This window comes from Biomphalaria glabrata, chromosome 10 (genome assembly GCF_947242115.1).
Source record: "Biomphalaria glabrata chromosome 10, xgBioGlab47.1, whole genome shotgun sequence".
In the NCBI taxonomy this organism is placed as follows: Eukaryota; Metazoa; Mollusca; class Gastropoda; family Planorbidae; genus Biomphalaria; species Biomphalaria glabrata.
The window spans coordinates 40028645-40261833 of NC_074720.1; the positions used below are offsets into that span (position 1 = coordinate 40028645).

A 233189-nucleotide genomic window follows, 5' to 3' on the forward strand; every position below is an offset into this window, starting at 1 on the left:
CAGCGCATCAGTCAAGTACTTATAGTATAGCCTATAGGCCATAAAGGCCGAAGCTGGCTAAACAGAACTTAACTGTATAACTCGGGATCTCAACTTCACGGATTTCAGGGTTTCGGGAAGAGGCTGTGAAAAATGACCGATTTCTGTGGCGACTGCTTGCCGCACAATGCGCCGAACGGCGTGGAAGGATTTAAGTCTAAGACATATTCATTATCTTATCTTATAAAATACAGACGTTCCTTCAAAAAAATGAAGATGATTACGACGTAAGCGTGTTCCTAGGTCAATCTAGTCATGCATGTTAACCAACGACTTAAATTCTGTCAAGTCATTGGTTTTCCTGGCTAACTAGGCAATTCATTCCGTGCTCTAATATCACCAGGAACAACGAATGTGCCCTCAACTACACGACAGATATACTGCTATAAATCTAAGGCAAGCCACTCAACGAAAGGGAGTGAATTAAGATCCTGTATTTATTAACAGTTACAAAACATACAGACAGTCACTTCAGCCATCATATTACATAAGGAGTCTTATCTTTAGTTCTTTTCCTACCCTAACCTCAATACCGACCACCGACACACTTCCCAGTGTCGCTTCAGGTCCTCAATACATTCACAGCACCTGCAGATCGCTTCAGCCGGATCTACAAAAATTCTTTCTTCTTGTATCAACATGTCTATCACTTGCGTTGAATGGTGCATTGGTGCGCACCATAAGCGTCACCGGAAGTAGTGATAACAAAAAGATTGACAAAGCACGCCATGTAATGAAGAAAGCTGTGTCACTGTAACCCTTTATTGTCATTTTCTACACCTTTCTTCTAAGTTTAGCCTGAAAATGTGTTTCTGTGTACAGAAAATTAAGTTCTATCTTGAAATACATTGCAACAGTTAACTATTAGAATAATCGATCAAACAGAAAAAAAAAGCTCTTACTAGAAAACAACCTTTGGTAAGGCAGGCAACTCAACGAAGTTCTACAGTAAATAAGTGTGTTTAGTTACCAGGACAAACACATAACAGCCTTCTGCATTCCAAACAGTCTTGTTACTAATTCTACCAGTTCTTTCACCAACAACCTGAATACGGACTAACGACAGCTTCGCTCCAGGTCCCCTCTACAGTCTTCGGGCAGCACAAAAGAAGGCTCTTTAGTTTCCACCAATTCAGACTCTTCACAATACACAGTTCTTTCCTCTATTCTAGCGTCTTCCTGTTCTGGTTCAATAGTGCGCTCATCCGCATCACAAGTACTTTGCAAGGCAGGGTTACAGCAGTATCAACTAATTTAACATAGGGGTTGCCCGTCAATTTGTTTTGCACTATACAATTAGCTATAATTTTTTGTATCGTATGTGCATTTAGGTTTACCGCCCAGCTACGATGCCGCCCATGGAGTTAGTAACCCGACCTTTGACACCATCTACTCTCCGCCGATGTCAGAGCCCACTGTCTCCCCACCATATTATGGATACGTAAGTTAATTGTGTGTGTGTGATTTTTTTTAAAGCAGCTGTCCTCTTTAAAAAAATCTCGACATTATATGGCGACCCCATACGTAAAATTATTTTAGTTCATAACTTAAGTAACTGCTTTGACTTAGCTAATGTTATGAAATCGTACAAATAATGTATACATCTGATAAACATGATATATTTTTATTGTAGGGAACTGAACATAGCAGGAGCTTTATGTAATTATATTTTGTTTAAACGATTTTTCCTACACGTAATTAAATTAGAAATAAAAGAAATTGTATTAAATAACTTTTATTTACTTTTTCTTATCTTCTTATCTTATAAAGTAGAGACGTTATATCAGCCAATGTCAATGCAAATAGTGAGCTCGTGTCTATTTCACCGGATCAGGAATTGTGGGAATATTCATTTACGTACAGTAAAATCACCATTGGCCTCCTTCAGTCGTAGAACGACTATGGTTCACCTCAGAGCACACTTCCTCTTGTGGCTGTGGAGCCCTATTTTGGAGAGACACTCCCGTCCACAAATATTGCAGGTTAAAGTGGCTTTTGCTTCTGTGGTAGAGGAGCCGGCCATTTTTCGCATTGTCCGTTTTTCTTCCAGGGTTAAGGCCCATGTTCTTTCACTGTCCATAGCTTTCTTGGTCACTGCCTCTCTCTCCACCTGGTGCGGTCTAGAGCTATGCCTTTCCAATGGTCAGTATTAATGTTCACTGACTTGAGGTCCGGTTTTATTACATCTATGTAACAGAGGTGGGGGCAAAGTAGAATATTAAAATAGGAAGTAGCCCTTCCAGACTTTGCACTATTATTGAATATATTAATTAAAGTGTTGGGCAGTGGCGTTAGATTTTTTGATAATAATAATAATTAATAACAATAATAATAAATAAGTACGCGTTGCGGAAGTACTCTACTAGATAAAACATTGTTGTTGGTTTTTGTTTTTTTTAATATTATTTTCTTGTTTAATATTACTGTATGTACTAACTCGTGAAGATCTATTAATTCACACTATAAGTCGACCGTAATTGTTTATTTTTTATTGCCGAGACATTTCTTCTGATGAACCTTTTGACTGGTTAATGCTGACTGCATACCTTCCAAGAAATATCCATAGATCAGTCCTCACCCACAATTAGAAAAGGCCTGGGTCTGGGTCTGGGCTATGTTCAGGGACAATTGTCTCTTTCGATTGTTCAAATTTAGATTCCTTACAAATTCGTCCTCGATTTTCTATTTTTCTAGAATTTTGACATAATGCATATCTTCGGGGGGATAAAATAAAACACTACCTAATTGGCCACACAATCAAAGCCCTGGTTTGACAGTTATAATCTTTCAATATATAATCATCTTAAAATTAAAATTGTCTTGTCTTATTATTTTCAACAAAGTATCATCAGTAATTATCGAATTCGACTCATGATTCGACTCGAATTATTTTTGTATTCAGTTCATCGATACAAATACATGAACATTTTGCGCACAGTCTTATGTAGAAATCATTGGCTAAGCTAGCCCGTGTAAACCTTAACATCAACAGCAAGGAAACTGTTATTCAATAGATTCCAGCACACATTGACTTAGTTGGCAATAAAAAAAAAGCAGATCTACTGGCCAAAGATGGAAGAATAAACAAACAAATGTAAAATTCCTCCCTACCCAGAAGAAATGATGAAAATGATAGAGTGTAGAATAAATGAGAATTGGACCAGCTCACATCCCAATTACAAGTAAAGGACGCCCATTATAAGCTATCTCGACATGACCGGACACAACAGAATGAAACAATATATGTTCAGAAGCCTACAGTCGGGACGAGCGAAACTTGCCCTTGTGGAGCATCTCCAGAGAATGTTGACCATGTCCTTCAAAGCTGCATACTATATCAAGAGGCCCGAACAAGAATCCGGCCCCAAAACCCCACGATAGAACAAAAACTTTACGGAGAACTGACTGATCTGGAAACCACTGTGCGGTTTATCTCAGATATAGAAATACTGACCTGAACTGCCTGATCTGGAAACCACTGTGCGGTTTATCTCAGATATAGAAATACTGACCTGAACTGCCTGATCTGAAAACCACTGTGCGGTTTATCTCAGATATAGAAATACTGATCTGAACTGCCTGATCTGGAAACCACTGTGCGGTTTATCTCAGATATAGAAATACTGACCAGAACTGCCTGATCTGGAAACCACTGTGCGGTTTATCTCAGATATAGAAATACTGACCTGAACTGCCTGATCTGAAAACCACTGTGCGGTTTATCTCAGATATAGAAATACTGACCTGAACTGCCTGATCTGAAAACCACTGTGCGGTTTATCTCAGATATAGAAATACTGACCTGAACTGCCTGATCTGAAAACCACTGTGCGGTTTATCTCAGATATAGAAATACTGACCTGAACTGCCTGATCTGGAAACCACTGTGCGGTTTATCTCAGATATAGAAATACTGACCTGAACTGCCTGATCTGGAAACCACTGTGCGGTTTATCTCAGATATAGAAATACTGACCTGAACTGCCTGATCTGAAAACCACTGTGCGGTTTATCTCAGATATAGAAATACTGATCTGAACTGCCTGATCTGGAAACCACTGTGCGGTTTATCTCAGATATAGAAATACTGACCTGAACTGCCTGATCTGGAAACCACTGTGCGGTTTATCTCAGATATAGAAATACTGACCTGAACTGCCTGATCTGGAAACCACTGTGCGGTTTATCTCAGATATAGAAATACTGACCTGAACTGCCTGATCTGGAAACCACTGTGCGGTTTATCTCAGATATAGAAATACTGACCTGAACTGCCTGATCTGAAAACCAATGTGCGGTTTATCTCAGATATAGAATTACTGATCTGAACTCTCCAATATGTAAAATGAGAACAAAGATGAAGAAAATTGGCTGAACTGTTAAAAGAAAAACATGATTATACGCAGCTCACTGCAAAGACTCCCTGCTGTTTAGAGGATTCCCAGACCTGTCGAGACGGCGATCATGAAGTGTTGTGCAGTCAAAAACACTATGAGACAGTTTCCTCTTCTTCCCCGCAGAGGGGGGCAATGTGAGTCAAAGCTTGACCATAGCCTTGCAAAATATGAGCCAATAATTTTTTTCCCGTGGTGGAGGCTGGCCAGACCTGAGCAAGCTTTTACAGCACAGTGCAGGACAGGGGGAGTAAACAGTGGCAAGTTTAATCATCAGGATGAATGAGGTGGGACTACAAAAATTCCTTGTTCCAGAGAATCATTGAGTGTCTGTGTGTCAGTCCACTCATAGTCTATAGATATGGATGTACCTGACTAGATGACTTGGTCCATTTAGGGAACAAACAAACAAATTATAATAATAATTCCACACCAATGTACATTTCTTTACCAAGGGAGTTAATTTTTACCACATTACCTCTCTACGCTAATTTTCTTTCTTATCTCCCTTCAGTCCCAGCCGGCTTATGGCAACGTCGTCTCGCAACAGCCCATGGTTAACTACACTCAAGTGACCACTGTCCCCGACAACATGACCTTGGCCATACTGTCCCTTCTGTGTTGCTGGCCTTTGGGTATTGCGGCCATCATGAAGGCCTCCGACGTAAGTCTGTCAAGCTGCTATGTTTTTCTCTATATGCTTTTAGTACATAATGCAGGCCTTGATTTGACGGGCATATATACTACTTATGATATGGTCTATTGTTTACTAAGCCTGTAAGTTATTTCATTACAAAAATAGATAGATAGATAGATAGATAGATAGATAGATAGATAGATAGATAGATAGATAGATAGATAGATAGACAGACAGACAGACAGACAGACAGACAGATAGACAGACAGACAGACAGACAGACAGACAGACAGACAGACAGATAGATAGATAGATAGATAGATAGATAGTACTACAGACCATGATGTAAAATATATAAGCAAATAACCTATACAAATTGCTAGGTAAATATATCAACAGCAGGTATGTAGGTAATTTAATTAATAGTTAGGTAGGTAATGTATTTAATAGGTAGGTACGTAGGTAACTTATTTAATACGTAGGTTGGTAGGTAACGTATTAAATAGGTAGGTAGGTAACTTATTTAATACGTAGGTTGGTAAGTAACGTATTAAATAGGTAGGTAGGTAACTTATTTAATACGTAGGTAGGTAGTCAAGGGAATTAGGTGAAGAGCAGTTCGTAAAGTGGGCATGTTGGTAGAATAGGAAAAAAATACAAGTGTGTGGTTATGCTAATACCTAGGTTGATGGCGAGGTAATTATGTGGTTTGGTAATTAACAACACGTCTCCTTCAAAAACTGACCTCTCTCAACAGTCTCGAGCAGCCCTGGCCAGAAATGACATCCCGACTGCTCTCGCTGACGCCAACGACGCCAAAAGATATTCTTGCCTGGGCATCGGGTTTGGCGTCTTCTCCATTGTCGTCACTGTCATCATCCTGGTGGTGGTGTTCACGTCACTCAACATCTACAGCTATTAAATTTAGGTCAGCACTGTCTAATACTACGTAGTAGTGATACGTGTGGACTATTGTTCTGTAACTAGCATTGAGTATTTTTTATTTGTACCATTTAAAACAAAATTGGTTTACATTTTATGCATATCTATGACGTTTCTGTTTGTAAATTAGGCCTACTATGAAAGAATAATGAACAATATTTATTAAAAGAACTTCATTGTTTGCTAATAGTACAATTGCGACAATATCTTTAATTTTTTGAGGTTTCACCAACACTTCACCTCATCTATCCTTTGGTCTGTTGAACCGTTGGGGCACCACACATGATATGTCGACCGTCTTCCTCCATTCCACTCTGTCCATTAATTTAAGTAAAATCGTTGGTGTTTAGGGTATTGTAGTAATTTAAAAAATTAACAAATGTAAGGCCGATACTCAAAAAACGCAAAGGTCGTGTCAACCAAACAAGAAATCATTTTAAAGGGAAAGAATCCCATCCCACTTCATTTGTATTGTTTGTTTCGAGTGCTCTTCTCTTTGTTGAACTTTGTAACCAAAAGCAACACAATTCTAATATATATGAATTTATGAGCTCAAATTTACATATTATTTCTTGAAAAATTTTATGACATGACATTTTGGTTTACTTAATTAGCATTTTGTAAATATTCACGTTTTTGTAAAGCACTTAATTACAAGAATACAACTTCTATTTGTTAATGGTTAAATGTAGATCTAGATCTAGCTACGAAAAAAAAAAGGCACTGTACTTTCATAAGATATGCATATGATTTCTGATTTGTATAAATATTGAATAAAATATTTATTTATAAAAAGAATATAGAAAAACTGTATTGTCCTTAACGTATTTATGTCTGACTATGTGTAGACATGTGTACAACCTTCTGTCCAGGGGCGGACTGGCTATATGGGCAAACGGGCAAATGCCCGGTGGGCCGGTACTAAATGGGCCGGTCTGGTCGCAACCAAAGAAAAAAAAATTCAATGCAGACAACTTAAAAAAAAAAAGTGACAGCAGCAAGACACAAAGGCCCCAACACGTTTTCTTTTTTTTTTTTTTTTAAATTCTTATTACAATTAATTTTGTTTGAAATTCAACAAGAATATCAACAAAAAAAAAAATACACTGTACTTATTATCATTTGCAAAACGTTAGACCGTACTTTCTGCTATTCTTGTGGGAAGCGTGGTCGAGGGGCCAAGTGCGCTTGGCTTGGCTACCTAGAAGGGGGCTCGAGCTTCGACACCCGACTCGGGCAGAGTTGTGTTTACTGAGCGCCTAAAGGCAGCACGGAAAACCAACTCCTAGATACCCCCTCCCCCACACTGGTCCACAAATGAGCTTGGACCAAAAGCGCTCTGAGCATGCTGTAAGCATGAAAGTAGCGCTATATAAAAGCTATAATAATAATATAATAATATGTACGAGCGGCATGGACTGCTTTGATGTCTTCGAGGTTGTGTTTGGCCTAATCATTTTGCTGGTCGGCATGGGCCTTTAATGGCACTCCCATTTTTTTTGCTCCTTCCCTCCCCCGTCTTTTAGTGGTTCCATTGAAATTTAACCAAAAAAAGGGATGAGAGAGGTTAAGTTAGAAAACATTGATATAACGCAGCAAAAAAAAAAAAAGATATGCGCGACAATTAGCTCTTTAACAATACTTAATAGAAAACTAACTTTAACACATACACACAGCCGCGAAATAGCAAACCACCCAACTTATTCACAGCTCAATATGGGTTTAAAGCTCTACTTTCTGCGAGTTGAAAAGAAAAAGTTTCTTTTTGTTTATTTTTTAATAACATAGATCTAAAAATACTACACTTAAGGCTAAGGCTTACAAAAAAAAAATTTAATTAAAAAATAAATCTAGATCTAAATCAATTTTTATCCTGTTATAATTAATGGCAAACTTATGCTTAGTATGAAGTCATTAACGATGAAAATAATTACAATAATTTATATAGCGCTGTCACATCCGATATTTAATGAAAGGAGATTTATATTTTAAATAATGGGTCATGGTATATTCATATACAAATCGCGTTTTTGAGAATGTACTAGGAGGAAGCAAGAGCTTTTCACATTAAGTAAGTGCCTCTCTAACCGTTCTGCTTCCTCTTATCTTTTAATGGAATGGGTTGCCTGAGTCAGGCAAGAAAACCAATGATTTAGCATATTTTAAGTCACAGATCAACATGCATGACTAGATTAATACATGAAATGCGTAAGACGTAACAATCTTATTTTTTGAAGAAACGTCTGTAATCTATAAGTAACACCAAAAAGCTTCAAACTCATTAGGCTGCTATTGTATTGTTTATAGTTTTCAGACTACATACATGTATAAATAGAATACATTATGTAATCCTACGCAAGCATACATCCAGTTTTCGATGCGTTATCAAATTTTATATATTTTGTAGAGAATTAGGCTTACACCTATAATACATGGGCGTAGCCGGGAGGGGAGGGTCTTCAAACCATCATTTGCCTCAGACCTCATTGTCTGAAAGGGTAACTTTACTTACTGCCCCAGTGCAGCACACGTAAACAAACTAAAGTCACCAAATTTCATGAGCGTACCCAAATGGGTTTTTGTGGTTTCCCATCCCCCTCCAATACAAAAACTAAAGCATTTTACCATTTTCTACCAGTCGCTGGACTCAAGGAATTGGACCACCAAGGCCATCAGACGTCATCTAGCATTTGGAGCACTGTGGGACATGTAGAGCACACTGGTCATCCACTGCACCCCAAACCAGCACCAGTTGTCTGTACTCTGTTCTGCCACTGGATCTAGCTGGCAAGGGGCGAGAGAGTGAGACTGATGCAGTGCAAATCTCCCTCACTTTAATTAATTTTCATCGCGCAAGACACATTCTCACATGCTCATCAATAAAAAAAGCCCTGTGGTGATAGGCAAGTGGTGAAGTGGCAGGTGTGGATACACTGGCAGCCATAGCTACGAACCTACACGTAGGCGGCCCAGACCATGTGGACGCTTGCCAGGGACTGGGACAGCACTGGAACTGGGCAGCCGTTTGAGCGACTAAGCAGCCCTTTTTAGGAATGCACTGCTTACCTCCTAAGCATGAGGAAGGGGCTAGAAAAGGTGCCCTAAACATTGCCTGTCCCCCATTAACCCGGTCAGTCCCCCGCGACTGGCGGGGATCCCGATGGTTGATTCATGTTCTTTTTTTACTATTCGACTTCTGCGCCTGATATAGCTAGTAGCTCTCTTTTACGTCACGAATGTTAAATGCAGTATCATGATCCGGTAATTTGAAAATGTAATTCTTATTCATATTTTTAAAAGTTTAATTTATTACATTTAAATATGTTCGGGAAAACTTATCAACAATGTTTCGGATTAAACTTTTTTAAAAACCTGTCTTAGACTTCTTCACCTTCCTATTCCTTAGTCTGTTGGAATGTTGCGGTACCACACATGAGCTGTCCACCGTCTTTCTCCACTTTTCTCTCTTTCGCCTTGACTAAAATCTCTTGTAATGACAGACCAGTCCGTCCATTCTTTGATGTTGTCTTCCCACATCGCTTTCTCTCCCTTCTTTTCCGTGGTACTGCAGGGAGGTAATTGCGTCGACTTTGCGAGCCCTGAGAACCTCGTGATACGGCCATGCAGTTTGCGTTGCCTGACTGTGGTCAGCCGGTCATTCTCGGGCCAAATAGTCAATGTCCCTCACTTCTTGTCCTAGACATGCCTATCTGTGTGCTAGTGTGTACATCAGCACACATGCATTGCCTAGTTTAGCATTGGTGTGTCAATGCTGTTACTCGTGGATTCTACAACACCACATCTTTACATTGAACATAAAGAACATTCTTTTAAAAATTAACGAAATGTACCGAGACTTGGAAAGACAAGAACATGAAAAGCATTTTATTAATGAGTTTAATTAAATGTAGAAAAAGATATGGATGTCATAAAATTACAAATGGAATTAGAATACGGCAGCAGACGGAGGTCATCATGACCAGGATAATGTCTCTGTAATTACGTTTGCTAATACTCCACATTTCCCCCTCTCTCTTATTCTGTGTGTCTCTCTCTCTGTCATTTTCTTTCTCTCTTTTTTTTCTTTTCCTCTTTCTATCTACACCTCCCTCTTTCTCACACTCTCTCTCTTTCTTTCCCTCTCTTTCTCCCCTCTCTCATTTCTTTCTCTCTCTTCCTTCCTTTCTGTCCCTTTCTTTCTAACCTCTCTTTCTATTTCTTTCTCTCTCTTCCCTCCCTCTTTCTCTCTCTCCTCCCTCTCTCTCCCTTTCTAACCCACCCCTTTCCCTCTTTATCCACAGACTTTGTTTATTTCTTCCCTTCTCATCGTTAATGCCAACAAGTCAATCAGCTTTCTAATTAATTGATTGATCAAATCTTTGTTGTTTTTATTCCATTTAACAAAACATTTGAAATTATTTCTATATTGTATAACAAATAGAGAATGAGAGCCCTGTGCGAGTGTATGTCTGTGTGTGTGAGTATGTTTGACATTGACATTAATTGTCCACACATGGGCAAAGCGTTTTGCTTTTAGAAGCCTCGGTTTAAAAAACATAAATGTAAAAAGTTGAATCTCTTGACAACGAATCAAAGAACCAGATCAAACGATTAGATGACTTCCTCTTCCTAAAACCCAACCTGTAATATTGCTAATTATGATTTTAAATTATATGTCATTGTTCTAATGACAAATTAAAGCGACATTTATTATTATTTAAAAAAATGTTTTTAAAAAATTCTGTTACATATTATATTTTGAATTATTTCATCCATCATTTAAAATATCCTTATTTACCTCCCTTAGTGTTTTTTAAAAATCTAGATAAATACATAAGTACATTTAACAAATTAAATTATATAAAGTTCATGATCACGACTCTAACATTCATAGATTTTTTTTTTTACTTTTTAAATAAATATATATTAATTCGGGTAGATTTTATTTTTTTCTATTATGTAATCCAATTCAATTAGATTCACACACACACACAGCCACACTCGCATAAACATAACCTCAAAAAGTAAAGCTAGTTTAATTTTTACAAAGCTTTTAGCAAGTCTCTCCGTCTGTCTGTCTGTCTGGTACAAATTCTATTCACGTTATTTCTTTCACTTCACATTCTCGGATCAAGTTGAAACTTTACAGTTATTCATTGTCACTAACAAGACACGAATCAATAAAAAAAAAAACAAAAAAACAATTAATTAGTGGTAATTAGTTATTTTTGTTTGATATAGAAGGGAAAAAAATCATACAGTATTACGATTATGGCGGTAAATGTGCAGTTCTTTATCTTAAATAACCTTTGTTCTTTTTAAAGTGTTTTTTTTATTTTGCTAGATTAAAAAGCTTATATCATCAATTCATTCTGTCTTTTTGTCTGGTGCACATTTTTTACACGTTATTTCTCCCAAACCGGGCGTCCAGGGTTCAAACCCTGGTAAAGACTGTGATCTTTTAATTTCGGGATCTTTAGTTCGCTTCTGAGTCCACCCAGCTCTAATGGATTGGACCATAGGGCACCATGGGGCACTGACCATGCTAAACGCATGAGACTTGCGCTAAACGAATACGATTGGTTACTACATTTCCAATCACAAAAGTCGCTCCAGATCTGTTGCAAAAAAATTACATGATTGACTCAAAATACAATTACAATTAATAAAAGCTTTTTTTTTAAAAAAAAAATGTCTTTTAATTTTAAAATGTACTTAATGGAACATATACACTACAATGAACGCAACAAAATAGAGATAAAGCTGCCTGCGATACCTCTAAACGTGACGTCACTGTTACATAGGACCGTTTATTTTATAATACATATAAAAAAACATGTATATATATAACAACCAGAAAAACATGTTTGAAATACTGAGGTAACGCTTCGGTCTTATAATATAAACAGGCTGCACTAGGATGGTTGTGGCGGGAATATAATCTCTTTACACTTGAATCGATTCGTTAATGTTGCTGCTTTTGGGATAAACTAAACAATGTCAAGGACGCTTTAAATTGAGCTTCAATGTCAAGGACCCTATAAGCTGAGCTTCAATGTCAAGGACCCTATAAGCTGAGCTTCAATGTCAAGGAGCCTATAAGCTGAGCTTCAATGTCAAGGACCCTATAAGCTGAGCTTCAATGTCAAGGGCCCTATAAGCTGAGCTTCAATGTCAAGGACACTATAAGCTGAGCTTCAATGTCAAGGACCCTATAAGCTGAGCTTCAATGTTGCCAACTTAATTTAAAAAAATTGGGGACAACAACCAGTAGAGCTTAACAAAATTTGTCCTTGCTGTGCTAAATATGTACAAAAGATTTACTGTAGAGGCTAACGTAAGAAACAGAAACAGCGTAGAAAGTATCAGGAATTTTTTTATTCTGTACTCCGGATATACCAAAAAAAGCTAACTATTTTGTTTGTAAAATGTTTTACATGTTTCGGATGTCCCTTCAGAGATGTCGCTTCAGAGATGTCTCTTTAGAGATGCCCCTTCAGAGACGTCCCTTAAGAGATGTCCCTTCAGAGACGTCCCTTAAGAGACGCCCCTTCAGAGACGTCCTTTCAGAGATGTCCCTTCAGAGATGTCCCTTCAGAGATGTCCCTTCAGAGACGTCCCTTCAGAGACGTCTCTTCAGAGACGTCCCTTCAGAGTTAAAGATCATCTACTTCCTACCCAAAATCTCACGCAATTCAAAGGGGGATAATCGAGGTAACTGAACGAGTCCAGAGCGCATACCGAACTAGGAAGCCACCTATATTTATTTCAGCCATAGTTGAAAGTCTCGATTAAACAAACAAAAAATGAAACCTAGATTGCTATAGCAACACCCGATCTTATTTCTCGAAAATACGCATTGCAGTAAATTAACAACTTAAGTCATGTTGAATTCGCAGCGATGCCCAACTGTTTTCGGAATGGGGGGGTATAAATTTCACACACGCTTGTCAGGTAGCCTACAACAGTCTCGCTAAACACTGGAATTGAACTTCTAAGGCTTCAATGTGCCCTGTGCAAAGTTTGTCAGGGCCGGATGTAGTTCATGGTTCCTTGTTTTTGAACCACTGAGTAAGGTGTACCTAGAGAAAGAGATTATCCCCTTTCAGACTTTTATCAAGAGACTCGAAAAAAGGCAATAGCTCCATAATACTCCTACAGTAAACTCTGTAGAGAGCTGCCTGATTTGGAAAAGACTGCGCGCTCAACTCAGATATTGGATTACTTGCTTGAACCCCACCAACATAAACACGAGAGCGATAGAGAAATGATTCTATGGCGGATGGTTAATGAGGGTGTCATGGGGCCAGCACAATGACCAACCGCCTTTACTATCCCCCAACTAATATTAATTGTCCATTAGAGTTGTTTAGACCCGAAAATCCCAGAATTCAGAAGTTCGACATTGGAACCCGAGAATCCTCGGTTCAGAAGTCAACTGCTTTTCCACTCAGCCCCCAAGGCCCCAAAGAGAAAGAAAGCAATGGCCTAAATACTTTGGTTCCGGTTGTTTCCAGACATTATTACTTTATTATTTTAATTGTCTGTACCGCTGGCAAATATTTGTCAAATTAAATTTGTATGTTCTTAAAAAATATGTACCATAATAGATTTGGACCACAATATGTTGGTATGCACTGTAAATGAAACTGTTTTATAAATGAAGTTTAAATCACTCAAATTAACTTCTTTTATCAGTTTCGGATGGTCCCCCCTGGAAGTGAAGACTATTACATCTTGGCCCAAAACTTTCTAAAGGATGTCAGGAACGAAAAGGGGCAGGATTTGAACTCAAGACAATTGTAACGACAATCCAGAGAATACGATCTAGTTATTTGATCATATGAGGTTAAGAAGTCATTATTATATTGCTCAAGACGTTGTAACATTGTCGTGAATAATTAATAATAATTGAATTAACAGTATTTTTTAAAAGAGACACCTTTTGTATATTATCATATAAAATTATTCGTGCTTTGTCTGCATTAAATATGGCAAAATATGCAGGTCGCAACAGGGTTTGCTTGGTTGCGTGAAAAACTGCTCTTATCCTTTATCTTCGGTATCATGTGTGATGCCAGTTCTGTTACAGAATCATTTGTACCTCAGAATTCAGGCACTTATTAGCACTGGCATTGTTCAGTGAATCTAGTGAAACCTTAGAAATCTTGCCAGTGAAAAAGGACTGTGAACTTTACACAATTTAACTACAAGCTTTCCCGATACGATCAATGAATAATTCTTCACCTCCATACAGGGCAGAACAGAATGAGACAATACATGTTCCAGACAATTGAAACTCGCGAAACAGGGCAAAACAGAAAGGGACAATACATGTTCCAGAAAATCGGAACATGGGAAACATGCCCTTGGATTGCATCTTACTTTTTAAGAGGCCTAAACGAAATAATGACATAAGAAGATCACAATAGAACAACTGCTTGATATGGAAATTAATTTGCAGTTTATGGTACAAATAGGATAGGCCATCTAGACCTTACAACTTGATATAATAATGAAGAAGAAGAAGAAGATATTCCATCAAGGTGATGGCTTCCGGATTTTGTTTTAATCATTTCTAGGTTTTAATTTACAAATAATTACGTAATAGAAATCTATATCAGCGTTGAAAGGTCATAAATAGTTTTAAATTTCATGATTATTCAAAAATAGCGTGAAATTAAAATGTAATATATAAAAAGATTTTATGAATTTTAAACCCGAGTCTATCTACGAGACAAACAAAAATATTTCTTTGAGAACAAACGGCCCCTTGAGATCAAGTTCACATCTTTCTGTGCTCAACGGTTAAACGAGGGTGTCATGTGGCCAACACAATCACTTTTACTCCCTAACAGTTTGTCATGTATTCATTAATTGCTGGATGAACAGGATTAATTACTCAATGCTCTCCCTTGTGCTTAATGGAGACAGAAGTTCTGGCGCATAGGGGAAAAAAATGTGTCTATTTTTAGCATCTCTATTTTTTTTTAACTGCCGACTGAATGTTTAAAAGTATATAAAAGTATAACCCATATTTTTTTTTTCAAAGTTTAAGGCTAAGTTACAGGCCTGAGAACAGGGGCGGACTGGCAAGAGGGGTGTTTGGACTAATTCCAGGTAGCCCGGCTGCCAAATAGGCCGATGATAAATGGGGCCGCTTTTATGGTCTGTCTGTGGCACTTTACGTCTAGAGAGACGATCTTTACCGTTCGCAACTTCTTGTGTGACTAAAGAGGCCAATCCTGGGTACACAGCTGCGGTCACAGGTCTGTAATCACCAGGCGCCGTTGTTCTGTAGTAATATGCTAAAAGAGTTTCATACATTTCGTTTACATAGGGCACGACTGTAGTAATATAATTGCAGATATCTACTCTTTGAAGTTATATTTCCTTGTGCATTGCATGCAAATAATAATAATAAGGCTTTTCTTTGAGTCCCAAGATTGATGAGGAGGATCGTATGCCACGTGGCTACGCAGTCCCAGCTGCAACCTACATATTTTGCCACACCCAGTGCAGGTTTAACCTTTATCCAGTGGGGATCGATTTAGGGCATCTATTCGCCGTCTTCGCCTGTCATCGGCAGTGGATTTTCTTTTGTGTATCCACTGCAAGAGACACCAGCTGTCTCGTTCGGGAGCCGCCTGCTGGCAGGTCACTTAAAGACTTGCACATTCTAAGCAGGAGGCGAGGTGGCTGTGTGAGAAAGCGCTTGGCTTCCGAACCAAGGGCTCCTGGGTTCGAAGACTGGGATTTTTTTAAATTACGAGACCTTTAGGGCGCCTCTCAGTGTACCCAGCTTTAATGTATACCTGATATTAGTTGGGGAAATGTAAAGGCGTTTGGCCGTTGTGCTGGCCACATGACACCCCCGATAACCGCGGGCCACAGAAACAGATGACCTTGACATCGTCTGCTCTTTAGGTCGCAAGGTGTTAAAGAGGAAACTACAAACTAAGTGATTAATTCAAACAACATAAGGGGCCTCAATCTCACAATGTAATGTAGAAATTTGTCATTTGCGTTATGTGTGATCAATTAATTCAAACTAATTAAGGTTGTCATTGTGTGAATTAAGATTACTTATAGTCTGCCTACATGTAGAGAAGCGTTAAAATAAATAAAACCACTCATGCGTGAATTCCGTTTTCGATGCATTATCACATTTTTACTTATATTGCGAACAAGTACGAATGGAAGCTTATCATCACATCGCACGCTTTGGCGTAGCTAAGGATTTTGGGGCCTCGGGGGGTGGGGGGGGGGGGGGGGCTTGGCCTCTGTGGGGGACCCTGCATTTTGACATTCGTCATCATGACACGGCGTAATATTTAATGTAAAAACAAACTTCGGACACTCATTAGGGTGCCCCCCTCAAGTGGAGACCGGGGGAATTTTCAAATTTGGACTCCCCCCACCCTAGCCACGCCACTGATGGCACGCAATTCGTCGCCGGATCGTTTGGCAATGCCAGGGCCGGTTTTGATACCCAGAACGCACCTGCCGAGGAATCATTACCGGAAATTTAGAAAGTTGAAGCAGGCTCTGTTGGAAACATAGGCCTATTCTTTATGTAGCGCCTAATTGAAAGAGCAGATGCTATATATATATAACGTTCCCAAATCATCAACGTAAAAATAAAAGTTACAGTAACAGTGTTACATCACATCTGAAGTCAAACATATACAATATGGTGTAAAAGTATAAAAAACAAGAAATTAACATATTCCTAAGTGAAAGCGAGGTCAATGTAAAACAAGAAATTAACATATTCCAAAGTGAAAGCGAGGTCAATGTAAAACAAGAAATTAACATATTCCAAAGTGAAAGCGAGGTCAATGTAAAACAACAGACTGTGATAACAACGTTTTAGCAACAGATTTCGATGACGTCATCTCATTGTCAGTCGCAGCCACGTGCGTGTCTTGTGGTCAGTAGAAAAAGGGCGCCAAGTATCAACCATAACCCTGGATACGTTTTGAAACCTGGAAGATAATCGGGAAAAAAATGTGTAGGCCTGCAATCGTGCATTTATTATTATACATACAGATTACTAGACTCTTTCACAACACACGCACACACAGACACACACATCTCTCTTGGTACAAAAGTTATAGCATTTAGAATCCACAATCAACGCTTTTATACCAGAAACGCAAAAACTCACCAAATTAAACATTAACCAAAACACATCAACTCACCAAATTAAACCTTTAACCCAAACACATCAACTCACCAAATTAAACCTTTAACCCAAACACATCAACTCACCAAATTAAACCTTTAGCCCAAACACATCAATTCACCAAATTAAACCTTTAGCCCAAACACATCACTGGCGGATCCAGAACTTCGGAGTGGGGGGGGGGCGATTTTTTTCCAAACCCTAACCCTAACGCCCAGTAAACCCTAACCCTATGCATAAACGTGCGTACATCATATATATATATATATATATTCGATATATGAGAATAAAATAAGACTGTTTCTCAATCTTCGGCGAAAAAAACAGAAAAAAAACAGTCTTTCTCTTGCAAGCTTGGGGGTCTAGGAGAGCGCTTGAAGCTTCTTCAGTGGGGTTTGGGGCGAAGCCCCAACGCCCAAAAGCGTTTTCTTGCATTTTTCTCTGCAGAAACGCATCCTCCTGACATCTACAGCTCATTATTTATCAGTGGGATTCGGGGCGAAGCCCCGACGCCAAAAGCGTTTTCTTGTATTTTTCACGGCTGAAACGCATTCTCCTGACATCTACAGCTCATTATTTATCTGTGGGATTCGGGCGAAGCCCCGACGCCAAAAGCGTTTTCTTGCATTTTAAATAAATAAAACCGATTTGTTCTTTGAAAAGATAAGATACCTCACATATTTAGATTAAGGTTTTCAGGATCGCCGCCGAAAAAAAATAATTCGATTAATAATATTCAATAAAATTTCAGCATAAATTGTGAGTTATAGTCCTAAATTTATTTAACTAGAAAAATATGAGATAGAGTAAAGGTTGGAAAAAGTTGACTAGGAAAAGATTATCTGGCTTTTGAACTAATCTCAACCGTGACTGTTATATTGAAAAATTTCGTTTGAATTATAACTTTTCCAAAGCAAAGTCTTTCTTAAAATAGTTATGATAAATTCATGTGAAATTACACAAACTCTGTCTGGAAAGGGGAAGGGCGGTAAAATGAAAACGATTAATCCTCGCTCCTTTTTATAATTTCTGCTAATGATTGCATTTTGCATTAAAGAATAGGGGTTGGGCGACTCGATATAAGAATTTACTTTATAGCATATATAAATTATTAGTGATAGATTTTTTAAACTTTGTAATTTCTTACTATAATACAAAAAGAAAAAGTATTGATTTGTCCGATGGGGGGAAGGGGATTGCATGTATCGCACTTCCACCTGTTTATATTATATAGATATTCGACTAATTTTGTTCACATACTATGATTTCTCCATAAAAGTAGGACCGCCCCCCCCCCACTCTAAGGGTTTAGATGGGAAGGGCAGTAGAGGTATTCGCTCCTCCCCTTCCAATCGGCCAACAGGTGAACGACATAATATAAAGACCGGTTAAAATACCAATAACAAGTTTTAATCATATATATATCTAATTGATTCTGTTAGCAAGCTGTGATTTCTACCAATAAATAAGACCGCCCCCCCCACTCGAAAGTTTATGGTGGAGGGGGGGGGGGGGCGGATTGATGCCATCGCCCCCTCCAGACCCTACCAAATCGGCCAAAATACTAGAAGGGGGGGGCGAAATAATCTAAAAATAGTTTGAAATATAAATAATTAGTATATATTATTAACATAAGTAATAAATTCGCATACAAATTGTGTGAATTCTATACTATAATTCGTCCGTCCCCCCTTCGGGGGGGGGGGGGGGGGGTCAGCCGAGTGGGGGGGCGATCGCCCCTACCGCCCCCCCCCCTGCATCCGCCAGTGAAACACATCAACTCACCAAATTAAACCTTTAACCCAACCTATCAGTAAGTAAATACAGTGTTGTCGGCAGCTTTTTAAAATAATTAAAAAAAAAAAAAAAAAAAAAACAACCTTTTAGGAAAAAAAAGTGTGTGTACATCCTAGCCCAAGACGACAGGAGAGGACAGCGGGCAGGGTTCAAACTCGGGACGTTCATTTGTTGGTATATCATACGTCCATTCCTTTCATCGGTCCAACAATGTTTTCTATTTTTAAATATTTGTTTTTAAATGCATGCTCTTGTTTGTTCGCATGCCTATGTTATTTTAATGAGAAAAAATAAACTTCATTTGTTTGTTCCCTCAGGGATTATTTTGTCTGTTGTTTACTGCCCAATGTCAAACAGCCACAACATTAGACTAGCTAGAGCTTTTCAATTCAAGAGATTTCATTTATATTGTCAATTAATTATTGCTTTATTTTAAAGATTTAGTGAAGCTTTTTTTTTAGTCCATAAAGTACAAAGTAAAGAATAGTTTTACATTTTACTTTCATTTTGAAGTCCGAATTTATCTAGATCATGTCTTAGCGCATTAGGTGTCAAAAAATTCATTACCAGTGAAAACTTGTCGTCTTTAAGCTAAAATGTCAGATATCGATTAACTCACCTTTACAGAGTTGTCTAATCAACTATCAACTCACTTTTACATACTTCACTAAAAAACTATTAATCAACTCACCTTTACAGACTTGTCTAATCAACTATCAATCAACTCACCTTAACAAACAGATGTATCAACATGAATTCACCTTTACAGACTGCTCTAAACAACTATTAATTAATTCACCTTTAACAAACGTATGTATGAAAATAAACTCACCTTTACAAACTGTTCTATCTACAAACACTTCTGAAAGAGAGGAGATAAAATCAAACAAATTGATACGTCAAAGTTCAAATGTGAACTAAATGAATGAATGTTATGAGAATGTTGAGTTTTTTAGCTTCATAATTCTTTGCCGAAGATATAAAACATGAATTGGATTTTTGAAGCAGGTTTCTCGTGTTAAAATTAAAGTTGTGGCATCTAGACAATTGAGCCTGGACACCATAGCTATCAAGTTGTTAATGACAGATGGAGTCTCAGCTCATGATTTTGATTAAAGTAACACCATTAGTTAAATCACTAAATTTGGAGACACTTCAGGACAGAAGAATAAAAAGTAAATTGGCTATAATACATAAGACACTAAACCATAACTTACAAAAAGAAAACCAAAACCTAATGAAATACTCAGAAAGACACAAAGATAGAGGCACATTTCTTATTCCATACGCTAGAAGAAATTCATACAAGTTTTCCTTCTTTCCTAGTGTCATTACTCATTGATTAACGTGCACTAGCTTGAAACATGCAATTCTTAGGACGTAATTATCTTCTTTTTAGAAGTAACGTCTGTAATATTATAGTAATATATAAGATAAGAACTCAAAATTTAACGGCTGCTACAGAAAATATTGCATGAAACGGTAGTTTTGAAATCAATCTCATTAGTGATATCCCAAGTCTGTTGTTGAGATCTTGCTTTATAGTATACAATGATGGTGACCAAGAAATCTATGGACAGTGAAAAAAAAAAGCATGGGCCTCAGCTCTGGACGAAAAGCTTACCAATCGAAAACTCTACCACCAAAGCGAAAGCCACCTTAACCTGCGATATATGTGGACGGGAGTGTCTCTCCAAAACAGACACATGAAAAAGTGTGTAACGAGGTGAATCATAGTCGTTACGACTGAAGGAGGCCAACAATGTACAATGTGCATGTTTCGTTTTTTAAAAGCTTTCAAAATCAGCTGAAGCAACTAGGAAAATATATCGTACATTATTTTCATTTTCAATGACATAGTATTCATTTCACAAATACCTAAAGTTGATAACTGCAATGGAGAAATCAGATTTTTATAGCGTTTTTGTCGTATCTAAACGTAACGGACAGACAAAAAGGACAAAGTTACAGAACAACATGCAAAGTATTTTATTTAAACAAAGATGATCTATGGGGAAAGAACTCCAAACTTATAACAATATCGATTAGAAATGTTGAAGTTATTTTTCCCTCTTTCGATATCAAACAAAATAATTAATTACCAAATAATTAATTGGCTCATCGGTCAATTTTATGTATTCATGTTTTGCTAGGTACAATAACTCTAATTGTTTTTAGTTTCAACTTGATCCGAGAATGTGGGTGGCAGAAATAACCTATTTAGCAGTATCTGTGAATACTGAAGGATTAATTTTTATCAAATAAAATAATAAATTTCCAGTAATTAATTGATAAATTGGTTAATTTTTTTTATTCATTCTTGTCTTGTCTATGCCTACGAATAGTTGTGCAAAGTTTCATCTTGATCCAAAAATGGTTGTGGGAACAGGTACAAACATTTTACCAGACAGACAGAGTTAGTAGATATAAGCTTTGTAAAAATCGTTGGGTCAGATGGAAATGAGCCTCTACAGCCACTACAGCCTCATTATGTTCTGTGAGGAGCAGTTTCAATGCGACGGATAACACGGCATTAAGGGGTCGGCCATAGGTCGCGTTCCTGGGTGATTGTTCTTACCTTCTTTACACGTGACATTGTGTAAGTACAGCAGACTTCCTGTTGTCTCCCAGAACTTGTGCTGGTCTTCTGCTCTGCAGTTACATATCAGGTCAACTTGACATAGAAGCTGCTCTTTGATATTTCTGAAATACAGGGGGGGAAAAAAAGAGAAATGACGTATTATCCTGAGCGGACATGATTATAGCTCTTACATCAGATTTTCAGATTGAGGTCAGGGTCTAGATACGTAGAGCGGCGTAGCAAGGAGTGGGTTCAGGTAAGTTGAATGAGACTGAACCCAAATTGAGTCATACTTAGGTTTACCAGACACGCCCCTGAGATGACAGAAAGGACAAAGCCTTACAAATCAGGACAACCTTAAAAGTAAGGTTATAGAGTATTTGAGGAGAAATCCCAGGCTACGACACTGAATCATATTTGAATTATTATGAGTTATATGGTTATGTTTGGCTCGAATTTAGTCTAGGTGTCAAACTCAATGAAGGACAAAACCCTACATTGAGATTCAGGTCTATTCTTCTTCAACGTTAGCAATATCAGGGCCTGCCTTAGGCACATGTAAACTAGGCAGTCGCCTAGGGGCCTCCAATTAGTGCTGGGCATCGCACATGACTCAAAGAAAAAAAAAACTTTGGAGAAGAAATTTCAAAACATGTTTCCAATCTCAAACTAGCAGATAAGGGAAGGCCGACGAGCTAGCCATTGAGCTTTTCAAGTACTCATAAAAATAACAGGTTTTATGGACCATTGTCAGCTAAAAATCTTAAGCGAGCGGTTTTATTCTTTAAACAAGCTTAGTACATTTTCTAAATATAACAAAACTGTTTGATTTGGACTAACTGTTTAACGTTTTGAATGATGCATGTTGTCATCAATAATGAATAATTGTGTAAAGTTTCCATTTCATCCAAGAATAGGAGGTGGGAGAAATAACGTGTACAAGAATTCTACCCAGACAGACAAACAGCTTTTGAAAAAGCAAAATAAAAAAAATCGCGAAGAGCTAAAACAGGTTCCTTGTAAACAGCTTTAAAATACAAACACCATCTTACGGAGATAAAAGGACAGTGAATTTCCCTTTCAGTCCTGGCGATCTAGAGGGCAGATGATGTAAAGGTCATCTGTTTCTGTGGCCCAGAGTTAACGAGGGTGTTATATGGCCAGCACAACGACCAACGTCTTTACTTTTCCCACAACTAATGTCAGGTACCCAAAAGAGCTGGATGGACTCAGCGCCCAAATATCCGAAGTTAAAAGTCCTAATCTTCACTAGGATTCGAACCCAGGACCTCGGTTCGGTAGCCAAGCGCATTACCGTTCAGCCACCGTGGAGATGATTTGGGGGGGGGGGGAATAATGTCGTATTTCTGTTCTTTATGAGTTTGTGTTTTAACCAGAAGGTAAGCGAGAAACTTCAGGACGCTTCATTAAAAGGCTCTTGCCCAAATACAAGGATATTTTATTCTGTGTACCATTCGTCATACAAGATTGACTCGCAATGACCTAACGATTGGGGGAGGGGAGGGGGCGCGTGGTGGCTGAATCTCGGTGAAGAATGGGATTTGAAAATCCGGGATTTGAAAATCCGAAGTTTTTAGGGCGCCCTTGAGTTCCCCCAGCTCAAATGAGCACCTGACTTTAGTTGGGAAAAGTAATGGCGGTTGGTCATTGTGCTGGGCACATGAAACCCTGCTCGTTAAACGTTGGCCGAAGAAACAGATGACCTTAACATCATCTGCCCTATAGATGGCAAGGTTTGAAAGGGGAATTTTACTTTTTACTTTCTCAAGATCTAGCGATGCACCATAATGACTTGCACTTTTAGAAAGAACATCAAATAATAGCCAAATGTCCCAATTGAATACTTCTTTTTTTTTTGTGTGTGAAATATGAACCACATCATACTGCAATATGGACCATATCAGACTGCAATATGGACTATATCAGACTGCAATATGGACCACATCAGACTGCAATATGGACCACATCAGAATATAATATAGACCACATCAGAATACAAAATGGACCACATCAGACTACAATATGCGCCACATCAGACTACAATATTGCCCACATCAGACTGCAATATGGACCTCATCAGACTACAATATGGGCAACATCAGAATACAATATGGGCTCCCCAGACTGCAATATTGCCCACATTAGAATACAATATGGGCCACATCAGAATACAATATGGACCACATCAGACTGCAATATGGACCACATCAGACTGCAATATTGCCCACATCAGACTGCAATATGGACCTCATCAGAATACAATATGGGCCACATCAGAATACAATATGGACCACATCAGACTACAATATGGGCCACATCAGAATACAATATGGGCTCCCCAGACTGCAATATTGCCCACATCAGAATACAATATGGGCCACATCAGAATACAATATGGACCACATCAGACTGCAATATGGACCACATCAGACTGCAATATGGACCACATCAGAATATAATATAGACCACATCAGAATACAATATGGACCACATCTGACTACAATATGCGCCACATCAGACTACAATATTGCCCACATCAGACTGCAATATGGACCTCATCAGAATACAATATGGGCCACATCAGAATACAATATGGGCCACATCAGAATACATTATGGGCCACATCAGATAACCAAAAAAAAACATTTAATATAATTATCGGGTAGATGATGTAAAGGGGTCCCTAACTAAAGCAAGTACTAAATGTCTTGTATTGCAGTGGTGTAATATGCCTGACAAGAACTGCATGGACAATGCACGTTATGCAAATGCGTGAAAAAAAAAAGAAAAAGACAACCAAACAACTAGATCTAGGGCCCTAACTTAACGTAACACATGAAACCAAGTAACATCGCTGCTTCTTTTTAAGTGTAGACAGACATTTCCTTGAAGCCTTGGTAGTCTTGAAATTCTACTAATTGTTAATGTGCAACTAAAGTAAGAAAGAGACATTGCCTGCCAGACGGATCTCTCACCCCCCCTCCCCCCAAAAAAAGTCCCATGGTTCATGTTCTCTTTTTGAAAGACGTCTGCTAACCCTAGCCATAATGTATCCAATGCTCTGGACAACAAAAGACAAAGTCCTGACTGTTTCACATCGACTACAAGTTTTTGAAGCCCTTTCGTTTAGATCTTCTCTTATAAAATACAGACGTTGTTTAAAAAAAGAAGATGCATGTTAACCAATGACTTAAATTCTGCCAAGTCACTGGTTTTCCTGGCTGGCTCGGGCTAAAATTTCAGAAGATGATAACAATGTCCTTTAAAATAATGTTGAAAAATTGTGCATCAAATCAACTTTTCCAAACAGAATTATTTAAACAAAAAAAAAAACATAATTAGTTAAAACAATTCTATTCTTTTCCACATCCTATTTCATTAGAAGCTTTCTGATCTGTTAAAACAGTTACACTAGTAATTGGAGAATTAACAAATTGGGATAATATCAAAGTGTATCTGTGACAAATTTATAAAAAGTGGTTCAATTATGCTACTTATAAAAGCGAAATTTGCTGTCGGGTCGTAACATTAATTCATGGATCTCAACTAGTTTTACTTTACCGTAATATTACACATAGAAAGAAGATTTGAACAAAAAGAAAATCAAACAATTTATTGAGTTAGAGTACTTAAAACATTGTTTAAATATTTAGCATTGAAATTATTATTGCAATTTCTCAATTTAAAAATCGAACTCGCTGGCATTTAATGAAACGCTTCAGTGATTATTGAAAGAGTTATCTTCCTTTAATTGATGTTATACTACAGCAGACTGGTAGTCTACAATTTCTTATTAAATAAATAATATATCATTTGATAGCAGTAGACCTACAATAGTTTTGAGTAGAATTATGAAAGAATTTTAATCTTTTCTATTTTTAGTTAACACATTTTATTGTATCCCCTTAAAAGAGCCCGCTTGGTCCTAATTTGTCGTGGGACATAGCGTAACCTAGTCGAGACCTGTACGACGTGGCAACGAGCTACTGGTTTAAACTGCCCACAGGTTGTGACGTTGCGGGTCAGTATTCAGGCTTTCTATATCGAATAGTCTCGACCTACTGCAGTGAAACACTATATGAGCCGCTGCGTCACAGGGTCACGTGATCGTATGGCAAGAAATTGTAAGCTCCATCTCTCGGTATAACACAGAACTTGCAGAAGTTATAGATCTAACATAATCGATTCTATTCACGCTTTCGGCATGTAGAGGACAATGTAATCGATTCCGCAGACTAAGGATGAGTGCAGTATTTCTTCTTCTTCTTCTAGTTAGCTTTATTGCTGCTGAGCTGTAAGCTCTTTTGCAGACTGTGCCAATGAAAAAAAGTGTGCTGATTTCTTCAGTTGTTCAGCACTGCCGTACAGGGTGTTGGTTATGTTGGGCTGTAGTGGAAGTAGGGTCTGCCTAAGGTGGATTAGGGAGGGGCATTCAAAGAGGATATGGTTTACGGTTTCAAAGGGGTGGGCGCAGTGTCTGCAAAGGGGGAGTTGTGTGGAGTTTATTTTGTTCAGGTGATAATTTAATAGTGGTGTGTGTCCTGTTCTTAGTTGGAAGATTGTAGATTGTTCTTTGCGGGGGCTGAAGTTAATACTGTCCAGTTTGTTAGGCATAGTCATTTCTTTGTACATGGCTCTGCCTGTGTTTCCTGATGCCCATTGTTTGAGCCACTCCTCTTTGTGATTGTTGACTAACATTGACCTTAGGGTGAGGTAGTTAACAGGTCCATCTGGTTGTTCCATAGATGATCCTGCCTTTGATAGTTTATCTGCCTTTTCATTTCCCATAATGCCAATGTGTCCATGGATCCAGTGTAGTGTGATACTGATATTTAATTTTGATATCATCTGATGGGTTATCACAATTAGTGTTGTCAACACTCTTGGGCTGTTTGAGGTGCTGCTCTTAAGTGCTTGCAGAGTGGATTGGGAGTCTGTAAAGACAACAATATCTGATGGTGATTGCACTCCTTCATATTATTAGCTGGTTCTGCGTGGCCACTTGAAATACTGAATAATCCACTGGAGCTCAAAGTAGGCACGCTCGAAACAATTGAAAGCTATCCAAAAACAGCTATCCATATATATACCGACGGATCGGCCTTCAAAGCCACCATCAATGCTGGTCTTGGTGCCTTCCTGGTCTTCCCCAAAAATAAACACTTTGAAATAAGTGCACCCTGTGGCGATTACTGATCAAACTTCCAAGCCGAAATTGAGGCAATTACCATAGCATTACACACAAAGGTGGGGAGCCCATAAAACTTCATCTGGAAACCCACCTGACAACAAGAATCAATAGTTATTTAACTATTGTTAATTTCTTTGTTATGTGGTATAAGTTGAATTATTCCCCTTTACTGTTTGTAGCAAGAAAATAGTAATTAACTATAAACTTTATTTTCATAAGCAGCACCCTGGCACAGTGGTTAGCGTGTTGGACTTAGAAGGCCTTAGCGATCGAGTTCGAATTCAGGTCGCTCACTTTTTTTTTAATAAATAGATTTAAAAAGCGATCACCTAGATACACCCTTCCTTCCCCCCCCCCTCTCTCTTTCTACCCCTTTCCAACTGGCCGAGACAAGTGATCGCGTATTGAGAAAGGTAAAGGCATGAAATTGTGCTAAATACAAATAATTGGTAACACTATTTCTAATCACACAGATTTATTATTGATAGCCTACAGTCTACATCTATACAAAAATTTAATTACACGACTGATCCAAACTAATTGATACAATTAAACTTAATAAATGATTTTTTAAATAAGTATTTTTTAAAATGTTTTTCTTGTTCCTACTAGATATAGAGGTGCGGTGGCTGAGCGGTAAAAAGCGAGGCTTCCAAACCAGAGTACTTGGGTTCGAATCCTGGTGAAAACTGGAATTTTTAATTTCGGGATCTTTGGGCGCCTCTGAGTCCACCCAGCTCTAATGGGTACCTGGCATTAGTTGGGGGAAAGGTAAAGGCGGTTGGTCGCTGTTCTGGCCACATGACACTCTCGTTAACCGTAGGCCACAGAAACAAATGACATTTACATCATCTGCTCTATAGACCACAAGGTCTGAAAGGGGATCTTTTCTTTACTAGAAAAAACCTGTTGTTTTTGAAGAGAGAGAGAGAGTGAGAGAGATAGACGGAGAGACAGAGAGACAGAGAGAGAGAGAGAGAGAGAGGGAGAGAGGGGAGGATGCAATAAATTCACAGTCTTCGTCATTATTGACAGGAAACATTTTTCTGTTTTCTTTTCGCCCCTACTTCTTAGAGAAAGCAATTTCCTATCTCGCTTAATCAATCAACTTGGGAGGCCCCAGGTGTAGTTTAGTACTAGGTTCAACAGTCTATTATCAAAAAACTCATCAATTACACTAGTTTTAGTACCAAGCTGATCATTACCCCCGAACCCCCATTTCCCCTGACATTGGAGGCATAGACATAACATGCTTTAGTTCAAATTCGTTTTTTATTGATGTGGACTAGAGCAATGGACAATCTACGAGAATGAGAAGCCACCGTGTTGAAATAATATTTGCTTTTTGGATGTAGCAATACAGGCCGCAAATTATTTCAACTAGTATTAGCCACAAATTAAATTATGATAGCAACTAATACAAAGAAAAGTTTAATGCTTAATGCGAATATTATGTAACCAATAGCCTATGAGAAATTACATAACAAACTACATGAACTAAAGCATGTTATTAAGCAATAAAAAAAAGATTACTTAAAAAAAGGAAAGAACCGCTAATTAATGCCATTTATCCCTATATAAAACAAAATTAATTAATAAGTACTAATTGATTAGATAATTTGTTAATTTTTGGATTGATTCGTGCATTGTCATCGACTCTGAATAATTCAGCAAAAGTTCAACTTGATCCGAGAATGGGAAGTGGGAGAAAAAAAACGTGTCAAAACGTAATAAGGGGGTTAAATCCATATATACTTAGACATATCTCATTAAGAAGCAGTTGTTCCCCTTATTTCGATATCAAAATAATTATTTTACCAAAAATTAATAAACTAACTGATTATTTTTTTTGAAAATTGATTCTTGCCAAGTACATTGAATAATTGTGCAAAGTTTCAACTTGATCTGAGAATGGGAAATGGGGAAAAAACATGTTCAAACTTTTTATCAGACAGACAGATAGACAGACAAAATGAGTTTATATAAGCCTTTTAGAACAAAACAAAACAAATTCTAAAATCGGTGTAAAATACTTATCCTTGTAAGAATATCTGTATCTCCTTAGTAAGTCTAATAGAATTTGTTCAAGAAAGAATTTCGTTGTAAAATAATTAGCTCATTTAAGATTTAACTCAGGAAAGAATTAACTCAGGAAAGAATTAGATCATAAAAGAATAAACTCATAAAGATTTAACTCATTAAAGAATTAAGTCATAAAAGAATTAAGTCATAAAAGAATTAACTTAGGAAAGAATTCACGTATAAAAGAATTAACTTAGAAAAGAATATGCTTACAGTAGAAAGAAAAACATTAAATCCAAATGAGTTATGAAAGCAGAAAAGTAAAAAAAAAATTTTTTTTTAGAAATGTTGTGATGTTTGTTGATATTTTTACAATGTTCAAGGTGGTGTCAAAACTCTTATTCAAACTGACACAACAAAATGTGCTTAAGAAATGTAAGATTTCTGAAATTGTCCACAATGGCTTCACTCTGTGGTACGCACTGCACTACTTTTAGTACTTCTGTGAAAATTTAACAGTTGACTGTGAATAGGTAACATTGTATATTTACAGACGTCAGCTAGGGTGTACGTTTATTGCCCCATTTCGTTTCACCCACGCGGAGTACTTCCTACCCAATCGAACTCGACCCTTATTAATTTTAATATTTCATGCAATGTCAAGGTTGTTTGTTTGATTCACAAGTTCCTTCAGAAATGAAGATCATCACGTCCTTGCTCAGACCTCCAGATGACGATAGGGGATGGCGGACGATAGGGGATGGCAGACGATAGGGGATGGCAGACGATAGGGGATGGCGGACGATAGGGGATGGCAGACGATAGGGGATGGCAGACGATAGGGGATGGCAAACGATAGGGGATGGCAGACGATCTAAACGTGGCAACATTATCGTGCGGGGCAGGCCGTCCTAGCCCAGTTCCGAGTCGGTCACTGTCCAATTGGTGCTCACTTTGTACAGTTTCGAGAGAACTACGACACACGGTGCCGCCACTGCATCGAGGATGTAGAAACAACAGACCCCATTCTTGACGAATGTCGCGTTCTGCATGAAGGACGATCGGGACAAGGATTCGAAAGAGAGAGAACTGGTTCGTGTCCGGCATTAGGGCTGTCCTTGTACGGGGGCAAGGCGACCTTAAAACTCACTGCCCGCTTCCTTTCACGTGATCTAAGGGAGTAATAGTCAGCATTGTTCGTTACTAATGGGGTGTCTGATTCGGTGATTTAAACGTGTCGTCTGCAATGCGGAAGATCGATCAGCTTAGCTTGAATCTTTGGAGGTTAAACATGAAATAGATATTACAAAACAAAGAAAAATCAGAACTGATGATTAACAACATAATCCCAACTTGACCTACTTCTGCCGTGAAAGTAATCTTTTTTTTTTTAAGACGAAAATGGTCAGCTGTCTTCGTGTTTATCTTCGTGAAAATCCGACTGTAATTATATTCGATTACAGAGAAGGTACTTTAGCAAACATAGAATTCAAAGTGCCCTACCTACACTGGCTGTGCCTGGGCAGATGCCCTTGTGACACTTTCTGGTGGCAATCTTTTAAGGCTGGGCATTTCCGTTTCCATCTTTGTGCGGCGCTGTTCACATTTGCTGAAAAAGAATAAAAGCAGGTTTCGTAATAAGATTAATTTTAGTAATTAGTTTTCTTGACCTTCAGCTATATCCTAGTCTGTTTGGGCTCCACACGCGATCTTTTCTCCATTTCTAACTTACCAGTACAGCAGCAGCCACTGGTCTTATGACCTAGTCCAAGTAGTCACATTTATTAATTTCAAAATCTTTCATAACCTTCAATCTTTTATTATTCTAACGCTTTTTTTTTCAGGTTCCAGTATAAGGACATCACATTTCTTCATATTGCTTTATCTTCTTTTTCTCTCTTACTGTATTTTTTGCTTAAAGAACACGGGATCTTCGTAAATCATAGTGTAAATAAAGAGAAGATTACTGTGATTAACTTTCAGAGTAAAAATTTGTTTTCTTCTATGTGGTATATTTCAGTACGCGTGTACGTGGTTCCATCTTCACGTCTGCTGAATTGTAAGACAATGAAAGTCTATATCTTTTTATCACACGTGATTTAAATTCTGGGTTTTAAGTGACATAACTTTTAAATTAGATTTTTTGGGATCTGGTTACTTGACTTTTCTAATATCATCTCGCTATATGAATGTTCAGCCCGGGTTATTTCTTACGGTGGACTGTACTTTTATTTCCATTGAGCTGCGTCAGGAGTCTCGTCTTTGGGCAGTTGTTTGGGACAAACATCTATAAAAAAAGCTAACAAGATCCTCGAAATAAAGAATCACCCTTTGTGTCAGGATTTTGTGATTTTACCATCACAAAAGAGATACAACACACCGATAGCAAAGACAAACAGACACAAACACTCTTTTGTTCCCCTGGCAATCAAATCATTAAATAAGAACAATCTGGTATAAACTTTGTCACATGTAAATTATGAGTGAGTCTGGTATGAATGTACACTTTGGTTTCTTATAGTTATAATGTTTTTTGTTTGGTGTAATGCACAAATTGTAAGACAAATTTCCTTACGGATAATAAAGATTATTATTATTATTATTATTAAAGTCAGGTGGACTCTCGGTCACTGTCTCACTGCCTCTTTTTTTTTTCTCCCTTCTCTTTCTTCTACCCTCTCTCTCTCTCTCTCTCTCTCATTCTCTCTTTCTATCTCCATTTCTCTCTCCTCTCTCTGTTATTATTTCTTTCTCTATTCTCTCTAGTCTCTCCCTTTCTCTCTCTCTCTCTATCACTCCTTTTATTTTTTTTTTACTTTATCTTTCTTTTCCTCTCTCTAACCGGGTTACTCTCACTTTCTTTCTCTCCCCCTCACATTTCCCTCTCTCTTTCTCTCTCTCTCGATCTCTCCCTCTCTCTTTCTCTCTCTCTCGGTCTCTCCCTCTCTCTCTCTAACCGGGTTACTCTCACATTCTTCCTCTCCCCCTATCCCTCTCTTTCTCTCTCCCTCTCTCTCTCCCTCTCTCTCTCGGTCTCTCTCTGGTCATATTCATATTTCATTTCTGCGTGTTCTCTTACACACAAACATGCAAACCAATCTCCAGTGTCTTGTGCACGGGGCGTCCAGTTTGTCATATTCTTTGACATCCATCAGTGACACTGTCAAGTTGGTCTGGTCATTTTTTTGTTTTATATTTTCAAGTCTGTCACACACACTGACATTAGTTGGGGAAAAGTAAAGGCGGTTGGTCGTTGTGCTGGCCACATGACACCCTCGTTAACCTTGGGCCACAGAAACAGATGACCTTCACATCATCTGCCCTATAGATCGCAAGGGGACTAAACTCACACCCAAAAAACACACCCACACTTTTTATTTGCTCGGTAGATGTAGCGAATGGAGACCAGTCGTTCTATAAGGCCTGAACACTGAGCAGCGACGTCACAATCTGTAGGCAGTTTAGACCAATAGCTCGTTGCCACGTCATAGGTCATACGTCAGAGCCGTGAGGTGGCAACGATCTATTAATCTAAACTACCTACAGGCTGCGACATCACAGGTCAGTTTAGACCAATAGCTCGTGGCCACGTCACAGTTCATACGTCAGTGCCCACAGGTTGCGACGTCGCAGGTCAGTGTTCAGGCCATCCCTTAACGATATGTCTCGAGCCAATAATACATGTATATACCTTTTTTTAAAAAAAAATCTATTTCGATACAAGAAATGAAAGTGACTTATAAGACAGAAAGCAGCGCCTGTGACAGAAGTACTGCCAGGGGGGTCCAAGTATTTATTAAACTTTTACTTTATCTACATTTTTTCTTTATCTAGAGTCTAGACTTTGCTATGTGTAATATTTCTTGAGCCTTCTGACTAAGCAATAAAAATTGTAGATCCCGATAGTTCATAAATACGAACTCCTTGTTAATTGTTCGCCTCAACCTTTGAAAATATTTTCTGTCATAAAATAAAAATAATTTGAATAAGTGGACATGCAGCCAAAGTCAGAAGTTATGAAGCACATATGTGAATGGAAAGAACAAATTAAATGCAGACATGTGACTTAATGACTTAACGAAGTCAACACCTCGATGCTTACAGCCTTAATTGCATTTTTAGAGATTTCTCTCCCTTGGGTAGAAACGTTACAACGTTAAATAAAAATGTCTCTTTATTACAGAAGAACAAATATTACAATGTATCACTATCGGTGTAGGCCTATATAGCGTGACTCGTCGTGTGCGAGATTCATCATTAACTCTCAAATAGGAATATATTGCTAGTTTTTATTTTGTAGTAAATATTTACATATGATGCTTGCATATTGCTTATACAAAAGGCAGGCCTTTTTTTTTTTTTTCTTTTTTCAAATGAGAGGAAATTGCGACAATAAGGGCCAGCACTGAACAGGGTAAGAACGTAAGAACATTCGACAACTTCGCCTAGCAGCTACGCATTAGCAATGCTAGAAAAAGAAAACCACAAGAATAAGACTGTGACTAGACCATACAAAAAAAAAGAATCTGATCTGTAGTGCCCGTAAGCATGCACTCCGCCACCCAGAGGTCAACTGTCACACGCCCCACCATGCCCAGCCCCCATCTCGAAATACCCGCCTCCACTAACAAATATTATATAGGTCACCAAGATGGCCTCCGGGGTGTTTCTGTATGTACTCAATCCGTCCTAATCGAGGCGCTTCGGTAGAAACTTACGTTTGATGGAAAGCGGATGGAAGAACAACGTTTTTCGAAACTGGTCCCTGTCGGCGTATCGTGAGAGCCTGGAAATCAATGCATTCATTGCAATGGAATCAGGAGGGGAATTAAATACATCCTAGTCCCCACCAAAAAAACAACAACCAACAACTGCCACAGCGTTCCATTGGAACTAGTAAACTGCAATAGCAATTGCAATACAATCACGATGCGTGGCGACGTCTTAAAAAGAATATGAATAAATTCCAATGTGGTTCTCGGCATCAGGCCTCGTTAAATAGCAGGCAAGTTCCAAGGATCCGTACTACGCAAAAAAGTTAGACCTAACCCAGTAATGGTCTCATACGTTGACAGGACTAAGGCTGAAAATCTCCCGGTCCAAGCCTGTGCGCTGAGTGAAATCCTTCTCAGTGGTCAGTGTTTTAATGGAGCTAGGAATTTTCCATCGTTTGGGGACCCTGGGGGGGGGGGGGGGATGCTTGACCACTGCATTTTGCGTAATATTTAATTTTAATGTAAAAAAAACACTCATTTGGGGCCCCCCTCAAATGGGGGTCCGGGGGGGGGGATTATCCATTTCTCCCTCCTCCTCTCCCCACCCTAGCTACGCCACTGACTGCGATACCCTAATAGACTTTTCCAAAGGTTTCTTTCTGTGTGTAGACATAACACAATCAGATAATTTCAATCAAACTAGAGGCAGACAGAATAATGACATATTTGTTTTCTATTATGTCATGGGCTCATTTCACTCTAGTGTTAAACAAGGCGTAGACTTAACAGCAGTGGGATGACACTTTCATGCTGTCATTAGGGCGCCAGACAAAACAACTCAATTTCAAGCTGGCATTAACATGCACTAGCAGCTATCTGGGATTTAAACTCAACCCCTCAGTTCGATAGTCTGGTGTTTCTTACTACATAGATTTAAACAAAGGATTTAAACTAAGAACGTTCGTTACGAGAGCGACATGAAATATAGTTACTCTTTCAGACCACCTCCGTTTCTTTGGCCAACGGTTAACATGCAGGGTGTCACGTGGCCAGCACAACGACCAACCGCCTTTATTTCCCCCCAACTAAAGTCAGGTACCCATTAGAGTTTGGTGGACTCAGGGGCTCCCTAAAAATCCCAAAATTCAAAATCCCCGAGATTCGAACCCAGGACCCCATGTTCATACGCCAAGCGCTTAACCCCTCAGCCTTAGAGTGAGATGAGATAAATGTTTTGTTTTAAAAAAATATATATAAATGTAAACTGATAGCACATTTTTTTGGCCATATTTTCATTAACAAATGACGCACATAGCAAATCAAAAAAGACATACAATACAATAGTATAAACATCATCACATCACAAAAAAAAAACAAAAAAAAACAAGTGATCTACTGAAGCTTAAACGATCATATATTTGTTCCATCAAGCTGCTAATTCTAGAAAACGCGGAATCACCTTGAAATTACCAGACGATAGTGTGACAAATTTTAAAATAGTTTAGGGTTAAACCTAGATTTGGGTTTAAAATTTTTTTTTTATGTTTTACATGTTTCGGATGTTCCTTAAGAGTTGCAGATAATTTACTTCCTAGTCCAAACCTCCAGCAGGACGACGGGGGATGGGAGCGGGCAGGGTTTGAACCCGGGAACATCGATTAGTCCGAAAGACAGTCCATCTCGCAAACCGCACGACCAGGCAGCAATTAAAAAGGAATAAGTGTGTGTGTGTGTTTCCTAGATGCTATGACAAGGGAGTATTTATTGTTAGTTGTAGAACAGAGAGCATTCATTTAATGTTAGTCTGGTAGAATGATGCAAGATAAGTAACGCTGTCGTAAGCTGTGCTAAGTACGCCAGACGACTCCAGGATGTCAGAGTGTAAAGACGTGTTTTTATAGTGAGTTAAATTTGTTTAAAATATCAGTTCATTTTATCTCAAGTTAAATCTGTCTATATTGTAATTAAAGTTTATATTTAGTTTTATTTGAAAAGATGTTATTCAATTTATTTTAAGTTCTATAAGTTACAAGATAATACGCCTGTTATGAAGTGTGTGTGTGTGTGTGTGTTTCTATGGTGACAATGGGAAGACGTTAGTGATTGGTTGTGAATGATGCAACATAAGGGGCTTTGTCGTCATTTTGTTCCTACGGGGGAGGGACGACTCCAGAACGTGAGACTGAAAGGTTGTGTTATTCTAGTGAGTTAGATTTTTGTAAAAGAATACTACTACATTTATTTGATCTCAATTCAACTTGATTTTGTTTATCTTATAATTAAAGTTCTATTTAGTTTTGTTCAAAAAAGGAACTAACTCAAGTTATTTGAAGGCTTATTAGTTAAGATATTTAAGTCATTGGTTAATATACATGGCTAAATGCATGACGCGTAGGACGTAATCATCTTCTTTTTTGAAGTAACGTCTGTATTATATAAGATAAGATAAGATACATTACACCTACATCGGTTTAGTTGTCTACAAACAGTTTGGTGCGTAAATTCAACGACCTTCTACAACAATAACGGTGTGTGATAAAAACAATAAATATTTCTTCCCTAGTGGAATGGGTTGCCTGAGCCAGCCAGGAAAGCCAATGACTTAAATTCTGCCAAGATGCATGACGCCTAGGACATAATCATCTTCTCTTTTTAAGTAACCTCTGTATTTTATAAGATAAGATAATCTAACAAATAAAACTGTATTTGAAGATCGTTTCGAGTCTTTGTGAACAACCTTGAAGCTGACATTGACTGAATCTTGTACGTCTGCTGCCACAAGGATACAAACAAATCGCCAACTCTCCTTCAAAAGACTATCAATCTGGTATGTTTTCCTCGTGTTTAATTGGCAGACCAAGCCCCTCCCCCCCCCTCCGGTAACAAAACAATTCAAAACGTAAAACTCATTTATTTTAAAACGACAGTTCATTAAAGTCAATGTGTATCTAGCGTCTACAGAGGATTCATGGGTGGGCAGTCATAGCCATTTAGTTTCTTTTCATTTAAAAATTGCAGTTGCGTTTTTTTAAGAAAGTCGCTCCCCCCCCCCCCCCAACCATCATTTTCCCGCTCAAAAAAAAAGTTATCGCGTATACCTTAACAACAAATTCTATGGTCAGATTTCACGCCCTAAAAAAATAATATGCCCCCCAATAAATAAAAAGACCGTTACAAAAGTACTTAGGAATTATTCTGAATCATGCATTAGTATGTCCAAAGTCGAATTACGACTTACCGATATACTTTAAGAAGTCTTTGTCCATACATGTGGCGTGACCTTCTCTCGGCTTGTGACCCGGAACTAAATCAAAACAGAAACGAAGGGCGTTAACTACTGATGAACGCAGTTCTGAGCAATCAGTTGTCGTTCATTAAAATCAAGTTAGGAAACAAAGTTTGACCTAGGTTTAAAACCTAGTCTGGAACAATTTTGTTTTGACAGTGTAAAGTAGTAGGAACAAATTATAACATTTAGACTTTCAAACAAAAAAAAAAAAACCCAGGAAAAACCCAGTATAAAATTCTATGTGGAACTACCCGACTTTGATATATATCTATATATTTCCTTATCAATCTTATGTTTTCCATTCTTGTTTTTTTTTAGGTCTAAAAGTTATTAATTTGTTTATACTTGCGAAGAAATGTGGACCACAATGATATGTACCAAGAAATAAAGGTGTGTACCATTCAGGCAATGTTCTTCATAAGGTTTCTTGTAGTCCTCAAACGTGATTCTCAAACTGTGTACGTTGGACTCAGTGCATGTACAGATGAAGTCTTCAAAACACTGGATTCGTGTCTTGAACGTTCTATGAAATAGATGTGAATGTAAAATTTGGTTTATTTTTTTTTTCTTTTTATATTTTTTATTTTTTGACAATCGCTTTTTAATATTAGTTAAGAAGTTTCTCAAAAAAATTCCGTAGATCCAAATTTTAGCTCAAGATGTTTATTTTAATGAAAAATAAAGATGCTTACTTAAGCTTAATAGTCACGGGCTTTAGAGTGCCTCAGCGGAGATTTTTATATACAAATTTCAACACTATTTAATGCAGCGGTTCTCAACCTTTTAAGTTCGGCGACCCCTTTTTATAATCCCCCACTCTGCCGCGACCCCCCCCCCCCACCCACCCACACACAGCAATAGAAGAGTAGACAATAACAATCCATATTTTCTATGGTCTTAGGCGACCTCTGGAAAATGGTCAATCGACCCCCAAGGGGATCGCGACCCACAGGTTGAGAACCCCTGATTTAATGGCTTATAATAAGACATTAGAATTGAAATGTATTCAAAATACCTTTTACCGCACCTAAATCATTAACAAAATGGTCATGTCTGAAAAAAAATAGGCGTGTGTGGCTACGCAATCCCGTAACAATACGTTGACGTAGAATTAAGCAATTGTACACACACTGATTGACTAAAGATGTAACATGAAAAATTGTCTTATTTTCCATCCACAGATCCTCCTCCATTTGGGCAATATTTGGAGTAAAACACCTAAACACCTAAATAACACTTTGGGTATTGTACTAAATCACACTAAACCTACGTACACTGTTTAAGCTACTTACTCGCATGAAACATACGTATAGTCTGTTGAGTTCACCAAATGTTGGTATCGAACCAGAACTCTTCTTTCACACGTCAACAGAAAATCTTCACACAGATTATCGCTCTCTAAAAATGAAAGAAATTGTAGATACATTTATTGTGTAAATAGCTTTTGACCATCTTTAAGTAACAGCATATACATAATAAAATTCGTTATAAATAGTACAAGAAAAAGATATAGAGTTTACTTTTAAAAAGACAATATCTTTATTATGCAACTTATTGAGCCTTTTTTATTTCTTTCATTAAAATTTTTTTTTTACCTCGCCCCATATCCCCCCTCCCCCGAGAAAGAATTCCGGTTAACCGAATGTATAGATCTACTACACTTTATAATATTGCAATGATAGGGTTTTAGATCTAGACTTAGAAGACAATGCGAAAAATGTGTCCAGAACATTTAATTTATTAAACTCTTGAATCAATTAAGCCTTGCATTTATAGTTTTCCGAACGCGAAAGTCCTTTAAAGAACGCGATAGTCTTTTCAAAACCGATATAGGATCTAGACCTAGATTTAGTCTCTAGCCAATCTATTTTTTATTTATGTATTTATTTTTAATTTTAATTATAACGGTTAAACTAGAGTTTTTGACATGTGGCCTACCAGCAACTAATTCTTTACTCAGCGATTTACATCAACTGTTAAATTTCTAAAAACATCGTTAGAAACATTTTTGAGATTAGCGTCCGCCCACAATCCATGAAGGAGTGACTTGAATAGAGGTGTTGTAATAATGTCATTATTTCCCTTAAGTTAGTATAGAATGTATACATTTTTTTCTCAAACATTATCTCTACCTTTGCTCATAATAAGTTGCGAACAGTTCAGCAGCAAATAAACACAACTATTTGATTGAATGAAATTTTAAGGCTAAAGAGATTTTGATCAGAGAACAAAGGGAACTAAAGATTTTGATCAGAGAACAAAGGGAACTAAAGATTTTGAGCAGAGAACAAAGGGAACTAAAGATTTTGATCAGAGAACAAAGGGAACTAAAGATTTTGATCAGAGAACAAAGGGAACTAAAGATTTTGATCAGAGAACAAAGGGAACTAAAGATTTTGAGCAGAGAACAAAGGGAACTAAAGAGACGTGAAGACATAGAAAGATTTGAGCTCGAGTTCCTGTCCACAATGAGGCCACGCAGTCTCTCATTAACAGGTTTTGTCTTCACAACGTAGTTTTTACAGTTTCTCCTATTAGCTTGCAACTTCATGGGTTGACACGGCTATATAAAAAAAAAACGGCTTAACGATTGTCCTAGAAATTTGAGTTTATGTTTATCTTTTGGGTGAAAACGTTAGATATTTGGCCACACAATTAAAAGTCTTGTTTGACCGTTATAATTTTAAAAAATATAATCATCTTCAAACTAAATTTGGCTATTTTGAACAGGTTTTCAGCGGGTATTCCCGCACTCGACTCAAATGTTTGTTTGTATTCTGTAAATTGTTGAACAAATTCATAAGACGATCGTGAACCTTTGCACACCTTCTGATGTAGGCACTAGAATAGAACAGTTTGATTTTGAAACGTTCAAGGGAAAGCCTTCTTTAAATATTAAAGCATGGCGGCAAATAAGTAGTAAGAGAAATGATAGACCAACAAAAGCTTCATTAAGGAGAAATTGATTTTTTTTTAAATAGTTTTTGTGCCACTTGATTTTTATTTAGGCTTTTACTAGATTATCACTTAGTATTACAATAAACCACAATAGCAAAATGCAGTGCAAAAAAAAAAAAATACGGACAGTGTTAATAAGAGATAACAAACTCGTATGCGGCCCCTGAGGGTCCGTTGTTCAATAAGCAAGAAGATTCAAACGGTAGGATTTAATATCTTAAAATACAGACGACCATAATGATAAAATTTAACTCCAGTATTTTTTTTTTGTTTCTGATGAATTAATATGTCACTAGTGACCCATCGTAGTAGGCTAGACAGAAGGACGGACGGACATGCTGCACAAAAAGTGTCCGCTTAAGGAACGTATCACATAACAGGGTGTTCATGAACAAATGTGCAAGTCAAGTGTCTAGGTGCTAGAGCTTATGTCGGAGTCAAAATGTTTGACCTTTAACTAAATCTGTTGTCTGCAAAAAGTAAAAAAAAAAAAAATACTCACATCTAAACTAACCAGGAAGCTACTTACTTGGACATCGCTGACCATCAAGGACTGCGTCTGCATCAAAGCATGAAATAAGATACATTCAAAAGAACATCAGTGAATTCATCAAAGCCATACTTTAAAAGTTGACGACATTAAGGATTAACCCTTAAAGTGCTGAGCTGCTTTACAATGAGTGCATACAAAATGGAATTACAGTTCTAATGTTTGGAGACTAAACCACCACACGCGCCTAAAGGGCTAATGACCCCTCCCCCCTCCACCAAACACAAAATTATCTGAGGTCTTTACTTAATTCAGAATGTGGGCTACGAGAGTCTGAGAAATACAGAAGCTTCGAAACGCTCGGGTTCTGCCTTTGCATTAAGGCAGTGAACACTTTACGCCACATTAGAGTGTTTGGTCGATAGACTGGTGGAGAAATGAACAGATGTATGGTATGGATAAGAAATAGATCGAAAGATACATAAATAAATAGAGGGGAAGCATGGTCGAGAGGCTAAGTACACTTGGCTTGGCTACCTATGAAGGGGCTCGAGGCTCGACACTCGACTCGAGCAGAGTTGTGTTTACTGAACGCCTAAAGGCAGCACAGAAAACCTTCTCCCAAATACCCCCTCCCCCCACTGGTCCACTATTGAGATTGGACCATAGCGCTCTGAGCATGCTATAAGCATGAAAGTAGCGCTATATAAAAAGGTTTTTAATAATAGAGAGAGTTGTTGGATGTCTTATGAATGGAGGAATAAATGAATGAATGAATGGATGGATAACTAAATTAGTCCATAGATGGATGGATAGATGGACGCAGGGCTGGCCTAGCACAGGACTAAAAAAAAAATTAGAGAAAAAATTGCGAAACTTGGTTCAGATCTCAAATATAGTAGAGCAATATGACTCAATGTTTACTAGTCTAACTCTTGTCTCTACTACGAAAATTGCGATAAAGAAATTTCAGTTATTGGTCGATTAAGATCTAGACGGGAAATGGACCTCATTCACCAATCGTGAAAAAACAACACTGAGCCACAGGATTCTCTATCTCTTCTATACAAATTACGATTTAATTTTAATCAACAATGGTTATCACATGAGTTTTTTTCTCTTTGTTTTATCAATATTATCACGTGACAGTTCTTTTTTTTGGTGAATGAGGTCCAATTGTTTAACTGATTGCGTAATTTTATTTTTTTAAGCTGTTTCTTTATATCTTATTTTTTTAAATTTCATTCAGGGGCCACCAAAGTCATTTCACCTAGGATCTTAAATTATCCAAGGGCGGCCCTGATGGAGGGATAGATTGATTATTGGGGGGGGGGGGGGGGTAGATGGCAATAGGTAGGTAAATAAGTGAATGGGTCAGAGGGTGGATGGATGGATGAAAGAAACGAGGAATGAATGGACGGACGGAGTTGTCCTTCACTGAGGTCTAGTTTCGTAATACAAACATAACATCTAACCTAAAAGTCCAGACTATCATGTGTTGTTGTTGTTTTTTTAAAGATATATTCTGAACACCCGCCAATGAAAATATAAAGACTTATAGTATTACTATATTTCGAAAGCTAACTAATAACGTGAAATACTAATTCTAGCTTTATCTATGTTTAGATGTGATTGGAGTCAATATATTGAAGTATTCATTTCGTATTCTAAGGAAGGGTCCATGATACTCTGAATTTATTCAGAGCTAGATTTTAGGAATAGAATTTTCGCTACAAAAAAAAAAGTTAAGCCATTCTAACATAAATAGTATAAGTCGAGAGAGAGAGAGAAAGAGAGACATAGAGAGAGAAGAGAAAGAGAGAGACAGACAGAGAGTGAATAGAAAAGAGAGAGAGAAAGAGAGAAAACATTTAAGACAAGCAGAGAGAAACTATTTTAGGTCAATATAATTGTGTTCGGTTACCTTTCCCTTGTTGACAGAGCTGCTGGTATTGATATTTTAAGCTGGTCACTTCAGCGACGGCCTGTGGGTCATCTGTTAGTCCACATGAGCAGAGAGCGTCATTGATGCATACTATAGTTAGACGCAGGCCTCTTGAAGAAAAGACAAGAACACAAACTAAGAGAAGCAGCAAAAATAACCAAAAAGAAGCAATAAGAGTGCTCTCTCTTGGCATTTAACAATGTTACTGTCTCTTCGGTCTGTTAATTAACTTTTCTCAAATGTTAGCGATAGCTTCGTATCTTAAAATTAGATTCTTGTATAGCTAAGACTAAAATAACAATTGGGATTTTTACAATAAATATTAAAACACAGTCCTCTGCTCTTTGTCTACACTTTGCATTTAGGGAGACAAAGAAGAAAATCGATATGAAGAAAAGTAGTGGAGATGTAATGGAAGCTTAAAAAGCCTAAGAAATTGAAAGTGAGTTTTGGTGGGAAACATTTGAAAATAAATCGACAAAATAAACTAAGGCAAAGAGGCCATATTGAAAAATCGCTGTTGTCAACAAAATAATTCAAAAACTTTCTGCTTAGTAGTAAAGTGGTTCGAATCTTGGTGAAGGCTGCGTTTTTTTTTCTTGATATTTATGACGCCCTTGAGTCCAACCAACTCTGACAATAGTTGTGGAAAGAAAAAGCTGGTCACATGACACTCTGCTCGTTAACCGTTGGCCAAAGAAACAAATGATCTTTTACATCGTCTGCCCCGTAGATCGCAATGACTTTGAGTTGAAAAGCGAAAGAAAATTAGAAATTGGATTCTACACGCTTTAAAAGTGCAAACAAAATTATTTTATGGTTTGTTAAAATATCCGCCTGGTCGTGAGGTATGCAATCTTGGCTCCGGCATCTCTAACCGCCATGCGGGAGGTTTGGGTCTAGAATGTATTTAATCTTCAGTACTGAAATGACATCCGAAACCTGTCAAACAAAAAAGCAAAGGAAACAAAATTGTGTGTTTCACTGTTACTTTCACAGCAAAGTTTTCTCCCTGAAGGTCAGTAAAGGTCATTCGATGATGTAACCGAATACCAAGAGGACAGAAAATCACACAATGTAATTGTAATTTACACAAAAAAAAACAATAAAAATCCCAAGTATGTAGAAACAAAATCAATTTTCTAAGTAACATTTAAATATTTTTTTTTGTAAAGGAAACTATTTTGGCTGTTTATCCTAGAACTTAAAAACAAAGATTGACATTGCCGGAGGGTTTAATTTCATCAACTTCGACTTTGAAAAGAAAATAAGGCCGAGGAGATGAATGTAGGTTAGTTCTTTCATTTTTAATTTCCTTTCTATCGTCAGCACCATCATTATCTTTATCATTATCACCATCACCACCATGATCATCATCATTAACATTATAATTATCAATGTCGTTAACATCGTAATCATCATCATTATCATCATCAATATCATCATCATCCTTATCATAATCATCATAATAATTATCATCATCATTATCATCATAATTACCATCATCATCATTATTATCATCATCATAGTCATTATCAAAGTCATCATCATCATTACTATCATCATGATCACGATCACCATTTTTCATCATTATTATCACCATCATAGTCATCATCATCATTATTATCATCAAAATCATCATCATCATCATCATCATCATCATAATCTTCATAATCATCCTCATTATAATGATCATTGTCATCCTCATCAGTATCATCATCATCATAGTCATCATCATTTTCATCTTAAACATCATTGTCAGTATTAACAAACAACATTAAATTTAATGTGTAGACGTGAAACAAGATAGTCTTCCTCCATAGGTATCCATAAAAATTTCAAAGATTTTTCAAAGTCTCGCTTCAGTTCTAAATAGTGTTTAGTAAGACTGACGTCTGCTCCTGTACAAGCAGACGATATATGCAGACTGACCAGCGATAGAGACATTTTCTTACTCGCATTGTACTGTCTCCCTGTCCACCTCCATGACCTCTGTCATTGACCTTGACTGATAGGACATGCTGACATTGTAACAGTAGGTGACGTCGGGGCATGCAGACGAGACTTGATAGAATCCTTTGGAGAAAAAAAATAAAATCGGCGTAAAGATTGAAAATTAAATATTCGAATTTAAAACGAAAAGAATAACAACTGCATTAGTATCTCTCAGCCTTTGAATAGCCGAACCCAACCCCTCCACATACAAACATCTGCTTTTTACAAAGCTTACATAAACTCAATCTGTCCCAGACCGTGTCTGTCTGGTGTCATATTTTACCCATTATATCTCCCACATCCATTTTCAGATCAAGTTGGAACTTTTACACAATTAATTGGATCTACCTAACAAAACAGAAATTGATTAGAAAAAAACAAACTGTTAACTAATTATTGGGAACCAATACAATTTTTTTTGTTAAAAAAGGGAAATAAATGCTACTTGCTGAGAGATACGGTTGTATGTGTGAAGTTTATTCCCCATATTACATTAGTAATAAAGTTCCCCTTTCAGACCTTGTGGTCTATAGGGTAGATGATGTAAAGATCATCTGTTTCTGTGGCCTACGGTTACCGAGGGTGTCATGTGACCAGCACAACGACCAACCGCCTTTACTTTTCCAACTAATGTCAGGTACCCATCAGAGCTGGGTGGACTCAGAGGTGCCCTAAGATTCCGAAAAAAAAAATCCCAGTCTTCACCAGGATTCGAACCCGAGACCCCCGGTTCGGAAGTCAAGCGCTTTACCGCTCAGCCACTGCGCTTCCCATATTACATTATGTACACGTATTTCCCCGCTTTCTATTCTCGGATCAAGTTAAAATTATGTTTCATTATTCATAGTCGATGACAATACAAGAATCAATATAAAAAAAAGAAACAATTAGTTCATCAATTAATTAATTTTGTTTTATAAATAAAAAGGGAGTTTATTCCTGCAGTATTGAGAAATATGGTAATGATTAGGCTTTTTTTTTTTTTACTTAGATAAGCTTTGTTTTTAAAACAAGATTTTTTTTTACATTACCTCTATTCAAGTCACTCCTTCGTGGACACGGATCTCGAAAACGGCTCAAACGATTTTCCGATCTTTTAAAATCTAGCATTCATTAGTTATGAAGAGCGTATTATCGCTCTAAAAGATGTTTAAAGGAGGTATTGCCTTTTTTAAAAAAAAAAAAACAACAGTACTTTTAGAATACCTCTCTCTTTTCAACTCGCAACTTGGTGGGGAAAAAATTTTTTAATTGTTTTTCTTGTATGTATAACTAACATTCTGCTGATCTTAGAGCTCTATTGAAGATTTTCACACGTGACGTTAAAGCTATAAATAGCTAGCTTTTCAGTGCATCCGGTTTACAAAGTAACGGCAATGTTTTGTTTCGTTTTGTTTGACATATTTCGGATGTTCCTTCAGAGTTGAAGATAGTTTACTTCCTAGTCTAAACCTCCCGCAGGACGACGGGGGATGGGAGCGGGCAGGGTTTGAACCCTGGACCATCGATAAATCTGAACGACAGTCCAGCACGACCAAGCTTTGTTGTTTTTTTTTTTCTAAAGTTATAAGATAATTTTTGCGCCCTTTTTTTTCCTCACAGCAGAATCCAATTCCGTTCGTAGCACATAATAACTCCAATATGGAACAAGTGTTAGTCCTTTCACTCTAGGACTTTAAAACAATTTTGGCTACCAATAATAGATCAAATTTGGTACCAATATCAAAAGCATTGTGACAATGATACGATTCTAGTTTTCACTTTGTCCTGTTTTTTACTAAGTTAAATTTAGCGTTTTTAACATTTATTTTATTTGAATTAATTCTTGAAGCTTTGGTGTCTGGAAATTTAAAAAAAAGAACTTTTTAAACCAATATTTCGAATTGTTGAAATATTTTAATAATCGCACGTCTGCACAGCTCAAATAAAAAAAGATTAACAATTTCAAGTTCTTTTTATCTTTTTTGTTATTATTATTATTTCTTCTTCTTTTAGTTTTCCAATAATATGTTTCTGTATTGATGTCCAAAAAAAAATAAATTTCTTTTGAAGTTATGATCTTGTCGTCTGCTTTACAAAATATACTGCATGAACACGTGACCTAACTGCCCTGAGATACAGGAGTTACTTCAAATAAGGAAGGGGGGGGGGATTTTAGTCTAGAAGTTTCGTTCTCGCTAAGTGACCGACATCGACGTTGTAAGCATAACTTAGTCCATAGTTATATATGCCAGTGACCAAGTTTTAAGCTGCACTTGATATTACCTGGATTAAGCTATTTAAAATCTTAGATGACACTTAATAATTAGAGATAGAATGGGGTCAATAGAAGAACCTATTTCATATCAGAAGTGTAAGTGATTTTCATACTTGAGTTAAATCTTAGTCAATAGTTTTATTTCGATGTTTGAAAACCGGTTCTGCATTTACATTTTGGAAGCAATATAATGCAGAAACATAGACAATGAAGAGAAAGCGATACGGATAAATGTGTGTACAGGAAAATGGAACTTAAATTTAAAAAAAAATGTTATAAAATGAAAATAGAAATAGTGGGAGATATTCTGAATGAAATAGATGACCTAACCGCTTTATTGAAAGATAGATATTCTGAATGAAATAGATGACCTAACCGCTTTATTGAAAGATAGATATCCTGAATGAAATAGATGACCTAACCGCTTTATTGAAAGATAGATATCCTGAATGAAATAGATGACCTAACCGCTTTATCGAATGATAGATATCCTGAATGAAATAGATGACCTAACCGCTTTATTGAAAGATAGATATCCTGAATGAAATAGATGACCTAACCAATTTATTGAAAGATAGATATCCTAAATGAAATAGATGACCTAACCGCTTTATTGAAAGATAGATATCCTGAATGAAATAGATGACCTAACCGCTTTATCGAATGATAGATATTCTGAATGAAATAGATGACCTAACCAATTTATTGAAAGATAGATATCCTGAATGAAATAGATGACCTAACCGCTTTATTGAAAGATAGATATCCTGAATGAAATAGATGACCTAACCGCTTTATCGAATGATAGATATTCTGAATGAAATAGATGACCTAACCGCTTTATTGAAAGATAGATATCCTGAATGAAATAGATGACCTAACCGCTTTATCGAATGATAGATATCCTGAATGAAATAGATGACCTAACCAATTTATTGAAAGATAGATATCCTGAATGAAATAGATGACCTAACCGCTTTATCGAATGATAGATATTCTGAATGAAATAGATGACCTAACCGCTTTATTGAAAGATAGATATCCTGAATGAAATAGATGACCTAACCGCTTTATCGAATGATAGATATTCTGAATGAAATAGATGACCTAACCAATTTATTGAAAGATAGATATCCTGAATGAAATAGATGACCTAACCGCTTTATCGAATGATAGATATTCTGAATGAAATAGATGACCTAACCGATTTATCGAAAGATAGATATTCTAAATGAAATAGATGACCTAACCGCTTTATCGAATGATAGATATTCTGAATGAAATAGATGACCTAACCGATTTATCGAATGATAGATATTCTGAATGAAATAGATGACCTAACCGCTTTATTGAAAGATAGATATCCTGAATGAAATAGATGACCTAACCGCTTTATCGAATGATAGATATTCTGAATGAAATAGATGACCTAACCGCTTTATTGAAAGATAGATATCCTGAATGAAATAGATGACCTAACCGCTTTATCGAATGATAGATATCCTGAATGAAATAGATGACCTAACCAATTTATTGAAAGATAGATATCCTAAATGAAATAGATGACCTAACCGCTTTATCGAATGATAGATATTCTGAATGAAATAGATGACCTAACCGCTTTATTGAAAGATAGATATCCTGAATGAAATAGATGACCTAACCGCTTTATCGAATGATAGATATTCTGAATGAAATAGATGACCTAACCAATTTATTGAAAGATAGATATCCTGAATGAAATAGATGACCTAACCGCTTTATTGAAAGATAGATATTCTGAATGAAATAGATGACCTAACCGCTTTATTGAAAGATAGATATCCTGAATGAAATAGATGACCTAACCGCTTTATTGAAAGATAGATATCCTGAATGAAATAGATGACCTAACCGCTTTATCGAATGATAGATATTCTGAATGAAATAGATGACCTAACCGCTTTATCGAATGATAGATATTCTGAATGAAATAGATGACCTAACCGATTTATCGAAAGATAGATATTCTGAATGAAATAGATGACCTAACCGCTTTATTGAAAGATAGATATCCTGAATGAAATAGATGACCTAACCGCTTTATCGAATGATAGATATTCTGAATGAAATAGATGACCTAACCGCTTTATCGAATGATAGATATCCTGAATGAAATAGATGACCTAACCGATTTATCGAATGATAGATATCCTGAATGAAATAGATGACCTAACCGATTTATCGAATGATAGATATTCTGAATGAAATAGATGACCTAACCGCTTTATCGAATGATAGATATTCTGAATGAAATAGATGACCTAACCGATTTATCGAAAGATAGATATTCTGAATGAAATAGATGACCTAACCAATTTATCGAAAGATAGATATTCTGAATGAAATAGATGACCTAACCGCTTTATTGAAAGATAGATATCCTGAATGAAATAGATGACCTAACCAATTTATCGAAAGATAGATATTCTGAATGAAATAGATGACCTAACCGCTTTATCGAAAGATAGATATTCTGAATGAAATAGATGACCTAACCGATTTATCGAATGATAGATATTCTGAATGAAATAGATGACCTAACCGATTTATCGAAAGATAGATATTCTGAATGAAATAGATGACCTAACCGCTTTATTGAAAGATAGATATTCTGAATGAAATAGATGACCTAACCGCTTTATTGAAAGATAGATATTCTGAATGAAATAGATGACCTAACCGATTTATCGAAAGATCACTGTTTGTAAAACGTCTGGGCTACAGCCTTCTCCGGCTTGTCAACTCTACCAGAGAAGAGTCTATGAACATAGAAATAATTGTGCACAATTTCAACTTGATCCGAGATTGGGTGTCAGAGAAACAAAGTGTACAAACTTTTGGCCAGACAGACAGAGGCGTAGCTAGGAATTTTTTATCGTTTGGGGGCCCGGGGGTTGACCTCTTTGGAGGCCCCTGCATTTTGCGTAATATTTAATTTTTAATGTAAAAAAACACTCATTTTGGGCCCCTCTCAAGTGGGGGCCCGGGGATTTTCAAATTCTTCCCCCTTCTCCCCCCCCCCACCCTAGATACGCCACTGCAGAAAGACAGACTGAGTTAATAGAATGTAAAAATAGAAACATTCGGAATAAAGATTATGTCCAGCAAATTTAAATTATACATTTAAATATTTTACAGTAAATAAATTTATTGTTATTATTAAACATTATAAAAAATGCTTGCTAGACTTCAGTGTAGGCTTATGTGGAAAATTGTTAATATTATCAAGAGTAGCCTATGATCTTAGATATTATGTTTTATTTCGAAAGTTTTAGAGAAAGATTTTTACTAATTAATTATCAATATCATAGAAGAAAGTATTTCCAGACCAGAAAACCGCTTCATTTAGCTTGAGTTAGCCTCAGTGTTTCCCAAACTGTGTTCCGTGAAACCCTAGTGAGGCCTGAGTGGGTGTTACGCGTACTTGAATAATTAACTAGTAGGCCACAATTAATCTCTCTAAAATAAAATAAGCGGTGTTCCGCCATAAACTCAAACTCCGTAATTAGTTACCACATTCTGGTGGAATCAACATTGGTATCGTCAGGAGAGAAAGAGTTAAGGAACAAAGTTTAGGAACCACTGAGTGAAGGAGCGGAAAGTATTTCATTGCTAGATATTAAATTTGTGGCCCATATTATTTTGGACAATTCTTTATATATTTTTTAATTCAGCAAAAGGATGGCTGCCTGGTCGTGCGGTTTGCGCGCTGGACTGTCTTTCAGATTTATCGATGGTCCAGGGTTCAAGCCCTGCCCGCTTCCATCCCCCGTCGTCCTGAGGATGGTTTGGACTAGGAAGTAGCCAAATTATCTTCAACTCTGAAGGAACATCCGAAACATGTAAAGCATTTTACAAAACAAAACAAACAAAGGAATCATAGAAAAAAAAAGGTCAGTGCATGGAATTTTAAAACACAACTTTCTTTTCCGTATTTGTCATTCATGTTTTGTTTTGTTTTATATTTGTTTGTTGTATTAGTAGGCACGATTATTGGAGTGAAAGAACATCGATTAATTCCCTATACCATACTGTGAGCTTTTCAATATATAGTGAGGTGGATGATATGAAATAAAATTTCTGTTACTATATTATGGTTTTACCCCCTCTATTTCATTGCTCTGTTTATAATGTTGTTTTGTTAGAGCTTCGTTATAAATGGAAGCTGTTCAACACATCGTCTTGTTATTTTTGTCTCGGACAGAGCGAAAGTCTTAAATTAACTTCGGAAGCAAACGAGCAATAAATTACCCTTTTTTTAACTTCACGTGTTTACAATGGCGAACTTTAACAAGGGGCGGTAAATACGCTTCTAGCGTTGGTTTGTTATCTTCCCTTTTTTTCATGACCTTTTATTTGCGACGCGTTCTTTTTAAAAGGTTTAGTGGTACAGAGGACAGTGCGACCATTAAGTTTCATCTATTTCTACGTACACTTTAGTTATAGTATTGTTTTATAACGCGTTACCAAGACAACATATGCACATGGACATTTCAAATTATACACACACACTCACGTTCATTTGAAATGCTTGTCCATGAAAAAAGAAATTCTTATTTCATTTTGCTAATGCAAACATCTATTTGTTATATACATCATTCTGGGATTGCGTAATAGGCGTCATCATCATCATCATCAACATCAAACTCCATTTGAGTGAGGGCTTAAGAGGCTCAAATCCTCTTTTGCAAAAGCCCTGTACAGAAACCCTGCTGTCTTGCGTAGTGCATAAATGTCGCCATACAGGTCGAGAATTTTGGGTTTCCCAGACCTGCTGAGACGGAGATCAGCAAGTCTGGGGCAGTCAAACAGAATATGAGGCACCGTTTCCTCTTCTTCCCCGCAGCGGGGCACCGTGAGTCAAAGTTTGGCCATAGCCGTGAGAAATATGAGCCAACAGGAAAGCGGCCTGTCCTGCACTGTGCAATAATAGCTTGCTCAGGCCTGGACAGCCTCCACCACGTGGAAGTGCGGTCAGGAATGCGTTTCCAGACTCCACGTGCTTTATTTGGAACATATCCCAGCATTCAAACTTTTCCATTTCTATTTTTTTTTTTTAAATTGTAGCCAGGTCGTGATGAAAACTCGCAGCCTGCTCGGTGGGGGGGGGGGTGTTAGCCCTCCCTGGTGGGCCAAGGAGTCTGCAATAGTGTTGCCAGTCACACCTATGTGACTCGGTACCCACTGCATTATTACAGGGGTGCCATAGCGTTGCCGGTCACACCTATGTGACTCGGTACCCACTGCATTATTACAGGGGTGCCATAGTGTTGCCGGTCACACCTATGTGACTCGGTACCCACTGCATTATTACAGGGGTGCCATAGCGTTGCCGGTCACACCTATGTGACTCGGTACCCACTGCATTATTACAGGGGTGCCATAGCGTTGCCGGTCACACCTATGTGACTCGGTACCCACTGCGTTATTACAGGGGTGCCATAGTGTTGCCGGTCACACCTATGTGACTCGGTACCCACTGCGTTATTACAGGGGTGCCATAGTGTTGCCAGTCACACCTATGTGACTCGGTACCCACTGCATTATTACAGGGGTGCCATAGGCGTAATTCGTTTAGGCTTTCTGATTTTTATATCTCAACGTCGTACCCCAAAAAAAATGTATTAAAAAGAACCACACAGTTTCTCCTCACCTCCATTACTAAACGCCTCTGCAAAGAGATGTTAATCCAACAACTTTTAGTTATTCTCAAGTTCTCCTTAACCCAGATATATTAAACCGTTTTGTATAAAGTACAGATATACTTATTGCACGGCTATTATATAAAAGATTCTGTTTCAATATTGTCTATTTTTAATTAAATATCCACTTACTCCCTGGTAGATCATCCTCTGGACTCGTTTTTGTGTCTGTAGAAACGTCTTCACGAGTAAGGTCCTCGTTGCCTAGTGATAAAATACAAAATTAATTCGAAGGATCATAATGAGTTTTATTAATATCACTATTCTATTTCAAAATTTAGGCATAGAAATCTGGCACAGGAAGTAGCCAAAAAAATGAAGCCAATAGCATAGTCATAGTGTTACTAATCTCGCTCTTGGCTATTTACTTGACTAATTAATGATAAGGACGACACCATTTGAAGTATTAGTAAAGTAAAAAGTAAAGTTCCCCTTTCAGACCTTGTGGTCTATAGGGCAGATGTAAAGGTCATCTGTTTCTGTGGCCTACGGTTAACAAGGGTGTCACGTGGCCAGCACAACGACCAACCGCCTTTACTTTCCCCTAACTAATGTCAGGTACCCATTAGAGCTGGGTGGACTCAGAGGCGCCCGAACATCCCGAAATTAAAAAATCCCAGTCTTCACCAGGGTTCGAACCCGGTTCGGAAGCCAAGCGCTTTACCGCTCAGCCACCGCGCCTCGTTTTGAAGTATTGTTAGTGTGTTGCTGTTTTTTTAACTTCAGAGAATGATTACCTTGACATTGGATAGACTCCTTTCGATGTGTATATCCAGAAACTAAAAATGAAAAACAAAAAAAAAATCTTTAATTATATAAACTGCATTCATTAGTCTGTTGTTTATGGAAGATTGCGGTGATGTCAGATTAGGGAAACAAATTAAAAAGGTCATCCAAAATGTTATTTCTAAATTATTTCAATTTTATTTTATCCTCTTTCTAAGTTTTCCATGAACAGCTTAATGTACCCCTCTCCGCGCCCCCAGTACAGCCTAATTAACATTGGTTGACTTTTATAACACGTGACGTTTTGTAAAACTATATTTTTGTAACTAATTAACAACCCCCCTCCCCCCCCCCCTCAAAAAAAAATATTTTCGTTTCACATATCCAGTTCCAACTTTTGAAATTGTGACTGTTGGAAGTGGTATTGCGATTGAAATACCCAGCTGCTGTTGACGGCCGTTGACTTGTAGCACCAAAACTGCTGGTATACAACTAAGCTGGTGTAGACGCGTTATAGTTTGACTAAAAACACTTGAACTAACTTTTGAATAAACTTCATTGGTGAACCAATCTAAATAGAACTTTTTATTACAATAGAAAAAAATTTCCCTTGAGCTAAAACGAAATCAATGTAGCAAAGTTTAGTAATCATATAAAATGGTATTCTGAACAAAATCAAATTAACTACAACACATCTTTTCAGTCCGGCGTTCTGGAGTCGTCTGTCTTATCTATTACAGCTGACGACAATACCGCTTATCTGGCATCATTCACAACCAATCGCTAACCTTTTCCCACCGTCACAAACAAGCGGTTCCAGGTCATTTTATCCCCGGTCACTTCATCCCCTGGTCATTTCATCCCCGGTCACTTCATCCCCTGGTCACTTCATCCCCTGGTCACTTTATCCCCTGGTCACTTCATCCCCTGGTCATTTCCTCCCCTGGTCATTTCATCCCTGGTCACTTCATCCCCTGGTCATTTCCTCCTCTAATCCATCAAATAATTGTAAAAAGTATGAAATTAATAATATTTGATATATTTATTTTTATTTACAGAACAAAAACATTGATAATAAGAATAAAATAGATTTGTGTAAAAATTGTTCGAAGCAGGACGTTTTGGCGCAGCCGTATTTTTCATGTACAGAACAAGAGATATTTTGTCCGCTATTTATCAGTTATCAGCGGCATGATTATAATTATTCTAATCCTACTTCTATCTCTCAAAAGATTTCCACTACTTCCACCACACCTTGGCCTTTGATCATTACATCACGCAATATGCGCAGAATAATATTGACATCCCTACAGCGAACAGAAACAATGTAACTAAATACGAACCTCGCATTACATTATATCTACATATTGAACTATATTCGTTCATCTCTCAGCAAGTATGAAGAGAGTAGGTGGGAACACTATAAACACTGTGATAACATGACCAATATATCAAAACGTATTCTTAATTAGCATATTTATATATTAGATGAAAAGAGTGCTTAAAGGCAAACCCTTAACAACACAATTACTTAATGGCTAAGAACAAAATATTAAATTGGGGATGAAATGACCGGGGATGAAGTGACCGGGAATGAAGTGACCAAGGATGAAATGACCGGGGACGAAGTGACCGGTCACCAAACAAGCACACATATAGACACTCCATAACGCCCGGGTTAACCAGATATGAATTGAATATCATAATGTTTTTATCTGAAAATTGATCTCTCAATTTTAATTTCTGAACTTTGATCTCTAATCTTTATTCTTTAGAGTCAGATGTATGAACTTTGACCTTTAATCCATGCTTAGCCTTAAAAAGAGTACAAATTTAAAAAAAAAAAAAAGAAAAATACAACTCAGGTAAAAGTATTAATTGAAGTACGCTACCACGTGATTATATAAAACCAAATGCTAGTTTACATAAAATGACATTTGATACAAACTTGTAAGTTCGGAAACACCCCTACGAAACGCTATTTCTAAATTGAAAGATTATTCAATTAAAAGAATTTCATTGTACTCCGTGGGAGTTGATCTAGAGAAGGTGACATCTATTTTAGTCTACCTAATTAAATATCAGTGTAGGGTGATGTTGGTCTTAAAAAACGTAGTCATTAGTAATAAGGTATGGACATCGAGTACTAAGATTAATGTGGATTGCACTATCTCACGTGACCAAGCTAACCCAATTACGTCTGACGCAAACAAAGTCGGGGCCAATTTATGTTTTCATGGCGGATGACTTCGTGTCGATATACGGTGGTTGGGTTGTAGCTTCAAACAACTAAACCGTAGGCGTATTAATTTCTAAACGCCAAACTTGAAGCTTACTTTGGGTAGTATATATGTCACCTGATACTGGCCACCAAAACGACTCTTCTGTCATCGAATGTGTGTGTGTGTGTGTCGAATGTCTGATGCAACTTTTGGGTAAGATTAATACAGTTGAATGCAGACAAGAAACAGAAATACGTTTATTTTATGACGAAAACATTGTTGAAATCCTTTAATATATTGTTATGTATTTCTACATTAATGTGTCTTCGATTCTGAAGATTGAGTGCAGTGTATCACATGCCCACGCAAAACCCCATTAGCGACCCGCATATTTTTCCACATCTGATGCAGACAAAGCCGGTTTTCCCACGGGGGGTTTTATTTCAGTTTTCTTTCCGTCTTCTGCGTCTGTCCTCTACAATGGCTTTACTCTATGTATCAGATGGCTGCCTGGTCGTGCGGTTTGCGCGCTGGACTGTCGTTCAGATTTATCGATGGTCCCGGGTTCAAACCCTACCCGCTCCCATCCCCCGTCGTACTGCGGGAGGTTTGGACTAGGAAGTAATTATCTTCAACTGTGAAGGAACATCCGAAACATGTAAAACATTTTACATCAAATGGCTTTACTCTATGTATCAAATGGCTTTACTCTCTGCATCAAATGGCTTTACTCTCTGCATCAAATGACTTTACTCTCTGCATCAAATGGCTTTACTCTCTGCATCAAATGGCTTTACTCTCTGCATCAAATGGCTTTACTCTCAGCATCAAATGGCTTTACTCTCTGCATCAAATGTCTTTACTCTCTGTATCAAATGGCTTTACTCTCTATATCTTAACTCTCTGTATCAAATGGTTTTACTCTCTGCATCAAATGGCTTTACTCTCTGTATCAAATGGCTTTACTCTATGCACCAAATGGCTTTACTCTCTGCATCAAATGGCTTTATTCTCTGCATCAAATGGCTTTATTCTCTGTATTAAATGGCTTTACTCTCTGCATCAAATGGCTTTACTCTCTGTATCAAATGGCTTTACTCTCTGCATCAAATGGCTTTACTCTATGCATCGAATGGCTTTACTCTCTGCATCAAATGTTTTCAAACCTTATTTGAGAGCTGTGTGAAAGGGTTAGTTGGGCTCAATGTCTGGAGATACGTCCCAGCACGCAGCTCTCAACACATTCAAACAATGGATTAACTTTAACTAAATCTAGTGCATCGCAACCTGGTTCTAGGCCAATCTTTCCAAAACTATTTCCTTAGCGGAAAACTTGGCACATTATCAGTATTTAGCGTAACACTTATCTTATTTTTGTAGAGAGATATATTGACGTGGTGACCTACTAACTAATAGTTAATTATTGCAGTAGTTCGTGGAACACCTATTCAGGAACACTAGGGTACCGCGGAACACAGTTTTAGAAACACTGGTCTAGATCAGGGGTGGGCAACATTTCTGTATCGAGGGCCGCATTTAAAAAAAGTTTGGGAATGGCGGGCCGCATATATATCTAAGAAAGATAAGCTTGCTGTGTAGAATGTCTTTTAATTCATATATACACTGTATTACGAAATTTTTAAATTGCTGTTGTCTTTTTATATCACAATATCACAACAAATATACAGTTGTATTTTATGTGCAGTATTTTACTTTTTACACTCGTGCATACTGTTTTTTAATTGTGAAACTATCTTACTAGTTGTTACCTCTGTGACTGCTGTCAAATTACAGTCAGTCAACATTGACCAGTGATTATACTTGTTTAGTTTCCACAAAAAATACTTGCGCACTGAATGATACAATTTATGTTCCGGAAGTTAAATGTCGGCTCAAGCGAAGCCTGCCCGCGTGAAGCATCACCAGAGAATGCTGACCATGTCCTTCAATGGTGCTTACTAAATCAAGGGACCCGAACAAGACTCTCCAAAGACTAACGGAGAACTGCCTGATCTGAAAATCACTTCGCGGTTAATCTTAGATATAGGATTACTGATCTGAACCCTTCAACATGTTATATGAGAACGAAGAAGAAGAAGAACTGATGTATGTGTACCCAAATATTGTGGGCAGCAGCAAATTTTTTTTTACAGTAAGGAAATGCAGCTTCTGGCACCCATGAGACTCCCGTGGTAGTACTGACTGGAACTTCTGTTTGCTTTGAGTTATGTCCTCTGGAGCTGAATCGGCATGTCTTAATAAGTGTTGTACTTTTAATCATTTCACTAAAGATAGTTTCACCTTTCAGCAAAGAAAAATGACAAAAACTTTTTTTTTTGCTTGCTTGTAGAAATTAGAAAGCCTTTTTTGAAATTAAAAACATGCATTTACATTTCATATGTAAGCAATCAATTGCAATAGTACCTATACAAGACATGAAACTTTGTCTTCCACTCTTCTTTAGAAATATTGGTAACAAGGTCACAGTCAATGTCCTTCTAGTAGCATAACAATTTCATCCTTGCGATTTTATATTCTTCTCCTCTACTAGGCTAGCCGATGCATTGGATTAATTATTCTTAAATCGGAGCTACCCGTGGTTAACTCCCCTAAATCTACTAAGTTTCATTTTTATTTCCTTGCCATCTTGTTCCAAGCCTACCCAACACTCAGTCATTGTGTCTTGAATTGATTGTATTGATGTATAGCCAATAAGCATAATCTTCGTTTACTTAAAACTTTTTATAATGAGACAGTTTCAATAATTTATATAGATATTTTTAAAAATATATTTTAATACTGTGGGCACACCTGATTTCTGTAGTTGTCGGCGGGCCGCATAAAACACCTTGGCGAGCCGCATGTGGCCCGCGGGTCGTAATTTGCCCACCCCTGGTCTAGATAATAAGATCGCAATACAGATTTCAGACTAAGGACGAGAAGACAATTTAACTCTTTCCCTCTTGAATTAAATTCATTTAATTAGGGTTAATGTTTGATTTTATTAGCTTAAACTTTACGTTATATAAAAAGAGCCTGCATTGCCATTTAATTCTAGACCAAATAAAACATTTTCTGATATCAAATGAAAAACGTTAATCAAAGCTGAATCATAACAGGGGAGTGAAATACTGCAAAATGAAGATTTCCGTCGACACAGAGGCGTAGCTAGGGTGGGGAGGGGGTTATGGGGAGAATTGGAAAATCCCCTGGGCCCCAACTTGAGAAGGCCTCCAAATGAGTGTTTTTTTTCATTAAATATTACGCAACAAGCAGGGGCCATGAAAGAGGTCAAGCCCCCACCCCCAGCCCCCAAATAATGGCGATTTCTAGCTACGCCACTGCGTCGAAACGTGGACAATAATTGCGGGTTTAAGGTGTTAATCTAGATCTTTTTTTTTGTTTGGCGTTAGGCTGTCAATGTTTTGTAAAACACTGTGGGTGGAGAAAATCCTTATCAAATATTCAAGTCTACGTCAGTCAGTAACCGGATACGTTTGGAACTGATTGAAATTGGCGGACATGTCAAAAGGAAGGCTTCAATTGACTTGAGGTGTCCAATAATGTGTCTCGTAAAAGATCTGTTTGACGTCAGGTTTTTTTTTTTTTTTTTGAAATATGACAGTCGCTGATGATGTAATGATACAGTCTCATGCTTTCGATTGATAGTCAGTACAGCAAGGTTAGTCGATCGCCGGGGGCGCGACCTTACTTCGCCGTATACATAATGAAAGGCTTAGTTTTGATTCTTATAATCCCTGACTGACTTGGCAACTATACAGAAATCCATGTATTAATTTCTGCTCTTGAAATAGTATCGGTAATTCCCGATTGCTTAAAATAACCACTGTGACGTACCTGGATGACACTCAGTTGCTAGGCGACGTAAATCAATCTGGAAGTTGGTCATAACTTGGACATTGTCGTTAGCACATCCGCTACAGATATAGTCCTCGACACAGTCTAGGTACGTTCTGGTAATGCTGTATTGGAATAATGGGGCAATAAAAACAACTGCATTGCATGGTGTGTAGCTCTTCAAACTTGAAAGTTATGAAAGAAATTAAATGTCACCTGATAACAAGTTAAACTAGTTAAGTGCAGACATTGGTAGGAGCTAGAACCCTAATGATAATTAAATCAATAATATTTATAGCTTTTATATAGCGCTACTTTCGTACTTATAGCTTGCTCAGAGCGCTTTGGTCCAATCTCATTTGTGGACCAGCCGGGGGGGGGGGAGTATCTGGGAGAAGGTTTTCGGTGCTGCCTTTAGGAGCTCAGCAAAACCTCGAGCCCCCTTTATAGGTAGGCAAGACAAGCCAAGTTCAAGCGTATTTAGCCTCTCGATCACGCTTCACACACATAAATACTAAAATCACAACTAACAAGGTTACAAAAGATAGTTTGTGTGGAAACACAAACTCAAAATCGGCCCCCGAAGAGGTCCACCCAGGCAGGCTTCAATATTTTCAGAAAGAACATCCAAATGAAATTATATCAAAGACAAATGAGAGATAAGAATGGAGAAAGAAGGTTAACAGATCTTGTGTAGTGACCCAATGGTCCCGCAGATCAAAAGATAGGTGAAAGTGAATGTAAAGTTAGATGTGAACCTGGCCTAACTAGTTCCCCTTTTAGACCTTGTGGTTTATAGGGCAGATGATGTAAAGTTCATCTGTTTTTGTGGCCTACGGTTAGCGAGGGTGTCATATAGTCAGCACAACGACCAACCGCCTATACCTTTCCCCAACTAATGTCAGGTACCCATTAGAGCTGAGTGGACTCAGAGGCGCCCAAAGATTCCAAAGTTGAAAATCCCAGTCTTCACCAGGATTCGAACCAGGGACCCCCTGTTCGGAAGCCAAGCGCTTTACCGCTCAGCCACCGTGCCTCCCCAGGCCTAACTGATGCCTTATAATTGATCTAATTGTTTTGAAAAGGCTCACTCTCTTATTCGAATCCTCAAAAAAAAAATAAAAAAAAATAAAATTCCGCAATTAAAAAATGTTCAGAAAAATGACATTTATAAAATTAGAACTTTGAATGATCTAAAATATTGTGATGTCGGATTTTCAATATCTTTTCTAGTTTACGAGATCTAAACGGGACGGACGGACAGACGGACAGACATTTCGCACAAAACTATTAGCGTCTTTTCCCCTTTCGGGGGCCGCTAATAAAATACTCAGGACGACTCAAAATTAAAGGAACATTTCCATATCCCATAAGTCGTCTTTCTTCTCTACTGTCATTACAGCACGAAGCGGGTTGCCTGAATCAGCCAGGGAAAAAACAACTTAGTAGTGTATAACTCTCTACTTGAAGTGCACGACTAGATTGACACATAGTCACGTATAAGACGTGACTAACTTCTAATTTGAAGGGACGTCTGTAATTCATAAGATAAAATATTGCACGCATAAGCATGTGGTTATGGCTAGAGATAAGTAGTTATGGCTAGAGATAAGTGGTTATGGTTAGAGATAAGTCATTATGGCTAGAGATAAGTGGTTATGGTTAGAGATAAGTGGTTATGGTTAGAGATAAGTGGTTATGGCTAGAGATAAGTGGTTATGGCTAGAGATAAGTGGTTATGGCTAGAGATAAGTGGTTATGGCTAGAGATAAGTGGTTATGGCTAGAGATAAGTGGTTATGGCTAGAGATTAGCGGTTATGACTAAAGATTAGCAGTTATGTTTAGAGATAAGGTGTTATGGTTAGAGATAAGTGGTTATGGCTAGAGATGAGTGGTTATGGCTAGAGATTAGCGGTTATCTTTAGAGATATGTGGTTATGGTTGGAGATAAGTGGTTATGAAGCTCTGGTGTAGTCTGAATGTATTAAACAGGTAGCCAGGTAAATGCCATATTTGAAAAGATTCAACATATCTGACTATAACTCAATATATAACTCCGCAATTTAAAGCCTTTGAAACGGACTAGGGTAAAGGGTCAAAGCAATGAAACGTTATTTCGTCTGAACTCGCTTCAGTTATCTAACTTTGTTCATCAGAAAGTCGCTGACCACAATCCTCACTTTTGAGTAGGCAGCCCCGACACAGTAAATAGATTGTTAAACACTTGACCCTCGCTTATTGAACGACACTTCGAGGACATTGAAGTTTTTATGTGTCCATGACATCCGTCGAGACATCTCTTTGATTGACAATTTCAGAGTTTTAAAAATCTTCCCTTTTTTTTTTTCCCATGACATTTTACTGACACCCCCCCCCCCTTTTTCTCCCATTTCTTTTCAAATCCTTAATTTTTTTTTACATTTTATTTTGTCTTTCTGTCTGTCTGTCTACATTAGCTTCCGTCTGTCTCTATTGTTGTCAACATGCTGGGCGCGTCTGGACAAGCTTATTTCCTATAATAAATTTAAAAAAAAACAGAGTTTCTCAACCTGGAAGGATGGTGTCATCATTGGGGTGCTCAGTGGATCGGTTGAGAGTACTTGGGAGACGTCTTATTAGGGCAGAGACGACGGTTGCACAAGAAAAGAAGCAAAATGTAAAAAAAAAAAAAAACTTTAAAAAAACTTATTTAAGGGGATAACTGCACATTTATAGCCATATCTCTCAAAAATGTAAAATGTATTTCCCTTTTCCGATATCAAACAAAAGTTATTACCACTCATTATTTAATTAATTGGTTTTTATTTTTTTTAAATTGATTCATGTTTTGTTAAGAATAATGAATAATTGTGTAAAGTTTCAACTTGAACCGAGAATGGGAAATGGGAAAAATAACGTGTACAAAATGTATACCAGACAGACAGACAGACAGACGGAGTGAGTGAATATAAGATTTGTAATTATAATTCTCATTTTTTTAACATATAAGTTACAGATTTTTACTAGAAAAATAAGATAAGTTGTGATTGTTAATTAGAGACAAACTCTGCTAAGTGGTTGGTTTTCCTGGCTGATTCAAGCAACCCGTTCCAAGCTTCTAATGGCAGTAGGAAAAATGTTTTTTTGAGTTGAGTCCCAAACAGAGGATATATATTCTATTATTGGTCTCAGGTTCAATGCCATTTTACTTGTAGGCTGTTGTTTGATTCGTATTAATTCTTTTCATTCTTGCATTTCATTTCGTTAGGCATATTTTGGTGAAAGATAGGCAGAAATATGACTTTTTATTCGAAGAAAAAAAAGCTGAGAACCGCTGATGTTAAATAACTTTTTTTTTTAAAATCCTCAGTTAAACATGAAATATTGGATCAATGTAACCTGTGGTCAAATTGAGCTTACTCGCACTTGAGGCTTGAGACACTGCGACCATCTTGAAATGCCAACTTAGATATTTTTTTCTTCTGCTTTTCTTCGCACTCCGAGAACTTGAGTTGGCAGAGTTTGATGTCGTCATCGTAGTCGGGGAAGTCACTGAACACGTTGCGGGAAAACCCTGAAAGAAAAAAAAAAGGATAAGAAAATTTTAGATCACATCTACTCAAACGTATGAAAATTTTTTTAAAAAATAATAAAAATAGAAAGATTTGTTTAAAAATATATTAAGTAAACCTATCAAAAATATGTATTCATATATAAACCTGAAAAAAATAGTGTGTGAACAATTATAAGAACTCGTATTTAAAAATACGAAAAAAATAAGATAAGAATGGGCATCCATTGGCTAAGTTCTCATAGTATGTAAAAGTTTGATAATGCATTGAAACTTGAACTGCAGTTGCAAAGCTAGGGATCTGGGGACATTGGGCTTGACCTCTTAGGGGCCCCTGCATTTTTGCCATTCTGCATCATGACATGAGATAATATCGTAATGTTTAATGTAAAAGCGAATTTCGGACACCCATTCGGGACCCCCCCCCCTTTTCAGGTGGGGGCACTGTTTTTTTTTCAAATTTGGACTCCCCCCCCCCCACACACACACACCCACCCTAGCTAAGCCACTGCTGAACTGAGTTTACGAATTTTAGTGTATTTCTACAAGTTGGTGGACGTAATTATCTCAATGCATACAAGTACAGCCTTAATTCTTCAATCACATTTATTACCATCCAACTCTGTTTAGAGTTAGACTTATGCGAATTCTATAAAACTATATGAACTAGAGTTCTTGTGTTGTGAATCTTTTGCTATGTTTAAAGGATTGAAACTAATCCGAAGCAATGTATACGAATATAGGCTATTGCATTACAAAGTAAATATGTTATGCTGATATGAAACTATAAGATATTTAATAAATTCTGTTTTTCGGTATTCAGAAAAACATAAATGCCGAAAAAAAAATTATGATCAATACCCAATGGCGACATCAGCAACTCAAAATAATATGGAATGACAAAGGCTTAGCCCTCAACACCAAAATCAGACTGATGCGCTCTCTGGTCATGGCCACATTCTTATATGCTTGCGAGTATTGGACGCTTACTGCAGAGCTAGAGAGGAGGATCCTAGCAATGGAATTGAGATGCTACAGAAGGATCCTAGCTATCACATTCAAAGACCGCATTACAAATAAAGAGATTAGAGACAGGGTTACTACAGCGAGTGACCCCACGATGACCTGCTAACTATTGTAAAAAAAAAAAAACACACGAAAACTTCAGCTCTATGGCATATTACAAGGTTTTCGGGGCTCGCAAAGACCTTCCTTCAGGGAACAGTACCAGGGAAAGAAGAAGAGGCAGACAGAGAAAGCGATGGGGGGACAACATAAAAGAATTGCCTGGCCTGCCATTGAAAGAGTTTCTATCCAATGCAAAAGACAGAGAGGAATGGAGAAAGACGGTTGACGAATCTTGCGTGGTGCCCCAACGGTCCAACAGACTAGGGGATAAGTTGTGAATGGAAGGACACTCTAGCTAGAGGTTCATTTTTTTTTAAAGACAATACTCTAAAAAATGTTTGTGTATTAAGGGCATTACTGCCACTCCAAGCTGCCCTTTCGATGTCTGCCCAAGGGGCTATTTGGTACCGGCCCATAGGGCATTTGTCCCCGATCCAGCAAAGGTTGTGCGTCACTTAATAACCCCAGTGCGCATGTTTCTAAGTAACATAAAAACAACAACCAAAAAAATAAAATGAATAAATACAAGAACCAAAATTGTAATTATTGATATTATTTGACCTGGTTGTACTGTGTCACAAAACAAATTTTTTTTTATTCGAGTCGCTTTTTCAGCACAACAACAGTGAGACTCAACTAAATATTAGGACAAGAACTATCATTGTCGTCTGCTACGAATTCTGGCCAATCGTTTTTAGACTTTTATGTTTACTCGTGTACAAAGCTTGTTAGGTCATCCTTGTTTGACGTCCACGTGAATATCTCTCTCTATATATATAATTCTCTTCTTCCCTCAACAGTTTAAACGAGTAGTAAGGAGTAAAGGAAAGATCACTCTGCGGATAGTCAACAAGAGGTGGGGGAGGGGGGAGAACACGTAGTCACAAAAGGACCGTTGCAATATCACTCTTTTTTTTTTTTATTTCTACCTCACGTTAAAAAAAGTGGTGTGGGGGGGGGGGGGGAGTAATATCTACTCTGTACTAACTATCGAAGCGACAGAGCAAGTTCAAGAGTTTGGACACAATGGAAAGATCACTCTTTTATTTTTGCAACTCGGACGGAGGGAGTTATCCTAGGTAATTTAAGAGTTTAAAAAAAAGACAATTTTCGTCTGTATATTTCAGGAGATTGGTATGAGTTTTCAAAAGATTTCCAGGACTTTTTCATATATTTTGCAATTTCAGGAGATCTCCAGGACCTCCTGTTAAATCGGCAGGAGGCCGCGGGAAATGTTACAAGTTATAAAATGGTTTAATTTAATAATTTATACACCTAAAATTAGCGCGGGTCCTATAAAAGTGCTGGGCCCACTGCGGTCGCATAGGTTGCAGTGGCCTAAGGTTGGCCCTGCAAAATAGCGGCGTATGGTACGCCGCCGGTCGACTAGTAATCAAAATTAACCGCAGACAAATATTTACCTAGTTTAGATACAGACGTCACTAGTGGATGATCTCCCATCGAGCACATTGACCGCTTCCCATTTCAAAAAAAAAACAAACCCGGAACATTTGCCATACTGCCAGATTGACCTTGGCCCTGAACACGACATTAAATAACAGAATATCTTATGACATGTAACTTGACTAGAGTAAGACAAAAGGGCGGTAACTTCGGAGAAAAAATACCCAGGGAAAAAAACAAACAATTATCTAAATGACAAGCTATAGATCAACAAGGAGTTGGTGAAAAAAAAATTCAACTAGAAAGTTTTATAAATATGAAGCAATTTTAGTTACATACGACTATGTTGCTTGGCAACGAAGTTTAATAAGGGTTGAGTAAAAACTGCAACTGAATCATGCCCAGCATTTTGTATCGAAACAATCTTTCTTATATTTCAAAAAATTCGTGACAAAATCATTTACATTTACAATTTAAAAAATTCGACCTTAAATTACACACACACACACACAAACAAAATAGCTTAGCTAGCCATTTGCGAGTGGTGCGGACCGCTCTGGGCATCAAGTGGAGGGGGCATCAAACTAAGCATAAATTTTCTCATTAAAATCCACGCATTTTGCGTACAAGAAAAAAAGACAAACTACTGAATTTGAAATGTTCATTAGAAATTAATTTACTCTGCTACTTTTGTTATCGGCCCCCGAAAGGGAAAAAGACGCTATTAGTTTTGTGCGGTCTGTCTGTCCGTCCGTGCCGTTTAGATCTCGCAAACTAGAAAAGATAGTGAAAATCCGGCATCATAATATTTTAGACCATTTAAAGTTCTAATGCAACGGCTACTTTTTTTTTCTTTTCTTAAAGCGAAAAATCTAATTTTTGAAATCAATTATGCAAACAGTTTTTATTTTAAATTCACCATTTTTACAACTATTTAATATTAATAGCAACAAACACGAGAGGCTATTTAGTAAGGGAGACGACTATTTACCATATTTTGAACACATTTATTCAAACTGTTTTAGATTTTGTATCAAAAATATTACTTTTTTTTTTTACAATTGTACTAACTACTACATTTAAAACAAAAAATTTTCACTTTTTTTTTTAAGAGAAAAAATCTATTTAGTATATATAAAAGTGGAACATAATTGAAAACAATTAATAAGTAGGTTTTCATATTATCACGTGAACTGCAGATCTGCACTGTAGCGAAGCAACGTATAACTAATTATTTTTTTTACGGAACTTTTTTTTTCTTGAAGCTTTGAATAAGAGATTGACTTTTTACAAAACAATTAGCTCAATTAGATAATCATTATAAGGCAACAGTTAAGCCAGGTTGACATCTAACTTCACATTCACTTTCACCTATCCTTTGGTCTGCTGGACCGCTGGGGCACCACACAAGATCTCTCAGCCTTCCTTCTCCATTCTTCTCTGTCATTTACCTTTGGTGGAATTTTAAAAATGTGAGTCTCAGCTAGAATTCGAACCAGAGTATACCAGAAAGACACAAAGATAAAGGCACATTCCTCGTCCCATATGCTAGGACAAATTTGTACAAATGCTCCTTCTTCCCTAGTGCTATTAGAGCATGGGATGGGTTGCCTGAGCTAGCTAAGAAAGTGCATCAACAAAAAAAATATATATCAAACAATTTATTTCTTAGTGTAAAAAAATGACAACTAAGTAATAGACACTTCTCCAAAGTGAGTTTAATAAGTTCGAAATGACAATAAGTTCTTTAAATGAAATCATATTTTTCCACCGTGAAATGTAATTAATGTTTTTTATTCGGGCTAGATGTAATAAATTAAAGAACTCGTTGACAAATTTAAAAAAAACAAAAAAACTTTTATATCCATAATGGAGTTCAAACACGACCCGGTCATTTAAACCAAAAAAAAAAAAGGAGGCTTGCAGAGCATTTATGTGAACTAAACAAAGGGAGGCTTGCAGTGAATTTATGTGAACTAAACAAAGGGAGGCTTGCAGTGAATTTATGTGAACTAAACAAAGGGAGGCTTTCAGTGAATTTATGTGAACTAAACAAAGGGAGGCTTGCAGTGAATTTATGTGAACTAAACAAAGGGAGGCTTGCAATGAATTTATGTGAACTAAACAAAGGGAGGCTTGCAATGAATTTATGGGAACTAAACGAAGGGAGGCTTGCAGTGCATTCATGGGAACTAAACGAAGGGAGGCTTGCAGTGAATTTATGTGAACTAAACAAAGGGAGGCTTGCAATGAATTTATGGGAACTAAACGAAGGGAGGCTTGCAGTGCATTCATGGGAACTAAACGAAGGGAGGCTTGCAGTGCATTCATGGGAACTAAACGAAGGGAGGCTTGCAGTGCATTCATGGGAACTAAACGAAGGGAGGCTTGCAGTGCATTCATGTGAACTAAACAAAGGAAGGCCTGCAGTGCATTTATAGGAACTAAACGAAGGGAGGCTTGCAGTGAATTCATGTGAACTAAACAAAAGGGAGGCTTGCAGTGCATTCATGTGAACTAAACGAAAGGGAGGCTTGCAGTGCATTCATCATTTCTAGAATGTGAATACATTAATGTATTCTTGACGGGCTAGAGACATCCTGTTTGGAACAGCGTGCACCTATTTATCAATTCCTACTGTTAGCTTACACCACATACATATCTATATATATATATATATATAGATAGATAGATAGATAGATAGATAGATAGATAGATAGATAGATAGATATAGATATAGATAGATAGATAGATAAGATATAAGAATTTTTATTGATCCAATCAAATGGAAATTCAGTTTGACTACAATTGACAACCTCAGCGTAACTACTGTAACAATAACAATATAGATGCAATTACGAACAACATTCACACATGAAAACACTTACACACTCACAACCAGCGCTTTATGAATTAGACTTCTATGTACTTCTCGATGACGTCAGCTGATCTTGTAACACTCTGACCGACAGTGGGATGAAGGGATTTTTAAATCTCTCTGTCTTAGTTCTAATGGAAAGGAGACGACCACTTCGTTCAGATCTTATGTAATATATATATATATATATATATATATATATATATATATATATATATATATATACATATAGGTCTGTGGCTTACACTGTTCTCATAGAAGTAATGTTGGAAGGTGTCTTCTTGATTTCTTTTAAATAAATAAAAGTTGAGCGACCGGATTTCGAACTCGAGAGATAAAGCCGTCTCAACCTCCTCATGCCAACAAACTAACCATTGTGCCAGGAAAGTGCTTATGAAAATAGAAAGTTTTGTTGGTTTAGATATCTATTGATAGTTTCAAATATATCTCTCAAAAGAGTATAAAGGGGACTAATTCAACTTATACCAGCATATCATTTAAGTACAATTTCTTTCCCTTGTTCGAATACCAAATAATATAATTAGTTAATTAACTTATAAGCGAATCTTTTCTATTGATTCTTGTGTTGTCAGGTGTAAGAAATAATTGTGCAAAATTTTAACTTGATCCGAGATTGGGTGTGGGAGAAATGATGTGTACAAACGTATGACCATACAGAGTGAGCTGATATAAGCTTTGTAAAAAGAGACAGAAGAGGAAGTCGCCGTATTATGGAGATATTTTGTATTCATTGATGAAGATTATCAGAAACTATAGTTTTGAACGTTCTATGGAGTCAGTGGCGTGGCTAGGGTGGGGGAGGGGGGTCCAGATTTGAAAATCCCCCGGGCCCACAAATAAAAGGGTCCCAAATGAGTATCTGAAAATTTGTGTTTGCATTAAATATTAAATATTACGCCATTATCTCATGTCATGGTGTCGAATGTCAAAATGAAAGGGCTCCTAAAGAGGTCAAGTCCCACCCGGGGCCCCCAAATCCCTAGCTTCGCCACTGTAGGCACTATGTGAATGTCGTGGGTTCGGTTCTTATGTCCATTTTTTTTTTCTTTCCTCATTTTTCAATGACAACTAAAATATCAATGTTTAGTTTATGATAGCTGGCTCATTGTGAGAAGTGATATCGTAGTTGCGAAAGATGCAGTGTAATAAAGTATTGTCATCTTGCTTCTTCGCATCGATCTCGTTTAAAGGTATGCTAAACCAGTAATGTACATGTACCCGTCTCCCGAGTTGTTTTACAGTATTGTACAAATCTAATTGATATTAAGCTTGAATGCATTAAAAGATGTCCGTAACACCTGAAGACTATCTGGTGAAATATCAAGGCGTTTATTTTACTGTTTACAAAATAGAATTATCCCCCTTTCAGACGCTCTCATAATATTATACTCGTCTTCAAACAGAAAAAAATCAATTTAAAAAATGTGTTTCATTTGTATTATAGATCTATTTAACTGTAGGAAAAAGACAAAAAACAAAAAAAAAAACAGTTTTGGCATTTTTAATGTAACCGTGATCGCATTTTAAATGCATTTTATATTTTTAAAAATGTTGTATGACTTGAATTAAAATTTGAATTCGAGGGCTAAGGCCTCCTGAAGCCAACACACTAACCACTGTACCAGCGAAGTGCTTATGAAAATAGGTTTCATACCTATCTATTGTTAACTTTAAAGGTATAACTGTAATACCCAATCTCTACGCAAAGTAAAAAGGGAACTAATTCAAATTATACCACCAAACAAAAAAAGAAAAACAATTTCCAATAGTTAATTAACTAATTGTAGAATTTTTTTTATGCTCGTTTTGTCAGGTGTAAGACATAATTGTGCATAATTTCAGCTTGATCCGAGAATGGGTGTGAGAGAAATAACGTGTACAAACTTTTGACCAGACAGACAGACAGGGTGAGGTGTAAACAATTGTTTCACTTGACTATGTAGGTCTAATTTAAAAAAAAACAAACAAAAAAACTCTTGTTCTTATATTCAGAGAATCAAAGTAGCCGACGGATCTTGCACACGGATTTTGCACACGGATCTTGCACACGGATATTGCACAAGGATTTTGCACACGGAACAACAGAAGATTCTTGTACTGCTCGCTTAAAATTAACATAATGAGATGGGGGTTGGGGGGGGGGGAGAAGGTTTTTAAGTAGTTGGTCTGGTATAATTTGGCGGGAAGTGATAGTTGAACTACACTTTCATTCATGTATACATAGATAGATAGATAGATAGATAGATAGATATCTAGATAGATAGATAGATAGATATAGATAGATAGATAGATAGATAGATAGATAGATAGATAGATAGATAGATAGATAGATAGATAGATTAGATAGATAGATAGATAGATAGATAGATAGATAGATAGATAGATAGATAGATAGATAGATAGATAGATAGATAGATAGTTGAACTACACTGTCATTCATGTACAGATAGATAGATAGATAGATAGATAGATAGATAGATAGATAGATAGATAGATAGATAGATAGATAGATAGATAGATAGATAGATAGATAGATGAGCTACACAAAACGTTTCCCGGACCAAACTGGCTGAAAAAAAAAACACTTAATGTGGGCTGGTCAAAAGTGAGATGGCAGATAGAGAACTGGACAGTAGGAAAGCTGGACACACAGCGGTGTCAGGTTCAGTTACAGCTCATCCATTTTTGAAGAGTAATTTGATCCCTGTCATAAATGAAATTAGTAAAACACCGCGCCACTCAACACCCTCCGGGCTTACGTTGGTAAGTAGAACAAAAAAAAAATGTCATAAAACTGTCAGTATTTTTGTTTAAATGAAAAATACAACATTATGCCAAGGCTAACACTGTCATGTCAGACAGGGGAGATCAAACAAGAGGGGAGTGAGAGGAACGCCCACGACGTCTCTTGATAGTAATAGTCCTACATTTCTGCTCTGCCCTGTCCATCTATGCCAAACCAATCAGAAACGTACCCGTCCCAACGTCACCTTCAATGTTAACGTCTGCTGTCACAAACAGAAAACATCGTGGACGTCTGCTGATGTGTCAAGGTCAGTTGGAAATCGTTGGGCAGATAATTTCTTTTTACAAAGCTTATATCAACTCACTCTGTCTGTCTGTCTGTCTGGTCAAAAGCTTGTACACGTTATTTCCCACACACTAAATCCTCGGATCAAGTTGAAATTTTGCCCAATTATTTCTTTTACCTGACAACACAAGAATAAATTCAAAAAAAAAATAATTAACCAATTAGTTAATTAATTGTTGGTAATTAATAATGTTGTTTGGTATTTCGAATAAGGGAAAGAAATTGTACTTGACCGGGGTTATGCTGGTAAGATGAATCGTCCCCTTTATAGGTCGCCGCTTTAAAGTAAGTTTGAAACAAACAATACATATCTATGCAATCTTCTATTTTCATAGACACCTCAACAGCAGACTTGTTAGAATGTTGGCTTGAGGAGGCTTGCGTCATGAGTTCGAATTCAGGTCGTTCCATTTTGTTTTTTTACAAATGCTTTAAAAACAAGGTTACAAAGACAGTTTGTGTGGAAACACAAACTAAAAATCGGCCCACGAAGTGGTCCATCCAGGCAGGTAAAAAGGCAGGTTTCAATATTTTCAGAAAAAATATCAGAATGAAATTCTATCAACGGCAAATGACAGAAAAGAATGGAGAAAGAAGGTTGAGCCAAAGGTCCAGCAGACCATGGGATAGGTCCGGGGTCGGCAACCTGCGGCTCGCGAGCCACATGCGGCTCTTTGGATGTGAAGCTGCGGCTCTTTAGTTCCATACGCAAATATTATTAATTTTTCAGAAATTTAAAAAAACTTTCTAAATCGATTAACGAGCATTAGACACAGATTCTATCTTTCAGCCTTTTGTACTCGCTTTTACCGCACCCCATCCTCGTGACACGCCTCGTCGCTGTCGTCAGTCTGTGAAATCTCTCTAATGACGGTTTTAATTTATTTAATAACATAATAAATAATTATTCAATAATTCCATATATATATATATATATATATATATATATATATATATATATATATATATATATATATATATATATATATATATATATATATATATAATTTAATTTGTTGTGAAAACGCTATTTATATATAAATAAATAAAGATTTTTTTTATGAATAAATAGATTAGTTTTTTAAATAAAAAAACTTCATTTATGCGAGTACTTTTTATTGTTGGCAGAAAAAAATGTTGTGGCTCTTTAAAAACTTCGAAATTTTTTAAATTGTTATTTTTGGCTCTTCCGACTGAAAAGGTTGCCGACCCCTGGGATATGTGAAAGTGAAAGAGGAATTAGATATGAGCCTGGCCTAAATGATGTCTTATAATGATTATCTAATTGTTTTGTTAAGGGTCAATCTCTTACTCAAAGTATCAAGAAGTAAAAATTTTCCGTTAAGTATTTTGTGAATAGTGTCTTCCCTTGTGGCTTACGCGATAATATGCAAAAAAATCAAACTACTTATTAATTGTTGTTTTAAATTATGTTCCACTTATGTCTCAGATGAGGGAACAAAACCCGAATTATTGGCCCGAATAGCACAGTCCACAGCAGCCCTTTCAAAACTTAAAATAATATGGAAAGATAAGGGCTTAGCCCTCGGCACCAAAATTAGACTGATGCGCTCTCTGGTCATGGCCACATTTTTATATGCTTGTGAGTCGTGGACGTTGAATGCAGAGCTTGAGAGGAGGATCCTAGCAATGGAATTGAGATGCTATAGAAGGATCCTAGGCATCACATTCAAAGACCGCATCACAAACCAAGAAATCAGAGACAGGGTTACTGTAGCGATCGGAGCTCATGACGACCTGCTTACTATTGTGAAAAAACGAAAGCTTAAAACCTTTGGCCACATTACGAGATCTACGGGGCTCGCAAAGACCTTTCTTCAGGGAACAGTGCCAGGGGAAAGAAGAAGAGGCAGACAGAAAAAGCGATGGGAGGACAACATTAAAGAGGTTCTGAACGAGGCAAAAAAAAGGGAGGAATGGAGAAATATGGTCGACAAATCTTGCCTGGTGCCCCAACGGTCCAACAGACTAAGGGATAGGTAAAGGTAAAGGTATATACAAAATATATTTTTTCTTTAAAACAAAAAAGCTAGCATTTTTTTTTATAAATGTAGTAGTTTGTATGACAGAACTTACTTAAATTAGCAATAAAATTGTAAAGAAAAAACTTTTTTTGACGAAAAATCTAAAACTGTTTGCATTATTTGTTTTTTTAAATACGGTAAATAGTCATCTCCCTTACTAAATAGCCTCCCGTGTTTGTTACTATTAATAGTGAATTGTAAAAGTGGTGTATTTTTTTTTACGAATTTCAAAATTAGATTTTTCGCTTTCAGAAAATAAAAAAAAGTAGCCGTTGCATCAGAACTTTGAGTGGTCTAAAAATTATGAGGTTGGATTTTGACTATCTTTTCTAGTTTACGAGATCTAAACGGGACGGTCGGACAGATCACACAAAACTAATAGCGTCTTTTCCCCTTTCGGGGGCCGCTAAAAAAACGCTAACAGTCAAATCCACCCAGATCATCTTCTTTTTTTTTTAAGTTGCGTCTGTATCATATAAGATAATATAAGATATACCCCCCCCCTTTTTTTTCCTTACTGATCCAAACGAGTCCAAACAAGGGATAGGATCATAGAGTATTGAGAAAGCTAATAGCATTAAATAGCGCTAAACAAAAACAATTGATAAAACTATTTCTAATCGCACAGATGTATTGTTGTTGGTCTAGATCTGTTACAAATTTAATGACATGACTGATCCAAACTAATTGATACGATTACACTTTGTATAAGCTTTGTTTTTTTGTTTTTCTTGTTTTTGTTTCGAGGTTCTTTAGGCCCCGTTTCTAAGTAGAACCTGTAAATGAAATTCAAAACAGAAATCTCTTCCGAGGTTATAGACATGTTAATACATTTATAAAACGCAATTAAGACATTTCGCGTGGCAGTTTACACCAACTACGGCTTTCGGTACTGTGTCCACCACTAGAATGACCATATTAAAGCCAAAAAAACCGAAGCCATGACCAAGTCATGTCACCTAAGGCGAAAATAAAATGTTATAAATGTTGAAACAAAGGGATATAACCAACATAATTGTAAAACTGATATTTATATATGTTGTCCAATCTTTAAGGGTTCAAATCATAGTTACAATAATTGCTTCTCCCTAGCTAGCACGCTACGTCTCTCAATATGTGTCGCTTCTAAAATTTCTATTTGCTGTGTTTAGATAAGAATTTTAATTGTATTAATTATACCTAAATAAATATCGTAATTTTGTGTTTTAAGTACATCTTAATAGAGCAGGGGTTCTCAACCTGTGGGTCGCGATCCCCTTGGGGGTCGCCAAAGACCATTGAAAAAATGGATTGTTATTGTCTATTCTTCTATAGCTGTGTGTGTGTGCGGGGGGGGGGTCGTGGCTAAGTGAGGGATTGTAAAAAGGGGTCGTCGAACATAAAAGGTTGAGAACCGCTGTAATAGAGCCTCTTTCTTTGAATCAAGGAATATTCTAGAGAAAAAGCACAATACGAAATTTTTGTGAATATTAAATATTCATTTACTTTTAGCGAAGGTTAGGCTTAGACTGGGCTAGAAGGCATAATTTATAAAACATTCACAAGAAAAGCGCTTGGTCTAAGTATATATATCGTTCGTTGAACTCAATATCATTAAAATTTAAATTATTTTCTACATTTCTTCTTCCAGCCAGCCTATTGCTGCTGAGTTTTTAGTGACGTACAAGTTGTGTGCTGTTGTTCTTTTATATGATTGCTAAGATAGTTATGTAATTCAATTTGTAATAGGTCTAGACTTACAAGAATAAATCTGTGCGATTAGAAATATTTGTACCATATGTTTTGTTTAGCAGTTAACCATAATTTCACGTTTTAGCTTTCTCAATACGCTATGATCCTAGGCTTCCTATCACCTGTGAATCAGTTCAACAAAAAAAGGGTGGGAAGGTGATAGGGAGAAACATGGCGGCCTCTGAGTCATTCTTGAATGTTGCCGTGATCGCTTTTTAAATGCATTTAGTAAAAACAAAAAGTTGTACGACTTAAATTCCAAGTCTCAAGCCTCCTCAGGCCAACACACTAGCCACTGTGCCAACGAAGTGCTTTTGAACATAGACTTACTTCACAATTCCGACAAAGGCCACATCAATTCTTTCCATGCTGGACTTGTCCGCAGCCTTTGATACGCTAGACCATGAAATTGTGATGGCCAGATTCTCTGCAACTTTTGGTTTAGCAGGAGTCGTCCTAAAGTGGCTTGGATCCTACCTGACGGAACGCACCCAAGGTGTCGTTGTTAGCGGGACGGAATCAACAAGCTTACTTTTGAAGTACGGAGTACCCCAATGATCAGTTCTAGGCCCAGTACTGTTCACTATGTACACATATCCACTCAGCGGTGTCATACGGCCAACCGGCATCTTATACCATTTCTTTGCCGATGACTCACAGTTATACGATTCATCAGTACCCTCAGAGGTGTCGCATCTGGCAGAGAAAATCAGTAGTACCGTTGCAATTGGATGGTTGAAAATAAACTCAAGATGAACGAAGACAAGACAGAAATAATTAAGATTGGCACTAGGAACAATGTCTCAAAAGTTGAAAACACAGATTCTCTCTTTATCACGAACTGCCATGTTCCTTTTGTCCATGTAGTGCGGAATCTTGGAGTTTTCTTCGACTTAACACTATCTTTCGACCCACACATAAGTCAGCTCTGCAAAGTTCTTTATCTGCAGCTGCGCAGATTAGGCCAGATCCGACCATATTTAACAACAGAGTCAACAAAAACGCTAGCTGTGGCATTCATACTCTCCCGCCTTGACTACTGCAACGCCGTGCTAGCAGGTATACCTGATGACAAAATAGCCAAGCTGCAACGTATACAGAACAACGCCTCTCGAATAGTCCTTAAAAAACTAGACAAGATTCTGCTACTACGCTCTTGCGCACGCTCCATTGGCTTCCCGTGAAAGCGAGAATCGATTACAAGGTCGCCACACTTTGTCATCAGTGTATATATAACAATGAGATGCCCTTGTACCTTAGCGAACTGATTACTCCATATGTCCCCCAGAGAGCCCTGCGCTCAATGGACTCAACGCTTTTAATAGTGCCACGTTTCTACCTCAAAAGCTACGGTCTGCGGGCTTTTTCAGTTCACGGACCAAAGGTTTGGAACTCACTCCCCATTGATCTCAGACAGACAACATGCTAAACCACTTTTAAGAAGAATATTAAGACCTATCTGTTTAAAACTTTTTTAGATTAACTGTCATTTTAGCTCTCGTGTTTTTTGTTTGTAATGTTATTACAGCGCCTTGAGCCTACATTTTGTTTGTTAACAGCGCTTTATAAATAAAATTATTATTATTATTATTATAGAAGGTTTTTTTAGTTATCTATCATTATTGCTACCTTATTCTCTGCCCCAAGTATAAAGAGGACTAATTCAAATGAAACCACCGCATCTGTCAAGTACCAGTTCTTACCCCTGTTTTCGATACCAAACAAAATAATTAATTGCCAATAGTTAATTGACTAATTGATTCACTGTTTGTATCGATTCTTGTTTTGTCATTTACAAGAAATAATTGTGCGAAATTTCAACTTGATCCGGGATTGGGTGTGGGAGAAATAACGTGTACAAACTTTTGACCAGACAGACAGACAGACAGAGTGAGTTGTGGTGTAAACTTTGTAAAAAAAAACATTGTCAGTGGAAACGGTAAAGCTTACAGAGCTGTTTGGTAAAGTGAAGTAATCTCTATACAGTCGTTATAACCACGTGACTCAATAATGACGTGTTGCTTGTTTTAAACACTGTTATGACATGATTAGGAATTAGTTATTTGTTTCGGGAATAGGGTAAAGTTTTACTTAGCAACGATGACGTAAAGTTGGTTAAAAAACAAGAACGCTCTAAGTGACGCTAAAAGAAGACGCTTCTTGTAGAGCAGTAGAATAGATATACGGATTTACGGACATAGCTGACATCGGACGATTCCCTTCTTGATTATTAAATATATTTGTAGAACAACATCAGCGTCGACTACATATTTTGATTGTTTCGGCCTTTCACCGGTGTTACTGAAGTAGTTTGAGTTAGGCATTACTTCCAGGCAGACGTAGATCTACACTAGTTATATTTCAAAGAATCAACACCGCGCGGAAGCCTTAACAACACTCATCCTTTATTCATCATGTCATCAGTGATGTCATCGTACCATCACGATTTTGTGAGCTGATTAGATGTTGGCGATAAAGGGTAAAGATTGCTGGGGGGGGGGAAGAGAGAAGTTTATTGCTACTGTGTTAGGGTTATTAGCGTCTGAGTTGCTTCACGCGCTAGACAGAGAGTCTGACATTTAAAACTCGGAGAACCAATAGCTTTGATGTGATGTAATTAAGCATCTAGACAATATATAAGCTGTTCCCTTGGCGATACGTAGATCATCATTTTGAGTGTCAGTTCCTGTCTTGGTTTGTGTAGTTTATGTTTTGCTTTATCTAACGTGTTCTTTCGTTTTTTTCAGGGGCGTATTTGACTGGGGGAGAGGGAGGGTACAAGTGTTTCGCCTCACTCTGTATGTGTATGTGTGATGACATTTCCGTTAGGTGCTCACTTTTGGTTTATCCAGGCCCCATAGGTTTAGGGCCCATATTTGTTGAAAGGATGAACATATGAAAGTTAAAACAGTGCTATGTGCAATTTTTGTCAAAGTCATTTCAACTCAATCTGTCTGGTAAAAAGTTTGTACACGTGATTTCTCCCACACCCAATCTCGGATAAAGCTGAAATTTTCGCACAACTATTCCTTTTACCTGACAACACAATAATCAATTTAAAAATTATTAATTAGCTATTGGTAATAAATTATTTTGATTGATATCTTAAACAAGGGAAGGAATTTGAATTCACTGAAGAGGTGGTTTAAGCTGAATTAGTTCCCTTTATATGTCGTCGTCAGAGTCTTAGTGAACAGGAATCTGATAAATAGGTCGAGACTAGAGAAATAATAGATAACTCTACAATCTTCCATGTTCATAAGCTATCTACTAACAGAGTGGTTACCGTGTTGGCTTGATAAGCATGAGAAGGCCAGAGCCATAAGTCCGAATTCAGGTCGTTCCCCCCTTTTTTATATAAGGCTTGTCTTCGAGTCCGAAGATTAATGAGGAATACAGTATTTCCCGTGGCTGCGCAGCCCCAGCTGTGACCTGCATATTTTGCCACATCCAGGGCAAGCATAACCATTGTCCGCAGGTGGTCGATTTAGATTTTCTTTTCGTCGTCTGCGTTTGTCCTCGGCAGCAGATTTTCTTTTGGTCTCAAGTGTTTATCCCGCGGCCTTCGTGAGTGACCTTTTTTATAAATGCTTTTTTATTGTTAGTCTAGAATAGTCTAGATCTATTACAAATTTAATTACATGACTGATCCAGACTAAGTGGTAGAAGTATGCTTAATATAAGTTATTTATTTATTTATTTATTTATGTATTTATTTGTTTTTATATTTTCTTGTTTTTAATTCAGTTTTTTTTTCTGCGTTGTTGAGATATTAAGTAGGTCGCAAGTGGGTCTGCTCGTCACGTGGACTCCACTAATGATTTATTTTTTAACTTAAAGACAATGTATTATCTTATTATCGGCAACGACTAATTCTAACTTTTGTGACCATCGTCAAGTGACAATTATCGCGTGAACGTTATCAAGTGACCTTTATCACGCGAGGAATCTCATGATTCTCTTCACTACAATGCCAGGGAAATACTATCCTGTTCGTCTGCCAATGTCGCAATTCGTTTCGAATCGATCTATTATTTTAAAAAGGGCAATGTCGTAATAAGTTTTTTTAAGACAATCCTGCCCAAGTTGTTTCCGCTTAGGTCTGCAGAGTTGTCAAGTGTCTTCCGTTGTTGTTTTGTTTTGTTTTGTTTTTCATATTACTTAGAAGTTGCCTGCTTGTCTGGTTCGCGCGTATGACTTATTGGATTGCATTACGAGTACATGGTAGACAGGAACACAGCACAAAATAAACGCGAAAAGACTAACTCTACCCAGTTACAAAATTAAACAAGCAAAATATAGCAAAAAAAAAATATTTTTTTAAACACCATAATACATCACATCAGGGGAAGAATACTGCAAGAATTAGCTCCCTTTTTTCTATTAAAAGGAAGCGCGGTGGCTGAGAGATAAAGCGCTTGGCCTCTGACATTAGTAAAGGCGGTTGGTCGTTGTAGTGGCTAAATGACACCCTCGTTAGGCCACAAAAAACAGATGACCTTTACATCATCTGCCCTATAGACCACAAGGTCTGAAAGGGGAACTTTACTTTTTACTTTTTCTGTATAAAACAAAGTTAATTGATTACCATTTATTGTCATGTATTTCATTAAGGCAATTTCATGCTCTTAGCTTTCTCAATACGCCATAATCCTATCACTTGTCAGGACCAGTATCTGGGTGATCGCTTTTTTAAATGTATTTTTGTGAAAAAAAAAGTATGCGACCTGAATTCGAATTCCTAAGCTTAAAGCCTTCTCAGGCTTCTCAAGCCAACACGGTAACCACTCTGCTAGTGAAGAGCTTTGGAACAGTGAAGTCTGCATAGTTATCTATTGTCCTATTTTATGTTTGTGTTAACCAAGCCTTAGAAGACGACCTAAAAAGGGGACTAATTCAGCTTATATCACCACTTCAGTACTATTTCTTTCCTTTTTTTGAGATACCAAACAAAATGATTTATTACCAAAAGTTAATGAACAAATTGGTTAATATTTTAATTGATTCTTGTGTTGTCAGATAAAGGAGATAATTGTGCAAAATTTTAGCTTGATCAGAGATTGAGTTTGGGAGAAATCACGTGTACAAACTTTTTACCAGACAGACAGACAGAGTGAGTTGATAAAATTTTGTAAAAAAACAACAACAACACTAAAGCGTCCTCGTCACTAAACAATATGGTTGTCGTAGAATCCAAAATGCCAACTGTCGATAAAATCAAACAACTTCCACTATCCATACCTCCGTGGCGTCACTAAATGTCGCGTTCGTCATATACGATGGGCCGCTAATCGCTCATCTAAATATAGAACATTACACTTAGAAATGTACGTCACGAGGTGAAAGTTTGCCTCTAATTATTTATATACTTGCCCAATTAAATTGAACCCCATTTTTCTTAATCACTCCAGGACGAATGCCATAGCAATTTCCGGCACGCGCGGGTCACGTGTCGAATCAAAGCAAAAACGTATCCAGTACAATCAGACCAGCCCTATACAGCTTCATTCAGCTCTGTAGTCAGACGTTTCGAGGGGAAATATAGCACAGCGTTATGGGCCGGATATGACCCGCGGGTCGTAGGTTGACCATCACTGCTAAATGAAATAACATACAATCTAAAGAAGCAGACTTTGGTTACGACACAAAGAATTTTGTAATAATAGCTGTATTTCTTTAAAAACAAATATCATCCAGACGTTTAGTTAATAATTTAGATGCATGTTTTATCTCATACGGGAAAAAAAATAGAACTTATGCAGAGAGCTCAAACTAAATTATTAATTATTTCTTAATAATACAATAACTAAATAAAGTCAATTCTTTATATTTTAGCGGGTCCACACAATTTTGTAAGAATACGTTTCATTTAATAATGCCTTTATTCAAATTCAAGTCAGAACATCGTGGAGGGTTTAACATGCATACGGATTTCTAAAACGGCTCTATCGATTTACCTAGAAATCAAACAGTTGAAGTATATCGCTAAGAAAAGAGTTACTAACTCGTTGGCCACAATGAGAAAACTCTAGTTTGCACACAACAAGAATCTGGGTGAATTTTACAGTAGTCGTTTTTTAAAAGCATTTATATTTTTAAAAATGGCTACAGTGACCCCTGTCTCTAAATCTATGGCCATATTACAAGATCTTCGGGCTCACAAAGACCTTCCTTCAGGGAACAGTACCAGGAAAAAGGAAGAAGAGGCAGACAGTCGATGGTAGGACAACATAAAAGAATGGACGGGCCTGCCATTGAAAGAGGTTCTAACTAAGGCAAAAGAGAGGAATTGAGAAAGACGGTCATCGAATCTTTCATGGTGCTCCAACGGTCCTACAGATTAAGGGCTAGGTAAAGGCAAAGGTATAAAAAAAAAAAAGGGGGGGGGGAAGGACCTGAATTCGAACTCGTAACTCAAGCCTCCTCACGCCAACATTCTAACCACTCTGCTAGTGGGGTATGTATGAAAATAGAAGATCTATAACTTGTTTCAAACTTACTTTAAAGCGTCGACATATTATTACTATTATAGCGTTTATATAGAGCTACTTTCATCCTTATAGCATGCTCAGAGGGTATCTAGGAGTTGGTTTTCCATGCTGCCCGAGTCGGCTGTCGAACCTCGAGCCCCCTTCTAGGTAGTAGCCAAGCCAAGCCAAGTTCAAGCGCACTTGGCCTCTCGACCACGCTTCCCACATATAAAGAGAACTAATTCAACCTTTACCACCTCCTTAGTCGTGTACAATTTCTTTCCCTTGTTAAAGATACTAAACAAAATAATTAATTATCAATAGTTAATGAACTAATTGTTGTTGTTGTTTTTTTTTTTACTGATTCTTGTGTTGTCAGGTAAAAGAAATAATTGTACAAAATTTCAGCTTGATCCGAAATTGAATTTGGGAGAAATAACGTGTACAGACAGACAGAGTTGATATAAGTTTGTAACAAGCAATAGAAAAAAGATTTTCTTTTTACAAAAACAAAGCTTATCTAAGAAAAAAGTGTCAAAACGTTATAAAGGGGATTAAATCCATATATACATGCACATCTCTAATTAAGTAGCATTTATTCCCCTTATATTATACAAAATAATTAACCACCAACAAGTAATTAACTAACTGGTTAATGTGTTTTTTAAAATTTATTCATGTCTCGTCAGTCCCAATAAATAATTGTGCAAAGTTTAAGCTTGATCCGAGAATGGGAAACGAAAAAAAATATGTTCAAACTTTTTACCAGACAGACAGACAGACAGAGTGAGTTAATATGAGCGTTGTAAAAATATAACCACTTTAAATGGAACCTTAAAAAGTCATTGCGATACTAGTTGTGTGTGTGTTTTAATATTCCCACATTACAGCAATTAATTATAATAACCTCGTGACCTAATAATGACCTGTTGGAAACACGCGACCTTATAATGACCTGTTAAAAACAAGTGACCTAATGCTGACCTGCAGGGAAAACGCGTTGTAATAATGGCAATAATGACCGATCCGGACCACGTGATATAGCAATGATCTTTAAGAACCACTTGACATAATAATAATGACATGTTGGAACCACGTGACGTAATTGAGGTCACTTACCTTGGTCCCACATGTAGACGAACCAGAAGAAACACATGGCTAGCAGTGACATCTTGGATGTACCCGGTCCAATAGCCCAGCAGACGACAATGGCAACGAATTTTTGGCGGAGTTTGGTTATGTCACTCGTGCCTCCAGGAATAGCCGTCTGCTGGGACTGGTCTGCAGCTCGCTCGGTTGGGAATAGCACTTGATAGGCGGCAGCGTGAGGGAAGCACTGGCTAAGGATGGGGGGGAGGAGGAGAAAAAACTATGTGAGATGTTATAATCTTACAAAGGTTCATCTCTATTTTGATTGGTTTCGTCTGCTATAGCTGTGTGTGTGTGTTGGGGGAGGGGGGCAGGGGAAGGGTTTTTTAATGTCACGTGCATAGACTTATATATACTATATCTAGACTGGACATGGACATCTTTTAACACTACAAAAAATGTCGTGAAAATTTTTTAGAAAGTTGAATCAAGGCGTTGTTTTTGGAAAGCAATTATAAGAAGTAGAGTTGTGTTTTTTTCAGCCCTAACCTATGTAACATATAATTTAATTTTTAGATCTAGATCTAGTAATTGAACATTAAAAAAAAGAGTACTCTCGTCTCATAATTATTATTTTACAATTTTTAGATACAAAATCTAGAAAGATCTAGGTAATCAATCTATTTAAATGTACATGATTTAAATCAACAGACATGAATTATTTCGATCTAGGATTTTTTAAACATTATCTCAGTGGAAACTAACAGGAAATGGCTTTGTTTCATATATTTGCGTGAATATATAGTTCTGTAATTAATAGCACATTCTAAAGAAAATGCGAGAAATGATTTTGCATTATTCCTAAACTTTGAAAACTAAAGATCATTATTTTTCTAAGATAGAAAAGTAAAAAGATTGATTGGGGCGACTTCTCTTAGAGCTTGAAAAAGAGTTATGTACCTAAAAATCTGTATATGTATAGGTCTGTGACAGTCTGTGAATCGATCAATCGCGGATAAGAATATATATATATTATAGTTCTGTGGTTAAATTGTTTCTTCTGTTTGTTTCGTCCATAATTTTGGTTGTCTCGTAAATTTTCTGTTCCTAATTTTGTGTCGAGAGAAGTTTCATGCCAAGTTTTTGCCAAACACAGATTTAAAGTTTCGTGAGATTTTCACTACATCTAGCATATCTACTTGAAGTTTTCTTGGGGGATATAAGAGTCTAAATCTAGGTTTATTTAAACCTGAAGCATAAGCTCATTAGAATAGCATCCCTTTATGGAGCGCTGTTGTAAGAGAGAGAGAGAGAGAGAGAGAGAGTGTGTGTGTATATGTGTGTGTGTGTGAATGAAAATATACTTTGCAATCGTTCTTGATCTTGTATGTTCCTAAATTTGTAAGTATCTGTTAAATAAACTCAAGCTGAAAAGAAAAGAAGCGCCCATAATGGTTATTTTGGGCAGCTCAATAAACAGCATGAGGATTCAAGAGTATCCATCAAAGTATATAGAGTTTGAATTACTGACATACTAAAACTCGCAGGTGTTTTTTTTTTAAATCTTATTTCATCTGTCCCTTAACTTTCGTCTCAGGATGCTGTGATAGTGAGTTATGTCGCGCAAACATGACCAGACTAGATCAGCTTACTTGTCTTCGCAGTATTGAGTTCTTCCCTTTTTGCCTGCCAGAGCGTTGACTTGTGACAAAACAAACTCATTTGTCTTCTTTTCCAGGTATCTGATACCCAGCAATTTTCTCTAGCATTTGTTGTGGTTTCAAGACTCGAGATAGTTCGTCCACCGTGATAGAGCGATGACCACATTGGGCATTGGACTGCGGTTTTGTGCCTCCGCGTGTGACTAGAGAGACCTATATACGCCCGGAATGTTTGGCTGTACGCTGGGCAGGGTATTTTTTAAAACTAGAGCTTGTGTCCGTTGCATCAATTTCGATTTGTTTCCACTTTCGCTGATTTCTTGTCCTGTCATTTTTGGCGCCACTTTTCGCAGCTCGGCGCCATGATGCTTTTTGTGCGCCTCCGACTCCCTGGTGACAGGGTCAATGATGAAGGCTTAAAGAGACGCTTTGGGGGTGTCTCAGAAACATTTCAAGACTATGCAGCAAGTCTAAAACTACTTTTATTTCACGCATTTCAAGTATGTAATTCAAGGTTTAGTGACAAGTTAGGAGTTACAGTTACTGCAGAATAATTTAAAGGAATTGAATAAATTCTTGCTCTAAATGCGAGAATATCAACTTCAAGTAAGCTCATTCAATTAAGACTAAGACTGCTTAATTGATCCTTATGGAAATTTGTTGTGATCACAAGGACTCTTTTCTCATATAAAGACAACACAACAGAAACATACACATAAATACAACAGACACAACATAAAGAGTTCATTCAGCGACTACACAGAGGCATCTTGGTCCTTTTCATGTTTCCTGATCAACGAGTGGCGTTGATATAGTCTGACCGAGTAAGGTACGAACGAGTTTTTGTACAGCTCTGTTCTTGCCTTGATTGACAGCCGTCGCTCACTTCGCGACGACTTGACGTAGTCATGATGGAGCGGGTGACTCGTCTTCCAAGATTTTTCCGATTTTTCTTGAACATTTTTGTTCACAAAGTTCCTTTAAATATGGTAGTGTTGTGCGTGTGATTGTTGATGCCATTTTTATGTTTTCTACAAAACGTAAAGATTATTATTAAAACTCTATACAGCGATGTGTATCAATGGGGTAATGCTTTTTTTTAAGTTAAGTTGTTGTTTTTAATATATAGACAATCGTGTATTGTTTTACTCTTGAGATTCGGCATCACAACATGGGCGACCAGGAGATGTGCTAGTTAATTAAAATGTCTTGTTCTTAATTAGGTCATTTTACACCTGGGACTGGTTCGTCTTGTCCTGGTCTCAGTGTCTCTAATACTGACCCCCCCCCCTAAACTCCTAGCCTGTACCATCTCAACAATGTCGCTGATGCCGATGCCTATCAGTAAGTTTTGCTTTTTCTCTGACTCATTAACCGTTTTGTTGTCTTCTAGTTCTAGCAACTTCTCAAACAACAGTGATAGGTGACAAAGTTGTTTGTTGTTTTTTTAGCTCTGTAGATTATTAACCAAATTTACTGTTCACTCAGCACGCGCGCACAGACATAACAAATGACAGTCAGTCACAATTAGTCGATAGTAAATCTCTTCAAAGAACCAGCAGAGAGTTGTTTAAAAAAAAATAGAAAGATCGTTGAACAAGAGGAGCCTTACTGTTCAGTTCCTGCGCATGCATTGTCAGGCTTTTTTTTTTATTTTCCGCGTCGTCTGCACGTTCTAGCACTAGGCTTATTATTATACACATCTTTCCTTTACTTCTTGTTTGACCTGTTTAGGGAAGAAGAGAATTATATTATACACACATCTTTCCTTTACTTCTTGTTTGACCTGTTTAGGGAAGAAGAGAATTATATTATACACACATCTTTCCTTTACTTCTTGTTTGACCTGTTTAGGGAAGAAGAGAATTATATTACACACATATATAAGGAAGTTCATTCAATAGAGGAGTATCATAAGTATTTTCCACTGCAAAGTCAAACGTCTATGAATAGGACACTGAATAAATGTCCACGAAATTCCCCGAATAAAACTATAGGGCGTATGGACAGTATATAGCAGGGGTTCTCAACCTGTGGGTCGCGACCCCCTTGGGTGTCGATTGACGAACTCCCAGGGGTCGGCTAAGACCATCGAAAATATGGATTGTTTTTGTCTATTCTTCTTTTGCTGTGTGTGTGGGGAGGGGGGGTCGCGGCCGAGTTGGGGATTCTAAAATGGGGTCGCCGAGCTTAAAAGGTTGAGAACCGCTGGTATAGAGAGACTTCTTATGGTCCGACAAATACGCTATGCAGGGCAGGTATCCTGTATGGGGGGAAGAACATATATCAGAAGCAGTCCTTTTTGTTGAGCTGTAAGGTGGTCGACGTAACAGAGGTGCTCCAAGAAACGCTTTAAATACCAGCTTAGGCGCCAACTTGCTTTAACTGACATAGAAGTGAGCACCTGGTTGCATGCGGCTTCAGAACGAGACAGCTGGAGGTCACTTAAAAAGGCCGCAGCCATATACATTTAAGACCAAAAGAAAATCCGCTGCCGAGGACAGACGTAGACGGCGAAAAGAAAATCTAAATCGACCACCGGAAAACAATGGTTATACCTGCGTATGGTGTGTCAAAACATGTAGGTCACAGCTGGGGCTGCGAATCCACGGGAAATACTGCATTCCTCATTAATCTTCAGACTCGAGGACAAGCCTTGTTATATACTTTGACAAAATTGAATATACCGAGTGTAAAAGAGGGGGGAGGGGACACTGATAGGACGTGAGGGTGAGAACAGTAAATCTAGGTCAGTTGAGTGACATCTTGACAATCCTTTAACAGGTTCTGATTTTAGTCGTATTTTCTGCATGTCCTGGTGGGGGGGGGGGGACATTGTGCACGACCGGACATAGGTAATTTGAGGCCCTTGGCGAAACAAAGAGGGGGGCCCTAGGCGAAGTGAGTAGGGGGGCCCCCAAAAAAAGCCGAAAAATACGCTATGAGTTTAAAAAAAAAAAAAAACTTCCTGTACTCATAACTAACTCAACAATTACGGTCAATTCACATGATGACGATCGCTCTAATGTGCTTCATTGACGATTCATAATCACCAGACTAGAAATAGCGTTTCTACATTTCACCAGAAGTGAAAATACAATGGTCTTGTAACATAAGTAGTCTAACCATTAGATCTAAACATTTGAGGACAAACCTTGAATTATAGTAGACGCATAGAGCAGGGCTAGTAGACATGGAGCCGTAGAGTATCTGCTATGTTTGAGATTTGATCAATGCTCCGCAATTATTTGATCCCTGTTCGAGGCCCCATAAAACGGAGGCCCCTAAGTTACCCATACCTAAGGCGGCCCAGCGTTGGGGGCTGAAAGGTAAACCGCTTGGCTTCTAAGCCCATTGGCGTCTGGTTGGAACCTCGGTGAAGATTGGAATTAGGAATTTCGGAATTTTTAGTCCGCCGCAGTGTCCACCCAACTTTGATGGGCAACTGACATTAGTTGGTGGAAGTACAGCCAAGCTTGGTCGTTAACTGTGGAGCCGTAGAAACAGATGACTTTTCTACTTCTACATCATCGCAAGATCTGAAAGTGGTACTATATAGTTCCAGACTGACATTGACTGAAGATATTCCTCATAAAAATGCGATGCAATTATTCCTGGTCAATGAAAATACACGAATCAATAAAAAGAGATGTTACAATTCAGGATGGCTGCCTGGTCGTGCGGTTTGCGCGCTGGACTGTCGTTCGGATTTATCGACGGTCGAGGGTTCAAACCCTGCCCGCTCCCATCCCCCGTCGTCCTGCGGGAGGTTTGGACTAGGAAGTAAACTATCTTCAACTCTGAAGGAACATCCGAAACATGTAAAACATTTTACCAAATCAATTTGTGGTAATTATTAATTTTGTTTTAAATAGAAAAGTGTGCTAAACATTAGAGTATGGTGTGATTTTTGCTGTTTTTCCCCTATGATGCTATATTTTTCTTCTTCTCTTCTGTGATCTTTTGTGGTATTTTTTGTTGTTACTAGTTTGTGGTCCAATGAATCAGGGATCTCCCTCCTTGGTTTATATTCTCTAACTAGCTCTGACAAAAGTGAACATTGATTAGATTAAAAAAAAATAAACATGCGATGATTAAAAAAAATAATAATCTAAATAAAATCTTGGACAAAAACATCTAACCAAACTGTTAGGCTATGAGACTTCAGCTTCCTATGTCTATTTATAGCATCGTGACACGGGAAACATAGTTTTGCATTTTTAATTGCGAATTTCCATGCCAGGGGTTCTCAACCTGTGGGTCTCGATCCCCTTGGGGGGGGAGGGGTCGATTGACGATTTGCCAGTGGTCGCCAAAGCCCATTGAAAACATGGATTGTGTTTGTCTACTCGTCTATTGCTGTGTGTGTGTGCGGGTGGGGGGGGTATTGTAAAAAGGGGTCGACGAGCATAAAAGGCTGAGAACCGCTGTTCCAGGCAAATGACAGCACGTCAGAGTGAGACGCTTAACAATTGGGTCTGATCTGAAACAGTACACAGCAGCTGTCACATTACAAGTGCTAGCAACGAGTTCCCTGGCAACGCAAACATCTAAAGAAAGTTCACAAAGGTAATAGGAGAAAGACGACACTGAAGTCAGAACTGGATCACATTAAAACAGTTTGTTTTTAACGCAGTCTACGTAAGCACTGGAGGCGCAGTGGCTGAGCGGTGAAGCGCTTTGGCTTCCGAACCGGGTTCGAATCCTGGGATTTTTAATTTCGGGATCTTTGGGTGCCTCTGAGTCCACCCAGCTCTAATGGGTGCCTGGCATTAGTTGGGGAAAAAGTAAAGACGGTTGGTCGTTGTGCTGGACACATGACACCCTCGTTAACCGTAGGACACAGAAACAGATGACTTTTACATCATCTGCCCTAGAGACCACAAGGTCTGAAAGGGGGAACTTTTTTACTTTACTACATAAGCATTGAAAGAGGCTCGATCCAAGGCAAAAGACGGAGAGTAATGGAGAAAGACGATCGACAAATCTTATGTGGTGCCCCAACCGTCCAACAGAATAAGGTGAAGGATGTAAACAAATCTGTAGGTAGCAGCTGTGTACGGAAGTTCAGGTCGAGAGGCCAAGTGCGTTTGAACTTGGCTTGGCTTGGCTACCTAGAAGGGGGCTCGAGGTTCGACACCCGACTTGGGCAGAGTTGTGTTTACTGAGCGCCTAAAGGCAGCACGGAAAACCAACTCCTAAGATACCCCCTACCCCCCCCCCTCCCACTTGTCCACAAATGAGATTGGACCAAAGCGCTCTGAGCATGCTATAAGCATGAAAGTAGCGCTATATAAAAGCTCTAAAATAATAATAATATAGCAAAACAGTTTCGAAAAAAGAAGCAAACGTTATCAGGATATTGAACATTCACAGGACCGGATCCAGACTTGATAAGTCCATAAGCTATATGAGATATACGCCCCTTGTAATCAACATATCCTAGCCCTTTCTTTAAAAAAAAGAAAAAAAAAATTCCCTGGCACAATTTTTAACGGGGCCCCCCAAGAAAGCGGGGGCCTAAGATATAGTTTTGATGCCTATATGTAAATCCATCACTGAATGTAGAGTAGAACCCACAAGACTGCAAAATCTTGTGTGATTAAAAGGCTTGCTCAATCATGTGAGCTCCTAGTGAAGCATAGGGCTCAATCACACCTCTCCAATAAACTCAATTCTGAGCAGCTTTCTTCATCTGCTCTCATGTCATTCCAGTATCCTCAGCTTCGCTCATGACTCACCCTTTCCAAGTTTGCCCGGGCCTGCCCACTTGTTCTTTCCTTGCGGACTCCAATCAAATGCCTGCCTTGCAACACTGGCAGCTGGTTTTCGCAGAGTGTGTCCTATCCACCCCCACTTTTTTCATATCTTGGGCTATGTGTATTTGCTTGGTTATCTCCCACGAATTGACAGTAGTTATCTTATCCTGCCACCTTTTCCCCAATATCCGGCGTAGGCATCTGTTAACAAAGGTCTGGAGGTTGTCCGTGTCGTGCGCGCGTGAAGTTTTCTTTGCATTTAATATTGGTGTTTTAGCGTATAGGAAGTAGTTTCTTTTAAGTGCGTTTGTTGTCTAGAATATTGTGTGTGTGTGTGTGTGTGTTTACGTCATCCTTAGTTCCCGCAAGAGAGAGAGAGAGCTTCTTTTGTGAGCTGGGTAGCGGGTTGTTTGTTTTCCCCTTGTAAGGGTACGTAAGTAGTATAGTAAGCACATAGTTTTATTGTTCTTTGTTGTAGCGGCATCACTAGATCTAGGTTTTCTTGTCGTTTCAGGGTGTTAGGCTTTGGGCTACGGGAAAGGGTGTCGTCTTTCCGCCCTTGGAGTTGTGTAGTAACTATCGGTGTTGAGGATCTGTTCGGGATGGAGTGTGAGCGTGAAGGTGTGTTATGGAAACTTATTGGTGTGATATTAGACTAATTATTAATCCAATGCTAACTTCAATGATATTGATGTATATGTAAATATGTTGGAAACTTACAATTAAGTATAATTAAATATTGTTCCTGTTGACAACTGTTGTTATTCACTAACTGTTCAGTTGAATAACTGTTATCCGATGTTCGTATTTTACATGCCATTACCTTTAGGTTCTTGTGTTACTCTGTTCAGGCTGGGGATACGGGACCATAATATCATACCCTACCTAAGCGACTAAACCCACCTGACATTCCGTACTGTCGTGATTCTCCCTGTCACTGAGTCGTACCGATTAAAAGGAAAGGACTATGCTTTAAAAAAAAAGTATCCAAACTGTTTTAATAATAATCATGGGCGTAGCCAGGATTTTTTTTCGGGGAGGGTTTTGGGGGGGGGGGACACCCCCTGCCGCGGAAAAAAATTATATATATATATATATATATATATGTGTGTGTTTGTGTGTACATAATTAATCTTTATTACATTCTGACGTTTATTGTTTATTGTAGACTCCCCGCCCTTGCTAGCAAGGAGGTCTGGGGGAGTTCGCAGCGCTCCCCCAGCACCGGGGCGAAGCCCCGCCGCCGAGCACTATTTCTGGTATTAAAAGCCAACAAAATGCATATTCTGAGGTATCTATAGTGCATTATCTTGCTATTAAAAAGTTTTATTTTAAAAACCTAATGTGCTATTCTTACTGACTTAGACCCTCTCGCGCCGTTCGTCGCATTTTCCGGCAAGCTGTTTCCGCAACTCTTATTTTGCGTAATTCATTTTGTCGGAAAACATGTCCCGCAAAACCTCATGCGACGCTCTGTCACAACCTTACTAAGGATTCGACTCCCAGTTCGGCATATGATTTCTTTGATTTAGACCCGATCTCTATGACTGACTCCTAAAATCTGTCTTAGCCATCTTTGTTGAGACACATTTAATGTTTTTCAATTTTGGCAGAAGACTATTCACACTTTATTAATGGAGCCCAAGCCACTGGTAGAAATTTGTAACCTTTCTTGACTACGCTCTTGGAATTACATGCCTGTATTTCGCTTTAGATTTTATATAGAAAGGAAAGTTTTTTCGTCAAATCATCTGTTGAGGGGTTTTAAACTAAGAAATCTCTGGAGTTTTTTTGTTTTGTTTTTAATTCAAAACCCCATTTAGCTACGATCATAGAATTTGGTGACTGTAGTTTGCTTTAAAATAATAATGAAGAGAGAGGTTTTCAACTCTAAACGCTCTGTAGGGGAATTTTAAACTCAAAACTATCTGGAGGGGTTTTAAACTTTAAAGAAAAAGCCATCTGGAGGAGGGGAATTTAAACTCAAAACCCCTTTGGCTATGCTCATAGATTTTATAGTGTGTAATTTGCTTTTTTTTTATATTGAAGAGGTACTTTTTAGCTTCAAACCCCAACTCGAAAAGGGGGGGGGGGGTTAAACTCAAAAACCCTTTGGCTACGCTCATAGAATTTTAAGTGTGTAATTTCCTTTTTTTATATTGAAGATGGGGTTTATCGTAAATTTTGGATGGGGTTTTAAAATCAAAATCTTCCTCAACTGTGCTGTTGGAATTTGGGGATTTCATTTCGGGGGGGGTTTGAACCCCAAGAACCCCCCCCTGGCTACGCCCATGATAATAATAATACACTTCTTATTGTTTTTAATCGTAACATGATGAAATTAGCCAAGCGTGACTTGTTGTCTGTGGGGCTGATAAAATACTGGGAAAAAACATTAAACGAAATACATAAAACACATTGATGGCTATGAAAACAGAGCTTGTTGAATGACTGTAAACTTCATCACACGACTTAAAAGAGGCTCTTTCTGGCACATTAAATCTACTTTGTACAGCAGACGATGTCTGAGTTTTTCCCAAGTCAGTTAATTTGGTTCGAGATACGTCACTATTTGGTGGCCGAGCGGTAAAGCGTTTGGTTGTAATTCTTCAAGTGGTACTGACAATATTAAACGTTAATTCAAATCTCAAATTGTCTTATCTTATAAATTACAGACGCTACTTCAAAAGAATAGATAATTACGTCCTACGCATTTTATGTGTCAATCTAGTCATGAATGTTAATCAGTGACTTAAAATCTGCCAAGTCGTTGGTTTTCCTGGCTGATTCAGGCAACCCATTCCATACTCCAACGGCATTTGTCCTAGCATATGGAATAAGAAATGTATCTTTGTGTCTTTCTGATTATTGTATTAGGTTTTGTTCTTGTATTAAATTAAAATATCATCTCACAAAGAATTAATTAAGTTTTTCTTTTATAGTGTCTCTAAAAATGCTTAGTTAAAAAAAAACGTCGAGGTGGTTGTCGGTGCGTAGATTATGGCATTCTAGCACCAATGTGTATTAAGTGCACAATTTTTGAACGCACTTTCTTTTTGTTGCCTTGCTTGTAAGCTGATGGAGTGTTTTTGTTCTGCTGGTGTAACGTTTGTTGAGATTCTTCTGTGTTCCCCTGTTTAGGGTGAGTATCTAAGGCATGACTGCATTTCGCAGTTGTTTTCGATGCCATAGTATACTAGACTGGTTGTTTTAGTTTGTCTTTATTATTGTCTCTACAGGGAGTTAGTATGGGAGTGGAAGTCTACGCTGGTGACAAGAGACAGCAGTGTGGTGTGTTATGGAACGTTGTGGGACAGCAAGGTGTAGAATTATTTTTTAATTAATATATCCACAATATTAGAATGTTCCAAATTCAATGTCATTACTCCATTAGTTTGTCATCATACTTATAGTCATATCATTAAACATTTACATTGTCAACAGTGAGTCACTTATTTATTGCACGCACGAAGGTGCCTGCCAGGTTGAATGTCAGGGGCCCGGGCAAACGAGCTATGGCCTTAACACAACCCTGACAGTGGTGCTACTTATCTTATATAATACAGACGTTACTTCAAAAAAGATGATTACGTCCTATGCGTCATGCATCTAGTCATGCATGTTAACCAATGACTTAAATTCTGCCAAGTCACTGGTTTTCCTGTCTGACTCAGGCAACCCTTTCGGTACTGTAAACAAAAAGAATTAATTTTAACATCAATCAACAAGAAGATCCAATTCCCTTGCTGAGTGTGTTCATAGATGATTGTTATGCGAGTGATTGTATAATTCGACCTTATATATCAGATTTTACAATTAATAAACGATTGTATGTAACATGAATTAATGTGTTGTAAAGATTATTGTAGACTGCATTTTATAAAGATGATTTATTAATTATTCTTACATAAACCATCACCAAGATAATAGTCGCGTTACATATTACAGAAATGTTTGTTTCATTTGACACGGGCGTCACGACCCCCCACATGACAATGTGAACCCAGAATATCACACAAGGGAATATCATCTTCAAGTCTACACAACTGTTGCTTTTTTTTAGGAACTCATTTTCTGTAATTGTATTTCTAACTCTTTTTTTTTTTTTTGCGATGTATCATGCCAAGGAACGAGTGAAGCTTGTGTGTGGATGTATTATGTGTGTGTGTGTGGGCGTATAGTGTGTGCCTGCGTCTGGAGGACGTAACAATATCCCTTGTCTTTATTTAATTAATGACTGTAATGCTATAGAAAAGTCTATCCTACGGAGTGTATTGTGAAACTCTATATCTTCAGAATGATCCTCTATTATTTTTAATTGCATAACGTTACTCTGAGAATGATAGAACTCTCTGACTCCGACTGATACTCCAACTGTAATTACATTACATTTATCTATATACTCTAAAGCTAAATGACCGATGGTCCGTGCAGGGACTTAAAGATTCTGTCTGGACCTACATTTCTCTTCCAATGTTAGCACAAACGTTTAAGATGATTGATCTGTATGCCCAGCGGCAAGCATTAATCTCAGTAGTCAATCAGCACAATGTTTTGCCTGCTTTTTCGTCAAAGACAGTTACACTCTGTAGGGTCAACCCCCTTTACCATTATTATGAAATAAAGGGAAGCAAGAAAGTTGATAGTCAAAGAGGTCGATCTTATTGAAATAAATTGTTAGTTCGTAGTATTTGCTAATAATGAATATAAGAGTAATAAGATATCAAATTCCAATTTTTATGACGAAAATGTATTTTAGCATTTATAAACATATACCGTAAAAAGTTTGTTTTTTTTAAACAAAATGTGTTTGTATTTCTTAAAAATAAAAAAATAGGATTGAGTTATCTCTCTTTCTCAACAGAACTAAATAGCTAACTAGTATACATACTAGACTCTACATAGTGTAGTATTTAGTAAGATACTGTCAGAAGTTGCAGAAGTCAAATCTCTTGGCGTGCGTGTTATATAGGTTGTAACACTCAGAGTGTTGGAGTAGCATCCCTTGTGACTGTTGTTATCAACCAAGATGGCGTATGATTAAACAGCAATTTGTCAGTTACAACCAATACTTAGGGTTTTGAGATTAATCGTTTATGATAATCAAAAACTAAGATAAGTAAGATATTTTCTGCAGACGCAGAATTCAAAACTATTCTGTTTGTAGAACAAAATGATATTGTGTTATCTTATATATTACAGATGTTACTTCAGACACGAAGATAATTACTATGACGACTATGTCATATATGAGTGATATGGAAGAAGAGTTTGAAATTTGCTCTATGACAGTTTTGCCACCAAAAAACGTATTTAACAATAATCGAATAAATAACAGAGTCCAGTTGACCCCAGGCTATTTACTCTGCAACAGTGATCCATTTAGTGTCCTTGACTTTGCCTTTTTTTTTTATCTTTTACAAATTACAGGCTGTGATTAGCATTCAGCGTAAAAAACAACATCTCATTATTTTTTTTTTTACAAGTCTAAGACTTAAGAATTAATAAATGTCTACTTTGTCTCCTTAGCTTTGATACCAGGGACGTTACTCGTATGCTCAGCTTTAAATTTCAAAAATTATATTTCTTTAAATCATCCAAGGCTGTCCTACTGTATGGTTCTGAAACATGGAGAACAACTGAAGCCACAACAAAAAAAAAAAATACAGATCTTCATCAACAGATGCCTGAGAAATATCCTAAAAATACACTGGTACGGCAAAGTAGAAAACACCAAACTGTGGGAGATGAGTGGACAAGGAAATATAGAAGTGCAGATCTTAGAGAGGAAGTGGAGATGGATTGGTCACACCCTTAGAAAAGATACCAGCAACAGAGCTAGGCAGGCCTTAGAGTGGAACCCCCAGGGAACAAGACGCAGAGGAAGACCAAAAAGAACATGGCGACGCAGAGAAGACCGGGAAGAGCTGGGACACCATCAAAAAGCTAGCAAGAGACCGTGGAGAGTGGCGTGTTTTTGTCGAGGCCCTATGTTCCATGAGGAACTCAAAGGAGTGATGATGATGATGAAATCGTCCCTTAAGTCCTGGTTTATATATAACACAAAGTGTCACTGAGGCCCGAGCAAACAGCTTTCTTGTCTGGAAACATGGCGTGAAGATCTCTTTGCCATAATCATATGGTGCAAATAATCCTTAAGCCTTTCGATATAGTGCAAACAAAAACTCTTTAGGACTCGATAAAAACCAGTCACTCTATGATGATATGATACCCTACGTTTCGCTCTGATCGAAATATTATTAATTCTGATTTTCTTTTTTTATCAGACCTTACAACGCGTGCCCTAAATAGTTTAAGAACTCTGCTCCTCCGCCGATGCTTACTGGAGCGCACTGTTCAGCACTGGATATGAACATCTTGTTTAGATGAGCAAGGGAAGACAATCTATTCCTGCTCTAGAGAAAGTAAGAATCTATTCCTGCTCTAGGGAAAGTAAGAATCTATTCCTGCTCTAGGGAAAGTAAGAATCTATTCCTGCTCTAGGGAAAGTAAGAATCTATTCCTGCTCTAGGGAAAGTAAGAATCTATTCCTGCTCTAGGGAAAGTAAGAATCTATTCCTGCTCTAGGGAAAGTAAGAATCTATTCCTTCTCTAGGGAAAGTAAGAATCTATTCCTGCTCTAGGGAAAGTAAGAATCTATTCCTGCTCTAGGGAAAGTAAGAATGTAAGGTCTCTCCACCTCAAGCTACGAAAGGGACCATCGCCAGTGATAAGACAGAGGCGGTGACAGTCAACCTTGTAAGCAAGAGAAAAGGTATCAACCAAGACTGCCATCTATTTGTAGTGTCACCATTTCACCTGTAGATGGACTACCACCATCTTTTACAATTAACTTATTATATACACATATACAGGGTGCGTCAAAAAAATGTATACACACTTTGAACTGTCATAGACAATTTATTTCCAGTTCTACAATGCTAAATTTCTGGACATGGAAAGCTTAATGTCCAATTAGAAAAATAAATGTGATTGATGTGAGAAATGTCCAAAGTGGTGGCCTTCAGCATCAATACCTCGCTGAGTACGAGTCAACACTGATTCCGTACATCGTACCAAAGTGTCCACTGAGATTTCTGCGCACACCGCCTGAATCTCATGCCTCAGAATGCGTAGCACACTACTAGCACTTACATCACTCTCACGTGCCGCTTGCTTTGACTATTTTAGAGGTGAACGCTGAAACAGTTCCAAGACCGCAGTTGTGGACTCATCTCTTGTAGCTGTACGAGGTCGTCCTGATCTGACCTTTATGCACATCACACACTGTTCCGTGAATTTCAAATTTGTCTCGTAGACGTGTAATTGTTAAACTTGAAGTTGGTTCTGTACCATACTCACGTCTCCACTGTCTTCGAACAGCAGCTACATTCTCAAACTTCCAGTACCACTTGATTATCTGCTTCCGCTCTTCAAAACTCAAACGCAGGTCCGCCATGTTGCAATTACTGATGCCGAAGGCCACCAGTTAAAACATTACTGACATTAATAAATATAAATATATAGGGGTCTATAGAGCCGTCATCCTCGCTACATTGCTCTATGCCTCAGAAACATGGACAGTGTACAGAAAACATGCAAAAAAACTGAACCACTTCCACATTACATGTCTGAGAAAAATGCTGAATGTCAAATGGCAAGACAAAATGCCAGATACTAAAGTCCTTCGAAGAGCGTGTCTGCAAAGCATCCACACAATCCTGATGCAGTCCCAGCTGCGATGGGCAGGACACGTCTGCAGAATGAAAGACCACCGCATCCCTAAACGATTCTTGTATGGCCAACTAAGCGAAGGAAAGCACTCGCAAGGTGGTCACAGAAAGCGCTTCAGGGACACCCTCAAAGCTTCTCTGAAGGCGTTCAGCATAGACCCAGGCACCTGGGAGACAGAAGCACATAACAGAGCATCATGGCGTCGCGCTGTGAAAACTGGCGCACAGGTTGCTGAGGAAAAAAGAATAACGCTGGCAGAAGAAAAGCGTCAGAAAAGAAAAGCCAAACAAGCAAGCTCCTGCTGGAATAACCTGCCCAGTGTGCGGCCAAACATTCCGGGCTCACATAGGTCTCACCAGTCACATGAGGAGGCATAAAACCCCAGTGCAAAGCCCTCAGCCCCATGGATGACAAAGTGGTCATCATCGAACCACGATGGACGGACTATATATATATATATGCAAAACATGTTGCCCTTCATTATGGTCAGCATAAAATAAAATCTGATTTTAAAATGTTCAGACGAGATGTTGCGGACTAAAGTGCTGGTAGATGGTGGACAACTAAACCGCTGTAGGCGTATTTTATTTTAACTTGTGAAATTTGAAATAATTTTAATAACTTCTTTGTAAACAATACTAACTATAACTTTTTTCACAATACTGACACATTTTAACTAGAGATCAATGTAATATAGGCCTACTTTAGGAATAACATAAAATGGTATTTTAACCCTTAAAGTGCTGAGCTGTTTTACAATGAGTGCATACAAAATGGAATTACCATTCTGATGTTTAGAGGCTAAACTACCGCACGCGTTTTAAGGGTTAAACAAAAGTAACTCACAACAAAAACACGTCTTTTCACTCTGGCAATCACACGCGCACACTCCATAAAACAAGGAAGAACAGATTTGACCTTCTAGATCTATCTGGCTTACTGCTGGGCGTCTACTGTTGTTGAAGACTGCACTGAACCCGCCCGGTGACACAACTGTCCTGACATGACTTTGTGTCTGCTTAATTGAATTCGCTTGTCTCATAATGAAATCATGTCGTCTGCGTTAATACATTTTAGCTTAGGAAAAAGAGAGAGAGAGTATATCAGCTGCTTAATTGAGCCTTGGTTCACTCAAATCTTTCATTAGAGCTCGTCTCTGAATTCTAAAGGACATATTTTGTGAACAAGATCTAGGTTACATTTTATAAGGGTCACAAGTCTAAAAACAACCCAGAATCCATCAAGAATTCAGTACACTCGGACAGCTGATCCAGGCGTTGATTGCATCAGGCGGAAGCAAATATAAGCGAGATAACTTTGTTAGACATCGAAAGAGAATTGTTTGATAAGTTGTCTGCCCCTTGCAATCAATATTTTATTCAGATGTGTATGTGTGCGCGTGCGTGGTGTATTGTTTCATCATTTCAAAAAATGGCGAAAGGACTTGACCTCGCTACCTCTAAGAAGGAGGCGCGGTGGCCGAGCAGCGTTGCACACACAAGAGTTTAGGGCAGAGGGTGGCCAAACCATGGCACATGCTTCAAAAGTGGCTCATCATACGTTTACTAGTGTCCCCAGAGATCTTAACAAGAAAGCCTGCTCTTTAAATGCACAGACCTTTCTGTGGAGGTGAAGACATTGCTAAACCATTTCTCCAAAAATTAGCAACATGTGTTGGTGATAAAAGCATCGACAGAGTAGTTAATGAAATTGCTCTGTCAATGAGAATAGTTAAAGAAATTGCTCTGTCAACTAGAATAGTTAAAGAAATTGCTTTGTCAATGAGAATAGTTTAAGAAATTGCTCTGTCAATGAGAATAGTTAAAGAAATTGCTCTGTCACTGCAGACAAAGACGCCTTGAGGAAATTTCTCATGTTGTATCTAACTAGACGAAGGATCCTGTTAATGTTCTACGACAAATCTGCTGACATTTATGATGTTTTCAAGTTAAGAATTTTTATAAGAGGAACTGGGGATAATCTCAGCATCTTTGAAGAATTTATTGGGGGGGGGGCGGTGGCTGAGTGGTTAAGAGCTTGGTTTCAAAACCTGGGGTCCTGGGTTCGAAGTTTTTCTTCTATAGGAGGGATTTGGGACCAGAGTCTTGTCCGGGCCTCTTGATAACGTATGCAACTTTGAAGGACATGGTCATCATTCTCTAGTGATGCTCCACAGGGGCAAGTTTCGCTTCCGGAACAGATGTTGTCTCATTCTCTTCTGTCCGGTTCTGAGGTGAAAAATATGCGTTGGTCATTAAACCTTAACACAAATTGTTATTTCCAGTTGATTGATACCTTTACTAATTTTCTGGGGGCACAGTGGCTGAGTAGTTAAGCACTTGGCTCCCGAACCTAGGGTCCTGGGTTCGAATCTCGGAGAAACCTGGCATATTCAATTTCGGGATTTTTAGGTTGCCCTAAGTGCACCCAACTCTAATGGGTACCTGACTTTAGTTGGGGCAGTAAAGGCCGTTGTGCTGGCCACATGACACCCTGCTCGTTAACCGTTGGCGAAAGAAACAGATGACCTTAATATAATCTACCCTATAGACCGCATGCTCTGAAAGAACTTAACTCTTTACTTTTTTTTTTCTTGGTTTTGGATCACCCCATGGGAAAAAAAAAAAAGAAAAACTTGAGAAAGTAAAAGCCAGGTCTAGAAAATCGTGTTTGAAAACTCTGAGGTGTCTGACTGATGGAGCACCATCAATGACTGGTTGTCATGGGCGTAGCCAGGATTTTTTTTCGGGGAGGGTTTTGGGGGGGGGGTTCCCCCCCCCCCCGACCCCCCCCCTCCCCACACGAAAAAAATTTATATATATATATATATATATATATATATATATGTGTGTGTGTGTGTGTGTACATAATTAATCTTTATTACATTCTGACCCTTTCGGAAGACGTTTATTGTTTATTGTAGACTCCCCGCCCTTGCTAGCAAGGGGGTCTGGGGGAGTTCGCAGTGCTCCCCCAGCGCGGGGCCGCCGCCGAGCACTATTTCTGGTATTGAAAGCCAACAAAATGCATATTCTGAGGTATCTACAGTGCATTATCTTGCTATTAAAAAGTTTTATTTCACAAACCTAATGTGCTATTCTTACTGACTTAGACCCTCTCGCGCCGTTCGGCGCATTTTCCGGCAAGCTGTTTCCGCAACTCTTATTTTGCGTAATTCATTTTGTCGGAAAACATGTCCCGCAAAACCTCATGCGACGCTCTGTCACAACCTTACTAAGGATTCGACTCCCAGTTCGGCATATGATTTCTTTGATTTAGACCCGATCTCTATGACTGACTCCTAAAATCTGTCTTAGCCATCTTTGTTGAGAAACATTTAATGATTTTCAATTTCGGCAGAAGACTATTCACACTTAATTAATGGAGCCCAAGCCACTGGTAGAAATTTGTAACCTCTCTTGATTACGCTCTTGGAATTACATGCCTGTATTTCGCTTTAGATTTTATATCGAAAAGGAAAGTTTTTTTCGTCAAATCATCTGTTGAGGGGTTTTAAACTAAGAAATCTCTGGGTTTTTTGTTTGTTTTGTTTTTAATTTAAAACCCCATTTAGCTACGATCATAGAATTTGGTGACTGTAGTTTGCTTTAAAATAATATTGAAGAGAGAGGTTTTCAACTCTAAACGCTCTGTAGGGGAATTTTAAACTCAAAACCATCTGGAGGGGTTTTAAACTTTAAAGAAAAAGCCATCTGGAGGAGGGGGATTTAAACTCAAAACCCCTTTGGCTACGCTCATAGATTTTATAGTGTGTAATTTGCTTTTTTTTATTATTGAAGAGGTACTTTTTAGCTTCAAACCCCAACTGGAAGGGGGAGGGGGGTTAAACTCAAAACCCCTTTGGCTACGCTCATAGAATTTTGAGTGTGTAATTTGCTTTTTTGATATTGAAGATGGGGTTATCGTAAATTTTGGATGGGGTTTTAAAATCAAAATCTTCCTCAACTGTGCTGTTGGAATTTGGGATTTTTGTTTGCATTTTTTTTTTGTTTTATAGAAGAGGGGGATTTAACTGCAAAAACCTCTGGTAGGGGGTTTAAAATTCAAAACCCCCTGTAGGGGGTTTTAAACTCAAAGCCCCCTGGTAGAGGGATTTGTATCTCAAAACCCCCTGATAGGGGTTTTTAAAATCTCAAAACCCCCTGATAGGGGTTTTTAAAATCTCAAAACCCCATGGTAGGGGGATTTAAACTCAAAACCCGCTGGTAGAGGGTTTTTAACTCAAAACTGCCTCGGCTGTGCTGTGGTAAGTGATGATTTAGTATTAAAATCTCACCTAAAATAAACAAAATGAAAGCAAAAATCAGTCACTTAATTCCGTCCGTCCCCCCCCCGCAGGGGGGGGGGATTTCATTTCGGGGGGGGGGTTGAACCCCAAGAACCCCCCCCTGGCTACGCCCATGGGTTGAGTTACTAAAGCTGCAACTTGTACGAAAGGGTTTCTCGCATAAACCAAGAACTCTGTGAAAAAAAAATATTTGCAGCGTTCTATTATTACAGCTCTGTTAATCATTTCAATATAACAAGCAAAAAATATTTGTTAAAATCCTTTTTTTAAAAAAAGCAAAGCTTATCTATAGGGGAAAAAACTCCGTCCTTAAAACTATATCTACCTGTAATGTACAAACTATTTCCCTTATTCGATATCAAACAAAATAATGAATTATCAATAATTAATTGACTAATTAAGTATTTTGTTTATTGATTCATGTTTTGTTAGGTACAATTATATATATATAGGCCTATATACACACACACTAGAAATAGCTTCACCTTTCAGCAAAAGGAAAAAGTCAAAACCTGAAACTTTCTTGCCTGAAAGAAATACTCTTGATGAAAAAACGTGAAGTCTGTCTTCCACCCTTCATTAGAAATATTAGTAACAAAGTCACAGTACAAAGTCACAGTCAATGTCCTTCAAGGAACAAAACAATTTCTCCTTGAGATTCCATAGTCTTATCAATACCTTGCCCATGCTGACCCAGCGGATACTACTGTGGTACCGAACAACGGAAAGATGTTTCCAAATCTTCAAGTACTTCTCGGAAACGCCTGTAGTTAAGACCCCCCTAGCTCTGGTAAGTTTGATCAATGAGTTCACTGGGTTAATAATATGATTGATTTTCAATGCAGCTTGGCGAAAACTTTCCCGTTAAGAATTAATGGTTGGGATATAGTTCTAAAATTTATTAGGATACCTGTTTTTCTCAGTCAAAGATCGAGCTCCATCAGTAGTTACACTTTAAATCTTGTTTCAAGCCAACACAAGACTTTCAACACAGTTCTTCGTAGCATTGAATACATCATACTGACCCGAGTTTGTTCCTTTGACTGAATGTTTCGAAATACTGCCAATAAGAATAATGCTTGTTTACTTCTTATGATGACATGTAGAGAAAATATTTATTTAGCCTCTTCATCATAAGAATGAGACGTTTCAATAATTAATGGAGATATTTAGAGTTGTTTATTTTTAAATACATTTGCATTTTTGTTATATGTTTAATCTGTGGGCACTCCTGATTTTTGCAGATGTTCGCCCGCGGGTCGTAAGTTGCCCACCCTCGGTCTACAATATTAGATCAATATCACATCTCAAGTCTACCACGCTCAACCAGCACCATAGCAACAGCAGGTGACCTCTTTGCCAACAAGGAAACATGAGTCTGGGATGTACACGTCAACATATTAATGTATATTTAAAAAAAAGGTGTTTATTCTAAAAACAACGTAATTAAACAAGACTTGACCCCATGGAGATGAAAAGACGAACACTTCAAAACTTGAACGAAAAATTTATAAGGAAAGAAAACGTGATCAAGAAATTCTCCACCCAACGGACAGATTTGCAATGCCATCGTCTGCACATTTCGCTTAAACTAATTACAATATTTGAACAGATGATATTGAATTGTTTTCTAGTTCACTAGATCTAGCTTAAGCATCGTTATGTGATCGACCTTGAACTTGTTGATTTGTCTGTCAAGAGAAGATAATGCATTTGTTTGTAACGTCTGCTGAGTGGAGACAAAAAAATTCTATGGAAAAACCAAGACTTCGAAAAAAGAGGCGGTCTACTGAAATAATGAGAAAATGGTAATGATAGCGCTCAGTGGATCTCATTCTTTTTCAGTGCATGAACCCAATCTTTTGCTTTATTTTATTTTTTCAAGGTGGATAACAAACTGAAGACCTTTCTTGTATTCAGCATTTAAAAACTTTTTTTTATTTTTTGAAAATGTTAAACTAGTGCACATCTATCCCATTGTAGACTAAAATTACATTTTAAAATTTCAAACAAAAGATATATCTTTCGACATTGATAGCAGACGACAGATTGAGAAGAGTGCTGCTTGTGATTCAATGTAATGTTATCTCACTGACCAGCAGGCCTAGCTCTCGCAGGTGTCAACTAGTAATGGTTTTGTTCGTTTCTTGGACTCGATTGATTACACATAAGACAAGAACGAAACGAAACATTATGGAGCGTGAATATATCTTTTAAAAATCTGGACTTTTTAAGTTCCATTTTTTTGTTTACTTTACCTTATTAATTAATATATATAAATATTCAAGGCCGGCCTTTGATGATTGGAGGCCCTAGGCAAAGTGAATTTGGTGGTCCTGAATGAAACCGAGTTCTTTAGCATCGAGACAGGTGTGAGACAGGGGTGCATCTTGTCCCCCCCCCCCCCCCCCGTTTCCTCTTAGCCATCGACTACATAATGAGGAGAGCAGACTGCCTTCGGTATTCCATGGCGTGAACAAAACCGAATGACGGATTTGGACTTTGCTGACGACGTTGCACTACTCGGGTCTACAAATAAACGCATACAAGAAATGGAGAGCTTGGATAGAGAAGCGCCCAAAATTGGCCTTCTAATAAACTTGGATAAGATTAAAATTGTGCAAGTGGGATGTAAGGCAAAGGGTACATCTGAAAATTTATGCTACTTGTTCCATTTACCAACTTTTAGTCAACAACCTTCCTCTACGAAATCCAAGGCTCCCGGGGCAAACCTCGCCCAATCACGTGATCGAAATGACGCCACTAGTTGTCTATGCATCTCTTGATGCGATTGCCTTTTATGGTGATGTGTAATATACAATTCCAGGAAAAGCGAAAAGAAAATGCTGAGCTGTAAGGAGGGGTTGTAGGATTAGCCAGTTGACGTCCGGGTACAATTAAAATAAACTCGCCCAGTCTGCTACGTGACAATAATAGATCAAAGTTAATTGCAAATATTTTATTTACATTATAAAGTAGATGTGAACATTTTTAAAAAAGAATGGGAGGACCTTTCATTGTATGTCGCCTCTGATATGATAGAGAAGAACTTATAAAATAACTAACTTTAATGCATAGAGTTAGACGCATACCAGTCAGAGAGAGAGAAAGAGAGAGAGAAAGATGGATAAATGGGTACAGAGATTATTTCAGAATGGGAACCTCGGAGGATGGACCACGAAGACAAGGTCGCTAGGTAAGTCAAAGGCCGGCTGGACAACGTGACAGAGTGGACTGGTCACTGTAAAAATATCGTTAAAAATCAATGACAATGTTATTTGTAGTCCCCCCAAAAAAGGACTAAATATTGTGTCACCATTTGATTCTTGTCAGGATGGGATAGCTTTTGTTAACGTGAATGTAATTGGTTGAATTTCTTCTGAAACATGTGAGTGACATTAGTAAGGTCAAGGACACCCATCGTTTTAAAAGCATTCCATGACCATGTCAAGTTGGTAAGAGGGATAACTTATTCTCATGTGTACTCTTGTTAAAAGTAATGGAGATGTCTGGTTGGATTATTTCCCCTTTGGTATCCAACGAAATGTTTTTATTTCTCTTCTCTTTACCAAATATTTTATTTGAATTAATTTATTTACAAAACTTTTAATACGTGACATACATTTAAATTAGCATGGGGAATTAGTGTTACATACTTTGGGCTTCGGCGACTGGCCTCCCGTATGTAATAATCCTCAATAAATAAAGTTAAAATATCAATGGTTCCGAGACTGTTTTGACCCGGGGACCCTTTTCTATAGTCAAAATTTGCGACATGAATGCGCTGTAGGTCAGTTACAAATGTAAAAATGTTTATTTAAATTATAACTTGAGTTTAAAATAATAAATTTGTTTTAATTAACGACTTGGACGAGGTTGATGAGAATGTATGGATATATTTAGGTCCAGCTCAATAATTGTGAGTAGCAACCCCAAAATCTCCATAAAAACTTAATTTCTAGTTAGTGTCTTTTATTTGTCATGAAGTTGATGGCGTCACTGAATCCACATTGTACCAAACAAGAAGACAGGGAAGTAGTCAAAAACGTTTGGACAATGACAGATAATGCAGAATATACATTTGGAAGCAGTTATTTTGGTATCCTTGTTCAGACATTGGTTTAAGATCTTCGTTTGTGGATATTTCAATACGCTGCTTCTGTATTAATATGGATTCATCTGTGATTGGGATCTGAGTTTGTCCACGCGGTTCAATACCCAGTCGGTAATATCCAAGTGAAGAATGACTTCAAATCTTTGCTTTTGGTTGTCAGAAGCCATTTCAATTGTTTACAGCTTTCTGAGGACCCCCTAAGGTCGTCTCAGGGAACCGTATGAGTCCACGGACCACAGTTAGAGAACCACTGATAATCTGACCCAGTTTAAATTTTAAAGTTAATGACCTTTAATAAGCATGTGGACGCGATGGAATAGGAAAGTGAAATGGGATGGTGGTGGTGGTGGGGGGGGGGGTAGTGAAGTTGAGATGTCTCTCTGCACTTACATCGTCTAGAAAAAAAAATTGTATAATAATAATATTAATAAATTAAGATTCCTATTTATCGTGTGCAAAATGTCAGGCATAGAAAATAAAGATAAAGATGAACTGTGAGACTTTTCCGCGTGACAAAACACTCACTCTAGGAAGCCACAGAAATGGTTTGAATTGAATAAATTACATAATCGTCAATGTCGACAGTTTCTGACCCACATAGCCATATAAAAATCGTGTATGTCCACTCTCGTGAAACTTTTTCAGCCACAATGTGGCGCCCGGGTGCTGCTTACGGTCGTTGACGTGTAGCACCTAACTGCTGGCCGATATGCCAAAAACTCAAACTCACAGCTAAACCGCTGTAGACGTATTATATTTTAACTTATGAAACTTGAAATGAATTTAATGACTTCCTTACTTAGGCCCTCACGCGCCGTTCGGCACATTGGACAACAGGCTGTCTCCACAAAGATCTGTCACTGGCAATGTCTGAAGCCTCCTCCCACCTGGCGTCCACTGTTCTTAAGGTCCTCCATGAAAGTGTGGCGCCAAGTTTTACGAGGACGTCCCTGTTTGCGCTGTCCTCGTATTGGCCTCCATGTCATCGCATCTCTTGGTATGCAAGTTCATTTTGTCGGTGAACATGTCCCGCAAAACTCCAAGCGACGCTCTGTCACAACTTCACTAAGGGGTCGACTGCCAGTTCGACATAAGATTTCCTAGTTTGAGACCCGATCTTTATAACTGACTCCTAAAATCCATCTCGCCATTTTTATTGCGCCACATTTAGTCTCTTCTCAATTGATGGTTTCCATGTCTCACATGCATATGTTGCTGTTGGGCTGCGCTGGCTCGGACATGTTCGCCGGATGGAGCACAATCGCATCCCAAAAAAATCATTCTGTATGGACAACTTGCGTCTGGCTCAAGAAAAACTGGTCGCCCCCCACCTCCTCTACCACCAAAGCGAAAGCCACATTGACCTGCAATATATGTGGACAGGAGTGTCTCCCCAAAATAGGGCTCCACAGCCATATGAAAAAGTGTTCGAGATGAACCATAGTCGTTTCACGACTGAAGGAGGCCAATGAATCATGTCGCTGTTGGGATGACGACTGTGTCAAGTAGGTGTAGGCCTATTTTTTTTGTTTCAAGTCCAATGGCTTGGCTTGGCCAAAAGTCTTTGTGAACAATATTATCAATATTTGTTATTACAGTATACTTGAGATAGAATGAAATACATGTAGTAGACTTTACAGTCATAATATAAACAAGTATAATGAACAAAATGTAACTCACTACAATAACACGTCTTTTCAGTCAGACGTTCTGGAATCGTCTGTCTACCTAAGACCGCTGACGACAATCCCGCTTATCTTGCATCATTCACACTTCATAGCTAACCTCTACCCACAGCCACCAGAGAAAGACACACACACACACACATATACTACGTCCAAGAACATTTCAGACTTACCTTGTAGAAACATATTTATTTCAGAGCCATTTTTAACTTTTGTCTTGATTTCTGTTCTCATGTAGCCTTGAGTGCTTGTTAAAGCGCTTATATATTATATATTAAATTATAATTATGTTGGTTAAATCTATTATACATATTTAGTTAATGGTTGTAAAGCAAGCTTAATCGTGTATTCGATATGGAAAAAAAAAATTATGAAATGGTTTCTGAATCATTTACTTCAGTGTCATTTTCCAACACACCTTGACAGATATAATCACAGGCACCCCTGACATAGAGTTTTTTTTCTTTTTTTTTTTGTAGAGTTGAATTCCACAAATGACAATCATCTCAAGAATCCAAAGAGTACTATTTATAGTTCAATCTCAGAAATCAAGAGATAACACAGAAGAGATGCCAAAGTATCCATATTTCTAATCTCAAGAATACTAATAGATCACAAAGTAGAGATGTCAACAGATTTATTTCTATCTCAAGAATCCAAAGGGAGACTATTAGAGTGTACAATGGTTGAAAACCTTAGTAAAGCACACAAAAAAAAAAAGGGGGGGGGGCGATGGTTAGGAGTCAATAAAATAAATCTCAACAAGAAATTCAAAAGAAAAAACCTTTTAAAGTTTTTAAAAATGTTTCTTTTATTTCTTTAAAAAAAAATTAGAAGTTTCAAAATATTGCAAACAGTGTCGTCTTTACTGTATGTGTTATCCTTCACAAAACACAGGACACAGGTACTGACACAGCATGATGTTTTACACACACACACACACAAAATAATTTGGTACATGATAAAAAAAACATAGCCTAAATTGCTAAAATAAAAAAGAAAATTGTACATAATTTAGAAATCTGTCGATTTGAGTTGAATTTTGTATATATATTGTTCATAGACTACAACGAACATTTCACTCAAACATTTAGCAAACTTATTCAATACAGAATAGCAAAAGTATTCAAAGTGAAACTAGAAACAAGCGGGAAAAGGTTGAGAACACAAGAAATGAAATGAATCTCCTTAACCCTTTAGACGCGTCTGGTAATTTAGCCTCTAAACACTAGCATTGTAAATCCATTTTGTACGTACTCATTGTAAAAAAGCTCAGCACTTTAAGGGTTAAAAGACTTTTTTGTTACCATGTTATTTTACTGCCTGTCTGCGCCAAACAAATTTGTATACAGTTCTATTTGAAAAAAAACAATCTAATGGAATGCAAAGATTTGAACTATTACAACTTTTGATCCATATTTTATGCAAGTAAAAAAAAAAAGTTGAAAGGGAAACAAGAATAAAAAAAAAACATGAACTTGTACACCCCAAGAAAATCAATAAATCACAAGATTACCCCTCCTTCCCCACACCCTCCAGTCTTGTATGGAAAGAAAAAACTTACAAAGAAAAAAATCCATTACATAAACATATACTTGACACTAGGTGAAATCAAAGTCAGTGTTCAAAGTAATTTGATGATAATAAAATAGTTTTAAGAAATCCAACAAGAACACAAAACAAAATTGTCTTTAAAAAAAAAGACATTTAGAAAAGATTTTGGTTGTCCAGTTCATATTGTGTTGAGAAAACAGTGTACTAGCTGCATTGCAGGGGGGAGGGGGGAAATCATAATCAAAGTATGTTAAGTTCTACCTGAACCACTTACATCTTATATAATACAGACATTACTTCAAAAAAGAAAATGATTACACAAGCCTAATCACTGACTCATGACTGACATTACCAGCCAAACACTTGTTCCAGCACATACAGAAGGTTGACCTGGAAGAGTTGAACCTAAATCTAGCACACAAAAGAGCACAGAAAGGTGACCTGGAAGAATTATAAAGCTATGTCCACCATGTTATATCTGTGACATTAATTTTTTCTCCCATCCCTTAAATAAAACTCCACTCCAACTGAAAGTAATGGTTGAGTTGTGATTAGAAAATATCACAAAAAGTTTGACCTCAAGGCACCTAGCTAAAACTAAAACTATGGACATTTGTATTTCTGTAAGAATAGACGAAGTTACAATGCTGAGTAAAAAATCTTTGATTAAAAAATATATATTTTTATATAATGTAATTTTAAAAAAAAAAAGAGAACGTGTTTATTAATTTTTTAAAATGTACATGTTAAATGAGCCATATATATTCACAAGTCAATGAATTATCCTATCAAGTAATGCTGAGTGTGAAGTCACCTTATCCATACAATAGAATCAATCTAGTAACAAAAAATAGATACATATAAATAGAATACAAATATCAAGTTACATATAATTAAGTTACAAAGTTGATTACAACAAACAAAAAAAAAAGACTTATCCCATCAATGGGTCAAATTAACACATGAGCAGATATGTAGAGAAAGCATCTTCTTATGCCAGATTGTATTGCAGCCAAAGGCCAACTGCATCTCCTTATGCCAGATTGTAAATTTGTCAAGGGCACGCTAAATCTGGCATGCTAAATCAATGTATATTGCAGTTATCCTTCTATAAGCCAAACAAAACAAATTCAGAGAGAGGTCCCCAGAAGGCATTTCAAAATTTAACTCACAGATGGGTCATAGTACCATCTTCCTGTCTTGGTGTTGCTTTAATTCTTAAAATAAGTTATGGGTATATATTTTTTTTCAGAAAAAAAATGGCACGCTAAACTGAAGTGTTTGAAAAGAATGAGTGTGGTTAAAAGTTGATGCATTTGAAACGCTTGTAACTGGTTGGAGTGTACATAGTGTAATGCATCATAATTTAAAATAATCACCACGCATATTGATTTCAAAACAAACACCAACTTTTGGCAGCAATTAAACACATAAATAGTGTGAGTTCACTGGCAAACAAATTACTTTCACAACCAATCATTGACTCTCGCCAAGAGATATCCCAGGCTGCCCTCTTAGAAATATAAAATTGACACATTCCGTTTAGGGAACGAATATTAGATTAACATAAGCATTCTTCAGTGGGCATGACTACCATTCAAATATTTTTTAAGTCAAATATTAATCCTCCAATCTTCAACTGCACATCTACCCAACGACTTATTAAACTTTGTTCACAGAATAACAGGGATTCTCCTAAGCCCTTGTGAAACACTGATTCTCAGGGGCATTACTAGCAACTGCACCCAGAGGCACAACTAGAGAAGACAATGAATGTCACAACTAAGGGAGACAATAAATAAAACAATTCATAACTAAGGAAGACTGAAATTAGACTACACATTTTGACAAATTATTGTGCTGTCAGAGCTGACATAAGTAAAGAATTACAATCATTCAGCAGTTCTACATTTTGAACTGCTTGAATTTTGAAATTAAAAAAAAAGACACAAAAATATTTACATAGAACATGTACAAAATTGTACATTTATTTGTTTAGTATTTAAACATGTGACTCATTCATTCACTGCAGTGTATGCATGCACACTATGAAAAATCTGCACATACAATCAAACTAACCTTTCAAGTGTCACATTCTTGCACCCTGTACGCCAACAGAAATTTGAGATTTCTCTGAGTCAAGTCACAATGACATTAGTTCACTTTCGGTTTCATCAACTCATTGACTGAGACTAAGATCATGGGGGTCAAAAGTTCATGAGTGCATGCTGTAGTTACCCAGTTTCACAGCAACTAATAGATGCCACACACAGGCAGTGTTAAAATCCACTATTTCAAAATCCCTCCTAGATCTAAATGTTAGGTGAAACAAAATTCAACAGTCTGTGTGGCCAAGAAGTACATGTGGATTTTAGCCATCTGTCTGGTATTTCATCTCTCTCATCTGTCCCATGACTTTCATCATAGAGGCGCTGTGACAGTTCATGTCACCAAATCCCTCCATTTTCCCAGGTTAGCAGCTGTTCTTAGCAGGATATCAAGAGAGAGAGAGAGAGTCCAGTTCATTCTTTTACAATGTCCAGCCAGCTTTTCTGGTATTTAAGTGTCTAATAATCCTAATCAAAATAGTATCCTGTCTCTCAACCATATATTGTTTACAAAAATAAAATGTATGTTTTTGTCATTATTGTAGAACAACTTGAAAGGAAATACATATAACATATTATTTACATAATGTTTAAAAAAAAAAAAAAAAAGATAACTTGATTCTGACCCTATTTTTTCCTATTAAGCTTTTAACTCTAGGTATCTATGATCAATGCACTCAAGGTGTACACCTTAGATTTGGACAAGATTAACCTCAGAACTGAAAAACTGCCTCTGTCTTTATAAATTAATTTCTTCTTTGATCTTGTGTGCCAGGCAACAGGAGAAAACGATGCCAAATAACTGTAATATACTCAGGCCCAGTCCAACACCGCCAATCAAGATCAGATGAAAACGGATGAACTTTTCTAAATGTTCAACACAACCCTGATAGAGGAAAAAAATGTCAATGGCTCATTATAAAATCAACAACTAGATTTGAAACTCATAAAAGAGGCTTTAATATTTGTCAATAAAGTTCTTTCATCTTAAGTCGCATGTATGTGTATCAAGGATTGGCCTCTTAAGTCGCATGTATGTGACTCAAGGATTGGCCTCTTTAGTCGCATGTATGTGACTCAAGGATTGGCCTCTTAAGTCGCATGTATGTGACTCAAGGATTGGCCTCTTTAGTCGCATGTATGTGACTCAAGGATTGGCCTCTTTGGTCGCATGTATGTGACTCAAGGATTGGCCTCTTTAGTCGCATGTATGAGTATCAAGGATTGGCCTCTTTAGTCGCATGTATGAGTATCAAGGATTGGCCTCTTTAGTCTCATGTATGTGACTCAAGGATTGGCCTCTTTAGTCGCATGTATGAGTATCAAGGATTGGCCTCTTTAGTCGCATGTATGTGTATCAAGGATTGGCCACTTTAGTCTCATGTATGTGACTCAAGGATTGGCCTCTTTAGTCGCATGTATGTGTATCAAGGATTGGCCTCTTTAGTCGCATGAGAAGTGGCAAAGGGAAAAGACTGTCTCTCGTGACATAAAATGCCACAGAAAAAAGTTAAAAAACAAATGGAACAAACTTTTTAAAATTGGTATCAATAGTAGATTCTAGATGTGCCGCTTGTGGCCGGCCAGAAATATATGCTGGAGATATGTGCCTTACCTCTGTAAAAACATTGGTCATTTGGGCAGTGAAGTCGCAGGTCATGTTTGATGACTTCAAACAACAAGAGTCAGGAACTAATCTGGTGTCATTTTGAGGCCTGGTCTCCATCCATTTTGAGTATCTCCAGTCATTCCTTGATGTGGCACCACAGCATTCAAACTAAAATTAGAAACAACACCCTTATCAGAAGGAATAAACAAGCCAGATTATTGCACATGAATGTGTTCAATTTGACAAACTAATGAGTGAACAATAGTTATATGCTAAACATGCATAATGCTTCAACTTGCTTAAGCAGGCTAACTGAACACAAAGCATTCACCAAATAACCACTTATATACTTTTGGGAATTTAAACAATTTTCTTCTAATTAATTTCTACTAAGTCTGTATACCCTATGAAGTCTTTATCAAATTTAATGTAAATCTCAGTCAAGTCTAGATCTGGCAGAATTCTTAGTTTGTTCTATGACCATATGATAACAATGTCTCATTCAAATAAAGAAGTTATTTCTTCATGGGCGCCGGCAGGACTTTTTGCAGGGAGGTGCAAGTAGCCACCTAAGGCTCAAAGTCGTAGCTTCAACTTTTTTTTATTACAAAGAATATTAAAGAAAAGAACTGGTGCCTCCTCACCACCCATACCCATGCGACATTAAGTTCACTGTAAATGTCTGTTTCATGAAGAAATAAAAAAAACACTAGCATGTGAACTATTTAACGTACACTTTTAAATTCTAGGCCTTTACCAAATATAATAATAACTAATTATATGCAAATGAAAACAAATCGGCATGACTAACATGCTATAGAATATTGAATTGAGAGCCTATAATAAAGGGCACATGGTGAGGCGTGAACTAGAGATGAGCCTAATCTAGTTTGATACAATAATAGTTTATACTTATTAACTTTATTTTGGTGGAAGCACTACATGTTAAGTTGCTTCTAAGCACAATTGATTTGAAGGTGTAAAAAAAATGGCTAGGAGTGCATGTACGTAGTCAGCCATAAACTCCTGATAAGCCAATAGGCTTGTCTACTACAATTGTAATTGAGTCACTATTGGAAACACTACTTGTTCAGTTGCTACTTAAATTTTAATTGATCTGATGGTGCAAAAATATGGCTAGAATTTGGCTACTCAGAAACCAGGGGGGTGCAAGTGCACCCATGTATTTCTTCTAATTGATCTAATCACCATCCTCTGTCTTTTGTGTTAATCATGGAACATTAGGCCGCAGTAAGAACATGCCACTCTCCAAGGTCTCTTGCGAGTCTATTAATTGCTACCATGTTCTTTCCTGGCTTCTCAGCTTCATCTAGTACACTGCATCGCCATTTTCTTTTTGGATCGTCCTCTGTGTCTAGTGCCCTGTGGGGTGTCACGTGCCTTGTGGGGTGTCACAGCCTTATTTGAACATCACAGTGACATGACTTTCTAGTCACTGCTATAAACCGTGCTTATAACACTAAGAAAACCTCTCAGAGTGGAAAGTCCAATATATTGGCAGTTGTTACTAAGTCCTTGAAGAGTGTGAATGTACATTTCTAGTGGACTATTGCTGCACTTAGTTGAACATATTGGTGCTGAAGTCATATCTTATTTCTATGGGATTATATTGCGCTGTTATACTGGATGTATATTCTATGTACACAGTATGTAAAGCTGGAGAATCACTCTAGTGCATTACTTATTTATAAATGTTTATTGTAAAAACTTCATGTCTGCTACACTGGATTTCGTAGAGTGCTCACTAGCTGTTTTGTCATTTACATAGAGTTTTTTCTTAGACTAAGCACAACTCTGCACACTTGGAGTAAACACACCAGCAAGCTCTTGATAATAATCTACACGTTAACATATGAAACAGGACCTACATTCAGTGACCAGTGTGTTACAGAGAGGGTCCAAACTAGGGCCTGTTGTTATCTTTTCTTAAGTTGTGACCAATCTATCTCCACTTTCTAAGTTCTGCATCTCTATATTTCTCTCTCCACCTATCTCCCACAATTTGGTGTTTTCTATTTAAGTCACACAAGTGTGTTTTTAAGATATTTCTCAAACATCTGTTGTTGAAGGTCTGTAATTTTTGGTTGTTGACTTTACATTCTATTTTTTAAAGTTGTTTCTTTATTTATTAGTATTAGATCTTAAACTTGATTTTTTTTCCCCTCAAAATACTTGTTTTTAGGATTTTTTTTTTATTCATCGTTACCCCTCTTTGCTTAGGGCGTGGTAAGAGTTGTTCCTGTCAGGAAATAGGAGCTATTGGGTTAAAGGTTATATCATCTGCTCATCCTCCAGCTTTCAGTCTGATTCCTATTCTGCTGTGATGTTTTGGTTGCTAGGCAGCTCTTCAGATGTTATGTCCCTTGAATTAGACAAGTTCAAAGAAAGTAAAGGCCTGCATGTTGTGCTGGCCACATGACACCTTCATTTAATGTTGATCACAGATACTTTCTATCAGCTAGAAGTACTTTTACTTCTAAGATCAAAACTTTCAAACAAGCTTTCTAATAGCTCTTCAATGTGATAAGTTAGAGAGAGAAAAAAAAAAGATTCCACGAGGTCACAAATGTTTGCAATAACAAGGCCAAAAACACATCTTGATAGTGTATTGACAGATAACATGAACAGATGGGATTAAAAGTACATTTAATATTGAATCTAGACATGAGTTCAGGTCAAGGGTCACGAACAATAGTAAGTTATTCAGTTATTCCTTTTATATGACTTCAAAATTTAAAAAAAATTTACACAGCTGGAAAAAAAAAAAAAAAAAGCCTTACCGTGCTTTGCATGAAGTCTACAGCTTTGGTGACATCATTCTCAAAGTGAGAGTATCTTTCATTCATGGTTTTGTTCAGATTTCTGGACAACTCTTCATGTATCTGTTCAGAAAAGGGAATAATACAGAATCAGGTTTCATGATGAAAGCTCACTGAAGAAATGTAATGATAAATAATGATCATCTCTAGGATTCTTTTTCTAAATGAAGTCTTCAAGGCTTGGTCCACTTACAGCACTTTCATACATGTAGGCCAGAACACCAACACAGGTCTCCAGCAGAAACACAGCCATCAAGACAAAGGCATACTGAAATAGAAACAAATCACTGAGATACAACGGAGATATTACATTAGATCATCAAATTTAAAATTTCACATGTCATAATTATATTATTTGCAGAGGAAACATTTAGTACATAAATTGCAAAATTAAAGAAAAATATGACATATTGGAATTTCTCTGAATGAAGAAAATGTGAACTAAATATAAAATGTCCAATTTATTTTTTAAAATAGCTCTTCAAAAATGTCTTCAAAGTTCTGACAGTACAGTAGGTCAGAGTTATAGTTGAACACCCTAAAACGTATTGGGCAAACTTTAAATTTCAAATTTTAAATATCGATGTTAATAGATATACATTAGGTTGTGAGATCATAACACAGAAACAAGAGCATTAAAATGGCAAACTACTCTAAATAGGTTTTGAACTTTCTGAATATAGTGAAGCATGTAGTTAGTCTAAGCCCTATTGAGAATGAGTTCCAAACCATTGCAGAATAGCTCTATGATAAACTCTTAAGAGATTTTATGATAATTTGATAATTTGATTCAAATTGTGCACGTAAATATTTCTTAAGAGTGCACTAATTATTAAATTAAATTAGAGTAACTTCGCTAGCACTGGTGAGTGCGGTGTTACTCTCAGCGAGTAACTTGGTTTATAATATTTATTTCACTATTTTTTTTATGTTAAACTTTTTATTTCTCTCTTTTTCTTTTATTTTCTGGATGTGGGCATGATTGTTCTTTGATTTGGCAGTAAGTTCGAAGCAATACCAACATGTTTAAAATAAAAAAGTTTATTTCCTGGGACCCGAAAAATGCAAATAATATAATTTCTTAGTGCATTAGTTTATCTATTATGAAATGTGTTAAGTTTTGTGAGTTTTCAATATTTATGGACTATATGTTTAATTAAACGGTTAAATCTTTCATTACATTGATTTTTAATGAATTGTTGAAATATTTTCTTTTTCCATTCTCAGTTTAAAATTAATGAAAAAATATTTTTTTAATTTATTTTATTTATTATAATTATGTAGCCCTTTCATAAAATAAAATATGTCAGATTTAATGAAATAAAAAAGTTATGCTAGTTTTAGTAACTCTATCCTTCTTGAAACTTTGTGTTCATCCCGGAAAACTTCATTTTTTCTATAAAAATAATTCGCACCGGAAGAGTTAAGATGCAAACATTGCACTGATTCTCTGAACATACAATATTAAATTTGGCAAGCTGGATTTTGATAAGCCCCTGCACAACTCTAATTTTTGAACATTGAAATGATGATTACACTCAACCTGCGGATATGGTTTTACTTCTTCACAATCCACATTGAAAAAGCATTCATTTAAAATCTTTTTTTTTTTTCAAAACAACCATCAATCAAGATCTTATTTCAAGACCCACCATTTCTTTAGAAAAAAGACTATTTCCTTTTTCAACTTCCAAACTCATGTTTAAAACCTGTATCTCCTAATAGGCTACAGTCCTTCAAAACAAACACTGTTTCCTCTAACTGGTCTATTAAATTTGATTAAAAGTGCTTATATGTTCAATAATCTTTAAATTCACAACATTCTGAATCAACTTTACAAGTTAGTCTTAAAATGTTTTAATGACATTTATTATCTCAACAGTGAAATAAAGAAAAATTCTAACTAGAAAGTTGCTTGTTGGAATCAAATTAAACATACACTGAAACTTTGCCTGCTACCTTTTTGAGAATTTCCAATCAGCAGACGCAACAGAAGTGAAAACATACAATTAACAATTTTTCAATATTACTCCAGTATTTACAATCACATTAATAATATTTACATTGTACGTGAAATTATTTTAATTTATTTGACAAACCATGTGGCAGGCTGGTTTAATCCATTCAGCGGGACAGAGTTTGACCATCACTGCCCTAGAATGTTGTGCTTCAAACACTAAGAGTCAAAATATTTATGTCAATACTTGCCTACTATCACAGAGTTCCCTCATTTGAAGCAGTGAGCTGCACAACATAAATACCAGCACTGTTTGATTGATAGTCATTTCTACAGTACATTCTCTAGTTTACCCAACAACCAATGAAGTGTAAGTCAAAAAAAAATAAAAAAATTCCCCAACTCACGAAAAGCAAGCAGCAGCGGAATTCCTTGACTGTGCCGACACATCCAACAGCACCCATGACAACAATGAGTCCTCCAGTCCCTATAAACAAGTAGGTCGTGATGGGAAACAGTGGGCTGTCCAGTAAACTGACAAAGTGGTGCCTCAGAAAGAAGCTACCTAAACCAATCAATAGAAAGGCCACTCCACTCAGCTGTCAATGACAAAGGAACAGAATGTTAATGACATTTCATCAAAACAAAAAACAAATAAGAGTCCCTTATTAAAAAATATAAATTTTTTTCATGAACAGAAAATTCTAGAATTTATAATGAATGTTAAGAAATCTGTCTTAACCAGATTTATTTTTTATGCAAATATTTATGAGTACAGTAAGTAAACTAAAAAAATTCCCCTTTCAGACCATGCAGTCTATAGGGCAGATGATGTTAAGGTCATCTGTTTTTTTGGCCAATGGTTAATGAGCAGGCTGTCATGTGGCCAGCCCAATGACCAACTGCCTTTAATTTCCCTTACTAAAGTCAGGTATCCATTAGATTTGGCTGGACTCAGGGGCTCTCTTAAAATCCCGAAATTCAAAATTCCAGTCTTCATCGATATTTGAACCCAGGACCCTAAATTCGGGAAGCTAAGCATTTAACCACTCAGCCACCATGACCCCCCCATGAGTAAAGTGCTATCTTAAAAAGAAAATGTAATAGCATTTTGAATATAAGCTCAAAATCCTTTAATTTCTTTTAAAAATTTTTTATAGCAGTTATTTTAGTACTTCAAATTAAATATATTGTTAGTCAAAAATTTTCTTATTTAAAGACAAATTTCACTCAAAGGCTAGTAACTTTCCAATTGTCAGTGTTAAACTGATTGAGTGGATTTCATGCTGTGTTGAGTGAATCCAGTAGATTAAGTTAATTGTTGAACCAATTCAATGAGTTTAAATTAAACAACTTTTAATGAATATTAAAAAAAAAACAACTTCCTTCCTCTAACTAGGTTAAGTACCCCGATTATATTCACAAGACTAGAGTTAACCTGAAACTTCTAAACTTAGTATTGGACCTAGACTGGGAAAATCTGCCAAAACTGTGATGTCACACAAATATTCTCAACATTCATTATTCCACATCAAGGATACGACCTAACAAGTACTGGAGGCAAGTTTTTAAGTAAACAAATGTTCAGGGCTAATCTTGTTCAGCCTATTGAGTTTTAAGTTAATATTATATACCCCTTCCAGTCTAAATTCATCTACACAGTTCATTTATACTTTCCCCATGATACCACAAGTCAATAGTAATGTCATTAGTACTGCTGTGACCTATATGACATAAAAACATCAACTAGATAGTAATACAAATCAGGAAGGAACAAAACACTGAAACCTGAATACGTGTACTGAATCACTGCACTATTTATCACTGCACTATTTATCACTGCATATCCATATTTATCAAGCATAATGAATCAACTAACAAATCCCAATTTATTACTTTCCTTTGCATTTCCAAACACCATATTTCAAATAATTCTAGCAGTGTCTAAACTCACAGAATTTCCAGAGCTAGTTCTAGCCTTACTAGACCTACTAGAGAAGCGGTTCTCAACCTTTTAGGCTTGGCAAACTCTTTTTACAATCCCCCACTCTGCTGCAACCCCCCCCCCCCCCCCCCCCCGCATACATACAGCAACAGAAGAATAGACAATAACAATCCATTTTTTCGATGGTCTTAGGCGACCCCTGACAAATCGTCAATCGACCCCCCAAGGGGATCGCGACTCACAGGTTGAGAACCCCTGTACTAGAGCCTGCATGTCAATGATATAATAGTAGTTCAAATTTCTGCTAATTTTGACATCAGTAAACAATAACAACTGAAGAAAAAAACAATTTACCCAGTAAAATATATTGAAGACTATCATAATGGATTTCAAGAAAATACGGCTGCAACAGCCGGTGTCATCCCGTCGATTGTGCATTCTGATTGGGTGCTGGGAGAAGAAGAATAAACATCAATTTATTAAACACTGTACCGGTATTTCTAGTTGACTATGAAATTATACAAAAACTAACAGCGAAAATACAATAACTCTAAGCCATTACAAATAATCTAGCCATAAATTTATACTTAAAAAAAAAAATTTCATTCAATAAACATATTTTTATTCAAATTTTAGTAAGTAATAATATAAATGCTAAAAAAACGAATAAATTAAAGTTCATTTCCTGAATAAACAACAGTATTCATACTTCAATTAAAAGGAAAAAAAACAACAACTCTTTAGCATTATGTAACAATTTATGGGGGGAAAAAATCAGAGAAAGTTTGCCTCAGGTACTCTACAGCAATAATGTTAGACTGAATCCCTAAAAAAATCCTTGCCAGACATGTTAGACTTGTGCACATTGATTCTGTTGCTAAGGTACAAAATAGTAATCAGAAAACTGCTTCACATTGTGTTGAACAAACTCAAAGAAAGAGGAACTTATTTCAAAGAGCACGGAGGTGTTTAAGATATAGAGCAACAGGATGGCTAGCTGGTAGAAAACATGACCTCTAACCCCAAACCAAGGATTCAAAGGATTTGGAGAAAATGGGAATTTTATTCATGGCTGATTTTCCGAGAACTTCTATTGGCTAATGCTCCGAGATCTATCTCAGGCTGGGAAAAATTAAGGTTAGTTTGGATTTTTGGCACATTGGCACAATTCAGGCAGTGTCATACAGAAAAATTAAGAAAGCTGCCCACAGCATTATGCCACACTAAACATCTGCTAGCATTTAATAACATAAAGAGGTGCCAGAAAATACCCAGCTGTTTCTGTTTTACAATGATAAGTAGCTAGGACAAAAGATTTGTTGGTGATGTCCCTTTCCACAAGGATGATGGCCTCAATATGTAAGCTGCTTAACTGGCAAGACCGTTTACAAATGACACCTAACAGACTAATTAATCTGCAACTAATTTTTTTTTTTACTATAGCTTTTTTTTTTCATGACATAAACCGATTGGAGTTGTCTTACTTGTTATTATGGTCAGCTGACTAGATCAGAGTTTGGGTCATGAAGATTCTCAGCAGCAAACTTGGTCTAGTCCTGGCACCCAGCAGTTAAGATCCTTGGTATTGGCGGGGGCAAGACTTAATGCCAACACCGATCCTCCATGAAGGAAATACCTGAAAGACAAGAACATTACATTTATTGATCAGCATTTTGTTTTTTAAAATTGTGATATGTGATCCAGTGGCATAAACAATACATAAACCGCCTCGGTACCTAATAGGAGAACTGAGTTCAAAACTCAACCGGAGCTGAGCTTTGTTTGCTGAGCGCATTGATCAAGCCATAGATAGATCTAGAGTAGACTGAAGCTACACTATAGAATGAAAGATACAGTCTATATGATGTACATGTAGAGTAGACTGAAGCTACACTATAGAATGAAAGATACAGTCTATATGATGTACATGTAGAGTAGACTATAGCTACACTTTAGAATGAAAGATCATACAGTCTATATGATGTATATCTAGAGTAGACTATAGCTACACTATAGAATGAAAGATACAGTCTATATGATGTACATGTAGAGTAGACTGAAGCTACACTATAGAATGAAAGATACAGTCTATATGATGTACATGTAGAGTAGACTATAGCTACACTTTAGAATGAAAGATCATACAGTCTATATGATGTATATCTAGAGTAGACTATAGCTACACTATAGAATGAAAGATACAGTCTATATGATGTATATCTAGAGTAGACTATAGCTACACTATAGAATGAAAGATACAGTCTATATGATGTAGATCTAGAGTAGACTATAGCTACACTATAGAATGAAAGATACAGTCTATATGATGTAGATCTAGAATAGACTATAGCTACACATATTTGACATATAGAATGTAAAATATAGTCTAAAGATCTATGATGTAGATCTAGATTTGTTACATTGAGTCTAGTACAGGATTTTAAACAGGTATAAATAAGAATGCATAAATTTTTAAAAAAAAGGGAGTCAGCGAAGCTATTTTAAAATATGCTTTCGTACTGAAAGGTAATGACAGCAAGGCCCCGGCTGCAATGGGCAACCACTACATCACCACCGGCTAATAGATGGATGTCAAAACATACTAACATACATAGTCCTAGATCTACATGCTAATTTTGTACTACCCTCATTACTCTTCAACAAATATGACCCATCCCTTTTTCCGCCTCTTGTCACTTGCCTATATAGATCTATTTAGTTCTGCAGAAAAGGTGTGTGAAGTTGTACATTGACGAATTTAATTAACATTTTCTCGTTAGATTATACATCTTCGTGACTGCCATAGCCAAGCGAAAGACAACTAGATCTAGGTGACAGGAGCCCTGCCTCTAGTAAGCCTCTACTACTGGCCTCAAAACTAAAGGAGAAGGAGTGAGCGAGGAAATACATGTATACCAAGTCATGACAGCAGAAGTGACCTAACATTTGACATACGTTCCTACCAAGTCATGACAGCAGAAGTGACCTAACATTTGGCATACGTTCCTACCAAGTCATGACAGCAGAAGTGACCTAACATTTGGCATACGTTCCTACCAAGTCATGACAGCAGAAGTGACCTAACATTTGGCATACGTTCCTACCAAGTCATGACAGCAGAAGTGACCTAACATTTGACATACGTTCCTACCAAGTCATGACAGCAGAAGTGACCTAACATTTGTCCCAGTGACCAGAGATATGTTTAGTGCGTGGAGGGTAGCACTCCCATGTGTACACTTGAAACTAATGTGTCACCAAGAATCTCATGCCTGTTAGTCATTAGCGACAATCCTTTCTAACACACAGAGAAGAAAAAAATTCTCCAGTGGGGGAAAAAAAAGGGCTATTAAATGGTGTGTGAAAATCCAATCCGGTCATTTGCATAAATGACGTCACAAAACACACTGGCTGGCGTCCTACAGCACACGGACACACAGAAGAGTATTGTATACACACACACACACATATACAAACACTCCCTAACATTTAGTCGCGTTTGAATCCATTGATCGTCTCTAGTTGTTGAGCCAACCACTTAGCGGAGACATTCTTGGACAACCATTTTAAAATTGATCGTTTCAAAACTAATTTTAGTTGAGGAAAAATTGGGACATGAATCAGCAAAACTTGCAATGATTTGATCAACAATACAATCGATGACGATCAATAAGGTCACGTGATGTATAATTAGTATTTAATATAAATAGATTTTCACATTAAATAATACATTTTTTTTCTTTTTGTAGGGGTGCAGATTTCTTATATTGTTCCGTAGAGAAAGTTCAGATTTGAAATGTCAAACAAAAAAGACATGAATTTGTTGACGCCTATTCTTATGACTAGTGGGGCGGCCTGTGACACGTCTAGAACTTTGAACTGCTCTGTTGATGTTTTGCAAGCCCGGCCAACACCCGCACCAGACAGGGTGAACAAAATGTCGAACCGCTGTACCGTGGCGACACACATGTCTGGAACTGAACGCTTGAGTAAACCGCTTGACGGCTGAGTGACAACACAGACAATAAGATCCCCCCCCCCCCCGGCCCAGCTACAGAAGAGAGCGCAGAAATCTACAACGACAAGTAACTTGTAAGAGTATTAATGATGGCTACATGCTGCGGCAGAAGTGTAACTCTAACAGTCACGCCTATTTAATTTAAAGCAGACTTGGCATTCATTGATACATATGATTGTGTGAATAATAATTTGTATCTACATTGTTACTGTTCCAGTAGTTATGCTGAGGTGGTCAATGGTAGTCAAACCGAATTTCCATTAAATTGGACCAATAAAAATCATCTTATCTTATAAGATATTTTATAATAAAACAGTCCCAGTCAAATGCTATCTCTAGCGGCCGTCGTACGGAAAGGCCGCTTTTGTATTTTTGCTGTCTGTATGACATTCTGACTGTCACGATTAAATCACGCCAACGCCTCAACGATGATCAAAATAGATGCTAATTCTGGCCCTGTGGAAGCGTGTCCTTTTGTTTTAAAACTGATGTATGCAGAGATGGAGAAACCAGGTAAACCCGGTAACAGAAATAATCGTTGAAAATGTCAGCTTGATCCGAGATTGGGTGTCGGGGAAATAAAGTGTACAAACTTTTGACCAGACAGACAGATTGAATTGATATAAAGCTTTATAAAAAAATCTATATTTTTGTATTGATTTCGTCATGATGTAAACTAAATGCAGCGCAAGTATTCGCTTTTCAGAGAGCGTAATCTTAAGTGTACATGTGTGCTTCAATATACACACAGCTCTACGTATAAACCATCGTATCTAGAAAACACTACCGGTAATATAAAAAATTCGACCGCTAATAAAAAATTCGCCATTGACTTTGTCAACCACTAAAAACGTGCAATAGCTTTTGATGGCTTATAAAAAGAGCAACCGTGTCATTGTTAGAGAAGGGAAATAATTACATGCAACAAACACATCAGACGGCCGATATTGTCAACAGACGCAGAAGACGAAAAGAAAAAAACTTAAAATAGACCCCCCCCCTTTTTGGGGGACAACATCTTTGTCTGCATTAGATGTGGCAAAATTTTGCGGGCCGCAATGGGGTCTGGGTAGTCACGTGAACTACTGCGCTCACATTTAATCCTCGGACTCCCAACACTTTCGCCTGACTCACTTGTCTCTTAGTTCATAAAGTGAAGCAGCCGCCATTGTCTTTCATTCACTGTCTGTTTAACTCTTTCTCTCCGTAACTGGTGTACCTCGTTTCGACGGATTTCTTCATGTTGATCATGACTATTTCATTCCCCATGTTATGGTTAAGCTTCAATAGCTTTGTTATTTGTTATCAGAAAATGTTGTATTTGGTATACAATGAAAGGAAAAAGCATATGCTCTTTTTATAGAAAACAAAATAAAGTTTATAAAAGTAAACATTGATTTAATTTAATGAGGTCAAATCATCGATGATATCGTCAATTAGGAGAGAAAGAGTTAATGCGTGTACTGGTCCAAGAGTTAGTTGAGGTCACTGGTGAGAATGTGATGAGTTTCGGTTTAACGCTATGTATGGATCCCGTCTAAAAGGCCACAGCCGCCAAAGAGTTTTGTGTATAAAACAAACCACATTCGCTTTCTCGCTCTCTTTTGTTGTACCAAATTGTAATGTTTCAGGAGAGTGATTCTTATTTGTTTCTTATTTAAAATAAAATAATGATACATGTAGACCAGTCTAAAAGATTAATAAAAAAGTATTTGTAAAATGTTTCACATGTTTCGAATGTTCCTTCAGAGTTCAAGATAATCTACGACCGAACGACAGTCCAGCGCGCACGACCAGCCATACAAACGTCATTCAAACCACGGCAGTCATCAACACGGCAATGCACTGACCTATGTAAACACATTTTCTGCATTCAGACTTGCTTAGACCTTTTTTAAAACTTAGAACAAAGGCATAAAAGTGAGAACTTGAAAGACGACAAAAACACGCGCCACGCTGTGGACGTAGCCGTGATAGAATTATCAAGAACTCCCCCCCCCCCCCAAAAAAAAAAAAAACTTGTCACTAAGTCCGTATGGCGGCTAGTTATTAGTTTCCCCATTCGCCTGGCTGCCGGCTACCCAGTGTCTACAGAGCCCACAGATTACAAAACAAAATCCCAGCTTCGACCAATCTCCCAACAGATCAATACATTGTACTAGCAGACGTGAAGCATAGGAAAGACCCGAATGGGGTGAACTTTCCTATTGACTGTGAAATCTGATCCGTTAGGCTGAGACCAATATTAATAATACAGACTGGTGAAAATGAGGGGGCGGGGGTACAAGAAATGGCTGCCGAAGTGATTCTCTGGGGTTCCAATCCTAGTGGAGGCGATAATTTATATTTCACACATTTTACCCCCACCCCTTTTTCGCATGTAACGTTAAAACTAAATGCGTAGCTAAACTCTCCCATTAATACCCCTCTCTTACTTGTCCTGGAGACCCATTAAATGTGCACACTTTTGTTTTCTAATTGTGTGACACAGAACTGTTTCAGAGAAGTTTCCCTTTTTTTTTAAAAACAACACAGGACTTTTTGCAAACGGGATTTAGTTTAAATTAATTGTGGTGTCTCACTCTGTTGTGCCCCTTTGAGGAAATGAGATCTACGTTGATCGCATAGGACTCTCTTTTATTAAGTATCATTTTCGGAAACGGTAGATCTCAAGTACCTTTCAGAAACAGGCGAGTACCATGTGAAACAGGGGCGTAGCGAGCACCACGTGAAACAGGGGCGTAGCGAGTACCGTGTGAAACAGGGGCGTAGCTTTATTCTAACGCTTACAATAAGAGTATTTCTGTGTAAGATTTTTTTTTTTTAAACAAAACCATAAACACGGACATGTACTTCTTATTTTCTGACCGAATTCCGCCTTTGTAAAATTGTCATGTATCCAAATCTCGGAAGTTTCACTTGATACACGAGAACGTGAAATAGTATTAGAACATTTGTTCTTGTAAAGTATATCTCTAAGACATACAGTAAAAACAAACGAATGATACATGATACAAACAAGTAATACAATTTACAAAAGAATGATACAAGATACAAACAAATGATACATGATACAAACAAATTATACATATTACACATGATACATGTTACAAACGATACATAGATATAAACAAATGATACATGTTACAAACAAATGATACATAGATACAAACAAATGATACATGATACAAACAAAATGTGGTTCCTATTTCACGGGCCAGTCACTTGTAGACACATAACGTAACAATTAACACACACGCGTTCTCTGTAGTGGGCGTCCAAGTGGCGCCTTCTTGTGAGCGTAGGGGAAGGGGCAAAGAACAAAGAGAGGCGAGAGGTGGCCTGACAGAAAGTCTACATCTTAGGTAGATCTAGCCCCATGGACTTAGCCCACGTATCACACTCCGCATCCTAAAGTTGACTGAAGTCTACAGTTTAAACAGAGGCTCCGCCTTTGTCTTACGTCACAAGACCTAAAAATAATGTTGACACGCTAGACGTTAGGCCGCTTGCCTGTCACCAAAGGTACAAATTTAAATCTAGACATAGGTGTTAGGCCGCTTACGTGTTACACATTTTTACCGTACGGCACTAAAAAAAAAAACTTGGAGTGGCCAAAACCGCGTGGCTACAGGGATACCTATCACGAGGGGTCCTAGTTCGAATCCCTACTCGTGCCGAATTGGTTTGCCGAGAGCCTAAAGGTAGCATGGAAACCTTGTCCTAAATCCCCCCGTACCCCCATTGGTCCACAGCGCACTGACAGTTGCAACACAAGACTGATGGTAGATAACTAAACCGGTGTAGGCGTATTACATCTCATCTTGTAAATAAATTCTTGGTGAACAACATTATGCATAACTTTTATTACAATATAGACACTTGAGATGAAATGAAATAATTGTAGTAGACTTAAGTCATAATATAAAATGATATTTTGAACAAAATCTAACTCATTACAGAGACACGTCTTTACAGTCTGGCGTTCTGGAGTTGTCTGTTGTACACAAGACCGCTGACTACAATGCCTCGCCTCTTGCGTCATTCACAACGAATCGATATCATCTTCCCACCGTCACCATAGAAACACACACACATACACACTCAATTACACTGACCACGTAATAAGCATGAAAGTTATTATTGAAGTAATTCTAAATGCATGCCAGCTGTTGTGTGTTGAATAAAACTTTAGGATAAACGAGAGTCTCACGTCTTAACAGCAATACCATAAAACCTCTACAAAAGTCCTTAGCATAAAGATTACATAGTCTCTCTTCATCACAGGCATCACGGCTGGTCGTAGTAAAAGAGGATCAAAGCTGCCCTCCCGAGGTTCTACATGTCAGATTCCCCTCGCCCCTAACGCCACGGCAGGGTGACTTATCGTCATTACAATCCAATCAATTAAAAAGTTGAATAGTCCTAAATGCACTTGTCAGCCTACAAAATGTAGAGAAACTAGGACACACAAATACGTGGAACCATCGTGATTACAATTTCATCTGCCATCTTTTAAAGGCCGCATCACAATCGAAGAGAATAGAGACAGTGTCACAACAGCGATTGGACCCCACGGTGACCTGCTTATTATAGTAAACTACGCAAACTAAAACTCCATAGCCATATTACAAGGTCTCGGGGATCGCTAAGACAGACTAAGGGATCGGTCAAGGTAAAAAAAAAAAAAGCAAACTATCTCCAAGACTTCAATGTTTCGCTCCGACCGTGACCTCCGTGACCCTATATCGAACTCTTGTTTGTTGTCCAAGACTCACTGATCGAATCTATAGCAACAAAACATGGTGCTCGATCCATATGTTAAAACAAATTTGTACAAATGCTCCTTCTTCCCTATCTTCTTATATAATACAGACGTTACTTCAAAAAAGATGATTACGTCCTACGCGTCAGGCATATTCCGCAATAACTTAAATTCTGCCAAGCCACTGGTTTTCCTGGCTAGCTCAGGCAACCCATTCCATGCTCTAATAGCACTAGGGAAGAAGGAGTATTTGTATACATTTGTCCTAGCATATGGGAGAAGGAATGTGCCTTTATCTTTGTGTCTTTCTGAGTATTTTATTAAATTTTGTTTTTGTATTTGAAGATTATGGTTCAGTGTTTTATGCATAGTTGCTACTTTACTTTTGAGTCTTCTGTCCTGAAGGCTTTCTAAATTTAGTGCTATTAGAGCATGGAATGGGTTGCCTGAGCTAGCCAGGAAAACCAGTGACTTGGCAGAATGTAAGTCATTGGTTAATATGCATGACTAAATGCATGACGCGTAGGACGTAATCATCTTTTTTGACGTCACGTCTTATTATATAAGATAAGATAGTCCCATCATAATCTCTAAAAGATGGGCGGCTGCCTCAAGTAGCGCGTCGTAACGTGTCAAGTGATAAATAGGGCAGTCCTAGCCAAACAGACGAACACGCTGCCACACACACACCCACGTTCAGAAGCCCAGTCCGTCCAGCGCTGATCCCCCTGTAATGTCAGGTAAGTTTACACATCTACACGTCACGTGGCGCTATTACACCTCGTGAATGTTGAGACCACTCTAAAATAATGTTTAGAACCTTTCTCTCTCACAGTCGCCTCGCGCTAACAATGTATATGCGGGAATACCCGGTTACAGGCCTGCTGCTATTGTTGCCAGGGACGAGTGACTTCGCCTTAGGGCAGCGGTTCTCAACCTTTTAAGCTCGGCGACCCCTTTTTACAATGCCCCACTCTGCCGCGACCCCCCCCCTCTCCACACACACACGGCAATAGAAGAGTAGGCAATAGCAATCCATATTTTCGATGGTCTTAGGCGACAGCTGGTAAATGGTCACTCGACCCACAGGTTGAGAACCCCTGCCTTAGGCATTATGAGGACAAGGGGTACTACTTAGTCACAGAAGTGAAACAACTTCCTTTTTATACCGGTGGTGTTTGGTAGACATGTATTTGCGCTCAAGAAAGACTGAAGGAAATAGAAAAAAAAAGACGCTGCTATTATGACAAAGATAGCAATAGACTGTTCTGTGATATCAGTCCAAGGGGCGGTGACCAAAAAAATGAAAAAAAAACAAAAAACTCTTCAAAGCCCTGAGTAGAGAGTACACACAAGAAAATTCTTGTTAAAATCGCAGAAATAGCGTCATCAGTTTTTGTTGTTTTTTCCCTCTTCACTTTATATAACGTGTACGCAGGAACGTCCTTAAAAGTCACACTTACGCATGAAGTGGCAGAGTGCCCTTTGTCTGACCTACCCCCCCCCCTCCTGTGGAAATGCCAAACGGGGAGAAAGAAAAAAAGAAATGATGGCGAAGCAGAGACACCTAGCACCCAGGTGAGAAACGTGAGTAACAATTTCACATCAGCTTCCCCGGTCTTCATGCACCCGTGTCGTGGGGGGGGGGGGGCAGCAAGTTGTAATGTCTATAAATAGACACACGAGAGACTCGGTGGTAATTTCCCCTAACCCCTACATTCCAAGAGGCTTTGAAGTTCACACACCAGATCAAGATGAAATCCGAAGATGATGTTGGTTGGGGATTGCCCCTAAAACTTAAGTGCGACTGCTTGCCCGTGTAGCGTACTTTTTATTTTTAAACTATTCTGATTAAAATACAACAACAGAGTGATAGTATAGCCCAGCTTCTGACACCCAATCTTTGACACAATAAGACACGAGTAATGGTTGTTTATTTAGGGACACAGAAAGTTGAAACAGCATCGCAAGAAAGCTACATACGTTTTCATTATTTATGGGGTGGAGCAGGGTGGAGAGATGGCCACTTGCGTTTATTTCTAAAGTATCGCAATACTCTAGTACTCTGCTTTGTGGTTTGTTATTGAGAAAGGGTGAAGTGAAGGTTCGCGTTCGAATCTCGTAATGAAGACAAAAAAAAAAGGGATGATTCTGAGTCAGCGGGGAATCACCATGTAAGAAAAGCGCTAGAAGCCTATAATAACCAAAAAGAGATCCATGGAGAGGCGAAAGTGCAACCAAAACAAATAAATGGAGAGGCGCCTGTCTGGAACCATCAGCGAGGTTTATACATAAAAGACCCACTCGACTGAACCTTTCAACAATAAAAATGAGATCGAGAAGAAGACAGAGGCGTAGGTGCACCCAAAAATCAAATCAGTACGAAACCGAGGCCAGTATGTTCTGTAGACTAAAACAATTGGACACTTACCCCAATTTACATAATTATTATTCTTATGTTAAAACGAACGACTATTCATTCTCTGGCACTGCCAGGGTCGAGCTTCGTTAAAGATATAAGCTATCCCGACAAGACCATCGTCTAATCTTTCGACTCATGACTGGACACAATAGAATGAGACAACACATGCACCGGAAGCTCAAAATTGGAACCCGTGAAATCTGCCCATGTGGAGTGTCACCAGAGAATGCCGACCATGTCCTTCAAAACTGTTCTCTTTACCAAGAGGCCCGTACAAGACACTGACCCCAAAACACCCCAATAGAAAGAAAACTCTATGGAGAGCTCCCTGATTTGGAAACCACTGCGCAGTTCATCCCATATATTGTCTAGTGACTAGTCACTTTATCAGTGTCCACAGAGGAATTCTCTGGCGATATGGCAGGCCTACAGCAGTACCGCCCTCTGATAGGCAACGAGACTCTTATGAATGTTTTAAAATCCTAAAGACGTCTGTGAGGACAGTTGTCATTCTCCCTCGGTTGATATAACCACAGGGTATATTATTATTTGAGATAACTTCCATAAACGCCTAATCTCCAAGCCTAAGTTCCCAAATTTTCTTTTTCCATTTCAGTTTTTTCTTGTATTATGAGACAGATGACCTTTACATCATCTGCCCTATAGATCGCAAGTTCTGAAAGGGGAACTTTACTTACTTTTTACTTCGATTCAACCTTCGCTAGACTCAGACCAAGAGTTTGGGAAAGCCGGAAGCTGACTACAATGACCAAAACGGAAGTCTACAAAGCACGTGTTTTGATCACGGAATTGAGTCATGGACTACGCGTGCAAAGCATGAGAGAAAACTAAATTCATTTCATTAGCGCTGCCTCCGAAGGATCTTGAAAATCACATGGAAAAAAAGAGTATTTAACTGGTTAAATAACTAGTTAGACTGACCAGGGCGTGACTGACCAATTTCAAGATGTAACTTTGACTGGCCAGTGCCAGATTGTGTCTGTGTATGTACAAAATGACGTGACCACTAATCACTATAACCATTAAATATGGACCGATTTTGATTTGCTGACCAATTGGTGAATTATTGATACGTTTGTTTCGTGCAAATCCTTAATATTGATTCAATGCTTGAATTTTTTTTGTCCTACAAATATATACATTTTTAAAAACCTCGGTTAAAACATATTAAAGGAGTTATAGCTGGGGAAATGGGGGGGGGGGGGGGGGGCTGAACCAGGTGTTAAAGGCACTTCCAATTTTATTGTGTAGCCCAGTAGAAGAAAAAAAAACAGTTTTGGCACATAGTACATTCTAGGCATTTAATTACAAACGGACCTTAAAAGCTATACACAAGTTCACTGAAGCGGAACCCACACGGCAAGTCGTTCAAGAAGCACCTGGCCGTTCGAACTGGACATCAAAACATGAATAGATCTACAAATAACAGGGGACTGTTGGCAGCACACACCTCAGCCAGCAAGGGTTGACAGAGTTAGCTGGCAAGTGCTGTCTACAGTAACATGGGGAATAACAATCAGATTATAATTAATACAAATGATTATAAAACAAATTTCCGAAACTTTTTTTGTGTTTGATAATACAAAGCGTGTTGCAACGTTGCCTTACCTGGTAGTTTAGTTGTTGGTAATGAAAATGAGTCAGCACTTATATAGTCAAATAAAGTGATCGCGGTTTGGACACTAAGTACATGCACGAGATTGGACCAAAGCGCTCTGAGCATGCTATAAGCATGAAAGTAGCACTATATAAAAAAGCTATGATAATAATGATCAGAACAATAGCACGTGGCTAGCCAATAGCATACAGCAACATAATGTCGAGTTAGCGCTGACCTTTAGTTGTTGACTAATAACACGCGTAGGCTGAATAAAAAGTCCAAGCAAAAACAAGAAAAACAACCAAAAATAAACCTTAAAAATAAAGCGTATATACGAAGTATAGTTGTATCAATCTGTATCACTCATGTAATGTAGTTTGTAATAGATCTAGAATCTAGCTAGAGAAGCAACAAGAAATCCATACGATTAGAAACAGTTTTAACCCATTGCTTTTGTTTAGCGCTATTTCATTGCTTTTAGATTTCTCCATTTGCTATGATTCTAACATTTATCTGGACCAGTTGGAAAAATGGGGGGCCTTGGGATTAAAAGCAAATATTTAAAAAAAAAAGGGGGGGGGGAGGAGGAGGGGAACGAGCTGAATTCGAACCCAAGCCAACATTCTAACCACTCTGCTACTGCGGTGTTTATGAAAATAGAAGATTGTATAGGTATTTATTGTTAGTTCAGACCTTTCAAATGTTGATACTACAAAGGGGACCAAATTCAGCTTAGATCACCACATCAGTCAAGAGCAATTTCTTTCCCTTGTTCAGAGATACCAAACAAATTAATTAACAATGGTAGATTAACTAATTTTTTAAATTTATCCTTGTGTTGTCAGGTAAAAAAAAAATAATTGTGCAAAATTTCAGATGATCTGAGATTGGAGAAATAACGTGCACAAACTTTTGGCCAGACGGAGTGAGTTGATATATCTTTTACACCATTGCCCTTTGTAAAAAAAAAACACAAAAAAAACGACCCCAACCTAACCAAAGCGTTCACTAACATAACAAATAATAGGGTGTGGTGTCATGGACTCTGACTCTCTCAGTGAACAGCATATAGGCTACAGGTCTGTGAAGACAATACGCAGAAACAACAAATACCTAAGTGGTTCTTTTTTTTTTTTTCTTCGCACAAGTTTCACGTTGCATCTTATCATTCCTAGGCTTACCTAGTGACCTATAAACATTGGAAACTTAATATTCCAAGATCATCAAACTCAAACACACTGACTAGACTAACATTCATCAAAAAAAACAAACACTGACTATCTAATATTCTGAGATGGTGTACATTTATCAATATGAATAAAAAAAATGACTAACATTCCGAGATGGTGTAGACCTATTAATAAACACTAACATTCAAAGTTGGTGTAGAGTGTAGACCTATCACTAAGCACTGACTAATATTCCGAGATGGTGTAAACTTATCGATAAACACTGAGTAACATTCCTAGATGGTGTAGACCCTAGACCTTTAAATAAACACTGACTATCCAAGATTTCTAGAAAATGAAAAGGAAATATGAACGTCAGAGGATATAAAAATGTGCTATGAAAGTCAGAGAATATAAAATGTGCTATGAAAGTCAGAGAATATAAAATGTGCTATGAAAGTCAGAGAATATAAAATGTGCTATGAAAGTCAGAGAATATAAAATGTGCTTTATGAAAGTCAGAGAATATAAAATGTGCTATGAAAGTCAGAGAATATAAAATGTGCTATGAAAGTCAGAGAATATAAAATGTGCTTTATGAAAGTCAGAGAATATAAAATGTGCTATGAAAGTCATATCGTACTTGCAATTTGCAATCCCATCTAAATAATGCTCTCATTGTAAACAAAAAAGTTACCCTTTCAGACGATCTATATGGCAGATAATGTTAAATCAGCACAACGACCAACAACCTATACTTTCCCCAACTAAAGTCAGGTACCCATTGGGTGGACTCAGGGGCGCCCTAAAGTCCAGAAAATCAAAATCCCAGTCTTTACCGAGAATCGAACCCAGGTGTCATACAGTGTGAGAGCCCTTGAGCAGCCTACTTCAAGAAAAGTGTCCCCCATTTATCTCCGCTTGTCCCACGAACAATAAATATGAACGTCAGGGAAACAACTTTACAACAACAAAAAAAGACTTTAATAAATAGATTTGTGACTTTTGCCACTCCCCTAACACATATACACGCACACACAGACGAGCCGCTAGGTGTACAGAAAAGGTTTAAAAAAACACACACACACTGCAGTCAAATATATGCTCAGCACACATTAAGTTAAAACGTATGGGAGTTTAGGGCTGGGGAGGTCGTCAAAAGAACCCCAGCATCTGTGTCGAGTTATTAAGGGCAGGATCAGAGCCAGAAGGAATGGTAAAATAGTCGTAGGAATTCCCTTTGATGACCCAACAGTGGGATGCTAGCAATCACTGTGTCTTACCCAGACACGATGTGATAGACCTACGATCTGTCAGACAAAGGAAGGCCAAGAAAAGATACACATTTAGACAACGACATTTCTAGGTCTGATCTAGATACTAAGAAACGAAACAAACCAAACATGAGGGGAAAAAAAACGGAACAATTTCAAAAAGATAAAACGACAACTTCAAAGCCACTAGAAAGATTTAGATCTTAATAAATGGTAGTATACAACACATTCTTACTTTCTAGATCTAGAATCTAGATGCAAAGCTTATTAGTCAAGTCCGCTAGTACTTTCACATATTTGGATTCTAAACATGAAATATATGTATCTCTCTATTTTTTTTTAAGGAAAAGGAGTCCTACAGGTTAGACTAGATCCACCTTCCATCACTATAGAATGTCTAGATATGGTATACATCAAGATATAGAGGCAAGTGACAAGCTAGACCTGCAATCTTACATAATTTACAGTGGCGTAGCTAGCGATTTAGGGGGCCTCGAGGGGGCTTGACTTCTTTAGGGGCCCCCTGCATTTTGACATTCGACAATGCTGAATGGCGTAATAGTTGATTTTATTTTTTTTAAAATGGGACAATCATTTTGGGGGCCCCCCTCAAGTTGGAGTCGGGAGTGGGGTTCACATTCGGATACCCCCATCCTAGCTACGCCACTGATAACTCATATAGAACTAAAATATCTTATAAATTACAAAATGTTACGTCCTACGCATGTCCATGTGTTGATCTAGTCATGCGTGCTCATTACAGTCTACACAGAGACTAGATCTATGTAGTGTGTATTAATACTGGTGATAGCCTAAAGTCACAGGATACAGATCTAAAATTCGACTAAAACCTGGATTTTTTTCTCTAGATCTCTCTATAAAATGACCACGGTAAATCTGTAATCCAAGAATACCAAAAGAAAAAAAAATTTTTTTTTTAAACATTTAGATGTACATAGATCTAGATCTATTCTATATTTATTCTATATCTAACTAAGTCTACATACAAAGCTACTAACTAGGATCTTGATATCTGAATTATTTTGGTACATAGACTGTATGATAGACCTAGATCTAGATTTAAAATGAGGGACTAGATTGACTAGATCTAGAATCTAGTCCTAGATTCTAGATTGGACAAAACAGCCTACAGTGGGCTACAGAATTACATCTAATCTAGATTTATACCATTATAGATTTGTAGATAGACTCTATATCTAGTAATTAAATATAATTAAATAATTAATTAATAGTATCTAGATCTAGACCTAGTTGTAGTAGATCTAAAATTCTAAATCTATAATAATCATTAATGTATTATACTTAATCTGTAGAGATTAATGATTAACCTAAATTAAGTATTATTAACCCAATTATTGAGATTTATTGAATTAAGGCTAAGAATAATTTTTGAAACATATGATCTAAAGATCTAGACTTCTAAATCTAGATTTCATTTTACATATAATATATCACTTACAACACGTTGCTATTCTTTAGATCTAGGATCTTGGATCTAGATCTAGAATCAAAGTTTCGTGGGTAGTATATCTCCACTGTGTTAAAAAGAAATAGCACACATACAACTCCAGGTAACTCCAGCGAATGAGAAAGTAACACAAAACTAGATGGGCCGTACGACGTCAGATTATCTCCCCTCCTTCCCTCCACCCACACGTGACCAGCAAGACGTATGAATGGATCGACACATTCACACACACACGCGTGCACGCGAACGTCAGGAGACTTTTGGAGAGCTACGCAGTCAAGTGGAAACGGGAATGCTTAAAAAAAAACTTGGTGTATGCTAAATTTGAACACACACGAACAGCGGCAGTATACATCCTGTCTAGGCTTACTTCAGTGGTGCCCAAACTATGGCCCGCGGGTAATATCTGGACCGTAGTAGAGTTAAATTTTCCCTTTCAGACTTTGTGGTCTCTGGGGCAGATGATGTAAAGGTCATCTGTTTCTGTGGCCTACGGTTAACGAGGGTGTCATGTGGCCAGCATAACGACCAACCGCCTTCACTTTCCCCCAACTAATGTGTCGGGTACCCATTAAAGCTGGGTGGACTCAGAGGCGCCCGAAGATCCCGAAATTAAAAATTCCAGTCTTCACAAAAATTCAAACCCGAGACCCTCCGGTTCGGAAGCTTATAGCGCTTTACCACTCAGCCACCGCGACTCCTATATCTGGACCATGCTCCTATTACAATTTCCGTCCAATTAATAATTACAACAATGAGGATCGGTTCCTTAGGGGGCACGATTCTTTGAGGTGATGCGGCACCTGACAAAAAAATGTCCTCGAGCCCCAGGCCTAAAAGTGTTAGCCGCCAGGTAGCTAGAGGGAAAGTTCTAGCGGCACACCGATTTAAAAAGTTATGATTTCTGAGTTGCATTAGTGAGAAGGGGGGGCGGAGAGGCGCGCGTCTTGTACAATTTATGATCCGCCTCGTGCAAGAAATACAAACACACAAGTCAATAAATTCGGCCCGAAGCCATTATTGCGCCGCACCCAGTTGCGATAGAATCAAAGGAAAGGAACAGAACACAGGGCACCAACCCCCCATGCATGTCAAATAGAAAACAGTTCTTGGAAGACAATTCAAAGACCAAGTTTGAAACGGAAGAAAAGTTATTTATATGAAGCTTCTTATCAAGTATAACCATTTCAAAGTGCCCTGGTTGGAACAAGAACGCGATTCAATAAAGAAAACTAATCAGGACACTATTATATTCATCCTTCTTGTTGCTTCCTCCACCCCAGGGTTCCCTGGCGTATCTAGAGTGGGGGGAGGGAGGGGTCCAAATGAGTGTCCGAAATTTACTTTTTTTTTTTTTTTACATTAAAGATTACGCTATTATTTCATGTTACGATGTCGAATGGCAAAATGCTGGGGCCGCCAAAGAGGTCAAGCCCCCGGGCCCCCAAATCCCTACCTACGCCACTGTCCCTGCCCCGCCCCATACTTTTTTTTTATGTCTCAAACGTTTGCTTTATCAGTGAGGATATGCGTGAATTTTGATTGACATGACCTGACCAGTATAAGTAAGTATAGAATGAAAACATGCGTTATTATGTTTAGATAGGAATTATTATTTTTTTTTTTACTAATCACGAACAATACAACAACAGCCCCCCCCCCCCCCCAAACCAAAAAAAAAAAAAAAAACAACTCCGGTATTCCTTTATGACCCCAACTGATTGGATTCTAATTAATTGCATGAACCAAACGTTTAAAGCAAAAATCAGTTTGACGCTCAAAGGTTGTAACACTATAACAATATAACAATCTGGCTGGACTAAAGATTGGCTTGAACGAGGCAGAGTTTCAATGCAACGAGAGCTGTGACACCAGTCACTACGTTGACAAGTTATAGTGGGAAATATAAGCATGAATGTCAGAGCCTTGTGTTGACTTCTTGTGACGTAACCCAGGGGAGACACACACTATTCAATGTTTGTAAATCTATGTGATATTAGAACAGCCAGAAAACCAGTTTTTTTTTTTTTTTCATTTTGAAAGATTGATTCATAAATTTCAGCCCTATTTTTAGACTGACACCTAGACTTAGGACTTCTGGGAAATTTCCGAAGAAATCGCGACATTTCTTGAAACCTACTGTAAGTGTTATCAGTGACATGTACTGAAGCTAGTCAATGGGTTTAAGGAGCATTGACAAGTGGATAACCATATCAGGAAATCATTTGTTATTGAAAGTCGAGAGACCATTAATTAGACAAGTTGAAAAAGAGAATGAATATTCGATATTTATGATTACAAACCTCTCCCCCCCCCCCCCCCCGAATAAAAGTATTTAGATTTGTTTAAAACGAGAAGTCCTGAGCAAGGCAGCACTGCACAATGACGTTACTGTCTCACCCAGCGGAAAATGGCGCACACATTTTAAGGCAGATGGTTCAACTAGGGTTACTAGCGACAACACAATAAGCTCCAGGAAGAACAATCGCACCTCGAGAGAATAGGATTATGACCAGGGAAGCACAAAAAGACAGTCGAGTGTTGGAGTATACTAAGCAGTGTATTTCGTTTTAATTTGATAATGTTTTGGTGTCAGAAGACGGCTCTTCGATGAACTTGCCACAAAAAGCATCTTCGTATCGTTTAACCGTAGCCTACCCTGAAACAAGTGAAGCTTAATGCGGGACCTAAGGTAAACTGTTCACTTTCAAAGAAGCTCTATGGTGAACCACAGGGCCTATATGTGGGAAGCGTGGTCGAGAGGCCAAGTGCGATTGGCTTGGCTACCTAGAAAGGGGCTCGAGGTTCGACACCCGACTCGTGCAGAGCTGTGTTTACTGAGCGCCTAAAGGCAGCACGGAAAACCAACTCCTAGATACCCCCTTCCCCCCCCCCCCCCCAACTGGTCCACAAATGAGATTGGACCAAAAGCGCTCTGAGCATGCTATAAGCATGAAAGTAGCGCTATATAAAAGCTATAACATATATATATATATATCGATACATCCCATTTGAATGAAAACAACATTAACTCACTAAAGGGAAAAGACTTTAAAACAACTTTAGGAAACGTTTTGCACAAGCATGCTGAGATAACCAAAATAGTCATAGAATATTTTTAAAATTATATATTGAATTATATATAACATTAAAACTGAATGTAGTTATAGAAAATAGTTGTATTGAATATTTGAAAAAAAAAATGAAAATCATAGTGTGCTTTACTGTATTCATAAAAATATGCATGCAAGGACATTTTTTGGTGCAAATTTAATGGGAGAACTTCAAGAATGTTTGAATTTATTTTTGCACTTATAGCTTTTAAAGGGTCAATGCAGACTGAACTAGTTGCAGTTGTGGTTTCTTGGCAAGGCAGTAACCTAATTTTTTTTTTTTTTTAATTTTTAAGAAAAAAAAATTAATATGGGGAAAGTAATAGGAATTCCTAAAAATTTAAGAAAATCTCCATCACTGTTAACTAAAACATCAGGCCAAAGTCATGCCTCTGATTCACGCCCTTTTACACTAAACCCTTTAAGCACCTGGTACCACTAGGGTACAGCCAAACCGTGGCTCGCGCGCAGCATGTGGCGTCGTCTCACTTCATTTTGATGCTCCCACCTTTTCATTTCAATCGATGGAATAAATAAAGCAGTCCATGTGGGTCCTTGTCAGTTAAACATTGTTCTCGCACTGCCTGGCCCCAAGCTGACACGTGACATAGGGGTGGGGACATCGAAGTGGGGGGGGGGGGGGAAATAACAATAAATGTCGCTCTGGAACTTTTTAAAAACACATTTCAGTGGCGACACGAAGAGGGGCGCCGTAAAAAATGTGTGGGCTGGAGGGAAATAAGGCGCAGTAGCGATGGATAAATACAGAGATGCCTACATGCCAAAATGGAAATGCGTATTCCCAGAGCTGGAAATGTGTATTTTGAGGGGCAACTGTGTATTTTCCTAAATATAAAGAATTATACTTATGAAAGACTAAAATTCATCCAAGCACGTACCATACACGAAATGTATCAATCCTAAAGTCAACACAGAATAAAGTTATATAAGACATTTGGTACATTTTGTCACAGATTACATTATAGAATTGTTTGTACATTTCACTTTTTGAAAGTAATATAAGCCCTCGACATGAGTCTGGGGATTTAATCCTCAAATTTAGACACTTGACGTTCAAGTCAGGATTTACCCAAGGGACGTAATTAGTATGTTTGAAATCTATTGGTTGATTTGAATTTAAACAAAGACATTTTTGAAAAGAGTTAGCGCCAGAGAATTGGCGGTAGTAAGAAAGTAAAAGTCAGTCGATAAAATAATGTTCTTGTAGCTAGTCACGTTTCTAGGAGCTCTGTTTGAAAAGCCTTTGTAATATGTTCCATATTCATTGATTTGTAATTTGTACATAAACTATACTTACGTTGTATTTATTAAAGTTCCAGAGTTTTGTTTTATCAAAGAATCGTTAATTTGTGAGTCTAGATCGTCATTTTGTTAACTACTGAATTCAAGTAAAATCCCCGGCATAACAACACATCATACCACCAAAATGTTGTCACATCTGGCACAAGTGTTGTTACACATTTCAATAAATATGGAGTCTATAACCTTGTTGGGTGCTCGGCAGCCAGTCTAGGAGATGGAAACTCTGAAAAAAAAAAGGGCTACGACTGCTCGTTGTTCACAGCCGTCTCAGACTTCTGTGCCACTGCGAATGACGCTTAGTGTAAAGAGTGGCACTGCCCTGCGCAAGCCAATCATCACTTTAAAAATAATGAGCGCAGGCTGGAGGAAATGTTTTACGTCCAGGTTTTCCCAAACTTTTGAACTATGTGTACTCCCTTTATAATTTCTTAATGCTGACTACCCCCCCCCCCCACACACACACACTTTAAGAACATAATAAATGGGTATTTAAAAAAATCAGCATAGTTAAAGAGGTGCAACGCGTACCCCTCCCCTCCCAAGTCTTCCGGTGCCCCTGGGGGTACTGCAATCCTCCTTAACCTTCTGACACCAAGTAAAGTCGTATTATTATCTATGGACGGAGAGACATCACAGTGTAAATCTAGGAAGGGCGCAGAGAATATTGAGACAAATTGTACACGTTGTACATACATATAACCAGTCATTTTAGAGCATTCCTATGCAAACTTCTTAACCACTATAGACAGCCTCAGTAGTAAGTATAGACGGAGAAGATGAAACCTTCTCAACACTATAGACAGCCTCAGTAGTAAGTATAGACGGAGAAGATGAAACCTTCTCAACACTATAGACAGCCTCAGTAGTAAGTATAGACAGAGAAGATGTAACCTTCTCAACACTATAGACAGCCTCAGTAGTAAGTATAGACAGAGAAGATGTAACCTTCTCAACACTATAGACAGCCTCAGTAGTAAGTATAGACAGAGAAGATGTAACCTTCTCAACACTATAGACAGCCTCAGTAGTAAGTATAGACAGAGAAGATGTAACCTTCTCAACACTATAGACAGCCTCAGTAGTAAGTATAGACAGAGAAGATGAAATGTTCTCAACACTATAGACAGCCTCAGTAATGTGACTTAAACGACTAAAATTTCTGACACCCTTCTTTGGTGTGTGTGTGTGGGGGGGGGGGGGTGCGGTGGTCGACTGGTTAAGCGCTTGGCTTCCGAACCGGAGGTCCTGGGTTCGAATCTCGGCGAAGACTGGGATTTTGAATTTCGGGATTTTAGCGTGCCCCTGAGTCCACCTAACTCTAATCGGTACCTGACTTTAGTTGGGGGAAAGTAAAGGCGGTTGGTCGTTGTGCTGGCCACACCACCCTGCTCGTTAACCTTTGGCCAAACAAACAGATGACCTCAACATCATCTGCCCCCATAGATCGCAAGGTCTAAACTTTTTTTTCCTTTACGTTCAAAATCATGAGCTAAGTAAGAGCATTGGCCAGTTAGTGGAGTCCCTAGTGAGTTGTTTGAGCTGCTTCTTGAATAAACAAACTTAAGGCCCCACTGCCCCCCCCCCCCCCATATACCAAAAAATATTCCACAGTTTTTTTTTAGCTAAGAAGTACGCCGCCTTTGCAAACATTCGCTTTAAGAAATCACAAATGTATACAAGAGGTGAAAAGTTCTGTTAGTTTTTTTTTTCTTGTTTTTTTTTCGACACTCCTATGAATAAAAAAAAAAAAAAACCCTCACTTAAATGACTTTAGCCAGGCGTGAAAAAAAAAAAGGAAGGTGGGCGTGGCTACACAAGGAAATAAAAGAGTTGGCATAAGGACACCTTAAGGATCTGTTAAAGTATGACTACAAACTTGAATGGCAGACTGCGATAGTACTGCTATACACTTAGCAGAAACACCGCGTGACAGCTTTCATTCAAATTACTTCCACTCGCCTCGAGCATGTTTAACAGAATAAACCGTTATATCGTGCTGCACCCCCCCCCACACACACACACCTACCAGAGTACCTCATAAATAAAAAAAGGTTAGGGCACTTCGACCAAACAAAAAAAACAAAAAACCTCAACACTATCAGCTTTATCGACGAGCCGTTATCGCCTGGTACTTAAATCACTTCTATCAACAACCAGGAGACTTACCAGGCTGACCTGTAAAACACTTCAAATCAAGAGTACATCCGACATTTGACACACACAAACCGAAAAGAGAAGAATTTAAAAAAAAAATATCCAGACAGAGACCATCCAACTTGTGTCAATGAACCAACACGAACACCGGAAGACTCGATCCGTACCTTGAACAAAAGCCCCTAAGTGAGAAGTTCGCCAAAGTCCATCCGCCCTAGATCTAGTTAGTCGATCTCTTTAAATAGCCCCACAACGAAAACAGTGTGATGGGGAGATTTTTTTGGGGGGGGGGGGAAGTACGAGGAAGGGAGATGAGGGGGGAGGTATAAAGACTTAAGCTAGACTGTCTCTTGCTACAGACGTAAGCGGAGGCGGCTGACGAACAGTGGTTCCATCGTTAGGTATTTCCCACAACATCTGGGTATTTATTAGCCAACTCAGAATCTACGAAGAAATAAAAAAAAACACACACTGGATTCTGGGTATTTACAAAAAAAAAAAAAACGACAAGGCACTGGTGTCAGGGGTGATGGGGGCAAAACGTCTACGGTGGAGATGAGGGTGCTCAGACATGGCGGCTGTTACACGAGACAAACAGGCCAGGAGAAAAAGGTGAGAGGTTTAGAGAGAGCCGGGTGACATCGGAATCAATACGACATTTTCTCCAAACTCAAGACGGAACTTAAAAACCCAAGAAACCCAGAACACAAAATAAGAAGAGGCAGGGGAAGCAACAAAAAAAAAAAAAAATTCGGGACAAAGTGAATGTGTGAATATGAGATTGTGTTATGAATAATGAGACAGGAGCAGACGTATTGCCTAGAGGATGCTTGCGTGGTCGTGAGGTATGCGCTTTGGACTTGTCACGATTGTCTCGGGTTCAAATCTCGAACGGCGTAATGCCCCGCCGTCCTGCGGGAGGTTCGGGCAAGGATGAAATCATCTTCGATTCTGATGGAATGTCCGAAACATGTAATATAACCGTGTTACTGTCATAAGAGTTGATCTGAAGGCTCTTCGAACTCTAGGTATGTAAGCCTGCTTGAACAAACCGTTCTGTTTGGAAGAGGTCAATGTCTATGTAAAACATTGCTATTTCCAATATATATCCGGCACTCTGGGCGCATGAACTAGAATGCAGGGCCAAAGGCCGAGTACACCGGGAACCCCCCCTCCATTTTCCTATGTTGTACCAAGCTAACCGTGCAGGACTCGCCATTAGTGTAGCGGTCCCTTGAGGAACGGCGCATGGATTATCGACAAGGACGTGGAAGCTCTCTTTCAACTCCGCACCATGCAATGGGAAAACTCTCGCATCCCTTCGGACGCTCTCACAGAAGTTTTGTTTTGCTATTCATTTAGCCAAACCACTTCCTCAAGCCATCGTTTCCACCCGAGTGCCACGTTGAGGCAGAATAGCGTACTCGGGTGTAACACAACCAAACAAGGAAGTAGGACAGGAAGTAGATAACAAGCAGACGATATATTCCGAATATTATGTCTCTGAGGGCGCCAGTACCGTTTCGTTCGCAAAAGAGCATCATCTGCAAGTTCCCAAGTCGGCTGTCCTCATTCTTTTCATAGGCTCAAGCCACAGACATACACTTAGTCATTTATAAGTATTCTATATTAAGTCTTCGTATGTCTTTATCTCTTGTCTATTAAACATTTTTGCCATACACCCCCCCCCCCCCCCCAATCGTTAATTTCCCTTTTGCTCTGTAAAACACTAGCGCTCATTAAAGTCTCAGTACTTGTTTTGATACAATAATATGCAACATAAGAAGTTCCGGTAAAGCAGGGCCAATCTTCAGATAGATTCAGAGGTTAAGGAGCACTGTGAGGGAGATTGACGTGTGATAGACACAAACTCATGCCCAGAGTGAGCACACAATGACTCACGATTCAATCACTTACCCAGCCACACCAAGGCCCAATTAAAACTGCACAGCCATAAACTATTTGCAGTCCACACAAAGCATTCAGTGTCTAAGATAGTTAAAATTACTTCAGAGTCGTGTCAGAAAATTGGCTTTACATCAGAACTAACAAGATTACCAAAGTGGGCGGCCCACTTCTAGGGGACCTTGTGCAACCTCTAGTTCTATGAATTGCTTCCCTTTAAAGCTTTTTTTTTTTTTAATTTAAAAAAATAGTTTATATGTTTGTGCATGCGTGTAATTACGTATTCCTTGAATGTGTGTGTGGGTGCGTTCGCCAAGGAGTGTGCTAAGTTATTGAGTCTATCATTTTTACATTTACATTTACTAGCTCATATTAATTCAAAAATGACTATTTTTATATCAACTGTCTGTCTGTCTGGTATAAAGTTTGAACATGCTTTTTTCCCCCAAATTTTCCACTCACGGATCAAGTTGAAACTTTGCACAATTATTCAATTAGACAAGAGATGAATACATAATTACTGCTAATTTATCATTTTGCTTGATACCAACAAGGGAAATTAATTCTTAAGTATCCTGAAGATTAATTTATTATACTCTTGAATCGGAAATTATTGAACGTGATAGTCCTTTCAAGAACACATTGTTCTTTCAAAACCGATGTTGCCCCTAGATCTAAGTCTAATACTCAAGATAAATTTACATTTATAACAGTCAAATGTCAACAGTCAACTCAAGAAAACATTAAGCAACTGGAACAGACCACAAACTAGAGCAGTGAGATTCATAACAAACGAATATTCACATTTGACTAGAGTAACACCTTTAGTGAAATCACTAAATTTAGAAAGCCTTCAGGACAGAAGGCTCAAAAGTAAAGTAGCAATTATACATAAAACACTGAACCATAATCTTCAAATACAAAAACAAAATTTTATAAAATACTCTGAAAGACACAAAGACAAAGGCACATTCCTCGTCCCATATGCTAGGACAAATTTGTACAAATACTCCTTCTTCCCTAGTGCTATTGGAGCATGGAATGGGTTGCCTGAGCTAGCCAGGAAAACCAGTGACTTGGCAGAATTTAAGTCAATGGTTAATATGCATGACTGAATGCGTGACGTGTAGGACGTAATCATCTTCTTAACGTCTGTATTATATAAGATAAGAAATGTGGCCAACGACCAAGTAATTCTTTTCTCAACGATATACATCAACTGTTACATTTCTAGGAAAAGCGTTGGAGCCATTTTTGAGATCAGCGTCCAGACTGAATCCTGAAGGTTCCATGAAGTTCTGACTTGAATAGAGGCTTTGTAACACAAACAACAATAATTGTCATTGAAACGCTAACATAATGTTACGGTTAGATGTAGTAGCACTTTATATCAGTTCGTTTAAATGGCATACCACATAAACGAATGATTCGCTTATCAGCTGAGACAAAAAAGAAACACCAAATGTGTTTACTGTTCAACTAATCAGCCCTTCCGCTTATTCGCACAGACAACTAATCTACTTACCCAGGGCTAACACGACAGCTATAGCATCCAAAAACGGGTCCCTATTTGCTTGCAACCTAATGAGTTCAAACCAATTATTCCACGCTGCCATTTTCTCGACGGCAATTAGACACGATTCTTTCAATACTAAAAAAAAGTGAATTAAAGCGTTGACTGGAATTATACTTCTGCTCATGCGCGACATTCGTCTGAATATTTGAAAACACTGAAAAGTATTGTTCATAGGTATTGGTGTTGACACATCAGCCTCGTTGTGAAAAAAACAAACCCATTCAAGTCTTTTAAGTAAACAAGTAAAATATTTTTAAAAATCCTTAACAAAAAAAAAGCTTATCTGAAGGGGAAGAACTTCATCCTTAAAGCAATAACTATTAATAACGCAAAAGTTATTTCCCTTATTCTATATTAAAATAATTAATTACCAATAATTTATTGACTGATTGGGTATTTAAAAAACTTGTTTCATGTTTTGTTAGATACAATAAATAATTGTTTAAAGTATCAACTTGATCGGGGAATGCGTGAGGGAGAAATAGCGTTAACAATTATTTATGGGGACTAAACCCAACAAATTTAGCCCTATATGAGAATACTTTAGGATTAGTTTCCCTTGTCGATATGAAACAAAAAAATATCAGTAATTATATAACTAATTGGTTACTTTTAATTTTATAGATTCGTGTATTGTCTATGCCAATGAATAATTGTGCGAAGTTTCAACTTGATCCGAGAATGGGTGTGGGAGAAATAACGTGCTCACACTTTTTACCAGGCAGACAGACAAGAGTGAGTTGATATAAGCTTTGTAAAAAAGGCAAGAGGATGCTCCTGTATCGAGAGTGCGACCTGGGCTTCAAAAGAAAATTGCAAGTAAGGACGAAACAAGATCACTGGCCTGTCTGATCGTGACCTTCGTGACTGATACGGCCTTGGTCTGAGTCACACACACACCCCCACCACCCCAAACACACACAAGTAAGGTCACGTGCTTAAATCCACCTGACGTCATGACCTAATGTAAGGGTCAAACAAACAGTAGAACAGCATGAAAACAGCAACAGCAACAGAAGAAAATGCCGAGGTTAGGAGGCCAACTGACAACAAGCAAAACATTTTTAAAAATCTCCTTTTAAAAAACCCAAAGCGTATACAAAGTGTATTTGTATCAATTGGTTTGGATCAGTCGTGCAATTAAATGTGTAATAGAGCTTGGTCAACACCAATAAATTTAATAATATTTTGACCAATTGTTTTTTGTTTAGCGCTATTCCATGCTTTTAGTTTTCTCAATACCCAATGATCCCATCACTTAATCTGGACCAGTTGGGAAATATAATATATTTAGATTCTAAAAAAAGGGATATTTGGGTGGACCTTACCATTGGTGTTTAAAAGCATTTACAAAAAAAAAAAAAAAAAAAAAAGGAACGGCCAGAATTCGAATTCGTGGCTCAAGCCTCCTCGGGCCGACGTGCTAACCACTTTGCTAGTGAGATGCTTATGAAAAAAAAAAAGCTATATATTGTTTGTTTCAGTTTAGAGAGGCGACTAGGGGACTAGTCCAGCTTATACCGCCACTTCAGTCACTAATAATTAATTATCAATAGTTAATTAACTACTTGGTTATTAATTTTTTTATTGATTATTGTGTTGTCAGGTAAAAGAAATAATAGTGCAATATTTCAGATTGACTCGAAATTGCGATTCGGAGAAATAGCGTGTACACAATTTTTACCAGACATACAACAGAGTTAATATAAGCTTTGTAAAAATGCACAAAGCGTTCCTTTAAATACTGTAAAGTGTCCGTTAAGGAAACAGTTTTGGAAGCACTGGTGTAGGCAATAGAGAAAACAAAAATATTAACTGGCTCACAAGTGAGAACAAAACAGAAGAAAAAAAAAAGTGGCGGGATGGAGACTCTTTGGAAGTAGGCAGACGACCAAGAATTACGTATGCATGGTCAAACAGGACGTCATAAAATTGTATGGGCGTCACGGAGACTTAATCTAGTCCAGGGGAAAGTCAGAATTGAAGACCAAATTACTGCGCCTCTCCCTCCCTTGCCCGTTCTCTTCTTCCTAGTTCTCTCTCTCTCCATCTTTCATTCGGACGGCCATACCAGAGAAAACACACTGAATCGTCGGAGGCTCTTAATGCTTTAGTTAACCCAGCGGACAGAAGTCGCAGAGAGCGAGAGAGAGAGCGAGAGAGAGAGAGAGAGAGAGAACGAGAGAGTACACAAGACGAATGGTGCGAGATACGGGAAAGGGAGAGGACAAAGGGGGCGGCGAGAGATTCAATCAATGTAAGGACCATTGCTCCACTTGCCATCAAACTGACCACTGCTGGCCAGGCCAATATTTCCTGCACATTATTTGTGTTCATTACCAGCGGTGAAGCCATTCAACCACCCACCACCCCGCCCTCTTTTCCCAATCAAAGCGGTAATTTTGTCCACGGAAACACCAAACAAAAAAAAAAAAAAAAGAAAAGCCAGTCGCCCCTTTTGGAGTGTGAGTGTTGGGTTTCCCACGCAAACTCACGCGCGTAGCGTACTGAATTAACAAAGGCGGAAACATGGAGACAGGGAAGTCTGACTCAGGTGACTGGCAACATCCAGGGGGGGGGGGGGGGGGGGGGGGGGGGTTCGGGTTCGCGAATGTATACGGGGTATGCTTCATCTGTTTAACAGCACACATTTATCAAGATGTCTTCATCGAAGCATAGCTGATGATAGCAGAGGCACCACTGTTTCACAGAAAACCACACTCTTGGGGCCTTCTTTTTATAAAATATAAATATATAATATATACATTTATATCAACCGTGAAAAAGCAGGTCCTAAAACTCTGATCATTATGTCTAATCCATGCCGCTATTTCATTTAGTGTATATAAATACATTATGAATTATAGGACACAATTATCAATGTAAATACATTATGAATTATAGGACACTGAATAAATCATTGCCTTTTCGATCAGCCAACTCCATTCAACTGTGTTGTTTACCTGTGTCTATCACCTCGGACAACGACATTTCATTCAACTGCACTGTACATCAATGTCTATGCTACTATATTACAGGACCTCTGACAACGACATTTCATTCAACTTAACTGTACATGCTACTATATTACAGGACCTCTGACGACGACATTCCATTCAACTGCACTGTACATCAATGTCTATGCTACTATATTACAGGACCTCTGATAACGACATTGCATTCAACATCAATGTTTATGCTACAATATTACAGGACCTCTGACGACGACATTCCATTCAACTGCACTGTACATCAATGTCTATGCTACTATATTACAGGACCTCTGACAACGACATTGCATTCAACATCAATGTTTATGCTACAATATTACAGGACCTCTGACGACGACATTCCATTCAACTGCACTGTACATCAATGTCTAGGCCAGTGGTTCCCAAACTTTTTTGTCTGGTAGACCCCTTGCCATGTTTTCTGGTTTTCGGTAGACCCCCTGCTTAACTTGTATTGGATTTTTGCAAATTCATCAAAAAAAAAATTTTAGCTAATTTCTAACTGTAGTGAGCTAAAGAGTGAAAAAGTAATTTAAAACTACACATGAAGTTATAGAGATCTATTTTTATAGATAAAATTCAAATTTAAACTAATTAAAATAACAATTTATATTTTTACTGGAATCACCAAACACACTGGAAATGTTTTCTTTGCATATCTATTATTCATTGCTACGGATAAATGTTTCATATAGGATTTTTTTTTTCTATGAAGTACGTCCTTCAAAAAAATAAATATTATTTCATTAATTAATTAATTAGCCTTATGTATCATTGTAAAAGTTTTTGCAAAGAGCAGTTTCTCGTGTATTTCTTGATCTTTCACGTGTGGTTCAAATATTGTTGCGCAGACCTGTTTTCACTAACAGGAGAAGGGGTGAAGGTGAGTAAGTGAGCACCTAAACCAGTCAGCTTTCGGCAGGAAAGGCTCATTAGACTTGGCTTGCAGCCCATCTAGCAGAAGGAAAACTGAATTCAAACTGTGCTGCCTTGCAGCTATACCCGAACATCGGAAAGGTTTCGTGGGTCAACCCTGTTAAAAATAAGGAGCCGGCCACCCTTAGCGGCACCATCGCCATTAGGCAGTTAGCAGCACACAGCGCTCCACCCTTCCAGAGTCTTCGACGCAGATTCAAAACTGTATATATGTCGCTTGCAAAGAATTACATAAGAAGCTTTTAATTTTATAACTCATGCCACAGATGTGACCTTGAACTGCATTGTTGCTTAAAGAAATTCGTTTAATAATATCAGATATAGGTTTTTGTAAAACAGTTTTTAAAACTATAACGGTTAGTAAAATCAATGTTTTATTTTTAGTGTTTTCCGTATTTTGATACAAGTAAAGAGACATTGTAAGACTCCCGAGAACCATCATCTTCGCTAAATGATGTCGAAGAGAGATTTTTTGGGTCTATTCTTTATCTTTGAGTGTTCTAAAGTTTATCAAATCTTCATCTATTTTGTTTGGGTAGAATGGTCTCAAATTACCTTCCAGAGTCATTGGTTTCATATCGTTTTAAAAAGGCACTTAAGCAACCGCTAGTAGGACAAGGAAAGAATAAATACCAATTTTAAATAAACAACGCTGTACAGTCTACATTCCTTTTGTTAAACATTAGCTACATGTAGACAAAATTAAGCTATTGAAATAAGCATTGAAATTAAATTTAACAATTTTTCGTTTGAATAGCAGGATGAATGTTTAAAGTATTAACTCGGGTACAAATCATTTATTAGTGTATAAAAGAATTAAATTAATTTGATGTTAAAATTATTAAAGTCACGACCTGTTTAAATGAAATCTTATCGTAGACCCCCGTGGACATCTCATAGACCCCCAATTTATGTTTTCCCTTTCGAAGTCTTCGTGGACCCCTGGGGGTCCATATAGACCACTTTGGGAATCACTGGTCTAGGCAAACAATTTTACAGCACCTCTGACAATGATATTCCATTCAACATCAATGTCTATGCTTCTGTATTGGAGGACCTCGGACTAGGAGCTAGAACTCAAGTCACCACAAAACGTCGACAGCTCCTGTATTGTAGGAACCTCATACCAGGAGCTAAAACTCAAGTCACCACCATACATCAATAGCTCCTGTATCGCCTTCTGTCAGCACGAAACATCCGGCTCGGGGCTATCAGTTCCCATAATGGACGGCGGTGCCCAGGATGTGAAAATCTAAGAGTGGTGAACAACACAGCGGTCAATATTAGAGCCGCCCTCCCCCCTTTTTTTCTTTCACGTCTCTCTTTCCGAGTATGTCGGACTTTCACGCACAAAGCCAATAGATCAATAGTCGCAATCAATCAAACTAACTAGCTGATATGTTCTTACCATCAGGTTTTTCATGTACTAAACAATTACGTCTGGTCTGTAGACACAGGCTTAGCTAAATCTGGCTTCAAGTACAAAATATGCAGATCGCCACTGGGTTTTCCTGGTAAAAATATTTGTAAAATGTTTTACATGTTTCGGATGTTCCTTCCGAGTTGAAGATAGTTTACCTCCTAGTCCAAACCTTCCGCAGGACGACGGGGGATGGGAGCGGGCAGGGTTTGAACCCTCAACCGTCGATAAATCCGAATGACAGTCCAGCACACAAACCGCACGACCAGGCAGCCATCCTGGTCAAGTGAAATACCCCACTCATCCGTAATCTTCGGAATCGAAGACATTATAGGGCGTAACCTTAATTAATGTAAAGACTAGCCGTATGGCATTGAATGGAGATCATATCTTCATTTGGAATGTGTATGACATCATCTAGTAGGGAGCACACGAGAATGAGAACTGGGCTACCAGACTACATCGTTAGCACACAAGTTAGAGATCTGACAGGTTGAACAGACCAGAATATGAGCAAGTTAGAGATCTGACAGGTTGAACAGACCAGAATATGAACAAGTTAGAGATCTGACAGGTTGAACAGACCAGAATATGAACAAGTTAGAGATCTGACAGGTTGAACAGACCAGAATATGAGCAAATTAGAGATCTGACAGGTTGAACAGACCAGAATATGAACAAGTTAGAGATCTGACAGGTTGAACAGACCAGAATAAGAACGAGTTAGATATCTGACAGGTTGAACAGACCAGAATATGAGCAAGTTAGAGATCTGACAGGTTGAACAGACCAGAATATGAACAAGTTAGAGATCTGATAGGTTGAACAGACCAGAATATGAACAAGTTAGAGATCTGACAGGTTGAACAGACCAGAATAAGAACGAGTTAGAGATCTGACAGGTTGAACAGACCAGAATAAGAACAAGTTAGAGATCTGATAGGTTGAACAGACCAGAATATGAACAAGTTAGAGATCTGACAGGTTGAACAGACCAGAATATGAACAAGTTAGAGATCTGACAGGTTGAACAGACCAGAATATGAACAAGTTAGAGATCTGACAGGTTGAACAGACCAGAATATGAGCAAGTTAGAGATCTGACAGGTTGAACAGACCAGAATATGAACAAATTAGAGATCTGACAGGTTGAACAGACCAGAATATGAACAAGTTAGAGATCTGACAGGTTGAACATACCAGAATATGAGCAAGTTAGAGATCTGACAGGTTGAACAGACCAGAATATGAACAAATTAGAGATCTGACAGGTTGAACAGACCAGAATATGAACAAGTTAGAGATCTGACAGGTTGAACAAACCAGAATAAGAACAAGAATTAGCAGTCACTGCAAGCATTACAACGGGCACATTCTCAAATGTTTCTGGAAATTAAAAAAAAAATAATTGAAAAATCCTTTAAAATCAAACAGCTACATGTCTCAATGATGTAGAAGTTATTTCCCTTTTTCAATATCAAATAAAACAATTAATTAACAATAATTAATTGGTCAATTTAGAAAAAAAAAAATCCTGTTTTGTTAGGTTTAATCAATAACTGTTTTAAAGTTTCTAATAGAACCGACAATGGGTGTGGGAGAAATAAAAAAATGTTCAATTATTTAAACCCTACATACTTCATCGAATCTGTGAATATTCAAGGAGTCATTTCCCTTGTAAGTATCAAACAACACAATTAACTGCCTGTAGTTAATGGACTAGTACTAGCTGGATCATGTTCTTCATTGATTCAAGTCTAGTCCACGCCTATAAATGATTGTGCAAAAGTTTCAACTTGATCCAATATCGGGTGTGGGAGAAATAAGAGGCACAAACCTTGTACTACCAGACACAGTGAGTTAATACAAATAGAAGCTTTGTTAAAAAAATAAAATATATGAAACAATGCATCCGGAACAAGTTCCTTGGTTCAAGTTGAAACATTCGAGGCAGTGACTGTGAGAGACGAGTTCCAGAGAGCAGCACTCACGTACGTTTCACCCTTCCGCACCTGCCTTTTTTTTTATTTTAGCGTGTGTCAGAATGTAAGTGTGTGTAAGTGTGTGTGTGAGCGTTCATGTGTGAGCGTCTTTGTCTTCGTGAGCTGTTCAAGGCTAAACGTCGCCTTTGTCTAGACTGTTTAGCCCCAAGTCTATAATCTTTGACAATAATGCGAAACTAGACTTGATCTAGCGCAAGCGAATATCTTAATCTTATATAATACAGACGTTACTTCAAATAAGTTGATTATTTCCTACGCGTCATGCATCTAGTCATGCATGTTAACCAAGGACTTAAATTCTCCCATGCTATTGGTTTTCCTGGCTAGCTCAGGCGATCCATTCCATGCTCTAATACAGGGGTTCTCAACCTGTGGGTCGCAACCCCTTTGGGGGTCGATTGACGATTTGCCAGGGGTCGCCTAAGACCATCGAAAATATGGATTGTTATTGTCTACTCTTCTATTGCTGTGTGTGTGTAAAGGTGGGGGGGGGGGTCGCTTGATCCACTTCATAAATAGTAATACATTTTTAAATACCCAAGTAGGCCTAGGACAACAAAAAGTATTACCGCAGAACAATTTTGTATTTGTCTTTTCCTAACGCAAACATTTCCTTGGCACTAATGACCCAACAACACAATATCACAAAGAGAGTTGGTGTGGAGACACAGAACTCAAAAGCGGCCACTGGTCTAGTAAGGCAGGAAAAAAGGCAGGTTTTTAATATTATCAGCCCGAATATCAGACGCTATGAACAATAAACTATCAAGAAGTACATCAAGAATAACATCAAGAACTACATCAAGAATTACAGCCCTACCTACGTCCGTACAGACAAAGTGTGGGTGTTGCCGATCTCATTGTTAGGCCGGCTGACCACATGATACCGCAGGGTGCAGTTATATAGAAATGTTACTATTATTGTTATTGGCTGAGAGGTCAAAACCTCCTTGGATACAGATTGGCCACCTAGCAAAAGGGTTTTGAGTTCGAGGCTCGAGCAGAGTTGTTTTTTGATGAGTGCCTAAAGGCAGCACGGAAACCTTCTCCCAGATACGAACTCCCTTCGAACTCCTACGAACACTGGCACACAATAGAGATTGGACCATTGCGCACTGGGCATGTTATATGCATGAAAGGAAATGTTAAAATACATGAATATTTATATGTATTCAATGGATTTTTATGAAGATATGGTCCAGGGTGAGCCTGGCCAAAAGGATGTTATTTGATGACCATCTGTTTGATGGTTGGTGAAGGGCCATATCTCATTCATGGCCAATTGAAGAAGTCCTTCCTTTTGGTCAAGTGTCTACAGGGTCTCTATCTAGCGCGGGAGAATAAATACCAGAACTAACACTAAACAACGCTTATTAAATCATCTTTTAAATATAGCATGCATACAAAATTCACTAAAGCCCAACATAAGGCCAGCGGGCCATATCCAGCTCGTGACGCGGTGCTTCCCAGCTCGAGACGCGGTGCTTCCCATCTCGAGACGCGGTGCTTCCCGGCTCGTGACGCGGTGCTACCCGGCTCGTGACGCGGTACTTCCCGGCTCGTGACGCGGTGCTACCCGGCTCGTGACGCGGTGCTTCCCGGCTCGTGACGCGGTGCTACTCAGCCCATCAAGACACCTGCCCACAATACAGAATGAAGCCGCAGAGGCGATTCTGACCAAACCAACTCTTGATCTCACGGGGTCACGAAGGTCACGTTCGGAGCTGACGGCTTCGGGTCTGAAGGAACTCCCTAAACCTACCTCAGAACAACATTTCCAAGAGACCAAAGGAGGAGAAGTCTCTCTTCGGTTCTATCAGTTTCTCGCGTCGCACTCATCTGACTAGACAATGAATCCGGAAGTTTCACGACAAACTAAACAATGTCAAGGACACTAAATTCTACTTCAAATGCTGCCAACTAAATTTTTAAACAAAAAATGAGCTACACACGAAATCTGATCTTGCAGAGCTAAAAACGATCACAGATTGTATCTAGAATTCGAAGATAAAACCACCTAGCTTATCAACACTTCCCTTAGGCCCATGGACATGGACCTGAGGGGCATTGCAATCATGACAGGATGGACATGGACCTGAGGAGCATTGCAGTCATGGCAGGATGGACATGGACCTGAGGGGCATTGCAGTCATGACAGGATGGACATGGACCTGAGGGGCATTGCAGTCATTACAGGATGGACATGGGCCTGAGGGGCATTGCAGTCATGACAGGATGGACATGGACCTGAGGGGCATTGCAGACATGACAGGATGGACATGGACCTGAGGGGCATTGCAGTCATTAAAGGATGGACATGGACCTGAGGGGCATTGCAATCATGACAGGATGGACATGGACCTGAGGGGCATTGCAGTCATGACAGGATGGACATGGACCCAAGAGGCATTGCAGACATGACAGGATGGACATGGACCTGAGGGGCATTGCAGACATGACAGGATGGACATGGACCCAAGGGGCATTGCAGACATGACAGGATGGACATGGACCTGAGGGGCATTGCAGTCATTACAGGATCGTCATAGACCCAAGGGGCATTGCAGACATGACAGGATGGACATGGACCTGAGGGGCATTGCAGTCATTACAGGATCGTCATAGACCCAAGGGGCATTGCAGACATGACAGGATGGACATGGACCTGAGGAGCATTGCAGTCATGACAGGATGGACATGGACCCAAGGGGCATTGCAGAGTCCGATTGCGTTGCCACGACCATATTCTAATTGCGGGGCCCAATTATAATTAAATGGATGTTTGCCAGGCCCCTCTTGATTTTATTTTTTACAATAACAACTATTACGATTAATTACATCAGTATATTAACATTTATTATACAACATGCACGGGAACCAACTCAAAAGAAAATGGCGCCAGTGTGTCAATTAAAGTTACCTCAACCGTAATATAAATATATTAACCTTCTAAGTCCTACATCCTCCAACCCTGTGACAAGAGCCATGACTGATAGATCTAGTGACATGCTAAAAGTAAATTGCAGGGCCCCTGCCAGGCGCGGGGCCTAATTTGAAGTAATCACTTAAATCGACATAAAGCCGGCCCTGGATCCACTGGGAGTCAAAAGGATTAACTAAGCTCAGTCAAGTTTACTTGGAAAGCTTTTAAAGATTTTTATGAATCTACAGATTTTATTTTTCTTACCTTGTGACGCTCAGATCTAGAAGTGAAACTGCAAATCAATTCAATACTAGATCCTTCACTGTAAGTTGTTCTAAGCCAAGAAAATAATGATCCACGGAAAACGCCAGCAACAACCTACAAGAAACACACACCAATTTGGTCAGAAACAATGTTTCCAAGGGCCTCCACACACCAAGATCTATCTCGTGGAAAACAAAAAAGTCTCAATCAGAAGCAAAGAAACGACGCGAAACTGTTCAAATACATTCACGCACACACGCGAGCACCGTCTTTTCCCTTCTATTTCCTCTACAACAAAAAACAAAAAAAAAACAAAAAACAGGCAGTCGATAGTGTGTGCTAACGGCACCTTGCTAGATGAAAGGAGGTGGGAAGAGAAACGGTGGAGTGGAGGGGGAGAGATGAGCCATGGAGGGGTGGAGGGGAACTATAAAGCGGTGCTTTGCGCCCTCTATTTTTTTTTTTATATTCCCGTTCGTTTCGAAATGACATATGGAAATGTTGTGCCCCAGAAGCATGTTGATTTAAAAAAAAAATTTTACAGAGAACTGGGTGAGGTGAGAGAGAGAGAGAAAAAAAACGAATGTAGGACGGGGGGAGACACTAGGGTGAATAAAGACAAGGGAGAGAATAGACCCGATGCAAGGAAAGGGGAAAGAAAAATCGGGGGAAGAATTTTTCAGTTATTTCCCGTGTTGCTTAGTCTGTGACTTTAAAAAAAAGGGGAATAATTTGTGTATCCAGTCTGTAAGCGACCCAATCGCACCGAGTATTTTTTTTTTCTTCTGATATCATAATTTTTTACGGAAATCGTGTAAGCGCATTTGATACAGTAGGGATAGAATGGGGAAAAGTGTGTTGTTTATGTGGAATATGGACAAACCATCTGTCGACATTGGTGATATCGGGCCTCGTTGTGGGCTCATGCTGTGTCTGAACTAAGTGACGCAATCTATTTCTCTCTTGAGAAGGGGCGGACTGGCTATATGGACATTCGGGGCGAATTCCCGGTGGGCCGGTACCCAAATGGGCCCATAGGGCCACCGAAAGGAAGGCATGGATGTCCACTGTGTCACATATCAAATTGTTAAAGGTTTAAACTATTCTCTTATAAAAGTGACTCTCTGAAAGTCGTGTTTAAAGAAATCTTTTACAGACTCTACAGTGCAATACTAATTTAATCCAAGACATTTTTCGATATAATGTGATAGTCTACATCTGTAGACAATGCTTCGTGTCCGCTCCGCCCCATTAGGGCTTACACACTTAGCGAATCAAAAGCAACACAAGGCCTATATTTCTTATTAAGACATAGAGCATGTGTACAGTCATCGATACTGAAGTTATCCAACTTAACATAATGATTTTGAGGACAGCTAGACCTAGAACTAGTAGAACTGGATGCCCATCATATGATATCCAATTTGTGGGCCGGATTGTGGAGAGATGCCCGGCCTGATTGGACATCCGGTCCGCCCCTGGAATTGAGGATGTAAAACATTTAATTACAATATGGACGTGCGTTATGGGGTGTGTGCGTGTGTGTGTGTGTTGCTATGGTGACAATATGTTAGCGATTGGTTGGTGGCTAGGCCGATTGGTTGGTGGCTATGCAGAGTGAATGATGCAAGATAAGCGGCACTGTCGTAAGCTGACTTGGGTACGCCAGACGACCCCAGAATGAATGTATTTTTGAAGTGAGCTACATTTTGTTCACAATACCATTTTATATTATTACTAAAGTCTACTACCACATTTATTTCATTTCATCTCAAGTTGAATTTGTCTTTATTGTAATACAAGTATACAATAGCACAACTAACAGAGAAATTAGTCAATTCAAGTCTTGCTTGTTAAGACATACTACGCATAGAGCGGTTTAGTTGTTTACCAGCAGCGTGGTGCTACAAGTCAACGACATCGTGTCACACAGGAACCCTGTTAAATGTACACTGCCCCCTAAACATTCATATCCTCCTTTATATAAAGCTCAACTTTACTGTCATTTTCTAGAAAATATTCCAATAGTTTAATATTCTGTTGTTGTTTGTTTCAGATTAGAAGAAATAAAAAGGAAAAAAAAAAGAAACTGAGTTACTAATCTAACTTTTAGGATGTTGTCAAAGAAAAGGTTCCGTTGTTATTAGCAACAAGCGAGCCTACTCTCTACGCCAAGAAAACGTAAAGAGTAAGACAGATAAAGGGCATGTAGGATGTAAGGGCATGTAGGATGTAAGGGCATGTAGGATGTAAAGGTCTGTAGGATGTAAGGGCCTGTTTGATGAAAGGGCCTGGATTAAACTGGCAAACGAGGCTGAGATATAGAGATCCAAGTCAATTAGCCATCTAGGGTCTCAGGTCTGAACCCCATTCTAATGAATATTTCCCCAAAAAGTTAAAGTCACCTTACATCATACTTTCAGGTCTAACATTGGGGAGTAGCTGGGGTGGGTGGAAGGGGGCTAAATGAGTTTTCAAAATTGTTTTTTTACATTAAATATTACGCAAAATGCCGGGGCCCTCAAGTCCAACCCCCCGGGCCCCCAAATGATGGTAAATTCCTAGCTACGCCACTGCAGGGGAAGTTGTTTTTTTTATACCAGTATTTGCTTTATTTATTTTATTATAAAATTGGGCATGATATGAACTCTAAACTTTGAGGATTGGCTGATTTTAAAAACTAAGCTTTCAGTACACAACAGGATCAGAGCTATTTGACAGTAAGAGGTTCAAGTATATATTTAGGTTGCCGAAGACAGGACTTTGTAGCCAATTACAGGGGGAGGGGGGAACCTAGCGCGCTGTGAAAACGCTTAACTTTGACTGCTACCAGGTAGCACACACGCTAGAGCTGGCTAGGGTAGGGTGCTATCGCATCTAAAGTAGAAATCAGAAGCCAATCAAGCAGGAGCTAGGTAGCCAGAGTGGTAGCTCTTATTTCACAAGTGGGCCTCATGTGTGGTGAGGGTACTTATTGTGAACTGGTATTCTTATAAAAATGGTAGCTCCACGTATGTTACGTGAGGATGTATCGGTTACATCCCTAGTGCCCTAAGCATCACTCTCACGCCATACTAACTAGCTAGATGATGGTCAGTTCCGGTCTGGAACTGGACACGACAATCAGGCGTATAGCTGGAAGAAATAGACAGATATTTTCTACCGACCTCTCTCCTTCTTTCTCTCTCTCTCTCTCTCTGTATGTTAGAATAGATTCAAGTGAATAATACCTACCACCACCCACCCCTGTATTTATGTAACGTTGTTAAACATGATATAGCCTCATTGCGTTTAAAGCACACACATGCATGAACGAGACTCTAAAAGGTCAAACTAATCTATAGTAGCCTACGATTTGATAAGAAACGTCCTTGAACTTAATGCACGTGTCCCGTGGTCTTTGAAAGACGAACAAGTTCAAAATCGTTGGTGCATGTACCGGCACTGAAACGCTTGGAATGAAATTTGGAGGGAAAAAGCGCGATACAATTACAAGAGACGCGTCCATGAATCTCTGAGGGATAGAGCGAGATCATTCGTAGGCCTGAACACCGACCTCCAACGCCGCAAACCAGTCGGCAGTGGAGACCAAATAGCTCGTTGCCACGTCGTAAAGACCTGTGAGGTGGCAACGAGCTATTGGTCTCCACTGCCCACAGGTTGTGACGTTGCAGGTCAGTGTCCGGGCCTTCTATTACGATTGGCCCCGGATGCAGTAATCGGTCCACCACGATACAATGACGTTTCATCACTATCGATGCCCCGATTACCAAATGTGGCCAACTCGTAATCGATTCTTGCAGTCGCAAAGAGCCGAAGGAATATATGCAAGAGGGCGGCAGCGGAATCGTGTCTTGATGCGTAACAATAGTCACACAACTCTAGCGCAGTATCGCAGTCGTCAATGTGGCCGAATAATAATAATAATAATCTTTATTATCCGTATGGAAATTTGTCTTACAATCTGTGCATTACACCAAACAAAATACATTATAACTATAAGAAACTAAAGTGTACATTCACACCAGACGCACTCATAATTTACATGTGACAAAGTTTATACCAGATTGTTCTTATTTAATGATTTGATTGCCAGGGGAACAAAAGAGTGTTTGTGTCTGTTTGTCTTTGCCATCGGTGTCTTGTATCTGCACAGGAAAGCAGAACAAATCCTAAGATGGACTAATGACATCTGGAAAAATGTGAGCCAATCTGTTGCTAAGCAACAACGGCCACCTAGTAAGATGTCTGGCAGTCAGACGATCAACGAGCAAGTTCCAAGGATTAAGAGAGATCAGGACTTAAACAGGATTGACTTGCAACACTCTAAGACAGGGGTTCTCAACCTGTGGGTCGCGACCCCTTTGGGGGTCGATTGACGATTTGCCTGGGGTCGCCAAAAGACCATCGAAAAAAAAATGGATTGTATTTTGTCTGTTCTTCTATTGCTGTGTATGTTTACGGGAAAGGGGGGGGGGGTGTCGCGGCAGAGTTGGGGATTGTAAAAAGGGGTCGCCGAGCTTAAAAGGTTGAGAACCGCTGCTCTAAGAGGAAACGCTTACGCGTCTTAGTGCGTAGCAGCTGGCGGCTAAACGTCGGCAAAACTTCTCCGCGACTTCGTTTCCAAAGACTATAATAATATAGGGGGGGGGGGGGGGGTCTAGTTGCGGGCAGTCGTTGGCGTGTAGCACCAAACTGCTGGTGAACAACTAAACCGCTGTAGGCGTATTATATCTTAACTTATACAACTTGAGATAACTTGAATAACTTATTTTGTGAACAAAACTAAATAGAACTTTTATTACAATATAAACAAATTCAACTTGAGACGAAATGCAATAAATATAGTAGGCTTAGTGATAATATTGTTATAACCCTATTCGCGATGCAAAAGGGTTAACTGTGTGTAATCAGCTTACATATGTGACACAGGCCAGTAATACAGTTTAGCGTGCTATATTGAAAGGCAAGGGACAGGACTGGCATAAACTTTGCACGTGAGCAGCGCCCGTGTTATGGTCATCTGATCATAAGTCTGCGTGGACAAGAGACACAGTGTGTAAGAAAGCGGCAGTTCAAGACCGGAGAGCGTTGAGACCGGGACTGTTAGTCAGCCAGGAAGTCGGTCTTGGTGCAGTCCTCCAGCGAAACGTACGAGTCCAGGAAGAGACAGTAGAATTTGTGAGTTTAGTACGTGATATACAGTCTAAACTTGTAGTGGTTGATTGTGTTGCCAATTGTGTCATATTGGCTGTTTATTTTGACCTTTATTAAAGTACCAGATTATTTGGAGCCTTGTTGTCAAGTTCTTGATGTGTTGATGTGTTGTGTTTAGCAGTGTTTACAGAAGCCTGATTAGGAGAGAGAATCGTAACAATATAAAATGGTGTTCCGAATAAAAATCTAATTCTCTACAATAACACGTCTTTTCAGTCTGGCGTTCTGAGTCGTCTCCCCTATCTAAGACCACTGACGACAATGCCACGTTTCTTGCATCACTCTCAACCAAAAAAAGCTCACCTCTTCCCACCGTCACCATAGAAACACACACACACACTTCAAAACAGGCCTACAAAAAAAAAAAAGTAAACAAATGTGTATATAGATATTCTATATCTAGCCATCCAGAATGAAGTTAAAAACTCTCCCAAAATGAAGTTATCCCTCCTGGCAAGCAGAAGTCGTCGAGAAGGACGACGCCATGATGTTTTCTCAAGCTTTCGCCCAATTAAAAAGAAAAGGTCCTTCACACACAACAATAACATTTAAAACAGAGGGTGGCCGAGGGAGAGAGAGTGACGAAATGAACAAATGAAGTCGGGAGTGGGGTGGGTAATCCAAACTGACGTGAAAAAGAACTCTCTAGGAAATGAGACACAGGAAGTCAGCTGGAGCAGAAGACAGAAACAAAAAAAAAACGCAAAAAAAAAACAAAAACCCAGCCTAAAGTTCAGGAATGGAGCCAGGGGTGATGTATTTAAAATGAGGCGGTGGAGGAGAATCCAAACGTTTGGAACCTTTCTCTCACTCCTCACGCCCGCCAACCCACCAAAAAAAATCGTTTTTTTCCCTCAATCACTCGCCGTTGAAGATCATTAAGCAGCTTGAAAGATAACACACAAGTAGTGAGTGGGAAATGTTTAATGTCGAAGTCACGTGCATGTACAGAAACAGTAAAGAGTACAGAAACAGTAAAGTGTACAGAAAGAGTAAAATGAAAAGAAACAGTGAAATGAAAAGAAACAGTGAAATGAAAAGAAACAGTAAAGTGTACAAAACAGTAAAATGAACAGAAACAGTAAAATGAACAGAAACAGTAAAGTGAGCAGAAACAGTGAAGTGAAAAGAAACAGTAAAGTGTACAGAAACAGTGAAGTGAAAAGAAACAGTAAAGTGAAAAGAAACAGTAAAGTGTACAGAAACAGTAAAATGAACAGAAACAGTAAAGTGAACAGAAACAGTAAAGTGAACAGAAACAGTAAAGTGTACAGAAACAGTAAAGTGTACAGAAACAGTAAAGTGAACAGAAACAGTAAAGTGAAAAGAAACAGTAAAGTGAACAGAAACAGTGAAGTGAAAAGAAACAGTGAAGTGAAAAGAAACAGTAAAGTGTACAGAAACAGTAAAGTGAAAAGAAACAGTAAAGTGAACAGAAACAGTAAAGTGAACAGAAACAGTAAAGTGAACAGAAACAGTGAAGTGAAAAGAAACAGTAAAGTGAAAAGAAACAGTAAAGTGAAAAGAAACAGTGAAGTGAAAAGAAACAGTGAAGTGAAAAGAAACAGTAAAGTGAACAGAAACAGTGAAGTGAAAAGAAACAGTAAAGTGAAAAGAAACAGTAAAGTGAACAGAAACAGTAAAATGAACAGAAACTGTAAAATGAACAGAAACAGCAAAGTGAACAGAAACAGTAAAGTGAACAGAAACAGTAAAGTGAACAGAAACAGTAAAGTGAACAGAAACAGTAAAGTGAACAGAAACAGTAAAGTGAAAAGAAACAGTAAAGTGAAAAGAAACAGTGAAGTGAATTGAAATATAAATAGTGACAAGAGACTGGGAGCTTTCGATGGCAATAATAACGGTTCTTATTTCGCCCACGTAGTTAGTGCAGCAGCGAATTGGTCACATGGTATTGTAACTACAGTGTCATCAGTTTTGTTGTTTTTGTTTTATCGGAAGCATTTGGCGTACACTGGCTTCACAAATCAAAATAACGTGCCTCACCCCCAACCCTCCCCAAAATGAGAATGCTACAGTATGCTATCATCTGATGGCGACTAATTCGTCACATTTTATAGCGACTACGTTATAACATCGTAAAGCAACACATTATGCAACATCTTATAATGACTTATGCATACCATTTTAAAGCCAAGAAATGTGTAACATCTTTAAACTATTTAACTAGTGACTCATTCATATCATCGTAGGGCGAATAAATTATAGCGACTAATTCAAAACAAAGAAATTCGTAATACATCATATATATATAGGCTGACCATCATAACATTTTATAGACTTTCTGTGCTAAGCTTTGTTGCTAGGCGACAGTTAAAGCTCCGATTAGAATCCTGGACCAAAGTCACTGACGTCAGACAGTACCAGCGAGACAAGTGAAGACAGGTCTTGGTGCCATTCGTTAGTTCATTAACTGTGTCTAGTCGTAGCCTAAGAAGGATAGTCATTCTTACTTCCCTTACAGGACTCCCTCCTTGAACCTTCTCCCATTCCAACTGAGCGACTAGCGCATGCGTCTTGGACTAGATTTCTTCTATCCAGCAAGTTTACAGACTTCCTCGTGTTTCTCAAACTTTTACCGGTGACAAAAGCCATCGATTCAAAGTTAGCTCCCTCTCATTCCCCAAACCAGCTCAAGTGTCTGGGGAACGATGAAAGCTCCCTTAGAGTTGGATAGACGCAGGGGGCGTCTTAATAATCCAGAAATTCAAAACCCCAGCCTTTCCCGAGATTCGAACCCGGGACCTCTCAGTTCGGAAGCCAAGCGCTTTACCGGTCACCATCCTCCCAAGAGACCCCAAAAATGTCTGTGTTATCAAGGTCTGTTTCAGTAGCATTACTAGACAACAAGTCATCAGTTATGGGAGAACTCTAACGGGAGACAGAGCTTGGAGATACGGGACATTTCCGCTGGCAGTTGACATGACAACTGGTAATGACGAGCTTACACACAACTATCTAGCTGTAGGGCTATTTGTGTGGGAAAGATTTGTTTCGTGTCTGATCCACACATGTCATCTCGAATGGAACAATCTAGCTGTTGGCTGTTTCAGTGTTTGTTTGGGAGAGTGGTGTCTCGTGCACACGTGTTGACATGAATCGAACAATTTCGCTTTAACGCAGTGTGTATGTTGCATGTTGAATAATTCTTTCTTTATCTTTCTGACCGACAACAGAACCGAGAAAAGGCACAGTGGTTAAAAAATGGGAGGGGGGGGGAATGATATAGGCTTAAAGCTCATTTGTGGTGTCCAAGTGGTAAAACGCTTGGCTTCCCAACCGGGGGTTCTCTAGTTTGAATCCCAGCGTTATTTTAAATCGAGATTTTTAGGATGCCCCTTAAGTCCTAACCCCAAATTGTACCTGAACTACCTTGGTAAATTAATGGCACCTGGTCATTGTGTCAGCCACGTGATACCCTCATTAACAATCACCCTCCGGAAACAGATGAGGTAAACTGATAGGTATGCTAAAGATGCAATAAGAATTCACTATGCAAGATTTCACTTTTGTTTTTCCCCCTAACGATGTCGCATTCCAAACAGGAAAAGCAGGAGGCTTCTTCCACTAATTACGGTCCATTTGGGCAAAAATTAATTAGCTTGAGGACGAAGATCCACCTCCTCAAATTAATTGCTGCCCCAAAGGCGGCGCGATATAGATGCCATTGATAAAAGTCAAAAAGAGGTTACACGTGGCTCAACGGCGATGGAATAGCATAGGCCATATCACCAACAGAGAAATCTTCTACCCAATGGCCACTGGCGCACTAAGTGAACTGGTGACCGAACGACAAGACGAAACATGTTCCCAAAGGACTGCAATAACATGCAGGCCTAAAAGAGGACAACAAAAAACAGGGGCGGACTGTCAAATATATTTGGGCCTCTTGGAATCACTATGACCAGGAGACCCTATTGTTACTAAACTTTATTTTTAAGCGAGGAGTCTAAATACATATTAACTTTGTAAGGCCAAATTATCTTGGATATAACTCGTGATTCTAAGACCAAGGATACCAAATTCGTTTATAGCTCACATATTGAGAAAGTTTAAAAAGTTGATTTTGTTTTCACCTTCAAAACATGTGAAGACATTTTGAAGACAGACATAGCTTTCAGAAACCTTGAACATAGATGCACAGAACAAGCTCCATTTTTTTCTAAAGGCGCCAAAGGACTTCTTGATTTCATTTAAATGTAATGAATGTTGCAATTCAGAATTACCTGCACTTTTCACAAAGGTAGGTAAAAAAAAACTATTTTTAAAAATTAGGCATAAAAAAAAAAACTGAAGGGAAAAAAAAGCTATATTTAAGTATTTTATGATAATATGTCGGCATCTATATTTATTATTTATACATAAACTAGCCGCCAGATATGACCATCTGCCTGTGGGGCTTAGTTTGGGTATTACTGATCTAGTGGACTGGATTTAGATCTATGTCAAACATGGCCAATGTTCCCTTATCTCTTATTGTGCCACTAAGCAAGTAGAGTATGAAAATGGGTTTACCAGTTTAGCCAACATATTGATATCAAAAATATAAAATACCGTGAAACGGGTTTACCCGATTTGTTTAAAAGTTTCATCCTTTACTAGACGTATATTTTGGTATTTTGTTTTATTTTTTAGGGCTTTCCGGTTGTGTGTGGGACATTAAACATACACTACGGTCTCCGCCATGATCTAAGGAACATTTATCACAAGTTTTATCAAGATCGGTCAAATGGTTTTGATTTCTTTGCTGGACAAACATACATACATACTCCATACTTACTACTTTCTATATTAGATACTAGTCGACCGGTGGCGTAGCATACGTCGCTATTTTGCAGGGCCGGCCTTAGGCCACTGCAACCTATGCGTCCGCATAGGACCTGCGCTAATTCTTGGTGTATAAATTATTAAATTAAACCATTTTATAATTATAATAGATTTCCCGCGGCCTCTTGATTTACCAGGAGCTCCTGGAAATCTCCTGAAATTGCAATATACACGAAAGTCCTAGAAATATCCAGAAATTATTAAAATCTTTTGAAAACTTATACAAATCTCCTGAATTATATAGACAAAAATTGTCATTTTGGGGTGTTATTCAATATGGAAAACACCAACCCTACGCGCAATAAAAAAAAACTGGCATTATGCAATACCCATAATTGTGGAATCTAGTGAAAGAAGCTTCTCGCACCTCAAACTAATGAAGAATTACTTGAGGTCAACAATTCTCGTAGATAGATTGAAACATTTGATAATTCTTGCTATTGAGCGTGATCTATGTAGGAAACAGAATTTTTATATGTAGGAAATAGAATTTTTATGATATACTGAATGACTTCGCTACACCCAAGGCTCGTAAAGTAATTCTGTATGTAGTAAAGAATGAATAAAATGCAAAGACGAATTTATTTTCTAATACAAACTCTTAATGTTCACTTAGTATCCGTATCCCTACCCAAACTTGGACCAGCGAAATCCATTTCGCATAGGGCCCCACAACGGTTAAGTCCGGCCCTGCTATTTAGTGATGGGTGAATACAGTGTAGATTACTCGTTCCCCCCCCCTTTTTTTTTCGCGCTAAAACTACATGGGGTAGAAATAAAAAAGAGTGATCTTTCCATGACTTCTTGGTCTCAACGGTTACGTCTGGCCCTGCTATTTTGTGACGGATGAATACTACTTGTTCTCCCCCCCCCCCCTCTTTGTTTTTAGGGTAACTCTAGTCCGACTTGCAGAAATAAAAGAGTGATCTTTCTTTTACTTCTTGTCCAAACTCTTGAGTAATGAAGAGAATTATATATATAGTTACTACTATAAAACAATTGCACGATAGTTTCAATTATAGAAACAAAAATATTGTATTAACTTGTAAAAAGCTATACAACTTTTACAAACTAATCATTTCATATAATATATTGATTTCATGTGTGTTTATTTGTATCCAATGAATTATGAACTGGACAGAAAGATAACAATGAACAATGTTGAGCACTGACACACACAGAGTTCACTAGAGTAGAGAGTAGTGTTGTTTGTTTTTTTGGACAATATAAGGATACGGCGATAAGGTAATAAGAAATTAAACCTAAAAAAATATATTTTAAAAACTATTTAACCTATCTCCGGAGAAATCAAATTACATATTTGGCTAAACTAATACCCATAACCCATATTTGTAATCTGCATTTTTTTCTGCGTATTCTTAAAATATAGATCTAGAATGTCTAGATCTAGTATAGATCTAAATCTAAGTCCTAAGTCTAACTAAGTGTCTAAGTGAAACCTGATTCTGCGTATCTAGATCTATAATCTAATCTAGATTAGTCTAGTCCTAGTCTAGACAGTCTAGTCGCGTAAACTAGTAATTAATAATTACTAGTAATACAATACTGTATTGACAGTGAATACTCAAACTCAATAGTTACATAGTATAATCTAAAATCTAATACTATACCTCTAGACTCTAAATTTCGTCTAAATAAATATACAAATCTAGATCTAGATCTAGTTCTAATTCACTCATCGATGTTTGCTTACCGGTGATGCCAATCATACGCGAAAATCAAGTCTGTGTTTCGCTTTTTTCGTTGTTTTTTTTTTGTTTTATAGAGACAACATTTAGTGACTCATTGACTGAATTGCTTCCCTTAGTAGCCTGTATCGCTTTCAGAATGTAACCAAATTTAATTTTATTTCGTCCAAAAAAAAGTTAAAAAAAAAAAAAGCTATTAAAAAGTACCGTATAAAATAAGATTAAAATTTTAGGATAATATAAACGATATATATATGCATAAAGAATTTAGACCTGATTTTTACTGTAAAAAAAAAAAGGGGGGGGGGGCTTAAACTAGTCCCATGTGAAATGAAGTCCCATTTGCCATACAGAAAATAAAAACTATATAAAAAAAAATAGACTTTTCTAAACAAGAGTTCCAAAACAAATGTTGAAGCGAAAGTAGATTTATAGTAATATAACACATAACACCTCACCTGGTTTAAGTTAAAAGGTTGTTGGAAGCAACAACTTTTCCGGACTAGATCTAGATCTAGATCTATAAAGCTGAACTGGTTTTTATTTTTTCTTTAGTCACGTAAACTAGATCTAACTAATAATTTATTAGTCCGTGCCGTATAACTATTTATTATTAGTATAATATTATTAATTAATATAGACCACACTACTATTTAATTACCTTTATTTTCTGACTGTGTTAACTGTTAGTTAGTCTGTAACTTCATGCAGGAAGAATGATTTTTAATGAAATGAATATCATAATCATACAGGGGCGGACTGGCTATATGGGCATTCGGGCAAATGCCCGGTGGGCCAGTACCAAATGGGCCGGTCTGGTCGTGACCAGATAATTTTTTTTTTCAATTAAGACAACTTTTAAAAAAAAGTGACAGTAGCAAGAAAGAGATGTTCAAGTTTTTTTGTTTTTTTTAGACAATTAATTTTGTTTAAAATTCAACTAGAATATCAAAAACGTTTCACTATACTTATTATCATTTGCAAAACGTCAGACCGTAATGTTTTGTTATGTATGAGCGCCATGGACTTCAGCACTGCTTTGATGTCTTCGAGGTTGTGTTTGGCCTGATCATTTTGCTGGTCGGCATGTACAAACTTCTGCTTAGTTCGAAGTCATTAAAGACGTAAATTCGTATAATAATGAACTGGTTTTATATAGCACTGTTACAGCCGCTATATAATGAAAGGAGATTTATAGTTTAAATAATCAGGGCCGGATTTAAGGGAGGGCAGGTGGGGCTACATCCCCGAGGAAATATATATAGGTCGGTATTTCGACGTCTCTGAAACTTTTAATTATCTTTTTTTTTTTCATTTTAACGCTAACACTTTAAAACTTAGGTCGGCTGGCAACGCTGTCGTTAAGTGTCCGCTTGTGGCAAGTAATATATGAATGCAGCTCCGGAATTACGGCAGTACATCTACCAAGGGACTTACCAGCCCTTACCCACCACAAACTGAAAATTATACACTTCTTAAAACTAAAATTTGCATATTAAATGTTTAAAAAAATGCAAAGTGAGACTAAATTTAGCATGTTTTTAGATATAAGTATTTTTATTCCTAAGTGGAATTTCATGAAAGCTTTTGAAAAACTGTAGGGGGCCTCCACAAAAACCCTGCCCCGGGGTCCCTACATACTTAAATCAGGCCCTATAAATAATGGGTCATGGTACATTCTTATAAAATTCGCGCTTTTTGAGAATGTACTAAGACGAAGCAAGAGCTTTTCACATTAAGTTCCCCTCTAACCGTTCTGCTTACTCTAATCTTTAAATGGAATAGTTTGTTTAGGTCAGCCAGGAAAACCAACGACTTATTAGACACCCAGTGACATGACACATGAAATGCCTAGGACGCAATTATCTTCTTCTTTTTTTTTTTTGAAGTAACATCTGTCATCTAGAAGTAATATCATAACGTAATATTTCATACTATTGTAACCGAGGGCAAACACTCCACGAAAGATAAAAGTGAAGAGATATTTTTTTTACAAGATATTAGACTTAATTAGACGATCACAACATAAAAGTCTTATGAGTTCATTTAGCTGCTCTGGCCTGCAGGGTTCACTGTCTCCGCCCCTGCCTTCCACTAACATGCACTGTTCACTGCTGCCGCCTATGTCTTATCGTTCCAACAGGGCTCTCTATTTTGCCACTAACACAGGAACAATAGTATACATACACTAACAGGAATGACCCTTTCCAGTTTCCTCACAACACTTCTTCCTGACCAGACAAACTACACTGCTTCTGACCCGCTTATCACACTGGCAATGATCCCTTCTACAACTCAGGCGGTTCTAAGCTTCTAACCTATCTCTATTCTGTCTCTCTATCTACTTGGCTGGAATCAACAGTCCACCATCTTGTTTCTACCCACTCACTCGTCTTTAACAGTGCCCTGGTGCCCACCATACGCTCCAATGTAGGAGTAGAGATATAACATTATATTCATTTCAAACTTATTAAGACTGCTATTGTACTGTTAATAGTTTTCAGACTACATACATGTATAAATAAAATACAGTATTTAATCCTACGCAAGCATACATCCAGTATCTGGTGCATTATCAAACTTTATCTACATATATTATACACATATAATATGACATGTCATTTGTGGGCCGGGTTATATGGTAATTCCTGGGCCGATTTTGACACCCAGTCTCTCCTGTAATCATATAGAGTAATTTCCCTCTAATGAATACCCGGTATTTTCTGACATTGACGAACACCCCGAAATCTTTTTTAAAATGAGCCTCTATTTTAATAGCTATGCCGAAACTAGTCTGTTGTTTTTATTTATACTCCCATTTCTTTATAGTTCAGACACTTGCTTTCGTGTACTCTAAAAAACAAGGGTTTTACATGGGTTCAAAGAGCACTGGTAGGGCGATGCCATTTTTTTTTTCTTCTAGGACAGAAGGAGGGTAGGTCCGGGGTGAAGGAGATTTTTTAATGAAAATTTAAGTATCAGTTAAACATGAACTATCTAAAATGCTTCTAAATATGCCTAAAAACACAAATATGTCACACTCTTTGTGTAAATATGGGGTGTTTCATAATAATAGTTTGTCACAATCAAGGACACTAACGAACGCTATTTTAATGTTGAAAATACATATCAAAGGGATGTAACTCAAGGCCGGGAAATGGAGATTGCTTTGATTTATTTTGTAGGCCTATAGGTCTAACATTTTCTTACTTAATTTTCATTTGTTTTAGATGTAAGACCAAGTGTGATGTGAATGAGTATAAGAAAGGGAATATCGCTAAATATAGTTCTAATGAGGGGCAGAGTTGGATATAATGTGAATGAAAAAAATTATGTTTTTGTGAGTCTTTTTCACTCCTTGTCGCTCTAAATACTCTAATAAAACTCTAATTAATGAGGTACCTAGCATGGTATCATCAACACAGTACCAGAAAAAAAAAGTAGCGGGAGGGACAATTATTGATCAATCAGGTACCAAATTAGGTCACATTCAATGAGTGGAGTGAGCGGGCTATACGATATGATTTAAAGGTCATGTTTCTATAAGCCAACGGTTAATGAGGCTTTCATGTGGCCAGCACAATGACCAGCCGCTTTTACTTTTCTCCAACTAATGTCAGGTACCCATTAGAGCTGGGTGTACTCAGAGGTGCCCAAAGAACCCAAAATTGAAAATCTCAGTCTTCACCAGAATTTGAACCCGGGACCTCGATTCATAAGCCAAAAATTTTACTGCTCAGCCACTGCGCCTCCTTTGGACAAAAAAAAATAAACTAATATACTCAACTATCCAATGTCAGAAGAGCATCATGCAATTCAAGAATTTATTTTTAAAACTCCCCTTCTTGCAAATTAAGTAGAAATAGATGACCTTTCAAAATTTGTTGGTACAGGTCATCAAAAGGTTTATTTTATTTATATCTTTAATGAAGTACAACATTTGCCATTAATTTACTCATTCTTTCGATTCTCATTCACAGGGTTATTACTGGCTGCGATACATAACACATTCTAGGCACCACACTTGATCAAACACTATGCAGTATGAAGTAAGAGCTATGATACTAATACTACTGCTAGTTAAAATGGTGCCACCAATGGCACTTTTTATCTTCCAGTAGCAAAATGTAAAACATTTATGGTCAGTTCCCAATGTTTAGTAGTAATGTATGTATGTGACAATTGGCTATGTGTTTGTTAACAGTTGAATTAATTCCCTTTTATTCAAATCCTAAACCAACCACAGTCATATCTGCACTGGATGTGGCAAAATATATAGATCACAGCTAGGACTGTGTAATCCAGTGAAACACTGGACTTCTCCTATATCTTCGGACTAGAAGACATGCCCTCTTAATAATATTTTAATTATTAATTAAATGACAGAAGATCAATGACTAATGACCTTGATAGCTAGCATTGTTTTTACCCTTTAAAGTCTCCTTAAGATACTTGAGTAACATAACTCTTGACCTTTTCTTCTATTTTTCTCTCCCTGCCCTCGTTTCTAGAAACATTCTTAAAAGAACTTGAAGAAAAATCTGGTCATCTACACACACACACAAATCTTGACCCACATTACTAACCCGTCTCTTCCTAGCTACAGCCAACTTGTGCTTTGTAGGGTGATGTTCAGCTACTATTTTATAAAAATGTATTCTAATATCTGTATCTACAGGGTACAGCCATTTTTCTTAACCATAGAAATATACTGGGGCCTAATTTTCCACAGTGCTATCATGGACCTGATTGGAATGGGGTTGATAAGGAGTATGACCACGAAGAAAACATTTTTGGAGTCATTAACATGCCTGGTTGACTAATTGTCTCAGCTCTGCTCAAACAGACGTAGGTAGCCTTTTAGTTCTACGTTTATTTTTTGGTTTGATAGTATTGTTTCTTCAACAAACCAGTCTCTGTTGTTTTTTTGTAATAGTAATATATTCTGGTGTTTACAGACACAATGGCAAAGATGACTAGCAAAGATCCCAAGTAGGTGCTAACTAAACCAGTGCCAGCAGTGGGCTGCCCTGCTTTGTTCTTCTGGCTTGCATATATTAACACATGATATTGTCGGTATGTTTTGCACAAATTAAAACCCCAAGCAAGATGTAATTTTGTACTTAACAATTCAAATTCCAATGTTAAAAGTTTACAAATTAATGTAGCCTTATGTTTTGATTGAGGTCTTTAAATTGTCACATCATCATTGTTAGTCTAATTTCAATGATTCTGGAAGACCCTGATACCCAGAATAGTAAACCAGTCTGATTTTTTTTTTTCAAGAGAGTCCATTCTCCAGGACTAAAAAAAAAAATAGTAAATAGGAGACATTTATGTTTTTAAGGAGTTAAGTTCAAAATGTTATTTAGTCATTTTGCTGTGTATATTTGGGCAAATGTTTAAATAACTAGATCAATAAAATGTGAATTTCTATAACAGTGTTGATTTTATTTCACTACTGTATGGGATAATGTTAGTGTGAATGATCAGGTTGGCCACTAAAACTGAAACAAATGTCAAACCTTTAAGAAACAACATTTATCAAATTGTTTATTTCTCTCTATATATATTTAATCAACTTGAACAGGAAAACTATAACAAGTATCAACACAAAATAAAAGCATTTCAACAATGTATATTGATAAATTAGATTTCTTTTTTAAAAAAATAAAGAAAACAACATAAATAAACAACTTTTCTCCATATTTGAATACAATTTTTGTTTAAGTTTTGTTAGATGTGTTCAGTGAAACATTGAAACAGCCACTAGACATATTGAAACAAAACAAAAACAAACTTCCAAGTTTTAGATAATGCACTGTACAGGCTACATGACTGCCACCATGAAATACAAAACATACAGTCAAGTGATTGAAGATTGTCAAATCATTTTATTCATTCAAAATTTGTATTCCAATTTGCAACTCCAATTTCAATTAAAAATCAAAGTATATATAAGAAAAGTATAAAAAAATAGGTGACTAAATTAATAATGACTAGAAATGAGGACAATCCAATCAACAAACCAGTTCCTTAGGGATAGACAGAAATGACACTCCTGTCAACTAATAAACAAAGGATACAATATTTATTACAAAATGTTAATACATTGGATTGATAGGTGTAAATAAATACAGTTAAAAAATCACAACTTTTATGATACCTACTTCAGTGTTAGAACCCAACACAAAATGGCTACTAACTTTTGCGCTAAACAAAAAAAATGTAGCGAAAACAAGGATGTTGATTTAGATATTCCTGAGGGGGGTTAAAACATCTTACACAATACATTTATATATTCCTGAGAAAGTTGAACAAAAACTATGTGCTGAAAGGTACAAAGATAAATGATGTTGTATCATTGGCTAATTATGGTTCAAGAAAAAAGGACTATAGAAGATAGTTTCAACTAAAATTTAAGTATAGCATGCAATAAAAATTTCAAAAGGGTTTGGGGGGAAAACAAACATTAAGGCCAATCAACAATAAAATTGTTTCTTTTCATTAATAAAATATATTTTGAGGTACAAGATTTTGTATAGCATGATGAACAAAATATATATAAATGCATTTCTTTTTTTTCAATTCTATCTGGTGATCATGAGTTACAAGATGTCATACACTGGGACATTATTAAAAATATTTTTTATAACCTGCAGTTATAGAATATGGACATTGATCTCGACAACCAGCCAAGCGTTAAAAAAAAAATAAGAACTCCATCCAAGAAAAGGTAAGTTGTGCACATGACCTTTGAACTGGTTTCACCTGTCAGCGAATTTCCCATGCTGCCACTTAAGCAATGACTGAGTTGAGCTTAGAGCTTTTAAAGTAGCACCATGGTTAGTACAAATACAACGGTGTCACTGGACAAAACGAACAGAGTGATAACAAAATGTTTGGATTGAAATGAAGTGAATGGAGAAAAAAACAACAAAGAAACGGAAACACTATGCAACAAAATGAACTGGAAGAACAAGAACAACAGTTCACTTGGAGTCAACTAGAGAGAAACAAATCTGAACATTTAGTCTTTTCAAACTGAACACTCTAGCAATCACTGCAGAGGAATAATTGGTGCTACGCGTACAAACTCATTTTTAAGAGATAAAATTATGGTGCCATTTCAATGTTATCAAATTGTACGTGATAAATGTAACCACCTAGTGTGGAATGGATTAGTAAATGACATTTTAGAAAAGAGATTAAGTAAATAGTGTAATTTGATAGTAAAAATAGTACACAGTATGGTGTTCAATGCGAGTGTTTTGACCAATATTGTATGAATTATGATCCACTGGGTTACAACTCTGAAGATGATGGTTGTGATATAAAGCAAAGACAAAATACACAGATTTGAACATCTCAAGTCACACACTATGAATACATGAGAGGTGCTGCCACCTCCCTGTGCCAACCATACGCCATGAACCACAACAGATCTTGACTTGCATCTCCTTACGATGGTACTACCATGCTGCTTGTCAACTTGAGCAGACATCTGGCACATCAAACAAGACGAAGACAATGAGAGTGTAACATTTTTGGATCCGCTTTGCGAGAGCCCATATCGGCAAGCGCATGAACGGGGCTAGCACGGCCCAGGACATTTTAGACTATCCGTTCCATAGGTCTCCTGCAATGAGTACCACTGACCGAAACCCATGGCAGCAAGGTGCTGGCCTGTAATGGGTAGTGAAAAAAAAACAAAAAAACTTAGAAGACATTTCAAAAACTTAATAAAATTTATGTTTAGATATTTTCAAACTTAACCTAAAAGTATGTTGAAAAGTATTGTCTGCCTTATACAGATTAGATGATTTATTGTTAATAGAAGGAAAAATGGAATATTGCAGAGTAAATATACAGTGGCATACTAAACAAACTTGGCCAGCTAACTGGAGCTTTGATTTTATTGCAGTCTAATGCAGTATCTGACACATCATGAGACTTTATTTCATGCACCTATATTAAAGGTTGAGGTCGAAACAGACCCAGCCACTGTCCATTTGGTGCCTAATTTGTATAAACCCCCTGCAGGGCACATATCTTTTGACAGTCTCCTGATCTAGAAATTCACAGTGGGTATGTCAGCCTCATCACTTGACCTTTAAGGGAGCTATGATACAATACCCTGAAGATAGTGCCAGGGTTTTATGAAAAAAGTAGTCCTTAATCAAAATTACATTGACCAATTTTATATCAAATGTATGTAGCCATTAAGCCTTTTTTACTGATTTCAGCATAATGCACGCAACACCCTATTGTTTTAAAATGTCTTTTATGCACTGCTGGATAATAAACACATCAGAGAGATGGGTGCCTACAAGATTTTCATCAAGATTATTAATTTTCTTAGCAAAACAAAGAAACAGCTAGAGAGTATAGTTTATACAGTAGAGGTCAGTAAATTTTTTTTGGCAGCTGATAAAAGCGTACCTAGTGAATACATCATTAGAACAATTCTCCCATTCAAATTATGGCCCTTTATTTGTTCTTGACTTAGTGCTTAAAAAAAACAAATTGTCCCACTTTCACCATGGATCTAAAGAGTTCTACTTTTACCTGGCCAAGATCACTGTAACAAAACATAGACAGGTTTGAACTTAATAGTGAGTTAATATTCTACTTGCCTACAAAGCTCTTCATCCTCTGAAAAGTGGTCGCTGAGCGCTTGGCTTTAAGGTAATCTAAACCAGCAAGGTCATGACGACCATACCTCTTGCAGATTTGTTGAAACATGTTATAGAGTGTTATCTTAGAGATTCTTGATGGAATAACTTCTTCCATAGCTCTGAAAGTTTAATACAGAATGTTATCTTACAGATTCTTGATGGAACAACTTCTTCCATAACAAGATAACTCTGAAAGTACAACACTGAACAGAAGATACAATGCAAATACTCGGCACTTAATAAATAATGTTTACTGTACTTAGTTATAATTTACTTAAAATAAAATACTAAGCTTTCTTTATTTTTTATAAGAAATATGTTGTTCTTTTACTTCTAGAAAACTTTACTATGTGTTGGAAATAGCCATTGCAAATATTCATTACAAACAAATTTAGTGGCTGTTAGTTTGTTTATAAGCTTAATAATGTTAGTTAGCCAACACAGCAATTACAAATGTATAAGCCAATCTAATGTTCAATAATTAAGTTGTTAGTTCAGGAATCAAAGACTGTGCTCACTCCAAATACATTTAGACTGTGGGATGGTATCTGGCAGTTAGTTAAATGCTAAGACAAGTATATGTTAAATATAAGAAAACAAACTCTTCTTAGTGCATTCAAAAAAGGATTTCATTACCACACGCCTGAGTAGTCAACACACATCAAACTTAGACTCATGCTACGCCTACTTTGTTTTGAAACTTACTTCTAATCAGTCACAACTTGCAGCTTTAAATAAATCAAAGACATTTCCATTAAGGCAAGAACCTGACAAAACAAGTAAACTCTAGCTAGCTGTTCACTGACCTGTCCTTATTAGGTTATGTTCTAAAATTAGTGTAAATAAGTGATTGTACAGGACATTTAAAGTTGTTTGTTGGGTTGTTTATTTTTTTGATGTGATCTTTGATATTTTGTGTTTTTTTATTTTTGGCACAATTTAGGTAATGTCGTGCCCACAATCCCTCAAGGGCCACCCCCCCCTCCCCATAGCTCAAGAGCCAAATGTTACACAGCCAAGTTATTAGAAATTGATAGTCAAAAATTGTATGAAATCTTGTGTTTTTTTAATTAAGATTATTATTAATCCCATCTATATAAAGATTAAGAAAACATGTTGCATGGAAAGATAGCTTCTTCAGATAAACATTAAGTTTTGAAATAGGTTTTGCTGGCAGATGAGAACTGTGTGCAGACAAACAATTTGTTGGAGAAACCTGTCAAATCAATAGTCTATGCCAGGGGTTCTCAACCTGTGGGTCGCGACCCTTTTGGGGGTCAATTTACCATTTGCAAGGGGTCGCCTAAGACCATCGAAAATATGGATTAGTATTGTCTACGCTTCGAATTGCTGTATGTGTGTGTGTGTGGGTCGCGGCAGAGTGGGGATTGTAAAAAGGGGTCGCCGAGTTTAAAAGGTTGAGAACCGCTGGTCTATGCTGTGTCACCATTTCAACTTAACATAGTTTTAAGTATTGAGAAAAGTACAATTCAGACAAGTCTAAATTCTTTGTTCAAGTGTATATTTAAATGTAAGATGGATAGTAACTTAAATGATGAAAAAAAAAGTTTCATTTGCTAAAAAAAGAAAAATACTTTTTAAAAATACTATCCTTTAAAAAAAAAAGATCTATTAGATTAAACATGCTAACTTGAGTCACAATGAATCCCAAGGTTTTGTTGACTGCTATATAAATCAGCAATAATTAAGGATTCTAAATAATTATGCTTACTAAGAGCCACATTGGAAGAATGGTTTGACAGTGATAAGAAAATTGGGACAAGTATTTCAAAACAAATGTGTAAAAAAAAAAAACCTAGAGAAAGTCATTGATCTAATTTGACTAATTCAACTATTGAAACCCAGTTTGTAATAGTAAGACTCTACAGCAGTTTGTTTTTTTTAACACAGAAAAGAGATAAATGAAATAGAGTATTGATTTACTTCTACTATCATATTTACTGTGATACTATAAACAAATGTCATTGATTACACTTGAAAGTTATTTCCAAAAGTAAGAATCTATGAAGAACATAAATAAATGTTAAATTACTTTAACATAGGTGGACAAATCATCATATTATGTCCTTAACTTCATGTTACAATGGTCCTATTGTGAATTTTAAAAAGTAATCATCAACTTAACATTCGGATTTTGTTATGTTCATAAGAATGGTTGTGTGGTTTGGGCTCTGGACTGGTTATGGGTTCAAATCCTGCACACTGCCATCCCCCACAATCCTGTGGGAGACTTGGGCTACATTGTAATAATCTTCCAATAATCTTTAAATCTGAAGGAACATCCAAACATGAGTCAAACAAAACACTAACTGGTTTGTTTTGATTTCTGACATGAAATTACAGTCAAGATCTCAGAATATTGGTTGCTACTTACTCCATGTTAGTAACACCAGTGATAGCATCAATAACTTCAGCATCTATGTCCCCATAGGACCAGGTGATGCAGTACTGCTTGGATTTGGTGATGTTATAGTTATCTGCTAAATCATCATGAGGGTAATGGATATCTGGTGTGTTGATCCTGTACGGGCGCTGTATCACCTCGTGAAGTCGACCACATTTCAAACGCCCACTCACAGCTCGAGGGACATGTCCTCTTTGGTCCCCAGTGTGACTGCCTGAAACACAGAAAGAGTACATATTTCAATGATATCATTTTCTTTACAACATTGAAAACACTGGTTATATACTAGACTTATAGCACTAAAAGCATATCCCTCTTATTAGGCTGTGTAGGTAGGTATATGAAATATATTTATTTTGAATATATATTCTGTCAGGAGGCACGGTGGCTGAGCGGTAAAGCACTTGGGTTCTGAACTGGGGGTCCTGGGTTCGAATCTTGGTGAAGACTGGCTTTTTTTTATTTTGGGATCTTTGGGTGCCTCAGAGTCCACCCAGCTCTATACCTGACATTAGTTGGAAAAGTAAAGGCTGTTGGTCATTGTGCTGGCCACTTTGCACCCTGGTTAACTGTGGGCCACAGAAACACATGACCTTTACATCATCTGCATTATAGATCACAAGGTCTGAAAGGGGAACTTTACTTTACTACTACTATATATTCTGTCTGTGAATAAATAAGGTCCAAGCAACAACTTAACTAAAAGGCAAAATTCTATTTGAATGTAAATTGTGGGATATGTGGCACAAATGAATCTCAACTTGAACTGAAAATGCTTTAGCATGAAAGATGTACTATATATATTTTTTTTTATAAATAATTTTCTACACTACATTTCCATTTCTTACAATAATAAAAAATTTAAACCTTATTGTATAATTTTATAACATAGAATTTAATTTAATTTCAAGTAAGACTTATCTATGACAAATGAGCTAATAAAGATGTACATTCCACGTAAGACTTACAAGGGAGCTAATAAAGACGTTACTTCAAAAAAGAAGATGATTACGTCAAGGGAGCTAATATAAATGTACTTTTCAAGTAAGACTTACCTATGACAAAGGGAGCTAATAAAGATGTACATTTCAAGTAAGACTTACCTATGACAAGGGAGCTGATGTAGATAGGGTCTAAAAAGTGAGACAACAAGGCACCCTGGACACCTAATACATTCCAGCGACAAATTTTATCACTGCAAGTCATTATCCGCAGTCTCTCTTTTCCATTAGCTCCTGCTGGAACGGGGAAATCTGTTGGAATGGCCCCTTCACCTAAACAATTAGGTACAAAGAGATTGTCAGGTTATTCAATGATTAAACTTTGTACATAGAGATTGTCAGGTTATTCAATGATTAAACTTTGTACATAGAGATTGTCAGGTTATTCAATGATTAAACTTTGTACATAGAGATTGTCAGGTTATTCAGCGATAAAACTTTAAAAAAATTAATGCTTGTTAAATCTATGTTATTGCAAGCAAAGAAAGTAGCCATCATCCTTTCTGTTTCTTAGTTTAGCCCCTTGACAACCCAAGTTACATATACAGTGTATGAAAGCCTTATAAAAATAAAAACTAATATAAATGCTTTTTAAACTCATCTTCATAGTAAGAAACACAAATTTAACTGAATTTCAAATTGGATCAACAAACGTTTAAAAAGCCACTACTGACCATCATCTATTATTGTTCTCAACTGTCCTTGTTTACGAATGGCTCTCATTTTATTTGGGAAATTACTGATGGTGGGGAATGCTGCTGCATCACCGCAGGGTGGTCTCGAGATGTAAAGATGAACTTGAATTTTATCACGAATCTTCAGTTTGCCTGTGTCACTTCGTGTGAATATTGGATGGGATCTGTTGCCATTGTAGTTTTGAAGCTGCTTAAATAAATATCTGAAAAATTGTAAATGATTTCAAAATGTTATTTGTAGGAAGCAAAAATGTGATCCAATGGAGAAAGGATTGGAAACAAATAAAATACTTATTCTGGCCTATTACACAGTAAACCTTTTCAACGAGAAAGACAGAGGGGACAACAGAATGAAAAGTAGACAGAGGTAGTCAAACTACAGGACTGAATGAAAAGCAGAAAGAGGTAGTAGAACTACAGGACTAAATGAAAAGCAGACAGAGGTAGTCGAACTACAAGACTGAATGAAAAGCAGACAGAGGACTGTTCTTTCAACAACCCTAACCATACAAAATTAAATGAATATCATTTTAGTTAAACCATTTTCCTCATTTAGACAAAAAAGGATTGCAGCCACATTTTATTATAGAAATGAACCATTACGAATTTGTTAAATCACAATCTGAACTGATGTTATATTAAGAACATACCTACTATTTTATTAGGAAAATACAAACAAAATCTACCTGATAAATGCTCTTCTAGCTATGATCTCTGCATGAGAATGTATAATCCTTTTACCATCTAATGTCATGTGCTGATACAAAATACATCTGTTGCCTGTTCACGCAGAAAAAGAGAAACAAGTTCATTAAAGACAAACTTATTATTATCCTCATTCCAATTAAACAAAGCAAGAAGCAACCAGAGAATGAAGTGTAGATCGTTAGTTTTTACTTCTTTTAAAACACTGCCAGTCAATGCTGTTAAGTAGTTTAGAGGCGATACAAAATCTGTGAAAACTTCTCAGAACAGCCCAAAAATATTTCCTCTCATCCCTAGTCAACATGACAACAAGCATAACAAAAGGTAAGGATTCAGTTTGTTTTACAAGTTGGGTACATTCCTTCAGAAATGAAGATTATTAGGTTCCTACCCAAACATAATACAGTGCGGCTGTGAATGATGGGTGGCATGGTTGAGATGATGTCATGGGCAGGTATGGCCAGAGCCAGAGTCTTCTACGTTCTCTTTTTCTTCTTCTTCGTTCTCATGGCCAGAGTGAATATTCAACTTATTTTTGGTATGAAAGAGTTATATCCCTTTGTTTATATCCCCAGCTATGAATGTGAACTCATACACCTTATGTTTTTTAATGTGTTAGTTTCTGCTTTATATTAAAACTCAATGATTCTGACAGCTACTTTTGGAGATTAGTAGAGAGAGGACTATATGAGATTATATTTTGAATGTCTCAGTGATTATGTTAATATATGGATATATTCAGTGATAACTATTTGTATAGCCAGCAGCATATGGCCAGACAGTATTAATATTCTTGATTCTATTCTTTATGTTCATTAAATCACTTGTCTGTTTATATCAGACTTTTTTTTGGTGTATTGTAACGACTTATTATGGGTGTAAGTTAATCGCAGTTCAAGCTCTACTTCAAGCACCTGCAAATGAATAACCCATGTTAACGTCAACCAGTAAGACACTGCATTATTACAAGCAAAAGGACGTTGAATTATGGTAGTACAGCTAAAGTGATCCAAGTTATAGTTTTCCTAAGTACCCCTTGAGCCAAGTAAAAAAAAAACCTGAAAAATGACAGTTCAAAGTGCATTCCTTTCTAGCAGGCAGCTAAATTGGCTTTTTTTTTGTAGTGTCAATATATATATATATATATTGTTACAATCTCTCCTACTTTCCAGGCTCTCTTCAAACTGCACCACATGACACAATGAACTTAAAGAACCTCACAACTCAGGGCTCCAAAGTATCAGTCAGTTTAATTTCAAATACATCACCATTGGCAACAACATTAACACTGTCTTTACAAAAACCTAGTCTTGCTCCGCCTGACTTCACACACCATGCTGTTCTTGCCTCGTACTGGTCACATTGCGAGGTAACGTGAAGTCAGTGATTCTAACACACTCGCTCTTATATAGTGTCTCTACTGGCCTCGAACCTTCTTGACCACTCCAGTTGATCACTTTCGCCGTGACTTGTGTGCGTAATATTTACGACACTGGTCCTTGCCGAACGGGCGTGTACTTTCACTGGTCTCGGTTGACCGCTCGTCCTGCACTGGACTGTGGTGATTTGGGTAGGCTAAAAACACACAGCACTACCCCCATCTGTGTCACCACCAGGTTTACAACAATATATATATATATATATATAAGATGAGTAGATAATGTGTTACACATAAATAAATAATACAACCTTGAACAAAAAAACTACTGGAGAAATACACTTTGTAAACTTTGATTATTTACCTGTACCAAGTCCCACCACTCTCATCTTGCCATGATATTCTAGGACAAATGCTGCTGCAATTTTATCCTTGCTGTAGTTGATAAACTGAGTCTCTTCAGCAGTATCTAAAACATGGCGACACACCAGAACCACTCTGTGGGCATGGGAGCCTACTTCCTCTATTGACATAGCTCTCAATTTCTTATGCTGCAAAAAAAAATAAAAAAATTCTCCTTTATTTCCAAAATTATAATTTTGATGACAGAAAAAGATAATTTATTGGATTGATGTTACAACCTATCATCCATGTAGCTCTAAAAATCCTTGGGAGATTTTGGCATCACCCTTTTTTCCATCCAGATTTATTTTCTTCTTGCAAGTTTGGACTCCAAGCTGTTGTAAATCTGTTTAAACATTGTTTTGTCTCCCTTTAGGGCTGAGGTCAAATATCATCTCAGCAGCTAAGAGTTGACATTCTTTATATTCCTTTTTAATTTGTACAATTATTTTAGGGCATTGCCACATATGGTTGGGTTGAATTTACATTTCTTTTGTTTAAGGTATTGATCCTTAAACTTTTTGGAGGACATTTCCTGTCCAGGCACAGTCCAGGTATGTATGTGGTTTTCTTAAGACCCAAGTTTTACAACACATTACCATCACTATTATCCCTTTAGGGCTAAGGTCAAATATCATCTCAGCAGCTAAGAGTTGACATTCTTTATATTCCTTTTTAATTTGTACAATTATTTTAGGGCATTGACACATATGGTTGGGTTGAATTTACATTTCTTTTGTTTTAGGTATTGATCCTTAAACTTTTTGGAGGACATTTCCTGTCCAGGCACAGTCCAGGTATGTAAGTGGTTTTCTTAAGACCCAAGTTTTACAACACATTACCATCACTATTATCCCCATGTGACTACTAAAGTATGGCTCGTTACCTATAAAGATTCTTTAAAATTCCTATTAGCAGTTTCAGGAATAACATGCTCAAATTGATTCACTTTTTCCCTGATTGTCAACCTAGCTCTAACTAGTAACTAAAAACTACTCGGAGATTTAAAAATGCCAAGTTAATGTGATAACATTGCCCCTTGGAGTCTGTGTAAGAAACTGGGTTACATATGAAATACAGACTACAGTAATAGGTTTTGTTTTCTTTGAACAAGGACAGAGTTCTTGAAAGTAAAAGCTCTGGTTCTACTTACAGCCACTTCATTCACCATTTCCAGATTTTTCCTGCCCCTGTCATACATAATTTTTAAGGCCTGAGCAGCAGCAGCTTTTTTAGCATTTTTCTTGGAAGAGCCTGATCCAGTAGGGAATGTCTCACCATCCACTACAGCAGCAGTGTGGAACCTAGAGTGTAACACAAGTGTTCACAGTGTTTCATTACAGCACAAATCAGATAGTACCACACATTTTTTTTAACAATAATGAATGTCTTCATCTATAGAAGTTCATACTAATAACTAATATCAGTCCCTAATAACAAACTATAATGTACTCTTTACATGAATTTGAGTTTGAGTTTTGAGTTTAGGCACATCTGCACAATTTAGGCCATGTTGTGCCCGTAATCCTTTAAGGATCACTCTCCCTTTATATAACAAGGGCTAAATTCTATACAGTTAAATCATTAAAAACAAGGTCTATTCACAGTTAAAATAATAAAGGTAGTAAAAATTGAATATATGTGTTTAGGGTAAAGATAAGAAACTGGTATAAGTTCCTAATGGTTACCTAGATGTATTATATAGTTAAGATCAGTATATATTCCCAATGAGTACTTCAAAAAAAGGTCTTAATAATAACCTTAAAGTATAATGCACTCTTTACATCTTTATATATTTATGTTAATGCTAAGCAATTGGTCTAAGTTCTCAATAATCACCATGATCTATAATACACTTCTGATCTGTATAATCAGAATGAGTGCTTCAAAAAGATGTCCACATTAAGCCCAAGCAAGTAAAATCCCCACTAGATTTGTTACCTTGATGCATGATGTGGTCCTGATCTTTCCATATCTTTGAAAGACACTTTCACCTCCCTGGTTTGTCCATATTCCATCAACACACTCACTAGATCTCTTTTCACATGCATCAAGACATGTGCAGGGAGATAACTATCATAGTCAATCTCTGAAATACAAATTTATGCCCTTGACTAGACCATTTTAATACACAGTAGGACATTATTTTTTTGCAGTCATAAACCATACACCATACAGTAAGAGTATATCTTCAGGTATTTCTGGTTATTAAAAAAAATCCAATGAGAATTGTGCTTATCTAATAAGACCTTAAAAAGCTTAGGTTTTTCTCTCAGAAATTGTAGTACTGGTTAAAAAAAAGGGGGAATTATTTTAATATAACATATAATATATTTATTGTAGCTTAACATCGGCAAGGTTAAGGGTCACACCTAGTCTTGTATGTGTATATTTTACTGTTTTCATTGGCTATACTCTTACTGTAGGTCTTATTAGACAAGTAGAAATAGAGGAAATCTTAAGACCTAGTATGAAGTCAGTGCCTAGATACAAATCAATGGAAAGAAATAAAACACTTCATGGCAAATGCTATGAGAGAATGTGCCTTACAAGGTGAAACCTAGAACTACATGAGAGATTTATGATGATTATAGTCTCCACTGGGATCAAAAGGGAGGTAAAACAAAATGGACAAACTTGCTCCTTCTTAATCCACCCCCACCCCCCTTTTTAAAAAAAATATTCTGAAGAAGAAAGAAAAACAGGAGGAAAGAAGGAAAATACACAAATATCTGTCCAAATCTCCTTTATGTTATTCTCAGTACATGTAGTGTTATTTTGTAGGGAGATAAATAACAACAACCAGAGTACATCTCTACTATGGTCAGCACTCATTCCAAATGTTCAGAACCACTGTAATACGACTTTTACATTTCAATTGAGCTATAAAATGAACAAAAGGAAAAGATTCACACACAGTAGGCCTGCAGCATTCACATTTAGATTGCAACCAGTACAGGCGGACTACACAAAGATTTGTCGCCCTTGTCTTGGGTTGGCTTCCGTAACGTATTTGGTACTACGCCGTGTCCTAAGTCAGCGTTTCAACTTGTTCCGGTTTGAAAACGACCTGAAATAGATCTACGCGCTTTAGTGGCATGGAAAGTAAGCATAATGTACTTGAACAAATGCTGACGTTTAATCAGGCGTACAGTCAGCGCCCTTAGACCAAGCGGGGAGTACTTTTGTACTTGTGTAGATGAATAGGACCCTGAATGGGGCATTGTATTCTTAAACCAAGGTTAATGTTGTTACACACCAGCGATCAAACATTTGCACAAGTTCCAATGGCCAAGAGATTTTTTGTTATTCGATAGTTGTTGGGAATGAATAACGAAAACGATTCATCTTGTTCACAAGATTCGATTTTTTTCAACCAGTTTTTTTTTTTTTTTTGTTAAAAGACAACTAAAGAAGTACAACGCGAGCCCTATGTTGAACTCTATACAAAAGTGGTCATCGAGGCTACGACTATTACTGCATATCACCAGTGTCAACAAAGTTGTGGGACATAGAACCAGGAATAGTCCACAGTACAAGCTGTGTGTAGAATGGAAACACGAGTCACTAAAGCCAGTACCTATATACAAAAATAAATATTCTGATAGTCCCGAATGTTAGGCCTACTAAGACAGCGCGGCCTGTGTATGTAATAAATATGTAGACCTACTGGCAGTTTGATAAGACTGGCGCTACGAATGGTTGGGGGAAATAGAAAGAGGGGGGGGGGAAGAAAGTCATACTTGTTACTTTTTGTGTGGGGTGGGGGTGTATTCTGGGGGTCGGGGCTCACAAAAACTATGAACTAACCTGCACATTCCAATGTTGCTACAAGTTATCAAAAAAAGCTTCTCTCAAACCATTGTGTGCCATTCGAATCAAGTGGATTTAACACTAACGCAGTGACATGTATACATACTGTCGTAATACACTTGGACAAAAGAACAAGCATTGAACACGATATCTAGATTTAGTAACCATGTATTGATCGACACTAAAAAAAAAAAGATTACAATAAGTGCTCGAGATAGCGTGTTTACTTATCATTACCGAGACACACAGGGCTCGAGAGAGAGAAGGAGAGCGGTTTCATCTTCAATTGTGTGGATCTTTTCAGTTTCAACTAGTGCTACATTTACCATCATTACAACGGAAAGATACGAGGTGGCTAAGTGGTTAAATGCTTGGCTTCCGAACCGGAATCCTCGTGAAGACTGGGATTTCTACTTTCGGGATCTTTAAGGCGCCTTTGAGTCCACCCAGCTGTAACGGGTACCTGACAGTAGTTGAGGAAAAGTAAAGGAGGTTGGTCGTTGTGCTGGCCACATGACACCCTCGTTAACCCTGGGCCACAGAAGCAGATGACCTTTACACCATCGCCCTATAGATCTCAAGGTGTTAAAGGGGAACTTTTTCTTTATGCATCAAATAATGCTCAACTCCACTATCTTTGCATTGCTTACCAGCAAGCAATTCAATAAAAGGTTATGTTAAATATAAGTGAACTCCATAAGACCATACAATCACGTCTTGGTTTATCTGCGATTTAACAAAAAAATGCACCGTTATATCATTAACATTAACAACGGTCTAAACAAAGCTGACCCCCCCCCCCCTTTTTTTTTTTTATTTAGCTCTTGGCTAAATGTATATTGCACTTGATCTGAAGTAGAAAGCCTAACAATGTCTACGGCCTTCAATCACCAAGCAACACTCGGAATGTAAGCAAATAACTCTCTTCGTAATCGTTCACTGCCTGGGTAACCTTTCTGCTCCAAGTGCCACCTACTGATACCTACTACTTCATTCTGTTCACCCGTCTACTTACCATGAAGTTGGTCCTTTTTTTTTTTTTTTTCAATTTGATATTACTAGCCGATCAAAAACCTATCATTCAACTTTATCTACGAACCTGAGGCATAGACTTTATCTAGTACTAAGTACTGGCTTTGTCTCCATTCATTAAAAGCAAACCCGCTAGTGCCCACTGAAAGTGTAGTTAGAGAACAACACTTCATGTTTCAAAAAGGAATTTCGATTAAAAGGTTCTAGAGGCGCAAGTCGCTAGGAAATGAAATCCATTATTAAATCGTCATTTTGTTGTGGTTTACAAAAAATGCTTCGTGTCAATCTAAAGACCCATTTCTTTCTTTCTAATAAAACCGTTAGAAAGTCCGCTGACGTGTACACACATGGTAAGACAGCTAAGACCAACAGCAAACAAAGATATGCAATGAACAAGAATGTGAGCAAACACAAAGAATATTAAGATCTAGTTCAAACGGTCAATGATTTAGCTCATTCAAATACAACGTGGTAATGACTAGCAATTATTTGTACAATTTATTTAGAACTAAGACTAAACATTGACATTTGCTGGAAGGGCACTTTATCCTTGGCTAGTATTATTTGTAGGTCTGCATAGTACACGCTTCTACAAACAGTAAATACATTTCTGATCTGTCTTGATTTTGGCTATTTTTTTATTATTCTTTGAACACAAATAACATTCATTAAATATGGTTTTAATAACAATAAAGCAACGAAAGTCTAAATGAGATTCTATGCTAATAAATAATTGTGCAGTTTCAACTTGCTCCGAGAATGGGTGTGGGATATATAACGTGTACACACTTTTTACCAGAGAGACAGACAGTGAGTTGATATCAGCTTTGTAATAAGGAGGGCCTGTCATTCAAAGAGACTATTTATATTCAAGGCCAAAGACAGAGTGGAATGGAGAAAGACAATCGACAGATCATGTATTTTTGCCTCAACGGTTCAACAGACTTAGGGATAGGTGAGGTGAAGGCAATGAACGTCTGAATGAGATTCTACGGTTTTCCAACTGTTAAAGAAAGCCTAGAGGTTGCACTGTTGGCTAAAGCAAACTGATAATGAACGTCTGAATGAGATTCTACGGTTTTCCAACTGTTAAAGAAAGCCTAGAGGTTGCACTGTTGGCTAAAGCAAACTGATAATGAACGTCTGAATGAGATTCTACGGTTTTCCAACTGTTAAAGAAAGCCTAGAGGTTGCACTGTTGGCTAAAGCAAACTGATAATGAACGCCTGAATGAGATTCTACGGTTTTCCAACTGTTAAAGAAAGCCTAGAGGTTGCACTGTTGGCTAAAGCAAACTGATAATGAACGCCTGAATGAGATTCTACGGTTTTCCAACTGTTAAAGAAAGCCTAGAGGTTGCACTGTTGGCTAAAGCAAACTGATAATGAACGCCTGAATGAGATTCTACGGTTTTCCAACTGTTAAAGAAAGCCTAGAGGTTGCACTGTTGGCTAAAGCAAACTGATAATGAACGTCTGAATGAGATTCTACGGTTTTCCAACTGTTAAAGAAAGCCTAGAGGTTGCACTGTTGGCTAAAGCAAACTGATAATGAACGTCTGAATGAGATTCTACGGTTTTCCAACTGTTAAAGAAAGCCTAGAGGTTGCACTGTTGGCTAAAGCAAACTGATAATGAACGTCTGAATGAGATTCTACGGTTTTCCAACTGTTAAAGAAAGCCTAGAGGTTGCACTGTTGGCTAAAGCAAACTGATAATGAACGCCTGAATGAGATTCTACGGTTTTCCAACTGTTAAAGAAAGCCTAGAGGTTGCACTGTTGGCTAAAGCAAACTGATAATGAACGTCTGAATGAGATTCTACGGTTTTCCAACTGTTAAAGAAAGCCTAGAGGTTGCACTGTTGGCTAAAGCAAACTGATAATGAACGTCTGAATGAGATTCTACGGTTTTCCAACTGTTAAAGAAAGCCTAGAGGTTGCACTGTTGGCTAAAGCAAACTGATAATGAACGTCTGAATGAGATTCTACGGTTTTCCAACTGTTAAAGAAAGCCTAGAGGTTGCACTGTTGGCTAAAGCAAACTGATAATGAACGTCTGAATGAGATTCTACGGTTTTCCAACTGTTAAAGAAAGCCTAGAGGTTGCACTGTTGGCTAAAGCAAACTGATAATGAACGCCTGAATGAGATTCTACGGTTTTCCAACTGTTAAAGAAAGCCTAGAGGTTGCACTGTTGGCTAAAGCAAACTGATAATGAACGCCTGAATGAGATTCTACGGTTTTCCAACTGTTAAAGAAAGCCTAGAGGTTGCACTGTTGGCTAAAGCAAACTGATAATGAACGTCTGAATGAGATTCTACGGTTTTCCAACTGTTAAAGAAAGCCTAGAGGTTGCACTGTTGGCTAAAGCAAACTGATAATGAACGCCTGAATGAGATTCTACGGTTTTCCAACTGTTAAAGAAAGCCTAGAGGTTGCACTGTTGGCTAAAGCAAACTGATAATGAACGCCTGAATGAGATTCTACGGTTTTCCAACTGTTAAAGAAAGCCTAGAGGTTGCACTGTTGGCTAAAGCAAACTGATAATGAACGTCTGAATGAGATTCTACGGTTTTCCAACTGTTAAAGAAAGCCTAGAGGTTGCACTGTTGGCTAAAGCAAACTGATAATGAACGCCTGAATGAGATTCTACGGTTTTCCAACTGTTAAAGAAAGCCTAGAGGTTGCACTGTTGGCTAAAGCAAACTGATAATGAACGTCTGAATGAGATTCTACGGTTTTCCAACTGTTAAAGAAAGCCTAGAGGTTGCACTGTTGGCTAAAGCAAACTGATAATGAACGTCTGAATGAGATTCTACGGTTTTCCAACTGTTAAAGAAAGCCTAGAGGTTGCACTGTTGGCTAAAGCAAACTGATAATGAACGTCTGAATGAGATTCTACGGTTTTCCAACTGTTAAAGAAAGCCTAGAGGTTGCACTGTTGGCTAAAGCAAACTGATAATGAACGCCTGAATGAGATTCTACGGTTTTCCAACTGTTAAAGAAAGCCTAGAGGTTGCACTGTTGGCTAAAGCAAACTGATAATGAACGCCTGAATGAGATTCTACGGTTTTCCAACTGTTAAAGAAAGCCTAGAGGTTGCACTGTTGGCTAAAGCAAACTGATAATGAACGTCTGAATGAGATTCTACGGTTTTCCAACTGTTAAAGAAAGCCTAGAGGTTGCACTGTTGGCTAAAGCAAACTGATAATGAACGCCTGAATGAGATTCTACGGTTTTCCAACTGTTAAAGAAAGCCTAGAGGTTGCACTGTTGGCTAAAGCAAACTGATAATGAACGCCTGAATGAGATTCTACGGTTTTCCAACTGTTAAAGAAAGCCTAGAGGTTGCACTGTTGGCTAAAGCAAACTGATAATGAACGCCTGAATGAGATTCTACGGTTTTCCAACTGTTAAAGAAAGCCTAGAGGTTGCACTGTTGGCTAAAGCAAACTGATAATGAACGCCTGAATGAGATTCTACGGTTTTCCAACTGTTAAAGAAAGCCTAGAGGTTGCACTGTTGGCTAAAGCAAACTGATAATGAACGCCTGAATGAGATTCTACGGTTTTCCAACTGTTAAAGAAAGCCTAGAGGTTGCACTGTTGGCTAAAGCAAACTGATAATGAACGCCTGAATGAGATTCTACGGTTTTCCAACTGTTAAAGAAAGCCTAGAGGTTGCACTGTTGGCTAAAGCAAACTGATAATGAACGCCTGAATGAGATTCTACGGTTTTCCAACTGTTAAAGAAAGCCTAGAGGTTGCACTGTTGGCTAAAGCAAACTGATAATGAACGCCTGAATGAGATTCTACGGTTTTCCAACTGTTAAAGAAAGCCTAGAGGTTGCACTGTTGGCTAAAGCAAACTGATAATGAACGCCTGAATGAGATTCTACGGTTTTCCAACTGTTAAAGAAAGCCTAGAGGTTGCACTGTTGGCTAAAGCAAACTGATAATGAACGCCTGAATGAGATTCTACGGTTTTCCAACTGTTAAAGAAAGCCTAGAGGTTGCACTGTTGGCTAAAGCAAACTGATAATGAACGCCTGAATGAGATTCTACGGTTTTCCAACTGTTAAAGAAAGCCTAGAGGTTGCACTGTTGGCTAAAGCAAACTGATAATGAACGCCTGAATGAGATTCTACGGTTTTCCAACTGTTAAAGAAAGCCTAGAGGTTGCACTGTTGGCTAAAGCAAACTGATAATGAACGCCTGAATGAGATTCTACGGTTTTCCAACTGTTAAAGAAAGCCTAGAGGTTGCACTGTTGGCTAAAGCAAACTGATAATGAACGTCTGAATGAGATTCTACGGTTTTCCAACTGTTAAAGAAAGCCTAGAGGTTGCACTGTTGGCTAAAGCAAACTGATAATGAACGCCTGAATGAGATTCTACGGTTTTCCAACTGTTAAAGAAAGCCTAGAGGTTGCACTGTTGGCTAAAGCAAACTGATAATGAACGCCTGAATGAGATTCTACGGTTTTCCAACTGTTAAAGAAAGCCTAGAGGTTGCACTGTTGGCTAAAGCAAACTGATAATGAACGCCTGAATGAGATTCTACGGTTTTCCAACTGTTAAAGAAAGCCTAGAGGTTGCACTGTTGGCTAAAGCAAACTGATAATGAACGCCTGAATGAGATTCTACGGTTTTCCAACTGTTAAAGAAAGCCTAGAGGTTGCACTGTTGGCTAAAGCAAACTGATAATGAACGCCTGAATGAGATTCTACGGTTTTCCAACTGTTAAAGAAAGCCTAGAGGTTGCACTGTTGGCTAAAGCAAACTGATAATGAACGCCTGAATGAGATTCTACGGTTTTCCAACTGTTAAAGAAAGCCTAGAGGTTGCACTGTTGGCTAAAGCAAACTGATAATGAACGCCTGAATGAGATTCTACGGTTTTCCAACTGTTAAAGAAAGCCTAGAGGTTGCACTGTTGGCTAAAGCAAACTGATAATGAACGTCTGAATGAGATTCTACGGTTTTCCAACTGTTAAAGAAAGCCTAGAGGTTGCACTGTTGGCTAAAGCAAACTGATAATGAACGCCTGAATGAGATTCTACGGTTTTCCAACTGTTAAAGAAAGTCTAGAGGTTGCACTGTTGGCTAAAGCAAACTGATAATGAACGTCTGAATGAGATTCTACGGTTTTCCAACTGTTAAAGAAAGTCTAGAGGTTGCACTGTTGGCTAAAGCAAACTGATAATGAACGCCTGAATGAGATTCTACGGTTTTCCAACTGTTAAAGAAAGTCTAGAGGTTGCACTGTTGGCTAAAGCAAACTGATAATGAACGTCTGAATGAGATTCTACGGTTTTCCAACTGTTATGGACAGTCTAGAGGTTGCACTGTTGGCTAAAGCAAACTGATAATGAACGTCTGAATGAGATTCTACGGTTTTCCAACTGTTATGGAAAGTCTAGAGGTTGCACTGTTGGCTAAAGCAAAGTGTTACTGAGAATCTCAATGCTATTCTACAGTTTGCAAGTGCTAACAGTTAATGAGATCGGAAACAAACATATAACGGTAGGTGATGCTGAATCAATGAGCGTTCGATCGACTACAACACGTGTTATTGATTGGGTGTAATCGAAGCATCAGATATTCATTGATCTCTACATTTCTAATCGACTTGTCCTTTTACTAAAATAAACTTCAAAAGATGTTCAATTAGTGTTTCAATATTGATAAGACCTAACCATCTTTTAGAGATGGACATCTGACAGAGGTGGACATCTGATCGAAATGGACATCTGATAGAGGTGTCAATCTGATAGAGGTGGGCATCTGATAGAGGTGGACATGTAATAGAGGTGGAAATCTGATAGAAATGGACATCTGATAGAGTTGGGTATCTGATAGAGGTGGGTATCTGATAGAGGTGGGCATCCAAAATTAAATATGGTTTGTCATATCATTAGAATATATCTCATTCAACACACTAAGAAATTATAACAGAACATCAAAGGATTTAACAGAGAAATCTTATCGGATAATCAGACACTATTTGGGGTAAAAGACAAAAGGTTATAATTCTGGCAAATCCCTGCCACAATCAACATGAATATAGAGAAGCACTTAATATCTCCCTAGCTCTAATACCCGGATATCATATTTAGGCAGCAAGAGGCTGTGGGTGTGAATTGTTCAAAGCTGTGGAAGGGTGAGCTAGATTGGTGGTAACTTCACACTTTAAACAAATTAAATCGAAACAAATATATTAAATCACACTTAAGAAAGATGTACATTTCTACAATTGTAGTTTCCAGCCTAGCCTTTCATCGCAAAAATAGTTAACATTGACTAAAACATGCATTTTTATAAAAACCTGTTTTGTTCTTCTAAAGAACTGTTTACAAAAAGTATATATTTATCATACTTACGATATACTTTGAAATTAAAAAGATTCCTTTCAAAATGTTAGAATTACCTGCATTTTCAATGAGTTCTAGACTATCAGTGTCTCTAGGCGTGTAGAGGAGATCTTCTGTAGGGATCTGCTCAGATATTCGATCGTTAAAGTCCACATCGAAATCTAACCAGCTGTGCTGCTCGCCGATGTCCCGTTCTTCTTGGATATCAAAATCCAAAGGAATAGGTTCAAAAACGTCTAGCGCTGGTTCGGTAAAGTAAAATGGTATAACACTGGAGATTTCTGGATCGTAGGTAAAACTGGGGGAGGAACAGCGAAGAAGGCGCTCCGACGATGAGCTCCGAGAGTCTGTCACTTGTTCAAAAGTGGAACACGAAAAGGATGTGTGAATGGACGCCCGAGAGTTCGTTTCCACGCCGCTGTCCGTATCTTGCAAGGCTAACGAGGACGACGAGGCTGACGAGTTAGAACGAGAGTGGACAGTGAAAGCGTTGGCTACTGGGGTCGACGTTGAGGCTTTCTGCGGCCTTCGCCTCCGTCTCCTCTTGGCCTTGGTAGGTACATCAGCAGTCTCCAGCTCGGCCTCAGAACATGTTCGTAAATACAACGAGTCGGATGTTTCCGAGGAATTTCTATCCATGGAAAATATCTCAGAACAAGTCCTCACTGAACTAGAGTCTGATAATGAAATGCTTTGGATCAAAATGGGTAAATCCCAGTCAGTGCTCAAAGATGCATTGAACGAATCAAGATGAGAGCAATGATCTTTGGAGAGGTTTCCTTTCGTTCTGTTCTGAGTGTTATTTTGAGTTTCTCGTAAAATTCGCGCACAATACATTTCTAAACCATAATCTTCCAGGTCTCGTCGGCTTCTATACTTTTGAGTAAAAAGTTTGGATCTCAGTGACTGACTTATCTCAGTCCGCTGCTCAACGTCTGTGCTGTTCTCACAGCAAGTCTCGCTGTCGTGTTTCAGTTTCTGGACAGTAGTTGCAGGGCGACCATGTTTCCTGCTTTTCTTTGTTCTCTTTCTACCATCACATTCACGCTTTACATCCTCTGACTGTTTCCTAAACGTAGCAGCTAATGAAGTCTGATTGTCATTAGTTCCTGTTATCACGCCAGTGTTATCACGCCTATCTAGAGTGTCTTCACTAACACCCTTTTGTTTAGTGGCCAAGGGAGACGCCATCCAACTGAAGTCATTGCCACAGTCAACGCCTGGGGATGCAGTGCGCTGATTTGCAACTTGTAACGTAGGTGTTGAAGTCAATGGGGTACACGTGGATACACATTGTTTGGATGTTGTGATCAGAGTCGGCGAACTAGGGGGTACACTCCTTCTAAAGACACGCGTCCTCGGCATTTTCATGCTCTTCTTAACCCACACTCCACGTTTGATGGCAAGATTAAAGTCACTGCGTTGATCAATAAATACTTCAAGAGAGAGGTGTATGCCATTAAAAAGAAGCAGCGAGCACTCATTAGAAGTTGCAAGTAATTAGTCAATCATCAATGTGTCCACATTTGACTTGTAATTAGTTCATTAATAATGTGTAGAAAGCGTGTTGTTTTTTCGTAAAGAAACTAAAACACTGTATCAATACTGTACGGTCTTCCCTGCTGAACTGATAATAGGCGTGTTAATATTTAACACTAATTAGATCCAAGTTCACATTCTATTTGGGCTTAACTATTTGACTGACATCAAAATATTTTATAAGTGAAAGGGGAAGAAGAACAATTATAGATGGATATTTGGAAAGAATCTGTTCAATAAAACAAACAATGTCTTGATCAGACTAAGACGAATGAAGAAATGCACCGGGACTACAGCAAGTACAACTAAGGACTACGCCACTGTCTAGTTCAATGAAACCATTTAAAAAAAAAGAAGAGTGAGTGAGAGAGAGAGCTGATAACGAGAAAGATAGTGAGATGTCAAGACATAAAGATATCAACAAGTCCAGACACATTAGGGCTAGAGGTGTTTATCATTCAATGATACATGCCTTAGATTTCTACCACATTCTGAAACATGTGTTACATCTGTAGAAATAGTCTAAACCAGTGATGCCCAAAATACGGCCCGCGGGCCACACCCGGCCCGCGACGTGGTTCTATCCGGCCCGTTGAACCGTCAGAACAAAGTGTAGAAAAGCTCCCCCCCCCCTGCACCTTTTTTTCCGTAATTAAAAAAAAAAGGTTGAAAAATGCATCTTTACCTACTTTAGGAGCCTCACTATTAACCTTTAACACTTGTGCGTTTCTGAAATGGGACTCGTGAATGTAGAATCTACCAGGAAAAGTGAATGGATCTTTACTCTTTTGTGGAACAAAATAATAAGCTAACCATAAACCAACATATTTAATTTGTAAAGCATTATAAAACAAATCTGGCGTCATTCGAATAAAAAGATTGTTAAACTACGTTTAGATATTGGAAGATTAATGTGAATATTTACCAAAAAGAGTCAAGAATATGAGTCGTTGGTAAAGCTAGCTACACTGTCGCTCATGTTTTAGGAGAGAAATGAAGCCGTTTTCTGACGCATGAAAAATATAAAAAAAAGATAATAATTTCCCTTCAATAAATGTAAGTGCTAGATCCACGGGTTTCTAATCAAATAGTTTCAGGACAATTTCATTTCGTTTTTGTACCTTTCCGTTTATGTGGCCCGCGACACCAGTGTCGGAAATTAAAATGGCCCGCAGGTCGATTTATGTTGGGCATCACTGGTCTAAACCTATCACTTCCCTGTAGGGCTTCAATGTATAGGACTGACTTGAATAGTCAATACGTGTTTGAAAAAAAGTTATGTTCTTGATGAAACATAAAATATATGTAATGGAACATAACGAATACTTTAGGGTCCTTTTATTTTCATATATACAATTGCCCTTTTATCTTTCAAGGGTTTTCTTTCTCCACTCAGTAAACGCAATAACAAATAACAATTCAAGCATTAAAATTCGTTTACATTAGTAATAGTTGTAGTTACTAATGTATTAAACATAGATCTGTGTTTCCTTTTTCCCAAATTAACTCAGATTCTAGCAGTCATCCCCGCTTCCTCGATGAAACACGGCAGTTTTCCAGGATCTACGCTATCAAGCAGTGTTCTGGGGTTATTTTTGGTTAAAATATTTCCTTCTAATCTCCTGTATCTGCGACAACCAAGTAATCTCGATATCTGGATCTATCATTTGACGGACCACTGTTTCGTTAAGGAATCCGGGGTAAAGGCGAGACAGATGCCCTTCAACAACTTCTAAGTTCAATTTAACACTAGAAAGCTGCCTACTACTGTTTTGTGAAGCTATGTGGCTTTTAAGAAACTTTATTACTACGGTGAGCTTACCGAGACAGTCACAACACAGCGGGGTCCTTCATTTCTTAGTAGGAGTGTGAAATATAGGTGTGGTCAGTCCTGGACATGGTTGCAGAGAGCAGAAAACTATTCAAGTTTGAACGAGTAAGGACACAATCACACAGAGGGAGAGAGAGAGAGAAAGAGAGAGAGAAGAGAGAGAGAGAGAAAGAGAGAAAGAGAGAGAAAGAGAAAGAGAGAGAGAGAAAGAGAGAGAGAGAGAAAGAGAGAGAAAGAGAGAGAGAGAGAGAAAGAGAGAGAGAGAAAGAAAGAGAGAGAGAGAGAAAACTCTGTATCAAATCCTAGAACTAAAAAAAAAAGTAGGAGGTATTTTTGGAGGTCATTAATTTTGAGCTAATACAATCCAAACATTGCAAAAATTTCACTTGAACACTAATAAGACTCTGGTCCACGCAGTAGATAACTGTCCAAATGTTATACAGGTATACAAGAATTAGGCATTCCAGTGTACTATAAAATATACATTACAATAAGTGCACACGACAATGGGACTAGCCTGTGTCATTTCAAGTATTAAAGGAGAACCACCGTTAAAGCAAAGATTACGGACACATGACTTTAACCAACAAACTTGACATGTTATTAACAGCCTTAAGGTGTAGCCCCGTAGAAGTCCAGGCTTAGATCAAGTGAAACTAGAGACCTCTAGAGTCAAATCGAAGGATCACAGGGGCGCAGCTGAGTGTAGGGCGCGATTTCTTTTCACTGTCTCGTGCATATTAACAAGAGGGAAGGGGAGAGAACTCCTGCCACTGAATGAACACAATGAAATATACAATCACTACACAAGATACCACGATGTACAATGACGCCAGGGGAGAATGCCCCAAGCGATTATATTACTTTTATTGACTTGTTCAAGGTTACATATATATGTTTGAATACAATGTTTACATATGGGAACATAAGTATTTCTACAAAACAGCTTTTACTTATTGAAGTGTATTTAAGCATAAATTTGAAAAGCTCTAAACAAAACCACTGCCTACAATAACAGTGAATAACTATACAAATCACTTTGATTCCTTGATTTGAGTTGATGCGTGAATATACCGCACAACACACTTGTTGGTTTTTGTACATTAATTTCCAATAAAAGTACGGAGCCCAGAAACTAATCCAAAGAGAAACAACAGAATATATCACAAGTCATCAGACAGGTTAGGTTCTTCTGTCCGAGCTATCTATATTTCTCGAGGGATACTACATTTTATCCCCAGCCCACAAGCAAGCGCTACACTTTAAATGTCAGCGTCGTACTTTCTAACCCCACCCGTTTTCACCACACCAAGCGGCCCTAAAAGTAAGTCAACGGGATCAATCAATCGGTTTCACTCTATGTGATCAGACTCGAAGCGTTCACCTGGCGGCGCTGCCAGACTTGAACAAAACGTAAGACACTGGGGAACTCTAGGAGCCGCTCTGTTTACTACCACACCTGCACGATTAAGGCGAGGCACAACGGGGTACGGGGGTACAACAGCAAAATGCCAACACCACGTAAAAACGATTCCGAGACTCGCGGTCCCAAGAAGGAAGAGTACTACTTACTTTATAAGGGGGGGGGGGAGAAAAACGAATTGTTTCTATGTCAAGCTAGTTCAATCCTACATTCTGTAATTATTTGTTTATGCAATCAAATCTTATTATCTTATATATTACAGACGTTCCAGATAATCTACACAAGTCAGTCCACGGACCACTTTTACGTTAAGGAATCTGGGGTAAATGCGTGACAGGGCGCCTTTCAAAACAACAACAAGAACTACGACTTCTTAGTAAGTTCAATGTAATAATACCAAGCTGCCTACAACTTCTTAGTAAGTTCAATGTAATAATACCAAGCTGCCTACAACTTCTTAGTAAGTTCAATGTAATAATACCAAGCTGCCTACAACTTCTTAGTAAGTTCAATGTAATAATACCAAGCTGCCTACAACTTCTTAGTAAGTTCAATGTAATAATACCAAGCTGCCTACAATTCTTAGTAAGTTCAATGTAATAATACCAAGCTGCCTAGGACTTCTTAGTAAGTTCAATGTAATAATACCAATCTACGACTTCTTAGTAAGTTCAATGTAATAATACCAAGCTGCCTACGACTTCTTAGTAAGTTCAATGTAATAATACCAAGCTGCCTACGACTTCTTAGTAAGTTCAATGTAATAATACCAAGCTGCCTACGACTTCTTAGTAAGTTCAATGTAATAATACCAAGCTGCCTACGACTTCTTAGTAAGTTCAATGCAATAATACCAAGCTGCCTACGACTTCTTAGTAAGTTCAATGTAATAATACCAAGCTGCCTACGACTTCTTAGTAAGTTCAATGTAATAATACCAAGCTGCCTACGACTTCTTAGTAAGTTCAATGTAATAATACCAAGCTGCCTACGACTTCTTAGTAAGTTCAATGTAATAATACCAAGCTGCCTACGACTTCTTAGTAAGTTCAATGTAATAATACCAAGCTGCCTACGACTTCTTAGTAAGTTCAATGTAATAATACCAAGCTGCCTACGACTTCTTAGTAAGTTCAATGCAATAATACCAAGCTGCCTACGACTTCTTAGTAAGTTCAATGCAATAATACCAAGCTGCCTACGACTTCTTAGTAAGTTCAATGTAATAATACCAAGCTGCCTACGACTTCTTAGTAAGTTCAATGTAATAATACCAAGCTGCCTACAACTTCTTAGTAAGTTCAATGTAATAATACCAAGCTGCCTACGACTTCTTAGTAAGTTCAATGTAATAATACCAAGCTGCCTACAACTTCTTAGTAGTTCAATGTAATAATACCAAGCTGCCTACAACTTCTTAGTAAGTTCAATGTAATAATACCAAGCTGCCTACAACTTCTTAGTAAGTTCAATGTAATAATACCAAGCTGCCTACAACTGTTTTGTAGAGCTATATAAGTTCAATGTAATAATACCAAGCTGCCTACGACTTCTTAGTAAGTTCAATGTAATAATACCAAGCTGCCTACAACTTCTTAGTAAGTTCAATGTAATAATACCAAGCTGCCTACAATTCTTAGTAAGTTCAATGTAATAATACCAAGCTGCCTACGACTTCTTAGTAAGTTCAATGTAATAATACCAAGCTGCCTACAACTTCTTAGTAAGTTCAATGTAATAATACCAAGCTGCCTACAATTCTTAGTAAGTTCAATGTAATAATACCAAGCTGCCTACAACTTCTTAGTAAGTTCAATGTAATAATACCAAGCTGCCTACAACTGTTTTGTAGAGCTATATAAGTTCAATGTAATAATACCAAGCTGCCTACAACTGTTTTGTGGATCTATATAAGTTCAATGCAATAATACCAAGCTGCCTACAACTGTTTTGTAGAGCTATGTGGCTTTGAAGAAACTTTGTCTCGCGGCATATTGCAATCTCTTATTCAAATAGTAATAGCTATCACAGCATCAATTACAACGAAAAATAATAATAGTAAATGACTGGTTCATGGTTTGAGTTTGAGTTTTGAGTTTTTGGCACATCGGCACAATTTAGGCCATGTCGTGCCCGTAATCCTTCAAGGGTTACTCTCCCTTCATATCACCAGAGCTAAATTCCATACAGTTAAATCATTAAAATCAAGGTCTATTCACAGTTAAAATAGTAAAGTTAGTAAAAATGTAATAATTTAGTAAAAATCTAGTGTAAATATTATATGTTCATAATTTCACAAATCAATTCTTCGTAGACCTGCTATTACAGCCAATGAATCCCAGACAAGATAAACATGCACCTGACACTGAGCATACACAACCAGCTCGAGGGAAACAATAAGCAACTAGTCCTATGTTCATTCTCTCATTCACCTAACACCTTCCTGACAGTTTTCACTGCAGTCTAAAAAAAAAACAACTCTTCAAAGCTGCATTCAGCCCCCCCCCCCCCCAACCATACACTATTATGGAATTATTGTTTCAGAGCAGAATTATTTAAAAAAAAAGATATTTTATGAGATAGTGATTCGCACTAGTTTGTCTACGAGTCTTTCTGTTGTGTTTTAGATCCTAACCATAGATCTAGTTTTAATAATAAAATAATAATATTCTTTTTTTTTTTAAATTACACACTGACATTTGATGTGTTTCAGTCTGTTATGTAAATTCAGCAAGACATCTTGTCGCGACATTTTTTTTTTCTCGAAATAATCGTATGGTCGACGGCCGTGTGAAATTCGACCGTTCTGACAAAAGAAAATCAAGAAGAATGGCGTTTTGAAATTTCTTCAAAACGATTTGAGTCCATATTGGTGAAGAAGTCTCCGGGGACACGGACTACGTTCTGAAAGGCCCTACTCAGAAGACGAAACACCGTTACTTACTAAACAAAAGAGTTTCAAACATTGTTATTTGAATTGGTTAATGTTCAAACGGATTTAAAAGTACAATTAAACTACAGCTTTTGTTTTTCTCCATTGAAAAGTAATTTGACCGGTTTCACGCCCACCCACCCCCTTTTTTGGTCGAATATCGCGCCCCAAGTTTGTGTATACACACAGTGTTGAGCGGTATCAGATATGGTCGTGAACTCGTCAACAGAAATAGAAAATATTTCAAAATCTTTTGCTCTCTCTCTTAGTTTAGAATAGCGATTTGCTTTGTTATTGTCACGAAAAAGGTTGGCAGCTCCAACTACATTCTTCTATTCAGGACTCATTTCTTCCATCACTGCTAGCAAGCACTTTGTAGCTTGTCTTACCACGGACTCATTTTCTTGTCTCTTTTTTCCAATTTCTAGGCGTAATTCAAACAATCTTTTTATTTACTGCTCAACCTAAGAAAGCCCCCTTATTTTGTTTCAAAATGTCATTGACCGTTAAGCCAAAAGTTTCTTATAAACAAATAAGTTTGCCTATTATAACGTTCTACTAATAAATAAAGATCCGTACACTTTACATGGTAGATTCCACATTCAGTATCCACTTTTCTTCGGCTCTCCCATTTCATAAACCCACAAATGTAATAGGCCATGATACCTATCCACCAAAGAAAAAGTGAGGGTCCTAACTTAGGAAAAAGATAGCCTACACCTGTAGCCTTTTTGGGAAGGGGTGATTTTCTACACTTTGTGCCGATGTTTCGGCGGCACGGATGAAACCACGTCGTGGGCCGGATCTGGCCCGCGGACCGTATTTTAGGCATCACTGATGTAGAAGGTTTAGAGGTATAGATATAGATCTGTTTCTAATGCTAGATCCATATATTTCCTTCACATCCTAATCATGAAGCTTGGAAGCATGAAGCCTGGATAGGTCAATCCCTAGCCTAGGCATAATTATAAAATGTAGGCCTACAGTTTACATCACATCATTACGCCCTTTACTAACTCTTATAGTAGGCCTACCTATACGCTAGGCCTTTTAGATTGGATAGAATCTAGTTTAGATTAGCCTATCATATAAATCTAACAATATAGATCTAGATCTTGATCTAGAAAAAGTTCTTAGGCTATAGGCCATAGGCCTATCTATTATTATGGATCTAGATTTTAGAGTCTATACATCTAGATTAGATCCTGATTAAGATATGATCTACATTAGACTTAGATCTAGATCTACTCTATACTAGAGCCTATAAATCTAGATCTATAGGCCTATGATATAGAATCTAGACTATATAATAATATATATTAGGCCTATATCAGTATATGTGTAGATCTAGAGTCTAGTAATCTAAATTATAGAATCAACTAGATCTAGCCAATCTAGAGTCTAGACAATGAATATATAGACTCTAGATCTATATATAGAGATCTAGATCCAGATCTAGTAATAATAATAATTGATTAATTAATAGGCCTACTCTAGACCAGTTTTTATACAAATCTGGACATAGATCTAGCTCTAAGCAATCAAAGTATTAATTCAGCCCTACCTTTGGACTTGACACCTTTAGTTGGTCTCTGACTTTCTTTTTCCTCAGCCACCATATCCGGATTATTCTCCATCAGCATTTTCTCAGCCAACAAGCGTTCTTTTAAACGCAATCTTCTTTGCTTGCGCCAATAGCTTTTGGAGAACTTCTTGGTCTCGCCTACATTCTCTTCCTGGTCTTGAAAAATATTTTCAGGCTCATTAGGAATTTCTTCATCATTTGTCATATCAGCATTTTCCTCGAATTTTATCATATCTTCGCTGGTGTTGGATCGAGAATCGTTTTCCAATTCATTCTTCGCTAATGACTGCACAACCAACTGAGCATACGTTGTTTTCTGAGATGCATCTACTAGATCTAACTCTAGATCAACATCGAGTTCTAGCTTAAGGTCTATTTCTGTAAAAATACCAACATTTTCTGAGACTGAGTGATATTTACCGAATGTTTCATTTAATCTGTTGGTATCAACCGACTGACGGCACTGGTTCGAATTGGTATTATCTGTTTCCACCAGCTCAGTTTTAATATTTAAAGACCCAAGTTCAGTTCCGAATGCTGTCTTGGAGAAGTTTCTGGATCTAGCATCTTTTTCATTCTTTTGGTTCGCATCTGCATTCTTCACTAGATCTAGATCTATATCTACTGCCGCATCCAGCTGAATATTAGATCTATTTCCTAAGATTTGATTTCTAACTTGACATCCACACTGCATATTCCAATGGCAATAGTCAGTGACCTCAATACCACCATTTGTGTCAGGTGTCGAATTTTGGTTTCGATCTCGGCTGCACTGAATATCTCTAAGACTAAGATCCCTAGGCTTTCCAAAGTAAATGCCATTCGGACAGAAAGCTCCTTGTACAATCATTAATCCATTACCGACTGCATTTTGTGATATTTCTGAATATTTGTCCATGTTTTTCTATATTTTCATTATCAATCAAACGGATGTGGCCAGATGGTACAGCCTTTGCATCCAGAAATGAAGAACACACAAAAAGAGGCTATGACGTCGTCAAAAGCTACACCCACGTCATTATTGTCATATTGGAAGATATATTTAGTTAATATTATATAGTCTGTTTCATGAAATCATTTTGTTCAATCTTTTTACTTAAACTTTAATTTGTAATGGTCTAAAAAAAAATAGAGAAACAAAATATTTAAAACTAATTGAATTGTAATGCCTAGACTTCCTGCACCAAAAATAAAAATCTAGGTTAGTATCCAGATCTAGCGCTTTGTTTGTAGACCAAAACAAAACTCATATAGATATATCTAGTTCTCGATATAGATAAATGTAGTCTAGATCTAGTATGTTTTAAATGGATTGTCACAACACCTGACTGAATCAGCAAATCAAAATGCTCAGGTAAATTTATAGACATGGATCTGGACATGGATTTTAAAGAGAATATTATTAGCGTCGGCCTGGATGTGGCAAAATATGTAGGTCACAGCTGGAACTGCGCAGCCACGGGAAATAATGCATTCCTCACTGATCTTCGGACTCGAAGACTAGCCTTATTATTAGTGTCGGATTGTAGGTCTATTTGTCAAAACTGTATCTAAAAATATATCGTTAATTCAACAACAGGAGTGTAAGTCATATTTATGTAAGCTATTGTTTTGTTTTTATTGGTCAAGATGGAGCGATTAATAATCATGCTGTGTGTGATCATTTTAACATCAAAGAGAATGCACATTTGTTTTATGACGTGAGAAATGATATTTCAATATAAGTAGCAGTTTTGTTATCAAAAGTGTTAGAGAGGTTGTAGCAACTAGTCAATGCATTGCAACTTAGAAAAAAAAAAAAGGGGGGGGGTCGTTGCGCAAGGGGTCATAACTACTCATAACCAGTTTGTGGCAAACAAGGGCCATTGTTCCGCTCGTTGTCGAGTTGAGAAATAGATGCACTTGTTTCTACCTTGATTACTTGGAGGACCAGAAAAATCATGGGCCCGCCTCTCGGGCGCAAGGAGGTTCCTTTTTTTTTTTTTTGCTTCCATATTGGCTTAACCGTCTCCTCTAACGACCGTTTCCACCCGAGCGCCACGCTGAGGCTGAGAAGCATTGCCCTGGGGAGCCTACATCTGCATTTTCACTAGGCCGTTTTGTTCTTTATTTTGCAGAATTAACATTTGTTTCTTAATGAAAGAAGTTGTAGAGTGTCTTTTTTTAGTCTCATTTTCCGTTGTAAATTAATTTTTTTTAAAATCAGTTTTTATTCCACATTATTAATTATTATCTACTATAAATTAGAAATGAATTAATTTTCATTCTCTGGCACTGCCAGAGTCGAGCTTTGTTACAAAGGAACAAAAGTAATATGTAGTCCCCTTAGTAGTATCCATTGAGACATTCTGTGACAATGTGGCAGGTCTGCAGCCCTACTGCCATCTGACAGGTAATGAGAATCTTCTTCGGGCTTTGATTGTGTTACGATGTCAGTTGTCATTATCCCCTCGGTTGATATAACAACAGGGATAGCTTTGGATAGCTTCCATAGTTTCTTAATCTCGAAGCTAAGATTTTCATATTTCTTTCTTTTTTCCATTTTCATTGTGGGATAGTGGTACAGAGATGTCAATGATGGTTGCGGATTTTTCTTTTTTGTCAATAAACAGTAAATCTGGGCTTTTAAAATCCACCGTCTTGTCAGTCAAAATAGGTCTGACCCAGTATAATAGGTAATCGGTTGATTGGAGAACCTCCTTTGACGAGTGTTTGTATTAAGGGGGGCGTATCTTTCTTAATCCAATTAAGTGTCAAAGACAGGTGATATTGTTTACGTTTTGCGACCTGGATATGGCGACCCAGGTAGGCAGATTCTGCTGAATATCCTGCCATTTTATCGAGCTTCGTTTAAAGAAACAAAATTCAATGTCCCTCTTGACAGTGACCACTGAGGAATTTTATGGTGATGTGACAGGTCAGCAGCAGTTTTGCCCTTTGCCAAGTAACGAGAATCGTCTTAGGGATGTTTAGGGCCTCGAATGTGAAATAACAACAGGGTGTAAAATGTTGTTTGTAAAATGTTTGACATGTTTCGGATGTTCCTTCAGAGTTGAAGATAATTACTTCCTATTCCAAACCTCCCGCAGGACGACGGGGGATGGGAGCGGGCAGGGTTTGAACCCGGGACCATCGATAAATCTGAACGACAGTCCAGCGCGCAAACCGCACGACCAGGCAGCCATCCTGGTGTATTGTTACTGTGCTAAGCTTAGATTTTCATATTTCGTTCTCTTTTTTTAATGTACAGTATTCTTACACTGCGGTACCGCGATGTCAATGCTGGTTGTGGAGTATTCATTTTTGTCGATAAAGAGTAAGCCTGGTCAATGTGAATCCACCGTCTTGTTAGTTAAAATAGGGCTATCCCAGTATAGTAGATAATTTGGTTGACTCGAAAACCTATTGTGGTGAGTATTTGTAGTAAGGGGATGTATATTTTTCCATTCAGTTCAAGTGTCAAGGCCAGGTGTTGATGGATTAGTTTCGCAACTTGATGATCTCGACCTAGATTCAGAGAAAGCTGAGCATCCTGCTATTTTGACTCGCCAACGTTTCCGAACTTTTGGCATTTGTCAATCACACCGAGTTTCAGAATTTGCCTTTCATTGATTCTAATCCTAATAATTAGGTCCTGTATAGCGGTGACAAAGACTTCTGTTTCCGGGTAAAGGTATCTAGCTATGCTAAGGAAGCAGATATATCAATCTTGTCACCATGCAACAAAGCCGGGATCCTTCCGCTGACTACTTTTTCTCCCCATTGGCGAATCTCATGCCCTGCGTCATTCAAAGCAATATCCCCATTAATATTTATTCAGGCTCAGTGTAGTCGCCTCAGAGGCGTAGCCTATTTGCTAAGGAAGGAAACTAGTTCATCCTTTATATCGTATTCGGAAAATTTGTGTCTTCCACATTTAGCAGTCCACGGCCAATATCATTCATCAGCAGGTAGACCTGTAACCGTAGAATGGAAGACTTGGACAGCAAAATTTGGTTGTTTTCTTGTCAGTAAGGCCGGCCTTACGAATTGTTGTGCCCAATTTAATTGATGCTTGCGAAGCCCCCTCCTCTAATTTTTTACAATAACAATTATTACTATTAATTAGATCAGTATATGTTATATGTTATTATACATCATGCATAGAAAGCAACTAAAAAGCAATAGGTGCCTGCGGGTTAATTAAAGTTACGTCAATCGTACGATAGGGCTACCTTTAAGTCCCTTTAAAAGCCCGTGACAATAGCCATAACTCATGGTGATATGCTTAATGTAAATTGCGGGGCCCCTGCCAGGTGCGGGGCCCGACTGGAGCACTCGGTCAAATCGACCTAAGGCCGGCCCTGCGGTCATTATCATGTGTCAGTGTCACTCCATTTTTTATACAGAAAGTATAAAGTAGTACTCATATTTTATAAAATAAAGACGCTACTTAAAAAAAGAAGATGATTACGTCCTACGCATGTTCCTAGGTCAATCTAGTCAAGCATATTAACCAAATAACTTAAATTCTGCCAAGTCACTGGTTTTCCTGGCTCGCTCAGGCAACCCATTTCATGCTCTAATAGCAGTAGGGAAGCAAGAGAAATTGTATATATTTGTCCTAGCATATGGAACGAGGAATGTGCCTTTATCTTTGTGTCTTTCTGAGTTTTTTTATGCAGCAGCAGTGATGCAGGCAATTAGCTGTTGAGTCTTTTAAGTTATTCTTTGCTTATATCTAGAAAGAAACTCCTTTTTTTACGTTATTAATAGTAGCATTCTGGTTAATATCCAAATATTTATAAACCGTAGCAGAGTTCAATTCTTCAATGCCCTCAAATGTGTTGTTAGTGTTGGGTCCGTTTTAATATTTACGACGCCACACTTATCTACGCCAAAAACATACAAATATCGTCACTGAAGTGCTTTACCTTTATAATTATGGTATGCAATTTCTTATCCATTTCTGCATATAACTTTAGATCATCCACGTATAACAGGTGAGACAGACTTGTTCTAACAGTTGGAGTCATCTCTGAAACGATATGCAGTATTATGGAGCAGGGTTAATTGCTAGGCAAAACCAGAGCGGAGATAGAGCACCATCCTGGAATATACTTCTTCTTATATGAACAGAACCCAGCTTGTCACCATTAAGATGTACATATCTTCCAGTTACTTATACACTCTCTCAGAGGCTTTTTTTTACATTTTAAACTAGGCTAAAATAGGCCTATACTACACTTTTTTTTACTCAATAGACATTATAGTTTGCAGGCTTCTTTACCGTGTTTTAAAGAGAAGGCGGGAAAAAAGTTTCGACACAAAAGGTCTCAGGAGAAAGATTTCAGAAAAAAAAAAAGATTTAAAAAAAAAATTTAAAAAGCTCTTGTCGAAGACAGACGCAGGAGGTGAAAGGAACAGCTTCGTCTGTATCAGATGTGTGAATATATGTAGGCCTAGTTGGCTTCGGGTTGTCAAGTGTAATACTGCACTCATCCTTAATCTTCGACATAAAAAAATAAACAAAAACTCATTACTATCAGTAGTATCATTATTTTTTCTGCGAAAAGGAAGATTGTTTGAGAAAAAAAAAAGGGGGGGGGGGGGAGGGGAGGCTCTATAAAATGTAAGGGAAATCCGATAGCCTGCCTCTACGCTATAATAAATGCAGGGACCGAGAAAGACAAACAAAAAAAAATAAAAAATAAGACCACTTATGTTATCATAGAGTAGTCTGGGGGGGGGGGGGGAGTAGGCCTTTCGTAGAGTGACATAATGATTTAAATTAGGCAGGTTTTTTTTTTTTAAATAAAGATTGTAACAGAGAAAATATGTTACGTTAGCGGTAGTAGATGAAATAAGGTTAGGTTATGTTACAAGAAGAAAAGAATTGTGTATTGAGATTTGGCAACATTAACTAGGTTAAACAAAAGCTGGCCAGTTTTGGAAACTATGACGACAGTGTAAAGCGTGCCGCCACACAGCCTTCAAAGTATATGATCACGTTTAATGCACCAATAATTCATTAGACCAAAAGTCCTATGGCATGTATCTCTCCATAACAAGGTAGAAATGAATTCCTGTGTTAAGTCTCATTGATATTTTTACAATCAACATTTGCATTGTGCTTATGCATTCAATACCCCAAACACTAGGCACCAGATAGACCGGAGACCCTCTGTTTTTATTTTTGTATTTATTATCAAACAATGTTCGACAGTAACCTGCTCGACAGTTACCTGATACGATCCTCGCCTGCTCTCACCTTTTTTTTTTTTTTTTGTCGTCTCTAAAAATTATTTTTTTAAAATCTTGGTTATTATTATTGTCACTCCATATGTCCACGGACTCAGTGGCGTTGCATCCATGGCGTGAAGGGGTTCAATGAACCCGGGCCCACGACTATTAGGCGCCCTCAGCATTCCAAGAAGAATTTTGTTTCAACAGAAAAACAAAAACAACAATTTTCAAAGTGGGAGGAAGATGGAGAAAACAATGACAAAAAGAAAAACACAAAAAAACAACAACAAAACAACAAAAAACTCAATACATTTTTTTGTTTATTTTAAACAACCCTTCAATAAAAGAATATTATTACAACATTTTTTACTTTTAAAACTATACATTGTAAACCTGGTAATACTCTGATAATAGGCACACACACACAAAAACACTTTCAAAAGATTGAATAAAAAAACAACATGTATGCAAGAAAATTCTACTGGAGAATAGTATGCTGGTAAAGTTGCATTTGATTAAGGAATGCAAAGATAATAAATTCTATGACAAAACAATTGTTGAGCCTTAATGCAAATATATGAGAGCCCAAAAAAAAATTGCCAACTTTTTTTTTATATTTGCATAGTCTTGAAACAAAAAGTTTATGCAATGTGATATTTCTAATTAGAAATCAACCATATCACTAACAACCAATTAACAAAGGTAAATGAATCACAAGTAAAAACAATGCACACAACCAGCATATTTTAAAAGTACAACAGTTTATATTACATAGATAGAGTGGACAACTCAAAAGATCTCATTGGTTTGTATGTTGATTCAGTTCAACTCAAAGATCTCATTGGTTTGTATGTTGATTCAGTTCAACTCAAAGATATCATTGGTTTGTATGTTGATTCAGTTCACCAAGAACACACATTGAGATGGTTAATTAAAAAGTAGTAATCACATAAAAAGCTAATTTAATAACAGAGATTATTCTTTAAGAGTTACACACACACACACAAAAACTACATAATTTTAAAACTATTGATGCTTGTAATGAGGTTGAAAGGTTTCTTTCAAAGTACAAAAAAATGTTCGCCTATGAACCAAAAGAGAATCTTTCTTTAAGCTGGTATCATTTTGGTTAGGGTTATAAGTTAATGTTTAGTTGAGTTAGGATGTTTGTCTGGTATGCTCTCGGGATGGTATAGACTATAGACCAATAAAGGGTGTAATAATCTTCCATTCCAAATAACATCCGAAACAAAACACCCTAGTAATAAAGTTATAAAATATCTTATAAAATACAGAAGTTACTAAAAAAAAAGGAAGATGGTTCAGCCTGAACAGTCTTGATTTACAACTGATCTGAGATGGGTTTTTTTTATTTGCCTGCTGGATTGTTTCAAAAACAAAAAAACTGAACATTCAAACCAGATTTGTATCAGACATAATCTTAAAGGAAAATCCTGAGGGCTATCCAGCTGTACAACACATTCACATTTCATAGACTCTCTTCATATGTAGCCTATATCGCTTATCATTAGACTTGACACAATGTAATTTGCATAAAATTACATCCTCGCAAAAAAAAAAAACCAACTTTAAACAAAATTGGTCAGTGTTGCTACGCATATTCAAAACAACTTAATACTTCTGGCGTAAATAAAAACATAACAAAATGTGAATACATGTCTGAAAAACAAAAACGAATGCCACCTATAGCCAAGGTTAGTATTATTGCTTTTGTCTGGGCATGTGGGAGAGACCGCGACCCGAGAGATGAAATGATCCTTTTAAAATACTTTGCATAGAGCTGTCTCTAATATCTAGATCAAGATTCGATTTTTTGTAAACCACCAAATTCAGGTGATGAAAGTGAGAAGGGCAGAGGTTTTAATCTTATCTTATAAAATACAGACGTTACTTCAAAAAAGATGATTACGTCCTACGCGTCATGCATTCAGTCATGCATATTAACCAATGACTTAAATTCTGCCAAGTCACTGGTTTTCCTGGCTAGCTCAGACAACCCATTCCATGCTCTAATAGCACTAGGGAAGAAGGAGCATTTGTACAAATTTGTCCTAGCATATGGAACGAGGAATGGTGATTAATCTCTCTTAGCATGACAAAGGGAATCAAAAGGATGCGCCATGACTCTAAAGTTACAGAAAGTATTCAGATCCGAAGCTATCATTACCGGTGATTATGAAAGATTTAATTGAAAGAATGAGAAAATCAGGGACATTGAAGGCCGAGTTTGGTAACAATAGAAAAGCTTTTGCTTATGCTGAAAAAAAAAAGGATTAAATTCTTGATTCCTACTTAACAAGTTTTGTAAAAAAAAAACTTTATCTTACAACAGCCGGGGAGTTTATTTATTCAGCAGACTCAATAGCTGAGCCCAGCTTCTATATTAGAAGTTCAATGACTAGTAAGGATTATCTGTCTGAAAACAAATCTTTAATTTTTTTTTTTTAACAATTGTAGAGGATGTCAAAACTTTCATTGCTGACTCTGCAAAGAATGGTCAGAAAGAAGAAAATCTGAATTCTTTCAAAATGTGATAAAATATTTCTTGTGTCTGCATACCTTGTAAAGAAATCGCCCATCAACAAAACTAGATGTCACCGATCCAGCCAAGCAAACCATTGCCAAGTCTAGATTCACTTCTAGAATAAAGTCCCATTCTTTTGAATTAATTTTCTGTTGGTGCAATTATGGCATCAGGAATGAAATACTAGAGGCATTACGATCATAAAATCATTGCCAAGTGACAAGAAGAACATTCTAACATATTCTAGAACAGTCTATAACAAAGACTAAATCTGTAAATATTCTAAAAAATGTACACAATGTCTTATATAACTTAATGCTGTGTTCATTTTCTGGATTGCTGCCTTTCCTATATGTTATGTGCTAGAACGATTTGAGTCTTTCCTGAGTATATTTCTTGATTTATGAAAATACACATTTGCCCCTCAAAATACACATTTCCATGTAGGCATCTGTGTACTGTACATTGCTCTACTAACACACAAATATTGAAATAATTAAACTTAAGAGACACTTCAAGATTAAAAAGTAAAGTAATATACACAAATTTACATAATACATAATTTACAAATACAAAACCTTATAAAATAATCATAAAGACACAAAGCTAAAAGTAAATTACTTATTCCATATGCAAGGACAAAGTCATACAAGTGGCCCCATCTTCCCTAGCCTTATAAAAAAATGGAACTGAGTCGGCCAAGAAAACCAATGACTTGTTTAAGATTAACATGCACAACTTGACTACTACATGAATACAAGTAGGACATAATTATCTTCTCTTTTGAAGGGAAATATATAAATTATAGGATAAGAATTTTAAAAAACAAAACAATCTTGTCCCTTAAAACTGACAACTTGCTGCACATTTAACCAGTTTTATTTTAATGTCCATACAAGAACAAACAAGAAACACCTTGGTTTACCTGGGTTTATTGTTTTCTCAGAGCCTTGAGAAATGCATTAAATGTCACTAGGCTTCATTGTCAAAGCAGCATGTTTCAAAAGACCTTTGGCAGTGGCGTAGCTAGGGATTTGGGAAGGGGGAGGAGGGGGGGCTTGACCTTTTTTTTATGAGCCCTTGCATTTCGACATCAGATAATGTACTTGATAAATATACAAGTCTAAATTCCAATCAGTACAGTTTATACGTAAAATTAACAAAAAAATCATCAAGACTATTTTAATGAATACTACTGTTGTTCATTGGCGAGATAATGCACAAGTGACAAATTCCAATTCATATCGCCTCGCGTTGTGATTTCTGTGCAGGCACCTATAACATCATCTAGAATAATCTAGATCAATGCTGTCTAGTATTATGACTCTATGTGAATAGCAAGATTCATGGCATTGGCGTAATATTTAATGTAAAAAAAAATTAGGCCATTCTTTTTGGGGCCTAGGGACTTTCGAATTTGGACCCTCCCCCCCCCCCCCCCAATCCCACCCTAGCTAAGCCACTGACCTTTGGTTTCAATTTCTAAGCACTCTATCAGTAGCTTCATTTTTCCTTAACCTCTTTTTAAAGTCATGTTAAAGATCAAGAAATGATTTTTTTTCCCCCAGGGCAGTGTTAGGCACTTGTGATAATTGAGCAGGTTTAGCAAATTGAGCAAACAAGTTCATAACATCCATAAAACAGTTTCTTTTTTACACTATTTCTAATGCTAACTTGGTGCTCAGATTTAACACATCAGTGTCATTACTTCGTTGTAGTTGACCACATGAACAACCTACTTTATGATACAATCATTCAATCAAACAATCATTTACTAATCACCCATACCCAAAGAGAAAACAATTGTTATATGAAATAGTCTGTTATACATTCTATAAGCTACACTTACATGATAAGTAGGCCTACCTAGTTGAAAGGATGATATAAGGCTTTCATGTCATACAGGCTGATTTCTTTAAAGTAAAATATAAATTCATTAAATTACAAATACATTATATTCGCAGACGTTATAACTGAAGCAGCATGCAGAAAAAAAAGTATAAGCTTTTACCAAAATTGGTCAGTGTTGCTTTGCATAATCAATACAACTTAATATTTTTAGGTGTAAATAAAGAAAAAAAAAAAGTTAATATATGTATGAAAAACAAATATGAAATCAAGCTATTGCTTTTGTATAGATCGTCGTCCATGATTTATAGTATGCTTTGGTCCAATCTTTGTTACGGACATGTAGAGGGGAAGGGACAGTGACCCATAAACTAACGGATGTGATTAAATAATGATCTAGTGGGGGGGGGGGGGGGGGAACCGGGACCTTCAGGACAGGGGTCTGTGAAGAGCCAATCCTTTATCCTGGCCATGGGTGAGAATCCAAAGGTTCCTAAAAGGTAGAAATCTCAAACCTTTTTGGACACTTCGAATAAGAGGGAAGAGAATCTAGCAAAAAAAGGTTTCCATGCTGCCTTTAGGAGCTCAGCAAACACAACTCAGCTCAAGTTAAATCTACAAAGGTAAATTTCAAGTCTACAACTTGAAATGTTAGCCCTTTCTATCCAATAGTCAAGCAGTTTATATCACAATACCACACATTCTACTACATATTAAAATATATGACGAGTATATGTAACTTACATAAATACATTTAAAAATTATTCTACCCTATTATGCAGAAACCCTGTCTTGGTATAGATTTATTATAATATAATATGGTAAAGGTACTGCACACATAGATATAATAAATGGATAAAAGCCCTTATTAAACTAGTTAAACAATAACAAAATAGAATGACACAGTAAAATTATGTCTGTACGTTTAGTTTTCCCTGAGCATATCCTATAGCCTGAAGTCTTTCCTGGATGGCTGGATAGACAGTTGGATCATCTATAGTAACTGGAATCTAGTGAAAGGAATAATAATAATAATATGTAAAATATATGGAATTGTTTATATTAATACTTTAGCATAGTATTTGCAGGATTCCGGACGTAATTATCTTCTTTTTTTCCACACTACAATCAGTAATCTTCCAGCAAACTATATACTTTTTTTTAATTGTCTTTCTTAAGTTTTCTTGTTTGAGGTAAGAGTAGGAGGTGCAGTGGCTGAGCGGTAAAGCGCTTGACTTTTGAATCGGGTGTCCCGGGTTTAAATCCTGGTGAAGACTGGGATTTCTAGTTTCAGGATCTTTGGGCGCCCCTGAGTCCACCCAGCTCTAATAAGTAGCTGACATTAGTTGGGGAAAAGTAAAGGTGGTTGGTCGTTGAATTGTGCTGGCCACATGACACCCTTGTTAATCGTAGGTCACAGATACAAATGACTTTTACATCATCTGCTCTATAGATCACAAGTTCTGAAAGGGATACTTGACTTTTACAAAGTAAGAGTATAAACCAGTAAATATCTTTAGAAGGTAAAGCTTTTTTCAAATACAATTTTAAAGAATTGGTCTTACTTTGAAAGGTTTCCCAGCTGCTAAAGCTGCAATAGTGTTACGGGCAACTTTCCCTGATCTAGTTTTGGGCAGTTTAGGCACAATGACTACCATTTTGAAAGCTGCTACGGGACCAATGAGTGTACGAACTTGTTTGATGACTTCCTGTTTAATACTGTCCTCTGTATGATGGCACCCTGAAAGAAGAAAAAAAAAAAGAATTACATATTACATATTTCTATTTCAGGTTTATGAATGATCAGGCAGCCATGATCCATGATACAGCCTAATTTGTCCCTATATGCTAATTTCTGTAGCTGTCTTAACATAGCCAGTTCATGTTTGTGTTAAAAAAAAGTGATGATTTTAAAAATCCCTTAATAAAATGGATCAGTGCCTGGGTCATTTGTGCTTTGTATCAAAACTTAATTAAAACTATTTGTCCATGGCAGTGAAATCACAGAGCAGATTTTCATATAATGAATTTTATATATTAAAGAAATCAAGAAATTATTTTTTTAAAAACATTCCTATATGAAATCTAAAAAAAAAACAACCCATACTCTATTTGGATTAAAAGCAGTAACAATCATGTCATACTTTAAACATAATTTTATTCAGCATATAAGACATAAAGGCAGCTAAACAGTACATTTAAGAAGTCAAAGATTACTACAGATGGGGGTAAAGAAGCTAACAAAAGTTAAACACGAATCTCAAATGATTTATATTTTTATATTGATTAAAAAATGTTAAATTTAGATATATCAGACAAAGCTCTTACCATGTTTTAGCACACAAAGTCCTAGCGGTACACTTCCTTTCAATTTGTCAGGCACACCTACCACCGCTGCCTCCACCACATCTAAACATTCTAAGATAGCCTGAACAAAATAAAACAGAACATTGTCCTCAAGAATAGACCTACATCCTGTCATATAAAACAGTGGTTCTCAGACTGTGGTCCACCGACCCACAGGAGTCCGCCAGACAACTATAGGGGGTTCAGAGACAGATGAAAATTGCATACAATTAAAATAACTTCTTTGCTGAAAGCAGTTAGACTGATCACATGATTTGAAAAATAATCAATTCGTCCCTCTCTACTGTTTAATATGTCGATTACGTACTCTTCTATGATTACCTAAACCAAAGATTTGACTTCTTCACTCGGATATTCCCTGATTGGGTATCGAACTCTTTTGTGCATGGACAAACTCAGATCCCAATCACAGATAAATGGATACTAATACAGGAGCAGTTAATAATGGAATACCCATTAATGAGGAACTTAAACAGTGTTTGATGGGAGACCACAAATTTGGGTTTCAAAAACAGATCCTGCATTATAGGTCATAGTAAAGAAGCTCTTGGCTGCTTTCCCGTCTTCTTATTTGGTACAAGGTGGATTCATTGCCATAATGAACCTCATCACAAGTAAAAGAAATTTATGCTCATTGAGATTCAAGGTCGCTACCTACAAACATTGAGCCGGACATAAATACACTCATAAAATCTCATATCACCTTCATCCAAGTCATTAATATTTAAAAATTTTATTTTAAACAAAAAGTTATAATTTCAGTACACAAAATGCTGTTTGTTTGCTCTTTTATTTTTGTAATTTATATGCTATGCATTTATGCATACCAGTGGTATATGTAGTCTTTTTACATAGGGGTCGATGAGCAAGTTTTGACACTATATAGAGGTCCCTGGGTCTAAAAAGTATGAGAACTTCTGATATAAAACATATGAGGAACAGTGGCAGTAGAATGTGTCATTGATGAACCAAAGGGGCTCATGCTGGCAGTGGGTATGAGGACCTCTGATATAAAACATATGAGGAACAGTGGCAGTACAATGTGTCATTGATGAATCAAAGGGGCTCATGTTTGCAGTGGGCGGAATTTTCAGAAAGAATTTTAGTGCCTGAGTCTAAATATAACTGTGATAGTTATCCAACATTTATTGAAGACAAGTCACTCCCTGCATTGGGCAAATAAATCTGCCCATTATCTTAAAACTAGATCTCAGATAAAAACGTATAAATAATTCAATTCAATAACAAGACCTTGTGTACTGTTAACTTCATTTCAAAGTCAAGCTCCTGATAACAATATCATTGTACTGGCATTAACACCTACCTCCTCTATAGAGCCACAAGATAGCCTGTGGCCAGCCACGTTGATGACATCATCACTGCGCGACAGAACTGAGATGTAGCCGTCTTTATCTCTGATGCCAGAATCCATTGTATCATAGTGACCCTGGACAGAAAGCACCACAACTAATAAAGCTAAGGATTATCACAACTGATGCTTAAAAACATCTGGAGAGATTTTTATTTTACTTTTTCATCTAGAGTTAGAGACTAATATAGACAGACTGATTGCAATCTATTAAAACTGTTATGAACCAAAAATGTCCAAAAATGCAATTTCTAGTAATCCTGTGATATAAGACTTAATAGGAATTGTTAAATAACATTTTGTGAAGTTTATCTACAAGTGTTACTAATTGGTAATTGAGTGAAGTATGTCTCTATAATCATTCATCTCTGCCTGTGGTCCAGGCTAAGGCATAGGCCACCATACAGCTCCACCAGTCATTCATCTCTGCCTGTGGTCCAGGCTAAGGCATAGGCCACCATACAGCTCCACCAGTCATTCATCTCTGCCTGTGGTCCAGGCTAAGGCATAGGCCACCATACAGCTCCACCAGTCATTCATCTCTGCCTGTGGTCCACGCTAAGGCAAAGGCCACCATACAGCTTCCACCAGGTGTCTCGGTTCTTGACATGTCTCTATAATTATTATTTACCGGTAATTTAGTGAAGTATGTATCTATAATCATTACTTACTGGTAATTTAGTGAAGCATGTCTATAATCATTACTTACTGGTAATTTAGTGAAGCATGTCCCTAAAATCATTACTTACTGGTAACTTATTGAAGTATGTCTCTATAATCATTACTTACTGGTAATTTAATGAAGTATGTCTCTATAATCATTACTTACTGGTAACTTATTGAAGTATGTCTCTATAATCATTACTTACTGGTAGTGAAGTATGTCTCTATAATCATTACTTACTGGTAGTGAAGTATGTCTCTATAATCATTACTTACTGGTAATTTAGTGAAGTATGTCTCTATAATCATTACTTACTGGTAATTTAGTGAAGTATGTCTCTGCAAACATTTTCTCATTTTTGTACATTGTTGACATAAAGCCAGGTGGTAGTGGTTCTCTGCAACCATAAATAAACAATAGACAAAGTTTATTTCAAGATGGTCAATATCTTACTTTATAAATTACAGAAGTGTTTTTAAAACATAAACTATTATGTTTTATGTTTATCCATGTTATTATGTAGTCATTGATGTTAATTTGAGATTTCAATTCAAATTATGGCACTTTAATTTTATACACTAACAGGTCCATCAGCCTTACTTGACATAGATTTGTCCTAGCTCTCCTGGATTGGTTTCTTCACCATTAGCTCTTAACACCTTGACTGGAGTCAGACAGAATAAAAGAATTTTGAAACTTAATTAAAACAATCAGTACAAGTCTCCAGATCACATGATCACAAAACTTAAATTAACTTAAGAAACTCACCATTCCATCCTGGCACAGGTTTACCAGTTGTTCCTGGCAGAGGATAGAGGTTCATTGCTAAACCTCTGCAGGTTGCTGTCATTGGCCAGCCAGTTTCTTAAAATAAAAAAATACAATTTATTTATAAATATGCCACCTGTTACTTGGGGGCGCAGTGGTTGAATGGTTAAGTGGTTGGCTTCCGAACCTGAGGTCCTGGGTTCGAATCTCGGTGAAGACTGGAATTTTGAATTTCGGGATTTTTAGGGTGCCCCTCCCTGACTCCACCCAACTCTAATGAGTACCTGACTTTAGTTTAGGTAAGTAAAGGCGGTTGGACATTGTGCTGGCCACATAACACCCTGCTCGTAAACAGTTGGCTAAAGAAACAGATGACCTTAATATCATCTGCCCCATAGATTGCAAGGTCTGAAAAGGGAACTTTACTTTACTTTACAACCTGTTATTATATAATAAAAATTATGTTTTAATTCTATTTTCTTTAAGGATGAGTAAAGCTTGCCATGATCATTGGAGTTCTGCATTAAAGAAATAAATTACAGCTTTTATATAGCACTACTTTCATGCTTATAGCATGCTCAGAGCACTATGGCCCAATCTTATTCGTGGACCAGTGGGAAGGGGGTATCTGGGAGAAGGTTTTCCGTGCTGCCTTTAGGTGCTCAGTAAACACAACTCTACCTGAGTCGGGTATCAAACCTCAAGCCCCCTTCATAGCCAAGACAAGTTCTAGCATCCTTAGCCTCTCGACTACGCTTCCCATATTAGCATATATTGCAACTTCAATGGTGTGGAAAAAAAAAAAACAACAAGCGCATTTTTAGAATTTTATAAAATGATTTAAACTTTGAAATGACAGAAATATTATTAACACAGAAACTTATAAAATGAAGAGTTGAAAAGTGGCAGATAAAACAGAAAATGAATTGACGGCAAAAAATGAAGCACCCTGCACTTTTGAAACGGAAGGCCTACTTAAGAAATTAGATAATGTTGGGTTCCCTGAAATATCCACTAATGAAGATTCAGCGAAAGTTAAGTTATATCTAAATTAAGAAGAAATGCTTGGTTAAGTTATACTTTATGTTAGATCAAGTATTAACAGAAGAGTTTATGTTTTTTACCTGTCTGCCACCAGTTGTCCAAGATTGGCTTTTTGATAAGTTCCTGAATCCAATGCATGGTCTCGTGGTCACAGTGCTCACCAGCAACAAACAGAGCTTCAAACCTAGAAAACAAACATGGGATGAAACATATTGGGATAGCAGCTGAAACAAACAGAGCTTTAAATCTAGAAAACAAACATGGGATGAAACATATTGGGATAGCAGCTGAAACAAACAGAGCTTCAAACCTAGAAAACAAGCATGGGATGAAACATATTGGGATAGCAGTTGAAACCAAGTATCACAAGAGATTACACACAAAATAATTTAATTGTCTATGAAAAAAAATGCAGCATAACTTTGTGTAACTTTATTAGGTCCACAGGACATCATCTGATGGTCATTTTGTCACAGTCTCAGTTGACATTGCATGATCTAAAGTTCATGTCATGTTAAGAGCTTAAAAGACGTGGAATTCCTGATGTAGAAAACAGGAAGTAGAATGAATAAAGTTGACTTTGAGTTCAGTCAGTCAAGTCAAGCAGTCAAGTTAAGTCAAGTTAGTGAAGTCAAGTGGTATTCTTGGGACCGAGTGGTCAAGTAATATTTTGGTCCGGGACGGACAGTTGCGACTTAGAAAAGTCGGTAGTATTTATAGTTAGAAAGTAACTCATGGGCAGTTGTTGCCAGTGCTCCTTTTGAGATATGTATTATTATTAAGGATTATTCTGTACAGTGTTACCCGCTGAGATGCGGATGTGATTTGTAACTAACATATATTGGATACATTTGATACCGCTGTCATGCGGATAGGATTGTTTATTATTTCTTGACTTGTAGCACTAACAAGGAGTGCAGTATTATTATTATTGTGTTGTAAAATAAACTTATATTTGTCTGCTGAAACGGTCTTAGGTCAGTTTATAGTATTTGTCTTGTCACGTGTCAAGAGTACTTCGGGAAGCAAGAACCCAGCATTACACGACATTCGCATTCTGCAACGTTACACCATTCAACACTCATTTACACATTAGAAGTTATAACAATAACAAGTACAAACTATATGTTACTTACTTATCTAAAGGCAAATAAGGTTTGGCAAAGCTACCTTCTTCATCCTATAATGTAAACAAAACAACAACACTTGTATTTCATTATATCTAAAGAATGATGTGTACAACAAATATGGAAAACTAATATATAAGCTTATCTCATTCCAATTTATATCGCAATTAATTATATGTAGAAGTAATCTAAAAAAAGAAATATGTACAATCTGAAAAGTAACATACTTCTGCTCGTATGGCTCTCAAGGCTGTGGGCGCAACAAACATGGCAGATACCTGATGTTGTTGGATAACGCGAAAAAAAGCTCCGGGGTCAGGAGTTCCAACTGGTTTACCCTGTAAATAAAGTATTCCTGTGTAAGAGTTTCAACAAGAGCAGGATAAAGTTACATTTGAGCTGTTCGAGTGAAACTACTGTTCAATTTCTAAGAGGTTATTAGGTTAAAGTAATCTTATAACAACTTTAACTTTGTGCAAAATCCTTTTAAAAGACTTTAGAAATAAATTTACTCTATGAATTTTAAAATGTCAATATAACTGGATTGTAGGGGTGCCTCGGATAGCAGTTTCTGATATCTGGCCGGAGCCAGATACGGCAGGATAGTAATATATGATATGATGTTACTGAACATTTTGCAAAACTGCTATCTATTATACCTATTTATTTGTTTGACTTTTATTTACTTTATTGTCTTAAACGCTGTTACCGATTCATGAATTAAAGCTTAACAGCATTTATTAACAGAAAGGCCTATCCCAAATTAATCAGTGTAATATGAGTGTGTATGTAAGAGGCCTCCAACTGTAAAGTACGTAGAATATGTAAATGTATTGTTGTAAACCTGTTCCCCCTGACTAACCATTTTTTTTCAACTTGCAAACTATTTGAATTTTGTTTATGCTGTGGAGCAAAAAGTGAGTTGAGCTAGTGGGTTGAGGTTTAGGTATTCTACTGCATATTTTAGAAAGTCTTTGCGTAGTTACAATTGAGGTTAGTTAAATTCATGTCATAGTCAGATGCTGAATAGAATTGATGGGAAGCAAGCTGGTCAAATAAACACCTCATAAAGTACAGTAGTCAATCCATGGATCAGTGGAGCGTAGGTGATGAATGAATGTCCAACCACCCATCCGAGGTCACTTGCTGCCCACCACACCTGTGGTTAAAAGCAAATGTTACACATATTCAACAGTTAGAAATAATAATGAAAATTATAATTCTTTCTCTCTCTCTGTATATATATATAGATTAGGGTTATATATATATATATATATATGAGAAACCCTTGTCCTATTGCATTAATAATACATTGTCCTGCACTCTGTGGATGAGGTATAAAAAAAAAGGATAATGTATGCAACAGATTAACTATAAGAGAAAGAAATCAGTCCTATTTACAACACAAGCCACATGTGTTTTTATGTGTAGATTACTTTTAGAGGATTCAATGTTTGTAAGTTTATTACATTCAGATTAACTGCATGTTTGAATGGTCTGATTGGTATTCACAGTGTGCAAGGAATATCAATTATATAAGAGTCTATAATCTAATTTTCTGAACAATGTTTAAATAAATGACCACTTTCATTATTAATTAACTAGACTAATTAAAGCCAAACATTTTGGGCATAGGTAGGTCTCACCAGCCACATGTGAAGGTACAAAAATGTAGAGCCAAGTCCCCCAGCTCTCTGGATGATTTCGTCTTCGTTGTTACTGATGGACAAACTATATTTCATATAGATACTGGTCTAAGGCATAAAGAGATCCCTTGCTTATAATTGACAGTAGAGACAGCAGACGTGATCAAATGAGGATTGCACAATGGGAAATGTAGACTTACCGTAGATTTAGAAAAGTTGTTTACCAGACTGAGAGATGGTTAATATTTTCTGAATGGACTTACATATTTCATGTCAGCTTTATATAAGCTAGTAATATATAAATGTATGTTAGTAAAGTTGAATTAGCTTTAGAGAATGAGAAGTCATCTTTTTACACACAAAAAAATGAGAAAACTTACAAAAATGACTTTGATTATATTATGAATAAATTGTTGAAAAGCTTTTAAATACAATGATTACCTGGCCAGGTTTCATGCCATACACATTGGAGATTGACCAACTTAAGGCTACTGCATGTCCACCACTAGGCCGTACAACTGCCTAAAGAAATACATTTTTTAAATGCAATGAAAACAGCAGCAGCTGAGTTAAACATTATGTTTTCAAATGTTTGTGATTAAAATTTTGGAAACCATTAGCCATTTTCAATTTAATTATCTCACTCTTAGCAAATAACAGACCTGCCTACCAAAAAAAGTCCAAATGCGTAACGCTGATGGTCAAAATGCGTATTTTGGCACCAGAATGCGTAACACTTACGCGATCCACTATTTTGTCATATATATATATATATATATATATATATGAGATCTACAATCTAAATCTAGATCAATATGACAATAGAGATGATATCTAGACTAGATTTGGATCTATGTCTATATAATGAATATAATCTACTCTAGATCTGGGCTCAAGAGTGTTACCGATGCCGTGGATCCGCAACAAACGTAGGTCTACTCTCCAAACTTTCGTAGGCCTACCTTCATCCTTGATCTATTCTATACTAAGAATCTAGTCTAAATCTAGACTAGATGGTAGTAGATGTTATCGATCTAGATCTAGAATCTAGTCAATCTAAAATGATCTAAATCATACTAGATCTACAACTAAATTGGATCTAGATTGTAGAGTAATTACTAATGTAGAGAATCATGACATAACGTAATGACTAGCTAGACTCTAGCTAGATTCAGCTAGATCTATTTCTGCATAACAAGTTATCTAGATTCTAGATCTAGAATCCAGATCTAGACTAGATATCTACAATGTCACTCAATGTGTTTTGAATCGATAGCACTTCGATATTTTTTTCTATACAAATGAATACGGGAATCAGGGATTCAACATAATTAATTTCTACTAATGAACTTACAAAAAAAAAAGTCACGTTGGTGTATCAGCTTACTGACGGTACAAACCCGCCACTCCCTCACTCTCGCGTTCTTCATTTCTTGACTAAATCTAATTGCTATTAAGAACCAATCAACGTATAGATCTGGACACAATGTGTTCCCCCACCTTTTCTGTTTATCCCCCCCCCCCCCCAAACAGGACGGCTTAGCGTGACCTCCGTGACCGCTCGTAAGCTAGTCAAGAGAGGGGGGAAAGGATACGAAATGCGTAACCCGACGGGTTAAATGCGTATTTGCGTACTGACGGTCATTTTTGGGAGATTTTGCGTAACGAATACGCATTTTGCGTAACGGTAGGCAGGTCTGAAATAAGCCAAGACACTGAATAAAAATATTATAAAAACAGCAAATTGAATAAAGTGAAAAACTTTTAAAACTGTAGCTCGGTTTTGTAATTATCAGAGCATTCAACATGCATTTGTAATAAAGGTACTTTACACACTCCTAAACAACTTTCCCTGCACACTTAATTTCTAGGGTCACAAAAGAAAACAAAATATCTCCATTTATAAGCCAAAAAAAATTTTAGTCTAAAAGAAAGTACAGACCTTAAGTTCCTGATAACAACTGACCTTTGGTATCCCTGTTGTGCCTGAAGTGTATAATATGTACAATGGATCAACGGCTGCAACTGGAACGCAATCTGCTGGTTTACCCAATGCAACAGCATCATTCCAGTCTATATCCTGACCTTTGTTTAACACAGCTTTATCAAACTGTAGGAAAAAAAGCAGTGATTTTATTTTGAAATCAGTCAAAATGAAATTTAAATTAATTAATTTTATCGACTTAAATTTGTGAACAACTCTTAGTATCAGCCAACAGAACTGACATACAAAGAATATTGCTGGTTTTATTGACAAAAAAAAAAATTATAAAATATGAATGAACCATAATTGATAGCACCTACATTGTCTCTGTTAAATATAATACACTTGTTGGGCTTGTAGTTAATGATCTTCAAGGCTTCGTCCAGCATAGGTTTATAAGGAACTGTTCTAGTTGGTTCTACACCGCAGTTGGCACTAACAATAACTTTTGGCTGTAAAAAAAATAAAAATATTATTTAGTTACACAAACAAGTGATTTTAGAATACAGACATTTCACGAAATTTGAAACTTTAGGAGAAACTAACACCTATATACAACACTAAGCAAACATGATTCCTTCCAACACTTTCTTTACAGCTAAGTGTAAATGAATTGGCTTTTATTTTCAAATGGACCTCGCCGAGAGCAAAAGAAACAAAGCTGCCTTGGTCGAGAGAGAGAAAAGAAAGCTCCCCTGTCAGCTTTCCCTAAAACAGATGCATACACATGCAGGAACTATGGCAAACTCTGCCGCTCCAGAATTGGCTTAATCAGTCACTCCAGAGTCTGCCCTGTCTCAAGATGAAATCAAAACCAGTGACTCATCTGGGCTCATCCATTGTCTTCTGAGACAGAAGGAGCCATATATATATATATATATATATAGATATATATAATTTTCAAACATGCTACAAACAAGAAGGGCAGTACACCAACCAACTGAACAGCACTAAACAAACGGATTAGTTGACTATTAAAATGATATATAATTCTCAGACCTATTTAGATTTTATTTTGCTTTATCTACTTATTTTTTGTGATAAAAAAAAAAGGTTTACTCTGTTCTCAATATCAAAGCATGCTCAAGTTAAATAAGATTTCCCTTTTGAGGAAGTGTTTTTATTTGCATGTTGAAAGTTGCTAACAATTGCTTGTTTAGTGATATATAATATATATTAAACTTCATTTGATTGAGGCTATAACCTTCTCTTGCAAAAGCCCTGGACAGAAACCCTGCTGTAGTGCATAAGGTGCATGTCACCACACAGGTCAGAAACTTGTTGCTTCCCAGACCTGTTGATACTGAAATCAGCTAGCCTAGACAGGGCAGAATCTGATGTGACTAATCAAGCTAATATCAGCTAATATATATTTAGAAAAGCAAGTAAATCACAATAATATATTAAAATCTATATTCTATTTAGAGAAAACAGAGTATGTATAAAACATTTGTTTAGACGTCACAAAGTCAACACTGAACAAAGAGAAACATATACTCTGAAATACACTAAGGTCACTTGTAGAGTATTACATCACCTTGTCTACGACTAGGTAAATGAAAATATGTAGGAAAAAAACAACACAAGAGACTATAAACAAAGTAATACACAGACAGGTGTGAAGACACTGACAGGTGTGAAGACACTGACAGGTGTGAATACACTGACAGGTGTGAAGTCACTGACAGATGTGAAGACACTGACAGGTGTGAAGACACTGACAGGTGTGAAGACACTGACAGATGGTGAAGACAAGAGTAAAAACTCCCTTGAGGAAGACTTACTTCAGCATGGGCTATTCTGGTGGACAGTTCTCGGGCAGCAAAACCTCCAAACACAAGAGAGTGAATAGCTCCTATTCTAGCACAAGCTAGCATGGCAACTATAGCTTCTGGAATCATGGGCATATATATCAGCACTTTATCTCCCTTGTTCACGCCTAAAGCTTTCAAGGCCCCAGCAAAGTCTTGCACCTAGGTGTAAAGCATAAATAAAAAGCCACCATTTGAAAGGAAAAAAGAAATTATTGCTTTAAAGTATATTGAAAAGTTGGCTTTTGATGGGTAAAATAGTTAGATATTGACAATCTTGTGTTTAATAAAAAATTTGTTTCCCCTTATTGAAAAAAAAAGTTTTTTTTTTGCAAAAATTATAGTAAAAAGAAATTTAAATCTTTCTTTCATCATAGAAAATTAAAAAATGCAAACAATTGTTTTTGCCTTTTGTAGGCATTTGGGTGTTGAGCTCTCCATTTTAAAAATCATTTCAAAGTTCTACCATCAAAGTAAGTTATTGATTTGCTCAGGAAAAGGTGCTAATTAGAACACAACAACACATTGCATTATGAAACACACATAAACACAGACAGGAACACATAATTCAGATTTCTAAGAAGACATGTACATTATTAAGGCTTTTCCTATAGAACAGAAAGTGAATCCAGATTTATATTTGACTATGATAAGTACAAATTTAATTTAAATTAAGAAACTCTATTTTTTTTTCAAACCAAGTAATTTGTCCATACAATAAAAAAAAATCTAAATAACCAAGCATTATAAATAAAGTTGATTCTCAATTAATAGAAGTATGTCATTTTAAAATATCTTGCATTCATGTATTTCAAAGGTTACGACCAATCTACTTGTGAAAAATGTTGATGTTTATATCTTAAATGTGATGTAAAGAAAAAATAATGCACACTGTTGATTTAAGATTTGGTTGATATAAACTCAACTTGGGTTTTAGTTATGAAAATATTTTAAAAAGTAGGAAACAAAATATTCTGTCTCAAATTTCTTCTAACAAGAACAACTGTAGGTTTTAGTTTACCTGTTTCAGGAGACCCTTGTAGGTAATTGTCTTGGTACTTTTTGTGACAGGGCTGTCATAGATAATGGCTGCCTGATCTCCACGGCCTTGTTTAATGTGACGATCGAGTGCATTGTAGCAAGTGTTTAGCTCCCCTCCTACAAACCTATCAGGTTATGTGAAATTTAGATAATGTTATTGAAGAAACAATAAAGAAATGTTGACTGACGCTAAAAGTTACTAAAAAAAACACAACAAAAAGAACAGCCAAAGATGTCACAAGTGCCGAAAAAACATTCAGCTACACCTTCATTTGGAAGAATAGAAAGGATAAAAAATAAAAGATTAGATTGTATGTAAATGTTACTTTCTGGGGGGGGGGGGGGGGGGGGGGGATCAGGTTAATCAATGTATTTTAAAAACACCTATTATGGGATAAAATAAACTTTATTTAAAGATGATATTTTATAAACTCTAAAGACGGAGAGTAAAACCCTGTCATCATGACAGTTACAGAAGCCCCCTAAACTATTTGAATGCCATCATATATATATGTGGGAAGCGTGGTCAAGAGGCCAAGTACACTTGAACTTGGCTTGGCTACCTAGAAGGGGGCTCGAGGTTCGACACCTGACTCTGGCAGAGTTGTGTTTACTGAGCGCCTAAAGGCAGCACGGAAAACCAACTCCTAGATACCCCCTCCCCCCCACTGGTCCACAAATGAGATTGGACCAAAAGCGCTCTGAACATGCTATAAGCATGAAAGTAACGCTATATAAAAGCTATAATAATAATATATCATTGTCAATTTGCACTCACACCAACAAACATAGCTCTATAGATATGCACTTTAGGATTTATAAATATATAATTAACAAAAGTAAATAGCTATGTTTAAAGAAGGACAAATGTGTAACATATTATATAATGAATGCAATGGGATAAAATATTTATTGGTAATTAAATATAGAGCAGGTTACATACACCACAAACCTATCACTCAATTTGTACTTATGTTTTCATTTTAACAACAAGATCTACTACTAAAGTTTCTATGATCAAATTTTTTCATGTTGTTCTCATTTACAAATAAAGAGAGACAATTTGAAAAGAAAAATGTGTATTAATTATGTCAGCCATGGTTGATTTTACTATTTGTATTCTACTACTGTCAGTATATAGATCTATACATGCTTATGAAATAAATCCATAGACATTGTATTTGAATTCAGACTCGAGCAACTTAAAAAAAAAATAGTTTTTGAAAAGGCAGCATGAAAACCTTCTCACAGATACCGCCTGCCCCAACTAGTCAACAAAAGTGACTGGAGCATAGTGCACTGAGCAATGAGCATGCTATATAAGGATAAAAGTTAAGGTAAACAATAATAAAAATATTTCCAATGGCACAAATTTATATAAATAAATTTAGTCTAGATCTATTAAAAATTATTGACATGATTGCCTCAAAATAATTGATGCAAGTTCACTCAATATAAACTTTGTTTTAAAAAATTTTTTGCTTGTTAAAACTCCTTAAATCAGTACTGGTACTACACACTAATATGGTAGAATAAAGGAAACTTGGTTTTAAAAACTTATTAACGAAAATAAATTGATAACATTACAGAACAATATTTAATACCGTAGAACTGAACAAATAGTTTGGTTGGCTCAGCAACCATAAAACTTTGACATTTCACTGAACAATGAAAATAATGGGTCAGTCATCAATAATGTCATGATTTTGAGTTATCATTAAACAAAAACAAACTATTATTAAGGGAGGACTACCTGTTAATCAGTTGTCAATGTAAATAAAACTGCATTCTTAGATAAATCTAATACTACTAAATCTATAGTTCAACATCTAGACTAGATTTATGTGTATACGTCCACCCCCACCTCCTTAAAAAAAAAACCCATTGTTTAATCAAACAATGTAAATCTACTCTAGACATTTAGATCTAGCAAGTCAAGCAAGATTAAATCAATGTCACATTTTACCATCTTGTAAAAGGGGAATTCTTTGTGTCCAAAACATTGTCCCATTTTTTAATCCAGTCGATGTTAGCCGCTGCAGCAGACCAAAAATCTTCAGGCTTTTCTAGAGCCTCTTTGAATGCAGATGGATAATCACTGAAGGCCCTATGATGAATTTTCTTGGATAACAATTCATCTTGTTTGGAATACACAACACATTTGACATAGTCTGTTATTACAGTTTGCAAGAATGGTCGACTACGAACTAATCTGCCCAAGTTTGCCATGTTTACAAAACATAGGGCTCAAAGGCTTAGAGTATCAGCTTGTAAGCTTGTTCCTAGATCTAAATCCAGATTAAAATTCACTTGCATTGGCTTAAAAAATAATCTTAAATCCAACTTCTAGACTTCTAATATAGAAGATCTAGAAATAGAACTTCTAGACTCCAATGGGTGGGCAATGGGACTATAATGATCTAGATAAAAAAGTAGATGATAAATCGTTCTAGATTCTAGATTTAGATCTAGATCTAGATCTATTTCTAATCTAGAGTAGTATTACTGCTATTTTAGCTTAAGGTAAGGCAATTATTATATAGATCTATATCTATAATTATATTATAGACCTAGATCTAGATTCTAGGTCTAGAATCTAGAACGATCTAGGTCTAGATAAAAAAAAAGTTTTAAAAACCTAAAAATAAAAATTTTCTAAAATAAAAAGAACTACATCTACATCTACACCGACTTTAGATCTAGTTGTCTTTATTTAGATCTAGATTTAAACCTAATCTTTACAAAACTTAACTATGCGAGTTTGCTATTAGATCTAGATATCTAATTGACAGATCAGATATCTTGTCTAAATTTCTAAAGTAACAATTAATCTAGACTAGATAGACAGTCGATCTATAACTAGATCTATAACTAGACAAGATTCTGGATATCCAATGCTGATCATTGCATATCTACAAGACAATAATAACCTAATTCATTTGTGCATAGAGTTTTCTCCCTCTATTTTTCCCCCACCCATCTCGCCTTTTCTATAAATGAGGTCGCTTAAGCTCCGCCTACTTGTAGTGAAATGGTAACAACTAGATCTAGAGTTAACTGACACAGACTGAAACTTGAAACCTTCGAAGTAGACGCAATAAAGCTGAAAAAGAATTAAATTTTGTACTAGATCTTTCATCTTTATATCTAGATCTTGAATCATTAAAAAATATATATGTAGAAAAAATTAACCATTAACATGTTTGCATCTAGATTATTGCTTAACGAACACCAATCGCTGTATTCCTAATAATAAATAACGTGCTAATAAAGCACCCTGGCCTTCAAGACTGTAGATCTACACATGAATATTTTGTTTTGGGAAGTTTCCTAGCTGATCTGCACACTGGACTGTTGTTTTGATGGTCCCAGGATCGTACGTTGGCCTACTCCACCAGGTCCGCCTGCCACTGGCTTCAGTTGCGTAACTAGGGTGAAGGGAGGGGTGGCCCAAATGTGAAAATCCCCCGGGCCCACAATTGAAAGGGGGGGGGGGGCCTAATGAGTGTCCGAAATGTGTTTTTACATTAAACATTACGCCATTATCTTATGTCATGATATCGAATATCAAAATGTAGGGGTCTCTAAAGAGGTAAAGCCCCCCCCCCCCAAATCCCTAGCTACGTTTCCATCCCCCCCCCCCCCCCCCGACCTGCGGGAACTATAGATTTTATTTATATTGTTTTGGTTGTTCTTTCAGATTATGTGAAATTTAGATATTATTATACACTGTTACATATAATCTTCAATTCTGGAGGAAGATATAAGAAACACGTAGAGCAAAACAGTAGGCTATACAGGATGATACTCCTTCTAATAATCCTATATATGCCTGTATTATTCCATGTTCTATTACAAATTCCCTTCATTAAGTACTATTTCTTTTCCTTTTCAGAGTTTGGAAGATGTGACAAGCCTTATTGCCAGAAGAAACCATGACTTCAAATAGGTAGAAATAAAGTATTGACGTTATTGTATTTAAGATATGGCATAAGGTTAACACACGGGCACGCAAACAAGAAAGTAATTAATCTTCATAATTGATAAGATCTTTTTTTAACGGTAGGAGATTTTTTTTCTCGGTAC

General features: G+C 37.5%; 6 protein-coding genes and 1 long non-coding RNA gene across 16 annotated transcripts in view; 3 read left to right on the plus strand and 4 right to left on the minus strand.

The window, feature by feature from the left end:
* Nucleotides 1–6820, plus strand: part of LOC106075627 (proline rich transmembrane protein 1B-like) — an 11953-nt gene extending 5133 nt beyond the window's left edge. Inside the window, exons 2-4 of the mRNA XM_056044368.1 lie at nucleotides 1371–1480; nucleotides 4948–5097; nucleotides 5828–6820. Of these exons, the coding sequence (XP_055900343.1) occupies nucleotides 1371–1480; nucleotides 4948–5097; nucleotides 5828–5992 (425 nt within the window). The 3' untranslated portion in view covers nucleotides 5993–6820. The remainder of the gene's footprint in view (nucleotides 1–1370; nucleotides 1481–4947; nucleotides 5098–5827) is intronic.
* A 9460-nt stretch (nucleotides 6821–16280) lies between these two features.
* LOC106062918 (uncharacterized) lies at nucleotides 16281–82596 on the minus strand. Its single transcript, XM_056044367.1, has 15 exons — nucleotides 82450–82596; nucleotides 62412–62565; nucleotides 59012–59136; nucleotides 52943–52984; nucleotides 52338–52409; nucleotides 44165–44285; nucleotides 42189–42319; nucleotides 40304–40333; nucleotides 38109–38214; nucleotides 37215–37339; nucleotides 36766–36831; nucleotides 30316–30421; nucleotides 21576–21700; nucleotides 19830–19859; nucleotides 16281–17000 (listed from the first exon to the last, which is right to left on the minus strand). Exons 1-15 carry the CDS (start codon nucleotides 82499–82501, stop codon nucleotides 16918–16920), a joined length of 1368 nt encoding a protein of 455 aa, XP_055900342.1. The 5' UTR covers nucleotides 82502–82596; the 3' UTR covers nucleotides 16281–16917.
* A 26016-nt stretch (nucleotides 82597–108612) lies between these two features.
* LOC106075845 (CD151 antigen-like) lies at nucleotides 108613–168934 on the minus strand. 5 transcript variants are annotated; one of them, XM_056044107.1, is made up of 9 exons: nucleotides 168860–168934; nucleotides 157081–157194; nucleotides 121179–121330; nucleotides 120049–120144; nucleotides 118157–118348; nucleotides 115986–116060; nucleotides 115754–115855; nucleotides 112959–113120; nucleotides 108613–112229 (listed from the first exon to the last, which is right to left on the minus strand). In XM_056044107.1, exons 4-9 carry the CDS (start codon nucleotides 120130–120132, stop codon nucleotides 112083–112085), a joined length of 762 nt encoding a protein of 253 aa, XP_055900082.1. In that variant the 5' UTR covers nucleotides 120133–120144; nucleotides 121179–121330; nucleotides 157081–157194; nucleotides 168860–168934; the 3' UTR covers nucleotides 108613–112082. The 5 variants fall into 5 exon arrangements, with proteins under 5 accessions (XP_055900082.1, XP_055900086.1, XP_055900081.1 ...); XM_056044111.1 differs by lacking the exon at nucleotides 157081–157194 and having other exon boundaries at nucleotides 168860–168878; XM_056044106.1 differs by lacking the exon at nucleotides 168860–168934 and having other exon boundaries at nucleotides 157081–157353.
* Nucleotides 163366–164112, plus strand: LOC129928574 (uncharacterized protein PF3D7_1409500-like). Its single transcript, XM_056043230.1, has one exon. It carries the CDS (start codon nucleotides 163366–163368, stop codon nucleotides 164110–164112), a length of 747 nt encoding a protein of 248 aa, XP_055899205.1.
* Nucleotides 168935–171985: 3051 nt separating the features above from the next.
* LOC106059739 (uncharacterized) lies at nucleotides 171986–174135 on the plus strand. Of its 2 annotated transcripts, none has more exons than XR_008780136.1 (4): nucleotides 171986–172047; nucleotides 172835–172903; nucleotides 173533–173702; nucleotides 173813–174135. It is a non-coding gene; the product is annotated as an uncharacterized LOC106059739 (long non-coding RNA). The 2 variants fall into 2 exon arrangements; XR_008780135.1 differs by lacking the exon at nucleotides 171986–172047 and adding an exon at nucleotides 172092–172188.
* A 593-nt stretch (nucleotides 174136–174728) lies between these two features.
* LOC106059738 (double-stranded RNA-specific adenosine deaminase-like) lies at nucleotides 174729–205652 on the minus strand. Of its 2 annotated transcripts, none has more exons than XM_056043972.1 (10): nucleotides 204644–205652; nucleotides 186080–186227; nucleotides 185292–185442; nucleotides 184101–184287; nucleotides 182340–182433; nucleotides 181633–181856; nucleotides 181061–181231; nucleotides 179928–180171; nucleotides 177491–177651; nucleotides 174729–176540 (listed from the first exon to the last, which is right to left on the minus strand). In XM_056043972.1, exons 1-10 carry the CDS (start codon nucleotides 205560–205562, stop codon nucleotides 176449–176451), a joined length of 2391 nt encoding a protein of 796 aa, XP_055899947.1. In that variant the 5' UTR covers nucleotides 205563–205652; the 3' UTR covers nucleotides 174729–176448. The 2 variants fall into 2 exon arrangements, with proteins under 2 accessions (XP_055899947.1, XP_055899946.1); XM_056043971.1 differs by lacking the exon at nucleotides 204644–205652 and adding an exon at nucleotides 195411–196571.
* Nucleotides 205653–211196: 5544 nt separating this feature from the next.
* On the minus strand, nucleotides 211197–232227 carry LOC106071054 (acyl-CoA synthetase short-chain family member 3, mitochondrial-like). Of its 4 annotated transcripts, none has more exons than XR_008780223.1 (19): nucleotides 232034–232227; nucleotides 231070–231391; nucleotides 229084–229228; nucleotides 228036–228224; nucleotides 226572–226703; nucleotides 226234–226377; nucleotides 224709–224789; nucleotides 223685–223780; nucleotides 222849–222959; nucleotides 222631–222674; nucleotides 221575–221678; nucleotides 220451–220546; nucleotides 220283–220346; nucleotides 219998–220079; nucleotides 218974–219096; nucleotides 217611–217710; nucleotides 216848–217023; nucleotides 211796–216292; nucleotides 211197–211756 (listed from the first exon to the last, which is right to left on the minus strand). XR_008780223.1 is itself a non-coding variant. In XM_056044477.1 (17 exons), the coding sequence occupies exons 1-17, from the start codon at nucleotides 231330–231332 to the stop codon at nucleotides 216194–216196; spliced, it is 2049 nt and encodes a 682-aa protein (XP_055900452.1). In that variant the 5' UTR covers nucleotides 231333–231508; the 3' UTR covers nucleotides 211197–216193. The 4 variants fall into 4 exon arrangements, 1 of the variants encoding a protein (XP_055900452.1); XR_008780222.1 differs by lacking the exon at nucleotides 232034–232227 and adding an exon at nucleotides 231856–231965; XR_008780221.1 differs by lacking the exon at nucleotides 232034–232227 and having other exon boundaries at nucleotides 211197–211717; nucleotides 231070–231508.
* Nucleotides 232228–233189: the final 962 nt, after the last annotated feature.

Excerpts from the sequence above, each read along its gene's own strand:
- LOC106075845 (XM_056044107.1), bottom strand. The coding sequence starts at position 120,132 with ATGCACAATCGACGGGATGACACCGGCTGTTGCAGCCGTATTTTCTTG. Across the intron at positions 116,061-118,156 it reads TCCGCTGCTGCTTGCTTTTC|TATGCCTTTGTCTTGATGGC; the intron begins GTGAGTTGGGGA and ends TTTCTATTTCAG. Across the intron at positions 112,230-112,958 it reads TGACCAATGTTTTTACAGAG|GGTTGTGTTGAACATTTAGA; the intron begins GTAAGGCACATA and ends TTCCTCTATCAG.
- LOC106059738 (XM_056043971.1), bottom strand. The coding sequence starts at position 196,545 with ATGGCGTCTCCCTTGGCCACTAAACAAAAGGGTGTTAGTGAAGACACT. Across the intron at positions 181,232-181,632 it reads GAGAACAATAATAGATGATG|GTGAAGGGGCCATTCCAACA; the intron begins GTCAGTAGTGGC and ends CTAATTGTTTAG. Across the intron at positions 180,172-181,060 it reads CATCAGCTCCCTTGTCATAG|GCAGTCACACTGGGGACCAA; the intron begins GTAAGTCTTACT and ends TCTGTGTTTCAG.
- LOC129928574 (XM_056043230.1), top strand. The coding sequence starts at position 163,366 with ATGAACAGAAACAGTAAAATGAACAGAAACAGTAAAGTGAGCAGAAAC.
- LOC106071054 (XM_056044477.1), bottom strand. The coding sequence starts at position 231,332 with ATGGCAAACTTGGGCAGATTAGTTCGTAGTCGACCATTCTTGCAAACT. Across the intron at positions 229,229-231,069 it reads AATTCCCCTTTTACAAGATG|GTTTGTAGGAGGGGAGCTAA; the intron begins GTAAAATGTGAC and ends ATAACCTGATAG. Across the intron at positions 219,097-219,997 it reads CATACTTCACTAAATTACCA|GGTCACTATGATACAATGGA; the intron begins GTAAGTAATGAT and ends CTTTCTGTCCAG.
- LOC106062918 (XM_056044367.1), bottom strand. The coding sequence starts at position 82,501 with ATGTCACTGCTAGCCATGTGTTTCTTCTGGTTCGTCTACATGTGGGAC. Across the intron at positions 37,340-38,108 it reads TATACGTATGTTTCATGCGA|AACGTTCAAGACACGAATCC; the intron begins GTAAGTAGCTTA and ends TCTATTTCATAG. Across the intron at positions 21,701-30,315 it reads CCCAGGCACAGCCAGTGTAG|AAATATCAAAGAGCAGCTTC; the intron begins GTAGGGCACTTT and ends CCTGTATTTCAG.